Below are 288,358 nucleotides of genomic sequence, written 5' to 3'. Positions count from 1 at the left end.
CTAAGATAAGTTACAATGAAACAAAATATATAAATGTGAATGAAAATTGAAGAGAAATAAAAAGAAACATGCTTGAAAGTGGGTTTTAACGGAAAAAATGAGTTTTTAGATTTGTCTTGAATACGCAGATTGGAACCACGTTCTTTATGAGAGTTGGGAATATTGTCCCATGTTATTGGTACGGTGGCTAGGTACGGGGGCGGAAATCAGTGTTATTTTATATTTTGTCTATTTGTAACTGGATCCTTGGATATGATCACTGTAGCATCATGTGTGTTTAACTTATTAAAACACATGGGGCGGTTATTTCCTAGTCGAGGTGCCGTGACCATGTTTTTGAACATTAAAATCCCTTCCATCATTACAATGACACACATCGAACATTGTCGAAATCAGAACAGGGGCTGGTTAGTCGAGTCGGCGGGGATTGTTCAACTGAATGATCTCGTGATGTTCCCTAATTAGAGGAGAAAAGATTACATGTGAAGGAGAGAAACTATGAATGGAAATATAAACAATTATTAAGAGAGTAAGAGAAAGGAAAAGGAGAGATAGCGAGAGAGAGAGAGAGAGAGAGAGGGGGAGAGGAAGAGGGAGAGAGAGAGCGAGAGTAGTATTTTTGTCGTCGAAGAGGTGCATTTCTGCACCTTTGTGACTTCGTTCACCAGAGCTTGTTATTCTTTTTTTTTACTGCAGTCTATTTTTACCAAAAGACTTGACAATTTATTAATTAATGGGATTAATGAGAACGGAATAAAATAAAACATTACAATTTCAGTAAGTTTGAATCCAAACTACGTTGCTATCTCTTTCTTCAGAAGCAGCAAAAGTGATTTTCATCTTGAGTAACAAAAAAATTCTACTCTAATTTCCTTAAATATAATTTATTCAAGTAACATCTTTATGACTACAGCTACTAGAATTTAGAAATTTCGGGATCCCCCTCCTTCACTCACTCTCCCTCCATTTCCCCTCTCTATAATTTATTTATCTATATATCTCAGTCTTCTTTCTTCTTCTTTCCTTCTGTCTTTCACTTTCCAAAGTTTAATAGCATTGGTGGATAATTCAATTAAATAGAATGATTGGTTGATTGCATTTGGGTCGGATTACCAACTAGGAGCAGCATGCATCTGATGGTCAAGGGAGTGGGATGCAAACAATATACAGGGTGTTTCTTAAAAACGTGACCGAAGTTCCATGATCAGCTTTGTAAGAAACATACGGTTTATTCTTCTGATTTCTGTAACAGAATACATTTTGGAATCATTATTTTCTTGGATCACAGATGAAGGGTCCTCCGAAGGTGAAGCGTACAAAACCCGATGTTCAAAGTTTTGGGTTTGTGAAGTAGAAAACCATCTTTTCCGCAAGGTCTTGGTTCCAGCATTCTATTTGTGAACACTAAGTTAAAGAAAATATATCCCTTTTGTTATTTTTCCGAGAGACTGTAATTTACGTATTCATTGATTAGCTGCAATCTCTTGTGAGATCAATAATTCCCTGCCGTTTGCTCCAACAACTTTGACCTGTCAACCTCCCCTGTCGACACTGCTTGTCTTGCGCTGCTCTTAAAACCAAAGTAAAGAACTTAAATACGGAAAACCGAACTGATTAAAACGAAAGGTGAAACGAATTTGCTGCACAATTGAAATATAGAAGTTATACTTCATCAAGATAATTCTAAATCACTATTTCAATTAAAAATATATTATAATCTATGCAGCATTGAGCGACATGTGTTTTCTGTATTAGCAATTCTCTGATAGGGTGCCTGAATTGCTCAATATCTTTGAAGCAGAACCAGTTCCATAACCTTTCTTTGACATGTTTATTGCAAAACGGTATTTACAGTCCAATTACGAGTGACCGTCGAATCGAGTTTGCGTCACTGATACCTTAGTAATGACAATGATAGCATCACCAGACGAACTTCAGTGACCGGGGAGTACAGTTTATGGGAGGCCTTTTACGCCATAAATTATTTAGTTAAGTTTCTTTTTTCAGTTCGAAAAAATGTTTTAACTTACAACCATAGTCAAAATATGTGTAGAATGATACATTTACAGAATATGAAGAGACATCAACATGAAGGAGAATAATCCTCTTTTTTAAAAATAATTTTACTATGACTGCCCTAAAAAGTTAAACAAACAGATTCATCAACAGCGAACAGACAAAACAGAGCGTTGTAATTTTGGTTTGATATTGCTTGCCATAAACAAATTGAGCTTAGGTTTGCAAAATGAAGTGTTGATAATTATCATGCTTTGACCTACGAAGCAACGTCCATGACGTGTCAATAAAGTTAAATACTATCAACTGAAGAAGAAAGTGAACAAAACCTGAAAAAGCGTTATGGCCTACTTTGCAATTTTTTTCAATCACTCTCTATGTTTTATCAGCAACAGTTTCTAACGTCCATTTTTTATTCTATTTTTCCTCCCTTTTCCCCTACATAGTTATTTTTGCATTTTATCTCATCACAACTGTGCTCTAAATACAATTCATCGACCCTGAACTATTTCGTGTTTTGAGTCGTGTATTATTGTAATATTAAAGCTTGCTATCAAAATGATAATGTCAAGGCCCATATTGTAAATATTTTATGATTTAGCAAAGTTTTTTTTTATTCGAAAAAAATATAAGCGATACAAAGTATCTTATTTTACGCACGTTCGTCTTAGGAAGATGTGAACATATTATCTTGGGCTTACTCATTTAGCAATTTTTAAAGAAATTTCTTTTGCATAAAAACAGTCATTTTTCTTTGTCTTCACACCCTCTAATCAAAGTAATTATTGCATCCTCTATATCTACTATGACAATTGAAATTGAAGAAAATGAATATTTATTTGAATTGAATTAATAAAAAAGGGTCAAATTTGATCACATCCGGGTCAGATCTAACGGTGTCACATTCATGACATAGGGATTTTATTCTGGGTCACTTTTGACCTAGCACGGGATGTTGTATATAAAGAGACTTTGCACCAATCTGGTAGTGGATTTTTTTAGAGCGTGTACTCAAATGGCTATCATATTGACTGTTGTATGACTGTAATCCGGATTAAAATAGAAAACATGCAAATCATGTGTTGTAATTGTGTAATGGAATACAATAATTATTTTAATATTGTGTGTAATCTATAGAAGAATATATTTGTTTTGTCGCTGAAAAAGAGTTTATTTGAAAACGTAATTACCGGGGTCTAATGATAATGTATTCACATCTATATTTCATCAGATTTTTTTTTTATATCACATGAAATATATTATTGATGCAAATTAACAGAATATAATAAATTGAACAATATTACTTAGGAAATATATTTATAACATTTTAAGCGATGTAATCAATTAAAAGTTTGAATATTTAAATCATACACATATAAAAATTTGTCTGAATTTATATTTTTCCAATGTTCGTCCTTCTGTGCATGTGATATTGAAATCGACATGTCTTTCAAATTTTTCATTACTTCCATGTGTTCTCATCATAGATTCATACACACTAATAGAAAATTTTGAAATACAACGTTGGTTCGTCAGATTTTGTTCAATTCCTTTGCTTGACTTTATATTTTGTTTTGCGCAAGTCAAGAAGCATTCACAAGTCTTTGCTCAGTGTTACTTTGATATGTAAGCTAGCTAATTTATATTTGCAACCAAAGCAACGGAAAAGAAAGTAATTGAATAAAAGTGAAAATACAAATATTATTGTGATCTATCCAAAACACCGATATATATCACACCATGTTGTTTTCTCGTTTAAAAGGAAGGAATAATCTTACCTTTTTTCATACTCCTTGTTTCTAATCCATCTTATTTGGACTGAATTTCGACCTTGGTTTGTGCCTGCATTCATTGACATACTGTCGTCAGGCCATTACCGATTTTGTATCAAATTCCACACCTGAGACTCGGGACGGACCACATTCTTCATTTTGACTCAATATAAGGTACTTGACATTCCACTCTACCCGAAGGTTCCTCCCTAAACTGGGACATCCATGTCCTCATATAACTATAAAACTGAATAGGTGGACTGAGCAATGTACAAGTCCATGGTATCATAATCATTATTTATATTTCATTATCGTTAAATTATTCATCAATTTATGATTTTATTTAATTTATTGGGTGTATTCGAACTTTTATTTTCGAAAATTCCATTAAAAATATTTTGTGACCGATGTTGAAGCAATTGCCCAAGAAATAATTTTACCAAAAAACACCCAAAGTTAATGCCTAAAATATAATCATCATTCTTTACTTTCCCCAATTCTGAATAAAAAGGACAGATCTTCCAAGCTTCCCTCTCATAACACCTGGATGTTGAGTATCTTAAACATAACATAATTTTGTGATTTTTTTTTCAATTTTCAATCGTCCTTATGATATCCTTGTGTACAGGCTTGTGTAAGCAAATTTTGGCCGAAATAATTGATAATTGATTTGTACCTCATTTAAAGGAGAATGGATTAAAGAACAAGAAATATATTTCAAAAAGCTAAAAATATAATTAACCTTTCGATAGCGCATGCAAAGACAATGTTTACGTATTAATATTAAACAAGGTCATGAATAAAATATTTTCGCGATCCCTTATCGATATTTATCACCATCATGTGCTGATTAGATGAAAGAAATTATAGTGCCGCATACAGTGTCATCAAAGAAAGGTCTGCATCCACTGGTTGGGGAGAAAATTGATTTCTCTGGAACATAAGGAGAGAGAATTGATGAGCGTGGTTCTTGCCTACGAGCACAATGTACAAGTATACAGGAGAATGCTAATACATTCTGCAGCGTTGGCCCGTTCACATACCATAATTTATCACATTGTGGGTTGGGAGGGAGAATGGGGCCTTACAAGCAGTCATATTGAATGGAATTTACACATCGTACTTATGGTACCTAAAAATACATCATGCATTGTGCTCTTTTTGTAATGTGTAGGTCTGATATTATTGTTATTCACCACAATATCGCTATGTTTTTTTTTTACAGCATGATAACAATCTAATCAATACAATAGTATATATTAGATCTTGTTCACCAAACCTTAAAGAGACTCCTCTTCCGCTGACATATTATGGTGATGATATTAGTGCGTTCAATCTCATATGTCTTTTATACATGTATTATTATAAATAAATCAACATCACAGTCATCACCGTCGTGTGTCACCACCATCATCATCATCATCATCACCACCGCCATCATCATCATTATCATCATCATCATCATCATCATCATCATATCTATCACATCTGTTTGAATGTACTTCAATGTAATTCACAGAGGCTTTCCAATGAGCATGTTGATAGCTGCAATAAAATCAAAATATATGACAAGATGATATTCATGCATGTACCATGTGGTTGATCCTGAGGTAATCAAATATGTTACGTCTCATGAATGTTTTGTTGTTGTTGTTGTATTTTTTCTTTCCGGTATGATTGTATTAACATTGTGAATATAATAAATCCGTAGGCCCATATTCTGAAGTCAGGTTTAACTTAGACCATCGTCTAACTCTGTGCTTAAATTATGGGAAGCCAAAAGTGTCAACATTTTTATTAAGTTGTATGTTTCTTATGTTTACTGTGCTCTTTCCTGATTCATCGATGGTGAAGACAATTATCTATTTATACTTCCTAAACAATTATGAATGATTTGAAAGCCAAGTGAGCTTAAATATGATATCTCTACTGTTAGTGATTTATGTAACACTTGGCTATCCATACTTAAACCACAACTTTAAACCAGAGTTTAAGTTAAACCCGACTTCAGAATATGGGCCATAACCTTCATCTTTATTTGCATACTAATACATTTTCTACATATGCAACATGTATTGGTATAAAAACCGAGATGGCACTACGTATTTTAGTAATACAGGTCGTTAACTCTAACGAAAGTTGACCCTATAATTTTTATGTTGTGTAGAAAAACGGACTTAAGAGCGATCAAAACGATTACGTTGTTTTCACTGTCATCCCTTCAGCTGGTTAAGGATTTGTTTTATTAGTGTTTCTAACACATTACATTTTTTTTAATCAACTAATAATGATGCAATTTGCAGAGTCTAATCTTAATGATTATGAACAGAAAAATTATTGCAGATTTGGATGTACTGAAAAATAAAAAAGACAAAATACAATATAAAATACAATATAATATAATGCTATACATACATTGTGATTATCAAAGAAGGAAACGTCCAAAAACGTGTACAACCATGGTGATCAAGACAAATTCCAAATCATTGCAAGGAATGTTTATGTAAATAATGAATGAATTTGCCATGCCTTCACCATCCACCGACACGATTCAGATGATTCTACAAAGAACAATCAGTACTGTGATTATGAACTGATAATGATGAAATGTGTGAAATGGACGTCGACATAAATATGAAGGCGCAATGCATCCGATCACGGGTGCGAGCGAACAATTTGTACTTCGATAGCAAGAGCACATTGAGACACATTGACGATTATACACACCAGCCTCATCTTGTCGTCGTGTGAAACTCTGGAGCCTTCAGGTTTACGCGGGAAATTTCTCTTGTAGTGGTTGTCTGATCGGTACACGATCTCTCCAAACGGACTCGAAGGGTGGTGAGACGCGGGTAACATTTCCTTAACGTCTGACGAGGGTTTTCAATGTACCTGTTGGCATTTCGTGGGATTAGAGTAACATCTCGTGATCGCGAATGAAAGTTGCTGTAGTATTCAGAGTTTACTCATTATCTCAAGACATGTCGTATAAGCTTATACGGAATCGTACATCCGTCGACGAAGAGTGCTTGAATTCTATACGATTTGAGATTTACGTTGAGTTATAGTTAACATCATCAATGACAGTACTCGGCTATTCTCTCATCTACAGGGCATTATGGTGAATACGGCCACCAATTTCAAGGTTTGGTTTTAGGTAGCTTCATGATAGGATCAATACTGATGATAAAATCACTTGCTGATAATATATTCTCCATTCTGGATATACTTTTCTTTTGCTGAAAGAGAAGAAATAGCGTATTTACAGCGAAACTGAATCACACGCCAGTTGAATCAACATTTAGGGTGATATGGATCCTTTCTACAGAATCACTACGGCTTTGCTTGCCGTGTGTGTTGGTGCAGTTTTCCTCTTGATACAGGGTGAGTCTCAGCAATGACATGTATTTTCTTTATATTCATCGTTGAATGTATTAAGGAGGATGGGCCAAGACAAATATTGATATGATATTGACTGGCCTTGAGGGGAACATCAATATATTGCTAGCAAAAGAATCATATATTGGCCCGAGTCTTTAGACGAGGGCAATATGGGTCTTTTAAGGGCAATATATTTGATGTTCCCCGAAAAAAGGGCAGTCAATATCTTTATTATCATCCAAATCAGATATCTAGAGCAAAAATCATGATAATAGTGATATCTTTTAAGAATAGAGTTCTGTTGTGTCATGATAATATCAGGGTCTAGGCTCTGCACTTTACCATTATGACGTACTTGCAAGCGCCCAGATCCAGCGTTGTCTTTATCTTGCAAAATCCATGGATTAATCCGTGGATTTTGCAGAATCCACCTTTGTGAATTCGGGCCTATGAAGCGTATCACTTCATTCGCATCCTCAAAGGCCCGGATGTGAGACCAGGGAAAATACAAAGGTATATTTTGCGTCGTCTCTGCATGCAAAGTCAATACGCGCATTGAGACCGAGGAAACTACAAACAATATACCTATCCCTTCCTGATAATAATAAAATACAGGGCAATACGGTTTTGTAAATGACCAGCTCAGATGTCTGATACCAACGGTTGATAATAACCTAAATTATCAAACCATTCACATGATTTTGGGACGAATACTACCCCCTGTAATGTAGGCTTCTAATAATATAAAACACAAATCCAGTGGTTGTTGTTGTTGATTGGATTTTAACGGCGCTCTCATAAAAAAAGTATATATGCACCAATTAAAATTATCATATCAAATAATGTTTTTATTTTATTATTTTGTAGTAAGGCCTTATATTTTAAGATATTTTGAGAATAATAAGGCCGTTAATTGGATGGTAGAAGTTTTTTGAGTGCACGCAAGCTTTGTTACACATTGTAAAAGATAACGCCTCTTTGCTTTAATAAAAAAGGCAAAATCTTGCCAGTGCCAAGCTCGGGACATCATAATAACGCATATCGCCATGTTAACATTTGAGTTGTAATCTATGCGTTTCTACTTTATTCTTTGTGTGAAGTAGTGTTAAAGACTTAAATATATGACGTGAACAATTTTATTTCGAACGTCCGATCTCATCAATTACTAGTACGGCTGGACGAGATACCAGTCTAAAATGAAAGGAACAACAAAGTATCAACATGAACGTTAATCATAAAGTGATGAAGATGGATGATCTGAACAATCAATTTTCTATGCAGGACAACAAGCAAGCAATCATAAATCATACCATAGGATGCTAATGTAGTGGACATTGAGGATAGTCTTCTTCATATGGATGGAAATCAGAAAGTCTGATCCATTATATCTACCAATGTATGCAGCAGACCTTGCCAATCAATTCATGAGTTGTTTTTTCGAAACGACAATGAAGGAAACAAAATGCAATATATTCTCCTTTCATTGCGCAAACATTTTTCTTTGTTAACATGGGATCGTTTATTTATACCCATATTCGAATGAAGAAAGTGGACATTACACAGTTGCCAGTGGTAAGGGCAAAATCAGATTAATGATATCAAATATGTTACGATGTTGACATCGCGATCCATATCTCTTTTTAACAGAATTACTAAACCAATATATATACATGTATATACGTATATATATACTAATAAACCAATATATATACTACCTTTGTTGCCAAAGTTTTTGTACATGTATAATTTCTCAAACACACATAATTTATATATATATATATATATACACACATATATATTTTATATATATTTATATATGTAGTCGAGTGTCAATGAACTCTTCCTTCAGTAGCAGATTTAGCTATACTGAAGCTGATAATTATGTTGACGTTGTCATTTTCCTCAGGTTAACCCTCTTTTTCGACACGATTGTAATATTTCCCTACACTTGTTAGACATCAATTGTATCTTAGATACATAGTTTATAACAATACAAACTTAAATTATAAAGACAGTTTAAAGCAATACGAAATAGTGATTTACTCTCTCTAAAATATTGGTTAATTTTCCTCTTGTAGGATGTGTCATGCAATGCATGACACAAAGAGAGAGAGAGACACACACACACAAACCCACATTCCACTCACACGCGCACCCTCACCCTCACCCACACACAATCCCAACACATACACACACATGGATACCACACAAACACTCTTGCCAATACAGACATTCTGCCTCATTACTCCATATGACTACAGTTTAAAAAAGTACTTCCCCGACCTCAGAAGGCCAGGCAATTTCTGTCGAAATTATCAGCCCATACATTTATAAAACCTTTTTTGTTATTAATTACATAAACTTGATAAATCGGTTGTTATGTCATACATAATTTTACCATATCGGTTCAAGTTTAAACTGTATACGGATAATACGGTGCGATTTATTGTGTGTTTTATATTACAGGGCCCATGTAACAGAAACCTTAAATTCAAATAAAAAGTGTTGATCCAATATAAAGCAAAATTAGTAAATAGAGTATGCCAGAGTTCTCACAATATTATCACGGTATCATATTATTATGATTTACAAACGAACGTTAACATCTGGTTGGCATATTTTTACTGAACAATTATTCAATCATGGCAAAAATCTTTTTTTTTCTTTTCATACCGTGTTAAAGTTTCAATAAACCATTCCGTTACACTTGAATCATCATTTTAAATTAGTGATCTGTTCTGTTCTGCAATTATTATTTCCCAAGTAATCCCCCAGTCATGAAAGTAATGGCGCGAAAATGAAAATCGCATATCATTTTGGTGCCCATTGACCCAGACAATGTAATCAACAGTCATCTCTTTCAACAAGTAAAAAGTTCGTAGGAGTATTCGAGTACTTTTATGCAAAGATTCAAGTAGAAAATTAATATCAAAGCTATAAATCATCGTATCCAGGCTGAAGGAGATAAAATTGCTTTGTCGCGTGCATTCTGAGTATGAAAGATATATTGGAACATAACGACAACAATATGAAGAGCATATATAACTGCTGTATTCTTTGTTAATCGGGTATTGATATCAACCACATCAATATCATGGTCATTTTCTCATTTTTGTGATGCTGGTCCGATGTAGCTCTCTGTTAATGCAGGAAAAAATATCCTTTGGGCGTCCGACTGCCGGCAAATCGTTTGACCTAATTTCAGATATATTGGATGCAACCCCCAATGGATGGTATAGCTCAAGTAGGCTTGACCCCTCTCTCATTCCATTCGTTTTAAGAGGTTGACTGGATATTATCGAAAAGCACTTCGTTACCATGGCAAGCAAGGAGGAGCAGGATGGCATGGCAATCCCTCCATTATAACATGTAGTTCAATTCATCTGGCTAGGTTTTTGTTAGTCTTCATTTTAGTGTAATGCTTATTGTATGATTTTTCCTCCTTTTAATCAAAATATCAAATTTAATGTTCATTATAAACAGCATATCCTTAATGATTCCTTGGAAACCATTTGATTGGAAAAAAAAAGATCTTCCTCTACATCGTCTTCTTCTCCTTTTATTTCTTCCTCCTCATCCTCTTCTTTTTGTTTTAATTTTCCTTATCATCATCATCATCATCATCATCTTTTTCTTCTTCTTCTTCTCCTTCTTCTTCTCCTTCTCCTCCTCCATCTATGTTTGTCTCAGTTTCTTGACGGAATCAAACAATTTGCACCCACAGTTGTAGATTTATTTCAAGTATTTTACTGTACAAATTTTGACAGATAACGATGTTTTACTCTCTAACAACGTATCTTATTTTCTTTCTTTTGATGCTATCATATCATCCGGAAAAGATAGCTGCATTTAACGACCCATTAATTATAATCCGTATTACATGCATGATTACATTCAATTACGACATCGTGCCATAAGAGCTGGATATGAGGCAGATTACATCAATTTTCATTAACAATGAATGTATTAGGATAACGCCATAAATTTGAGGCGTAGTGGAATAATCGACGATGATTGAATTAAATGTAATTTTCATGCATCCATGAGAAGGGAACACACACACTATGGTACAATACATACTCGGTACTATATACATGATTATTTAAGTTCCCGTTGCATCTAGTTTACTCTCGCGTGTGAGTGTAAGGGTTTATGCGAGTGTGTCGGTGGGTTGGAAATAGGGTGAGTAAAGAACTAGAATAAATATGTTATTTCATTGTCAATATTTAAGTAAAACTTCAAATCAAATCATGCTCCTCCTACCATTTGCGTATTTTAAGCATCAAATTATGTCTTTTTTTCTTACAAAATCTTCCTGCAATTGCAGTATATGAAGATCCATAAAGTATTATTTTATAATTTCTTTGGTAACAATTTTAAATACCATCCACATAAAGGTTGTAGCTAAACTACAATATCGTTAATGAACAGAAAAAATGAATATAAAGGATACGTAGGGGTATTTAAAAAGAATAAGGATGCAAGATATCCAATATTTTGATGGGTTTAGTCGTGAGGTTGAAAATGCAAAACATGTAGGCCTTTTTGAGAGCTAAAATACAAACAGATGTAGAAGTGCATTTTGACACCATTATATTTCTTACACCAGACATTAGTACGGGTTTAGAATTGATGAAAGCTATCAATAAACAAGCTACGTCCAATCTATCTTGTCGGCGAGTCTTGAGCTTTTCTCCACATTTCTCAAATTAACCAGACACTGTCGTGAGCCAGGTTCGTGTACTGAATTCAAGCTTTGTCAATTTGTATATTAGAGTCACAATGTGGTGATCCGTAACAAACGTTCTTATTCGCATGTTGAAATATTCAAGCGTAATTGCTGAAATTAGATGGTTCTTACCAGAATACTGATATAGCAACGCGTAATGTGACACCGATAAAAATTATCACAGCTGCGTCCACAGGCATGCCATATTTCTCTTATCTGACAAAGGTTCATTACAGATACTTATTCTTACTTTGGATTTACGATAAATCCAGGCTCAGGACTGTGAATGTAATTTTTCACAAAACTAATATGATTAACATACTGTATTTCACCTTCTCTTTGTGAAAATGTCAGTGGTATTTTGAATGAAATGATAATTGTTATAAAAATAGATTTCATAAATTTTAGAAATAAATTATTCCATTGAAAATACTTCCACATTGATTGTGAAAAAACGTAATCTTTGACATAATTTATATGAATAATATAAGATTTGGATAAAATTTCCTTTGATATTCTCAAATTTCCCTCTAGTATAATTCGTTAACCATGGGGGAAAACAGAAACCAGAACCACGTATTGCATGCCAGGTTATGGCATTCTACTTTTTAAGCGGAAAAGCTTGTAGCATCCTGGATATAAAGTTTTATCAATTTGATTGAAGATGTTGTCACGAAACATGTCACCTTGATGGCAATTCAATATGCTGAAAAGAATATTGAGAAAATTAATGGCGCTAAGAAGTGTTTTAAAATTGCACAACTTCTCTACTCGACAAGGGACGATTTGACTTGGATTTTTTAACACAACAAGTTGACATGTCAGACATCTGAGGATTAAAAGATAAGCTTCCTAGTACTTGAACAATCGTATCCTATAAGCTACATCTCTTGCTAATCCAATTTTATTTTCTAACGCAATATTATCAAAACTTAATGATGTATGCCAAAACATTTTGTAATCAATAGGTCATAACGATAATTATGGAGAATTATTTATACAGACAAAACCTTTCTTCATATAGCATTTCTTTTAGAACCGAATATTGGCAATGAAATAGACAATCAAATGTTTAATGTATTAACTGTAAACTGATAATACATCATCGAGTGTTATTTGATAGCGTTAATGTTGATGGCGAGAAGTTTCACATGATGAATGTTCCCCTCAAACAGTAAACAAAAAATACACTGTACTATTTTCCTCTATTGATTCAAGTCAAGTGGCAATATCGGCGAAAGCAACGAAGAATTTTCAAGAATATATATATATATATATATATATATATATATATATATATATATTTCGGCATCACCAATTTTTCCAAAGGGTAGATAGCTCTGGGGAACCTTGATTTAAGCTACGCCTACCATTGTTCTCTTCATCCATTTCTTTACAATATTTAAATAAAAGAGTTGCCAAAGCTGTTGTACATGTATAACTTTACACATTTGTATACGTTCTCCCTTACGTGTACTGTATCAAAGCAATAGCTTTGATCCAGCTGAAGCATGGCGGCTTGTCATTGTTCGAAACCCACATTCACCCGACAAAGGAAATTATAACTGGTATAGTGTCGAAAATCTGTCTATCTGACGGTCAATCGCACCGGGGTCGCCCTAGCCACTAACCCGTCTCTGTGGTCTAGTGGTTAAGGCACCGGCGTTCAAAGCTGGGGGCCCGGGTTCGATTCCCGGCAGAGACATTTTTTCGGCATCACCAATTTTTCCAAAGGGTAGATAGCTCTGGGGAACCTTGATTTAAGCTACGCCTACCATTGTTCTCTTCATCCATTTCTTTACAATATTTAAATAAAAGAGTTGCCAAAGCTGTTGTACATGTATAACTTTACACATTTGTATACGTTCTCCCTTACGTGTACTGTATCAAAGCAATAGCTTTGATCCAGCTGAAGCATGGCGGCTTGTCATTGTTCGAAACCCACATTCACCCGACAAAGGAAATTATAACTGGTATAGTGTCGAAAATCTGTCTATCTGACGGTCAATAGACCTTATCGCAAATAGCGTCTGTCGCGTGAGGGCGTCTGTCATCGCAGAGGATCACGGGATGCGAAAGGGGGCAAACGCGGAATCGGCTTTCGGGAAGCCATACAACGCCATATGTTTTGTGTAGTGTCACTCAAAATCCAGGCTTTTTTAAAGTCTGATTTCTTCGTATTTAAATTATTTTGGATACTTGAATGTAGATTTATAGAACAATCTTTGTATCATGATTGCCCAGTGAAAGTATGAACTCAATACTCACCGTATTTTCGAAGTTTTCTGGGGCTATAAACTTGGGAAGATTTTGTGGGAAAAGTGAGACGGTGATTGCGGGTCATTGCCGATCGTCTTTAGAAAAGAGCACGTCGATCGGTGATCCAAATTAGATAGCATATTTTTCCATTAAAGAATATTCATGAGAAACATAATGTAGACCATATATCTCCATATAAATTTAGCTAGCCAAGTTTTTTGTTATTTTGGGGGAAATATAGTCCTTTTTTTGCAAGTCGGGCTGTTTAGTTTGATCATACAATTTCTATATAGGGGGTGCATGAGACAAATCTAAAGCCAAAAATAAGCTAGTATATATATATATATATATATATATATATATATATATATATATATATATATATATATATATATATATACATAATAATAGGCCTATGACATGCAGAATACTATAAATCTGAATTTATTTAAATTTAAAACATTTTAAGTTTTAATAAAATTAAAAACATTTTATGATCCCGTATATAGGCCCTATCCCTCAAACCTCTGTAATTTTATTTTGTCTGAAACTGGATATTTAATTCATATAAATGATATATATTCCATTCATTTGAAATAAATCTTATTTCAACATTTACGTATTCAATTAATTTCATCGCATTCAGTCACTTCTCTTTCAGATCACCTTCCTCATTAAATTCTTTTTTCTTTTTTTTTGTGCTTATTTTTCTATCAATATACTTTCATCTATTCTCATTTTTTTGTTATATTTCATTCATTATTTTGTCTATGCATGCCACTTATAAAACTTCAGAATGTCCGACCACGATCCTGAATAATTTGCAATAATATTATGTAGCCTATCTGTGGAGAGAAAAAGAAAACACAGCTCGGTTTATAGGCCTACTCTGAATAAAATCATGATTGAGATAATTATTTATGAAACATGTATTCTTGACTATCGATTGATATTACAAAAATATAACACTAGAATAAAGTAATCAAATCTACTGCAGAGTTTGTTTTATTGATCATCATTTTATTATTGCTTGGAATTCTGGGACCAGTTTCCTCCACTGCCTCGCCGACGTACCCATGGGCCGAGAGTGCATGCCCGCTGTCCGTGCATACAATTCAAAGCACACAGCAGCTGCACAGCTCAAAATACGCACAGACAGTGCGCGAAAATGAAAGAAAATTGCACTTGTCTTCATAAAATCTGTGGTAATTCTTGCAGCTATAGACGGCACATATATCTCTGCCACCTATGATTAAGAAGAAAAGTAATGTTAGACTCTGGAACAAATATGACGAGGCGTTTACTGGAAGTTAGCAAAATGTTGGCTGCGGGCGTCGATCGTATTTTGATACACTATGGAAATCGTACACTTTATTGTCGGCTGCTTGCGCTCGCATGGTCGCATCCGGACAACAGCGGCGCTATTGCCCCCTTTGCGATCCCATGATCCTTTGCGTGAATCTATTTGCGATAAGGTCTATCGCACCGGGGTCGCCCTAGCCACTAACCCGCCTCTGTGGTCTAGTGGTTAAGGCACCGGCGTTCAAAGCTGGGGGCCCGGGTTCGATTCCCGGCAGAGACATTTTTTCGGCATCACCAATTTTTCCAAAGGGTAGATAGCTCTGGGGAACCTTGATTTAAGCTACGCCTACCATTGTTCTCTTCATCCATTTCTTTACAATATTTAAATAAAAGAGTTGCCAAAGCTGTTGTACATGTATAACTTTACACATTTATATATATATATATATATATATATTCACTGAGAAAACTCCCATTACTAATTTATATGATCTGACAGCTTTGGCCGCAACAGTACAAACAATGATAAATATCATGCTATTACTCTAAATGCTCCCATGTGACATGACTTCACGGCGATGCGCATGAAAGCCATCATTCAATACATACTGCCTTGGTTCGAATGAAACCAATTCTCATTGAGATAGTGTATCATTCATGGAAACTGAATTTCTTCTAACCATAATTAAATGACATGGTTCCTTCAAGGTTGATGTTTGTGATATCAATGACATTAGATGTAGATGGCAATTTTTAGCATTTTATGCTCTTTCCTTTATCGCCCCTACTTGTCATTCTAACATATGTATCTAACTCAGGGTTTTTCTCAACTCTCCCGGGAGGTATATTGGTGGGTAATTGAAAGAAACCATGGGGTAATTACTCCCGACAGGGATAGCGAGTGTTCGAATTTGTTGGGTTGGTGTTGGGGCAATAGAGAGAATCATTGAGGCACCAAAGAGATAAAAAAAAACGTAACACATGTATATCCACTCTTCCGAGATCAAATCATTTGTACACATGACCCCGTCTCTCCTTTCATATATGTTTATCTTGCATTAATAGAATACTCTCGACATCCTCTATTTTCTCTTATTTTTTTTCTTCAATGATGTTCTGTCAAATCACGCCACAAGCATAAAATTACAGAGAGGGATACGGACAACAACAATCATCACACCTTCCAATTAACAAACAGGATAAAATTCCTTGATCAAAGAAGGCAAAGTTGACGTAGAGTTTAATAGTGATCAACACAGAACAATCAATAATGAATATAAAACAAACAAGTGCACACCTAGTTACCAATAATGCATATAACATTTCCATTTATTTGAAAGCAGGATAAACATTGTAGATTAAATACCTTGCTCACGGGCATGCCGCGGCCGGGGATCGAACCCCGGACTTTCCATGTATAGCCAGGCGCCTTGGACCACTGGGCCACGGTACTTCCAAGGACGATAACAGAAACGAATTAATGCAGACAATATACGTAGAGATATATATGGTTTTAATAATGCTATAGAAATATTATTTAGCCAGTCGAGAATCCTAAAGATTTATGTTCTTCTTCTTAAAATTAGCATAGCTCTTCTTTTGATGTAATTTTATCACCGGGACGCTGTGATTCATAGTATATTTTAAAGAGAGATAAGCAAGCACACGTTATACAATTGTAGGTTGATTTACTCAAGAGAGGCTTAGGACTTGGTCATTTTGCTTCTTCTCAACACAACACATTTCTTTTTAATGAAAAGGTCAGCATGAAGTCTATTAATCATAGCAGGTCAGAACGAATTCTTTAAAGGTTTACGTCCTGATAGTGTGAGCGCGTGTGTGAAGGTGGGTGTAAGTGTGGGTGGCCACAGGACCCCTGTCCTTTGGTTTCCTCTTTCTTTAATAATATTATTTTCTCATATATATATATATATATATATATATATATATATATATATATATATATATATATATATGCACACACACCCTCTCACACACACACGCACACACACACACACACACACACATATATATATATATTATTATGTACATACATTGATATATTTAGTCAAATTTGAATATAAGATTAAATTTTACGTTCAACAAGAACTTTTGGAGGATCTACAATGTAACGAATGAATTGATATAAACAAGATATAAATCTGCAAAACTGACTTCTGTTAATATTTGAAAAATCTTTACACGGTGACGTATTTACACCTATAAGATAAGCAAAGACTCTTGTAACCAAACGATGACCCGGCATTCCAAAGCGAGCTAGTGTAAACGCAGCTATTCGAAACATGTTTCTGGATAATCATTCGAAATAGCCAGGGGTATAATGCCTAATAACTTTATAAACACATCTTCAACTATCAGGGGATTTACACCGTAGCGGTTGAAGGTACATCAATCAGAGAAAAGCAAAATGAACATGGTTAGAATTCCAGTGACCCAAATGGAGTCGGAAGTCTATCAGAGTTCATTCTGGTATACATTGACATTTGTTTACAACCCACACACAATTTTCTTTATCCCCATAAAATATGTATATAGCAAACAAATATCATAGACTAAATACTCTCCTTTGTATGATTCATTTGACGAACTGATTCATAATGAGAGAAAATGAACATGTAATGTAATTATTGATAGTGATGCCTGTTGCAAGTATTCTACGCAACGTATAGTATCAATTTATTTCAGTATCTACTTCTATTTGCTTCATGCGTTTTGTAAGAATTTTCATATATTCTTTAAGAACTGTCAAAACAATTGAAAATAATTCGAAACGAGACACTGGCCAATCATTAAAAAGAGTCTGTATCGACAAACTAACAACCAGGTAAAGCTTAAAGACGATTTCAAGAATGATTAAAATGACTCGCCCATTCAATTATGAAGCAATTAACTGACTCATGTCATAAGTATCCTGTAGTAATGTTACGGCGGTGAGAGAATCAGGAATTCTGTCATTCGGTCAAGGGAATAGGGGTGGGGGTGGGGACCTGCGTCTAAATTAATCCAACTATTATCTTAGAAATAAAGTGTGCCTTCATAATAATTTTATCGACATTATCATAATTTTTATCATAAACAAAATAATCATTATGGTTATATAATAATATTATTTCGAGCGTCAGTTTACTCAATAGAACAGATTGAATCATCTTTGATATGAAATCCGGCGTATCCTGCAGGGAGGGGGATATTTAGAGATGAAGTATTTTTATCTCATGTCATAAGTATCCTGTAGTAATGTTATACGGCGGTGAGAGAATCAGGAATTCTGTCATTCGGTCAAGGGAATAGGGGGGGGGGGACCCGTGTCTAAATTAATCCAACTATTATCTTAGAAATAAAATGTGCATTCATAATAATTTTATCGACATTATCATAATTTTCATCATAAACAAAATAATCATTATGGTTATATAATAATATTATTTCGAGCGTCAGTTTACTCAATAGAACAAATTGAATCATCTTTGATATGAAATCCGGCGTATCCTGCAGGGAGGGGGATATTTAGAGATGAAGCATTTTTATCTCATGTCATAAGTATCCTGTAGTAATGTTATACGGCGGTGAGAGAATCAGGAATTCTGTCATTCGGTCAAGGGAATAGGGGGGGGGGGGACCCGCGTCTAAATTAATCCAACTATTATCTTAGAAATAAAGTGTGCATTCATAATAATTTTATCGACATTATCATAATTTTCATCATAAACAAAATAATCATTATGGTTATATAATAATATTATTTCGAGCGTCAGTTTACTCAATAGAACAAATTGAATCATCTTTGATATGAAATCCGGCGTATCCTGCAGGGAGGGGGATATTTAGAGATGAAGTATCTTTATCTAAAAAAAAACTTAGGCTAGGGGTGCTCCAGCACAAGAGCATTTGCCATTGAATTTGACGTCATGAACACAAGTACTGAAAATGAGTGATGATGGAAGTATGGTATGGTGTGAATGATTCTCAAGAGATGATACCTCAGGGGAAAAGAACTTGACTTTCGAATAATTCATATTTAATTATCAGTAGTGGAAAATCGTTAAAACTTAGAAATGCCTTGTAAGCAAACATTTATATTACATTGCTATTTGAGGGGAAATGTGAAAACGCATATTTTTACATTTTCATTAGATTAAATTCCTTTATATACTTTTTGTTGTTAAGAAGAAAATATCCTTACTTAGTTCACCGTTGTATCTTCTTATTATCTGAGTAAAATACAATCGACTTTTATTTTCAAGGGAATCACACGAAAATAACATTCCAATAGAAGTGAGGATATCATTATTTGTCGATATTCCTTCAGTAAAATTTCAAAAACAAACCACTTCTACTGAATTGAAAATTGGAACATGTGTAAAATCTGGAAAGCCTGCAAGTATTCCTGGCAAATTCTCATTTTTAATCCATGGAACACCGTTTAAAATGAATATGATATCAACCTCCGAATCAACCTAGTATGGTGTCTCATGAAGTCAACAGTTCTAACTTCAATAGGTCTTTTCAGATTTGAATATTGTAACATATGCATTAACCATTAAAGTTTAAGCGAGATGATAATTCTGTATTCGGCAAGTAAATAAGAGTACGCACAGGATATGGTTAACAAAAAAATAAAAACAGCTCGAGATCAAGACACTCTACCAAACCTAAACTATAAATCTGCCAAGATATACAGGAAGCTTCCATGACCCTGTCCCATACACCCTACTTATGCGATCATCCATTTCATTGAAATCCTGGTATGCGCAAGCACAATTATTAAGTTGGCGCCTTCATCAATAATATATTCAAAATGGCGACCAGGGTTGGGCCATATACAAGCATTAGCTCATAACGGCTATGCTAATACAAGGTTTCGTTTTGCATCAGTATCGTGTGAAAATGATAATACAATCTTTGAGTGGTATCCTGGTACAACATGTTCATCTCTACTTCAATAGTATTGCTTATATTGGCACTATATTTATGCATTGCTCTTGCTGGCAGAAAGCATAAATCTAGTCCCTATCACCATAAACATGATAAAGTCAAGTTTTTCTACTTGACTAATTACGTCAGGGTAATGATTTACGAGCTTCTGTACCGACCTACATTACAAGCTTGACTTTGACACGATTCACGACCTTTCATTCTGGAAACTACCAATCGCTCTTCTTGTAATCTTGTTCTGTTCAACGCAACAGAATAACAATTACAAAGATATGATGTCCGTTCTCATCTATATTTCGAAAATAATCCATTCTTCATTTAATTATTAAAAAAAATATGTAAAAAAATTATGTATATAATTCTTGATCCCGTTGCACTATATTATTCGGTTCAAAAGCCTGCATAAAAAAAACTAAAATATACTAAAAATAATGTAATCAGATTGAGACAGCATTCGTGTTATAGTAGTCATCACAACATCCAAGTTAACCATGGTACACGTAAATATACTAATTATAATCCTTTTGTGCATTTCCAAGTTGGGTTGTGTGCTTCAATGTAGTCAGAAGGATAATAGTCATTGAAACATGATTTTTATCAACATAAGATATTAATGAAATTCCATTAATTCCAGTCGATAGAAACTAAGTAGATAAAACAATATTTATTGGATCTTGGGATGAAAAATAATCTGATCATTTACTGAGATTTATCTAATGTGAACTATTGAAAAGGGGATTAAAGTTGATTTATTGTCTTACTTCCTTTAGTAAGTCAAAATATGAATGTGATCTTTTGTTAACCACTTCTCATAACAATGCATACTGGACATTCAAAGATGAAATGATTTAATCGAATAGGCCTATATATGGCCTACACGTTAAAAAATATTTCATAATATTTCCTTAAATGCAACGTAAATTTTAGTCATGGATTGCAGAGCAACTATAATTATTCGTAAGCAAGAAAATGTCATCCTTGCTGGTGTACGCTAATTATAGTATTACAAGTGTGATAATTAAATCGGAAGTGGTCGTGGTCAACGACGGCTATCATATGAAACCCTTCGCCAATAAACAGGGCATCTTTATAGGATTCAATTGTTAAGATTTAATCGAATCAGCGAGCAGGATAATTTGATAGTTGTCTGTAAATTATTGCAAGCGACGATTAAGTTCAATCTTCATACCGGCTTGGTCGGTCTCTTAATGACCCATTTCCATCTTTTTATTCATAAAATAAGAATATTTTCACTCTGAGTTACACCATTTTGCTCTATGCTCAAGGATAATAGTATCTTAATGTGTCTCTTTTTATGTTCAAACTTGACCTTCTAAACCACTTGATAACATATCATGGAACTGAATAAGATCAATGAATTAAAAAAAAATCCATCTTAGAAAGCGCGGATTCAGTAAAGTCTTTAGTTATTTCGCTTAAATTATTATTTTTTATTGATCTCATTAGTAAGTTACCTTTTTGCCCCTCTTTGTAACGAAATGATAATGCACTTTCTTGCATTGATCTTCCCATCCAATGCAATATTGTTCTACCTGTTAGAGAAAATCGTGTGGTTTTTGCTCATGCAGTTTGATCTAATGGGTCGTATTTCTTCTCCCAACAAATTCGTATATTTGTATTGATGGGCTTCAGAGTGATTTAAATTTGCATTCACTCTCGAAAATTGGAATATGACCATGAATATTGCTTTTCCATTTCTACCATGTTCCGGGTTCATTCAGTTTACCTCCTCTGTATAGAGTTGGGACAATATACAGACCTAGGTTTGATTGGTAGTTTGTCTGTGTATTTGTTTATTGGGGATGTTTTTTCTGAAAGGTTAACAAGGTAAAGGGAAAACAATTTTGAAATCTAGGATTGTGAAGTAATATTTCGAATTACAGACCAATAACTTTACTACCTTGTTTTTCGAAAATATTGGAAAAGATTGTATACAATAGATCACTTTGTTATTTAAACAAAAACGAATTACTAAATAATGCCCAATATGGTTTCAGACCAGGACACTCATGTGAACATGCTCTTATTGATTTACATAATGTACTTATTAACTCCGTTGAAAATAATCTACACTCTTTTGGCATTTTCCTTGATTTAAGCAAAGCATTCGACGTTATTGATCATAAAATTCTTCTGTATAAATTAAAACATTTTGGTATTCGGGGCATAGCATGGGATTGGTTTTTTAGTTACTTAAACGATAGATATCAATTCACCTTTTTTAATAACTGTCAATCTTCTTATTATAAAGTTCAATGCGGAGTACCGCAAGGTTCAATATTGGGGCCACTTTTATTCATTTTGTATGTCAATGATTTATGTTATGTATCTTCTTTTTTTCGCTTTATACTTTTCGCAGATGACACTAATATAATTTCTTCACATAGTAATTTTAATGAACTTTTAAATGAAACTAAGAAAGAGTTATGCAAAGTGACAGACTGGTTTGGAGCCAATAAATTAACAATAAATTATGATAAAACCAATGTTATGTATTTTTGTAAACCAAACATTTCGTGTAATATATCTGCTGTTAAGTTAAAACTAGGTTCGACAATCCTGAATGTAACTAAAACAGTCAAATTTCTAGGTATAATTTTAGATGATAAATTAACATTTACTAATCATCGTTTACATATTTGTAACAAAATATCCAAAAATGTAGGAATACTGTGTAAATTGAAATCCATATTACCTGAAAAGAATTTGATTATGCTATATAACTCTTTGATTCTACCTTATATTCAATATTGCAACATAACATGGGCCAGTGTTGGAATAACTAAATTGGATTGTATCCACAAACTCCAGAAAAAAGCACTACGCATTTGCACCAATTCTCCATATCTGACACCATCAGGGCCATTATTTTTTAGATTAAAAACAATGACAGTCTACGATATTCATAAATTTAAGATTGCTACACTTATGCACGCAGTTAGATATAGATATGCTCCTATTAATATCATCAATCTTTTTCAATATAACTACGACTTTCACCGATACAATAATCGCTCTGCTAATAGCTTTCATTACCCTAAAACAGCTTCAACCTTAATTCTGAACTCTTTTAAGTTTACCGGGCCACGAATTTGGAATAATCTCAATGTATGCCTTTTTTCATGTTCAACTGTTTCTTCGTTTAAATGCAAACTCAAAAAGATCATTATTAGTACTTATTCCTAATTTGAATTCAAACTCACCTCATTTATATATGTATTATTTTTGTTAATGAATGAACCAAGATGATGGATGTTCGGGTGTGCTTTTGTGTGTGATGATGACGATGTGTCTCGGTGGATGTGTCTGTGTGTGAATGAGCATGTTTCGCTCCCCCCCCCTCTTCATCTGATGTGTACATATATTAATTACTGTATTCTTTGGAGGCTTCTTATTTTCAAGTGTAAACTTTTTGTTGCCCTCCTTTTCTTGTAATGATATTTCTATATACGAATGTACAATTTGATGATGTTTTATTATTATCAAGAATAAATTGAATTTGAATTGAATTGAATTGAATATTTATCATCGGAAAATTTATAGGTTCTGACGATCTAATGCATTCAATAATAATAATAATAATGATAATTAGTCATCATTTTCAAACATATTACATGTGTATAATGTAAATGGATGATACATGCACTTCTATAGTATACTCCACACTATACCCAACCAACGCTGCACCCAATTTACATTATAATCGAAATATCATTTTACGAGTGCAAATTGGCCAAATATCCCTTTTTTTCTAATGATTTTGGATTCGAATATTAACGTTAATATAATTTTGTCAATTTGTCAATTTTAGAGCAGCTTGATGGAAAATTTATCTCATCGCAAAACAAATATTTTCTTAAAGAGTTGTTTACGATAGATTTGTTGGATTACAATGGGATAATACAAAGATTGTGATACATTTAAAACAGTTCACCATTTTGGGGGGCATCTTTCCTTAATAGGACTGTTCTCATACTCATAAACATGTACACACACACACCCATACCCACCCCCACACTTGTTCAGACTCACAAACATGCGCGGGCACACCATAGCCTTAATCCTTCCCATATGCTTTCTTTCCCGCCTACACATACACAAGTAAAACTCATCCAAAACATCTTTCATTCGTCATGAATACATTATTTATCTTGCTTAGATGTGAACATATTACAATACTCCTAGTGGTTATAGTAGCAAACATTTCGGTATCTTTTCATATTAAAAACAAGTTTAAGAGATAAGAGGTATTAAAACATATATTTCACGTGTGGATGTCCGCATAGTGTCAGGATCTGTCCTAAAATATGATGTGTCACACTTATCTTCTTTAGATGTGGACTTACTTTTCAGATTTAATTTTTTTGTATCGTGTTTAGGGTTATGAAAAAATGGATATGTTTTTGTCTGCCATAAGATGTCGAAATATATGAACTTGATACAAGGAAAAAACATACAATAAGACACCAACATTCTAATACTTCCAAATAAACAAAGCCAAGCGATTACATTTTTTTTCCTGATGTGGACGATTTTTTTTTTTTTTTTTTTTTTGGGGGGGATTATCAAAAGTACCATTTCGAGATTTATTTTATATTGAAAAAAGAGCAGAGAATATTGAGATATGACTTTTGTGATGTTTGAAGGTGCTATCTCTTGTTTTATATAATCGCAGCTGTGCTCAAAACAATTCACAATTCCTGTATCACAGCAATAAAAAACAACAAAATACATTTTGTGTACTACAAGACAACATAGGCTCGTTATGCTAACTTATACAGGAAACACACTGAAGTGACCGACAAGCATGTACTATGTTCGCGTAAACATCTGTCTCTGATGTGAGAGGCAATTATACGACTTGTCGAATCGCTCTTCATTTCTCAAAGCATTTAACGGGCGAAACATGTGAATGCAGATTCGTACATTGTAAACAGGGGCCGCGGAAGCGGGGGGGGGGGGGCTGGGGGGCTTCAGCCCCCCACTTTTTTCCAAAACCATGTACAAAAACGTAAAAATGACCATTACGATTGTGATCTTTTGCATGGTCAGCCCCCCCCCCCCCCACTTTGAAAACAGTTCCGCGGCCCCTGTATACACTGTATTAATTATTCTAATGATATCGAAAGACTTACTTCCACATTAAAGGCAGTACTGATAGATCAATGTATAGTAAACACGATGTTGAAAATACATTTATAGACTAGCGAAATTTTATTGAAAGATTTGGTGAATGATACATCGAATAATACCCATCGAAATAAAGCTTGCTTATTGATTACTATAAATTGCTACTTGAGAAAGCATGTTATTTGCAATCTAACATAATACTCTACGTACATCCTGTATCTTGAGAACGCCTACAAGTGCTAGGATATCTAACATCAGAACTGAATTCGATGTAATAGTTTTATACCAAGCAGCGGGTCGGGTCTTGATTTGATCCGCCTGAATGAATTCGATTATGAAATTAGTGTGTATCCTATCCAAGCAATGGAAATACGCTCAGCGTAAAGTGCGATGTTTCCCGCCTCTGATGATGGTCTAAGTAACCGTAAAGTCTCATGCCATGTCCGATACAAATGAACACAAATTCATCATTAATTTCTGTTCTTTTCTGCTCTGGCGTAAATATGCATTTCAAAACTGTTTTTTTTTTCATTTGTCTTCTTTCAGTAAGTTTACTGTTTGATTAGCAGTGCAACCGATATAAATTGTTTAATGTAAGCAGAACTGATTTTGAAAAAGATAAATAGAATGAAGTAAACTCTAAATTTAATTTGCCAAGTGGGCTACGAGAATTGAATCTACAGGACGACTGATGCCTTTAAATTTGATATCGAGTATAATATCTTGTGGGATTTGTCTACTGTTTAAACAACAACAAAGAGTTCTTATTAATCTTCCAGAAAAATTCCTTCTCTGGTATTTTTCATGAAGAGTGCTAATTTCTGTCAAAATAATCACGCAAGTAAATGTTTTATTGCATCTTCTTGCTTCAAGATCTAACTGACAAGTTTAGTAGTCTTAACAAAAAAAAGGGAGTTGTTATCCATCGTATAATATCATGAACTTGAAGGTCGTGTACTTTCCTCTACTATCATTCATAATCCATCATGAACAGCATGCATAATTAGCTGATCACAATAGCCTGACATCACACCGACAACATTTCCCAATTAACGTCACTACAACGATAAGAGCGGCTATCGCATTGCAGCAATGGCTCCGTTCATATTTGTCTAGATAAAGTGTCTGTTTCATAACATGATTAACTTAATTTATTAGACAAAAACAGATAATGACTATAATTTCTGTTAGTACAGCTTTGGTCTGATTATGTATATAATTTTATTTATGGTGATATTTGTCGTTCATTAAATATGTTGCGTATTGCTCCCTCAAAGATTGCCGATCCAATATTGCTAATTCAATAAATACCAAATTTAAACAGCAGGCCTGCATTTAAATTTTTTTCTATTCTATCTTGCATTAATATCAGACAACGCTATTAACACACACACAAACACACATTCATTTTCTCTAGGATATCAGTATATGACGAGTGTGAACTACCCTGAAGAATGGAGGATTGGTAAATTACCTATCTCAGCATGTATAATGTCAGCCTGATGGCGCACAGCATGTAAGATCATCAGCAAACCTACCAAAAGGCAACTTCATATGAATTTAACATCTCTTCCACAAAAGGGTGTATGATGAATATAATTTGATGACTACAACACCATCATGATATGATACGACTACAGGCCAATCATGGCATAGTTCACCATTAATAATGGGAAAAAGATATAATAAGTAGTCCCCAATGAATTACTGCTTTGAAATTACTGCTGGGGCCATTTTTAGTAGGCATCTGGCAACAATGGAGGAAGTAAGTTTATACGTATTGAACGAAACAATGTGAAAAACATTATTATTAGAGTTAAAAGAATGATTTTTCTAAAGTTTTCACAATTTTTTTTCCAGTGGTTCATAGGCCCACTGCTTCAACATTCAACTATATCTCTTATCTTTTGAAATCACACATGAAAAATATACGAATAACACTGTAAAATGCGTATTAGAGTACTACCAAGAATAATGGTGATGATACTGAAAAAAAGTCAACACATGAACTGTTTGATTTTGTTATTCCTCATATGAAACTTTCTGGTCAAATGCAGTGCTTGGATTGTTTCTTCGAACGAAAATATATCTAGGGCACCCTAAACATGCTAAGGTTTCTGAAGTATGACGGAGTGACAAGAAAAGCCAATGATAATTGCGCAATTGACGTGAAGATTTGGAATTTATAAACATATTCTCAATTTTTAAGCGGACATTTCTTATTTTACGATAGAGATAAAAAAAAATAGGACAAGAAAGTTCGAGAAATTTGAAGCGGTGAAGAGAAAATTACTTTATGTACTCCATCTCTCCTCTGAAATATATACCATCACCCGAAAGTCAAGTCAAAGAACGAAGAACATAATTACTCAACCCACTTCCGTATATCCACCTTATTTCAAATTCTTCCACCGTTTATTTACTCTTGCCAAATAGATATAGTGTCAGACCCTTTGGAGTTTCGTCAGTCTCATTGCTGTGGGTATAAACAGAAAAGGTGAATCTAGATTGGTGTTGACGGCATATTTCAACGCCGATAACACTGTGAGATATTTTTCTCAACATTTTCGCATGAGCCTTGTATGCTAAATTGACGATGTTGTACCTGACTGTGTGGGAAAGGTACTTGTATATTTGCCAGGAATCAGGTAGCATGTCGGCTTCTTCTCCTCATACAGAGACTTGATAGTGAATGATAATGATCTAGTGAAGAACACGAAGATAACAAGAACAACTGCAACAATGATGATAATAATAATGATAATGATAATAATAATAATAATAATAATAATAATACACTTTCCAGATTAGTTACATGATTTATGATAAATATTTTTAAAGTTCCTACTTCTGTTTTTTGTTTTTGTTGTTGTTGAATGTTATGGGCTTTGTTACATTAACCATGTGAACCGTAAATGGCAATTTGTACTAGTTATGCGTCAAAATATGAATAGGTACTACTTGTTAGATTGGGCAACCTTTAGTTAAAAAAACCAGTTATTTATAGCTTTAATAAATAGTATCAGATAGGCCTTCATGATTGTTGATGAGTGTGCACATGCGTGTTTTACGAGACAGACTATCATAATTTCAATTGAAATCAAATGTATTTTGATATTGTACAGTTTTCCTTGTGGCTATTGGAAATTGTACAATTCTTTTCTGAGTTAAAAAAGCACAATCTCTTAAAAACTAACATATATTTCTACCAGCCTATCTAACTGTCTTTTTTACTGCAGTATTAAATCTATGACAGGTATGACAGGTGTATGAAACTTTCCTACAAATTCTTTGTGCGAACAAACTGAATCTCCATACGTATTATTGCATCATGGTTATTGAAAATCTGAATCTTATTATCTAAATCTATATCGCAATACTGACAACACTTGGGATAGCCCATGTCTGATAAAGGCCATTTTCCCCTCAACGGCATATTTCAATTTGCAATGAAAGATATTCCCCTTTTATTCATGTGCCCTCCATGATAAACATCGGATCGCAAGTATGTTTTGCCCTAAAAGTTCCAAGCATGCACATTTTACAGAGTCCCCTGTGCAAGTCGGGCTTTCATAAATTGAATTCAATTTGTGAATCCAATATTTCATGATTGAATGGGTTTGTTTATAAAGGACGACTGAAGCATGGAAATTTTGTCCGTATGGGGCACTAGCAGAATCCATTTCCGATTGAATTAGCTCCATAGTTCCATTAATACGGACCTTTTATTTCATTTACATATATTCCATTAGAGCTACTCCATCTACTTCGAATATTGCAGCCTCGATTCAATCTTGTTCAATTCAATTGATAATTTCACGAACTGACCCTATTTCAGTTTCAGTTAACTTTAAATATTCACATCATACATATATTTTACATTGATTGACATGAATTCTCCGGAATAGACCATGTGAACACGACCCAATGCTCATTTTCGTATCTTTATTAGTTGTGTTTCATGATCTTAAAAAAAACAAAGATAATAAGTAATACTTTTAATAATTTTATTTTTCTCATTTTGAAATATTAATAAGAATTTGATGAATTCTTCTGTAGGATCAGCCACCTCTGCCTCGATTTCGACACAAAGCTGAGGTTATGAGACATGGCAATTTCCTGCACCATCGCTTGCACAAACACGCTCACATCACACACGACAAACACCACGATCACAAGAACTCATATATTCCTCACTTTACAATATTCATACAACGTTCCCTACAGGGGCCCATATTCTAGGTTACCCCTGGAAACGGTATTACCCTTCTCCAAATATCCCATCACTGATTAGACTTCGATGAGCTTCGGCGGAAAAAGAAGGTCTTATCAGTTTTTCGATTTCCGTGTCTGGGGCATTCTACAGAATGACACATTTAGAATATTTTCTCTTTCTCCGTCACGATTTATACTCGGTCGAAAGAATTGTGACAAATTAATGTTTTTTATTTCTCTTTAAAAAAGTATTATCTTATATTCGCTTTGTAACCAAAAATCACTTGAAAACTGAAATAAGTACTATTAAGGTCGGTGTAAGAATGATGAAGCACCCGAACTAACTAGATGTCACATACTGACTAGGAGAGCAAGCAAATACAAAAACAATGTCGACGATGACGAGGGTGACAACCTCGACCGGTAGAATTGCATCTACTTTCTATACCTACCCATGCAACATCTAAAGGCTTTTTTTTATTCCGCGTGCCTTCATCCGATCTCTCCAAATCGATACTCGTCAGTTGAGTGAGCGGGTCTACCATGAAATTTCATTACGGACTTCTCTTCAGAGAATTCTACCAGCGTGATTCTGAAAAGGAGAAGCGAATTTTGTAGAAATGTGTGAATAGTATCGAGTAACGGAGAGAGCCGGATAAAATTCTGCTTACTCCAAAGCTTTCAAAGGGTAATCAAAGAATATGGTAGTCTCACTTTCTAGAAGTTTTTTAAATACGGAAAAAATTCCCTCTTTTCTTTTAAAAACTATGCTCTTAAACTGCGAAACGGGTTGATGGTAATTTCTGTCCAAAATAATTTCCCCGTAAACACTGAACCATGGTATATATAAATACGAATAAGATGGGGAAAATGATATAGTGACTTCCATCCATGAAATTTCACTGGACAAGTTTAATCAATTTTCTACAACTAAACCTATCATATCCTATTATTTCTTTTTTTGTCAAACTGTGTAATATTATCTCTTTTTTGAGTCAATTAAATAAACTTGAACTTAAACTTAAAACATGGCTAAACCTTTGCAAGCGTTAAAACAGCCGTAAGTTAAGTATTCTTTTACAGGTTACAAACAGAAAGCTCTCGCAAAAGTGACGCTTAATTCTGTATCTACTAGGTTTTCTGTAACTTTCTCGACAACTCGACAGTAATTGCAGGAGATCCATGCGATTCTTCCTTTACCATAACACAGCGAGAATTTTGCGAATCTTGCGAATATCAGGTAGGGTCTGATTTTGAACGTGAATCAGAGGCTCCCTATTTGCTATTGCCAACATAAATTCACAAGGAAAGTGAATGACCTGTTATGAAGTAGAAGACATATATTTAGAACCGTAATGTAATTAAGAGGCCCCTCACAGCTATTCCTCATGGGTCTTCACATACTCATCGCTGATCTTACGTGAAAATAAAGCATCATGGACACTATCATCATCATCGACAGTAGACAACGTTCTTTTCACTTATCAAAAATTCTCAGAAGTGTCTATTATTTTCCCTCGCCTTTTTCAAGAATAAAAAGGATTCTTTGGCATACCGTGTATATATTGTTCTTTATAGGCAATTCTGTTAATATAGAATTTATCATGTTTGACAAAATGTTAAGGATGGAAGCGTCTGAATCGAAAAATAAAAGTTTCAATATCAGGTTCCTTTTGATTCATTTTGTGAACAGTAGATATATTAATATATCTGAATGTCTGGTACCTTGAAGTAACTATACTAAAATGCAGGTGCGGTTTTTTCGTGAGATTTTTGGTCCCTCTAGGAACGGGAAGATCATCTCCCACATCATCTCCCGAGGTGGGGGCATTGGCGGCGGAAGCCAACAATTTTAGGGGGACCACAAAGATTTTTTGACAAGCAAAAAAAAAGAAGGTTATCAACCAAAAAATTTAGGGAGGGATCGTCCCCGCCGCCTATGGGTGGGGGGGGGGGGGGGTCACCATCTTCCACTATCGACGCCCATGCTGAAATTTATTCAGTTACCGAAATGAATAATATGATAATACATAAGACTTGTATAGCACACTTCCCATCTTTATTCAATTTAAATCCCCAAGAAAGTAAATCAATCAACGGAAAACTTCAGGTCTAAAATCAAAACATGTGACAATAAAAGAAACAGAATGGTTTAAATATTTATGTTTACCTCAGTCATACTTGCTTACGATCATTTAATTTGGGCAATGAAATAAATTGCTTCATATGTGATTCATCATCACAATTCGATATTTCTTTTTATTTGTCTCAAGAGAACTGCCGTGAATGCTTTCAAACTTACCGTGCGAATAAAGGTTATCCCGGGTGACAGCAAAGGAAATAGAAGTTTGCTTATGCGAACATGTTTGTCTTTCAGTCTGCTAACTCCATCGTTTATTGATGTATATGTCACACACATACATCACTCATCGCGTAGTATAGCCTTCTTATGATTTACACAGTCACAGCTGAGGTCCATAGATAGCCTTAGACTTAAAGTTCCATTATTTCTGAGAATCCAACGTACATAATGAACGAAGAATAACTTCGATTATGGTGGCCTCTCAAGATATGATATGATAAGGGTATTTCGTTATTTACGATGATTAATATTTTGGTAGTAGTGCACTGTGTTTGTACCTGAGGCATTAGAGAAATTCAGAGGCACGTTAAGAATAATGATGTCACGTTTTAAACATGCTTTTTGTTAATGAACGTTATCTACCTGCTCCTTAGGTTAATATTATATGCTATTAATAGACATAGGAAATAGGACCTCTGTCTCCGTAAAAAAATTTAAAAAGAAATTTCGTTTGAATCCATATCAATTTAACTTCATATTTACCACATATTGTTCATTAAAAAATTAGTCTGGTGAACTATTTAACTACGGCAGTGTTTCCAGGTGTCAGGTTGGTTATGTAATTTATATGCTTGCCATAAGTATAGATATGCTTGTAGATTGCCATGCAGCGTCATATACATCGAATCATTCAGCTAATAAAGGCGGATGAGTTAATCAACGGGAATGGAAAGTGGAAACATGCATAAAGGACAACTACGAGGACGAGGAGGTGGTCGAGAAGGGAGACGGATTGCGATGACAAGGGTAAAGGCATTATAAACGAAGAGATAATCTCCACGCCGTCTCAAAATCCCCGAAGATATTGGCATGATAATTGGATTTCTTGAAAGAGGTGAGGAAGAGTCCTATAGTGAGCATGTCGGGAGAGGTGAATACGTGATAGTTTCAACATGTTCAAGGAGGGAATGAAGGATCAAGAAGAAGAAGATGGAAAGGAGAAGAAGAAGAAGAACAAGAAGGAGGAGGAGAAGAAGAGGAAGAGGATGAGGAGGAAGAAGAAGAAAAAGAGAGGGAAAGGGAGATTTTTTAAAAAGGGAAATTCTGAATAAACAAACACTCATCGCGTAGTATAGCCTTCTTATGATTTACACAGTCAGAGTCATTGCAATTGCACATGATTACGAACAATACACTGAAGAAGTTATAAAGAGGAACTTCCTAGAATCGGCTATTGGGTACCCTGGATTCGCCTCTCTGATTAACCCTATAAAATCTTATGAAATGTAGCTGCCTTTATCCATGTTGAACTGTGACATTACAACATGGGATCCACGTCTTGCTAGGAGCTAATTGGAAACGAACTGTCTTTCATCCCTTTATCCACAAGATTTATAGGAGAAAACTTCATTACTGAAGCAATTTTTCTTTCATAAAGATTGACCTTTTTCATGTTTTAGCATGCTGCGATTGCCTTTTAAAGAAAGATGTGGAGTGAGTTTAACGTAGAGTTTTGGCTGTGATAATCACTGACATCTCTTATAAGCCACAGGAGTCCATGAATCTGATTGACTCAGAGCATCATGTAAGTAAAATTACTGAGTCAGACATTTACTTCACACAATGCTTCCTGCAGTCTCCTGGATATAAAAAAAGGAGGAATATCTATAGAAGGTCTAAAAGTGCCAAACAGATGTTCACGTAATCATCTCATTTTGTCTACATCCCTTTAAAAAGATGATGATACGGAAAATCTTTGATTTTGTGCCGTCTACATCCTGTGAAACATGGCGAGATCTGAGATCTTGTCATCTGGGAAGAGTTTCATTAAACGACTTGTCTGACGTTTTATCTCACAAACCCTCTTATATCTGAGTTACCATAGTACACTGCTTCTCAGCCAATCAAAATCAAGGAAAGTTGTCAGAATTGACAACTTGACTCTCCCACGCGATGTAGACTTGACGAGATCCAATAATAGGGTATCTGATCATCTCTTTTAAAGGATGTAGACTTGACGAGATCCAAGTTCATTGCATCTGATCATCTTTTTTACAGCATGCAGACATGACGAGACCCGAGATCATGGCATCTGATAATCTCTTTTACAGGATGCAGACATGACGAGATCATGGCATCTGATCATCTCTTTTACAGGATGCAGACATGACGAGATCCGAGATCATAGCATCTGATTATCTCTTTTACAGAATGCAGACATGACAAGATGCAAGATCATGGCATTTGATCATCTCTTTTACAGGAGGCAGACTTGACGAGATCCAAGATCATGGCATCTGATCATCTCTTTTACAGGATGCAGACATGACGAGATCCGAGATCATAGCATCTGATTATCTCTTTTACAGAATGCAGACATGACAAGATGCTAGATCATGGCATTTGATCATCTCTTTTAAAGGATGCAGACTTGACGAGATCCAAGATCATTGCATCTGATCATCTTTTTTACAGCATGCAGACATGACGAGACCCGAGATCATGGCATCTGATCATCTCTTTTACAGGATGCAGACATGACGAGATCATGGCATCTGATCATCTCTTTTACAGGATGCAGACATGACGAGATCCGAGATCATAGCATCTGATTATCTCTTTTACAGAATGCAGACATGACAAGATGCAAGATCATGGCATTTGATCATCTCTTTTACAGGAGGCAGACTTGACGAGATCCAAGATCATGGCATCTGATCATCTTTTTTACAGGATGCAGACATGACGAGATCCGAGATCATAGCATCTGATTATCTCTTTTACAGAATGCAGACATGACAAGATGCAAGATCATGGCATTTGATCATCTCTTTTACAGGAGGCAGACTTGACGAGATCCAAGATCATGGCATCTGATCATCTTTTTTACAGCATGCAGACATGACGAGATCCGAGATCATGGCATCTGATCATCTCTTTTACATGATGCAGACTTGACGAGATTCGAGATCATGGCATCTGATTATCTCTTTTACAGGAGGCAGACTTAACGAGATCCGAGATCATGGCATCTGATCATCTCTTTTACAGCATGCAGACATGACGAGATCCAAGATCATGGCATCTGATCATCTTTTTTACAGGATGAAGACTTGACGAGATCCATGATATCATCATCGGATCACTTTTTCTAATTATCTCAACAACTGGGTGGTTTATTTGAATACCTCATTGAAAATAATTTATATCATGATTATAACCTATTGAAGGACATTTATAGATGGTTGGGAAAGATCGAAGACCAGACGATATTCTGCTCAATGGTCATTTATGTTCCTATTTTAAGTAATTCATCAACAAAATAGCGTAATAAAGAAAATATCCTTCGCTAAATACATTCCTCATAGGAAGCAAACTGGAAGTCATATCCTTCTGTAATAACATTAATCCCTTTTTTCATATCACTTGGCAGAATCTAACCTTTTGATATTTATGCTCATTATGTCGAAGTATTCATGTCATCTAATCATGTAGAGAGTCATATGTGCTCGCAAGGACATGGCAAGAATAGCCAAAAAGTCTGCCAATCTTCGAATGAATATACATACTGTAATATTTTCTACCCACGGCTATATTTTATTCTAGTATATGCCTCGTTGATTCATTCCTCTAAGAGGTCTTCAAGTGAGAAAGCTTTCAGCACCTTTTGAAAAGAAGATTGCCTTTATTGGCCTTTAATGGCGGAGCGAAGTGCCGAGCTATTACAAAGATGAGTGTATACTGGAAAATGGGTTTTTTGTTTTATATTTTGCTTTCACAGTATAGGGCCTATGATATTAAAGATCCACTTGTCCAAAAAGAAATTAAAAAAAAAATGCAAGGGGGGAAATCAAAAGAAAATCTCCTGCGTACTCAGGAGAAAATTGACATGGGTTGAATAGCTTTTTAATTCATATGTTTCAGGGAACGAACACATCTAATAGTCAAAATCTCATTACTTTGATAAAACTAAATGGAAGAGCGATAATGATGTTTTGAGAACTATGACTTTTTAACCAGTTTTAAAGATTTATTTTGGAACTTATATCAAAAACAAAAATTATATTTCATGAACCACATTAATTCCAAAAGATAAATATCTTGATAATCATCATCAAATGTCTCAATGTCAACAAAGTTACGGGTTTCCCTTTGGTCAAAAGAAAATAAATTCCAAGCCCTTAATATAATGAATACCCGCCCCCCCTAAAAGAGTTGGACTTTCCCTTCGCCCCGGGCTCTGCTCCCTCTTATTGCTTGACGAGTGTGTTTGAACACCATTAAATATAAGTAGCTCGTACAGCTCTTGGCGTCCAAAAACTGATGCAGTACGATAAATTAGTGTGGGGGATATGGAAAACATCTTAAACCTCGGTGCAAATTAAAAACCTTGCGGGTTTTAATGCAGGCTTCCATGGTTATATCATAAATCTAGAGCAATGAATTTTATATTAAAAAGACGTAATTGTCTGTTAATTCAGACTGTTAATTAATTTTCTTTTATTCTTCTTCTTATTCCCTTGTCTACCTGAAACCCTCGTCTGTAAGGCTTTGAAAAATATACCAGAATATAGATTATTTCATGGTCCTGCAGTATTCAACAAATTCCCCTGTTCCTGGTTTACGACAGATTAACCATTCTATCCCATTCCTTACGAGGTATTAGCCGGTCATATAACGATCATATATTCGCCCCATATTCGTTATGAATTGGCCATTAAGTGATGAAAAGTACACGATGATGATACCAAATAGGGAACGATAGTGTAATGCCCTCATTTAACTGGCGCGCTTTTCCCTTGTGTATCAGATCATATCTTGTACGGACATAACCAACCTGTCCAGATTGTGTTCTTACCTAAAATAACACATTAAAACACATCAGCTTCGTCAAATAGGACCCACCTTTATGCATCGTATCAAATGTAAACGAGAATAAAAACTAGTTTATAAACCTTGGAAATAGTAAACCTGTCGACACAAGGGTGCACAAAGGAATGCAAGCATTTCATAACATGTATTATGTCTATGGCAGTATGTTTGGCACACAGGCATGCGCGGGAAATTACTGCTGTTAAACATAGTCCGATGAAATTATCGGGGGTAATTTCCCGGGCCGCTAGGTCATGACGATCAGGGAGAAACCACAACGTTTAGGTCAGGTGATCGCTTTCATAAAAATTGACACCCCAGGTTAGAGATGAATTATTACTGGTGGTCTGGGTGTGATAAACGTTAAGAGATTATATCTCCATCTTCTATTTCTCCTCAGCTCATAAAAACGACGATTGTATTATTGATGAGTTCATTTACACCTTGTTGTTAGCTTAAATAAGAAGCTCAAATTGTACTGTCGCTGGTCATGCTTTCTACAAATGACATCATGTAAATTGATTCATTGATTATATTTGCCACGTCAAATGTATAGTCTATGGATTTTATTCAACAGAGTAGGTCTATATAATGTTCGAAATATAATTGTTTCACAAATACTGTAAACTTTGAGAAAAACTGAATGATGATTTGAACTTCAAGCATTTACAGTGACCGTGATATTTTTATTTTTTGCCTTATAATTTCTAATGCACAATTTTTATATTTTCTACATTGTAAAGCACTTTTCTCTCATGAAAAGCGCTATATAAGAATAAGTTATGATCATTATCAAGTTATCATTTTCTGGTTAGAAATACTTGAATGATAAATTATAAATCAATCAAATCAATGTTTTACATAACCCCTCTTGATGTTGAGTGGAATCGTTCATTAAAGGAAAGTTGCACTATCTTCAGATCTACCGTAGATTGAAAACGAAGCATATTAGAATCCTGTAGCCTCTACTCCCCTTTGCACCATCAATGTGACCGCCCAGCTAAGATCGCAAACTTCATTATACCTGGCCATATTAAGACCTATCGTATTTAATGTAAAATAGTCTTGGGAGAGTGAAATATAGGGAATAATAAAAAGTATGGAGTTGGTCGTTAACTCAAGCGTGAAATATGCGTATTGTGCAAGGCCTATTGAAACTATAGGGAATTTGTCTTTAAGGTGGTCACAAATGATTTAAAACTTCGCAAAAGAAAGGAACATGAAGAAGGAGGGTGGAGATGGAATAATACATTCAACAAAATAATGAGAATGTAGGTATATTTCTGATCACTGCTAGATGTCAATGTTGAAAACGTGCCATAAATACCGAGGACAACACGCACGCCATCTTAAGCATTTCAAGGGAAAAGCACGAATTTTGAGGAAAAAGTTTACATTCATCAATTAATATCCTCTCTTCTGGGAATATTGATATTAGTTTGGACATGCCTCATTCGGCTTAGGTGGAAGTGAGATGCAGTGGGAAATATTATTGTCGCTCGGTGCACATAAAAAAATTATAATTGTATGCAGACGGGCTTTCTAGCAATGACACATAATTTATTTGTTTTATAATTGCACATCAGTCGGGTATAGGTGTCTACAATTTCCCTTGAGTCTTGTTTTCTATTCATATGTTTTTGGGTACAATGTTACAAAGTTATTAACTTGAATAGTCACTTCGAGGTATGAGTGAGTAGTTTATAATTTAAATATTTCCTGGGAATCAGTCGCTTTTCTGACACCATTATCACTCAATATCACAATTATAGAAGACATTGAAAAAAGGGGTTTTCTACACATCAAAATACATGTATTTACAACATTAACATCAGTTGCGGATAAAGGGATTCTAGATGCAATTTATTTCAACGGTTCTTGCATTACCCACAAAAAAAAACAACGAAGCTTGGGTTAGCTTGCAGATCAAAAATGATAGTATATAGCGTGGTCCACAATTTTGTTCTCGACCTGTCGATATTTTTCTCAATGTTTTTTTTATAGATATTTTACAGAAATTCCAGGTTATTGGCGGTACTCCTTAATATCTGAATGAAAATTGAATACGATACATCATGAATAAAGAGTGAAATTGGAATCATCTTCATGCATCGCTCATTTTAATTCAACCTTTTCACCGTAAAGACCTCTACCATTTGCTTCTCAAACATCTCCAGCATTAAGGTCCTACTTCAGAAAAATACCTGGAATAGAACAAGCGCTCACTTGAAAGCTTTCTCATTAATTAGATAACCAAATTACAATGCATGCGGTCCAATATACTAGCTGGGGATAAAGATATGGGGTGGCTCTTTCCATGTGGAGTATTGAAGTATTGTGCTGTATCAGGCATTCGCCTCCCTCTTCCCTATTTCTTTGTTTTTCTCACATTTCACATTTTCTCCCCCTCCCCCTCTCTCTTAATCTCAATTTCTGCCTCTTATTTTGCATCCTATATTTTACACTTTCTTGCTCTCTCGACAAACCAATACGCATTCACAGCCTCTCATGCAAACCATTACATTAACACCCAAACCTTCACACCCCTGCAAAAAAAGCTGTCAGGTGTTAAATATGAAAGCACACACTCGTCACATCACGCACAAATTACAGGCGCATTATCTTTGCACATGCGACGCGGTACACTCTGTCACACTCTCTTTTTTATTGGTTGTTGAATATACCCTTCTACCCGATCGGGATGCGTAACACATATATCAGAATGTGTGCGTGTGTGTATCTAGCAGGGAACACGATTGTGCGTTGCCGCAATCGTAATTGAAAACGTCAATTGACTTCCAAGGGATACTTGCAATATGTCACAATCATTAATGAGTGTTCAACTTCGAAACCGCCTCTAATTGAAAATGTAAATACGCACCTGCTTCTGTAATAACACAGTTGTTTCTCATGACAGCTAATTGTCCGGATGCGAATTAAAGGTACTATTTTAACGTGTGAAGTCCAAGACATATCAACATCTCATACCTCATAATACATTGTAATAGTTTATTATCTGAAAGTTGTAATATGATGATTAGAGCAAAATCAATGTACATCAGACAGGTGACTTACAGATTAAATTTAAAAAAAAACCAAGATGAATCATATATCATTCCCTTTCTTCATATAAAATGATCTCGGTAGAGCGTTTTGTTAACAACCATGGACGGATATAACGGAGTTGTCAAGTACATGGGATAGGCATTTCTGTTTCAGCCTGTAACAAACATTTTAGTGAAATTTTAGAGAGTATATTCACTTATTGTACTTTTATTCCATTTTTAAATACATGCAATATGGGGACGCACTGTTTATTATCTCGTCTATCTAGCCATGCTAGTGAAATCCAATATCTTCTTTGGTTTCTAGTACTTAGTTAGAAGACTAAAGACTTTATGGCAATCAGGGATATAGCTCCTAACATTTCAGAAGATTATCTCTCCTGATTCATTTCTTGTTTGTCAGTTTCGTTTTGTATCTCTTCTTAATTATGTGTCGAGAAATGGCGATCGATTCCAATGACGCTAATGCGCCTTGCCGAAGAGGGTCTGCAGTCCGACATCACCATGTTATCTTTTCAATTAAAGAAGAGGCACTCATAACAGGAGTGTGAGCTCTCTTGTCATCGGGTTGAGATGATGACTAGAACCGATGGCATTGGAGATTGTAAGCGTTGTGCCGGGGAAGGAGGGGGGGGGGGGGCAATGAGAAACTAACATAGAGGGAATTTCAAGAGGAGAAAAGGAATAGACTGATATCATACGTTAGCCAAAAATCTCTTCCTTCAATGTACAAAGTTTGAAAAATAATAATAACGTAATTGGCATATAATCAAGAAAGTGAAAGAGGCGTCCAGTTAAGAAAGTGAAATGGAAGAGTGGTGGTAAAATAATGATTCAAAGTAGTATGCTCATTTAAATGATTCCATTATTTTCAAAAGTTGAACTAAAACGATGTTGCAATGTTTCTGCTTTGGAACAACAGTATAGATGATGTAAGAGATAAACCAAAACGTAAAAAGTTTCTAATAGGGATTACGTAGATAGGGATAAAAAGAGAAATGTGTGTAATTATGAATACTTATGAAAAACGTATCGGATCAACATGAAGAATGGTCCACTTTACATAGGCAAGATCATGATATAAAAGAAAACCAATAACACAGTTTACATTAAATACAAAAGCAGAACAATGGGGAGGAAATTTCAAAATACATGTGTAGGGATATGGGAGTGGTGCCATGGGATAGACAGAATAAGTATCACACCATTCTGAAAAAAAGATGAGACAAAATGACTTGCATGATGGATTCGAAGTGATATAAACGCAAGAATGAGTAAAGTATTTAAAGTGGCAATAAGGCATTGACTATTTACCTTTAAAAAGCCTTCTAACCAGCCCTTGTCGATGATGCAGCATGTATGTATGTATATATGTATGTATTAATATTTTGCTTGATGTCAGGATGTGACCCACCCCCACAGAAAACACATTAACAATAAAAACAGCGACAACAACCACAAAAAGGATCCACAGAGTTAATCAAAGCTGTAATGAAAGATACTTTTCAATTTCTGTCAAAAATACAACACCCTTAATGAAATACAAAATAAAAAAATATTGCTTGATTCTGTTTGGATTTGGAAAATTATAGATGAATTTTTGCTAATTCGTTAACATAAACCGAAATTCAATAAATTACCTCAATCTAACGACATCAGGTGTTGTATCAGCCGAAGGATGAAATTAATTTGAGCACAAAACACGAGGACCCGTCTTGTAAGGCAATAAATCGATATACATCAGTGGGGAAAACATGTCGTGGATGGATTAAGTAAATATTCGCTTGCGACGTATAATTCTGTAATATTCGTAGTTGCAAAGACCAAGACACCTCAATATAGATTGAGAGCCTACCAATGGAACGATATCGGGAAATAAAGGGAGATCGAACTGGCAAACGATATAATATTTAAGTGTTATTAATAGCTAGGCTTAACAAATATACTTTTTGAGATAACTATTGCTACTTGGTAACATTTTAATCATTTATTTGTCTTATTAATGCATTGAGTGCGTTGTTCAAGTATCTTTTTTATTCATACAAAATTACAGTGCTTAGAATGTTTTCATTATGGGTTAGGAACCTGGACAGATTAGAGTAGTTGAGAACTTTAGATGTTGCTTAACCAGGCTATTGGTTCGCATTTGCTTTGATATCAACGTATACAGAAAACGTATCAAAACTTTTGATCATAACTATGTCTGTATCACTCGAATATTAGTACTTAGAAATTAAGTTGCAAAAATAAGATTTGTGCTTTATTAATGTAATTTTTTTTCCATTTAAAAAGCTGCTGATATTCAAACCAGTTAGCTACGAATTATGTAATAGAACAACCCAAAGGATTTTTACAGAGATCATCCGGTCGCAGCAAGGCAATATTGTCTCTTCTCTTGTATGGGCTGGCGTATTTTGAGAGAGGGTGTATGTGTGCGGATTTGTGTGCATATTGATTTTCATTTCCTTCCTTGACAATTGTTTTCGTACATTTCATTCTTAGAAAATACATAGATATTATCAATCTTCCCTCGCAATGATCTACAGCATATAAAATGAATGGCTATATAACTCGACAATCTCCATTTTGAATTCACGTTGTTGAATCATGTAATATAAGACATGCAAGGCCCGCGGAAGAGGTAATAGAGGAATATCTTTTGGGTCCATCTACAAATTTCCACCTGTCCTCGTATCTGAATGAGATGGATTGGTAGTTAGGCACGTAGATAGAAGACAAACAAGAGCTGTAGCTAGAAAATGGCGGATCACAGAATTTATGCTGAAAGAGAAGGGAACAGGCCTCGGGCATAGGGTTGGGAATTATAGCATACATGCATACATGCTTGTGGGAGGTTAGATATTTGATAGGGAGGAGGCGGCAAGGACATATAATGGCATAATATTGAAAGTTATTTTGCTGGAGTCAATGACGGGGGTGTGCTTCACCGTGTGCTTCACGTTGTGCGTATTGGTTCCTCCATTAACAAATCGTAAATATGAAAAAAGATAAAGTGACTCTATTTGAATCAATTTGAAATGGATATAAAGATTCAAATAAAAAGCCTTCCTTTTTATGAGGCCTTCTGTCGCACAGAAGAAACAACTCAAAGAAATGAAATAATGGAAGCATCAAACACGCCAACGCAGATCATAATTATCACATGATCGCTGGCTTAAAATATATCATTTAAAGTGCAAAATTAAATTATGCACGAAAAACAGTAGCCGAGTGTAAACTTGTTCGTATTTTGCAAAGCACTACGTACGTGTATGTTGTGAAATGCAAAGGAACAGATATGTATGGACGTAGTTTTTTTCCTCCTCGAAAATCTAATATTCACGTATGCTGCACCTGCTCTGTCTATTGATGTCGAGTGTTGTCAGTAGAGCAGAAAAGATTTAAAGGAAAGATCAACCTGTTTGCTCATGAACTAGCCAGGTTTTCTCCGAATCCATTTTCATATTTGCCCAGTGTGTTACTTAATTTGAGTTTGTGACATGGTTTGAGTATAAATGTATATACTTATTGGTGGATTTAAAATACCATTAAACCATGTCACAAACTCAATAAACTAAGACAATGGGCAAATCTGATCACGAATTCAGATAATTACTTATATTTAATTTTATGCATGAGGAAGAGTGATTAGTTTTCATCGGAAAGAAGAAAAAAATCACTCCTGGGATTGCCGCCAATGGATGCTAGAGCAATCAAATACCAACCTCTAAAACATCGTGGACATTAATTTTGGGGGTTAAAATTGTGCAATCCGCATAGCATATTTAATACAAATTTTATTTGTTTTCCCTCTCTGTCCATCTATCTGCAGGTTGCTGTGCTTCATCCTCAGAAGAACGCCTCCGAGAACATCTCTTCCCACCAGACTACAACCAATGGGCTCTTCCAAATAAAAATGCTTCTGATGTTCTCTTCATTTGGTTCGGGCTTGCAATCTCTCAAATAGTAGATGTGGTGAGTAGTTTTTTAAAACTGTATTTTTTACCAGGAGCAATAGACGTGAAAGGAAATATTTCATTAAACAGTACAACGCAACACGATCACCGGAAAATGCAACTAGTAAGATACAAACAATATCGAGTAACAAACTTCGGAACTCCGTGAAGAAAAAAGGTAATATAGAGTAGTAGGTCCATGGTTATTCCAATGGGATGGCACATTGGTAGGTCAATTTTAAAAATTACGCATATATTGTTTGATTTCGTAGTTAATGGTATTTTACTACCCTCATCTAAATTTATCCTTGAAGGGAAACGATTTCCCAAAACATCTGAACATGTTAATTTTGTCTGGTATCCCGTGTACATGGTGAATATATCACGATCACGATATCAACTTATAATTTTGTATTGTAGGCCTTCGTCATACCATAAAAAGCAGTTCGGATTATTTGGAAGTACCAGTTGTTCTGATCTGTTGTATGCAATAGTAAATTAGATAGTAATTTTATCCCCTCTTTTATCGATTGGTTAACTCCAGAAGCAGCAGCAGCAAGCAGATCAATCTCAAAAGTTAAAATGAAAGATAAACCATAAAGATGTCAATGTAGTTCAACGCAGATGTCAAAAATTCATATTCTTATTTCTTACCATGGTCAAATTCATCTCGCAGATTTATTTTTATTGTATGTAGTTTAAAATTACGAACATATTATTCATTTTTTCATTGTTTTTCCCTTTTCTACAGGATGAGAAAAAACAGGTTTTAACATCCAAGGTTTGGATGAAACAAGTAAGTAAAAGATGTTTAACCCCATAGAATACTGAACACTGTGTGAATGCTGTAAGTGGGTGGGGGCAATTGAAAAGCACACAAACCTGTTTACTTCATCAGTTCATAAACCATCTTAGGTATCTTAGGCCATCGCTTCCTCTGCAGTAAATCTATTTACATTAGTGTATACCTAGGAATACAGTCACATTTCATTCACACACACACACCCTTATATACATACACACACATCCACACGATAAAAAGGAATAGTGCCATACCATTTCGACGATATGAAATATGATTAATTAAAACACAGATTAATTCAATATCCCTAACCACTTGGTGAATAAACATATGTCATTCGTGACTTATTAATTGAATATTGGAAGTTGCATAAGAAATAATAGGATTGTGTCACAGTTTTTGTTAGTCTGGACGAATGTTACTTTGTTTGATTGATGTTTGTGTTTGAAGATAAAACATACATCCGTAACAAAATTTCTTCTTACTCGTCTCTTATTCAAATACAGTTACTTATTATTTAATAATTATATATGACTGAAGGTTACAAGGCTATAGTCATACCTGATGAAGATATGAATACGTTTTAAATATGTTTTGTTTGCAGATGTGGCATGATTATCATTTCACATGGGATCCAGCAGACTTTGGTAATATCACTAACATCAAGGTCCCAAGCCCTCAAATATGGATTCCAGATATCATGATATATAACAAGTAAGTAAAAACACTGCTCACAGACTCTAAGGAGACCTCAAGTTCTATTCTTTATAAATCACATTGTCTCCTGTACCCAATATGTGACTGAGTGATAGGAAACAAAATCATTGTCACATTGTGTATGTGTTACTGTGTGATTACGTGCATGTTAAGAAACAGGGGAGCGTTATGTCAACATGTGACGCTTGACTCTCTTTTTAAATTTATTTTGACCGAGAGGCACGGGTTTCTGTCTGTTACCATGGTAATATTAAGCCTTTTTGTAGATAAAACAGCTCACTGAAAGTGACGCTCTCATTGGCGCGAACCTATGCATAAATTCGTAACTTCCCTTCTGTACGTGGACTGCAGGCACACTCCAAACATACCAAAGCGTGCAGCTATAGTCTGATACCTAATGATTTACAGAATATGCATACCCAGAGACAAATCGCATATTGGATTTAACAAGTGTTTCACAGACTTCCAGCTCCGCCCGGTCTACTTTCATTATCACAAATCACATGATATGGTCTAAAGGCTTGTCAGCCGTTCTCTGATTTATGCTTATCTGTTATGTCAAATTAGTCACAGAGTGATAATTGGAAAGTGGTGTGTGATCTGGGCTAGACGGTCATGCTTAAAAATCTAGTGAGACCTTGGTTCCTAACCCTTTCTAAAAGAACCGATGATTGAGCTTTGAAAGTACATGTTATAAAAAAAGATGTATTAATATGTGTCAGAAAAGAAATAAAAAAATGATTAAAAATATGTAAGGTTTTAAGTTCCCCTTGGTCACAAAAGCCTTATTTACAATACAAATTGTAGATATGTTTCTTTGCTGAGGGGCTGGGATTTTTATTTATAAATTGTAGTTTCAAATAAATATGTTCTCAAAATAACCAAACATTAAATGCTTTTCATTTTCTCTTTTTCCTAGCGCAAATGGGACGTATGATATGAAATCTCATGCATGGGCGAACATATATTTCAACGGAACAGTGTTTTGGTTCCCTCCTGCTGTTTACAAGAGTGCATGTAAGATCGACGTCCAGTACTTCCCCTTCGACGAGCAGAAGTGCGTGATGAAGTTTGGTTCCTGGTCTTATGACCATCTTAAGATAGATCTCATCCCTGTCAGCGAGAGCGCAGAGAAGAAAGATTATTGGGAGAATGGAGAATGGACGATTGTTCAATCTCCTGCAGAGAGACACGCTGTCAAATATCCATGTTGCGAAGACATCTACGTTGATGTGACATATTACTTTGTCTTAAGAAGGAAACCTCTGTTTTACTTTGCTTACTTACTGCTCCCTTGTGGAATTATTTCATTTAATACGGTGCTTGTGTTCTACCTCCCGCCAGACATCACGGGCAAGATGTCCCTTTGTACCTCTGTCCTTCTCTCCATGGTATGGTTCCTCCTCCTCGTCACACAGTGCATACCTTCCAATGCTAATAGCTTCCCTCTTATTGTCAAGTATCTCCTCTTCACCATGACCATCGTAGCTTCCTCAATCGTTCTCACCGTCTTCGTCCTCAACATACGACATCGGTCGCCGTACACGCACATCATGCCACAGTGGGTCAGGACGGTCTTCGTTGACTTGTTGCCAAGGTTTGTTGGATTGCAGCGTCCAAATCAGAAGAGGAAAAGAGAATTGCACCATAGCGTGAACCTTTCTGGACGCGACTCGATAGCTGCCTGTAATCACATTGACGCCATGATGACGGAGACTTCTTCACATTCCTCCGAAGCGGACAACGACTTAATGCAAGGTATGGGTATAGTAACACTACAGGTGGGTGTTTCATAAAGCTGTTCGTAAGTTAAGAACGACTGGTGATCCTTTCTTGTGGTATGGTATATTGAATTGACGATTGTTTCGCGCGTAAGAAGGGTTCACCAGTCGTTCTTAAAGTCGCTCTTAACTAATACGAACAGCTTTATGAAACGGCCCCCTGGTTACAAAAAGTTGGCGCGTACGTTGTATAATCTGAAGACAAGCATTAATACGGTTAAGCAAATTTATTTTGGTAAAGATTGTACGATTTGGTGATCTATTACTATTCAAACGTGCTTGTCAAGACAAGGAATGCTTGGGACAATATTCGGTGTGTAAAAGAAGATTTTTTTTTCTGGATTTAAAATTCATGCGTCACATGTCATGATAACTTTACAATTTAACGAAATAATGAAATTACAGCCTTGCAGCATAGAGCAATTTACCGCTATAGGCCTATATATTCTAGTATAATATTTTTTGTAATGGTTTTAACGAGCAACGAGAAATTTACCTTAGATTGCTGTGTACGTATATGCCAAATATCCTTGACTTAAGGACGCTATACCATTTTTTGTTTCTATAATAGCCCACCTATCACATCAATCATCCCACAACTACACTGGAGAGAAGAACTCAAGACCCAAGGAAAATAACGCCAAGATGAACGCTGGCAATATGAATCCTGCCGTCGAGCCACTCCTCAACTGTATGCTGGCTCAAAAGAACATGAAAGCAGAACGTTTCTTTACACCGTTCAACGAAAAGAACAACGCTATTTCCCATTACATCATCCCCGATGAGTTAACGCAGAACACACACAGCGGTCATGGTCACAGTCATGTGGAGAACAATATTCGGTCAAGTAGTCATACCCCTACTAGCAAGAAGCGGCCACGACCACTACTCCAAGAAGAGCCACCTCTCCAGTACATGGTGGCTCAGCAAACAGTAGAAGACATCATGTACCTCACATCACGTAGTATTAACAATGAATATGCAACTAAGGTGAGTCTAAATCAAATTTGCGATTCTCCCACCCCTCTATTATACAATTCGTGACACAACACAGATCTAAACGGTAAATAGGATATCACAGACGAGCATTGTCTTCTTTATGTTCTCTCTTTCTTCTTTTTTTACTTAGCATAAGTCGCAATTCATCAAAGGAGTCATACCTGAGAACCTTTTTTTATGAACTCTCAATTGCTCCATTACTGAGTAAAAAATAACTTTATAATTCCGTTAAAATGTCTGTTTTCTTGTCTGCTATTTAAAGATTAAACATTATTTTCTTAATTATATTACATTCTTTCTCTAATTTATGCAGGCAAGAGAAGAATGGAAGATCGTTGCAATGGTGATCGACAGAATATTTCTTATCATATATTTGTGTGCTGTTTTCATCGGGACATTATCCATAGTACTCGAAGCACCACTTGCAAGGGATTTTTTCATGGACATTTTGTTCCGAAATGGGACGACATTTAGCGAAGACAGTGCGGAAATGAACGAAGCGTGTAGTACTTACTTTCCGATGTAGGACAAATTTACCGAACGTAAGGTAATCGCGTTCTTTCAGCAACATTTTCGTAGGTATTCTCCTCCAGGAACAGTGCGGGGATCCAATCCTGTGTATTTTAAAAGACGACGTAGAGGAACTAAAAGGGTACTTTCGAGGAGAAAGGAATATTGCGGTTAAGGAGACCAAGGAGAAGCTGGAAATTATTATTGATATACTGTAATAGCAGGTGTTCCCGACAACTAAGATGAATGAGTTTTGTTTTTTCCTTCCTAACTTTTATACTCTGTGTGAAAAATATTTATAAAAATTCCGGAGTGGTGTTAAAGATTTTAATGATATAGGCCTACATGTACAGATAGAAGACACTGATATTTTTTAACCCAATGTTGCATGTATGATGCGAATATTCACAAGAATGTGATATTTTAGCAGAATGGTCTAACTTGAGAAGAATGGCTGTTGCAAATTACTTTATTTGAAAGCAATTAATTTGACACTCAAAAGAAGGAAACTAGGGGGGGGGGTGCCCCCGTGAAAATAAGGAAGGGGCAGATATATTGATTCGCCGCCCCCAATAAATTTGACAACTTAAAAAATTAATATCAAATGCAAATATCTGTTGAAAAAGTATGAGAAAGCACTATAAATATAACCGCTGGAGAGGTTTTTTTTTTTCTTTCAGAAAATATTAGATTAAAAACTGCTTCAAAAATGTTGATGACCTTACACCACTTTTTTAGTGTTTTAATAAAAAAGTTACCTTCGGTCAGTACTGGTATGAGTACATGATATGACCATGATTTTGAACTCTGCGAACCGATTCTCATTCTCGTCTCAATCAAATCAAAGCAAACTTTACTAAACAAAACGATGGCACACAGACATATTTACATTTTTTTGAAAAAAAAAATCAATATATAAGGCGGGATATTACAGAAAAGTGAATATTACTCTGTACTTTGTTGAAGCATATTAACGGAAAAGACTGTCAGAGAACATTCTTCTCAAGTAATCACAATGAACGGGAAGAATATAAAAAAAACCTGTCAATTTTCTGCCATGTAATCAATACATAGAGTGTCACAAGCAAGATTCAGCGGCTTGCAAAATTAATTTGACAACTTAAGCTACAAGGTCGTGAAATTAGGTGAATATTTATGTGGAAAGTATCCATCTCGGGAAAAGAAAAAAACTAGGCAAGATATATCTGAACCGACCTCATAAAGAAAAGAGAGATGGGGGAAAAAGTGAGGGTGGTGATCGAGACAGATGGAGAAAAAGAATATGTATGCAAGGGTGCGTGTGAACTATGGAAGAAAAGGGTGTGTGTGCGTGTGAAAGATCAGGGGAGCGTTTCATCAATATTTTCATCCGACAAGTTGTCAGATCTGACATCTTTCCATGATTTTGATTGGCTGAGAGGCACTGTTCCTATGGTAACTGTCGGATAAAATGGGACTTGTCGGATAAAACGTCCGACAAGTCCTTTCATGAAACGCCCCCCTGGGCTCCGTAACACAAAGGTTTGCGATGGATTGCAAATATGAAAGAACCGCACTGATTGGTCCCTGGTAAGTATTTCAAACCAAATGCGCATGTATCATTGATATTGATTTGGTCATTCATTTTGCGATTGATCGCTATTCTTTGTGTTTAATACAGAGCCCTGATAAATAACGTGTATGGAATATGTGCGTGATCTATAACGGGAGAAAGGTGTGTGTTTGAGTGACGGGGTGTGTGTAAAGCATAAAAGGAAATAGATGTGTATGAGTCTGTGTCAATTTGTAATGACCTATTTCTTACATATTACTCATTAACCTGGGACGTTCAGAAAACCATCCCATTTCAATCGTCTCACATAGGAAACTCGTTACTCGTAAAAAGTTCCCGTTCGGACAATTAAACTCAAATTGTGGATGTAGGGAGTAGGAAGCATCCCCGGTTAGCAAACTAAACTCCGGTTTTGTTAGAAAATCAGCCCGGTTAGTGGAATTCAATTTTTTTAGTGCGAGACAAAAAAAAAACGCACTGGTGATTAATGATAAGGGTGTCCCCGATAGTCAAATTACAAGACGGTGTGTGTGTGCGGGGGGGGGGGGGGGTGTGATTGTAAGAGAGGGAGAGATGGAAGGGGGAGACGAGTGCAAGTGGGGGCCAGTATAAATTCACTACTACATTGTTCAATCCTGTGTTTATCTAACATGTATTTTTCATATCCAGGCGTCGCAATCATATTTTAGGGCGTCTTCAATTTGGAATTGTGAATATATCCAGCAGATGTTGATGTGTAAATATATCAATTAATAATTTCATATTATGACAAAATATTTGTTTTAAAATGACTCATTAAATGAGACATTATAAAGAAATGAACACTTTTGTGTCTGTAATCATTCCTGCTTGTTTCTTTATTAAAAAAATATTGTGCAACACATTGATTTTACGATGAATTTGCGAGAAACCTGATGTTAATTTTGTGATGCCGGGAATGACGGTCACATTTATGGAGCCACTTAGGGCATAGAGATAGAGAGCTGGGAGATGAACAGGTAATGAAACAAAATAAATATTGACAGATTTCACATTCATATTGGGGAAAAACAGGAAAGAGAAAACATCACCTTATAAAGGTTACTTTGTTACAACAAAAATAACTTGAACAAAAAATGCGTAAAAATAAAATGGTTGCACACAACTTTTGCAATGTTCTATTATTCCAATTATCCCAATCCCCTTCTCCTTCACACACTATATTTCTCTCCATACATGTCTCCTACTCATGCACACATGAAGTATTAAGTCCTTTTTCTTTTATGTTGAGCTGTCAAACTTCTGAAATAAATAATTTTGCTCATCACACAAAAACTCTTTAACATACCACAGTTTAAGATTCTTTATTTTGCAGTTAGTAAGTATTTTCATTTAATTGGCACACGTAGAATACATTCATTTTGTAGATTTTCTTTTATCAATTACTCTTTTAAATAATCTCAGGAGTAATGTAGTGATAAGGCCCGTGTTGTGGTGTTTTTAATAATAATACTATTACTACTACTACTAATAGTAATAATGAAAAAAAATATAATAAAAATTATAATACATAGGATTTACATATATAGCACACTTACCATTCTCATTAGATCCTTAAGGTGCTTCAGATCAAATAACAGAAAAAAATATACAGTACATGTTCAACCTTTAAATATGAATACATAAATGGTTGTCTGTCAAAAAAAATCCCTTATACAGGTATGTGTTCAGATTGCCCCTAAAGGTGGTTGCAAACTCTATGGAAGAGAATTTCCACAAGGTCGCCTCTGCATGTTCCCCCATGAATTCTTTGAAACAAGAACTAGCAATGTAATAAAGTATCAAAATATTTATATAAACATTAATACTTTCCAATTGAAAAGAATTGGCTTTAATCAAATGAATTTGGCAGACGGGAATACTCACAAGGAAGTGGAGGATGTGCACACATTGTGTGCGGGAATGACTGATTGAATACGATGACCGGGGTAATCATATATCTGTAAAGCGCTTAGATACGTTGTTCCGATGTATTAAGTGCTATATAAGAGCGGATTATTATTATTAGTAGTAGTACTTTATAAATTTATATAAAAAGTTTGTATCCAAACAAATAACAGCATCTAACAAAAACATTAAAACAGACCTTATGAAATGTGAAAGAAAAATATTATTGGATCTTTTGTTGCGAAACTTTTATTCTCAACATAATTCATGAAATGAACAAGAAGTATCAATGATAATATATTCTTTTTACACCAGTGACAGTGATTTTGTCACTGTCCAGGCAAATGGTAAATATAGAGGTGAAAAGCAATCAATTGAAAATTCACCTTGTAAATTATTTTCTTGTTATTTATGCCACAATCATCAGAGGTTTGCTGCGCAGGGTTGCTCTTCAGATACTAATATTTGGACAATGATCAACATATCATTATTATCCCTCATAAATTTGTTGTCCATATATTTGTTTAGGATGAACAGTAAAATACCATTCAAGGGAATGTAAATGAATTACTTATCAATCAAATCTTCCAAAACTTATATATAATAGTAAGAATAAAACTGAGACAGACAGCCCATCACTTGCCTGAGGCATAAAAAATAATTTCAATATGTGCATATATAATTTCTCTTGTAAAGAAATTGACAGTATTACATAAAAGATGCCCATACCTTAACCCTAAAAGAACTGGGTTATTTGAGATGTATTGAGGACTGGGGGGGGGCCTGATGGCCCCCCTTCTGATCTCGGCAGCCGTTCGCGCGATCGCGCCGAAATTTGGCACGCACATTCCTTACCACATAAACTACAAGATAGTATAAAAAAATCTGAAAATAATAATTTTTTTATTATGAATAAAATATGCAAATTTATTCATGAAAAACATTATTTGCATATTTAACACCCAATTTCACTTCAAATTTTCTTCTTTTTTGGCAGATCTCATCTTTGTAATCTAATTTAAAGGTTTCCACAAAAAAATTTGCGAAAGCCAATTTTTTCTTTATGTATTTCTTTGTTTTAAGAATTTATTATGTATTTCGTAGTTTTTTCATCTTTTGTTTTTCATTGTTTTTTCAATGGAAATTATTAAAGACCATTTAACAACTAAACAAAATTCCAAATTAATTAAGCAGACCGATTAGAACGAAAAATAATCACCTTTTATGAATTTCATCTCCAAAAGACTTGTACACAAAGTATAAAAATGAGCCATTTTCGGCATGACATTGTCTCGTAAAAAGTCATGTGACGTCACGATGCTATACCTGTATGTCGCGAATTTGGTCTCAAAAGTTGCGCGAGACTACAAAGAAAAAGTCAGAAAAGTTTTCGGTGCTATCTTTTTGCGTTACGGAAATATTGCACGAAGCGTCGAGGGGGGCCATCATGCCCCCCCAGTCCTTTTAGGGTTAATGAACTACATGTACAATTGAAGAATTTAAAATAGAAATATAGTTTTATATATTGCAACTTCCTTTTTCATTTTCATACATATCATTAAATCTCTTATCAATTCAGATTTATTCTTTTATTGTAAGAACATATCAATATAAAAATAGCTGGGATCTATAAAACAAATCAAGTACTTGGTATATTAACATGCAACACACAGTTTGGTTGACATTTGATACAGAAAAACATTTTGAACATACAAGTATTAACAAAAATAATTAAGAAGTATGATTCTCCATGAAAATTACAAATCAATGGCAAGGTACATAAATGCATGTAAATTTGATATACTTAGCTTCACAGTGCTGAATCAACTTGGGTAGGTGTTCAGATTTTTGTGAACACTGTACTGATAAAAATGGTGAATTGTTTCTTCTGGGTTGCTTAGAGCTTTGCAGGATGTAAGGAACCAACAGCTGGTTTATCCAGGAATTCCTTCCACCAAGAAGGTCTCTCAAGGCAGTTTGGAGTCTGGAGGATGGCATTGTAAAGACGTTTGTAAACCTGAAAACAAAAGACAATAAATTATATGGTTTAGAGCTTTGAAGGAGGGAAGTAACCAACAGCTGGTTTATCCAGGAATTCTTTCCACCAAGAAGGTCTCTCAAGGCAGTTTGGAGTCTGGAGGATGCCATTGTAAAGACATTTGTAAACCTAAAAACAAGACAATATTTATTATTCAGAGCTTTGCAGGAGGGAAGTAACCAACAGCTGGTTTATCATGGAATTCCTTCCACCAAGAAGGTCTCTCAAGGCAGCTTTGAGTCTGGTGGATAGCGTTGTCATTCTGCTCCTAAGAATGACAATGGAAGCTAGAAAATGTCAATCACAGTACAGCGATTCCATTCAATATTCCTACTCCTTTATTATATGCATTTATTGATCTATGATGTTAACATATAGAGAATCGACAGCACATTTCAATAATTCATTAAAAAGATCAACCCTTTGAATTATGTAATAAACAAATGCTTGAAGATCTAATGCTCCATAAACTGCTAAAAAACATTAATTACGTAGTTGCCCTAAAATTTCCTGTGCATTTCAAGATTGCCCATTAATACCACTCCCCCCAAAAAAAATATATAAGTGTGTCAATTTTAATGGACCAAAAGCAACATATTGGTAATAATTATTTTGGTAAATATACAAGTTCACATAATCCTGTACAATTATAACAAATTTCAAATATATTTCTGGGTATAGCATTTCATGCATTTTGTTTATTTGATAGATGACTACTAGTAGTATTCAAAGAAACAAAGTTAAAAACTTTAATTAAATTAGTCCATGGACTTGGGGGGAAAAACCTGCACCCCTCCCCCTGTACCTCATGTTCATTGGTATCCTGACATAGCCCTGGGTGTAGTGAATGGAAAATATAGAGAAAATTTCCATGTTCAAATTTTTCAAAATTGTTGGTCTTGTAGGCTCCGAGATGATATAAAGATACTTGAGCTAATGTAAATGCACAAAACCCTGACCCACCTGTCCGTCTGAAGCACCAATTGGTGAGTCGAGGATGAAGTCTGGAGGGGCTAAGACATCAATTAGGGCTACGGCTTCATCTTTAAGCTCTCTACAAAGCTTCAGGATAGAATCTCTGAACAGGCTGGCAGGGTGTGATCCAGATATGTATCCACCTTGAAGGGTTGTAAGAATACAAACAGATCAAATTCAGTTTAGAGTGGATCAGAAGAGTGTTCCATCAACATTAGTTGACTGACAATTCATAAAAATTTCATGTAAACACTATCTGGGAACAAAGTTGTAGTTTTGTTTGGTTCGTCTATCTAAATTATTAAGAGCAATTTCTAATAACAATAAGACCTCAGAAAACAGAGAGTATTTTTAGACATCCTTTCTGACGAAGGATATTTCTCTGTTCATTATGGTGTTCCTTGTCTGTGACCCCAGGGACATCTTCATGCAGTCATCTTACTTGGGTCCAACACTACCCTTAAGTGCATTTTACACATGACCACATGACATATAAATATTTCCCGCTTGCATTTTAGAATTTCCTAAATTTCAGGCAAGTCAGCATTGAGGCGACACTTTCCTACTATTGAAAACTGTACATTACAATTCATGCTGCTTTCCTCTGAACTGCCTCAAATTTGTGAATCTGATTAACCCTATGAATCTATTGGTGCATGGGCAGGTCTGCAACCTTCCCATTCAGCCAATCAAAGCTCCAAACTAACTCAACTTGATAGAGAGTAGCCATATGTTTTTTTCAAGACTCCGGAGACTGTACAGACTACAGAGTTTAGTGAGGATAGCAGTCTCCAAGGGAAATAGTGATCACATTTTGAAACCTAGAATGAATCAGACAATCCTCCTACAATAGATATAACTTCACACAAACTCACCTTGATAAAGAGTGGCCATATGTTTCTCAAGACTCCAAAGACCGTAGAGACTACAGAGTTTAGTGAGAACTGCAGTTTGCTCAGGTATCAGATCACCGGTCTTGATAAAATCCACAAATTGTGACAAAGCCACATACTGCCAAAGGTAAAATAAAAAAAGAATGGGTGAAAAATTGTTCATTGCCATATTCAAACAGATATATACATGCATTTTTGAAATTCATCTAAGATCATATATCTATTAAATGTGCTAAATATCTGTTGAACATTTCACAGAGAGTTTTGCAAGTTACTTTAACTCAAAAATTTTGTAAGTGTTCAGAAGAAGCATGCAATGATTGGCAAATCGGACATTACTCTAATCGTTAACATATAGATAGCAATGCCTTCATGATATCCCGGTAAAACTACTTGCAACTAGATTGCAATTACAAGTTAGTATGTTATGTTTTTATAGCGCCACCTGTATGCCCCCCCCCCCCATTGCATTGCAGCAATTATATCCTCCCGCATTCATACCTCAATGAATCCGATAGAGAGGGTCCGACAAAAGAAGACCTGGGTCTCGTTCCTAGCAGTGAACATGTCGTTGCCATCCATCAACTGAGACTGAAACTTCTGACCACTTTCCTGCAGAAGATAGACAACCAACCACTGATAGGCATCCAGGAGAACTAAGAGACAGAAAAAAAAAACAGTAATCAGGTCAGTGAGGATACTAGACTAATGTGATTTACAATTCAAATGACATTCTTGGTGTTACATTGGAAATTTGGTTTGAGATCTAGGTCCCAACTCATAAAGGCATCTGAGGAGGACTAGGTCCTATTGCATACTATTATGGTAATTTGATTGTCTTTGGAACATATTTAAATACCATTGGATTTTTTTTTTTTATCTCATGGGCCAAACAACTAGAAAAACACTACTTTCCAAAGCTCTGGTGAGGTTAGTCGCAGAAACCTTTACAAGTAGTCTGGCTTGGATTTCTTTTTATTTTTTCAAATATTCATAACATCAATTTATAGGCTAGCAGTCAATATTGGGGGAATCATCTCTTTGTAATCATGTATGATTATTGATTAAGATTTGTCTGATCAAAATGAAATGAAATAAAATAGAAAACCAGTGTAAAGGTAAATTGGGCAAAAGATGCAGCTGGTAAAAGATGTTAGATTGTAAAAGAGAATAACTTTCTTGACTTACCAGTTGGTTTCTGAACATCTTCATAACTTGATGATGAGAACTTCTGCTTAGCAATGGAATCAGCTGAATTCAGAAAATCTACTGAGCCCAGTGGAGATGAAACCTTTTTGCCTGACAAGATAAACAGTGTTTAACATTTTTTTTTATACATTATGTACATCAAATGTTCATACTTATCATTACTTTATATCGATCATTTTCATATGATCCAAAAATCCAACTTTGTGTGATTGTACCAACATTGGGTCCTTCAAATCTTTTCCAGCAACTGTTTGAACAATGTGAGACATATTGGGGAGCCAGCTACCTTTTAATATATATATATTTTTTTACAGATAAATGGCACTATACAAATGCTGTTCATCATTATCAGACAGAGTACATGTACAGAAGATGTGTATGTAATATTTTAATGGACTCTCTCAAATGATGCTACATTGTTCTAAAAAACACCCTAGAACAAAGAGGAAGACACTTTGAACTACAAAAATAAACATTTCCTACATAGGAACTATTTTCAATTCCAAACTGCATTCTGTATTGAATACAATAGGGTACATGGCCTTTTTTGTGAGTGTTACATTTAATGGATAACCCCTCTTTACAAAATGGTCAAAGTGATACAGATAGGAACAGGGTTCCCACAGAAATTTAAAAACAGAATTCCATGAATTTTCCATGACTTTTCCATGACTAAATCGCTGCTTTCCATGACTTCCCGTGACGTCCCGGGAGTTATGTAGAATTTGGGATGCACAAAATTGAGAAAAATGGAAATCATGAACACCAATTATAATAGCAGAGTATGGTCACAGAGTAAGCAAGTTGCGAGACATGACAAACTGGAAAGCTGCCACAGCCAAGAGGTAAATGCAATTCCATGACTTTTCACAAATTTTCCAAATTCCCTGACTTTTCCCTGGCTTTCCATGACAATTTTTTCCAGGATTTTCCATTACTTTGGGAACCCTGAGGAAACACATACATTACTTTGTAGAGTAACACAGGAATACATTGCATACTCAAGCATATATTACCAACTTTGGAAATACAATTGGGCTTGCATCATCTCGAGCAAACAAATCTCATTGTGAAACAGATTTCAAATTAACTCACCTTTCTGTAACCTGAGAGCCATATGAAGTAAGTAATTACTGGTCTGTTGTAATAACACATTGTTATCACCTTCATAGGTACAGTTAGGGTCATTGTCATCCCTCAATATGCCAAATCTGTTCACTGCATGAAGAAGAAAAAAAATAGATAATGGTGAGTTTGATTATAAATTAATATCTTCTAATAATTCTCAGTTGTGCTGCACTCAACCCATATGAACTGAACGGGTACCCGGCAGGATTAATTTGTTGAATGCACTGAGCACTGGAAGGCAGCTTGAGCTAAAGCCAAGGTAATAATAATATCAATGCGCCTCGGAATTGATGGCACTATATACATGCCTTTTATTACAATCAGATGGTAAAGAGCTTTGATAAGAATTATCAAGAATATTCGTCCAAAGATTGAATAAAATGGCTAAAGAAGAAAACAGATTGAAAAACTGTGACTGGAAAACACTAGAGTCCTTCCACTTACCCCACAAGTATCCATGACCTCCGCATGCCTCCCTGCATTCCTGTATACAGTCCCTGGCTAGCCAGCTACTAAGAGGTTTAGAAGCACTAGACATTACATGGATCTCTTTACCCATCTCCAGCTAATAATAAAAAAGTACAGATATATGTATTGGTTTGTGTAATTTTGCACTGTATCCACGATATAAGTTATCAATCACCATCCAGTGGTTGCATTGGGTCATCATAAATTTTCCGTAGTAGTTGTATTTTTGTTGTAAGGAAAGTTTTCTTTAGTTTATAAATGTAACCAGCCACCTGAAAACCAATAATATGTTGCCATGGATGGTTCAATTCTGAACTTCTTTGAACACATCCAAACTAGCAATTTGGTCTTCAAAGAGTGAAAATAAAAAAATTAGCATGTACATGTATGAAAGAACAAATATTCTTCTTCATTCTGCCAAAAGTTGAAGCTGTATAGTTAAACAAAACATGAGATCCAATAATTTCTGTGACACCACTTTTTCTGAACTCCTTGGAAGTTTCACTAAGATTGCACAGTGTGCACATCATGTACATCTCATCCCTGATTGGACCCTCAAATTTTCTTTAACATTTGTGTCGGGTTTTGTTGATCAATTTTGACATGTATCTCATTTTAAAGCTTAAGAAGTGTTTTTAAAGCTCAGTAATATCATAACTCAACTCACTGTGGGTAACTTAGCATTGGTTTTAGGGTGGCAGGTCACAAATTTACTTATTGCCTTCCTGAACTATTAAGCACTTCCTGTTCCAAGTCTATGGGAATCATGGAATAGGCTGAATATAGAGAATCATTCAGTTTTCCTTTACACATGTCATTGTAACATTGTTATGTAATACATTTTCTCATTTCATAAGGTACAAAAAAATGAAATTACATTTTACCTCTATACCTCAGTAACACTAACAATTCATCAAATAATCGACGATTACATCATTCTGTTAAAACAGCTAAATAGACCATCCACATATAATCTTTCTATAAAGATTAAATCATGTGAACTCACTGCATTGATAGTCTTATCCCCGGTGGAGACTGCTGTTACTAGCCTGGAATATTGTAGATTGATGTTTTCTGCCAGTCGGAATGCAACAAATGCAGCAGCTATGTATGGAATCAATCTCCATTGCTGAGAGAGAAATGATAGGAATCAAAATTTTGAAATTCATAATAAACACTGAAATCATTACAAGAAGCACTGGACGATATATTGATATAATGCGATATTGAAAATATTGAATATTTAATAGTGGTTTATGATTGGCCTCTCTCATTAGCCTTGGATTTTTTTTTTGGTGCCCTTTAAAATTATTTGTGCTGAAATAGAAATGCGACCTATTGAAAAGTGGCCTTGTACTTTAAAGCTAAGGTCTGCAATAAAAATTGTATTCCTAAAAGAGAATTGAATTATTGATAGAAATATCATGATTTATTAAAAAAAAACATATATATACAATAAAAAAAAGGAAGAAAGCATGATAAACACTAGTTACCTGCATCTGGTATTCTAAGACAGGTAGCTCCTCCTCAGAGGTGGGTCCAAACTGTCTTCTGACTGCAGAGTAGCGGACAGCGATTGAGATAGCTAGTCTAAGGTTACAGACTGCGATGGATGTGATTCCCACCCTTCCTCCTGATAATGCAGCTAAAGTAGCCCCAAATCTCTCCTTCGGATCCTGAAATAGATTTAACAATAATTTTTGTCTTCATTGATCCAAATAAGGCTGAATAGAATTACCCCAACATAACAGGACATGTTTGACAATACAAAGAGTTTTAATATTACACAAGAAACAAACAAATATGAACATAAATTATGATTGCACTTTTCAGTGTATTCTACAAAATGGAGAGAGAATGAGCCATAAGCCATAAGAATGGAAGTGGATTAATTGCAAAATAATGAGTAAAAATGTATAACAACGTCCAGTCTTTGCTCAAGCAAAGGTGAAGTTAAATAATGATCCACAATCCACAAACAACATGGAATGGAAACCATTGCAATCAATGACTCATGATTGTACATGTAAATGTCACAGCTGAATACAATGCCATCTCTCAATAAAACTAGCTTTAGCTTGATAGCTATAACTAACCTCAATTGGGGTAACAAATTCTCCTTTCTCTGTCACATCACCAAGTCTATTCAATAAATTCTCTCTCGGTATCCTCACATTATGGAAGGCTACAAATCTATACAATCAAGAAATAAAGAAAGAAACCACCATAATAATAATAATAATAAAAGACAGATAATGCAGTGACCAATACAATAGTCTTGAACCAATTACCTTGGAGGTTTTTCATAAAAGTATTCAGAAGTTGCGCACAACTTACCACACAACTGGTGACCTACTCTTCATAGCAAAATTTTCATCAAGGTGTTTTAACAAAGACTGAATTTATCTTTGAAGTACAACAAATCTATGACATGTAATAGGATTGGTATACATGTACACAGCTTTTTAAAGACAAGAGTTTCAAGCTAATCTGATTTTCAAATGAGAATCAAAATGATTTAGAACCTGATATGAGCAATAAAAGGTTCATATCATTAATATCATTCATGCTTGAAACCTCTGGATTGAATCAATAATTTATCTACCTAGAATTACCTTATCATAGCTTCACAAACTAATACATACTTTACAATACTCCTGTCTTAAAGACTTACTATCACTAGCAGACCTTGATAACTACATCCCTGTTTCTAACTTCTCAATGGTGTGTTTAATGAAAGTCTACCTTCCAAATTAGTGTTTTTTTATTAATTAACAGGATCTTTTGAAAAATTTGAGAAAAAAAAAACAGATTTGACAGGGACTCATGCTTATTTGTAATCTGCACGTAGATTAGAATATTTCCCCACAAGAAAGCACATTGTCTACCCAGTATCAGTTGTTTAACCAATCTTTATCTTTGCCCTGATATGACCAGGCAGGAGGCTTGGAAAGGCTATCAATGTGTGCGTTGGTTTAGAATTACTCCTAGATTCACACAACCTTTATTTTTGGCCATCTGATTGATATTTCAAAGTTACCCATATCTCCATAAAAGTACAATGCAAAGGTTGCAAACAGAAAGACAAGGGCCCCTGTCCCCTTCCCTGTTGCCTCAGTAGACTCAAATATAACAATATCTAATGATTTCAAAGCCACTTCATATAAATTTCGCAGTCATAAAAAGTAGAATTGAATACAAAACGCAGGTGAATTTTCTTTTTTCAGTGGACCATATACTACAGACCTGAAGAATATTAATTTTTCTCTTTTAAAAAAAATCCTTATAATGTTTTACTTTTAATCTATTGAGACACGTAAAACCAGTACATACCCATTGTCAAGGCCATTCTGGCCAAGCTTCTCACCCAAGTCACCGACCAAGATACCTGGTAAAGGTAGTAGGGTGTTTGAGTCTCTGACAGGAACTACAAAGGAATTGAGGCCATGGCACTGACCATCTGGTGTATAGAGCTGGGCAAAGGCAATGGTATGAGTAGCTGACTTCCCTAGGATACCAACCCACACCTTGGTCGCCTCAAAGTCAGGAGTGTTGAGAACAAACTCCTAAAGGCAAGAATTAAATACATCAAAGGCCACATCAGGTTATCAGGTTATGCTTTTAGACTCATAATGCATACAGAACTATGGAACCCACCAAGCAACATAGTCTATGAAATTCACAAATTACACACAAGAAAATTTGAATGAATTCATTATCATTATTATATTTATTATTTATTTGGCAAATGAAGATAATACAAAGAATTCATAATAATTTAGAGAGCAAATTCATAATTAATTAAACAATTTTGGAGTAATTCAAAATGAACTATCAGACTTTTACGATGTTACTTCCATCTATGAACATAAGTGTATAGGAAAGCATGCATGGGATGTCAAGGTAATTTCATAAAATATTTATGAAAAAAACCCACATAATTCACCTGACAAATATACATAGGCCTACATGAATGTACCATATATATTAAAAAATAAATTAAAATATACAAATCAGTATGTTGCACGTAGGCAATCAAGGTACACAATACCAATAGTTGGTGTTATGGTATCTCACTTTGATATATAAAAAAATCTGAAAATAATTTGACAATGGTAGGCCCTATATTCATATCAATGATTTTGAACCTTTATACACACAATTATCACCAAATAAACACAACAGTAGTTTCTTATCTTATTCTTGTTAACATTTTAAGTTCCTTTATCTATCTTTGGCATACATTTCCTTCCACCAAACACAACTCTTATCCAGCATAAGATGCTTCTCTCACCTTTGTACTTGGATCATAAATAGCTGTAGTACGCATGGCCTTGGTGTTTGTGCCATGGGATAGCTCTGTCAAGGAGAAGCAACCCATTGCCTTGAAAGGTGGTAAAGAAACATACAGATAAGTCAACTCTGTCAACATTAAATACAATGGTTTTAAATTTGGGTCAGTCATTGTCAATGCTACATGCATGTGTCAAAGCATTAACAGCTACAAAAAGTAAAAATAAAGAGGCAACAAAAATGACAGAAATATCACCATTGATAAGGATTGCTTTGCCACAACAACCATACTGTGCATACATACTAAGAGTCAATGTTGACTGCTATGTTTTAAAGTTCTTCGATATTGACTATTGTGTTTAATATGAGTCAATTTTAAAATAGAATAATAAGAATGGTTTAAATTTCAAGTAAAATGCCAAATGAAGTCATGAGTATTGGAAATTTGTAAAGCCTGGCTAACACCATTGTGTTTCAGCTGCATATTACTGTGTGAGCAGAAAGCAGAAATATAAAATATATTACACAGATAAATATTCAGTAGCAATCACACTGCAGCTTAAAAACTCATTTGTAATTGACAAAGCGAAGTGATACAAGCTCAAAGGGAAGTCAATGTAAAGCAAGCAATAATACTGCTAAGGCAAACTAAAGCTGCTTGCTGTTGCCACTCCTCTTTGATTGTATTTTGTAGATTTCAGTCGCAGATGTTGGAAAAAAAAAAACCAAGCAAGCTAGAATGCAGGGCCTATGCGTAAATCTGCATATTTACTTCAAATTAATTGAGAAGTTTTGGAATGCCTTCGGGCCATAAGCAGCTGAAACATATGAGAGCCAGGCTTATGGGAAATGCAAATTTCACCTCCAGTTTTTGTGACTTTTGTGCCAAGGCTTCATGTCGAGATGATCCAGAGTTTCGAAGTGTTTCACCAAACATCTGAAAGTGAAAGAAATCTGCCTTTAAAAATATGATGAAAAATTATATTGAACTTAACGGTGAGGAAGCACAAAGTACAGAGCTCAAACTGTCACTGTGTGTACTCACTTTTCAAAAATTGAGTCCATTCAGTTACTCTTTTCAGTTACTCTTCTATACAAATCATCTATTTCATGCTAATCCAACATCCATTCTAAATTTAAGAAAAATGTCCTTACATATAACAAGAAACAAGGTCTAGAGCCTCAGCATTCAGCATGAAATTCTTACATCAGTACTTTCCATAATGTGTACACAAACACATTTACCTTATAAAATAAATAACTTAACATGCGACCCAAGCCCTACATCTGTCTCACAAAATAAAAGAACACCACCACTATAATAACTCAACTATGACTTTTAGGTAAAAGATTCCCATGGATACTTACAATTCTATTGAGGTTGAACTTAGCAAACAATCCCATATCATACATAACCAGAGCCTTGAGCAGCCAAGAATTCCCAAGAAAGTTACTTGACAGGGACTGTGGGAACCCATAAGCCAATAAGCGTTGAGCTCGTAGGAAAGTCACTTCCCTTGCTTTGGTTGTTGTTAATGGCTCCTGGGCATGTTGGAATAGAGGGTCTTTCTCCAGCGTCTTCCATACTTGGTACTGTTTAAAAGGGAAATACAGGGAAACATTCAATAATCTGATTATCAAATAATAATAATAATAATGGTGGATTCTTTTAAAGCACAAACATCCATCAGGCATGGCGCTCATGGCGCTATGTACAATCATAAAAATTAATAAGGACATAGATACAAATTGTCTTACACATAAATACAAACATTCAAACTTAATGATACAGAGCTAAAATCTGGAGGAAACTTGAGACAGATATAACTTAGTTTGATTAGCATGAAGAAAGCACAAAGAAATGATTAAATTGTAGAGCTTCTCTAAGATATTAGGAGATATTAGGATAAAATTCTCTAAGTAATTATTGTCCTAGTTCACAGAGATAGTCCTGAAGAAGCATAGTATGAAGAATATATCCATGCTTATGAAAAGCAGGTGCATACTAGTAGTTGGGTGCTCCAAAAAAATAGGATAATTTCTTTTCAGTTAATTGCAACCATATCACAGCAGGAATTTTCACTTCCTGACATACAAATTGACCCGGGGGGGGGGGGGGGGGGTCACTCTCCACATGGACTGCTAGCCACCCGTGTCCAACAACCCCAGAAATGCACCCTAAATGGCGTAAAGAAATTGAGTAAATTTGCAACCCTACATGGTGTTAAGGTAACCCATGAGAAAAGCCACCCTAAGTGGCGTGAACAGGGAAAATTCCCTAATTTGATACCCTAAGTGGCGTAAACATCAAAATCAATTAATTTGATACCATACTGATGAATAATGTTTAATTATTAATACAACAGGTAGAAATTCCACTTTTTGAAGTTATTGAAAGTAAGGCCAACATGATTACTCTCAAGGACACCTCTCTTAGCCACTTTGAATAGCCATCTTTTAGCCAAAATTAATGAATGCAAGAGAAAAAAGTTGCGTGCCATGACATGCATCACTTAATTCGTTTTACAAATTTTTATCAAAACTTGAAAAAATGGAATCCATACCAGTTTATATGTTGAAAAATACATATTCATATCTATTTGTTTGCATCCTTGCAAGCCAAGCTTAGTCGCTTCAAACAGTCCCAGAACATATGAGTATACACTGTAGCATCCTCTGCGACTTGTGGGCGTGTGGTATAGATAACGCGGAGGTAATGCGTGCTGCCTAGTATAGAGCCGGCCGGGTGTAAGAGACTAGCGAGGAGTAACTGTCATAAGTGCTGCGCTGGCTGGCGTGTGTGTGCGATATTTTTAAAATCATGCCCTTCATGGTGTTTATGGCTTAGGTCTGCTCCCGGGTCTCCTCAAATTTTCCCAAATTTTCAACCCTCAAATTTGCACCCCTAAATGGCTAAACAAATTAGCCACCCTAAATGGCATGAAGAGAGAGAAAAGGCTACCCTAACTTTATAGGCGATTTACAAGCGAATGGTGCTGAAATGCAACCCTTTTTGCAAAAGTCGTCGTCGACGACGCCCGAGTGCCTGAAACGGGACCCTTTTCAACGCTTTTTCTGGACGACGGTGCGTAGCAAGCCATGTGGAGAGCGACCCCCCCCCCCCCCGGCAAATTGAGCAATAAAAAACAAAATATCATCTCACATATTTCCAGACTGAAAGGAATATAATTACAGTATGATTGTGAAATATAATAAACAACCTTTACTGAAATTTAAAAATAAAAACATGCTTTATCTTCAGATATGCAAACATCCATCCTCGTACAGATCTATTACCACTGTATTTTGTATGGTAATGTGCACCCAAGTCAGTACAGTCCCCCTTGTCTGTGCGTACGCATATCAGCGCCATTCTAATATTAAAGAAAAACTAAAACGGGCACAAACCTCATGCCTGCAATACTTTTGACAAATGTTCACTAAAAAATCCAAATCAAAAAGGTGAAAAATTATCTACTTCAGGTATTTCAGGTAATGATCTCATATCATAATGCAGCTTTTCTGGATTCAAAGTCCCCAAATCGTGGGTAAAGCGAATAGATGTGCAGACATAGGGCAGCTATCTTTCGTTCTCAATTGCATGCAGTTTAATCTGAAATTGACTGGCAGAGGTTTTCTTCCAAGAAAAAAAAATTAGATTGTTGGGCAGTTTTAACATTATAATAAGGAACATCATCAATTGATTTTTCTTAAACATTGGAAGAAATTCATGTTTAATCAGATTCAAATATTCACAGTAGGCCTGCAGACATCCCTGCCCCCTCCCCCTTCATTACCTAAACATGCTAATTAAATTTAAAGGCTTAAGTTAAACAGATTATTTTACCTGGAATCTCACAGCTTCCTCACCCTCGACTGCAACTTTCAGTTTTTTCCAATTAAAGGATGCTTTCTGCCTATAATTATCTAGAGGACCTGATGGGAAATCAGGCAAAATGTCCAATAAAGACTTCTTGTTCTCAGACGCGTCTACAACGACACCAGCGGAATGATCCATGTTGCTCGCCCAGACTTCCGCGAGGCCGCGCGTGAGGTACCGGTAGTTACAGTACTCGTCCGCCGACTCTTTAAAGCTGTTCACAAGACAAGAAGAGGTCGAATATATTACCCACGCCAAAATATCACACCCTATTTTCTTGGGCTTAATTATCTCTTGTCTTTCCAGTGATCAAGGTACAAGCGTTATCTAGTAGTAGGCCTAAACCATCTGAAAGATCTCTCTCTCTCAAGCTCTCTCCGCTCCCTCTCATTAGCTCTGGCTGGCGGCTCTCGAACGAAACTAATTGCGCAACACAGGAGCCTGTTTCACAAATAGCTGGTGGCAGTGGCGTACAGATTGAAGGGAGGGGGGGGGGGGGGGGGGATTTTCATGACCAAGAAAAAAAGGAGAAGAGGAAAGAGAATAGAAAAGGATGAAATATGATACCTTTTCTGAATATTATTTCAAAATATATCACAAAAATTGATAGTTTGTAATAAAAATCTCAACATTTTCCAGATGATCCTGGCTTGATCCCATTCCCGGATCCCATTATAATCTTGAAAATGTGGATGTTCATGACATATACAGGTACTCATTACTAAATTTCCTGGTTATGCTTATGATATTATAAATCTGAATGTAATACCTGAGAAGAGCACTCAGGACTATTGGAGTAGTAGGTTTAATCCATGGGGCGTCGATCCATTTTTCAGATTGGGGGGGGGGGGGGGGCAAAATCATAAATCAATTCCAAAGGCGCTCGATTACACAAAACAAACAAACTCACCCACACACACACATTGGCCTTTATATATATATATATATATGATTCATTAAAAAAGACACATAGGCCTATAGATCGATCTCACCAACAAATTAATGCGAGCGCGAAGTGCGAGCTGAAATGTGTTAGTATACTGACCTGAAAAGGGTACTGTTTAGCCCGTTTGTAAATCATGAGGAGGATACATATCTTACAACACACATAATGCGAGTGCCGAGAGCGAGCTGAAATTTCTTTATATTCTGACCTGAAAGCTTGACATGATTCTAAGCATTTTTGGTAGCAATGATTAAGATCTAGAAGAACAATAGATGCGAGCGCGAAGTGCGAGCTGAAAATTTTGAAATTTCGATCTGAAAAAATTGACAGTTTGATGGACGTTTTGATAAAGAACAAGAGATTATTGCAAATCGAAGCGGGAGTTCTTTTGAGGGTTTAGAACCGAAAACGGGACATTTTAGTCACCTATTTAATCATGAAAAATATGGGTTTTTGCTTCAGAAATGATGCGAGCGCGAGCTGAAAATTTTCATATTCCAATCTGAAAAGCGGACATTTTGAGCACATTTTAAAGAACGAGTTGTGTATCTCAATCTCGCTTGCTGATTTGTGTGTAACATTACCATCTTATTTTATTTTTGCAATAATGACATGCGGAATTATTTTTTTTTGGGGGGGGGGGGCAAAACGATATGTTTGCCCCCCAATATTTTCATTGGTGGGGCGATCGCCCCCTGCCCCCCCCCCCCCCCCCCAGGATCGACGCTTCTGGTTTAATCTTCCTCTTGCTTTTGATTGGGAAAAAATAAATCAGATCTGTAGGCCTACTATTGACGTCAAAGGCTTGTTCACCGTTGTTAAATCTCGCTGAATGTCTCAAACAAACATCCAGTAGTGCCATGCAACATTGATAGGATGACATTTGTGAATGACATAGGAAAATTCTTTCATGATAAAGTTCTTAGTATTCACAGTGATATTCAATCCAATAAAAAATCTGATTGATGGTATTGATACTGATTCATCTGGTCTATCTCCAGCACCCGAAAATATTAGGTTTGATAAATTTAAACTTTTATCAGAACGAGAAGTAAGGCAACTTGTAATGAAGCTCACTAAGAAGTCTTGCTCTGCTGATCCACTTCCAACAAATATTATTATGCAACATATTGATGTTATACTTCCTGTTTTTACGTCTATGATCAATGTCTCACTGTCTACAGGTCATTTTCCTAATGAATGGAAAGTAGCCCTAGTTTCACCTCTTTTGAAAAAGCCAGGTCTAGATCCTGAATTCTGCATGTAATCTAAGACCTGTAAGCAACTTACAATATATTTCAAAATTGGTTGAAGGTGCAGCCACTCAACAAATCTTACAGTTCCTCAATAGCAATTCACTTCTTCCATCCAACCAATCCGCATATAGACAATATCATAGTACAGAAACTGCGCTACTTATTAAGAGTGATATTTTGATGGCAATGGACAATCAAAAAGTCACTCTTCTAGTATTACTAGACTTAAGTAGCGCATTTGATACTATAGACCACACCAGACTTATGGAAATTTTGCATAATTGTTTCGGTATCAATGGTTTTGCTCTCAACTGGATCAAGTCATACTTGTCTGATCGGCATCAAAAAGTTGTTATTGATGGTACTGTCTCAGATTCTTTCCCAGTACCTTTTGGCGTGCCCCAGGGCTCACGACTCGGTCCATTGCTTTTTGCTTTATACACAAATAGCCTTATTAATAGTACTCAGAATAATTTTCCTGAAGTTTCCTGTCATTGTTATGCTGACGACACACAATTGTATATATCTTTTAGGCCATCTTCTACCTCTGCAGACACAAGTGTTTCAAGGCTGGAACAATGTATCTGTTTCATTCGTAGCTGGATGCTCAACAATAATCTGAAATTAAATGATAGCAAAAGTGAATTTTTGCTCATCGGCACCTCACAGCAGATCTCTAAAATTAATATCAACTGTATAAAAATTGGAGTATCCAATGTCAAACCATCTGATACTGCAAGGAATTTAGGAGTTTATTTTGATACAAACCTCAATATGGAAACCCAGGTCACGAATGTATGCAAATCAACATATCATCTCCTCTATAACCTTCGGCGCATTCGCAAATACTTTGATCAAGAAAGTATCAAACTGGTGGCGCATGCTCTGATTACAAGTAAGCTTGATTACTGTAATGGTTTGTTGTTTGGAATGCCTGATAGTCTCATTTCTAAGCTACAAAGAGTCCAAAATTCATGTGCAAGACTTATCTACCGTGTCCCAAAGTTCAGTTCCACTACACCTCTTCTGAGAGAACTCCACTGGTTGCCTGTACGTCAAAGAATTTCATTCAAAATTATGTTAATTGTATATAAATCATTAATCGGTCAAGCCCCACATTACATTACAGAATTACTCAAACTTAAAACCCAATCACACAGTCGAAGCCTGCGAAGTTCCACAGATAAATTATTGTTTCAGATCCCATTTCACAAAACAAAAGTCACACTTGGTGATCGTGCATTTGCACTTGCTGCCCCCAAACTATGGAATAGCCTGCCAATTGATATAAGAAGCTCTCCATCATTGGCTCTCTTCAAATCAAAATTAAAAACATATCTCTTTAGTTAAGAAAATATACTGTGTAGACATATGTAAAAAGAGCTCTGAACAAGCGCAGCTGAATATATCCATATAAAAGCTGCGCTATATAAATTAATGCTTATTATTATTATTATTGATTCAAAGCTGCGCTCTTTTTATTTCAAGATTTTTTTCCATAGATGTATTGCTCTGAATAACTTACTTTTTTAAAATAAAGAGGAGGGATTCTCCAAACTGCACCCTTTGCAATAATAGGAAAGAAACGATAATTCATATATTTTGTGAATGTGAAAAATTCCATTATAGCAATATTTGCGGAGTGTAATATAATATAAAAAAAAAACATAAGTTACAACTTGTCTAAATGTGATAAAATCTTGGGTACACGCACTGATAGATTTATATCTCATTTGTTTCTAATTCAAAGTATTATATATACTTATATAAATTTCCTAATAACCCACAATCTATTACTAAACTTAATTTTTTAGTATTATATATAAGTACTCATGTAAATTTGCAATAAAAGGGAAGAACGATAATTCATATATTTTGTGAATGTGAAAAGCTTACTCCATTGTGGCAATATTTGCGGAGTGTAATATGTAAAAAAACACACAAAAACATAACCCAAGTTACAACTTGTCTAACTGTGATAAAATCTCGGGTACACGCACTGATAGATTTATATCTTATTTGTTTCTATCATTAAAGTATTATATATAACTTATGTAAATTTTGAAATGATCCACGATCATATCAATTTCTAAATATAATTTTTTTATCAAAATATAAAAGGAAACAGAATATCATTGGCCCCCCCCCCCAAAAGAGGAAAAAAGTTGCCCCTTCATTTTGCAAAATGGACATTTGAAATGTCCCTATGAAACATTACTACATGCACACACACGCACACACACACACACACACACACACCCTCACACACATATATATTATGTGGACATTACCTCAGAATTGCCATAAGATGCTTAAAAAAGACTTCACACTGAATGACCAGATACGTGTTCACGCACCAGGACGTATCCTACTTTATTACCACAATAGTCTGTAATTACAGGTATGTCTTCTTCATTTACATCATTATTACTTTAATCAAATTATTTATTAATTGATTTATTTATTCATTCATTCATTCATCTGTCTAATGAGATTATGGAATATATTCAACTTGATGATAAATCATTGATGTGCAAGACAAACTTGGATGTTGTATCTCCTTATATTTATATACAAGTAGAAATAAAGACCAAATAAATGAATAATGAAAAGGAAAGGAAGAGGTTTTGTAGTTAAACAACACTTCGTCACGTGAGTATACACATGATGAAGTTATTGTTTGTAGATATTGTCGAGACTACTTTTAGGGCTTTTAATATCCATATCAATTTGATCTACACATCAGTCTTCATCTTCACAAGGATTAGCAGCTTATTGTACAACATTAAATAACATCAGGTGTTTTTCTTCTTCTTTTTTATTTATTTTTCCAATCTCATCAGAGTTGTTGATGTGTATAACAGCAATATTACTATGCCTGGCTTCATGCTATGAACCATACCCCAGAGAGTTCTTTGATTATAACATATACTCGATTTTGATGTCATTCTGTCCAAGATATGACACAACAGCCTTGCAGCATCTCTATTAGTTTGTCCTAGAGTTTTCCCTCAGCGCTGAGAACATCAATGATGTATGTTCCCATCGCATAGACACCGAGTACGCTCTCTTTTCCCGAATCCTCAATCTGGTCTTCTGGGAGTATAAACCCGTACTTGTTGATATCACGAAGCTCCACAACGTAAGAATAAGGAACATCTAAACCTCCTGCTGTCCTATCATACTTGTTATATGGTGCATAACTCCAGTCGATGCTTGCCCCACTAAACTCATCTACAGAGGGGAAAATATATGCGTAATGTTTAATGGGAAATATGCATTTGCAAGATCGCAGTTACAAGTTTTATTTCATTCACTTGAATTAAAGCCACAGTCCACGTAGAGCAAGACCGTTAAAGTCTTCTGAAAGATCATGAAACTTGCTCGATCTTTCCAAGTTCTTTCACAATGAACTTTCAAAGATCTCTGAGGTCTTTAACAATTCCTGATAGATAAATTATGTCAGTGGTCTTTGTATCCATGGGCTCTATCTTTTGAAAAAGTTTACACAATAGTCTTTTTCAGGAAAAATATCTTTCATTGGTCTTCTAGGGTTTCTCAATTATGTTCAAATGTTTTGTTTATTCTTTCCATTATCTTTCGGCAGTCTCTCATTTTTTTTGCTGAGATTACCGAAAGACTGCTGAGTGATCCCTAAATAGGTCATTGAAAGACCAGTGAAATTCTTGCCGAAAGATCATTTTATTGCATTAAAAAATGTCTGAAAGACCATTTAAATAATATTGACATAAACAGTTGTTGAAAAACCACTGTATAGGGCTAGACTAAGTTCAGCACGATATGAAGTATCAATCAGTTTTTAAGAGATCCTTAAGGCGATCTTGGTTAGTTTTTCATTATTCTTCCAGCGGTCTCTGTCAGTCTTTCCGGCAGTCATCCTGACTGATCTTTTAAAAAGTCTCTGGCAGTAAGTCCGATCACGGACCTACTAGTTCTTCCATTGATTTCTCAATAGTTTTAATGATCTGTCCGTCAAATTCAAATGCCTTAATGTTAATGGTCATAATGTGATCTTGCTGGAATTTCGATTTTCAGTCTTTGCAAGGATCGCCTTTCGTGTGTGGATTTGAGAGCCATTTCACATAATTTTAGTGATCTTGGATACTGCTGAAAGGCTTTGCCGATATTCGGTCTTTCGGTGGTTTCCGTTCAGTGGAATGGGGACCTCATAGGTATGTCATTGAAAGACTTTGACTGATTCTAAGGCCTCTTACCAAGAATGGTTTTAAGCAAGTCATGATGATCATCGGTGGACACTCGTTATAATCAAGACCACACATTAACGTGTTTACTGACGAAGACGATTGTTCTAAAAATATTTATAAGCCTTAACCAACGATCTAACATGTGATATCTTATTTTGATGGATGACCTTACAAGTCCCACGGACATTGGGATTTCTCCCGCCACATCATCATTCAGTGACTATAAGCAGTTCGTCGAAGGGTTCACGAAAGATCGGTCTGGTGTAGTAAGCGTGTTGGTCTTGAGTGCGTGTGAGTACTAAGTACGGTAAAGAATTCATAGATTAATACTCACATAATAACTCAGCTGTGGTCCCTACTTCATAGAAAGTATTGCTCTTGTAGCTAGCTATTGCATCTGCCATTACCTGTCCTGCCTCCAACTAATGAGAAACGAAGATGACAGAGATACAATTCAATGCGCTGTGCAGAAAACCATCATATTTCATTATCTGTCTTTTCAGCCTAAGTATTTGCGGACTCGCCCTTTTGCAATTATTTAATTCAATTCAATCCACACTTTATTTAGATTTAATCTTTGATTAAAATTGTAAATGCGTGAATAATATAAAAAACAAAAATCCATGTCTAAGCAAAATAGGAATGGCTCAAAACCATCGTAGAACGAAATTTTGGTTATGCCACTGCATGGGAATTCCAAATTCCAAATTAATTATTATTCGGCAAAAGATAATGTTCATTTTAGTAGGCATATACTGAGAATAATAAGTTTTGTGGCCTCCCCAAAGTCCTATAGTATATAGTATGGCAAGACAAAGGGGGTTGAAAGACAAGGGAAGTGGGAGTTACTGTACGATCGACTTACCATGTTCTGGAGGTTAGGAGGATCTGGTGCATCAGTAGAGTATGACCACGGTGTAATGATATACTGGGCATAACTGTGCCAGTCGATAAACCAAACGAAATCTTGGCCTTTATCCTTCTTATCGCGGAGAAATTCGACCACAGCTTCGACTTCCATTTCGGACAGAGGTCCTTTGCCTTGGTACAGATTGGAGCAAGGGTGAGAACTAGTTCCTTTACCTGAAATGTTGATAGGTTTCAGACCAAAAATAATTGTATCAATGATCAATTTATTGGCTGCTCGTAAAGGGAAGGGAGGACTCTTGCACATCCCCTATTCCCAGCAATTTCGATTGCAAATTATCATCTTCAAAGAGATTGTATTTGAATGACTTTTCAAGAATGAACAATAAAAGAGTGAGAAAAAATAGGCCTATGTGAATTTGTATACTGACACCTAAATGCATTTGTACATTTTATGTAATTACATTATGATTGAATTGATTATCATATTTAAAAAAAAATCGCGACAGCTTTATTGGTCATTGAATTTATTATCCACTTATAATACAATACTTTGTGGGCACTAGCGTACCTAAGGGGGGGGGGGGCAGGGGGGCAGACTGCCCCCCTGACGAGTCACAAGCAAAAAAAAAAAGGAAGCGAAAAAAGGGAAAGATAAAAGAAGAGGAAAAAGGAAAGATAAAAAAAAGGGGAAGGGGAAAAAGAAGAAAGAGTTTAAGAAAAAGGGGAAAACAAAAACTGGACTGCAGACTGTCGGAAAAAATTATAAACTGTCAGGCACATGGGGCTGTTCCAACTGAATTGGTTTTTAGTTCCACCATCTTTGTCGGTAAATGTCAATTAAACTGTACACTTTTATCGGTAAATTGTGATTTTTATGCAATGCGACTTTTAGAGCTCTCTGTACCGATAGTGAGTACGGACTGGGCTGACCAGGGACAGGAAAAAGTACAGAACAACTTGTAGGTAATGCAATTAAAACAATAAAAATTTCGCTCGCGCTAAGCGCTCGCATCAATTTTTTAGTTGGATACCTAAAATAAATGTCTAGTTTTCAGGTTAAAATATCAAAAATTTTCAGCTCACAATTTGCGCTCGCGTCAATTGATTAGTAAGAAACCAATTTGTTCACGGTTACAAAAAGTGCTTATAATATCCAGTTCTTAGGCCGGAATATCAAAAATTTCAGCTCGCACTTCGTGCTCACATATAACTGTTTAGGTATCTCCATCCTGTTCATAGTTAAATGAAGTGTTTAGAGTGTCCGGTTTTCCGGACGGAATATAAAAAATCAAAAATATATCATTAGAAACCAATTTGTTAACGGTTACAAAAATTGCTTAGAATATCAAGTTCTTAGGTCGGAATATCAAAAATTTCAGCTCTAGCTTCGCAAACGCATAAAATTCCATGCTGTTCATAATTAAAGGACAAGTCCACCCCAACAAAATTTTGATTTGAATAAAAATTGAAAAATCTAACAAGCATAACACTAAAATTTTCATCAAAATAGGATGTAAAATATGAAAGTTATGATATTTTAAAGTTTCGCTTAATTTCACAAAACAGTTATATGCACATCCCGGTCGGTATGCAAATGAGGGAACTGATGACATCACTCACTCACTATTTCTTTTGTATTTTATTATATGAAATATGAAATATTCTAATTTCTCCTCATTGTCCTTGTGAAACAAAGTTTTATTTCTCCCTGAACATGTTGAATTACCATAGCTTAACATTTATGGTTCAGTCAAGTTGGGCCTTATTGTCAAATCTGCAAAAAATGAAATAATGTATAATTCGAACAATGAAAAACAAAAAGAAATAGTGAGGGGCATCATCAATTCTCTCGTTTGCATGTGACTAAATTGTGCATATTTCTATTTTGTGAAAAATAAGCGAAACTTTAAAATGTCATAACTTTTGTATTTTGCATCCGATTTTGATAAAATTTTCAGCATAATGCTTGTCTGATTTTTCTCTATTGATTCGAATTTAACATTTTTACGAGGTGGACTTGACCTTTAAATGAAGTGCTAAGAATGTAAAGTTTTCAGGTCGAAATATCAAAAAATTTCAGCTCGCGCTTCGCGCTCACACCAATTAATTGTTTTTAATACCATCTTGTTCATAGTTAAAAAAAACTTTCAGCTCGCATCTATTAATTATTCAGTTAGAAACCAATTTGTTCATGGTTTCTAAAAGTGCTTAGAATATCAAGTTCTTAAGTCGGAATATCAAAAGATTTAGCTCACGCTTCGCGCCCGCACGACTGTTTAGATACCCATCATGTAAAACTACTTAGAATGTCTAGTGTCCAGTTAGGAATATCGAAATTTTTAGCTCGCGCTTCGCGCTCGCATGATTTATTAAGGAAGATACCCATCGTATTAATAATTAAGGGCACAAAAACGGTATCGTTTCAGGTCTAAATTTTTAGAAAAAAATCAGCTCGCGCTTTGCACTCGCAATTAACATTTTTATATTTTTATTTTTAACTGATTTCAATGTCAAATACCTTTTTTTATAACGTCTCCAAATCAGCAGAATTGGGAACATAATGTAAACACTTTAAGAGGAATAAAAGAAGTATGTTTATATAAACATTGCAATTACCACTTGATTAGAAATATATCGTTCACGATCCAATACATTTCATTTCTGGAATGATATACAAAAAAAAGAATTAATTTCGACAATAAAGTGCAATCGCCCGATAGCAAATATCAGTAGTATAGCAAGATCCAAACTGTTTTATTGGGTACCCCTGGGTAACCTTTCCCACATTCAGTGCCACTGCCAGACCTTCACATCCAAACGTGTATGGGGGTGGGCTGCATGATGCAACGAGGACTGCGAGGTGCCCAAATATCCTCGTGTATTGGTAATTTTATGACCGAATGTATAATTTCTGCACGTTTCACATCATGTAAAAAGGCTAAATAATAATTGAAAAAAATGTTCGCTCGCTTTGCTCGCTCGAAAATTAAAAATTGTGAAGTTGATATTTGGGCAATTATTATCAGCCCCCCTTGAAAAAAATTGTGCCTATATACGTCCATGCCTACTACCCCCCCTTGCTCATTCTTGTCACTTGCCCCCCCCTGACGAAATATGCCAGGTACGCCACTGTTTGTGGGGGGGGGGGTCATCAGACTCTAAACTACCACTGCAGATTTTGACATTTCCTAAAACTGACAACTATACTAAGGGAAACAAACTCTTAGCTCAACGATTTATTTGAAAATCTTACCTCCCCATTCATATGGCCAGTTTCTATTAGCATCAGTCCCTGTACAACCAGAAAATGCATTTTCCGCATTATTCGATCGAGTCTTGCGCCACATCCGCTCCTTAATAAAACAAGCAATACAATTTTTAAAAAGTCGAAAACTAATATAATAATGAGAAAAAATTATATCAACGACAAAATAGACTTACTACTACTGCAATATATACCACCATTACCACTGCTACTGCTACACAACTATTACCTCTATTATTTATATTACTACTACTACTACTATTACTACTACTACTACTACTACTACTACTCTTACTATTATTACTTCTTCTACCACTATGACGACGCCTGTTGATGATGACTGTAATTGTTATTTCTATGGCAGCATATTATCGGATAGCATTGCCGGATTTTTCCTTTAACATCATAATTAATATCTGTATCATAATCACCGCGTTTCACTTCGGGCCCTATTTTATTGCCATCGCCAAAAACTAACATGATTATCGTCATCGTTTATTCCCATCCTCTTTATCATTATCGTCGTCATTGTATCCCCATTCTCGACCTCTGTCTCCTCTAGCATTATAATTAGGTACCTTCATCATGGACCTATTCTTATCGCTTCCGTCTGTACTTTCTTAGTTATTTTGTTGAGAGAAGAAGTTGTATCTCACTGAAGTATCTTACCTTTGTCCAGGTGTGGACATAACCATCTGGGTTGAGAGAAGGTACAATATACCAGTCAAATGTGTCAACGAGTCTCACTGCCATAGATTCACCTGTCATATAATCTTCAAGGAGCTTCAGGGAAAATTAAAAGACAACTGGGAAATTAAACCAATCGGTAGGTTTTGTAAGCATTAGGTAACTATGGAACTGTTAAACTCACGATGCGCTACCGAGTGGATTTAGACTAGTTTCCATAGTTACCGCATGCTCACTCGTCCCACCGAAGCACGACCCCCCCTGTGTATCAGTTTCATAGAATTGTGGAATTCTTTTGGTTAAAATAATTCTTGAACACATGGGCGGAAATCCCAGGGGGGACAGGGGGACACGTCCCCCTACCCAAAATAGTAGGGGGACACAATATTAATGTCCCCCTTCTATTTTTTGGTATTTTATGATGGAAAAAATACATCATTCAAAATTGAAATAAAATGTGTATTTTGGACGAGATGACCTTACTTTTTGGGTGATAACCCCCCCCCTTTTTTTTTTTTTTTTTTTTTTTTTGCTTGTCAAATTTTCCAGCCCCTGGTCCCCCTTCCTTTGGAGAAAGATTTCCGCCCTTGTTTGAACACCGAAATATCGTTGACATTTGGCCTTACTGTTTTGGTGATATAAATGAGTGTAGCGGGTGAAATCCATTCCCTAGCATGGATACCAGCCTCAAAGTAGACGCCCTTACGAATGCCTGCTGAACCTCCAGTTCCTCGGATCTATGAAAAATCAATCAGGAGATATACAAGACATCATTTCTATATAAGTGCTTACCGAACCCTTTAGGAATTCATCTCATGCAAAAAGCGATGGGTCAAGTGGTCCATAACTATATCGAAACACGAAACTCCACAGACATGTAAATGTACAGAGTTCAGTGAAAATCCCGAGACTTGTGACATACAACACAAAAAATTGAATGTCAATGTCATAAGTTATTACTTTTTCAATCTTAAAACGCCAAACAAAATTTAATCATCTTGCAAAAATGTCACCATAGCAACCAATGATAACAAAAATTATGTACTCTGGAGTGATATAGGCCCTATAGTCATTACACTGCTAAAATACTAGTAATTTTACAAAGAAAAATCGTTACAGGATGTTTACCATATAAAAAGAGACGACACAATGATTAAACAAACCAAACGTATGTATGCAGTGATATGTAACGTAGAATTACAAGTTAAATGTAAAACAAAGTAAAATATAATAATCTCTGTAAAAAATTACCAACGAACTATCGTGTTTTACGTTGATTGCAGTGCATCTCTCGTATAAATAGTGTTCGTATTTGTAAATAAACGGCGATTTCCATGTCAAATGAATGTTAAAATTGTGGTTTTTTTTTTACAGTTATATCCAGTATTTTTGCATTTTTACAGCCCATCGGAATTTAACAGTTCATACTTTTTGTGAGTCCCAGCTGCCAGTAATAATTACTTTTTTTAACAATTTTATTTTTAACAATGAGTGATGAAGATCAGTGTTTGGATGAGTCTAATGACTTTAACTTCACAAATCCCGCCATTTTTATTTAAAAAGAACTTGTTTGGCATGAAATCAGTGCAACAAATATTTCTGATATTAATTTTATTTTTCAAGCAAGTGAGAGATAAAAAAGATCGCTTAAGTTACATGAGGTACTTATGATGCTAAAGCTTGATAAAACATTATAAGACCTTTGAAACTATTTCATTATAAAAAGTTGAATAAGGTTATATTTCAATCATCTTAAAGTAATTTCGTAAGGATGATCTTGAATGAAAAATGTGAAAAAGTTTATTATGCGGCTTACCTTAATACCAGAGATAGTCCTTCCTTCGTATGATCGTTTAGGGAGCACGAATGAGGTGGCGATAGTTGGGTAAGCAGCGGCAATATCCAATATCCATTGCTGAATCTAATAAACATAATAATCAGGAAAGCAAACTTCACAAAAATGTTTTACAAACTTTGAATAAAGGAAAAGGTATACAAAAGTGAACAGGACAAGGGTGGAATATACATAAATAGAAACCGATTAATTAATCTGAAGATGAAGTCAAGTGGAGAAGGAAGAGAAAATAAAAAAAGGTAACCAGAAAAAAAAGAAGATACATGGGAAATGGACTAGAAGAAAAAAAAGAGAAAGTAAAAAATAAGAATAATCTACAGATAGATGAAGTGACGAGAAAGTTTAAAGCAGGAAAGAAATTATACGTGGAGAATGTGAACAAAATAATAATAGGAAGGCACAGGAGAAAAGGCAAAAAGGAAAACTGCAAGAGGTAACTTAACATTGACAGATAACTTGTCAGATTTGATAACTTTTATTGGTTTTTATTTGATAAGAAGCACATCGTGTCTGACTGTACTGTCTGGTGTATACGCTATGTCGGACGGTTAAAGTGACAAGTCACAATTCGAATCCTAAAAATTAGTGTTTTATTTCAACAGATTAGAATTAATATCTTTAAGCTTTAAATTAAAATACTTACACAATAAATCTAGATTCAGCGTTCAGCTATTCACAACCGATCTTGATTTATTGTATATCCATGAAATTTAGTGTGTAATTACAATTTGACAGTGCTGACAATATTCATAAAGCGGTCCCCTGGCGAGGGGGGGGGGGGGTTGAAGGTGCGGGCGGACCCCTAAAGATTGCTTCAACAACGAAAGGGAGAGAGAGAGAGAGAGAGGGGGGGGGGAGAAAGGGGGAAATCCCCTTAATTTGGGAGGAGTGTTTATTTTTGTTTGATTTTTTTTCTCGTCAAGTTTTTGTGGGAGTCCCAAAGTCCATTATTTGTGAATGATGACCTATTTTGTTTGTTTTCATTCCTTTTTTTTGGGGGGGGGGGAGGTTTTTGGTGTGGCAAAATTGCATTTATGGTGGGTGACCGTATAAAGGCTGCTATGATTTTAGGGACAAATTTCACTTCCTTTATAAAAAAAAAAAAATTATTGGAGCTGTGCTTGGCGTACGCATGATGCAAACCCCATAAAAATATTGGTAAAATTGTACAATTGTCTCAAATATCCCGCCCCTGCCTACCCGAACAAAAAACAGAATTGAGAAGGTTGAGAAGGGACTATTACCTCTTCGTATGTATGATATACCGTGTAGTCAAAAGAGCCGAGATCATGGTTAGTTGCTGATCGTTTCTTTCTATTCCTCTCCTGTTCATTTATGAGAAGGCCGACATCATCGATCATGATGCTTACTGGTATATTCTTATTATTGAAGATGTCGAGGAATGTGGCTAGATGTCGACCCGGTATCATGACATCAACCGTACTACCCGGGATGTTCTTGACGTCAGACCAGAAATCGATCTGTAAGAAACATTAATAAATTATTTCTATTCATATTTCACCAGTTAATTTATTTCTTTCTCCTTTCTTTGTGATTATACTCGCGCGTGTTCATTTCCATGTGTTCGTCTTCCTCGTCTTATCCTCCATGCAGGCTCCATTCATCCTTCTTCTTCAAAGCGGTTGGTATGATTACAGATTAAGAGGAACTGGGGAATATTCATCACCATTTTGTCATGTCAAGTTGTCAGATCTGAAAAATTTGCTGAGAGGCAAGAATCCGATAATTATTATGGTAACTGTCAGATAAAGCAGACTTTGTCTGTTTAAACATCGATTCGGGTTTTTTCGCCCTCTTTTATGTATTTTGGTTTTGGTTTCTGTTAAAAAAACAAAAACAAACAAACAAACCTTGTTTAGAACGCCAAATTATAATTTCAAAACTCTAGTGATCTAGCTCTTTCCAAGGAAAGAGAAGTCAAGATTATAAATGGATGTCATCTTGAAGTGAAGTAAACATTACCTCATTGACCATAGTAATCTCCATGTCCCTAAGCCATTGTTGGTGTTCTTCGGTACGAGGGGTAACACGAAGAACTTGGTGTCTGAAGAAACAGATCGAGAGAGGAAAATTGATTGATGAGAATTTTTGCGTGATAAGATGAAAAAATATTATTATTCAGCCTTCGATTACTGGAAAAGTAATCTAACTTTTCCCAAAATGAAGAGTGGTTGAATTAATATTACATTCCCCGGGCCCACCCCTCCTATGACTGCCTTCAGGATAGAGTAGAAGGGGGGGGGGGGTGATGGTTTCCCCTTTCGAAATCTTTAGACCTACTTTTATAATGTAAATCTCCTAACAATGCACCTAAAACACATTAGATCCTTTATTCGAATTTAGATATAACCATAACGCCATCTTTAGTATTTTTCTGTAAGGATATAGATTGCCATAGAGTAAAAATATCCTTCTCATTAGGACTATAGTGATTAGTAAACTTCTTCAGTATAATCCTTTATACTTACCCACTGTAGTCCGTGGCTGCTTGTGTTGAACCTATAAAAGCTAGAACAAGGAAAAAGATACACATTTTCGACTCATGAAGATTCAAGTGAACTAAAAATTCCTTTTGGGGGGGATGAATTTTAAGAAAATATCCCGCATTCTCAATCATAAGTGTTGAATTAATCCTGCTACCATATGATGCAGTAGTTTTTGAACTTTCAAAATCATGTGAACAAAATAAATTGTAAAATGTTTGTCCCGGTGAGACGAGCTGGTAATGAATTCATGATAACCTTTTGTTGTTTTGTAATATCATTACCTATTACCCAGTGGCAGACACACTAGGAAGCAGCTAGGGGTTGACTCCTCCCTACGATTTTCAAGTCGTGAAAAGAGAGATGAAATAAGAAAAGGAAATGAGAAAGGAGAAAATAGAGCAGAAAAAGAGGGTTTAGGGGGGTTTAACACTAGTACCCTATTATCCAAGTGAGTTATAGGGTATATACAAGTTCGTAACCTTGAGGTAGTTTTGCCCCTCCCCCACATATGCAGCTTCTTGCATCTTATAATTCTCTATTGGATATTCATTTGACTATTATGGTACAGAGTGCATTTGTCAACCAGACTTTGTATTCAATTTAATATTATCATTATCTATTTACCCTTTGTCACTTATGATATGTCATTGATAATATTTTATGAGGTCAGCTACATTTTTGCCTAAGAAGTTCTTTGTTTTGCATTGCCTTTTGAAGTCTATAGTCATGATAGTAATTCAAAGTATATGTTTCTTTCTGAAATGAAATTGCATACAGATGCTTAATGTTTAGGGTAGCAGCGTTACATGTTTACATTGACTTAAAAAGTTAGTTTTTATATATTTCAAACTCATTTGTCATAATAATGTTGTATTCCTTCTGTGACCAAGAGCTAACAAATTTAAGAAAGTCAATCCGAACTTGAGTAAAATTACAGCAAATAGTTCGTCCCGATGGTTTCAACCAGAGGCAGCGAAACTAAGTTTTTGAAAGTCAATTGCCTGAAATATCAAGCCCATGAACATCCAGTCACTAGCCAAGAAAAAATATAAAAGTTAAAATCAAGTCAATGGAATCTATCGACCGGGCGACAAAAAAAAACTTTGTGTGTATATGGGCCTTTTCACACGTGAATCTTGAATCATCATTGTAATGATTGCAATTCGTCTTAAATAGAATTATTGGACTATAAGCTTTCACACGCTCACTCGAAAACTGATTTGAATTCGAATTCCCGAGCGAAGGCGGTATGTGTCCTTCCTTGGTGACTTGTCAATCAAAGCACTGCATCGCGAATAACTCACGGAAATTATTTTATTTCCGTTGAATAACTACGTATACGATGTGTGTATGACAATTTTATCTACGGAGGTGCTTAAAAGGTCACGTAAGCTCCGCCCCCCAAAAATTGTTTTGGAGGTCAAGCCTTTAATTTCACGCCCAAAAATTCACCTCCGGAGAAGAATTTGAATTCATGATTGTGATAAGCGCTCGTGATTCTAATCATGTTCTAGTTTGGTTTCATGTAAACTGAAATTTCGTCATTGGCTTTATTTTTCACTCGAATCATTCAAATTACGATCTTTTTACCTTGTGAAATGGCGGTATGTGAAAGCTTGAATGAAAGATACAAACCAAGAAGCAGAGAATGGAATGGAATGCAGCATTATACCAGCATCAATAGCACTGTCAGCTCCATCTCTGCCTCGCTCTTCTATCTGGATTTTGAGAAAGCCCCCCCCCCCCCACTATATATCTCTTTCTGATCCTCCTCTTCCCTCATTTTGTTTCCACATGAAGCTTATTCTCGATCTCCTTTCAGAATGAAAAACAATCACAAATATCGATTCAGTCAACAATAGCTAGCACATACCAACCTCCTGAAACAAAACCAAGGTATAGAATATGACAATTTATTGCAGAATTATACTTTAATAATAATTTATACAAGCATGGGTATGCATGGGGGAATAGGGTGTAAGCTCAGATACAAAGAGGCACTCCAGGCTGAAGGGATATGAAGTGGGATTTCAGGTATTGTTTCCAATTGTCAAACCTTACATATGAAGTCACAATTATTCAAATTGTCTGCTCCAAATATGTAAACAAAAGAATGACTGCGAGTACTGATGCAATGTGTAAGATTATAATCGCTGCAATTTACTACACTATTGTGTACACATGTATTGAAAAACAAAAATGAAATAGGGCCCTCAATAATGCAAAACTTTAAAAATCATCTGATTTCAATAACATTTTCAGTGTTGCTTATTTAGTTTTACTCTGTTCATCCAAATCACATCATTTTCAGCCGAGAGTGGCCCTTTAAAGCTCAACATAAGCAGCTGCTATCAAGTCAATATAATTACATATGGAGAATGGAATACCAATTTCAAAATGCATCATAATTTTTTCATTAACTTGCCAAGCAAAGCATTAATTCCACCCTTTTCATTCTTCCTCAGATGAGGCTAAACACAGTGACTTCCTATTAAACAATTGTTCACCTGTTTGCATTGATCATACCAGATGCAGGATCAAGTGCACTTGTTTATCATAAGCTGACTTCCATTGAATGAACAGAAGGCCTACAATCTGGAAGGTTTTAATCTCTAGTCTACATAACCACTCAATTATGTTGATATTAGTAGACTGGGATACTATTTTTTGTCAACACATTCTAACCTTGTTAACCAACATTGGTTCATGCCAAGCCTGTTAAACACAATAATTCAATACCATAACAGGTTCATCAAAAGAGTGGAACATTGCATGTTCAATTCATTAAAATTCCAAAGATACAGTTTTACAGAAAATTAATCCCCATCTTGACTGTTTCTGTGATAAATTCTATGGCCCGTATTCTGAAGTCGGGATTAACTTAAACTCAGGTTTAAAGTTGTGGTTTAAGTATGGGAAGCCAAAAGTATCAACATTTTTTATTAAGTTGTATGTTTCTTATGTTTACTGTGCTCTTTCCTGATTCATCGATGGTGAAGACAATCATCTATTTATACTTCCTAGACAATTATGAATGATTTGAGAGCCAAATGAGCTGAAGTATGATATCTCTCCTGTTAGTGATTTATGTAACAATTGGCTATCCATACTTAAACCACAACTTTAAATCTGAATTTAAGTTAAACCCGTCTTCAGAATACGGGCCTATAAGTGCAAATTATACTTGTTAAAAGTTTTATACCTTACTATGATGTTTACATTACTTTTAAAAATAGTATTAGTAAATTTGATACCAAAGTAAATAGAAACAAAATTCAAATTCAAAAAAGATAATTATCCCTTAAGATATCTTATTGCACAAATTTTGGAGATAATCATCAAAATACAAGCACAAATTCATATTTTTTTAAGGCGACACCCAACAGAATGACATAGGCAAGTACAAATAAAACATAGGCCTCACATTATTACTTTTAGTTATTTGTTTCCTTTTCTCTGAATTTTAAAAGCAAAGAGAAAAAGATGCAAAGCCCCCCCCCAAAAAAAAACAACAACAAAACTTAAAAACAAATATTGGTTTGTCAAGTACGAGTATATATGTACAATTAACAGATCTGTCAATACATGGGAATGTTTGTCAATGCACTCAAGTATTCCCCCTCCTTTTTTTTAGGTAAATCTGCATTTTTGAGAAGTGCCTTTCTGAGAGCATCTAACATGCCATCTCATTTATTAAAAGGCATGTACCTAAAAGTTGTATAGCCCAACCATGATTACAAGGCATGTGAGATAATAAATAGTAGATACTACTTCCATATCGCCATTCAATTCTACATATGTGTAGATTTACTAAACAATACTGATGTGGCCACCATAATAATATTAAAAATGATGGTTGCATTGCACTATGAGCAAACACATAATTATACTGAGCTGTTGCATCATCAATTTTCCTTCTCAGCATTTCTTTTTTCCTTTTCAGACTCTAATCTTCTAATTCACTTCCCTTACGAATCATCACCAAATCAACAAACTTAACACAATCAAGTTCATAACCTTAACAGTAATATTACGCTTAATTTGTTATTCAGTTATTGATTCTCATCAATGGTATACCAATAATTCCTCCTTTTTTCTATCTCAGTGCTTGAATTTTGTATTCTTTCATTCAAGATCATTAAACCGGACCACATTAAACATAAACATTTTTAGTCATTAACAGTCATGATGTTACACCATATGCTAAAAAGAGATTTGCAGTATGACTATAACAAGTGTGAAACTAGCCTAGATCTGGAGGTTAGTAGTATTTGTTCTGAAAATTAACACTCACTCATTGCATCTAGTATACACACCAATATGGCTATTCTAATGAAATATGTAGGAGTGTTGACTTTGTGACATCGAAATATCAAAATGTCTTTCCCATTATATCCTTTGAATATATAATGTAAAATCCAAGACCACAAAAGGGAAAATGGATATGAAAACTTACTGATGAAATTGTGATAAACTATCAATTTTCATCCAAGTTTTTAACCTGAATGACCTTTGACGTTTATCAAATTACCTGAAATTTGAACTCACATAACAGCTGATATTTGATCCTATTTATATACAAGCTTTATGGAATATAAAAACAAGTTTAGATGATTTTTTTTTTCAATATTAGAGAAAAATATCATTAATTTGATAATAAAACCCAAGATTAATGACCTAAAATGATCTTTAACTTTGACCTTGAAACATTAATTTCTAATCATCAGATATATCAGTAGATATATTCCAATAAGCGACATGCAAAGTAGCTGTGAAATATACAAAACAAAGCAAATTCACACACTCATTTGGGCATTAAAAAAAAACAGTTTTGATTCTCATGACTAGCAAACATTCATAGAGCACAATTTAATAAATTAGTTACTGTATTTTCAGTATCATACACACCATTACATGATCAATTTAAATAATTTGTTCTCCTTTACCTACAGTAATTACATGTACATATATAAAGCAGACAAGCGTTAAACAATGAAGTAGTCAACATGACAACACAATGGCTAATAATTTTTACATAATTTAATCAAGGATTAAATTTAGTCCTGATCAAACAGTCTCTAAACGAATATTGTTTCATTAAAATGAGAACACTACCCAACTTTGGAATCACCAAAATCCTTAACAATAAATCATAAAATTCTACAAAGAGTTATGAGAAGTGCATAAGATATACAGAACTAAAATAAATGTTTAGCCCATACATTGTATCAATTTTCTTCCTTCACACCATGAATGAGTGGGCTTTGAAGGGTACTGTTCATTCTTAACTTCTTACTACAATGGCAAGTCCATAATTCCTAAAATGATTTGTCATTGTCTTCTAGTTCATATAAATTGTTGGAATGCTCCCAAATTATCATGCCTTGAGCAGTCCATATAGAGCAAAGTGAAATTGGAGAATTTCCTCAATGAAATAACAAGAATCTGCTATATTACAATCATTTGTATTTCATCATAACCACAGCTTAATTTTCCCTTTGATAACAAGATATAAAATTTCCTGCAGGGAAGGGATTCCGGACCCGGTATCCCAAAGCTCAGCAATTGAATGTACAACTGATTCTTGGGAAGGATTACACACAGTGATCAATGCAATCAGTTGTAAAAAGATATGAAATCAATCACTGTTTAAAGCTTAGTGTCACTGGACCCACATCCACCTTTGCTGACACTGTTGAAATTACAGGCACCAGCCAATCACAATCTTCTTTAATCTGATTGTCTTGATTTTGATCTGGCATCAGCAATTTTATGATTCAGAGCTTTGCAGGAGGGATGGAACCAACAACTGGTTTATCAAGGAATTCCTTCCACCAAGAAGGTCTCTCAAGGCAGTTTGGAGTCTGGAGGATGGCATTGTAAAGACGTTTGTAAACCTGAAAACAAAATACATTTTAAAATGCATTTTAATATGCAGCTTTCAATGCCACTTAGAGTAATTTCTTCACGAACAATGGATGAATGCATTGAAATACTATCATACTTCAAAGGTTTAGTCATATTGTGTTTGGAGGCATTACGTCAAAACCCCATTTGGGGTGAGTTTGCAATCCGAACTGCGGTTCTAGACCCCATTTTTCATTTGAAACTCTCAATAACATTTCCAAGCCCCGATAAACCCATCTTGGCCAGGTAATCCCAGTTGTCTCAATTTCACCTCCACAGGCCAGTAAATGAGCGTTGAGCCAAGGACGAAATGATAAACAACAGTTGTGCTATTACGTAAGACTTCTCTGCCTGTAGAAGGACTTTCAGACCGAGGTCAAGAAACAGGTGTTTTGATACTTAAATTGCATGCTTGGGGCAATTAGGGGTTTGAGGTACTTGGAGAAGAGAATTGATGAAAAGGGAAACTGGGGTATAGTGTTCTCAAATGGAGGTTTTTCGTCATGGAAAAGATAAACACAAAATATTGTGCCCCAGTTACCTTAAGATGGCAATTTATTTCAATAATGCAAATAAATTGTTAAATTCAATTCAATTTTTTTTTTTAGTCCATGATATTCATAGAAACATTTCCTCTACTGGCTTTTACACAGAAAATTAACAATAATTGCACACATTGACATGACTATATTATAAATAAAAAAAATTAAAGATTTTTTTGTGATTAACTGTAAACATTTGTGCTCCAGGGCCCTGTTCCTCTAGAAATTCCAACCTAGGACTCTTTCACTCTTAAAATACCTAAATCTTAAAATTAATTTTATATATTGAAAAAAAAAAAAATAATAAAACAAGAGCTTTAGAAGTGAATAATATCAAAACATGGTAAAATTAAACTTAAACACACAATTTTCAAACTTAATGGAAATCTAATTTCTTGTGTACACATAGAATTTAAAGAGATTGTGTTATACCTGGCCATCTGCACATCCGATAGGTGAGTTGAGTACAAAATCAGGTGGAGCAAGAACATCAACCAAAGATACTGCATCATTCTTAAGCTCTGTACAGAGATGAAGGATACCATCACGGATTAACCTAGCAGTCTCTGCCCCACAGAAATATCCTCCTGAATGGAAAACAAGGATTAGATGTTGATAAATGTAATCCACTCATGATAGCAACATGACATAACAAGATAAATGCTGTTATGAGGGGTTGCATGTACCCCCAAATAAAAATTCAGCCTGGCATAAAACAGAGACAAAAATGAAGCCCACCCTCGCCATGTTGCATGGATATTGCAAATTATGGTAAATTGAGAGTGGGATTTGAATAGATCTTTTTTTCTTCTTTCAACACTAAATTAACATTAATTAAGAAATAGGGGGTAGTATGAAGAAGGCCAAAAGTTTACATACACCCATGGAATTCAGTGAAATTTGTTCACTTGCCAAAAATCTTAAAATTTAATATATCTTCAGAAATATAAATACTACCATGACGAATTTGGTATCAAATGAAAGAGTGTATTACGCTTTTTCACATGATTGGGATGCCGTTGGGATTAAAGTATATTTCTGGTGGAATTTTCTTTGAAGAAAAAAAGTAATATTTGTGCCAAATGTATTCTATTGTTTGATATTATATTTTCAAAAATCGCTTCATAAAAATATATAAATGTCAAATCTATGACTTACATTACATTTTCTATCATGATATGTCACCACTGAACAAAAAGTGTTATCTGAAATGTTTGTGTTGAGAAGAAACTAGCTCAGATATGAAATGTTCTTGTCAAGTTTTCATTTTTAATTTTTCTAAAATATGAAGATTTTGGGGAAAAAATTACACCTAAATATTTATCAGCTCCTGATGACAAAGCAATGTGATGAAGGGGCATGAAATACTAATTTGTTTCATATCAAATTTGTCATAATAGCACAAATATTTTATAAGATATAGTAAATTCTATGTTTGGCAAATGTCATCTTTTCTTTTAATTTCCTGGGTGTATGTAAACTTCAACTGTATATGTGTGTGTGCATGAAGATGACTGACAGAAGGTAGAAGAGCCCAGAAATTCTTAGGTCTGTCGCCGATATGTTGGACCCTGTTCCATACGGTACAACATAGAGCATATAATACATACAAGATACAGTACATGTTCTCTTTGTGTATGGAAACTCATTATACTAAATATAATCCATGAAAATCCATATTTTATTGTTTGAAATAGAAATCTGAGAATAGAAATATTCCGAAAATTTATTTTGCTCAAGTGATCGTGGGCCCAGCAGCCACTGTGCAGTGCCAGATAAGAAGATGTAACTTGATCAAGGGACACTCATTTTTGTCCAACAAGTTGTCAGATCTGACAAGTTTCCTTGATTTTGATTGGTTGAGAACACTGTTACCATGGTAACTGTCAGATAAAACAGGACTTGCCTCATAAAATGTCTGACAAGTCCTTTAATGAAACACCCCCCAGGACAGATGAAAGGAAGTTTTCATACACTCTTTATAACTTCAAACTAAACTCACCAAGATAAAGAGCAGACTTTTTTTTCAAAGACTCCAGAGACCATACAGACTACAGATTTTACGAAAGATAGCAGTCTCTGCAGGATAAAGTGATGTTTTGAATGGATCAAGACAATACTCCTCAAATAAATGACACCTCCTACAATAGATATAACTTAACACAAACTCACCTTGATAAAGAGTGGCCATATGTTTCTCAAGACTCCAAAGACCGTAGAGACTACAGAGTTTAGTGAGAACAGCAGTTTGCTCAGGTATCAGATCACCAGATTTTAGGTAATTCCAAAACTGATCAAGAAGTGTGTGCTAAATGGAAGATAAATTATTGCATAGTAGTGACAAATACATATACTAGACACTTTTAACAAATTTATATAATTTTTAAGTAATTGTAAAGTCTTTGAATATTAACAATAAACAGAACATGGCCCATTCTCAAGGAATTGCACACACACATCCCTCACCCCCCCCCAGAAAAAAAAAGAAAACACAATTCAAATTGTTTTCATTCTAATCAGCGTATTGTAAAGTAGCAACGACAAAAGTTATGAAGTATGGCACAAACTAATAAGATTCCATTCTAATTTCAAAAGCAATTTTTTTCCAGCATCATCCCTGCAACATTTACGGTGCATTTTCATGCCCCCCTCCCATTGTAAACTTGCAAACTCAATCGAAAACTAGCTATTAATATACTTTCTACATCATATTTCATAAAGTCTTTAGAAATAGGATAGTACAGAGCAGGTGAAGGGAATCCCTAATGGCCCAGTCTTCCTGGTATAAAGGACTGGTATGTGTACTTGGAACACTGCACTGGAAATTCTTCCTACCACTTTAAACAATGATCCTCATTAATATTGGGCCTGCATAGTGCCCCTTGGTTTCATCATTAGGTACCTTACCAAAAGTATTAGCCACTTTTTTATGTGACTTTCACTTAGAATCTTTTCACTTAAATCATTTTCCGATACCAATGGGCAAACGTTATGTCGGGTACCACAAGCATAGTTCCATCTCTTGATCAACTTGTGGTATAGTTTTACCTGTACCACTCTCAGCTATGTTCGTATCTCAGGCATAGTTCAATTTCTAGTTCAACTTGGGGATATAGTTTTACCTGTACCACTCATCTTTGCAGGTACCACAAGCATAATACTATATAGATCATCATGGGGAATAGTGATAGGATTTGTATATCTGACTGAGCCCTACCTGCATAAAAGCTATTGCCAAGGTCCTACAGAAGTAGACCTGTGAGTCATTACGTGCACTGAATGCATCTTTTCCATTCATGAGCTCCTGTTGGAGCTTATGGGCACTCTCCTGAAGGAGATAGACGACTAGCCATCGGTATGCACTGATAATCACTGAACAGAATGGATAGGAATAAAACAGGGGCCATGGAGGTTAAGAATTGCATGGTGGTGATCAAACTGATTGGGATAAACATTTATGCCCACTTACCATCCTTTCACAACAAAATAAGGATTATCTCAAAAGAAATAATGTAATATAATGCATCTAGTGAGCTTTTACAATCGATTTCACAATTACAACAGTTGGCATCTTACAAATGGCACATACAGACTGCTTGGTATAGAAGGAAAAAGTACAAATTGAACTACACCTTAACCTTGTTTACACTAATTCGGTACAAATTGAAATAGGTTGACTGAATGATGTTTCATTCCATTTGCACATGTGCTTCAAATCATGTGCACAGCATACCTGAGAACCAGAGCACACTGATCTATATTTACTGCCGGACATGGAGGCAAGAAAAGATTGAAGTTTGTCTCTTAATCATCAGTACTACCACTATGATTACAATGTGATCTTGGCATACATGCAATTGTAACCCCTTCCTTGGGGGCATTTCATGAAAGTTGCCAGCACCAGGCTCTCTCTTTATTATGGCCCATGTAAATGTCTTCTATATAAACTGTCCATCAATGAAAACTAGCCATGCTCAACAGCTTCATGAAACATTGCCTGTTTAAAAAAAAACATGTCACCAGATCGGAACTGTTTCCTATACTGTAGGGGAAGGCGGGGTAAGTTGTGACACTTTTTGCATTTTGCATGATAGAATTGATATGACTAATGATATTGTAGAAATAAGTACCTCGCCTTTAAATATGATTCTTGGGAAATCTTTTTCACTTATATACAACTTTCTACCCCCACACAGAAAGTCGTTGTGACCTTTGAAAAAAAAAAACGATGTCAAGTTGCACAACTTGCCCCATCTGTGGGGTAAGTTGTGCCACCTTCTAGGGTAAGTTGAGCCACAAAAACTACATGTACAAAATGAATGAGGGAAGAACCAGTATGTCAATATTTCATTTAAAGTCTTTTCACTTGCTAATTCTCTATAAATACTAACATTCTCTAAAAGTAAAAAGAACTGTCATGTGAATTTGCTCTTTTCTGCCTGCATATCGATGGATTTTTAAGGTTTGATTGTTTTTTTATTTACATTACCATAAGAATTACCATGGCTCAACTTGCCCCATATTGGCTGGCTCAACTTACCCCAGTCCGAACTTAATGCGATAATTCCACATCCACACATTTCTTATGCATTCATCATGTAAAAGACTATGACAAGAATGAAGGTCCATACCTGGACTAACAATATTGTTCTTATGTCTTTATTATATGTAAAGACGTGTGTGTGTAAAAAACACTTATCTATTTCACACCCGTTTTTACTTTTTTGGCTGAAATTTGTATTTTTCCCTCTAAAAAAGTACTTTTTGTTTCAAAGGTGAAAACAATGTGGTGGGGTTAAAGGTTATGTAATGGGTCATCAATACATGACACCACCATAATACCTGACTCATTCATTTTTGGCCTGGGGCTGGTGGCTCAACTTGCCCCTATGATCAACTTACCCCGCCTTCCCCTATATATATCCTTTTTTTTCAATCTGTATTAAAAATGTAACAACATTCATCATAATAGGCATTTTTATTTGGGGTGGGGGGAATATTTACAATGTAGTGTGAAAAGAACAGAAAACCATGTAAAAATCTCACCTTGGGGTTTAATTACATCTTCTAGTTTGTGCACTGTAAACCTCTGCTTGATAATATCAAACATAGAGTCCAGAAAATCAACTGTACCAATGGGAGAAGATATGGTCTCACCTGCAATAAGAATAAAAGAAGGTAAGTATGTATAATGAAAAGTGGATCTGGTCAATATTAAACTCTGTCAAAAGCCACTGTACTTTACTTCGCAATATGAGCAACTTTGAAAAACAACCAGGCACAAATGTTCTGAAATGTGAAAAAAAAATGGCTATGATATAATTCCTAAAATACTTTTGTTCTGGGCAACATGATGGCAACCTGGTGCTGGCAAAAGGACCTAATCGTATATGGCAGTGACTGACAGTATGCTATAACACTGAATCCTACAACAGGTGTGCTATAACCTGTATATACATGTAAATATATGTAATGCACTTTGATAATCATTTACCAACCTCTTCTTTTAGCAGCAGATAGAGCTAATAAGTAGTTACTAGTCTGTTGGAGCAGGACATTGTTGTCTCCCTCATATGTACATGTAGGATCATTGTCGTCTCGTAAAACACCAAACCTGTTCACTGTTAAAAGATACAGATATGTGTAAGTAAATATTAACAAAATAGTTAACAAATATAGTACACAAATGAAACTGAAAGTAAAAACCATTGGATTATTTTCAAAACATGTCTCCATTGTGCAAATCTATATATTATTTTTTTTTTCAATACTTTTACTCTATTTATTTCAACATGCATAATAGCATGTTTTCTTGCCTAGACTTTGTGAAGAAATCACACAACTATGTTTGCATACCATAATTTTCATATTGTTTCAATCAAGATTATGGATTCAGTTTTCGTTTTGATTACAATCTTCTTTTCAAACCATGAAAATAATATAAAAACATCAGCTCATTGATCATTTGGACTGGCACAAGAAATGAATGTTCAAATACACACATACAGACATATGTACATAAATTCCTGCACTCTGATTCTGCATTTGCTATAGGATGCTCTTTAGCCTTTGAACAAGCAAGTCAAGTGCTTTCTGTAGTTCATCATTCTAGATTAAATACTGATAGGCATGTAAAATTCTGCATTCAAGGCAGATGTGGTTGAATATGCATTCACTATATCTTTTAAACCTCTAAACATAGTTCTTTGACCTTTTGTACGTGTACTGTACATTTATCACATTAAAGATCCACTAAGGGGGCAACTCCATTGCAAGATTAAATTTTTTAAAAGCTAATCGGTATACTCATTGCAGGTTGTTTAGGAGTATGAAAACAAATCCAATACACCCTCATGAGGAAACAATGATACACAGGAAGTCAATGGAAAGACTGGGGTAAAATCAGTAATCCCTCCCCACAGACAGGTTCAGGTTTGTGACTTATACCACCTATTATGAAAGAGAGCTTTTATCAAAGGCACTGGGGCCAGGCCAAGTTACTCACTATTGTAGATGCTTACCTTGTAAGAATTATCAAGAACTATGTACCAATAGAAAGCCCTTCTCACTATCTTTGCAAATGAGTAGACAGAAGTTTTGCCAGTGACACCATAAACAAATTAAAGGGCTAAACTTTTGTTGGAAATGTCAGAAGAAATACCATTAACATTTTTTTTTGTAAACATGAGAACACCATTAGTCCAATCAAATAATACATGATTAGAAAGATAGCAACAAAACAAATTTTTTCAAAATGTTTTAGTGTATTTGAAATTACATCCTTCCAAGTTATAGGGTTTTATTCGCTGAAGAAGAGTTCACCCCTGGTATAAGACAACACAAAGGGGATTTTATGTTAATAGACAAATGGTCACCTTACCCCACAAGTATCCATGACCTCCACATGCCTCCCTGCATTCTTGTATACAGTCCCTTGCTAACCAGCTACTAAGAGGTTTAGAGGCACTAGACAATGCATGCATCTCCTTCCCCAGCTCTGCCTGAAAACATAAATACCAAAGAAATCACTCATATTTTGGTGGTAGGTGGTGTTACTGGCATACTGCCCCTCAAAACTGCATTGAAAACAGGTGAATATTGCATTGCTCTACATATCTCTTCCCCATTTGGTATGGGCATCATACATGTATTTTCCAAAATGTCTAGCTGGTGTAACCCCACTATATCCTGACATTCATTCTCCTAGGTTTTGCAAATTTCATTTTAATTTACAATTTACATGTAAGTAGCTCTGTCATCCCATTATAAACCACTAAGTTACAAGATAGTAAACCCTCATTACCAGGAAAAGAAATTCTGGTGAGTGTTTCATAAAGCTGTTCGTAAGATATGAATGACTTTACGCACGACTGGTGATCCTTTCTTGTGCTATGTGATATCCCTATGTAATAGATTTATGACCCGAGAACATGTTCCAGTCGTGCGTAAAGTTGTGCGTAACTTTACGAACAGCTTTATGAAACACCCACCCTTCTGGATATGTTCATGACCTAAACATGTGGATTTGTACACAGGACAGTTTTGCATAGGGTATAGACAGAACACAGCTGTAAATATCCGCTCTGGTCACTGGAATTTATTCCTTATCTGTAGGATAGCTAGAAACCATTGCACATTCAACGATGCATTAATATTGCACATCATACCTGTCTTTCACTCTTGTCTCCAAGCATGAGGGATACCTGACATTCCACCAAGTGCTTGAATAATTTATCAGAGAAATGATGCAGTACAAAAGAAGCAGCCACATATGGTAACAGCCGCCATTGCTATAAAATAGGAGAAGAAATATCAAAGCTTTATAAGATTAAGAATAATCAAATGGTAACATAACCAATGATTCGTATACTCCTGTTTGTTGGTTGACTGAAGGCCATAACTGAGATAGAAAATAATGACACTAAGGGCTTATATATATGTAAAAAACAGTTTATAATGTTACTATTTAGAAATTCATAGAGTACACTTTACTATGGACTAATATTCGCTATTTAATAAAAGAAGTAACTTAGGAAAACTTGTTTTCCTAAGTTATGGAATAACCTCCCTTCTTATATAAAATCCAGTTCAACTCTTTCTAGGTTCAAGAGACTTATCAGAAAATTATCAACCTGTGTTTAAATAAACTTCGTCAATTATTTGTTTTTATCTCATTGAAAATCCCCCCTCCCCCCTTTTTTTTTGGCTGTTGCATCGGTGTACTTAGTGTAATTATCATCATTTATTGTATATTTTCAGTGTACATATTAACTCAGTGGCCCCTTTTTAAAAGCTCTGCTTTCTCCGGGGTCACCAAACCATCATTCTATTGTTATATTTAGTATTTGCATAATTATCTATATTGGTATGTATTTATGTAATTGTTTGTACCTGATGATGGTTGAATAAATAAATTGAATTGAAGTTGTCTTAGGACTAAACCTGTGCCAAATCAGGAGTAATGAACAAAATATATCCAAGCTGACCAACACATATCTTGCATTTTGCTTTGGAGGTATGATAAATTGTCATGTCCCATAAAGATAACCTTTTCTACAGCTAAAACTAAAGTAACAATGTAATATCAATAGTAAATACCACTCACCTGCATCTGGTATTCTAAGACTGGTAGCTCCTCCTCAGAGGTGGGTCCAAACTGCCTCCTGACTGCAGAGTAGCGGACAGCAATAGTAATGGCAAGCTTCAGGTTTCCTAGACCAATGTTTGTAATACCAACACGTCCTGATGACAGAGCACCCATGGATGCACCAAACCTTTTATTTGGATCCTAAGAAGTACAGGATTTATACCAGTATCCTGATTACTGAGGAAATTAAAGACTGTCATGGTTGTTATCCCCACCCCCATACCCAGAGCAATGGGATTATTATCTCATCACATCATGATAATATCAAAATTAATACAAAATGTTTCCCTACATATAACATCACATTTAAGTTCCAACAAATCTTATAATATGAAATTATCCTGGAGTAAAGACTTGTTACCGGTAATTCTTCCTCTAAGCTATTAATTCAAATAAAAGGTAAACCTTCAAACACATTTGATTTAAATTTTGGGTGTCACTAGGTAGTTTTTGGTGGTGGATATTTTATCACCCGACAACTTACCAAAGGGGTTCTTTCTTTTAAAAGCTTGAAGATATCATGTTTCTACACAGTGTATTGTAGCTGCAGCATTCTTATTTGTCAACTGAGAAATTGTGCAAGAGTGATATTGCATTGAGTGCTGGTAGGAAATATTGGATGGACAGTTCTGACAGGTGTAAGTGAAAACACTGTATACAATGCATTAGGTGATTTCTGTGTTCATTATTTTACCTTAAATGGAGTGACAAATTTTCCGCTCTCTGTCACATCTCCTGTTCTGTTTATCAGGTATTCTCTTGGAATGCGAACGTTGTGGAATGATACAAAACTGAAAAGAGAGATGAGGTGAGAGTAAGAGAGGGACATAAAAGCAATGATTGTACAACTATATCATGGGATCTCACATGAATTTCATCTTATGATAGAATTGCTGGCTTGCATTAATCATACTGTAGGAGTCCTATGACTTATATAGTTACCCACAATGCCGGCAGCTCATCTGACCAATCAATGACTTTGCTCTCTACTAGAGGCCGATAGAAATTACGAGTGTCATAGATTTTTCAATCCATCAGTTAGGGATCTACGTGATGCCCCAAACTCACATCTCTAGAGAGTGTTAAAAGAGAGTCAAGTCAGAAGGATTACTTACCCATTATCAAGCCCATGAAGTCCCAGCTTCTCTCCAAGGTCCCCTACCATCACCCCAGGGAGTGGTAGAAGTGTCTTTGGATCCCTTATAGGCACTATGAATGAGTTCAGGCCATGACAGGTGCCATCAGGGGTGTAGAGCTGGGCATAGACGATAGCATGGGTAGCAGATTTGCCAAGGATACCAACCCAGACCTTGGCGGCCTCTATGTCTGGTGTATTCACAACAAACTCCTATGGGACAGATAGCACGCAAATATCACAAAATTTAAACTTTGTGTAGCAGTTAAATTATACATTTAAGGCACTTGAACAAAAGTCTGTGCCATATCTGTTAGAAAGAATCCAGCTATATAAAGGTGGTCTGTGTCTTTTCAGAGTGACTTTTCCCGCATCCCACAAAAGTCCATGATGAAATACCATGCCTTGTTTTGAAAATGCAGAATTCCTCCATGAAAGGTGTGATTCTGACTTATGATAAGGTGCCAAACAAAAATGAGGATTTCCTATTTAATCTTAAACTTAAACACCAAATTTGGAAAAAGCGTAAATCCTACGTCACAGTGTAAGCATGCCGAATGATTGCGCCTCCTCTTTTTAACATAGAAATTAAAAGTGATTTTTTAAACTTTAAATAAGAAAATACTTGTATTCACTAAATATTTGTGTATTGACATGAACAACACATAGTATAGCAGGCTAATTGAAGATTTTGTCAAGTTTAACAAACTTTGTTCCAATTTTTAATCAAAAAAGAAAACATTACATGGAAATATCAACACAAACTTGATGTGCTTCACAAACTTGAAAGCAGAGTTTGTACATTTGTCATACAGACCTCCCTCCTCCAATCCAAAAAGTTTCTGCGAAGCACTGACATCTTCACTGAATAGGATTGCTCCTCATATTCACAGATTCAAAGCTATCATCCTAACGGGTGATTTCAATCTACAAATCTCCATTGATACAGATGGGGATTGTTCAGCACTCAATAATCTGTCGGAAGAAGTCTTGAATATTACCTCCTCTTTGGGATTATTTCAGCTTGTGAAATTCCCAACCAGAAGAGGAAATACCTGCAACCAACGTGATTCTATCCTTGATTTAGTGTTTTGCAATGATGAAGATCTTATTGCAAACATCTGCCCTGGTCCAGGCATTGGAAAGAGTGATCATGATTCAGTTCAGTTTGATATTACCCTCTGTGCCGTAACAAAATCACTCCCTCGCTCGTTTTGGCAATTTCACAAGGCAGACAAACATGATTTTCAAAGGTCAATTCAATTGATTCCCTGGGATTTATTTATCGATGAAAATGATATAGACACCACTTGGGATAACTTTACTATGCTATTGCATGCGGCTGTCAAAGATGTTGTTCCCTCTGCCCAAGCAAAAGGTCGGCGACGCAAGCCATGGATCACCGCAGATATCGTCCATCTCTCCCGAAAAAAGAAACGTGCATACCGCAAAGCCATTTCTAACAAACACAATAGCACATTGTGGGAGAAGTTTCAAAAACTGAACAAGGATATTATTAGACTTACTAAACTATCCTATAATGACTATTTGCAATCTCTAGCTTTGAACTCGGCTCGTGATCCTAAAAGATTCTGGTCATTTGTAAACGCTCAAAGAAAGAAATCTAACGTGTCATGCTTCTCATACAATAATGATTCGGTTGAATCTATTTCAATGATTGCACAGGCTTTCAATAATCATTTCGTAGGAAACTTCTCCACGCCACAGTTAGAAACGTGGAATGATGATTATGATTCTTGTACGTCCCACTTTGGAATGACTCCTTTGAAAGATTTTGAAATAGACGAGTGTGATGTTTTTAAAGAAATAGTAAAATTGAAAGTCAATAAGCCCCCTGGCCCTGATGGCATTTCCCCAAACTTTCTTAAAATTGGTGATACTGCTATCACTCCAATCCTTACGAAAGTTTTTAATTTAAGCCTCAAGCTTGGATGTGTACCCAGGTCATGGAAGCAAGCTTATGTGACTCCGCTCCACAAGAGTGGTGACCGTAAGAAGATCGAAAACTATCGACCAATTTCACTTTGCTCTGTTCCATGTAAGATACTTGAACGGCTTATTGTGGCCAAGCTTCTAAATCACTCACAAACTTACAAGATTATTCCTGATTCCCAGCATGGTTTCCTCCCAAAGCGCTCATCCTCAACACAAGCTGTTACCCTCCATTCTAATTGGGCAAAGGCTTTGGACCAGTCTAAACCCCCAAGAATTGATGCAATCTTTTTGGACTGGTCCAAAGCCTTCGACAAGGTTAACCATTTCAAACTAGTCCAAAAGTTGCATAACTATGGAATTTGTGGGAAATTGCTTTGTTGGATACGTTCTTTCCTCTCAGATCGGCAACAGTGTGTATTGTTTGAAGGGATAAAATCGGAGTGGATAACAGTTCCCTCCGGTGTACCACAAGGCTCCGTTATAGGACCGATCCTATTTAATTACTTTACTGCTGAATTACCGAACACTGTCTCCTCTCCCCTCCCCCAATATGCCGATGACACGGTCTTGTATCGGGAAATCTATACCCCTGATGACTCTAAATTGTTGCAAACAGACCTGAACAACATACTTTTATGGTGCATTAATAATGACATGGTCCTGAATTCATCCAAATGTAAAGTTATGCATATAACTAGGTCCCGTAAACCAGTGACCACTGTTTACTTCCTCGGAGAAAAGCAGTTAGACAAAGTTGAGTCCTATAAATATCTTGGACTCAAACTCGCACGAGATCTGAGTTGGAAAGACCACATTCAACATGTTGTTAACAGATGTTCCATGCTTTGTGGTTTTATTCGCCGTACAGTGAAATCTAGAAATGCCACAGTTCTCACAAAACTATTCTGCTCATTATGCAGACCTGTGATTGAGTACGGTATTCCAACATGGCTCCCCCATCAGAAAAACCATATCAGAGCCATTGAAGGTGTGCAAAGGCGTTTCACTAGATTTTGTTTCCCATACGAAGTTGCCAATTCCTTATCTTACACGGAACGCCTATCCCTACTAAACATACCCCCTCTCTATAATAGACTCGTTTACCTGTCAATGTCTTTTGTAATAAAGTGCCTGCATAGACATTATGACATGCCTACTTCTCTGTTACCAATCCCAAGCCATAGACGAACTCACACACTCGTCTTCAATCATCAACTTGCACGATCAAATTGTTTAAGATTTACTTGTTTCCATGTTTTTCCCAGATTCTGGGAGCATTTATCAGAGGCAGACAGAGACTTGTGTGTAGGAACCAACGTTTTCCCCTTCCTCAGTGTGTTACGAAATTTCCTCTTTGAATTACCTCCCCTCGTAGAAGCATATTAATTTGTTAGCACGTACCCATACCCTAATAACGCTAGAACCATTTTTAATTTGTAGTCTCACACAGTATCAAAATTGTGATCCCTTCTAAAGTCTTCCTAGCATGTCTTAGATCTTTTTTTTTTACATTAAAAAAAAAACATTTTATATGTCACTCACTTGTTTGTACTTTGATTAATTATTTGGTTTTCTAATAGTTTGCTATACATGTATTTCAATCAACTGAAATTCTATTACACCTTCATATAATTAATTAATTACCATTCCTCTTTTCGTGTAAAGCTCTCAACTTAGTTCTTGTCACATCAGGCCAATGCTTTGAATGTGTGTTTCATTTATGATTGATTATTTGATTTTCTAATGCTTTGCCATACATTCCCATTCTTCATATTGTTTATTTTTTTCTGTTACACATAAATTTATTTACTTTTCTTGATATGGTAGCTTAAATTCAGTTGATATCTAAGAAGTCGTTTACTTTGCTTTTTTTGTTAAACCCGCACATAACCGTGACAAATGTCATAATACAACAATTTATCTCAGACTCTTGAAATTCAATAAGTTGACCTACCATCTCTGTCTCTAATTTGATAAATGACTAATTTCTGATTTGACCCAATCTACATTTTTTTTTCTTAAAGTATGAATTTGAAAACCTTGGTTTTTTTTTTTTTCATTCATATTACGATGAATGTTAATTAATTTATATAGAAGTATTGTAATTACATGTTTGAATTTATTGCTATTTTGTGTTATTCCATGTAGACACCAGCCAATGTGGAGAACCTCTCGACAGAATTTTCAATTCTTTTAGGTGATCCCCAGGCATTGGCTGGTGCTAAATTTTACATTTCTTTTGTAATGTTTCTATTGCTGTCATGTTTTCTTGCCTGGAAATGAAATAAATAAATAAATAAAAATACCTCATGGTATATCTAGCTCAAATTTGCTCAATAATAATCAGTCTCAATTAGCTTGGTTGACACAAGCTTACTTTAGCCTAGTAGAAAATCTATCTTTATCAGCTCTTTTATCTTTGATCAATTAATGATGCCCTTTGATCATTTGTTAGACAAATATTAACAAACAGTGTACAGTCTGACTCTTGTCTATTCTATCAATGCACATTTCAGCATGTATAAAAAGCTAAACATGGGGGATTACATCATAAAGTCATAAGGACCTTTTGCCCCAAAATGTCCCTTCTTCAAATGAAGAAAACAACACTTACATGTATATTCTTAGTAAAATATCAACTTTTTATTATAGCATATTTTCAGTTGTGTAAAATTCCCAAATTTCGTGATTCCAATTTATCAATAGATTTTAGGCTAAAAGATTGATGTGGGGGATATAAAATAAAAATGTGTATTATCTGTGAAATTTTGTGAATTTTCTTTGAAAATACATTTTGATCAGGTACCTAATACAATTGTTTTGGTTTGTATAAAGTGTACACTGTAGAATGATTTTGGGAAAAAGAGCTCTTTTGCAATACTTCTGGACAGGCACCCAATTTATCCAGAAGCAATGGAATTTGTGAACTAAATGAGTATTAAGAAAAACCTTATATAAAGTACATGCAGGGGATCTTGGGGGGGGGGGCAGTGGTTGGCAGGACACTCTCTTTTCTATTGCCCATCTTTTTCTCACTCTTTTATTTTTGCATACTGCTTCTATGGTCGGACACCATATCCCCAGTCAATCCTACATGTAGATCTGCCCCTACACAAGACTGTACATGTATGTAGATGCACCTGCCGAGTGCATGATTGTTATATATTTTTAAAAATTTATTTAACTTAGCCGTGCACTTTCAATGGAAGTCATTAGAATTCTGGTCTTGTGATTTGCCAAGATAACTGTATATATGCCATTTCTGTACTTGACAAGAAAGATAATAGACCCCTTCACCCCTCATGCTTCATGCAAAAATTTAGACAAAGCCTCAACTTTAGTGAGAACGCTGGCGTAAATCCAACCTACTGTTCAGGGGGATTATCTCATCTCATCACTTGAATAGTGTGATGTCATGGATTGACACCCACGAGTGAGGATAAATCACATTATGTACTAATGTGCATGCAACATCATCATCTGCTGTAATCTTCAAAGGGCTCTGCAGCTTATCTCAAAGATGAAATTATAAAAAGAATTCATATAGCAGATTTGACATGCAAAAATAGATTCAAGTCAAGAACCATTTGGTTTTCAAAGAACAGTATATATGTCATCCCCCCCCCCCCTGTATATCACCATACAATACATACCTGTGTGCTTGGGTCATATTTTGCTGTTGTTCTCATGGCTCTTGTGTTGGACCCATGTGCCAACTCAGTCAAAGCAAAGCAACCCATTATCTGAGTGAATATTAAAACAAAGGTATCAGTAAAACTAAAATCCAGCTGAATGATTCACATCCAATGTAAACTTTCATAAATTTTAATTTCATGGAATCAAAGAGTTTTTTCTTTGTGAATGCATTGGTAAGTGTAATATTTCTTAGAGTCATACCTGTATAACATGCTGTAATGATTGATCAGTACCACTTTATAAAGTAACACTTACATGTAGTTCAAGAAGCCTTCTGACAGTATGGAATAACAAAATAACCTCAAATGAAAGAAATGTCACAGCCTTCTTACATTACGTTTGTTGCAATAATGCAACTCCAACTTTTTCATTTAATCATTAAATCCCCTAGGTTCTAGCTAATCCTCTTATTTCAAAACATACAACACCAGGCATCAGGGATCTGAAATATAGTTGCCAAAGTGCAGGATGGCAGTAAAAGACAATGGGACACTGCATTTTTATTAGCTTCTACTTGAGTCTGAGGGGTTTTCCTGAGAAATGAAATACACCTTTAGTGCCTGATATTGTGTAATTTTACCAGATACCTAATTGTCTCCTTCACACTACAACTCACCTCTAATGCCTCGCTCTGTGTGACAATGTCTTCATACTTCATGGAACCACTGGCTCTCAATGTCTGCCCAAACAACTGAAAAATACACATTAATATATCACAAGAATCAGATTTATAGACATGGACATACATTTTAATTATCACATTGAATCATAATCTGAATAAAAATGTAGTTCTATTCAGAAAACCCCTGGAAAAATATGGCCTGCTCTAAACATTTAATTTTTTATTAAGATTGTATGGAGTTAAACTATAATGTGTGCAGAATACGTTATTGGATACTGCAGTTTGGCCCTTACTAGGGATTTGACACATGCTACCATATGTGGGCAGTGACATCCGAATGTTCTGATCAGATCCAGCTTTTGGGCCTTGGGGGTCATTGTGCAATAACTCTACCCTCTGATTCTCTGTCTGATTGGAATGTTCTGGCATCTGAAATGGTACCATGGTGAAAAGAAAATCAATGTAAAATCAACTGCAAACACTTACATTCTTGTTCAGGTTAAACTTGGTAGCCAGTGCTGCATCATAAAGGCATACAGCATTGTTGAACCAGCTGATGGTGTCTGGATTAGCTAGGATGCCTTCCATGGAGAGGAAGTTGTAGCAGATCAGCTGCTTCACTTGACGGAAGACAAGGGCTCTGGATTCCTCCATTGTCAGTGGTCGTTGACTGTGTTGGAAGAGTGGGTCTTTCTCCAGCGTTTTCCATATCTTGTACTAGAAGCAGGAAACAAATAAAAAGTCTTGCTTGAAGGATGTCCTTAAAACTATAAACAGAGACTTTCATAGGGAAAGGGCGGTACAGACAACACAGAGTGAAACATGTCAGACCAGATTGGTAAACTTTGACGGCTTGGTTGGTAGCCAATGACGAGGGCTACGTATGTTGACTGAGCATTGCCATGGAAAGGGAGATTTTACTCTTGACCAAAGGTGTGCATGTTTTGATCTTAAGGTTTGTTGGATATTGAAATAAAAGTTAGGAAAATTGTCAGTTCTGGTTACTAAAATCTACAACACATCTTTGGCTCCTAAATTTGTTTTGCATACTGACAAAGATGTGCAGGTCATTATTTTACAAAAAATAAAACTTAGGTCAATCTTTGATTGTTGAAAATTATCAATGTAATGTTCATTTGATATTTCTGTACCGGGTATTTATTTAACTCAACTTCTAAGCAGAGCTCTGAAATTCATCTGTTTGGAGGAGTTTTTAAACATCTTTAAAAAAAAACTTTTGTGGTTTCTCCTCCTACACAGTAGGCCTATTAGCTAACCACCTTACACACAGTGTGATAGACCTATGCCCCATTGGCTAACTGTACATGTACATGTATTATCCCCCCCCCAAAAAAAAATGGTGGTTTTTATATCATTCTTATCATTCAGCATATCAGGGGCCGCAAAAAAAGTGTATAAAACATAAAAATTACCATCATTGTGATTTTTTGCATAATCTGCACCCCCCTTTCAAAACTTGTTCTGCAGCCTCTGTAATTTTCTTATATTGTTATTGAAATTGCACCAATGAACTGTTAATGAATAGATTCTGAGAAAAAAATAAATTATACATTGACCTTTATTTTGATGAAAAATGTTGTTATAATGGTAAAAATCAAGAATTATTTTTTTAGACATGGGTTACCTGTAGGCTGTACAGAGTGTAAGAAAGACTTGTCTATTAAAGGATGTATAGTGAAGCAAAATGTACAATTTCTCCAGAGTAACAAACTGATAACAAAGACTGAAACTTTCAGTATACTCAACTTCTAGTTGGGATTCACTTGACCTTTAAAATCTAAAATGTTCAGTCTTTTACACATTAGTGCAAGAACATTATAATTTTTTTAATGAAATTCTTCAAACAGGTTTGAGCATGTACAATTGAAGTAAAAAAAAAGTTATATCTATGGACATTCCAAAATGGGACATTCTATAGCCAACGTAATTAAAAAATGAACAATTAAAACATTTAATCAGACTTCAGTTGAATCTCTCCTACTGCCTCAAATAAAAAACTATAGTTACGGTATATAAGAAATAGACTCAGTATAATTGTGATGTAATCAATTATTTTATAAGCATAATTCACGTTCTACCTCTATGGTCTTTGGAAAGTATACAAACTTAATGAATGACATTACTTGCATTTTCACTCCGGGGGGGCCACTTCCATTCAAGAGTGGATACCATGCGCGACCATGGGGTCTCGAAAAGCACCCTAAACACGTAATTTCCATATTCTGAAAATGCACCCCTTAACATGTATTGGCGTGTGAAACCCTACCCTTAACAAGTATTGGAAACAAAACGATACTCTTGGCAAATATTCCTTGAAATGAACCCCTAAACAAGTACAGGAATGTTTTATTGTTACGGGTCCTTCGGTCGTCGGCTTTACCTTATTTGGTTTAGTACGACCCCACCTTCTACACCTCGCGCAAATCGGACTCTAAACACGAAGTGTTGGGGCAAAATGGACATCCTTTATAAAACATTTTAATTTTGTTTTATCATTCCCGCAAATTCGACCCTAAACACGTAATTTTCCTAGCGAAATAGACACCCTTTTTTCATTATTTTTGTGTTTTTGACACCCTTATCACGTTACGTACGTAACGTGCCCTATCGTGAAAAGGACATCCTTTTTACGTGTTTTTTTGGTCGCGCATGGTATCCACTCGTCAATGTAAGTGGCCCCCCCCCCCCCCCCGGGATTTTCACCTGGTTCCAACTAAGGATAAAATTTAAATTTTTAGTATCGGGGCTGTTTGATTGTTTAAAATCTCAACAATTTATTCAAATCCACTTTACGCGTGGGGGGAATTTACTTTTTAGTGAATTTTACTTCAACAGCTTTTCTTCGGAATTAACTTCTATTTAAATCAATGTTTTTGGGATGTTCTTAGATACACTGTCAACATGTTTTTAAAACATTCCAGTTTTCTGCAGGTCCGTAGAAAGCTACCCAATATAATACATGTACACTATCAATATTCATAATTGAGCAAAGCATAATTATTATTTTGAAAAGGAATAAATGTCAAGCTATCTACTGAGAATGGCCTGGCTTGGGATAGGGCAGGCCGAGTTAAAGGACAAGTCCACCCTGGCAACAAAAAATTGATTTGAACCAAAAGAGAAAAATCAAATGAGTTTGAAACGTTCATCAAAATCTGTTGTAAAATAGGAAAGTAGAGTCTAGATCTAGGCCTAATGACATTTTAAAGTTTCGCTTTATTCCACACAAGTTACATGTATATGGACATCCTGGTCGGAACGCAAATGAGAGGACTGATGACATCACCCACTCACTATTTCTTTTGTATTTTATTATGAAATTTTTCTCATTTGATTCATTCTTCTGCCTTCCTTGGTCTTATAGGCCTACACCTAGTCTTCTTTTGTTAAATGTTTTACAATGTACGGTAGTTAAAAAAGGTAGACCCTAACGTTAGGCCTACTTCAGGTATGGTAGAGGGGCCTAAAGCTACGCACCACTCATCATGCATGCAGTTTTTAATGGCAAATGCGCACTCTGTGTGTGGAACTGAATGCAGAGTGACGAACGATTCTTACTCAATTTTTTTCTACAGAGGCTGCAGTAAATCATTAATTTCTAAATGCAGGGAAAACCCACAACTGTAATTTTGGATTTATATTCGCTTTAATTTCATATTATCCTATAATAATATGAACATATCTTAGAAAATTGAAATACTATTTTTTTGCATTATATTATTTATAAATGGCTTTAGGACCCCTTCTCGGGCGGTGAAATCAAGAGGTGTTTGGAAAACATGGCAGAATTTGAGTTTTAAGATATTTTTCTTTTTGGTGAAGGATCTTTAGACTTTAGAATATTTACCACAAATTGGTGATAATTTTTTCAAATATTAAAATTGGAATAGTTTTCATCGTTTGAAAAAAAAGTGCGTAGCTTTAGGTTCCCCTATCATGGCCCATTAATCTGTTTGTGTAACGAGTCTACTTTCTTAGTTTGAGTCATTAAATATGATTATGAGTACGGTAGACTCTTAATTAAAGTCTTATCTCATGATGTAGGACCTATCTGTCTTGAACTTGAAGTTGAACTGACTTTGTAATTTCCACTCACATGATAACGAATACAATCTTCTCCTTCAAATGCAACCTTAAGTGACTTCCAATCAAACGAAGCATTATTTCGGTAAAGATCAAGAGGTCCTGCTGGTAAGTCTGGTAAAACATCGAAGATATGCGTTTGTTCAGCATTCTCATGGCCGTCATCATTTCCCGACAGAATCTGGTCCGCTACTCTCGGGGCATTTTGTGGTGAAGAATCGCCTGATCCAGCCCTTTCTTGTACGAGCTTGTCGAGCAATCTGACTTTCGACATTTTATCGGTCATTTAAAACTGCTATTAAAGGAAAATCAATCTGATCCTATAGATACATTCAGCGGATGCAACAGATAGGTATAATTGCAAATAAAAACCGCAGTGTTTCATGTAGCTTGCTAGACTTTAAAGCTTTATACAGTTACAGCTTTAAAATAAGCTTTGTAGCTGTAGGCCTAATGTATGTCTCTACATCCGGATCCAAGTAAATCCAGGTACCGGTACCGTACTAGTCTGCTATATGCAGACTCTGAATTGAATGGCTCGTGACGTGGGCCTGGGATCTACAGCTGGTTTGCGAAGCAAACCAGCCTGAAAGGGCGAGCGAAGCGAGCCATTTGCAGCTCTAGTAGACCTGCAGCTCTAGTCTGCTATGCAGACTCCTTGAATCAGCTGTGATACACACACTGCAGATGTGGGTCTACAGTTGTAGACTAGTACCTTACCGGTAGTAAAGTAGACCTACTATTTCAAGTCTCAGTTATCCGCCCAGGAAAATACCGGCACAACCGATCACAGAAAGTGGGGACACATGCCCCCCCCCCCCCAGACCTTGGCCTATATATCCTCTTTAAACAAACTCGATTGATCATTTGCGCTTGTTTGAGTTTTCTCTATTGATTCAAATAAAAAAAATTATGTGTTGGACTCGCCTTTAATATGTATTTTCATACCAATCTTTGCCATTGTTTTTTGTAATATGTCTTCAAGCCCCAGGGGCCATCAAATATGAAATGACCACTGGCGATCCAGGGGGGGGGGGGGGGGCAAAGCCGGCCCATCCCCTCTTTGAGAGGCACAATTAAAATTTTTATGTAAAAATTCTGTTAAAACAGAAGTGTGCCCCCCCCCCCCCCCGTTTGAAAATAAAGACCTTTTTTTTTGCTTGTCAAAGTTTTCCTCGGAAAATGTGCCCCCCCCCCCCTTTTGGAAAATCCTGGATCAAGCTGCCCCTGGAAATGGCCTCTTTAGTTGCCTCACTCTCTCTAAAACCTCTGACTAAATTTTGGAAAATCAGCTGTTGAAAACAGAAGGGGTACAAATTTTGTTTTGCTTGCCAGTGTCGGAACTCCTCTGCCTCAGCCTACACCCTTGCCATCTCCATCCTGTTCATCCATCTCCATCCTGTTCATACATAATCAATGTGGATTTGGCGCTTTAGAAATACTCTATATATTATCATTCATGGGGATAGGGGTGGCTGTATTGATATTTCAGGCTAGCTTGCCCGAGTAAAATCTTTTGAGATCACTGTTTTATAAATACTTTCAACTATTCTTACTTTGTCATTATTGCAATTACCATGGAAACTTATATTGTGATTGGCTGCTGTGACACATCATCATTCATGGTAATTGCCATAATAGCAAAGTTACCATAGTTGTAACTCTTTATGACGTGGACTAAGGTTTGAAAATATACTGACATTAAATGTAATCATCATCATCATTAGAATCATCATCACCATCATCATTGTAATCCTCCTCCTCCTCATCATAATAACCATAATCATCAGCAGCAGCATCAATGTCATCTCCATCATCATCATCATCATCACCATCATCATCATCAGCATCATCATCATAATCAGCATCATCATCATCATCATTATTATAATCATTTTGAAGAGGGGAATTTCACAGTCATGTTCTTCAAGGCAATGTGAATGGAGTGGGGTAGTCTTGGGTGATGGGTTAAAGACATTAACTGATCACACCCATCTCATTCCTTCCCCATAAGTATTTCTATCTGACAGAGCAGCAGGAAATAAAAAGATAAATTCATGATTTCTTGAACTTCTAACAAATCTTCAATTTTAATCTGCATCCTGTATCTTGTTCAACAGGTGCCATTGGACTAATGTAATGTGATGTGGAAGACTTTCAACACATGACAACCAAAGCCGACTATAGTTCATTCACACCAAACACACTGAAATCTACTTTATTTGTTTACTATATATATTTTTTTAATATAAATCATGGAATGTACAGAATAAAAAAAAGAATTACTTTTCAATCATAGTGCAGAGATCATGAAAGCATGACCCAACTGAATTAAAAATAGTTCAATACTAACTATATATTGTCAAATACTTATATATCAAGGGTTTCCACAAGTCTGTAGCTCCTTTTCATGGCTCCTGGTTTGAGTTAAGAATTGACTTAAGCCATGGTCTAAGATTTTCCTAAGATCATAGAAAACAAACTATCAAACTTGAGAAAGTCCATTTGATTTTATCATTTCCTGTATATCTTTTTCTCAGTTTTATGATGTAGAACAATGACTTGACAATTGTTAACCAAACTTTCAACAACAAAACAATAAAATACACCAACATTTTTAGAGAAAAATAAACATTAATTGCTATGTTGTGCATACCTTTTTATTACATGTATTATATCTCTATACAAAAGTGGAGAGGCATTATTGGATTTTACATTGCCAAATTATAGACTGAATAACTTGTGACTTGCATAATATTTACGAACATTAATGTAGAAAATCATTTCACTGACCAATGCACACAAATTAGTTGATAAAAATTACCCCCTCTTTTAAACTTTGTATTGTTTGGGAGTTTTGGTACAATAATAAATCATTCTTTGTATGAATATTAAGATATTGCACAACAGATTCACATAAATTCATGATATTGCTTCATGCATGACTTGTGTACGATCAGGTTTCTCAAATATACAAATTCAAAGGTCGATGACATTATGCAAGGTCATCTTTGGATGAAAAGGATATCCTCATCTGTACCATGTGATTTCCTTGCAACATCAAAGTTCTCAAAGGAGCAACAGCAGAGATCTAAAAAGAAGGTGTGAGGGATACAAAAGATTGTAAGGGATGAAATAAAATGAATGATTAAAAACAAGTGCATTGCGATGAAAAGACTTTAACGGCAAGACAGAAAATGGATGCAAGTCCCCATATACGTTTACATATCCTATAATAAAGCCCTAAGTCATTGCAGGTTTCAGGAATTCGGTCACATTATGAACAATATCTAATTAAAGTTTATTTTGCTCTCTGCATAAAAATGAACATAATTGTGATAAAATACATGGGAACAAAGTTTACATAACATCAAAGACATAAAATACCAAAAAAAAAGCATGGAGAGGGAAGCAACCAAAAAGGAAAAAAATATCCTTATAAAACGGCCAACCCAACTTACTTTAAAAAGAATAATAATTATTGACAATATCAAATGTAACAAAAAAAAAACAAAAGCAAAAAATAAAAATTAGAAGACAATGCAAAAGCATAGATACACAAATGGTAAGATTTAAATTATACAAAAAATATTACAAACAGGTTTAATTATCAATTATGAAATTTCTGAAGTAACATTTGAAGATATTAAATGAACAAGATGTTTTCAAATTAACCGGCAAAGAATTCCAAAGTAGAGGGCCACGAAAGAAAATAGATTTATTAGAACGGCAAGTTCTTATTTTAGGAAAGTGGAAGTTTGCAGCATTTCTAGTAGGGTATTCATGAATATTATGATTTAATTTTAAAACAGTTCAATAAAAATGCTGGTAAAAGTCCTTTAGAACATAGATACATAAAAAGTCCCATTTCATACTTGTACATATCATAAATATTTAAATTTTAAGTCAATGAGAAATAGGATAAGAATGGGCGTAAAAAGGGGAGTTGTTTATAATTCTGACTGCACGTTTTTTAAGTTTATGTAATCTCTCTAAATGAATATTCGCAGTACTTCCCCACGCAAGAATGCCATAATTTAACAAGGCAAAAGCGATTTTGTGTCTCACCCTCTTATGAAAATAACCAGAAATATCGTGATTTGCGAGGGCACGCAACAGATTTGTATCAAAACTTAATTGTGAAATGGCTGCGATGGAATAACACTTGTCATAAGAGCCTTGCATGTAAATTTTAATGTTGACCTGAAAATGACCTTTGACCTTACCATGTGACCTCCGACTGCAGCATAACATGCAGGTCGCCTAAGTACATCTACCATCCAAGTTCTGTTGAAAAGTGACTTACGGTTGCGGAGTTAGGTGTCATAAGAGAGTCTTGCATGTAAACTTTAATGTTGACCTGAAAATAACCTTGACCTTATCATGTGACCTCCGACTGCAGCATAACATGAAGGTCCCCCAAGTCCATCTACCATCCAAGTTTGATTGAAAAGCGACTTACGGTTGCGGAGTTAGGTGTCATAAGAGTCTTGCATGTAAACTTTTAACATTGACCTGAAAATGACCTTTGACCTTAACATGTGACCTCTGACTGCAGCATAACATGCAAGTCCCTCAAGTCCATCTACCATCCAAGCTTGGTTGAAAAGCAACTTACGGTTGCGGAGTTAGGTGTCACAAGAGAGTCTTGCATGTAAACTTTAACGTTGACCTGAAAATGACCTTTGACCTTACCATGTGACCTCCGACTGCAGCATAACATGCAGGTCCCCCAAGTCCATCTACCATCCAAGTTTGGTTGAAAAGTGACTTACGGTTGCGGAGTTAGGTGTCATAAGAGTCTTGCATGTAAACTTTAACGTTGACCTGAAAATGACCTTTGACCTTACCATGTGACCTCCGACTGCAGCATAACATGCAGGTCCCCCAAGTCCATCTACCATCCAATTTTGGTTGAAAAGCAACTTACGGTTGTGGAGTTATGTGTCATTAGGTTTGTGACGGACGGACGACAGACGGACGGATAACATTTGGATCCCTAAGTCTCGCCTTCACCTCCGGTGGGCGAGACAAAAATGGTGAAATAATAGCATAATACAGCATTTAAAAAATATTTGGTGGGAAATTATGCCTATGTTCTTAGATATCTTATTGCAGATGGCATCAATATGATTTAACCACGTTAATTTATTGTCAATTATGACACCAAGAAATTTTAGATGAAACTTCTTTTATTATTGAACCACACAATTTTATATCAATTTCATTAGAATTTATTTTCATATTTGTAAATATCATAAAGTTAGTTTTAGAAACATTGGGGGATAATTTGTTCAAGTATAACCAATCGGTAACCTTCTGTAATTCCTCATGAAATTCTGTTTGTAACGTCTGTAAATCTTTGTGGGACATGAATATACTGGTGTCATCTGCGAATAAGATATATGAAGTTTACTGGATACATTACACATGTCATTAATATATAAAAGGAATAATATGGAAGAGCACAAATAATTTTTGTTTATATCATGATCTATTCCCCAGATTTTCAATTAGTACAATTCATGAAAATAATTTGAATTCCAACCAGAATATATGAACAGAATATCAGCTATGCCAATGTCAACATTTTATCAGACAGCAATTGTATAAATTGATATATTACCATAATTCTGTTCTATTTGCCTCATCGAGAAGCAGTTTCTCAATGAGACCAACCAGTTACAGTAGTTTAACAAGTAAAATGCCTGTGTCAGTATCACCTTTATTACACTATTCAATAGCAGCAATTCTGAATTTGAAAACAAAAACAGCTAAGATGCTGGTCTCCACATCCAATAATTGCTTTATTTTGTCGTACTTTGATTCTTTTTAATTGCCTTTCGTTTTTTATATGTTGCCTCTTTATGTTATATATTTAAAGTATTGCTTGACCATGTAACATGCATGCTTTTATTCTAGTTGTACATAAAACATCATGATGCGCAAATCAAATAAAAATAAAAAAATTCATGAAGGAAGAAAAATGAAAAATACTAAGTATGTTGGCCTCAAATGACCCTTGACAATGACTGAGAAGCTTGTTATTAACTTCATATTATTTGAGATCAAAATGACTCATTTGGCCACTTGAAGCAGGTTTTAGGAAAAATAGAAGAGCAGACAAGAAGCCAGCTAGAATACTTTGAATTGAAGATACATGTACATGTCTCTCATAAAGTTACAGTGTCCTGCTTTTAATTTTTTTTCCCATTTTATATTCCCTTTTTCCTCTACTTGAAAAATGATATGAGGTGGTTATTCCACTGCATCCCTGTAGCACCATCACTGATTCTTCATTCCTACAGGACAATGCAATGGTGTATATTGATGGTATGCATTTCCTGCTGCCATTCTCTGATTTGCAGAGGGTTCTGATAAGTGTATATTGTTGGCTACTTACCGACAGGCCTTGCAGGATTTCTGTAAAATATTTGCTCCTTCTCTATATTGTAGCCACAAGCAACTATGAAATGACCTGCAGGTATGTAAACCAGATAAATAAAGATTGAATACGATGCAGCTAAGATTGTGAACACTAGATAGTTAACATGACATATAGACATGACTTATAAATATATCTTTCTTTGTGCAGGTGCAGATCCTGTTGTGTTATTGCAATTTTATGACACCTAGACAGATCCTTGTTATTTGATTGGTAGCTTGATATCAATCATACAACCCGTTTTATAATGTTATGTCATCATTCGTACAATTTGGATCCATACGATTTTTTCCATTGCATGCTCACCGAGACCACAGGCCCTTCAGTCAACAAACTGTACTCGCACTACATGCACTTTTGCATCAAAACCAATTAATGTCAAATGACAAGGAGCTATGTTTAGGTTTAATATAAATCAAACAATGAATGTTTTTCATCTGTGCAATAGAGAGAAAACTTAATTTAGTGAAGGATGAAATTAATGATCCATCACCTCGGCTATGCCTCGTTGAAGCGATCATCTCATATTTCACCTCGTGAAGTATTCTGTCCATTGCACTAATAAACATTCATTATTCGAATGATAATGAAGTTACTGTAGATGAAGCAATTCAATACATGAACCCTTCCTTCATTATTTCACATGCATCAATGGTGAATACACAAACATAGGATAAATAGCAGTTCTTAAAGCTAAATGAACGTAGTTGCAGTAAAACACTGATTTCGTGAGAAAGTCTGTAAAACCAAGGTAAAGTATTGATATATCATCGTGGATCTAGATCTGGTACAGTTACATAAACTGAACTTTGTGAAATCATAATATCTAGCTCAAAAAACGATCACACTGAAGATCGCCAACACAGATAGGCACACGTGGGACAGTGTATTATTATTGCTGGAATAAAGACCCGACGGAAGTGACCGAATCCGCGCTTATTTTGCTTATTTCTCAGCAATTACACAATTTCTTCCAGAATCCTTTGGCACATATTTTTTATTCATACAAACAGACACTTTGGTGATCATTATATTAAATTCTGTAAAAAAGTCATTTTGAGATCGTTCGCACAACTGGAATTTATCTTTAAACAGGAAGTGTACTAAGTAGAAGCTTTGGTATTAAACTACTTTGTCAGCTGGAATGAATTGGGTTCATAATATGATCACAAAATCCTAAACCCAGGCCTAGATTGGAGGGGGGGGGGGGCAACCCAGCTTGTGCATTTAATACCTAAAGCCACATAAACAAAGTCTGAGCCATCTTTTACTAGTAATACTGCTCAGGGTATTTAGCATCTAATCTTCCCTTTTCAGCATGAATGAAAAGGAGAATTCCAAAATGCCATTTGGAAAGAACCCGAGTAAAATGGGACATGATCTTGGTATTAACAACATTAAATAATGAGACATGCTCTCTACTTAAGGGGTGATATGTTGCTTCCTAAATATCTCTGGGAGAATTTTTTGTCCTCTTTGAAGTGAAAATAATTACTTCCTGGAAACTTTGATTATGAAATTCTAAAACTGCCCTTGATATACAGGGTAGTGCATTGTCATTTACCTATATATCCTTCCTCCTCCTCCTCATCTCTCTGGCAGCACCCAAACTGAAGATCTTGCTGTGTATACATAAACAGGGAAACAATAAGCATATCAACTTCAGAATCACAACAATGTTAAGTATTTCTTAAGTGTACCAAACTGGGTAGAAAGTTTTTCACAAAGCCTCATACAACTAAAGACCATACATTATCAGTCAGTAGGCAGGTCCTGAAAAAGTAGCTTCTTTTATTCAAGTGATATGACTAGGTTTCTGCATATGTATGGGCTTGGTGCGGACAAAAACACCTCTTTTTTATTATGCCATTGCTGCTCTTAATATTGACCAAACTTCATGCTTTGGTATCTTTATAAAGAAGAATATTTAATCTTTCAGGTCATGTGTCTGGAATTTTTAAAAGATTCTGTAATATAGGTGAAACTTTTGATCTAAAACATGATACAAAATAATAATTTTCATCCGACAAAAGTTGTTGTTTTTACTCTTAATTTCTGTTGGAGCCCAAATGATTTTAGATTATGATTTGGTAGTACCTTTTAACCCTAATTTAATTGGGCTACTTTATACCTCAGTCACATTTCCCCAACGGTGAGTAAAAAAAAGCTGTTTTATTCATTTTCATTCAAACCACCTATATGTAGCTGGTGCAAAGAGGTAAAACGGCCGTTTCTGACTGCCGTAATAAACTATGCAAATTGGTGTATGAAATTATGTTTTTGCCTTAACTCACTTTAAATAGCTAATAGAATGCTAAATTTAGGTGAAACTTATGACATTTCTAACAAATATCTACAAAACTTTTTGCCGAAACATTATTAAATTCCTATGTATTTTATTGTTCTGTGCATTTCTCGTGTATTTCTTTGTGTTTACCCTTAGTTTTTTATTATTCTTTTGATGAACTTTGTCGGGGACTCTTTTGCGATCATAAACAGCATTAAATAAATATATTTAAACCAGCCAATGTGAAATAAATTTATCAAGGTGCCTGATAAAACAAATGCATTATCAATATTTCATACCCTGCACATAGGCTATTCTTTACCCAGGGCAGCATGAGACCCCAGTTTGCATTCCATTAGAGACTCTTGTATTTTGATATCCCAGTGATCTTTTTATGCAAGATCGTGCATGTGGCCGGTCCGAGTAAAAAAAATTAGTCATTCTTACTGCCTCACTTTGGCAACCTTTCATGGGATGAAACTTTACATTTTTATTAATAATCTATATATATGAGGCTTCATTTTTGATCTGGTGACAGTGCTCACTGGGCCGGCCTTATAGTTGAGAGAAAATCCTAGTTTTTTTTACAGTTCTTCAGAATGTGATATGGACTCAGCAAATAACAAGAAATGATTTTTATATGATGTCATGCATTGGAAGAACTCTGCTTGAAATCTCAAAAGTGGATGAACATTCTCAAATTGGAACATGTGTGAATGTACCAAGGAAGCAATTAGCCGCTAACATTACAATCATTTTTGAGATGTTGACATAACCTTATCACAAAATTACAAGGATATACAATTATTATTTTTTGTTATATATCATTTCATATATCATGCATGCTAATAAAAGATGGCGAGGCTGGTAATTGGGGTGTAGTGTTGTACTTGTTACCAACCTTTGTGACATCACACTCCAGGCAAACAAGAAGACTAGCATCAATAAGAACTACAGCAGGTTGACCCTTTTTGAGCCGACTGATGATCTCGTCATGGGAAAGTGATCTGAGGCGATAAAAAATAATTTGAAAAGACACTTTTAGTGCAGAAATAAATCTAAAGTAAATGAATTGACAAATAAGAGAAATCACATTAATCACTCCATCAGTGGCATATCTGAACAGACAACAGGTCTTATGACTGAGACAGAGATGCCACAGTCTCTTGGCACAAAAAATCTAAATGAATATCCTTTAAAAAATTATATATTTGAGAAAAACAAAAAAACTTGACACAATATTTTGTGGGTTTCTGCTCAGTTACATACTGAATATTATGTGACGCTATATGTTGTAGCTACTCTTAAGCACATTATATTTGCTACTTCACATGGCCTGATGTTTAATATCGATGAACTAGGCTGTACGATTAGCTGCTTTCATGGAGCAAGGCTTCATCCTTGATAGTATATCTTGATAAGGCCCAGCAAAAAGTCAAAGAAACCTCGGTCCTTGAAGAAACCAACATGCTTCTTTGGACAACACGTGAATTGTCCTCTATTAGGCATTATCATTGTGTCATCAATGGGTGAAACTTACTTCTTAGATGCAATGATACCTCTGTCCTGAGCTTCTAGAAACAGCTTATTGATCCTACGCTCTTCTTCCCAGAAATCAGAAAAATAGGTATTACAGTTATAAAATTCCTGCAAAATAATCAATTAAAGAAGAGTTTCACAATGTAAATTAGAAAGATGATTGTGATACAGTTAAGAAAGAAATGTCTCGGACTACATCAATTTCTGCATTACAGTCAGACCGCAGGTCCCTATGCTAATGAGCAAAAAGGCCAGATTCATCCAAATCATCTCGTGGCTGAATCCTCCTCCTTGCAAAATCTTGTGATTCGTGAGATTTTCTTCCTCCAAGAATTTACCTATTTTAACCTCAAGTTAAATGAAATATTATTGCACCATCAGATAGAGTGAAAGTTACTCTTTCATATTGGTCATTTATTTTGTATACAATATTTTGTTAAAGAAGTAAATTTCTAGCCTGAAAATGTGCCTCAAAACTGAATTTTCTTCTTCTGTTTTCTTTTGCAAATTGTGCAAAACTTTTTATTTTGAGCCTCAATGATATCTATATCACCATAAAGCTGAACTTCTGTACTTTCTCACAATGCCACTCTTGATATGCGGCACCTTTTAATCGGGTCAAGATCACACTTTTCCCACCAAGGTACAAGACGAGATTTCTGAAATTTTGTACTTGCATGAAATCCAGAGTTCTGATTGGCTGGATAAGGTTCACAGAACAACAGGCGCGGGGTATTTGAGGAGATTACCACATGGGAAGTGTGACCTTCCAACGAACCCAGGCACTGGGACTGTTGGAATTTGCCATTGTGTGGTCTTTTTGACCAATCAGAGTGCAGTATTCTTGTTTTCAAACTGCTTTATGTACTTGGCATGTGAAAAGTGTGATCTTGACCCGATTAAACCAATTCTTATTTTAAAACCTATATCATTTCAAAGCATACATATTCAGCTTTATCATGATATAAAAATCATTTGGGCTCAAATAAAAATAAAGTGTGAAAATAGCAGCTTTTGTCAGGTGAAAATATTTATTTTGTAGCATATTTTAGATCAAAATTTTAACCTATATTACAAAATCTTTGAATAAATCCAAACACATGACCTGAAAGAATGATTCTTCTTCTTTACAATGGTACCAAATTCATGAAATTCGATGCACAATTAGAGCAGCAATGACCGAATGAAAAGAGGTGTTTTGGTCCGCATCAAGCTCATTAAATATGCAAAACATCTCAAGTCATGAATATCACTTGGATGAAAGAAGCCACTTTCTTGGGACCTGCAGTCTGACTGATTATTTGCTTTTTTATCAGATGAATTATAATAATTGAAATAGATCGATAAGAGGTTCACACAACAATGAAAACAATTTGACAAATTTTATTCCTAAAACTTTCAATATACTGACAGAATGTTGTTGCTCCCTCTTCACTGGGCTAGTTCTTGATGCTACATTATCAGCATTGCTTGGTCTTGGATTTAGCCTCATTATTTGAACTCCTTGTCTCTACTACAACTCAAATGACCTTTATAAGCAGAGGACAATTATACAACTTACATGAAACAGTTTATATAATTTGGACAAAGAACAGACTCACCACGGTGGAATATTTTGGATCTACCCCAAATGTGAGTGTGTAGAAGTCGTGTTTGATATTGAACTTTGCCATTAGATGAGCCAGATCTACAGTCCAAATACTGCATTAAAACAAGGAAAATGTTTGAAATATGATGATTGCAATATGACATATTAGATTATCTGAAAGTAATGCAATATATATACAATTGCACTGCTGTAACTTTTAAGCATCTTATCCAAGAAAATGTCCAACAGTAATCTTCATTTCTGTCTCACATGTACAGAAAAAGTAGAAATCTTCTCAGATCGACCATGTGTCTTCAATGCACACAAATATTAGAATCATTACCATCATCATCTTGAAGAAGTTTGTGGAGCATTGTGGCCCAGTGGATTAGTCTCCAGACTTTTAAACAGAGGGTCACGGGTTCAAATCCCAGGTATGATGTGAATTCCTTCAGCAAGAAATAGATCCACATTGTGCTGCACTCAACCCAGGTGAGGTAAATGGGTACCTGGCAGGGATATATTCTTTAAAACACATGTGCGCTGTAAGTTACAGCCATCCAAGCTAAAGCCAGAAAATGATATCAAAGTCCTTTGGAAGCGCTTAGAGATATTAATCATAAGTGCTATACAAGAAAAGTTTATTATTGTGTGCTGGCGTTGTTCTTGTACTTCGGTAGTATCGCATACCTGCTGCTGCTGTATTAAATAAAGAGTTCTTTAGTACACCTTGTTTGTTTTATTAGACTTCCGCAGTGACAAAGGAATACAACTTTTTTTCACTTTGTGCAGGGTTTCTTGGATGTTCTTCATCAAGCACCTGCCATACAGTAAATTTACAGACTATCATCTCACTAAATTGAAATATCCTTCAGCTGTACAGAGTAATTTCTACAAATTGTGCAATAAAATGAACAAAACAACAAAATAGCAAAACACATCATGTGAAACTTACGCTTTCTTTATTTCTAGCTCTTTGCATGCTTTCATCAACTTCTCATCACCTTCTCCTAGAGAAACATTGCAATACCTAATGGAAAAGTAAAAAAGCATGCAGGAAACAGAAAAAGCAAAGTCAGCATACTTACACCCTTGAATCTAAACACAGTCAAACCCTGCCCAAAATATCTAACAAAAGGGGAAATCTCATTTGTTTGAACTTATCAAAATGAAGATAAAAATTAAATATACAAAAATGAACAAAAACACTGTTGTTGAGAAAAAGGAAACACAAACATAAACTTAATGTTTGCATGGAAAAGAATCAACTTTTCAAAATGCTCTTCATGTTTTTTTTATAGTTAAACAAATCAATTAATTAATTAGTAGCCTATCATTGAATCATTAATTTTCATTGGTACCAATTAGTTACAAATATAACATTCTCTGTCCAGCTCTACAAAAATAATATAAAAAAAAACATTAAAAAATGACTGATAAAGGCTCACCTGCCTGAAAGTTTTAACAAAATAAAACACATCTGAAGGGGGAATGACTTAAACTGTGACAATAAGCAAGTGGGGCGCCTCTGGCAGTCTCACCTGTATTACGCGATTCAATATAGCAGCAGTGCTGACTTTGAAAACTATTATAAAATAATTATTTAAAAAAACACCATTCATATAATGATAAAATACTAAACCCCTCAAAAAAAAGTTTGGAAATCTGAGTTTGGCCATTAATTTCTCCCAACCCCCAATTTTACACAATGCATATTTGACATCATTCAAAAGATCATTTAATTCTCTTTAAAATAATACCATGCTTGTTATGATCATGCCATCACGAAAAGAGCAGGATTCAAAAGTGTTGGATGAGGTCTGAATTGAAAAGCTGCAAAACGAGCAGAAATAGTCATGAAGGGTCAATACAGAACATGATTCTTTTGTCTGTGACAATACAATAGAGATGAAAATCCATTTAAATCAAGCCCCTGCTTCTTCATTTTTTATGTTTTGTTGTGGTTTATGTAGTGATGGTTCTGTGAGATAACATGGTTTGAGTCGTGGTTTGAGATACCCATGCATGTTTGTTTGTGCAGAGGTGTGTTTGATTGAATGTTAATGTTGATGTTAAGGTGCATGAAAACAATTAAAAGAAACCGCTGAGAAACTCACTCATCACCACGGAAAAAAGAACAGTGACTTTTAATATTGTGTTATTTTGCAACTTTTGAATTTTGACCTTGCCCCACATTTCAAGGCACTGCACCTCCATGTGAACCATAATCATATCATGTAGGGTATCATTTTAAAGAAAATTAAATGATCTATCCATTGATATAAATTACACATTGATATTTACTAAAACTGAGGAGTTAATATTGATCAAGTTCAAAAGAAACCGCTGAGAAACTCACTCATCACCACGGAAAAAGAACAGTGACTTCCAGTATTGTGTCATTTTGCAACTTTTGAATTTTGACCCTGCCCCACATTTCAAGGCACTGCACCTCCATGTGAACCATAATCATATCATGTAGGGTATCATTTTAAAGAGAATTAAATGATCTATTCATTGATATTAAATACACATTGATATTTATTAAAACCGAGGAGGGATTATCGATCAAAGTCAGATTTCCAAACTTTTTTTGAGGAGTTTATGTTCATTGACCCTGAATGACATTTGACTTTAATCATGTGACCTAAGACTTGTTAGTGATCCTTGATTACCCCTATGTCCACAATTCATAAACTATATCCATAAACTTTGAAAGTTATGACAGCAATTTAATAATGACCACCAACATGGCCAAAGTTCATTGACTTTAATGACCTTGGTCATGTGACCTGAAACTCACACAGGATGTTCAGTTATATTTGATTACTCTTATGTCCTAGTTTTATGAATCAGATCTATAAACTTTCAAAGTTATCATGGCAATTCAACAAATACCCCCAACTTGGCCAAAGTTCTTTGACCTTAAATGATCTTTGACCTTGGCCATGTGACCTTAAACTCACACAGGGTGTTCAGTGATACTTGATTTCTCTTATGTCCAAGTTTCATGAACTAGACCAATAAAATTTCAGAGTTATGATGGTAATTCAACAAATACCCCCCCAAATAACCAAAGTTCATTGACCTTAAATGACATTTGACCTTAGTCATGTGACCTAAAACTCGCACAGGATGTTCAGTGATACTTGATTACTCTTATGTCTTAGTTTTGTGAATCAGACCCATTAACTTTGAAAGTTATGATGGCAATTTAACAAATACCTCCAACTTGGCCAAAGTTCATTGACCCTAAACCTTTGACCTTGGTCATGTGACTTAAAACTCAGGTAAGATGTCGAGTAATACTGGATTATCCTTATGGCCAAGTTTCATGAACTAGGTCCACATACTTTCTAAGTTATTATGACATTTCCAAAACTTAACCTTGGGTTAAGATTTCGATATTGACTCCCCAACATGGTCAAGTTCATTGACCCTAAATGACCTTTGACCTTGGTCATGTGACCTGAAACTCAGGCAGGATGTTCAGTAATACTTGATTAACCTTATGTACAAGTTTCATGAACTAGGTTCATATACTCTTAACTTAGTTATGCAGTCATTTAAAAAACTTAACCTTTGGTTAAGATTTTATGTTGACGCCGCCGCCGTCGGAAAAGCCGCGCCTATAGTCTCACTCAGCTATGCAAGTGAGACAAAAAAGTTTGGTAGTTGGACTATATGAAGTTCCAATGAACCCTTTCAAATAAACTGAAAAAGGATTATCAGTGACCATTCAGGGATCAATATGCAGATTGAGCTTAATGCAGATTAACATATTTGTAAAATGGATTATTGAGAGCCCTTAAAATTTGATAAATTTTTATTCTTGAATGTTGTCTTTTATTCCTACACTTGCTCATGAATCATTAATAGATAGTGATTTGTATAAAATGTTGGTGAGAAGTTATTGATTTGCATATCCTTTCCTTTCCTTTGATGCAATAGAGCTCTATATATCAAAAGTTATTGGGCTCACCACAAAGTGTGGTCAAACTATTTATTGTAACAAACCTGAAAATCATCCTGGCAGAAGCCAAGCCACAATCCCATTGCTCCTGTTGCAATATATGCGGCACATCCATTATTTCTGTCATCTTGACTAATCATGAGGTATCTACAATATTGATCTGAAAAAAAAAAGATTATACCTTGTCATATATCATAAATGCTAAAATAATTATCTGGGCATGTAGAGATCTCATTAGTGAAAGGTCGAAAGGTCAGATGACAAGTTCCAGACTATGATCTCCATCTTGGTGAAACCCTTAAAGAAGAGAGAATCAGATGACAAGATCCAGGATATCACCATAGTAACACCCTTAAGAGAGGATCAGATCACAATATCCAGACCATGATCTCTCATCATGGTAATATCCCTTGAGAAGGGAGGATCAAATGACAAGATCCAGACCATGATCTGTCATCATGGTGACACCATTGAGAAGAGATGATCAGATGACACGATCCAGACCATGATATCTCATCATGGTGACACCATTGAGAAGAGAGGATCAAATGACAAGATCCAGACCATGATCTGTCATCATGGTGACACCATTGAGAAGAGAGGATCAGATGACACGATCCAGACCATGATCTCTCATCATGGTAATATCCCTTGAGGAGGGAGGATCAAATGACAAGATCCAGACCATGATCTGTCATCATGGTGACACCATTGAGAAGAGAGGATCAGATGACAAGATCCATGATCTAATCCTAGTCGGCATCTTTTAGAAGTGATGATCAGATGACAAGATCCCGAGTTGCTGCACAGCCCACCAGGGGCTCCGTTTCTCAACACCGTCATAAGTCTAGCTTCCTGATAAAATCGGAGATAGTTAGCCACTTGGCTGCTAACCATTTCACAAATCCCTCTTGCCAAGATCAGGGACAATAAACTGACTAAAAATTTATGACACCTCCAAACCTGACATAACTTCTTTTGTAATGACATTGTGGCATCATGTGGATACATTGTAGACTGTGACATGCAAAAGTGCCTCAAAACTTGCAAATTACAATCTAACATAATCAATATAATAGAAGTTGGAATTACTTTGTAAAACAAATGGGCTAGATCATTCAATATCGTGATGCCCAAAGAAACTGGTAAAACAGCACAAAATTATCCATTTTGAAATAGTAAACTAATCGAATCAAAAAAAATTCTGCCACATCAGGGCAATCCAAAATTGAATTTGTATTTTTTTGTGTTTTTAGACCTTTATAACAATTTTGATGAATTCTATCTCTACTTTTAGACCTCAATGCATAGAAAAATGGTACATTATATCACACTATTTTGATGTTTGGAATCATAAAAAAGGGTCTTTATATATTTTTTTTATTTATTCGTTTCTGCATGTCATGACAATGTACATAGTGTGACCATCACAAAATTAAATACATTAAATACATTAAATTTTACATAATAATAATGTATAATTATGATCATTTACATAACTGATTATACAAAGGTTGCAGACATGCAGTGGTATGACAATATAAGCAGATGCTTGAGCTGTTGCCACACCTTTGGATATATGAAATACATACATAAATATAAAAGAATACTAAAAACTAATGATTACACACAGAAAAAAAAATTATATGTGCCACAACTATTTACATATATTTACAAGGAGTGTGTGAGGCGTAATAATAATTGAAATTATATCAATCTTTAAGTTTAAGATGTATAGTACAACAAAAATGTGTCTTGCTAAAAAGTTACATCTTAGAGACAAGTATGCGTTTTACCGCACTTTTGAAGGAATGCACTGATAATATATTCCTAGTACTAGTAGGTAGGGAATTCCAAACATCAGGTCCATAATGTCTGATAGATTTGTGAGCCAACAGCGTGCAAGGGTTATACAAATGCATATAAGATGCTTGTCTTGTGTGGTAGGTATGGATAGCATTATTTTGTTGAAACATCTATAGTGGAAAAGCAGGTAGGTATTAAACATTTTGGCATTAAATCGATACATAAAAAGGGAAGTTTGAAGAAAATGGACATCTTCAACAGTAAGACATTGCAGCCTTATAAAGAGAGGGCGCGTATGATCACGGTAACCAGCACAAATACGAATTGCTTTCTTTTGCAACAGAAGAATTGGGTTTGTGACACTCGTTGATGTTGCCCAAAGAATATTGCAATATGATAAATAAGGTAGAATAAGAGTGTTGTACAACATGTAAAGTATTTTATGAGGTACAAGGTACTTAACTTTATACAGTATACCTATATTTCGAGAAATTGGTTTACTGATGTGTTTCAAGTGATCATTCCAGTTAAGTTGATCATTGATTTAGACCCCAAGGAACCTCATAGACGTCTTTCTTTCCAACAAAGCATTGTCAGGTTTCAATCTTAAATCATGGTCAGCACATGACTTCCTGCCTTTAAAGTGTATATAATTAGTCTTTAACATTCAGTGATAACATATTACTTCGAAACCAATTAGTTTCGGAAGTCCAACATTAATGGTGTTTTCTAAGATATCAATATCACGGCGTGATAGGAAAACACTTGTGTCATCAGAAAATAAAATATAATTCAATGTGTTTGATACCAAACAAATATCATTGATATAAATCAGAAATAACAATGGACCCAATATAGAACCTTGCGGTACACCGCACCTCAAAACTGATATACCAGAGTTAAAGAAGTTATAGCATACATGTGTATTGTCTTCTATTTGAAAGATAATTGGTAAACCAATTTAGGGCAATGCCCCTTACTCTATAATGTTGGAGTTTATAAAGCAGTATTGAATGGTCAAGGGTGTCAAATGCCTTGCTCAGGTCCATAAATACACCAATAACGTGCTCATGATTAGCCAGAGAACTAGATACATAGTCATAAAATTTCAACAACGTAAGGTCCGTTGAGTGAGACCTGCAAAATCCAAATTGGTTGGGATTAAGAAGGTTGCTTTTGTCAAGAAAGGCAATTAATCTGTTATAAACAGTTCTTTCTAGTTTTTTGAACAACTAGGCAAAATTGAGATTGGTCTATAATCACTTATAATGGTCATGCTTTCCCTTTTATGAACAGGAATAACCTTGGCTAGTTTAAGAGAGGAAGGGAATACACCAGTTAAAATGGACAGATTACAGATATGTAGTAAAGGAGTTAGAACTGAGCCTATTATTTGTTTTAACAATTCTTAACTTATTTCATCATGCCCAGACGACCTACTATTTTTGAGAGACTTAACAATGTTTAATATCTCAAGATGATCAGCTGGCTTAAGGAAAATAGATGATTCGGACCTGTCTCGTAAATATTCTTTGTAATTAACTTCTACGGGAGTTATTTTCTTTGCTTGGTCAGGCCCAATGTTCACAAAGAAGCTGTTAAATTCATTTGCAATGTCATTATCAGAAATAAACTCTTTATCCTTATGGACAAATTTTTGGGCAGGTTCTGACTTATTTCGCTTACATAATATATCTCTAACAACATTCCATGTCAAGGGCATGTTACCTCGAGCATTCTAAAACTGTCTAGAATAGTGTAAACTCTGTGATGACCGTATAATAGAAGTCAGTTTATTTCGATATTTTTTGTATTTTTCAACGTGCTCTTGAGAAGGTTTCTTTACACTCTTTTTGTATCAGACATTTCTTCTTTTGATAGTGTAGTATACCTTTTGCAATCCATGGACGTTTACCTGAACTTCTATTATTCATTCTAACAAGTGGAATAGTCTCATCCAAATGATGATGAAAAATTTTACTAAATAATTCATAAGTTTCAACATCATATCATTCCAATACATCAGACCAATTCTCTTCCTGACGAGCATCCTTCAAGCTAGAAATATTGCTTTCAGTAAAGTTGCGCTTTAGTATATCTTTAGCCTTATTGCATTTGTTGGAATGAATATCATAAAGCATGCAGAGGATTGGAAGATGATCAGAAATCTCACTAAAGAATAAACCTGATTGGGAATAACCTTTGGTAGTTTTCACAAAAATGTTATCAAGAAGTGTTGATGACCTGTCAGTTATTCTTGTTGGCTTATTAATCATCGCACAAAGAGCATTAGAATCGAGTATATTTTGGAAACGGAGAGTGTTTGCATTTTCTGTCAACAGATCAACATTGAAGTCACCCATCACGCATACTGATTTATCAGATGTATTTATATCAGTCAATAATAACTCAATACCTGTTAGAAAATTATCAATATCAGTTTGAGGGGGTCTATACACTATACATACAATCACGTTTTTATCAGAGGGTAAGTCTATTTCAATACAAAAGACTTCAGCACTTTGATTTTGGAGGGAAAGATCTATTAGTAGGGAGTGGGCTATAAATGGGTGATTTTTGGTTTTACTGTGGCAACAGTTTTCCTTTTACCTTATCTCAACATGAAATGACAATATTTTTTATCTCGGGTCCCAGAAAAAAGTGTGCCGGGCCAAAATCCATTATGGCCGCCAAATCCCCCCAAAATCACATTTTGGGCCACAACTTTTTTATTTGATGGTCTTTTTCTCTGGTTTTGGTGTCTATTCATATGTTTTGGGGGGCAGGCAATTTGTTTTTCCTAAAATTAGTACTTCTAAATAATTATTTGTAGAGTTATAAGGTGATTTTACTTAACTTTACAAATTTTTAAAGCCCTTTTTTTCAGCTAAAAAGTAGGTTTCATCGTCATGTGGTTCTTGGATATTATGCGATACCAGTTGAACAGTAGCAGGCAGCTTATATAGCTATATTGTTTTTATTCCTCTAAATTTGGGTTTACGGATATTTGCGAAATATATATTATCAAATAAAAGAAAATGTAATTTATCCATAGGGGCTATACGGTATACAATGCAATGTACATACTACACTGCGTGCATCCATGCATTGACCACCATGGCATATGACAAGTCCTGTACATAGTGTCATAGAAATAGGCTTCAAAGGTTTAGAATTAGATTGCTTGTCAGCTGATGTACATGATGATACCAGCAACATAAATTGCACATAAATATCACATATACATGTATATCACATACGTACATCACATTTTTAGCCATGTATCTTCTTCATTTGGGGGCTTTTTTTTTTACCTGGTTGTGTTGTCTATAACTGGCCTATGTTTATGGGGTCAGGTAACTATCATGGTAACGCTGATCAACAGCCAATGAGAATCAAGGATCCCATGCAAGTTACCATTATAAAGTGAACATAATGGTAAATTTTTATGCAACGGGGCCCAGAATAGCTACAGTGTAAATGCCATGATGTGGTGTTAATTACCTCTCTCCGCCCCCTGAATTAGCATATTTGACAAAACATGTCCTCAATTTCTGAGACAAAACATATCTTCAATTTCTGAGGCATCTAATTATAACCCTGAGAGCTCATTTCTATGACACTATAGTTTATACAGGCCTTGTTATCTGTCATGGTAGCCAATGCATTAATTTGCAGTGCAGTATGTATGTACAGTACATTGTACATGTATACTGTATAGCCCCAATGGATAATTGACATTTTTTTATTTAATAGGATATTTCACAAATATCCGTAAAACCCAAAGTAGAGGAATTAAAGTAATATAGCTATATGAAGCTGCTTGCTATTGTTGACTTCGTACCATCTAATATCCCAGAACCCCAGGATGATAAAACCTACTTTTTGGCTGAAAAAAGGCTACAAAAATGGGAAAATTTAGGTATAATTACCTTTTAACTCTACAAATGATGGTTTAAAAGTACTAATTATAGGAAAAACAAATTGCCTGCCCCCCGAAACATATGAATAACCATCAATCAGAAATAATGGTGGTGAATGAGCATTAAACCACGTATCAGTAACACCTATTATAGAGAAATTAAATTGTAGAGATGATAGCAACATATTTAAGTTTTCAAAGCTTTTAGACAGACTTCTTGCATTGCAGTGCAAGAAGCTTAAGTAATAAGATTGTTGCTTCCCTGTAGGTGGGTTAAACTCATTCGGAATATAGTACCTACAATCAATATCTTGTTGTAAATGATAATCATCCAACATCATTTAAACATAAAAATAGTGGTCAACACCTCACACTGTATAGGCTTAGCAATGCTAATGGAATCAAGTACAGACAGAACATAACAAAAGACATACATGTATGTAAATGGAAAACAAGAAAAACTGTCTACTTATTAACATATATACAACTAAGTTTAAAGTGAAGAACATGGCAAACGATAGACACAAGGCCATGCCCACTCCTGCAACATTTTACCCCTTTCATATTGCGCGTTTCACCGGCGAAGTTCGCCAGCGAAGGGGAAAGTGTCCAGTATGAAAGGTACACAGGAGAACTTCGCCGGCGAAACTGTTTCACCGGCGAAGTTCGCCGGTGAAAGGAAAAGGCCAGTATGAAAGCAAACCGGAGAACTTCTACTCTTTAATGACGTCAGAGGTCAATTTTTTCTCTCCCGAAGTCCCCTGTACCGATTCCGCGCACGATAGTTGCAAGCTCAGCTGAATGCTATGGCAAAGTAGATACGTCGAACATAATTTTTTTTTTACTAACAATATTTATTAAAAAGCCATTTTTACATGTATAAAATGCGCTGAAATATAAAAACAAGGTGAAATTGTTTGTTTTTCTCGTAATACTTCCAAAATAATAATAATAGACAGTTCTTGTATAGCGCATAACACATTATAAATAACGTCTCTATGCGCTTCCAAAGGACTTGGATATTATTACCCTGGCTTTAGCCCCGCAGCCTTTTACAGCGCTGGGGCATTTCAAGGAATAAATTCCTGCCAGGTACCCATTCACCTCACCTGGGTTGAGTGCAGCACAATGTGGATAAATTTCTTGCTGAAGGAAATTACGCCATGGCTGGGATTCGAACCCACGACCCTCTGTTTCAAAGTCCGGAGAAGTAATGTTTACAATTTTCTTTCGTTTGTTCTGCAATCGCCCGTTGACTTTCACCGGGGAAGAAATGTCAGTGCGAAAGGGAACTTTTTTTTCTTCGCCGGGGAAGTGAGGAATGCGAGGAGAAGTTCGCCGGTGAAAAATGAAGAGGGCAGTATGAAAGGGGTATTTAAAGTTCAGTTACAACAGGAAAAAATAAATGAAAAAGAGGAAGATTACGGCAACCTCTCCTGTGACATGTATCAATATAGCTATATGTGAGAGGGAGAGAGAGGGAGAGTTGGAGAGTTTCTCTGATCAGGACAATGGTTCATTTCTTGTGCTGGTTTTTCTTAGAAGATGATAATGGGCTCTGCTCAGTGTGGTTTCAATCCCATGGGTAAATAAATCCGCATACATTCGTAATTCCGAAGCTTCGTTATTCCGAAGGTTTGGATATTCTGAAGGTTCATTATTCCGAAGGTTCGTATTTCCGAAGGTTCGTAATTCCGAAGGTTCGTTAGTCCGAAAACGAAATGAAGTTCGTTATTCCGAAGGTTCGTTAATCCGAAAAAGAAATGAGGTCCGTAATTCCGAAGGATCGTTAGTCCGAAAACTAAATGATAACTAACCTTATTTCGTTTTCGGACTAACGAACCTTCGGAACAACGAACCTTATTTCGTTTTCGGATTAACGAACCTTCGGAACATCGAACCTTATTTCGTTTTCGGATTATCGAACTTTCGGAATAACGAACCTTCGGAATAACGCCACAAATGTTCGGATTAACGAACCCTTTTACGTTTTCGGATTAACGAACATCAAGGTATAGGCAATTTACGTGTTTCGGAATTACGAACCTTCGGAATAAAGAACCTTCGGAATTACGAAGTGTTACCAAATAAATCATCCTCTCAAACATGTCCAAGGCAAAGTGATTCAGAACATTCAGAAGTAAAGGTTTAAAGCTGCACTACATGTATGGTGACCTAAGAAGTAAAGTAAGGGACTCCTCTCTCGTTTCTCCACTGTCCAGCGTAGAAACGCAGTTTTGTCCCCTTCTGATACAACTCCTCCACCTCTTTTCGGTGCTTTCTTTTCACCTCTAAGTCCATCCTAGTGGGATCGTTGGTCAAGTAATATTTCTCTGTTTTAAGAGCTTCTCTTGATTTCTTTAGTATGTTAACCTTATCGTCGTAGGCATATGTTTTCACAATGATGTGGCGTGGCTTATCTCCCCTTTTGCCAGTCCTGCTGGCTTTCTCCACCATAAGTATGATTAATCTTACAAAGAGAACCAAGGTTATGGTTTACTTCCGTAAACTATGGAGATTTTTATCCCAGAACCAGGGTACCCATCTCAATGTCCACACATGATTTTTGAGTCATGAAATGTATTATTCATAACTTCATTTTCTCAGCAATTGAGTGCTCTAACTTATACCTAGTCTTCATGGTTTAAGTAAGTATGATGCATATTTTGCTTATTATGCGTATCTCCCATTTCATCCTAATAAATTTTGAACCGCTTTTTTATCATCGTTTTGTTTTTTGAAAATTAGGCTATTTTATGACTAGGGCTATGTCTCGTCTGCTCTTTCTGCGGATATTATTGATATCAAGGGATTCTAGTTAGGTAGCCTTTTGTGAAATGGGGGCTTACATTTCCAATATAATAAACTCCAAAAGTGTTTCAACACCTATGACACTGATGTCTCTTCCTAATTGTAACTGTAACTACTATACTACAATTATAGAATAATTACAATTATAATGTTCATTTTAGGCCCTATAGACTAGACCCTTATTATTACAAGGTGGTTTGTGAACCACGAGTCTTGCCTGATTTCGTGATCGATAATATATATGCAATATGATCTTTTGAACCCTACACATGACCTTGGACTTTATGTCATCCTCATAAACACATGTGGTATTACCAAAGGATCATTTGCACCAAGTGTACACACAATTGATACAGAAATAAAGAAATTAGAGCAAGTTGAACAAAAGCTTGAAAAAGGATGAACAAGACCTCATATCATTTGACCTTTTGACCCCATCATTCTGATGAATTTAAGTACATGTATGTGGTACTACCCAATGTCAATTGCACTGTGACAATCTCTCAATCACATTTCAAGGGCATTATGCCCACCGCTTTTCCAAAATATTTCTTAAAGTCTCTATATCAAATGTTATATACGTTACTTATATTTGGAATTAAAAGAAATGATTAAAAAGAAAGGTTTGTATCAAAGAAAACAAATGAAGGTGGTCTTGGTCACTCATCCAATGGAGACAAGGTTATGATAGTGATAAGTCATAAAAAGGCAATGCGAGCGCGAGCGAAAATTTTATATAGTGACATGAAAGATTTTGAATTATTTTACAAGTCTTCCCATCATCTCATTTTATCAACTCGTCTTCTTCCTCTTATGTTTCCCTTTTTTTCTCTTTTCTTTTCCCTTCTTTTTTTCCCCCCTTTCTTTTTTTTTGGCTCCGCCAATAGGGGGGGGGGGCCGTGCCCCCCTGGATCCGCCTATGCCCTATGGGAAAACAAGATGCATATTTCAACTCTTAAAAGTGAGACCTTTCCAATGATATATAAGTTAGTAGGAATAACTCTTACCAAAATAATTTTGAGCAATCATCTTTTAAGACAAAATTTCACATCACAATTTTTCAGGTAAATAATGCCTGAATTACCCCAAAAATATTATTTAGTCTTGCCTTTTAGTTGCATGAATATAATTGCGAACACTAACCAGTATATTATTTGTAATATATTTACTGTGGTTATTATGAATAAAAAATGATTTCATTTGACTCAAATCGTGGGATTTGTCATCTCTTGGCCCAAAGACCAGTCGACCAAAGGTTGACAACTGAGAGTCAGGTTTCACATAAATATAGGAAAAATATGAATGCACAATGAAAACTTCTCATAGCTGCTTTAGGGTGAACAAACACAACTAAAATATTTCAATTATGTTATTTCATAGTGTTATGTACACAACAAAAATGTAAGTCCCCCTAAATCAAAATGCTGTAACTTTTGAACTGAATAATTTTGAGATATAATATTTCGCAGGTGTTTTTTTTTACACTTATTAAGCAACTCCTGGGGATAAATGAGATTGATCGGTAGGGTCATGCATGAGTAATCAAAGATTGAATTGAAAATGACAATTTTTTAAAGTCAAAAGAGTCGTTTTTCAGATTGTGTAAATACAAAGTTGGGCAAAGGTTGGTTTCTTTGGTGAATTTTATGATGTTAACGTTGTTTTACTATCCATCATTGAGCCACTCCACACAAAATTTTGATTATGTATATATGTTCATGGTTGAGTGAGCACATTTTTTTGTGACGTATCATCTCATTATGGTAGTATCATCTGTAACTTGTTAAAACATGTTAAAATTGGAAAATGTTAGTGGCTCCCCTCCCCCAATTTCTCGGCACCTCCCCACTTTCAAATTCTGGATCCCCCACTGATTTGTTCATAAATTCAACTGATACTGAGAAATTGTTAGGGAAAGAATACATTTATGCAGTAAAAAGAATATTAATTCCTAAGTTTTCGATTGTGCTTGCTCAACCATGACAGTGTAAAAAATTCAGAAAGTGTGTGGTGATAAAAATGATGGATGATAAAAACAACACAAATTAAGTTACATTTGAAACCGAATTTGCCCCCATTATTCACTTTATAACCCCTCAAAATGAGTCTGTGACATTGAAAATACCCATTTTCCCCCTTTGAGGCGTGCTCACTCATTTATAAACAAACAAATTGATTTCATTTTTGCATAGAATTTTGCCCATAGGTTGATAAACATTAATGCCAAACGATACTGCTAAAGACAGCTTTGAAAAAAAGTTCCACCACATTGAATAGGGGGTTACCTGTACTTATTCTCAAACATATGCACCCATAGTTTACACAATGTCTATGAGAAAGGGAGTCAACATTTTAACAAAAGTGAAACAAGGGTTTGTTTCCTAGACAGTTTTTGTTACTTCTGCCTATAGTTTTCTCATGAAACTTCGCACATGGCTTCAGAGAGTCACTATCCAAAGGGCTCACTCAAATAACCATTCGATACGGCAGAGTGGGGCCAAGGCCTTGAACTTTCTTCTCATTCACATAATTTTTTAATATTATGTGCTCACTGAAGCAGTAAATATTGGGATTTCCATACAAATCCAATCAAATTAACTACATGTATGCAAGGTTTGTGACAGATATCCATAGTCAGCAATTGCATTTTTCAAATAACGTAGAAAAGAGCTAATCACATTCCACATGTTCATTCAAGCGTGAATGTTTAATTTTAAAAACGCCTGTGGAGTTTGATCCATGGAAGCATGTTAATTGGTCATGAACATAACGAAAAAGGTTGAGAAAAGATAAGTTCAGTTACCAAATTGAAACATTACTTACCAATGATATTTGAAAATCATTTTTTTTTTTTCATTTAATGTTCATTGAGCCGTGAAATGATGTATATTGTTGAAGATACTCTATCCAAAGACAATTGTCATCATATTCGATCATTTTCATTGATGTGTAAAAATTCCAATAGCAAATTTTGACTGTTTTTATTCAACCGTGAAATTTAGCAAAAAAGTTAAATCGTCTTTTAGAAAGTACCTTTTACAAGCCTTCTGACTATTTTTCATGATGAGAATGTGGAATTCGTTCCAATAAACTGGAATCAAAGTCATATTTTGCTTGTGACTTTTAAAAAGTGACAATTTTGCATTCTGCCGGTGCTCACTGAAGCATGACATGAAATACGTCCGTAACATTCACTAAGAGGGTAGCTTATAAAATTACCTACACGCTCATGTAAAAACATATTAAAACTCCCAGTGGTTTGGAAATTATGGATGTTTGTTTAACTCTTTAAGAGCCATTGGCAGCTATGCGTGCCCTTAGCCCTCTAGTGCCATTGGCACGTATACGTGCCCAAATATTTTTTTTTGTTTAACCAATTTTACAGCCAGAAAATCAACACCATATTCTGTGTTTTTAATGTTGTTATACTGGCAATTAATTCACAATTCATTTTATCATATAAAAAATAGTGGTTTACATAGACATTTTTTGAGTAAAATTGTATTTTTGCATCATTATTTTGAAGAGTTGATTTCGGATATTGCCGCGATCTGAATCAAGATTTCCCCTATAGACACGTGTGATATAACGGTTGTGTGTAGCAATACACATACTTCTATGGGCAGAGCAAAGGCGAATGTGCGAAGGCATTCAGTTCGGAATTGACCAATGACAGAGCGGTACGATATTCCTCACCCAACACTACTCGCCCATTCGCTATTGTTACATGAATATTCATGAGCTATCGATCGGGTGTTTTGCAGGCCCGTATGGTAGTATTCTTGTGTCAAGGCTTTTTCTGCCTGCAAATGTGCACGGTTTGGGAGTTTTTTTTTTGGGGGGGGGGTGGGGGAGGGGGCGGGGGAAAGGTCTTATACTTTGTTTTTAGCATTCTCACAAAAATTTTCTCGTTATAAATATATGAGTAAAGAAGGCTGTCATTTCCAACTCTCGTCTGCGCACTGCAATAATCACACTCATTATTTATTTATTCATTTATTATTGTTATCATTATTATCATTATTAGTATTACTATTATCATAATCATTATTATCATTATTTGTATTGTTATTATTATCATTATTCTTCTCCTTCACCTTCTTTTTATTATTATTAATGTTATTGCCATCAGAATTATCATCATCATCATCATGATTATTATTCAAAAATAATTGTTGTAATCATATCAATTGCATTCCTTCTGCAGCCAAACTCTCTCTTCATAAACTTAAGATCAGGTAAATAACGGTTCATATTCGTTTGTGTTTTTATAGCCCAAATCATAAAAAAAATGATTGTTATGCTTATCAATATCATATTCAAACTTCTCAAAAAAAGATGAATCGTTCAATATTTTCCTCGAATTAAATAGGAAGAAGCAGAAAAATAAATGTAATAATTAAAACGGCCGATAATACCGCTTTATTCGTCTCAAGATTTTTTTTTTTCAAGGTGGATGTTTTTCCTTTGCTAAATCAAACCATTGGTCAGAGAAAAAGTAAACGGAGTTTATAAAGTGATATCAGATGTTTTTAGGAAAAGAAAGAAAGGGATACATTAACAAAACCGATTAGACCGACCTGTTAGTTGCTGCATCATTGACGTCACTATCAAGGGGATTTTAAATCGACTTTAGAGAGTAGAAATGGAAATGATAATGATGATAACGGGTTGAATATTTACCATGGATAGTGCTACGAGCTGGGGAGGCCCTGGGCGGATGCAGGATTTTTCTGTAGGGGGCAAATTGTTTTCTCTTTACCTGGGTCACCCATAAGAAATCAATACCGGAACCTTTGAAAGTATTCAAAAGTCAAATCAAAAGACACGCGTGAGCCCCGATTTCTATGAACATCCTGTGCTAAATTACTCTTCTTTTAGATAATAGGTCAGGAGGGAGGGCGGATTAGAGATTCCTCATGAAAGAGAGCCTGGGCATCTATTGTTCATGACTTGGTGGCATGAACAAAAGAATGTACTCACGTAGAATGTTAACAGGTGGCTACTTTGGTTAGACCAGTAATACAGAACAAATAGGCCTATTTTATTTTTGAAAATTTGTATTGATTTGTTTGTTTGTAACTGATCTGCATTCCCTCTTCTTTGATTCACAAAAAAATTTAATTTTTTTTTTCTTACTTCTGTGCACTTTGCCAAGAACGCCCATATTATTTTGTGGGATTTTATACCCCAAACTTGTAAGTATTGAATCTGTCCGACCCCTCTTTATCTATATTTCAATATATCATCTTTAGTTCTTTTATACTTTGTCTCCTTCTGACTGGCAATAACTTTGTTTTTTACACTACGAATAAAAAAAATTACAGAGTCTTATTTTGAAGACTACACGAATGAAAGGGTATGGTTGGCCGCACTTTGAAGATACATGGCACTAATATATTATTGTGTGTGTTTGCGTGGGGATCGCAGCTGTGCTGTGATTGGTCACTTGATCGAAGACAATGCCTTTATACATACTCTCTCGTACTTCAGAGGAAATAACTTGAATAGCAAAATAGTATTTCATTCAAAAGAGCATACTTTTTCGTTATTTCTGTTTGTTCAATTTCATAAATAGATACGTCATTTGAAAGGTTAAACATTGAACTTTCATTTTATCTTCGTAATTTCTTGGTATCTCTACAATTCCTCAGGCTATTTACTCTTTGAAATGTTCATGAAATCATTATTTTCTAGGTTTTACTTATTGAAAAAAAAACCATGTAAAATATTACATATTTTTCTCAATTTTTCCAAACGCGAATATGAAAGATAATAACACGATTATAAAGCCCATGAACCATGCATCATTTCATGTGTAGAAGGTTTTATTATACAACGTACGGGTAAAAAAATATGACCGTTTTAAAATCAGTCGCTGCTCACGTTTCGGTCAATTTAGGATTCCATCGAATACCCCTGGCAGTCAAGGGGTATTCGTATTGGCACAGTAAGAGTTAAGGGGGTCTTAGTTTTTTTGTTGTGTATATTTCAAATCTCTTGCTCGACATTCTGCAGGAAATGGTCTCTTGGTAATGAGTTGAATGTCAATGCCAATACAAAACACATTCTATGGGTACAATTGCCTCCGTTTTAGTGGAATCTTTGTACCTGTGTCATTCTCAAGTAATTTTTTGATAATTGGGAGAAATATTCTCTGAACACCTTTGTGCCAGCCAAATATAAAGTGTTGTCACATTGTAACGTGTTATCTACTGATTTATAGACGCAATGTGATGTAACATTAAGAAAAAAGAGTAAATGTCATCAGATGAGGGCTTTATAGAGCTACAAACAAGTTTTCAGCAATCCAAATTTCATTAAAGGTGTACTGGCTTTGGCTATCTTTTTGTTACCAGAACAGAATAATCTGTAGATTCTGACATCAAAGTCATCACTGTCAGTCTACACTGTCAAAATTGAAACCACAAGGTCAAAATTGAAACCACAAGGTCACAATTAACAATAGATTGATTTCTCTCTGAAGTACCGTATTTAATTAGTTTGTGCTTTTCCTTTTGAAATTTTTGCAGCTTCTAAAGTTTATTGAAGGTCTGGATCTGGATGTATACGATGCAGGGCCCTCCTGGGCACAAACGCATCGTATTAACCCACAACTACATTTCATCTCTCATTTTCTTTACATCAGACAGCCACAATTTTAGTTGTGTTAATTTCATGATTGACATAAACTGATTATACTAATTAGCTTAATTAGGTATCCTTTAAATTTAAAAGTTGAAATTTGATTCTCTTATTATTAAAGAATAAGCCAGTAAGCCCCAAAACTTTTACATATTTAATTAGGTACTATGTTACATATTTAGTTTCTTAAAGGTCAAGTCCACCCCAGAAAAACGTTGATTTGTAAAAATAAAGAAAAATCAAACTACATGTAGCACAATGCTGAAAATTTCATCAAAATCGGATGTAAAAAGAAAATTGTAACATTTTGAAGTTTTGTTTATTTTTGCACAAAACAGTGATAGGCACAACTCACTGACAAAAAATGAGACAGTCAATGTCTCTCACTCACTATTTCTTTTGTTTTTTATTGTTTGAATTATACAAATACAATATTCCATTTTTTACAGATTTGACAAACCAACTTGACTGAAACATAAACATTGTCATTGCTAATTCTACATGTTCAAGGAGGAATTAATCGTTGTTTCACTTGACAATGAGGATAAAATTAGAATATTTCACACTTCATATAATGAAATACAAAAGAAAAAGTTCTGTCTCGTTCGTTCTCCTTCTGTCAACATTGAAAACAAAATGGCCGATCAGGGGGAATTTGCATTGTTAACCCCCTATTCTAATGGTGGCTGCACGATAGCGAGCCGTCTGTCACTGTGTACGAGGAGAAATTCAAAAAATAAAAAAATTCAAAAAACTCCTCGAAACAGACGGCTGCCAGCTGTCTAACTAAACCGGTACTAAACCATTGCAAGCCGGGCGCTGGGTAGCCTCTTGTCGAGGCCCTGGCGGCTGCTTCCCGAGCGAAGCGAGGGCTTTCCTAATTCGCGAAGCGAATTAGGCCTGGCGCGAGCCAGGGCCTCTTGACATCTGAACTGAATTATATATTCATGAGGAACGTCTTCCTAATGAATATACATGAGTCATGACATTACCGGTCACCGAGTAAACCAATGAAATGTCAGAGCTGTTTCGTCTTGGGTTAAGGTTCGGAATACTATATAGTAGTCCACTATTCTGCAGGGGATTCATTGAATTGCGGGACACTAAAGGGGATATAACCAGCAAAATGCTACAAGTAGTGGTACTATACTACTACTACTACTATTACTACTGGCCGTAACAGACCCATCACCGCCCCGAAACTTCCCGGGAGATACTGCTCAGCCGCTGGTCAGACTCGAGTCAACTCCCAGCAACTCCACCCCAGCTTCCCTCACTGCACTGCACAGCGGAGATCGATAATCGACGCCCCGGATCGACCGGTGGAATCGCATGAAATATTACATTTTTTCCATATCCTGTGGGTAGATTTACAAAGACATCTCGTCCTTTCAGTGCAGAGTTAATTTCATCGACTTGCAAATCCTTAAATCGGTCAATATTCAGCGTTTTAGAGGCATATTCAGTGCTCTTTGATATTTCGTCGTCACTCTTCGCCAAGAATCCAAGGGTCGCCATTCAAGATGAGCTCATGAATATTTAATATGACGTCATAGCAGCTCGCGCTCTCATTGGATGATTTTCACCGACCAGTTTTTGGTCGGTGAATTGGTAAAAACAATAAAAAACAAAAGAAAGTCGGTGAAATTCGGGTCAGATGTCCAGAGGCCCTGTCTCGCGGCGCTCTGCTTCGCTCTCTCCCGTGCTTTGCCATGTTCGCTCGGAAAGCAGCTGACAGGGCCTCGACAAGAGGCTAGGCGCTGGGGCGATACTAATAGTATACTAATACTAACCTCGCAATACGTGTGTGGGTGGGGCGAATGGAGGTACCGTACCGGTACCGTACCGTACCTCCAATCTCCTCCCTCCATGCGATAATGTTGACTTGATATTGATAAAGTACGCTTTTAAGAATTTTTCTGATTTGTTAAAGGATCGAGTACGATAGGCCTACTTACTGACTTACTTACATTACAAAATCTTTGTGAAGAAAAAGTCGACGTCTGAAACTCTGTTTGGGGTACCTTCTTCATCTTCTTATGTTGGTTTGAGTGGCGATTAGTTATATTTGACTATCGTCGCCAGTGCAGTGCAGCCAAGGTACGGTGATATCACTTACACAAAATGGAAATGAAATTTCGGGGGCCGGGGGGGGGGGGGGGGGTCGTTTTCACAGAGGGGGAAAATATGGGGGTAATCCCCAAAATTAACGAGCTTGAATCGCGATCCCCGCCGGCTTGTGTGATACTAGTATTTTATTCTGGCTTGTCCTGATCGCCCTTCTCTATTGATTTCAAACACAGGCCTATATACCAACACAGTATTGGATAACAAATTTCTTAGGAATTATGTTGCGAAGAAAGACTTTTATCTTGTATTTTTGTTTTTATTATATAGGGAGTCTACCACAATTCATTTACAATTCATTTACAATTCATTTACGCCTCTTTCCCTTGGTCAAATTGACACAAATACTACCATGACTACGAATATTCACATGGGACTTTTCAAAATTTCTGTTATTTTTATATTCAGATGGAAGAAAATTAATCACAATCAGCTAACACATAACGTTATAATAACATTTTTGAAAGATCTTAGAAATGCTTTCGAAAAACATTTCTTACAAACATTTGCATAACATTTATGAAACATTATTCCCCTCATGTTAAAAATTAAATAAACGTTATTATGATATCAATCATAGGCCTATGATGTTTTGATGGCCTTACTAGAAAACATTTAAAAGACATTTTTCAAAAATGTTATTAAAACATCTTATCAAAATGTCAAATTTCGATATTAAAATGACATGAAAAAAAATTCTTAAGAAAAAAAAAAATTATAACGTTTTTGTAATGTTTATAATTAATGTAAAAATGACATCTTAAAAACATTCAGAAGAATAAAATCTAATGTTATAAAAAGTTATGAAAATATGTTTTCAAAATATTTCAACAAAACATTTTTGAAAAATGTTTTTCTGATGTTCTCTAGAAAAAGTTTCTAAAATGTATTAGAAATATATTAATTTTAACGTTTTTATGATATCATTATAACATTTTAAGAGAAGCACTAAAATTTTACTTTATAATGTTATAGCTTGGATGTAAAAATAGCATTAAAAACGTTAGAATATTATGACAGTAATAATAAACGTTCTTGAAATGAATTGAAACTATGGTTTTACAATATTTTAACAAAACATTTTTGAAAAATTGTTTTCACAAAAAAAATCAAAAACATATTAGAAACATCCTTATTTTCATGTTTTTGTGATGTAATGTCAACATTTTTTGAGAAACAAAATAACATTTTACTAACATCTTTACAATATTACAAATTGGATGTGAACATAATATTCTAAAACGCTGTTAAAATATTCTGAAAATTACATCAAACGTTCTTAAAATGTTATGAAACTATGTTTAAATACTACTGATATGTTAACTAAACGTTTTTTGAAAAATGTTTTCCTATTAGTTTTCAAAACGTACGTCACTGAAATGTATTTTAAACGTATTTTCCGATGTTTTTATAATATGATTTTTACATTCTTTCAGAAACTTATTATATTTTACTAACATTTTTATAAGGGTAAACATTTGATAAAAACTAACATTTTCAAAATGTTGTTACAATATTATAACAATAACATCAACAGTTATAGAAACATGAAATATGTTTTTATAATAGTATTACAAAAAACCTTTTCAAATATTTGCCAAAAATATTTCAAAATGTATTATAAACATCCTTATTTTAGTGTCTTTATAATACAATTTTAATTTTTTTTAAACTTTACCATTATCTTTATAAAGTTACACATGGGATCTAAAAATATTTTTAAAGGTTGTTATAGCAATAACATTAAACGTTCTTGTAATTTCACTAAAAAAGGAGAAAAATATTGTTTAATACGTTTTTTATGATATAAATTGTAACATTATTCAGAAAAATACATTTTACTAAAATCGATTTTCCAATGTTATACATTATGTGAAAAAACATTAAATATATGTTGTTAGAATATTGTATAGGGCAGTGGGGAATCCAGGGGGGCACATCCGGCCCGTGCCCCCTCCCCCTTGAGATTCATAGCCAATATATTTTTAATGTATGTCGTTCACTCACATTCATGTTTCTATGTAATACTAAATCATGACTGACGATATTTTGTTTTTGTCCGTTTCTTCATATTCCCATTGTCTATGTTGAATGTATATAATATAACTGGGTTCCAAAAGAAACTTATCAAACTTCACAAGCGCACTAAACAAATTCCATTCAGTCAAAATGAACAAAATGTTGACACAGGCTAGCTTCAATAATCTTTACTAATTAGCACATATCAATAATTATGAGATTGATTTAATAAAAAAAAAGGCTGTAGCCCCTCAAATTAATTGGTTCCGGAATCCAAAGTCACAAAATGACGAAAGGTAGACCAATGAAAATGGGATTATTGAAGTTCACAGTTTGACCATCGGTTTAATTGATTGCCTTAATAACTAAAAAGCTATACAGAAAGTTAAAATTTTCAAAACACATATTGAGGTCGAAGAAGCATAAGCATGACCATTTGGTTTAATCTAATCTCATTTTCAATGGTCTTTGTTTTGCCATTTTGTGACTTTGGATTCCGGAACCAATTGTGTTTTATAAGGTATTCATATTTCTATGTAATATTGAATCATGATTAACGATAATAACTTTTCGTCTATTTTCTTCACATCACTCTTCCTTTGCCATTCTCTCTCTCTCACACACTTATTTTTTTATCTCTTTCTCTTTCTCTCCTGCATGCTTATCCCTCTTTTCTTTTATTGATGCCATGAGATATTTACTGAAAATAGACTTAAGTTTCGATGAAATACTTTTATGTTTTTTTTTATTTGGGGCATTTTTTTTTCTTAATTAAAAATCTAAATTTTAAATAGGTATCTTCATTTCTTAGAGGTGGCTGCATGTCGAACATTGCATGCACATCTAACACTGCTCCGGTAATGCAGTGCATACAGCCGGCATGCAGTGGGTCCGTGCAAGAGAGTTGGTGCGACCGACCGAGGGAAAATAGTCAACTATGTAGAATGAAATTTGCATTTTAAAGGTATTGACGGCATGATAAGGTAGATTTTTTTAACATCAAACCGTCCATTTTGATAATATTGGAGATATTCTTATCAAAATCTTCTTTTAAAAAGCGGTAGTTTCTATGGAAATGACAAAATCGGTAGGCTTAAAAGTGGGTAAAAAGCTGTAGACTACCGCCAAAAGCGGTAGAATTGGCAACTATGCTATATATTTATTTTTTATGAAAAACGATTTTGTATAATTCATATTGAAATATTGTATTTTGTGAAAAAGAGTAATTTGAAATCAAATGGCATGGTTATTTAATATTCAGTGAGAAATTAAAGCACAACATTTGATGTTTTAATTGATTATTCATATATTCAGCATTGATTAAACCTTTCTTTGAAATTTGCCTAACCTAATGAAAGAAAGGAAAAGTAATTTGTACAAACTTGTTATTGAGGTAACTGTGAACTGGTTTATAAAGGGACGTGTGATCGAGTCGGGTCCCAAAACAGAAATATTACTTTATCAAATATCAATGATATTGAAGAATAGATACACGAGACGCAGTAGGAACAAAACAACACGTTAAAATAAACGCACAATGATGTGACATTGGGAAGCTAATGTGGATAGCACTGAGGTCTACTGTATATATTTTGGGATGCATTTAAAGTAGTGTCCACTTAGATATTTTTTAAAGCAAGCACGTGAGAGAAATATTCAAGTTTTTTGAAAATCCACCAAAGAATAATATATCGTGTTAGGAATTTCCCGGAGTTTACCTCTTTTTACCTTATATACAAGCAAAATGCCTATCTCCAAATGTCATAAAATTCTTTTTTTTTTTACAAATGCATTACAAATGATTCAAAATATGTAAATAATCTCAAAAATACGAATGCAGTAACGTAATCCAATATTCAAAAGCATTTGGTAAATTAGAACAATTCAATTAAAATATCTTTATCAATAAAAATTGTTATGCTATATTTTATTTGTCCATAATCTTATATAACGAACAGCATTTTCTACGAACAATGGCACTTTATTTCATATTTAGCCGTGACATTTTCTCTTCTTATACGATGATTAGAGTACAATCAAAACAATCAAATGCATCTTAATTATTTACATGTGTTTTATTTATAAAAGAACATTTGTGTAGATAAATAATGGAAATACCTAGCTTATAAAACGATACAAATATGAGACCAAAGTAATATACCTAAGAGAGAAATAGGTAGTAATCATAACAACAATAGAATATGTTGATTAGTTCGAAATATCTGCCTTATCAACTGCTGTTTATTTTAAGAGTTATGAATTATGTTCGCAATTTCTGCTTCATTTGTACGGGTAAAATAAATTGAATTTGTGTTGGGGTCATGTAGAAAATCATTAAAGGCTGTTTTGGCTGGAGCAGGGGTCAGAGGAAGCCCAGTTGGAGGAAAGTAATGCCCCTCTGGACAGAGTTACTCCTACAAAGATACACCAGGAAGCCAGAAGGAGAACCTCAATTGGAAGAAGGTCAGAGTAACTCTGTCTTTGTCTTGGTTTAAATATTAAATATATTTTTGGAAGTGTAATATATGCATATTTTTTTTATCCCGACTAGGATCCCAGGTCTGACCAAGGCTAATGTAAAAAAAAAAGCTAGTCTCAATCGAAAAGAAATAAAATAATTGATACAGCCATTCCGTTGTCATGTCATGCGGAACAAAATATACCGAAGCACTGGCGAATATATATGTATTTCATTTAAGAAAAGGTGACATAACAAAATTAAATATCGTAAAAATGGCAAAATCTTTTATTACAATATCACATGTTTGAAATCGTGTATCGAGCCTAATATCTGATACCATTCCGTCTAATACAACTCATTTTACAGCTACAGCTAAAATGCAGAATATTTTGTTTTCTCAGAAAAATGTAAAATAGGCTGTAAATTTAATAATCCAATGCGTCCATCTACCCCTATAAAAGCACTGCTCATGAGAAAAAAAATAAATCAATGTAGCAATTTCGTTGCCACGTCATGCGGAACAAATTATTGAGAGCGGAATAACGGATGCTACGCATAGGATTGCCTTTCTATATTAGCTAAAAACAACAAAATGTGTGGAAACAGCCTATATGTTTTAATTAAAAAAAGAGGACAACAAGTGGGTAGGATAGACGCACAGAATGGGCTTCATGGATCTTGCTTTATATTAATAACAAATAGAAAGAGAAAAAAACATCTGATCTCCCAAGCGATCATCATTATTTATTATTTGCGTCAATCAATGCGTCCATCAGAAAAAAATGAGTTATGACTTTTGAAGTTTTTAATTTGTGACGTCATATTGTTGGACGTGTATTTCCAAATTCTTATTGCCTACTGGTTGAACTCGATAAGAATATGTTTATCCCTCCCAAAAAAAGAATGCTCCAATTGTTGCATTTTTGTTTGCACCATTAAAGGTTCAAATTGTGACTTTTTCCTTTTTCCTAGCTTGTAGTTTCTTTTCCGTTCAAGGTCTCTTAAACATCATCCAAGCAGAATCCATTTGTTTACCAGTCAACTCAATTTTAAAGTAGTCGCGATATGGCTTTTGGGGGTGGCGATTTCTAAACCAGTCTTTACGATTTAAGATTGTGATTCCCAACTTGTCCAACAATATACCACAATAAACATCGTCAAATGGTATTCTTGCTGGTAATTCTTTGGACATCAAGCAAAGTTTTTCGACAACATCATGCGACAGGATGTATCCATTTCCAAATGGGAAGGGAGGGTAGAACTCGTTTGGGTAGAGTTCTTCTGGTATGTACCATTTACTTTTACTATTACGATGTGGTGAATAGCTCTCTGCCCTTCTCCCCAAAGCGAATTTAGAACGATTCATCTTAGGTAAAGCATCGAGGTCATTGACCAGGGTCACGATATCAACCATTACATCATCATCCATCGTGAGTATAAAATCACTATTACTGCAAAACCTAGCCGCCCATCTGAATCCCATAATTAATTTGATAGTGAGGTTGTAATAATGATCAAGGAAGCTTACTCCAAGGATATCCCCATATACTTGAGCCTCTTTTTGAAGGTTTTCTCTTTCATCCTCTGACTCGGAGTGTCCGACAACAAACACCATTCTTGCTGATACATTCATATCTGATGCCCCTCTGATGTATGTTCGTCTTGCAGCATCCCTCCGTTGTCCATTACCTGGTGCTGATTTGATCAAGACAAGTAACGTAATATTAACCGTTTCGGCCTTGCACGTATCTACAGGATTAATCAGAAAGTCGTAGATATCCAACTTAGTTCCAGGTTTCCATTTGACATTTGTCATCCAGCCGAGCATTGGTCTCGTAGTGGACGGTTTGGCGGGTTCAAAATTTGCAAGTGAATTATGATCATCTTCTGTTCTGTTGGTCCTTATCAATCTTTCTGTTGCAATGTGGACATGCGATATGCCTAGCTGGGAGATGCATATACCAATGGTAAAAACGGTTGCCAGAAGCATGAACCATTTCTGCAGTGTCTTTCTCATGATGTCGATTTATTCTATTAATCAGAATTAATTGTCACGGTGTTGTTCGCCTACCTGTTTACAGCAGTGCGGTGTTCATCTTCCAGGGAGATGGATGGGAGTTAGTTTACCTTATGAATCCAATATTTCCATTTGATATACTATAATTGTTACGATTGTTTTAACTCCTTCATCTGGATCTTTTTTCCTTGTGACATTCAACACTCGAGTGTGGTATCATAGAATGGTCGGTCGACATTTAGTGTCACTTGAAGACGATATACCTCCATCCCACTGCAATGTATGGATACACTCTGATATCAGCGCCTGTTATACATATTAATGTTTCATTAATGGTCATGCACGATCTGTGTTGACTGAATAGAGAACTATCTCTGGTATTGCGGCTACGGCTTAATTATAAATAATTCAGTTTTCATTAAAAGTTGCTTCCTTGAACAATTTTATTTCGAGCGCCCATATTTGAAGCTGCCATGTCCGTTGGCAATGGAGGCCAATTATTCTGACAATGAATATCGCTCGTTGTATTATCAATTTTATTATTGATTGATACCATGACTTGTTGTGTCCATGGCAATGACTGTAATGTCTGGCATGACGTCGCAAGCGTGCATCTTGTTCGAATGGGGCGATGGATATATTAATTTGCATGCCCTAGATCGACAATATTTGTTATTTCGTGACTTTGCAGTGATTCCCTCTTCTTTTTGGTCTCACTCTTCAGGTACAAAGTGAAGTGATTTAGTGTAGGTAAATCACTTCACTTTGTACCTGAAGAGTGGGACCAGCGTTCGTGCTGTTCCTACGAAACAGATATGTAGTGCATGAAGTTACACTAATTTCTACTTGTTTATATATATATATATATATATATATATATATATATATATACACATATATATATAGGTATATGTGTGTGTGTGTATGTGGGTGTGAGTTTGTTTTGTGTTATCGAGTTCCTTTGGAACGTTGTTTCATGATTTGCACCCCCATCTGAAAAATGAATCGACGCCCCTGTATATATATATATATATATATAGATAGATATACAGTGCGTCCCAGAAAAAACGAAACCGAGATTTATTGATGATTTATCATAACTTAATCACAAATACAATAGACAAATGACCTACCATTGTAAAGCTTAGAATCTCCTCTTTCATCTGAAATTACTAAGATTATTTCTCATTCAGGCATGAGTGAGCAAAAACAATTTGAAGAGGGGATACCGAAAAGTCATTAGGCGGGCTGTATCTGGGTTTCAAAAAGAAAACCACATTTAAAAAAAGTTCAATATCTGTTCTTTAATTTGATACCTCAATTACAGAAAATGGTCAAGAAATAACAAAGTTCTGGTTATTTGAAATAAGGCTTGAATTTCAATAATTTCATAAAATGAAGAGGTTTTACAAGCTAGCGTTCGAACTCACTCGACACTCCGTTTTGTTGACGATCAGCCATGCATTAAGCATGTTAAGTCTTTTGTTAACCATGCGATAGCTTCTGTGGGAAACCGGTGAAAACACGTTTATTTAATGAAATTATGGAAATACAAGCATTGTTTCGAGGGAACATAACTTTTTTACTTCTTGACAATTTTTTTGTGATTAAGGTATCAAATAAAAGAGCAGATATTGAACTTTTTAGGCATGTTATTTTCTTTTTGAAATTCAGATACCCCCCGCCAAATGAGTTTTTGGTATCCTTTCTTCAAATTGTTTTTGCTCACTCGTGCGTGAATAAGGAATAATCTAAGTAATATCAGATGAAAGAGGAGATTCTAAGCTTTACATTGGTAGGTCATTTGTCTACTGTGATTAAGTAATGATATATCTATTTAATCTCGGTTTCGTTTTTTTCTGGGACGCACTGTATATATATATATATATATATATATATATATATATATATATATATAACGATATTACATTTCGCGTGTTGGACATATATGAGATAAAAGAGGCAAAGAGGTAATGCATTATACTAGTTCCAAGTTCCAACAGAGTTTATTTCTAAGTCCAAATTTTTGACGTAAATCCCACGTCTTCTTCAGGGATACAATAAAGCTCACAGTGACAAGATGTGGAAATATAAAATTAATAATGGAACAATCAGATTGACGAAATGGGCACAAATGAAAGTAAGGAAGTGGCTGCTTCATGGCCCATCTTTAACATTTTATATCACCATCCAATATTATTCTAATATTCTTCCTAATTTTCAATATGCATATGTTGTTTAATGTTGTTTATGATTCAGCAAGAGAAAAAAATATGACCGTTTGCAAAGAAAATGCATAACAAGGCCGGGCGACTCATTAAAAAAGGAAGATCCATTTTCATCTGTCACCACAGCGCACCGTATGGGGCGCACATCATTCATGTTTGTTTAGTTATAACAAAAAACAATTGCACACATTGATACCAAAAATCCCCCGAAATGCTAGTAGAATATCTATTTACTTGAATATAGTGTTACGAAATTTATAAGGGGGTTGAAAATTACTAAACCGCTATAACGTAAGCTCGCACAGATCTCACTGAAACTACCAAGTGTTCGTTTCTTCCTCTCTCATAGACTCTGTATATAAATCTATAATTCACGCCAAATATGACTTGTAAATCTTTTATCTTTGCACGTGTTAGTGTTCTTTCACTTAAAGGGATGGTCCAGGCTAGAAATATTTATATCTCAATATATAGAGTAATATTCACAGAGCAAAATGCTGAAAATTTGATCAAAATCGGATAACAAATAACAAAGTTATTGAAACTTGGATTAAAGAGAACACTGCACCAGAATATATTTTGAAAGATTATAGATATGTCGGATTAGGCCGTCATAAAAGATATGGCGGTGGTGTTGGTTTTGTATTAAAAAAAGTATTGATTTTGTAAACAGATGTGATCTTAATATTTTTGTGATACATGTGAAAGCTGCTTTATTGAAACTCCTAACCTGGGTAGAAACCTCATAAATGGAGTATTTTATAGACCCCCTGAAAAGTCAATCAATGAATTTATTAATGTTCTTACCAATATTGTTGAAAAGGTTAATGGTGAGCACAAACATTGTATATTTTTGGGTGATTACAATATAGATATATAAAAAAGATGGATCAATTGAATTATGTTAACGAATTTCTTGAAATGATGTCATCATGATGGCAAACTCATCAAATTTTTTTCATACTTTCAATTGTGATGAACAACATATTGATTTATCAGAAATTAGTCTTAATTTAAACAATATAATAGCATGGTGCAATGCCAACAAATTGACAATCAATGTTACGAAAACTAAATATATGTTGTTTAAAAATAGACGAAAAAATATTTTAATATCAGGACAATTGTCACTGAAAGGAACTTTATTAGAGTGTGAGGAATCAACATTATTTATTGGTATATGTTTCGACAAAAATCTTACATGGAAGAAACAGGTTGACATTGTGTGCAATGTGCTAAGCAAAAAAATTGGAATACTTTATAGATTGAGGAATTATGTAACAAAGAGAATCTTAGTTATGTTATACATCTCATTTATTTTACCACATATAACGTATGGTCTGGAAGTTTGGGGTGGGACGTGCAAATCAACCCTGAACCCTGTATTATTACTTCAAAAAAGAATAGCTAGAATAATGACGTTCAACCATCATACTTATCACTCTGCTCCTTTATTTTATGATCTAAATATTCTCAATATTTTCAAACAATACCAATATTTTCTATTTTTGATTATTCGTTACCAACGAAGTCAAGTAAAAAATTTATAAACGGCAAATTACTGAAAATAGCATCCTCATGTTCTTACAAAGAATATCAGAGATTGACTTTTCCTGTATTCATGACAGTCATGATATTGCTGACCCTAGCTTGCTATATGATGAATTTATGAAAATTATTCTGGAAATATATGACATTTGTTTTCCATTAAAAGAGATGGCAAGCCGAAAGCAAAAAAATTATTGGTTTAAAATCACACTCAAACGTATGTATAGAAAGAAGAACAGGTTGTATGCAAACTTCATAAAGAAACCTACGGATAATAAAAAGGCAAAATATAAATCTTTTAAGAATGAATATGAGTCTTGTTAGAAAAACTAAACAAGAATTTTATTATTCTATATTTAATGAAGTAAAAAATAATCTTTGCAAAACATGGAAAGTTATAAATGGTTTATTAAACAAACAGAAACCTGAAACTTCTGATAACTTAGTTTTTAGAAATAATTAAATAGAAATCAGAAATGAAAATTACAGTGCACATGCGTTTAACGAATATTTTACCAATTTTGGACATACTATCACTGACAAAATTACAAGAGGTCATATTGATTATAGTTTTTACCTGAAAAATACCCTGCCTTGTTCTTTATTTCTCAAATCAATTACTGAAAAGGAAATTATTAACATTGCCAATTGCTTACAGAATGGAGAAGCCCCAGGAATTGATGGTGTTGAAAATGTTGTTGTAAAAAGGACTATTCATATTTTATGTAAACCATTTTGCTTTATTTTCAATTTATGTATTCAAGAAGGTATATTTCCTGATAGTTGTAAAATACCACACGTTATTCCTGTATATAAATCTGGTCCAAAAAATGTTTTCTCAAATTATAGGCCAATTTCCTTATTATCATGTTTCTCCAAAGTGCTGGAGAAATGTATTTACACTAGGCTAATTACATATTTCAATAATAATCATATACTTTATCAAAAACAATTTGGATTTAGAGAAAAATGTTGTACATCTCATGATCTCATAGATTCCTTAAATGACATTATAAATGCTTATGAGAATAACGAAATAACTTTTGGAGTGTTCATTATCTAAAAAAGGCGTTCGATTGTATTAACCATGACATATTGCTTAGTAAATTATCTTTTTATAGAATACGAAGTATTGCCCTTAAATTAATACACAATTATTTAAGTAATAGAAAGCAATGTGTTCTTTATAATTCATGTAATTCTGAGTTAAAAAAGTATCGATAGGCGTACCGCAGGGTTCAATCCTCGGTCCTCTTCTTTTCCTTATATATGTTAATGATCTTCATCTCTGTTCTAATTTATTAAAATTAGTTCTTTTTGCTGACGACACAAATGTATTTTTTAGCCACAGTGACATAGGTTATTTACAGCAAAATATGAATAATGAACTTAATAAAGTACAGGAATGGTTCTCTGTTAATAATTTAGCTTTGAATATTCAAACAAAATTTTTTATGATCATCAGTAGAAACAATGTACATAAAAAAATATGTTAAATTATATATTAATGATATTGAAGTAGAAAGGGTGGAGAGTGTAAAATTTCTTGGAATTTACATTGATGATAATTTAAAATGGAAAAGTCATGTTAACAAGATAAACTCCCTTATTTCTAGAAATATAGGTGTTTTAAATAGATTACGCGAATTTGTCTCACAAAATATTGTCTTAATGCTTTATAACACTTTAATATTATCATATCTTTATTATGGAATTATTGTTTGGGGTCTTCAAATAAATATTTATTAGATAGAACTTTAACTTTACAAAAAAGAGTAATCAGAATAATATCTTATTCTGGTTTCAGAGCTCACACTGCTCCATAATAATAATAATAATAAGTATTTCTAATGCGCACTTTCTAATGGATCATTACTCAAGGCGCTACATATTAAATAAACAAAAACATTGGAAATAATCACAATTAAAATCACCAAACATAACATTCATATGAGGAAAAGACATGGCCTTCACTAATTCTTAAGTTTAAAATATTGCCTGTGTATTAATTATACAGTGCGTATCAAAAAAAAAGTTTACACTTTGAAAAAGCCATGCATGGGAATTAAAAAATATACAAAATGTGGGTAATTTTTCACATATAATCTTGGGTTTGGGTCTCATCTATCTGATAAAAGTAACAGTTTTGACAGAATGTTACACTTGAGTGAGCACTGTCCATTTTTGTAAAGCTCGCAGAAATCTGTTTGCGCAGAAATGCTCGTTTTCATGCTGTGTCAAGGGAAAAGGGCAAAATCAAACTTACCCTGCGAAACATTTCTCATACATTTCCCTTGCAATTTTAGTCAATTGAAATAAAACGGATACATTCAAGCATTTTGTAACAATTTTGCCACCCAAATTGAAATTTCAACACTTAGTAAGCACGACCTTTACCCTTTTTGTGCAAGCTGGATCTGAGGACATAACTGAATCTACACAAAAGTTTGTATCAGACATCTCCAGCATTTTTTCACAAGTTTTATCATTGAAAGTGGGTTTACATTTCATTTAATACTTGTTTCTCCACACTTTTCCAAGCTTGACAATGATTAACAAATTCAAAATCTAGCCCAAGCCATTTCATGTAAATCACAGCTCAGTGTAAAGCAAATATCGTCACGATGGCCTCGGTTTGTGGGGGGAGTGGGGTGGGGCGCAATGCACTCTTCGAAGTGTTTTGGACAAGGAAACAAGTTTAAAAAGGTAAAAGATATCTTCAAATCATAAATTTCACTTGTTCTTCATGATTAAGGTATACTTTTATTCGCATAACTATTTCAAAGTTCTGCGCAAATCATTTTTCACTAACTTTTCAAAAGTAAGTGGTGCTCACTCAAGCAGAAATATTTTTCGACAGTTATATCGTCATTTGGTTAAATGGATCTGCACCAATATCAAAATGTGGAAAAATCTTCAGGATATTAAAAATGTATAATTTTACAGGATTTTTTCTAAGTGTAAACTTTCTTTTGATACGCACTGTATAGTTACAATCTTGGTATCTTTATGTATTTATACTACAAGAAATTACTTCCAATAAATTTTGATTCTCTATTTTGTAAAAATTCTGATATTCACAATTATGATACTAGAAGAAAATCTGATTACCGTGTTTCATGTGGGAAATTATTCTTATCCCGAAAGCCAATAATTCACAATGGTCCTGTATTCTGGAAAAGTTTCTCCGAAGATGTAAAAGTATGAACTTACAACATTTCTTCTACAAAAACTTTAATTTCCTAGACTAAGTTACCTCAATTACATTTTTCCCCTAGTCTTTCTCTGCAAAACTCAAACTTTTCTTGACAAAAATTGGGATTATTTTAAAAGTTTTTAACCTTAATTATCCCCCCCCCCCATTTACATAATATGTTTCTCTTCTTGTCTGATTTAAGAATTGTTCAGATTTTGGTTTATTGTTTTGTGTAGTGTACATTTTCTTTATGCATTGGAATATTCATGTATATATTGTACTGTAATCTGTAAGACCATCTTTACACTGTATTGTTCTTTTTATGAAGTGTGGAAATAAATGAATGAATCAATCAATCAATTTTAAAGATTTGCCTTATTCCGGTGAAACAGCTCTAAGCATGTCTTTATGAATATTCATTTGGTGGGCTGATGCTGTCATATCTCCACTTGTTCTTTTGTATTTTATTATATGTAATTAGGTTTAATCAAAATTTTTCTACCAAGAACTAAATCAATGGATTGAAAACTGATTAAGTGCATTAGTTATTTATTGCCGCAACTTATTTCATCACAATGGCGACACATCATTTACACATGTACGAAAAATGAAACATTTATGATTTCATGCAATAACATAAGATAAAGGAAAGTGGGGATGTGACACCATCAGCCCACCTAATGAATATTCATGACGATGTGCATATAACTGTTTTCACAAAATATTGATCAACTTTAAAATTCAATAACTTCATTATTTAGTATCCAATTTTGATGATTTTTTTTAGCATTTTGCTATGTGGATTTTACTCTTTTTATTCAGATATAAATATTTTCAGCCCGGACCATCCCTTTAAGAGGAGCAGCGAATTGAAGATAAAGAGAACATGTCCATTTATTAATAACACGTTCGAAGAATAAGGCACAACCCAACTACAGTCGATTGAAACGAACTCCAAGACATATCCCGAAAAACTCTCCCCAAAAGCGAATTACCACTAATTTTATAGAGAGAGAGAGATCAAGCAAAGTACTATTATAATTGTACTTTTTCTCTTTCGTTCTTTCTTTCTTTCACTGCGCCTTCGGCACTCTGCCGAGTGGATTTGGCGCATTACAAATCACATTTATTATAAGTATTAAGTATCCTTGAGCTAATTTCTCTCCTCTCAAGAACAACATTCGTCCTCGGCCTAGATGGGCTGCACGCGACTGCAGGCAGACCACTAGCGTACCTACGGGGGGGGGGGGGGGCAGAGGGGCACTCTGCCCCCCCCTGACGAGCCACAACCCATACAAAAGACATATACCTGCCCCCCCTGACGAGCTTAAAAGACCTTTTTTGCCCCCCCTGAAGAGCCTGAAGACCTGTTTTTTTTTTTTGCTTGTCAAATTATTTTCTGGTACGAGAACCTTTATTTTTTTATTGAAGTCCTTTTTTTTTTTGCTTGTCAAATTATTTTCTGGTACGAGAACCTAAATTTTTTTATTGAAGACCTTTTTTTTTTTTTTTTTTTTTTTTTTTTTTTTTTGCTTGTCAAATTATTTTCTGGTACGAGAACCAAAATTTTTTTATTGAAGACCTTTTTTTTTTTTTTTTTTTTTTTTTTTTTGGCTTGTCAAATTTTTTGGCGGCCGATTTTGCCCCCCCTGTGGAAAATCCTAGGTACGCCACTGAGGCAGACTCTTTTTATGAGCGAGCGAGACCGACCCTGCTGATGCAAAACAGAACTGTCATCGGCGTGAGGTCAGGCGAGGTCGCATGCGACAGAGATCTGTCATCTCTGGGCGAGGTCGCACGCGACTGAGAGATTATCCTCGCCGTTACGTAAGCGAAGCTGTCGCTCCTGACGAGCGAGGCCCAGGGGCGGTATTCTGAAAGCTCAATTAGCGGTCAATTAGCGCTCAATAAGCATTTTGGTATTCTGAAAAGTCACTTATACCGTGTTTACACTTAATCGGCATTTGGTTCTGAACCAATTGCCGATGCAGAATCGGCATTTGGATTGCGTTTACACGTTGTTACAGCTCGCGGTTCAGAACCGCGAGCCGATGCAAAAACCTGAAATGATACGCATACCTACAATATACGTCATAATAAAGACAACGCTGGATCAGTGCGCTTACAATTACGTCACAATGGTAAAGTAATTGAAATGCGCACAAATTGCCGGTGCAGAATCGGCTTTCTGTTTACACGTAGTAAAAAAGCCGATTCTGCATCGGCTCGCGGTTCAGAACCTACTACTTTGGTGGTGCAAATTGCCGGTTCTGAACCGCGAGCCGATTCAAGTTGCTCGCGTTTACACGCTATGAAAAAGCCGATGCTGAATCGGCTCGCGGTTCAGAACCGCGAGCCGATTCAAATGCCGATTAAGTGTAAACACGGTATCAAGTGCCCCTTTCCTTATTTGGCAGGGTTGCGTTGCGCGCACTTGCAACAGTACGCGTTATGACCGCGCGAAGACTTAATTGAGTAGTTACGAGACTTTTGGTATTCTGAAAAGTCTCTTAGCGCTCAATTAGCGGACTTTCCAGTGGGGAAAGATAATGGTGATAAGAGGTCCATTAAGTCTCATTTTCTCTTGCTAAATGTGGCTTTCATTTCGTATAAATATCATCAAATCGGTTTAATACTGCGACCAAATTTAGGAGGAAGCAAGAGAATAAAGGAGAAAGGTATAAAAAGGGAATAAAGGGAAAGAAGGTGGTATGGGTGTCCAAACTTGGCGGACTTTTAAACAATATGTTTCAGGCTTAAATTTGTTCAAAAAATATTCACAATTTATACAAGTAAAATAAGGAATGGGGGCTATATTTGGTAATAAAGAAATTAGAAAAGAAGGAAAAAGAAAACAGAAATTGTGTACTTATAGGGGAAATATGCACTATTATTTTTCTATATTTTATTTTATTATAAGCATCATAAAGTATTTTTGCACATTATTTTGACAATAATGAGATTGCCAAGTAACAATAGATGCAGCAATGTTCAGGGGGGAATCAAACCTTGTTTCCGACAATGAAAAAATAAGCATTGACCCCTTTGGTACAAAAGAAAAAAAATAGTGAGGGATGCCATCGTTTTCCCCACCTATAAAATCTTAAATATCATAACATTTGTACATCCAATTTCAATAAAATTTCGGCTTTTTTAACGATTATGCTAGTTTGATTTTTAAAATCATTTTATTCAAATCAGCATTTTGTTGAAGAAGATTTCTCATAAAAATGAAAAGTATGTTATTTTTAAAATAAGTAGGAATTAAGTTAAAGAAGAACCCCCCCCCCCATCATGACCCCGAGACAGAGGCAAATAAAATATTGTAAAAAAAAACAAAACAAAGAAAGCTACAATAGGTGGATGTGAAATCAGAACGCGTTCGAAAAAAAAGAGAAAATCACAAAGGTACAATAAATGAGAGAAAGGGAAAAGACAACAGTTAGCTTCAACAACATAATGACCCTCCTGTTAATCTCCGATGCAAATGCTTTATGCATTATTTTTCAGCAAAAATTTTTTGTATCAATATCGTGGTGCAGTCCACCTGCAGCAGCCGGGCGCTGCGCTGCGCAAGCCAGCAAAGTGAAGAGACACTACGCGCTTGGAGAAAATTTGACGTTGTAAGAGCGCATTTGATTGGCTAATTCGGCTCAGTAGGGGCGTGGCCTAAAGGGAGTTAATTGAGCGCTAATAGAGTTTTCAGAATACGAATTTGGAGGTACATTAGCGCTCCATTAAATGGGTAACTTATGAGGAAACTTAAGTGGAAACTTACGAGACTTTTCAGAATACCCCCCCTGGTTATAAATAATATTTCTGACCTCAGCTGGGAATCAGGCACTGCTGGGAATGTTGGAAGGACGCTCAGGCAGAACGAGATGTAGACATCCCGCAAACTATGCCAAGGACCATTACAAGCTCGAGAAGGCTTTACTCTCAGCATGGACCTACTAGCAAGTAGGTCCATGCTCTCAGTGAATACCGAGAATGTTGATATTATACTACAAATAGAAATTCGTGACACTAGGATAAAATAGCATTAGCCTTGATCAGACTAGTCGGAGTGAAATTCTATTATAAATAGATTAAATTCCAAAGATATTTCTCTTATCAGGACCAAGACAGGCTGTTTTGGTTGGAAACCCACTCGGAGGAAAGGCAAAGTATAGTGCCCGTCTGGACAGAAATACTCCGACCTTCCTCGACCAAGATACCTCTACTGGTTCCCAGGCATTTCTTTGGCGGAGGAAGGTCTTAGTAATTCGATCTGTCCAGACAGATTATATACATGACATTATCTTTTTGAAATTTACTCCCCCCCCCTCCCGTAACAAAGCTCTTAATTTGATGTGCCCCGTTTATTCTAACTCACTTTTGAATATCACTCTTCATTTTTGTTTAATAGAGGATCATGATTTTAATTTAGTAGAGAACGTACAAACAAAAATGAGAAATGAAATCTTTTAATGAAGATTGCATTGAAGGGAAATAGCCATGGGAACTGATAAGAGTCCACTCAAATGGCTGTCATTTTTTTTTATAAAAAACAATCAGTTCGCGCTTCGCACTATTTGATCTTTTCCTTACGAAGTACCTAGTTTTGTTGTAAAATAAGTCCAGCAATAATATACTTCAAAACATTGGTCTTAGGACTACCCCCTCCGCTGACGTAATATGTGACGAGAAAGAAGGAAAATAGAAAGAAAAACGGTGAAATATAAATCTTTGACAAAAATAGATTTTGTTTTAAAAAGGTATTTTTTGCTAGCTCACTTCGCTCGCTCGCATATTTTTGTAAATGTTGCCCTTTACGCCATTTCTGCATGGTATCCTAATTTCTTTAGACTCGTAAAGTCACTGACTCCCCCCTCCCCTAAACTAAAAGAAAAATATCTCTCGTACAAATCATATATCGGTATTTTGTCAGTCATTCCCCAAACCAAAACCGATCGACATCCTGTCACGTGGGAAGTGACTTTTTTTTATTATTTATCTACTGCTGCTTGACACCAAATAAAGAATACGTAAAACTGATGAATACAGTTATTAAAAAGATTTTAATCAAATCTCTATTGTCATTCTGTGGTTTCTTTTTGATTAGGTTTACAATAATTGTACATGAAAATACACATAGATATAACAAAATACAACTTAACTTAATGGTAATCGTTGACTCTAGCCCCCATCATCTCATCTGGCCTGACATGCCCCACTCGGCCCTTAGTCTGCTGGGCAAACCCTTCACTCGAGTTAAGGGTCTGAATGTGCAGCCTACTCATGCCTTGTGTACTGAAGGCTGGAACAGCAAGTTTTGTATGTGCTAGTCTTTGCGTGGAGGCACACTTATTGATCAAAGTTCCAATCAGGGTCTGTGCCTGCAGACTACTCGGCCCTGGTGGTCGGTCCAGTTCCTGGCCTCCGCAGCTAGCGATGTCTCTTCCAATCGGCCTCGGCCTCCGCAGACTGTGTTGCCCCTCGATGAGTAGCCCCCAGATCAGAGATGTGGCTTCAACGAATTAGTGGACGAGATCGAGCCCCCAATAATGACATGAGTTTTGACGAATCATGTCGGTGGAGAACCGGCGCACAGTGGGCCAGAATGAGTTGAAAGTGCGTCAAAATTATATTCCGTGTTATATTTTTACTTAAACATGTTGATTAAGGGTAATTTTGGGCGTAGAATCGACTGAACATAATTTAAAGCCGATATGACGTCACTTTGATACAAAATTTTGATTGGCTACTTAAAACCTATCTGTGAAAAGACAAATTACGCTAAACAATGTGTAGTATATAAACTTTGTGTTATGTGTTACTTTAAGATTGACCAGAGGGAATGTTGGTTTATGCTTCTCACATGCCCAACAAGTGTGTATGAGATCCTGAAAATGATTATATGGCATCAAAGTGATCTTTAGATTAAAAAAATACTTAAAAATCTGAAAAATATTAACCGTGCTTTATCAAGCGGTGTAGACTTGGGTAAAACGCAGAGTATATAGGACCACGAATGTTTTACTGTGAGGAGGGCTTTTGGCTGAAATTATTCTACAAGTAAATTTTATCTCTGGAAGAGGGGCGGGGAGCCCTTATATGCGTTATCAACCTTTATTTTGTTTGCATTATGCCCGGAATTCATGTCTTTTTCATGGACTTGGAAGGGGGAATCGTCCTCGCCGTGCAAAAATGAACGGCGATGTACACCACACACGGTGCGCTGCGATGACTGCGCGGTATAAAAATGACCGTTTTTTAACAGGTTTTGGGGGTGTTGTGCCAAGTAAAATCGGCTCTAACATGAAAACGGGCAAAAACGGGCAGCTAAATTTGGTATCGACTTAAAGCTTAGACATCTGGCAAACTGATGATGATAGAATTTAAAAGGAAATCCACGGAAATATAAACGTTTCTTATGTAAATGCTAAAAACATGGATTATCAGCCTATTTCGAGGAATAATTTTGTTCTATAAACCTCCTGAAATGTGTCTTTTTTCTAATTTGAACCATTTCACACGAAAAAAAGAATATATCAGGATTATGTGGGTGCCATTTCAGATTCATCCATGAAAAACCTCCCGTGAAATTGCTTGTTTTTCACCTAAGTTGTCATACACGCGGCATTTCGCAAAATTTCACATTTTACGATTTGAGGTAGGAAATTAACAACCTTTATGCAAATTCCCGAATGAAATATTTTGCTGAAGTATTCTTCAAAGTGTTGTCTTTCAGCTGGGCATGACAAAAATTAAAAATCTGAAATTGCCCAAAATGACTTTTGGCGCACTTTTGTTTCGCCCCGGCCCACTGTGCGGCGGCAGCTGGGGTCGTTATCTCGTCACCGACGTAGTCCCTCAGTTCTAACTTCGACTGCCTATAGAAACATCTGTAGTCTATGCTAGCTTAGGTGGTTCTCCCTGAATTACTGAAATTAACCTCCTAATATACCCTACTGTAGGACTAACTTTAAAATTTCTATAAAGTAATTCAAAGAATTTCAATAGCAGATGAGTGCATAAATACATTCTTATTAATAAATGACACTTCCTGTGTATCTGTATATCTACACTCATCAATGCTAGAGCACTTTACTGGCTATTTATGACACCTCTATTAAAATGCTTCATCTAATAAAATATGACATAAACCTGGTACACTTGTACTCGAAAGAGGGGGGGGGGGGGTTGAAATATTCAAAACATATGTACATGCTTGTTAACAGGCCTAACCTATCCTGGACCAAGTAAATATTTTAAACACATGTTTGAACTCTAATCGAACACATTTAGAATTAAATTTCTTTCCTGACACATCCATGCATATAATTATTTTCATTCATTCATTCATTTATTCATTCATTCATTCATTCATTTTTTAGACATGTGAGAAGCAAACAAACTAAGGCTCCCTCAGGTCAATACAATTGAACTGTGGAAGAATTAATGTAGATCATGTACAGTAATCTTCCGAACAGAACAAAACATCACAGTTCAAAGTACAGTACGCAGGAAGCGAGGAGCAAAATGGTTGACAAATACGATGTTGCAATATACTGTAAAGCCATGATAAAGGCTCCTAACGTTCGAGATAAATTTACGTCGTAGGTTTAAAGAATTAATCTCTAGGAGCCTTCTGGCTAGTAATATATAGACTCTAGTGACGTCTTAATTTCATCGTTTTTCAGACGGAGAGACAAGGGCCCTTTGTATTTGGTAAATATATGTAGATTATAAGTTTGCTCACCTTTTAATTTAGGTAGAACTAGAAATTGGTCGTTTAAATAGCCATGGTATCGGTCATACCCATAGTTAAACTTTTCTTTTTTTCTCAATCAATGAAGCAGACTCTGTAAGCTGTTGTGCCATGCGTCCCCAAGTCTCGGACACGGCCGTGCAGGGGTCGATCGACGGCTGCTCTGCAGAGCTCGTCTGAGCCGCTTATGGGAGGCCAAGTATGTTCAGGAAGATATAGATCTAGATCTAGGCATTGCTATGAATGGGAAATGCGATCTAAATATAGATTCGCCTATCCTGAACTGTTTGTTAAATAAATATAAGCCTATATAAAATAAAATGGAATCTATCAAGTTAGATGAACCTTTTATAGGCCCTATATAGCTGTTAAGCCCGGATCACACTATGTGATTCGTTGCGATCCGATTTTCAAAGAAATCATAATAGCATTTGACATGAACATTCCAACCAACAAAATCTTAGCGATCCAAGGACAAGGTCAGAATAGTTGCAGGACTACTGAAATAAAAATTCAATGTATTTCCAGCCTCAATGTAGGAATGAAATAAAAGCAAATTCAATTCCAAATCGTACTGACGTCATCATTGGCTGCGACTGATAGCCCCCCCCCCCCCACTTTTTTCCAAAACCGTGTACAAAAACGTAAAAATGACCATGATCGTGATTTTTTGCATGGTCAGCCCCCCCCCCCCAACTTTTGATTCAGCTCCCCCCAACTTTGAAAACAGTTCCGCGGCCCTTGAATTGAAGGGAGGCAGCGTTGCTCAGTCGCTTAGAGCGCATGTTTCGGATAAGATCGTAGATCTCAATGTGAGGGGTTCGAGTCCCGCTCATGCCGAAACGCCTCTAACAAAAAATATGATGCTATAGCGTTGTTTGTGAGCGTGCCTCACCACTGTATTCAGTGCAGGTGTGAATGCAGTTGGAAAACACTCCGTCCATATGAAAGGTCGCAAATGTTGGTCCCGTGTATAGGAGAGTTACAGCCTATGCACGTTACAGGGACCGCGGAACGGTTTTCAAAGTGGGGGGGAGGGGGGCTGACCATGCGAAAAATCACAATCATATGGTAATTTTTACGTTTTTTTACACTGTTTTGGAAAAAGGTGGAGGGGCTGAAGCCCCCCGCTTCCGCGGCCCCTGCGTTAAAACCAATACACTATTCGTCAAAGAGTAGGGTGATCACCCGGTGTTATGCATTTGCTGGTCCCGGCAAAATTCAGGTCAAGTCAATCTTGACGTTCATATGCCATATTAATCAAGAAAGACAAGACAAGAAGCCGATTTGGACTTTACTCCTACAACAGGGCTTGCCACAAAGGAAAATTATGGATGCCCCAATCCGCAAGGAAATGGCGCAAAGCTAATTGTGTAAACCCAGGGCCACCATCAGGAGCCAGCTCGTTTGGAATTCTGAAAGTGGCGAAAGCGCGATGGAGACATGTGATTTGCCTCCTGTGCAGACCGTTCGACGATTGGCCAGTTTGAGTACCCATTCACTATGACTAAATAGTTCCAAATAATTGCATCCCTTGTAGGTATAATGAATAGTCTGCATATATACACTGAAAGGGGAAGGCTGACGAGATAAGGGGGAATGGTGGTGCACTGGGATTGGATGGGGCTATCCGGTTACACTGAGTGCATCTTGCATGAAAAGCACTGATCGCCAGAGTGACGCTAGGCCAGAAGACAGATGCTTCAGCATGAGCAGTCATCGTGGTAACCCCTTGGTGAGCAGCATGCAGGTGGATCAAGATATCATCCCGGAGGGAAGGAGGAATGAGTACATGATCATTGTAGAGGATAACCCCAGTGGCAGTCCGCATCTTCATGCTGACAGGGGTGAGGTCCCGTTGACGTAATCCAAGGCGGTGAACTATATGCCGGCTAAACAGCTCTGACACATGGTGTCAGCCATAACATGGGTAAGATTGAGGCATCGGAGGAGAGGAGAAATCCAAGAGCTTCGTAGTCCTCAGGAATCACCTGAACAGTCACATGTACAAAGTGTTGCTGGAAGACTTCCTTCTGATCCATGCTTGGTTCATAAACATGATGATCAAAGGGAATGCCGCGGCTTCCGCAGGAGCGATCATAGCGATGGACAGAGCAGGAGTCAAATGCAGCATTCTCCTGTCCCTCGGGGGTTGCTGGAGGGAGCCGTTTTGGTTTTTCCCTGCTGCGGCCGGCACACGCTCTCCATGTGGTGAAATCTATGTCAGTGCCTGCATTTGTGTCCCTAGGCATCACACTGTCTTACGGATGCGAGCAGGAGCACCCTGTCCCTTCTTGCCACAGTAGTTACATAAGTCTAGGCCCTCCTTGAGGTACATTTGATTGGTTTTCCGATATGAGCTGCTAGCAGAGTTCACGACGTGAGAGTCCAGGAGGGACGACGCAGAACGCTTGCGGGCCTCCTTTGCCTCGATGAACTGGAATTCTTCTTATACATGGTCTGGTTCTTGTCCCCCAAGAGGTTGAGCTGAATCTTGGGGTCAGCGATTCCCCTGGTCAGGGCATCCCGCAGTATCTCATCAGTGTATGTGATATGTAGTGAAACGTTTTTGGGGTTGCTTTAATTTGCCCCCAGCACCCCCACTTGCCTTGCCATGCGCATGATTCAGAAAGATCAAGTTTGTGAACCTCGGTTTCTATCAAATACTTTGTATGAGTATGATATTAGGGTGACGCCATCGTAGAATCTGTGCATACGGATGCACAAATAATGCATGAAATAACTTAGTATCGTCTGCAGGTAAAACATGCTAAGTGTTGTTTGTTTTCATCTTGCCTCTTTTTTGCCACCATTATCCCCTTGGGCTCATCCCTTTGCCCCCATTCCCTTGTCCCCCATCCCCTTGTGATAACCTTTGTCTCCCTCTTGTCCCCACCCCTTTGTCCCCATCCCCTTATCCATCTTCCCTTCTCCGTCTCCCCTTGTGATCATCTCCTTGCCCCCCCCCCCATCGCCTTGCTCCCTGATTCCCTTATCCCCATCGCTTGTCCCCTCTACTTGTTGCCCATTCCCTTGTCCCCCATCCCCAATCACATTTTCCCAATCCCCTTGTCCCCCATCCCCTTGTCCCCATCCCCTGGTCCCATCCTCTTATCCCCATCCCACTGTCCCCATCCCCTTGTCCACATTCCCTAACCCCCATCCCCTTCCGCCTATCCCCTTGTCCCAATCCCATTTTTCCGATCCCCTTGTCCCCATCGATCCCCTTGCCCCAACCCCTTGTCCCTATCCCCTTGTCCCCATCCCTTTGTCCCGATCCCCTTGTCCCCAAGCCCTCGTCCATATCCCCTTGCAATACCCTTGTCCCAATACCCTTATCCCTATCCCATTGTGCCCATCGCTTTGTCCATAAGATTCATGTTAGGCACTACAATTTTCCACTCCTGCTGTCATGTTTTATCCTTCATCACACAGGGTCAGTTGTTTCCGGGGTTGTTTCAGGTAGATGACAAGAAAGACAAGTTAACAAAATGTCAGGCATGAGGAGATTGCAGACTCTCCTGCACCATTCTTCCAAGTTAAATTCTTTCGCTAGACAAAATGTAAATCAGTCCAAGACAACCTCCCCATTAGACATGATGTTTAGCTCAAGGCATGGTCCTGCTCTTCAAGTCCATCCTAGGATTGGTTTTGCAGATGACCAGCTTGATGTGAGGGCCACTGGATTACTTCCAGGTCAACTTGTAAAGCTGCAGGCAGAAGTAGAGTCAGAATGCCAAAGGTTCAAGTTTCGATCAGAGGCTATGTTTCAAGCGGATGCCAAGGGTCAAGTCATAGGTATAGACTACATATGTTTATTGTTTAAATGAAAACGGAATGAAATAGATATTGATGAAACTACCTTTATATTCGACTATGTTTGAAAAACCAACAATGATAAATTGTTCTGGTAGGATTTTAAGTAAAGAGGTAATGTTTTGATCATGTATAAGAGATACACATTAAAGCAAGGAATAATTTAATAAGATTCTGGAAACCGAGAGTCAATTGGAGAAGGAATGTACATGTATTTAAAAAAGGTGGGGGAGATGTTTCAATCAACCTTTGAACAAATTGAAGATACTACTAAAGATCAAAACAGTGATATGTGAATATGGTTATTGTTGCATTATTATTACATGATAACTCAGTGTATTAAGAGAGGCGGGCTCAGCCTGGCCTATACAACCTTTCAGTATTTTGTCTGAGACCCTCTACATGTAGAGGGGTGACAGTGTAGTTCCAGGCGTCTTAGCATCTGGTACTACATTTTGGTCTGCGTTTGTTTAGAATTAAAAAAGGCCTGGCCAAACCAAGCCTAGACAACCTCCAGAACTGGGTCAAATACGCGGTCAGTTTAGTACATCATTAGTACAGTGAACGAAATACATTTCTTTCACTGTAAAGGGTTCTTTGATGCTTATTTTGAAACTTGATGTTGTTTCTCTCATTTTTTATTAATGATCTGGTAATACAGTCAGTGAGCATGCATCTCTTGGAGGAACCTATGAAGGTGTGGAGCCTATGGGCCTAATCTGGAGCTGTAAACCTGTACCAGAAGTAGCTCATCTTTACCCTAGATTGAAGAAAGCAGATTCAAGACAACCACTGAAGTACACCATAAAGCTTTTAGATCGTGTCAAATCTGGAAATGCCTTGCTTGCATCTGAGGTTGTTGAGAGATGCTATCTGGCAGACTTTGTTGAAAGGAGAGAAGTTTCTACTGGTAAATGCCATGGGGTATTCTTCTTCCCAAAACAGAAAGGTATTAATTGAATTGTTGCTTAATCCTATTTTAAGGAAATCCATTTCATTTTCACCAAATTTTGCACAGAGTTTATTTAGCACCTAAATATTGAATTTATGCAAACATGAACATGGATTCAGGTTCTTGATTTTTTTTGCTATTAATCTTTAAAGGTCACCCATTTGAAAGGTTTCGAGAAATATGCAATAAAAATAATTTTGCATTCTCAGACCCAAGAGATCACAACGTTGAGTTTGAAATTCTATTACTCAGTCAAACTCCATCTAAATTTCACCGAATTTCACTTTATAGTTCTTAATAATAGACTTAAGATAAAGAATCCACTCATATTGCTATGCGTTTACTCTTTATAGAGTAACACCTTCAAATTTGAAAATAAGGTGTAAAAGTTGACAAAAACATATCTAAAAAATGTAATTTATATAACAAATTCAAGAAGCACAAAAATGCTGCACTTTATTAAAAACCTATGTAATTTTTACCAGTTTTCATGGTTGTATAGGAAGGTGTACTAAAGAGGTGTGAACATTAAAAATTGGGGGTTCATTTGCTTGTTTTCAAACTATCAGCACTTTTGTTGGAGCAAATGTGCTTTTAAAAACACAAAAACACGTCATAATACATAGAAATTCTACACCAAATCCCATTTAATCAAACTCGATGTCATATTCGTCATTCTTCACATTACAGCAGAAAGTATTTCAAAGAGGTAGGGGCATTTAAAGAGTTGGTCCATAGATTATTTTCACCTCATAGCTTCATCAAACAACACATCAAGTTTGCTGTTAGAGTGCAGATGACTGTAAAAATCAGCTAATTGCTCACCTGTTCACTTATTGTGACATTATTGTGCGTGGCGTAAAATATGCACAGATAGGGATGCCCACAAACATAACTGGGGGAACGCCCTTAATTTCATACCAAGTTAACGACTGGCGTGGTTCAGATTTCAGCACCTAAAAATGTCAGATTGACACCTAATTTTGACCAATACTTTGTTGCTTTTTTCCCAGAAAATATCCCCGAAATTGATTTTTTTACTTGATGATATTATCATCAAGTCTTGATAATATAATTGTTGCATAATTTCTCACCCATGCAGTTTGAAATAGTGTTGTGTCACTTTATTTCCAGGTAACTCTGATCCTCTCCCAGTGATTGTTGAATTACGAGGTCTTGGTAATGGAGTCTTGGAAGATCGTGCTTCTCTTCTGGCATCTTATGGTTATGCGGTCCTTGAAATAGACTTCATGGCTTCATTTGAATCTACAAGAGACTTAAATGTCTTTTATTTTGATGCGCAAGCATTCCTGGTAAATTTTTTTCTTCAATTTTGAGCAAGTCAAATTGGAATTTATCTCCAAGTTTATAAACCTGATAGTTTGATTCCATTTACTTGCACTCTATGGAAGAGCTTGCTTCTCAGTGGGTCTTTTTTTTCCAATGTTAGGTAAAAATAAATTTTAGGATCACTCTTGTGGGTTGTGTCAGACTGAGCAGGGCCAAGGGAACAGGGGTTGCTGAAGACAATTTAACGAGCCAAAAAAAAAAGGGTTTCGGTTCTAAAAAAGAATGAGGGTCATTTTTGTCCAGAGAAATTTGACCAGCAAGAAAAAGAGGCTTTTACAACAAAATGTACTTCATTTCGGTTTCATTCCTGCTATTTGTCAAACCTACCAGATTACCAGTGCGTGCTGCCTTAGGAAAATAACACACGCAGTATCCCGAAGGAAAATCTTGGGGTGATGAAGCACCCCTGCTTCCCAGGTCCATGAAACTGAGCAGTGCATAAATATCATTACACTACCTACAACATGTACAAGGGCCTGTACAGCCATGGTACAAAAAACTTATCACAATTTCTTTACAAAATCAGACATGTTCCACAACAACGAATTATCATTAAATGGCAGGAGACAATTTTCTTGCCACCTTGCTATTGATATTGGGGGGTCATTCATTTTTTTCAAAACTTAGCGATGCATGTCATGAAATTAATGCATTTAATGACATTACAGTTATGATGTCACAATGCAATGCTTGCAAAAGTGACTGTGCTCAGTCTCACAACTGTTAGGAAAATAAATGAAGTGTTATTAATCTGTCTCTCTCTAAATCAATCTTGGATAAAGAATTGAATTGTGTCTCCACACCATGGGCTTTTGTTTGTTTACGTATAACCTTAAGTTGAATAGCTGAAATGTTTATTTCATGTTAAGCCAGGGTTACACCATAACCATTTTCTCCCGAATAGTTTTAGACCAATCCTGCCCCAATACGACCTGATTCGGATGGATTCAGAACCTTTTCGTCTCTGATTCCGCCAGCTCCGTGAATTAGACACAAATGGGTCTCGAATAGGTCCCGATTCAGTGCCGAATCACCAAGAATTGATCTGAATCAATTTTTGCCATCCCGAATATAGCCGAACGGTGGCCCCAAATCAAGCCGAAGGTGGCCACACTCGAGCTGAATGTGGCCCGATTGCTCCGATTAAAACACAAAAAGTAATGACCAGAATGTTGATTCGAAATGGAACAAATATGGCCGAAAGCACCGACTTTGGACGTTACTTCCCGAATGATACGAACCTGGATACGAATAGGTCCGAATCTGCCCAAAATACTCCAAATACCCCCCCCCCCCTTAATCCAACCGAATACATCCCGAATGTGGCCACATTTATGAGTATTTTGGAGGCTGGTTTTGAACATTTTAAAACGAGCCGAATTCGTCCGCGAATGTTCCCGAATCATTTGAATTTTCTCGCATTTGCGGAGGGAAAACAGAATCCTCCCGAATCCACCGGAATATGTGTATTCAGATGGATTCGCGGCTGATGCGGTTCCGGTGAAACTCAGGCTTTAAGCTATTTCATTTTTGTTGGTGACCTTTTTCTTCTTTCTATATATTTTCTCCATTTCCTTCATGATGATTGCATGTAGGATTTATTTCAGTACATTGAAAAGCACCCTCGTTTGGATGCATCTCGAGTGGGTCTATTTGGCTTCTGTACTGGCAGTACATTGGCTCTCCAAGGAATTTGCAGATTAAACCTTCCTCTTAGATGTACTGTATTCTCCAGTATGTTTGAGTTGATGATGAGTGTCGTCGGAATGAAGATGCCTGATGGAACGTACATGGATCCTCTAGGGTAAGTGCTAGTGTAAGCTTAATGGTCTATTCATCGTGTTCACATATCAGCTTTGAATATGGATGGAGTTTCACCCCCCCCCCCCCGTCCTAGATAAGTATTAATCATAACAAAACAAAACATCTGAAAGGCTTGCCTCTGTAAGTATATATTTTTACTCCATATGCCCTTTTCTTGTACTCCAATTCTCTTCTTTTAGCAAGTATGTCACTCTAATGGAATTGATTCATAAATTTCTGACATGTTTATAAAATTTGTTTAAAAAGGGGAGTTGGATCAAGATGATTTTTGTTCCTCAATATAATAATCAGAGTTCGATAACCCAGATCTATCTTTTTGACAGTACCTATCTTCTCTGTTTTTTTTCTTTCTTCTTTTTTCCTATTCTTTTTGGCTTTATTACATAAAATCGTGAGGGCAGCCCCCCATCCCCATGGCACTGCCACAGGTCCTTAATGTAGACTAAAATCATTGTGCAATATCAATATGCATGTTTTTCATTTGTGTTCTTCTTTTGCTTTGATTTCCTTAGTCGTGACCTTCATCTTGATTTTTCCTTGAAATATACTTCTAGATATTAAAGTATACATCCAAAGAAAATTCACGATTTGTGATGATTATAGACAAATTATATATGAATGGAAAGGTCTTGTCTTTTTATACACAAATATGTCACTAAAAAGTCTTATTGATGTCGTGGAAATGCAAGAAATGAAATTATTAGAGACCATTCTAAGCCCCCCAGCCGCCCCCAGACCGATGAGTTCACGCAGTGAAAACAGTCGAGAATAATGACGTCACACAATAATCGAGCTCATCATCCCTCTGTGCATAATACACTGAATCACCTTACTGACCTCTTCAATATCTTCCGAATTTACCGTTTTCTTCATGTAATGTGACATCCGAATTCTGTTTTCGACAACTTCAGACTATAAGGGAACCAGAACTGTGTTATTTTGCCCGTTTTTTATTGAATTGTGAACTGGAAAGATCGATTTTGTCCACTCGACAGTCTTCGTTGTGTTGCTCTACTAACTATTGAAAAACTCCAAGCTGCACGGTCCCATTCACTTGCTCCCGATGCATGTTGCAGGCTACGCTGTTTGATCCAGTCAAAAGTCAAGGTAAGCATGTTTGGAAACTGTACTTGTTCTGACGATGCATTCAGGTCAGATGACAGATACAGATCTGATATAAGTTTAGAATCATGCATTTTGGCATAACTACTATTAAAATTAAAAAGTTTTTATTTTAGAAATAATGTTTTTGCACAATTCCACCCAAGGGTTCATTACATGCCGCCACGCACAGAAAAATCAAGCCATAGAAGTCGTGTGTTGTGGACCCAAGAAGTGAGATCCCAGACGCCTCCAGGCTAAGCACGCGCGACCCACTAGTTAGAAATCCACTGCCAAACGCGGTTCGTGGTGCGAGGTTAGTATACTTAATACGTGTGAGTGGCACAATTCCAGCAGATTTTTTCTTCAGATTTCTAAAACTGGTCAGGACAGTAACAGGACTCAGGCAGGCGATTAAATTATTTAGGAGCACTGAGTGGTATGGACCATGGCTGAAAATCTGCTGTTTCAGAGGAATGTTTAAGTTTTTATTATACACAGAATTACACACCATGATGCCGATGTCATGAAGCCAGACAAATTTTCAGCAGTGATTACCCTGATTCCTGGCCAAAATCACTCACACGTATTGCGAGGTTAGTATTAGTATACTACTAGTACGTATTGCGAGGTTAGTATTAGTATACTAACCACGAACCGCGTTTGGCAGTGGATTTCTAACTAGTGGGTCGCGCGTGCTGGGATCTCACTTCTTGGGTCCACGACCTCTATGGCTTGAATTTTCTGTGCGCGGCGGCATGTAATGAACCCTTGGGTGGGCCAAAATTAGAGTCTGGTGTTTCTTTCTGATTAGAGTGTTGCTGCATATATGTATGCGTAATGCCTTCAACAATGAAGATAAATGCAATCTTTGTAATGACACAGAGACTCAGAGAGCACCGTACCTCCCCTTACAAAAAATTCCTGTAGTACTCTGTGATATGTACTGCAGGAAGTATCGCAGGAAAGTACTGCAGGAATTACGTGCACGTAATTTGGGACGGTACTACAGAAATGTACAACAGGAGTACAACAGGTCCGTGTCCTGTGATACTTCCTGTGGTAATAACCGCATAAGTATGGCAGGAAGTATGACAGGACACGATCACCACAACCGCTACAACAGCTACAACCACTACCACACCACTACTAGTACTACAGGACAGTATCACAGGAATATCACAGGATAGTATCACATGATAGTATGACAGGACAGTATGACAGGACAGTACTACAGGAATTCCGCAGACCAGTATCACAGGGAAGTACTACAGGACAGTATCGCAGGACAGTACTACAGGAGTACCACAGGCTTCTGGTACTGTGTCCTGTAGTACTGTCCTGTGATACTGGTCTGGTATTCCTGTAGTACTGTCCTGTGATACTATCCTGTGGTGATAAATAGTATGACAGGACAGTATGACAGGACAGCACTTTAGGAATTCCGCAGACCAGTACCACAGGAAAGTACTACAGAACAGTACTACAGGACAGTACTGCAGGAATACCGCAGGCTTCTGGTACTGTGTCCTGTAGTACTGTCCTGTGATACTGGTCTGGTATTCCTGTAGTACTGTCCTGTGATACTGGTCTGGTATTCCTGTAGTACTGTCCTGTGATACTGGTCTGGTATTCCTGTAGTACTGTCCTGTGATACTGGTCTGGTATTCCTGTAGTACTGTCCTGTGATACTATCCTGTGGTGATAAATAGTATCACAGGACAGTATGACAGGACAGTACTTTAGGAATTCCGCAGACCAGTATCACAGGAAAGTACTACAGAACAGTACTACAGGACAGTACTGCAGGAATACCAAGAGACCTTACCGCAGGACAATTCCTGCAGTACTGTCCTGTGGTATTCCTGTGATACTGTTCTTTGATATCTTCTGTGGCATTATTGGTCTCATCCTGCAGCCTTCTTGTGATACTTTACTGTGGTAATCCTGAAGGGATATTCTTGTTGATTTCCTGTGACAATCCTATGGTATTGTCCTGTAGTAGTCTGTGCGATTTTCTCACGACACCGTCCTGCACTGGTTTGTTAGGCGTAGTAGTTTGTAAGAATTTCCTGTGATCCAGCACAACAACTTTGACATCTTGACTAATGAAAAGAGGGGTGAAAAAACCCACAAATTTGCAAAGACGTTAAAAGCATATTCACATACCTTTATTATGTATGAGTTGTACTATGCACAGTATAGAACATCTTTGATATCATAAATGACTGCTAGAATAATGCAGTAACATTTCATCTTTAGGATAATACATGTACAAAGATTTATATCCACCAACATTGAGATGCCACATGAACTACTTTCACTATTCATACATTGCTGCCATTTTGAGATCACATAAAGAAAGCTAGATTCGACCCAGAATCCTTCCCTCTAACACAACATTAAGCGATTATTATTAATACCTTGGTCACATTCCTTGACCGGTTGCCTTACGGCGAGACAAAATCAGCAGTTTTAGGTATTCCTGTACAAACCACCCACGTGTAGCTGGTAGTAGCTGGTACAAGGATGATTAAAACTGCTAATTTTGACTCGACGTAAGGCCACGAGCCGGCGAATGTAACCAAGGCTTAACCAGTATTATGGTTGCAAAAAAACCTGTAATAGCTGAGCAATTGCATTTTCCCCTTCTTGTCAACACCCGATTGGCTTAATACTAAAAGCAGAACATCCTTTACTCAACCATGTTATGAAACAATGGATAACCACTTCTGTATGTACAGATAATGCATGGTGCACATACAGTAAGGGATGAAATTATGATGTGTTGATCACCAGTATAAACTTAAAGTACATGAACGTAATCATAATCACTTCATTTTGCTTAGAATTCACTTAAGTCCATAAATACTGAAAGATATTTTTGAATGAATTTCACATGATTTAGAATGTTCACCATAGGTTAGAAAAAATATGAACATAAGATTACTTTGCCAAAACGTAGATCAAATCTATTGAGACATTAACCTTTTTGACATTGAATAGGCATATCATTGTTTTACAGTCTTCTTGTCTAAGAATTGCTCCAACTACGTATTGAAGGGTTATATATGAATGTAAGCATGAGCCCATCATAAACACGAAATTGCGGCATGTAATTTGATTTGCTACATGTCATAATTGATAACTAAATGACGTTCAATACTTGATGTTGCTACATAAAATAATTAAGGTCATGTGGCAACGTGAATTCATACCTACTCGAGCCATTTAGTAATTTCAATTAGTATATGACCTAATTAATTATGACATATAGCTCAAAATTGACCAATTTGATTGACCTCAATTATTTGAAGTAGCAACATCAATTATTTAACATAAGCACTCTCAATCGACGTGGAGTAACTCTTCTTTAGGTCATGTTACTATTCGAATTGGAACATGTTATTGTTTAGGTCATGCAGCAATTCAAATTACTTGCTCAAGTAAACAATTACAATTGTAATATCACGCAAAATGAATTAGCTGTACATGACATAATTCTGTTTTTTGATGGGCTTATGCTTCCATATATTAAGTAAATAGCTTTAATTCTTAATGATTATCCAAAAATTCATATACATAAAATAAACCAATATGAAGAGCATCATATCCAAAGTGATCACCAGTTCACCCAATGTTACAGTGCAAAAATAAAAAGCTGATTTTCTTATGTACTTTCACACACGTTATACATGTGCACTGTATGTCACTTGACCCTGGCAGACAATAGAATTGACAAGCAGTGAGTCCTACATGTACATGTAGCTGCCTGGTTTGCATACTTTAATGTTATATGAATTTCAATCATGGCCATGTGCTGTTTATACACTAAATGGAGGGATCTTGTCATAATGTTATGTCAATTAAAAACTAAATAAAATCCCAATTATCCTGAATAGACTAGCCCCCTTGCAATGGACATTGTAATCTTGTTTTCTTTTACCTTTCATTATTTTTGAAAATTTTCATACAACTAGGGCTGGGACTAAAACCCGAGTACCCGGGTCCCGCCCGGAAGCCTTGGGTACCCGGGTAGAAAAATCAATACCCGATACCCGAAAATTGCTCACCAGTATAATGTACATGTATTTGATTTGTATTGCGTAGTGTAAGACATGATTGTAACTCATCACAAAAGTACACAAGCCTCATTTTGAATTTCACCAATTACCCTCTAAATATCCATAAATATACAAGTTTTCAAGTGATGATGATGTGACCGAGATCGTTCAATCATCGCCATGTTTCTTTTGCAGCGCAGTGACGTCATCCAGCCACTGCGACGCAAACCAATTTATGAATGAAAATATAGTAATCATGTGCATTGCAAGCCTCAGCCCCACTCAGTATTCCGTCAAAACAAGTCTGCAATACTCTGTCACCTCATACCAAAATCGACCTACGAAGCGCCAGCCAATCACGTTCTTGTTACCATTTTTAGTTCATCATAAACCGAAAATGGGAACACGATCGTGATTGGCTGGCACATTTGACGCTCCGAAACCCTGAAATCAATTGACTTTGTTCACGTAGCGATACAAACTCACGAACACGATGTAATATCGACGCTACTTCGTAAGATTTTGACGGAAAAGCAAGAAGTAATAAAAATTTGCTTACCTGTGCAGTATCGGTGAGAAAACCTTTTATAATTCATATGAAATATAGGAAAGTGGAATTCTAGGTCGATTTTGGTACGAGGTGACAGAGTATTGAAACTTAATTGTTTCGATTGAATACTGCGTGGGGCACGGGAGGCTTGCAATGCGCATGCTTACTATATTTTCATTCATAAATTGGCTTGCATCGCATTGGCTTGATGACGTCACCTATGGGGTTTTTCCACCAGTCATATTTCAAGTGACATGATTTTCGGGTACCCGCCCGAAAATTACCACGGGTACCCGAAGAGAAAAAACCCGAAAGTCCCAGGCCTACATACAACTCTTTGGGTTTTTTTTATACTTTATCAAAGTTTTCATGATTATAAATGTAATTAAATAATTTGACTTTAATCTTGATAAATGTATATTACTGGTATACTAATTGTGAATTTTTAGCAAGAAACAGTATTTGTGTTGGATTAATACATAAAAATGTTGCAAAATTTCGGAACAGCGTACCCAGGCATCACAAATTTGGTCTCAAAAGATGTGCAAGACTTGAAAGTAAAAAGGCAGCTAACAGCCTCCCAGTTATTAACCCTCAGTTAAATTGGACCAATTTGACCCCCCCCCTTCCAAAAATTTTGCGACCATGCTGTCGCACAATTTTTTAAAAACATGCCTCTTTCTAGTCTTGTGCATCTTTTGAGACCAATCTTGTGTCACCCGGTACGTGGTTCTGTAATAACGTGACATTATGTAAGTACATGTCATACCAAAAATTGCTCAAAAACGTGATTTTGTGTACAAAGTCAATGCAATAGAGGAAAAAGTATGATTTTGTATTCTAATTACGCATAAATTAGTATTATCACTTAATAACAATTTGCGTGAAATAATTTACAATTTAATTTTGTAAATTATGCCCTAGACAACCCATGTGCCAATGTAAGACGCGATTGTGCGGTCGAGATCTCAAGGGAGGGGGGGGGGCCCTGGAAACCCCCTCCCCTCCCCCCCTTCCCCGGCCATATCAACTCCCAAAATACCCTGGCCTTAGTTGACTTTCTGGCTCCTCTTGAGTAGTCACCATTCATTAGACAGCTTGTTTTTATCCACGTCTGTATAGCACGAGGCAGCTTAATCTGTAGAAAAAAAACACACGTACCATTACGATAACATGAACAACATAAAAATACAAGAAATAAGGTGTTTTGCCACCATCTAGATCTCTTTTCACAAGTACATACCTATCTGATCATGAGGTCCTTGCGGCTATCTCTCTTAGCATATTCTTGCTTATAAAGCAAACTAAGCCGAAGAGTGACAAACAATTTATAATGCAAACAAATTGTCATAAGCACATATTGAAACTCTTTAATAAAAAAATGAAGAATAAATCTACATCTTCTAACAAGGATTACACTGTATGCCACTGCATGAATACAATCTGCTTAATTTTGCAATTATAATATCTACTGAAGTGAATGCCTACATAATCACCTTTTATGAACTCCAACCGTGTCTTGTACATGATCATTGCCTTTTCTGTGTACACCTGTAGTATCTTTCCCACATAATGCTGGACTTGTTGCTCGATCATCCAGAGATCCCTCTTTGAATCTTTAATGAAATGAAATGAATTTGAGTGACATAGTAAAATTTTATTTGCAGATTAATAAAAATACATGATGATAAAACTTCTTCATTTCCATATTTCAGTGTTACAATTCAGGTGCAAAGAGTCATATTCTTTAATAATATTCAACATAAAATCAATGAAAACTAGTGCTGTTGTCGATAGGCCTCATATCGACATTGATGTCGACATACAAAGGATTTTCAAAATTCCGACATGTCGACATGCACGCACCCACATCGACATGTAAACATAAAATAAAAAGGGGTCTAGCCTACAGTCACGAGTGTAAAGATTAGCTGAAAAGTTAGAAGCATTTATCCACAGTAATTGGCGCGATTAAAAGGTTTATTCAGCTTAGCAGCGCATTAAATGAAAAAAGAATACCTGCGAGCTGTGCGGCAGTAGAAATACGTCAGTGCAGGGCCGGCCTGCCCGATCGAGCCGCCCTCGATATCCCGCTATAGCGAGAGTAGCATTCACCGTACCCATCCACGGAAATATGTACCCATCGCGCGCTATTCACCGTGCTTGATAATACGTTGCTCCTCAATGCATTACTTTTCACATAAACGTGAACAGCAGCGAACACGTGTTTTTGTCAAAGTTGTGACCGCAGCAATTGAGCGCTTACTTCATATCACGAAGTCACAGAAAACTTCCCTTCATTCGTTTGGAGATCGTTGCACGGATCGCCTCGGAAGTGATACTGAAATTATCAGTCGATTTTCATTATTTTTCATTGTCAAATTGAGGAGCTTGCGTTTGCAGCACATGGTACCAGCGTATACTACGCAATGATCACTGTTGTAATTGGTGATTCTCAAATTGGCTACGAGTGTTATTGCGCAATGCTTTCGAGACCGGATCATGGTACAAAAATTTGATTCTCCAGAAAAAAATGTGGATTAAATCGGTGATTTTGGAAGTGAATTCACTCCAGCTTGGTAAAAAATATGTTTTCCCGAACTGAGCCTGTATTATATAGATCTAGTGTGGGGATATCACTCGTGTCAAGGTGAATATATTTGATTGAGAGTGTTGTTCCACGATCGAATGCTTTTTTTATGTTAGGGAGCCCAGGCTAAATTACGGTCCCTTTTTCATGTCGACATTGTCGATGTCGGGATTAATTTTTAAGCGACATGTCGACATAGATTTTTGTTCCCGACAACAGCACTAATGAAAACATTAAAAGTAGAGGAGCATTTTAACCTTACTCACAGTCTGTTATTGTCGCTAAAGTCTTTACAATAAGAAGATTGGACACTTTGCCGACATCGCGTAATGCTTTGCATCGATTTACATGTATAATAGTCTTTGTGCCTAGTCTTTTCTATGTAGTGTCTTTAATATGTCTAAAACATGCGTCCTTTAGCTAATTAGATGAACAATTTTGGAAATTAAAGACGGATCCATATTTTATCAACCGGAAGAGAAATTAGTGCTTAAATGAAGCTATTTGAGGGATATTGATGATATTTAGGGTGAATTGACTTCACATCTTTTCGTAAGTTTGTCATGTTCATAGAAGGCCGGACTTGATTTTATAGAAACCTCTTTTAAATTTGTGGGATTGCCTACCTCGAGTGAAGTTCGTGCAGGCTCCACTCCACTTCACTATTGCTACACTACGCTCCACCTACCCAAACTTTGAGACCGTGAACTGGATCTGATATTCCGAGTGACAAAAAGTGGTATTTTATGGGGGGGATATAAAATTCATGCAACATCACGCTCTTTAAAAAAATTAAAACTAATATTCTTCCTGCACACAAAGTTTCACTTCTTCCCCATGCCTCTATCCGTCTCAAAATTGATGATTTAGAGCCAACATGAAGTTTCTCACACGTATCAATATTCAATACATCGCATGCGCGTGAGGTCGGTCGGGTCAGACCAGACCCGGTATATCGCGCATATTGCATCCGCATGCAATGTTTTGAAATCGGCAGCGAATTATAAATATGTGTGAGGAACTTCATGTTGGCTCTAAATCACCAATTTTGAGACTGATAAAAGCATGGAACTAAATGAAACTTTGTGTAAAGTAAGAATATTAGTTTTAATTCTTTTTAAAAATCAAGATGTTGCATGAATTTTATATTCCCCACCCCCATAAAATCCCACATCTGTCACTCAGAATATCAGATCGAGTTCATGGTCTCGAAGTTCGAGTAGGTGGAGCGTAGTGTTGTGTAGCCGTAGTTAAGTGGAGTGGAGCCTGCACAAACTTTGCTCGAGGTAGGGATTGCCATGCAACTGTTGACATTGTACACAGCGGCACGTAATACACCCATCGGTGCTCTCTTGGCTTTCCATGTGATGCCACTACCGTCTATCATTAAGAAAGAAGTTGACAGGTTGAAGGTTTGGAGGTGTCATAAATATTTACTATTTAGTTAGGTTGTTGTCCAAAATCTGGCGCTAATGCAGTTTCGCACCGGCCGATTACCAGCAAACCTCATCACCAATACTTGTTCCCAAATGTCATGACAAGTCTCTCAGTCACATTTTAATGTCAATATACCCAATACTTTACAAAATATCGTAATCGAGAACGGCTGTATTTCGGCTTTGATCTCAACGTCGTTGAACTAATCCGTAGACATCGCTTCGCGGATCACTCGGATTCGCCGTGCGCAGTATGTTGATATGGACTGAATTTAGCAACCAAATCATGTGAACATGTGGCAAACGAACTGCCAGCATGCCGCATGTGAATCTTTTGGTTGCATAACTTCAGTCCATATCAACATGACGGCGAGCGGTGAAGCCAAGCGAAGCGATGTTTGACTGAGGATTCGAACGATCGATGCCTTCAAGATCACAGTCAAAATACATGTACAGGTGTTACCGCTCGCAATATTTGGAAAAGCGGCGCTAATGCAGTTTCGCACCGGCCGATTACCAGCATACCTCATCACCAATATCTGTTCCAAATGTCATGACAAGTCTCGCAGTCATATTTCGATGTCAATATACCTACTCCTTTTCAAAATATCCTGATCGGGAACGGCTGTATTTCGGCTTCGATCTTGACCTCACTGATCTAATCCGTAGACATCGCTTGGATTTGCCATCGCTGTAATGTTAATATGGACTGAATTTAGCAACCAAATAATGTGAGCAAAGCGGTGTTTGACTGAGGATTCGATGTCTTCGAGATCGCAGTCAAAATACAGCCGTTACCCCTCACAATATTTGGGAAAGCAGTGGGTATATTGATATCGAAATGTGAACCAAGAGACTTGTCATGACATCTGGGAACAAGTATTGGTGATGAGGTATGCTGGTAATCGGCAGATGCGAAACTGCATTAGCGCCGGAAAAGCAGTGGGTATATTGACGACGAAATGTGACTGAGAGACTTGTCATGACTAGCCTGGAGGCATCTGGGGAGTAAAATTATTTCTACTATACGTAGGCTTAGCACATAAATATTTATTGGCTAATGCAAGTATTTTATAATTCACGATTATCATCGGCTGAAGTTTTTTTTTTTTAATTGGCACTGCTCATGATATCGTCGCCCTCTCTTATACACGTCTTTTAACTAGGCTACGAACAAAGAAGGAAATATGGCGACAAGATCATCGGTGAGTATCTGGTCATCTTCTCACATGATTTTTCTTAATATTTGTATTATTTTTCGTGTAAAAAACTTTATAAGTGCCTAATGGGGGGAAATGAACTTCTTTTCCATTTACAAAATTGAGTGATAAGCAAGTTAAATAAATCAAATATTTTGGAGCAACATTGTTTTCTCAAAAAACTCTCCTTTGTGTGGCCCAATGCCTTGCCAGGCATCATGGGGAGTAAGCCTACATATACATGTAGTAGAAATAATTTTACTCCCAGACACCTCCAGGCTAGTCATGACAAGACATGATTTGGGACAAAGTATTGCTAGCCTATTAGTGATGAGGTATGCTAGCACTGTAATCGGCGGGTGCGAAACTGCATTAGCGCCCCCGATCTTGCCTTTCTTGAAATGGTTAGCGGACAAGTAGCTTACTATCTTTGATTTAGTCAAGAAGTTAGACTTACGACGGTGTTGAAGCCTGGAGGCGTTTGGGGAGTGAAAGTAATATACTGTACGTATGGTCACTCCCCTTACGCCTGGCATTTGTACTTATAGGCTCCCACACACCAAAGAAAAATGCAACTATAAAAATGCGCCAAACTGCTAGTTATGTTTAGATTCTAGTTTTAACACTTCTGTACATGGGTAAAAATATTGGTTGACAACGTTTGGCAAAAAATGGATAGTTATGGTTACAAAATGATGCCAGAATTATGTGAATTAATAAAAGTAGAAGAGAGTTTACTTTATACACTTGTTGACATCGCCATCTTTGTAAATGCAACCTAGTTACGTTATGCGTATAGAGGGCGGCAAAATCATGAGCGGTGCTAGATTAAAAAGTGTTAAAATGTCCCGCTTCTAGTGCTGTTGTCGGAAACAAAAATCAATGTCGACATGTCGCTTAAAAATTAATCCCGACATCGACAATGTCGACATGAAAAGGGGACCGTAATTTAGCCTAGGCTCCCTAACATAAAAAAAGCATTCGATCGTGGAACAACACTCTCAATTAAATGTATTCACCTTGACACGAGTGATATCCCCACACTAGATCTATATAATACAGGCTCAGTTCGGGAAAACATATTTTTTACCAAGCTGGAGTGAATTCACTTCCAAAATAACCGATTTAATCCACATTTTTTGTACCACGATCCGGTCTCGAAAACATTGCGCAATAATACTCGGAGTCAATTTGAGAATCACCAATTACAACAGTGATCATTGCGTATTATACGCTGGTACACATGTGCTGCAAACGCAAGCTCCTCAAATTGACAATAAAAAATAATGAAAATCGACCGATAATTTCAGTATCACTTACGGGGCGATCCGTGCAACGATCTCCAAACAAATGAAGGGAAGTTTTCTGTGACTTCGTGATATGAAGTAAGCGCTGAATTGCGGCGGTCACAACTTTGACAAAAACACGTGTTCGCTGCTGCTCACGTTTATGTGAAAAGTAATGCATTTAGGAGCAACGTTTTATCAAGCACGCGATGGATGGGTACGGTGAATGCTACTACGCTACGCTCAGCTCGCTATAGCGCTAGATATAGATCTAGAGCGAGTCGGGATCGAGGGCGGCCGGCTCGATCGGGCAGGCCGGCCCCACACTGACGTATTTCTGCTGCTGCACAGCTCGCAGGTATTCTTTTTTCGTTTAATGCGCTGCTAAGCTGAATAAACCTTTTAATCGCGCCAATTACTGTGGATAAATGCTTCTAACTTCTCAGCTAAGCTTTACACTTGTGACTTTAGGCTAGACCCCTTTTTATTTTATGTTTACATGTCGATGTGGGTGCGTGCATGTCGACATGTCAGAATTTTGAAAATCCTTCGTATGTCGATATGAGGCCTATCGACAACAGCACTACCCGCTTCAATCACTGAACTAGAAATACGTGGAAGTCGTGTACACCCAAGCAAAACATCGCCAGCGAACTTGATAAGTGACCGCCGCCATTTTGCTAGGTCAATTGTTCGAGAATGCGCCGTAGAAGGCAAGATGCAATATGTTTTCTCTTTGTATTTCTAACTTAGTTCAGTGGTTGGACATTTTAGCACTTTTTAATCTAGCACCGCTCATGATTTTGCCGCCCTCTATATGCGTTACGTAACTAACTTAGGTTGCATTTACAAAGGATCAAAGATGGCGATGTCAACAACAAGTGGAAGTAAACTAAACTCTCTTCTACTTTAATTAATTCATATAATTCTAGCATCATTTTGTAACCATAACTATCCTTTTTTTGCCTCCAGGCCACCCCTGACCTGGCTACAATCATGACAATCATGAACTCTTTGCCTACTGAGGTAGTCACAGCATCAACAATCAATGGCTTCAAGACAAAGTTAGACAAGTTCTGGTCTGCGTGGCATTATGTTCACGCATGGGAATAGTGCCTATTTCATTCCAATACTCAATAGTACATTAATTGGCACAGCACATTGCACAAATAGCACAGACTCAGTTTTCGAACTTATCCAAGCTAGGAAGACAATCAAGCTAGGAAGACAACAAGATAGACCTGGAAACTTGACTGCAGGAACAACTGTATTTTTCCAGTAGATGCGGTATAAAGGTATAAAGATGACAATACAAACATCCTCACCGCCGCCATCAATACTAGCCAGCCGTTGGCCGTCCCCGGCCGCGCACACCGCAGATCAGCCCCCAGTACCCGTTAAGCGATCGGGAACAACGGCAGTGCAGTGGCCGTACGGTAATGATTAAAAAGTCGAAGAAATTTAAGTGCATGCCGCGCCAAACTACGAAAAATTGATCTAACTTACTGTTTAGCCTGTTGTGTGAATGTCTTAAGAAGTCGTTGTCCGAATCTGATCCATATTCTGTTAGTTTTTGTTGAAATATTGACGGCCTTCTTCATCAAGCTTCAGGTTCAGCTGAGCAGTTACGAACGTTTTTTTTCAAATGGCGGAACCGGAAACACGTATACCGTATGCGTACGCGTGCAAATTATTAGTCCGTGCGTTTGTACGGGGAGGAGGGGGGGGGGTCTTACTTTTTACTTGGCAACCAGACAATTTGACTATTTTCGCCATCATATATATTATATCATATTATTAACGTAAAGTAATTGAATAAAGTAAAATTCATATATTTATTTCTTCTTCCTTTCTTTTTCTTTTCTATGTCTTTTAATTTTTTCTTTCTCTTTATTCTTTTTTTTAATATAAGGATAGGATTTAAAAACATGTCTCACAATTTAAAACCAGGGCTTTTACTGAAAATATGTTATATAGGCCTACTAGTATGCAAGTAGGATGACAAAGAAAGCAATGAGGAAAATCACAGCTCCAATCCTATGTATTTTTCATTTTATTTATTTTCAAAAACACACATTTTATCCTTTCTTGCGATCGAAGGAAAGATCCCTTTATAAGGTTCAAGTAGTACAAGAAAATAATCTTATAGATCAAGTGCCGGCAGGGTATTTTGATAAGGGGTGGAGGAGCAAGACAAGCAAATATAAAGATACCATTTTAAAGCGAAACATAAGAAAAGATAATAACTTTGCCAACGAGGTAAAAAAAATAATATTACATCGGTCGTGACACTTTAAGGATGGAAAATAGTTTGAAAATATATAGATACAAACTTCATACAAATTAGAAAAAAGAAGCAAAATAAACTGCCATCATATGTCAACAGAGATACAAGATTGTTCTTGCAATTAAAAAACATATTTACAAACTATATATAGCCTCGCATCATAAAAATAGATTGAAAATATACAAATTTATTTGATTTAAAAAGAAATAGATATAAACCAGCCTGGCTAACATATTGCAAGGTTGCAAAGATATAAACCGGTGATATAAAGAAAAAAAAATAGGCCTTAAAATGGAAATTAAATATCCTATTTTTAGTTTATCCTATTCCACCTGTAAAATAGAAAAAATATTGTGAATAGGAGAACAAATATTGAAGTAATTCTATTTGTAAAATATATTTGTAAGAAAATAGGTCCTTTTTACTAAAAAAAAATAAATAAAAAAATAGATGGGAAACTTGGAAAAATGTATTTTCTCGCAATAAAAACTTCAAGGGGCTAGTATCGCATTAAAACTTGGTTATCAAACATGTAAAACAAAATCTTAGATAGCATTTTAACTGAGATTTATTTTTTAATCAACATTCAACGCTGAACTTTCTTATGTTAATTGTTTATCAATATTTTGTGAAAACAGATAGTGTGCACATCGTCATGAATATTCATTTGGTGGGCTGATGATGTGACATTCCCATTTTCCTTTTTTAATGTTAGATATGAAATTATGATTATCTAATTTTTTCAATACATGTGTAAATAATGTGTCTCCATTGTAATGAAGTTGCTGCATTAAATAACTAATGCGGTTAATCAGTTGTCATTCCAATTGTTTAAGTTCTTGGTAGAAATATGTTGAATAAACCTAATTTCATATAATGTACAAAAGAACATGGGATATGACATCATCAGCCCACCTAATTAATATTCATGAGACATGCCTAAATAAAACTGTTTCATGGGAATATTGCAAATACTTAAAATTCAACTTAACTTCGTTATTTGTCATCCGATTTTGAATAAATTTTAAGCATTTTGCTCTGTGAATTTTACTCTATTTATTGATTATCTCTAGCCTTGACCTCCCCTTCAATTATTTTCTTGTATTGTTAGAAAGAGATGGATGAAGTAGAATAATACGTTCATGCTTATGTTTTTATTCATTACAATATCTCTTTGAAATTCAACCCGGCTTCCTCACAACCATTAAGCTCTAAGGGTGTTAGGTGTGTCCTGTATGTTTCAACACGTACCCTTTTATTTTTTATTATTCATCCTGTTTTTTTATGAAAAATAAGTGGCGAACAAACAAAACAAATGATAATTGAAATTTAAAAGAGCGCATGAAAAAGAAATAACCCTGAAAACGAACAAGAGTCCTCAAAATATAAGTTGCCCATTTTGGGGTCAATAATTTTTCGCATTTTTCAGTTCGCGCTTTGCTCCTAGTTTTGATCTAGTACGTATAGTACCCTTTCTCGTAGAAATAGAAGCTATCAAACTTAAAACCTCTGAGTCTCAGTAGGCATAACCCCCCCCCTCGCTGATATAGACCTACACAATGGGACAGGGTGAAATATAATTTTCAAATAGGGCCTATATGTCACAATCTAGCTATCACAAAATTAAATTTTCATATAAAAATTGTACTTTTTAAAATGAATGGTGCCCTTTTAAGCCTTATGGCCTTTTTAAAATATAAGACTCAATACCCCACTGACCTCTAGCTCCCGAAACTGAAGAAAAAAGATAAATCCCTCACTGGAAATAAAAAAAATTAGTCTGTGGTACAAACAGGGCTTCCATGCAAGTACTGAAGGAAACTAAATTTTTCATGTACCACAGAAAATACACCATAACGTCTGTGATACAGTTTCAGTCATATTTCTGGGGTGGCTGCATGAAAAGTACCGCAGGAAATTTTGAAAGTATAGCACTGGGGTTGCCATAGAATTTTAGAAGTGCCTAATTGAGTCCTGCAGGAAATTTCAAAATTTTCATTTACCACAGAAGTATCACAGAAGTATCACATAGAAGTGCCTTTAAGGACGTTCCACAGTTATGTTTGTGCGCATTATGATCTGCGCATAGTTTACACTCTGCGCGCTGACGTCACAATGGATGAACAGGTGATTAATTAGCTATGGGTATGAGCTAATTTTTCTCATCTTCTGCACTTTAACTGCAGATCCGATGCGTCATTTCATGAAGCTAAAAAATGGAATTGTTCCATGGACCATTCCAAAAAAAAATTCTACAATTTCAAAATACTTTACTCTGCATTGCTGCCAAGAATCACGAATATTACCCCCAAGTTTGAATACATGGTAGAGTGGTTTTGATTTTTTTCTTCACATAGATACAAAGCATTCGGCGCATTTTTGGTGTTTTAAAAAGCACATTTGCTCTAATAAAAATGCTGATAGTTTAAAAACAAGCACATGAACCCCTATTTTTTAATGTTTGTACCTCTTAGGTATACCTTTCTCTACAACTCTGCAAATTTTGGTGAAAATGACATGGATTTTGAATAAAATGCAGCATTTATTGTACGTTTGTAGTTTGTTACTGAAATTTTACATTTTTTAGATTGGGATTTTGTTATCGTTTACGCCTTTTTAAAGAAATGACAGCGCTGTTAAACTTAAAATTGCAAACAAATAGCACTATAAATAGATTCTCCATTATAACGATACAATTATTAACTCTCTTGCGAAATTTGATGACTTTTTCATGTATTTTGACTGAGTAATAGAGGTTTAAACTCATTGTAGTAATCTTGGGAGGTCTAAAAATGCCAGATTCTTTTGAATGCGCAATTCTTAAGAACATCAATTTGGGTGAACTTTGAAGCTCTATAGCAGAAAATCAAGCACATGGACCTATGTTAATTTTTGCATATTTCAAATATTAAGGTTCTAAAGTATCTATGTGCAAAGTTTGGTGAAAATGACATGGATTTTACTTTAACTGTGGAACGTCCTTAATAGGATCGAGTACTGCAGGAAATTTCAAAATGTTCATGTACCACAGAAGTATCACAGGGTTTCCATAGAAGTGCGTAGTAATAGGAGTACTGCAGGAAATTTAAAAAATGTTCATATACAACAGAAGTATCGCAGGGTTGTCATAGAAGTACTGCAGGATATTTTAGAATTTTCATGTACAACAGAAGTACGACATAACTATCACAGAGTGATATTGTATACAGTTATGTACAACAGAAGTATCACACAGGTACGACAGAGTACCATTAAGGTATTGCATGAAATTTTCATATTTTCATGTACCACAGAAGTATGACAGAACTATCACAGAGTGATACCACAAAAGTCCTGTGGTAATTCTGTATACAGTTTTGTACAACAGAAGTATCACACAGGTACGACAGAGAACAATTAAGGTATTGCAGGAAATTTTCATATTTTCATGTACCACAGAAGTATGACAGAACTATCACAGAGTGATACCACAAAAGTCCTGTGGTAATTCTGCGGTACTGTCGTGTATGACAGAAGTATCACACAGGTACAACAGAGTACCACTAAAGTACTGCAGGAATTTTTTGTAAGGGTCAAGTGATGTTCGTGTAGTCTCCACTTCACTACTGGAGTACTGCTACAGCCTACACTACGCTACACACCTACCCGGGTAGGTGTGGCGTACATGTGCGGTAGTGTAGCGGTAGTGAAGTGGAGTGGGGCCTACACAAACATCACTTGAGGTAGAGCACCAGTGTTCTGAGTGGAACTTTTCAGGTGTCTAAACCTACTATCATTTGTTGTTGACCGGGAATTACATGCCACCGCACGTCATCAATCATCACGATAATTAAATTCATACTTTGATTTGATTATTTAAACTATTTCTTTTTTTCTCTCTTCTACACACAGATCTGCACAATTGCTGACTCTGGTGACTTCTGGTCTCGGCTTGCTACCTCAATCTGGGAGATTCCATCATGTCCTTTTACTATGATTTGGATATAGCCATTTTTTTCTTCACTCTTTCCAGGACCTACGGTTTGCAAGTTGTGGACTGATAATGATACAAAAGAAAAAAATTCTTTATCAATCTTGGAAACAATTTTGAGCACAGTTTTGGAGAGAACTAAGAAATTTGACTTGGACAGGAATACAGCTTGTCAAAAATAATAACACACAATTTAAAAAGAAAGAACAATTTTAATGTTACTAGGGCATTTTGCGAGAAATGTTATACTCAATCACACGTCCCAAATCAAGGGTAAGTCCTTTGATTAAACATGTAGTTGAATTGCGATTGCAACTCGACCTTATTACGCTTGAATTTGAATTTAAGACTTACGCTTGATTTGCAATTGAACATAAGTTTCTTGCAGTGCCCCATAATTATGTTTTGTTATCAGATATTTAACGTGCTGATTTTTCTCGAAAGGTATAATATATTTGTCCTTTTAAACGGTATTTGAATATGGGTACGCCTTTTATTTGTTTTCCACAATATTTATTGCATGTATGAACAGAAGTGAAATATTTATTGTGAAGCACTGTGAATGTTGTGTGATGGTTTATCATTTTTGTTATAAGACTGAAAGCCTGGTGGATGTGAGGAAGTGGCCTGGATGAAAGAAAAGTGAACATATGTGTCCAATTACTGATTTGCATATTCTAAGACAATTTTGTTTCTGGATAAATTTTGCTATGCATTCCCTACATTAAGAGTAAAGGAGAAGTCCACGCAATCAAAAATTCATTTGAATTTAAAGAAAAATAACAAGATATTGCAGGAAATTTCATAAAAACTTTGATTCAAATTTATATAATTACTATTTTAACAGTTCCGTAAATATAACCTATTGTGATCAGATGAAGAGTTTCCTATCGTCAAATCTGCAAAGAATAAAAAACAAAATGCCACAAAAAATAGAAACGAATGTGATGTGAGTGACAACTCTAATTTGCATATCATTGTTTTGTGTATATGACTGTTTTGAGTAAAAACAACAAGGGAAATCACTCTATTCAAATAATTTTTAGTTGATGTGGACTTGACTTTTAACTCTACCCCTCCCATCCCAAATAAGAGTAGAAATAATCTAATCAAGAACTTGAAAATCAAAAGCAGCAATTAAGAAGCAAGATTTGATAAATACAGGTCTGAATAGAATTTCACAAGAAAATAAAAAGAGAAAAAAAAGATGGGTAGGGACGGGGAAGGAATAAAAAAAAAATACCCAGAAAAAAAAAAAAACGAGTTTCGAACCAGGGTCCTCGCACATGACAAAACAACGGCCAACGCATTTGGCCACAGACCATCGCCCTAACAGGAAGGCATTTTTAAGATATATGAAAGAAAGTCCGCTCGCCGCTGTTTCCTAATAATGCTTCGGCAATTCAACTGCAATTTCAGTAATTTCGCGATGGATATTGCCGTGTTTTTTTTGTGCTTCCTGACTTTGCTACTTAATGAAATTTCATAATTTTTGTTCAGTCATAAAGAAGAATGTCTATGCTTTATATTGACTATAACATTAATGTGACGCAAGTGTGATTTCTACGTGAAAATATGCTTTGTTTATTCACATATATTTCTTGAAAAAAAAAAAAAAATTTAAGCTAAATATCGGTTACCAAAATACGTTAAATGTGCACTTTTTTTCACTGTTCAGTAAATTCAAACTTTTATCTATATAACAAGACCAATCTTAAGAGGAATAAACAATTCTAAGAGCAAAAAACGCTGATTGGAAAGATCGTCTCTAATGGGCTGCTGTCAACTCAGCTGCTCACTGCTCATTGTGTGACGTCACTCAGCTGGAGCTCGCAAGAGGACCGGTGGAAGGCAGAAATATGGCATGAAAATAAATCATTTTTGAGAGCTGATTTCTGCAATCTCTGATCACTATTTTGAAAAGTGAAGTTATATATCTGATTAGTAATACTTCCCCTTTACAATGATGACCACATAAAGTCATTATAAAATACTTTTGATTCTTTGGATGTCTCCTTTAAGCATGCCCATTTTTTTTATGCAGGCCTCTTGAATTATTTACAGGAACGTACATAAAGGATGGGTATACATGGTTTTACTGCAAGGACTATGAAACTATGAAAAACGTTCTTCTTCTTGCAGACCAAATAAAAGATATCCGTCCTCCAGTAAGTTGTTCATTCAACATTTTAAGTGTAGAATGTGAAATGTAAAGATTTATGCTCATTGTGTAGGGACTAGTTACTTTAACCCTATAAAGCTCAGACTATTTTTATATTGCGTAGCCGGGGGAGGGGGGTTAATATTGCCTCCCCCATCAGATCTCTGTTATTGATTGCATAGTGATCGCGACAAAAATTGGTACGCCCGTAAGCCATGACGTAATATTTTGTACCAAAATCTTTCATATTAAAAAAAAAATTATGCTTTGCATGAGGTCATTGAATTCGGCTGTAAATCTTTAAATATTTATCTAAAACTGCTAAATTTTTATTTGGATACTTCGCAGGATTCTTGGCAAAATCAGCAATTTTTTCTTAATTTTTTAAAATATTTTTCTTGACTTTGTCATAGTTTTTTTCGACAAGGACTCGTTGGTGACACTATCTTATAGTCCAGGATAGAAGGGGTCGAACCTTGTTTTTTTATATATACAATGTTTTTTGATGGTTTCTTGTCAATTCGAGGGTGCTGATTCCGAATCTGAATGATGCCACTCGTGTAAGCTTGAGCATTTTCTGCAAATTGGCAAAATCCAATATGGCCGCCAAAATATTCAAATTACCCATGAAAATCATAAAATTGTCCACACATTGGCTTTAAAGTACATGCAATTGTGCTGCCGGAGTGGAATAATATCTGAAAAAATGATTTTTGTCAAAATATTTATTTTCTTGATATCAAAATGGCCGCCATCATAGACCCCTGTACAATATGAATGGGGAAAATTAATTTTTACAAAATTGAGCACTGAAATGCAAGTAATTATGATCTATGAGTGAAGCAATGTCTGTAAACATGATTGCTAACGATATATATCATTTGTTATGTCAGTTATGTGATAAATCCTGTATTTTGATATTCAAAATGGCCTTCAAAAGCCCTAACACTATTATGTACAATGTGAATGGTGACACAAAAAAAATCACAAGAGTGAGCACTAAAATGCATTTTGTTGAGATAAACGAGTGGAATACTGACTAAAAACATTTTTGTTAACGAAATTTATTATTTAACATGCCATGTATGTGATAAACCCTGTATTTTGATATTTAATATGACCGCCAAAGGCCCTAAAATTATGATCTACGATGTGAGGGAGGACAAAAACAATCACAAGGTGAGCACTAAAACGTATTTTTTGTGGTAAATTAGTGGAATACTGTCTTCAAATATAATTTGCAACGAAATATATTATTCGGGTTTCATATTTGTGTTAAATATTGTATTTTTACTTTCAAAATGGCCGCCAAAAGACATTGACTGTATTATGTACAATCGATCTGGGAAACCAATTTTCACATGAGTCAGCACCATAACATGCATATAATTGTGATTTAAGAGTAAAATATTGTCTGAAAACATAATTCCTAACAAGATATATCATTCATTCTGCCAGGTAGGTGATAAATAATGTATTTTGAAAGTCAAAATGGCCGCTACAGGCCCTAACAGTAGGCCTATTATGTACTTTGTGAATGGGAACATATAATTTTAACAGAATTTGGCTTTGCTTGACTAAATGGTGTTGCATGTATGAGTGAAATATCGTCTGAAAATATGATTTTGTAACCAAATAGATCATTTCTTATGTTATTTAGGTGATAAATGCTATATTTAAATTTCAAAATGGCTGCAATATGTTTCTTTTTGGAAATTATCTTTCCCCATTCAAATTTTACATATTAAGATAAGGGACTATGGCGGCCATTTTTCATTTTTAAAAGGCTGCATTCATCACCTTTATGACACAAGCTATGATATATTTCGTTAGAAATCATTGGGTTTAGACAATACTTAACACTTACATCAAAATTAAGCCATTTTCATAGTAAAAATTTTGTCACAATTATCTGTCCCCAGTTACAATGTACATACTACTTTGGGCTATGGCAGCAATTTTGAATTTCAAAGTAAGGCCTTTATTACCTTCTCAACCATTATGTGATGTATTTAGTCAGAAATCATGTTCAAGACCAAATTTTACCTATACATCACATAGTTACGTGCGTTTTTGGTTCTCATTATGGCGATGATTAGTTTCCCTATACGCATGTTACAGAATTTGTAGGGGCTTGTGCGGCCGTTTTGAAAGTCAAAATACAGTATTTATCACCAATGGGAGAGGAAATGTTATATTTCATTTAAAAAAATCACGTTTTCAAACAATATTTTCCTTATACAACAGAATTATATGGATTTCATAGTCAGGCAAATCCTAATTCTTTCAAAAGTATTTGTCCCCATTTACATTGTAGATAATACTGTAAGGGCCCATAGGGGCCATTTTGAATTTTACAATACAGCATTTATCTCATGCATGAAAAATGAAATGATATGTTTCGCCAGAAATCATGTGTTTAGACAATATTTCACTCGTATAGATTACAATTACATTCACTTTATTGTTTTTACTCTTGTGAAAATTAGTTTCTTCATTCGCTTTGTTCATAATACAGATAGGGCCTATGGCAGCCATTTTGAATGTCAACATGCAGCATAATTATCGAAATTGCAAGGGAAATGATATGTTTCGTTAGAAATCCTTGTTGTCAGACAGTGTTACACCAATATTTCGCAGTTATTGGCATTTTAAAGTCAAACAAATTCAAAGGTTGTGAAAATTATTTGTCCCCTTTTATATATTGTACACAGTATAAGGGGTCTATGACAGCCATTTTGAATATCATAATACAGCATTTATCACATTAGATAGTATACAAATGACATAGTTTTGTTAATAGTCATGTTTTCAGACAGTAGTCCACTCGCAGGTCACAATCACATGCAATAATAGTGCTCTTGTTTGAAAAAATATTTTCCCCATTCATATTCTACATAATAAAGTATACAGGGGTTATGGCGGCCATTTTGAGTATCAATAAAATAAATATTTTGTCAAATATCGCTTTTCCAATTGGTATTTCACTTCTGCACAACAACTACATGCATTTTATAGCTAATGTGTTGGCAATTTTATGATTTTCATGGGTAATTTGCATATTTTGGCGGCCATATTGGATTTTGCCAATTTGCGGAAAATGCTCAAGGTTACAAGAGTGGCATCATTCAGATTCGGAATCAGCACCCTCGAATTGACAAGAAACCATAAAAAAACATTGTATATCTAAAAAAACAAGGTTCGACCCCTTGTCTATGGGGCCTATCCTGGACTATTATCCTTTCAATGAATTGCCGTTTGTCTCGCATGCATAGCAGAGCGAGACTGTTGTTGCCGCTTTTCTGACTGCAGCGACTCGGCGGCGTCGTCAACATTGAAATTTTAACCAAGGTTCAGTTAGAAAGTTAACTTAGAAAGTATATGGACCTAGTTCATGAAACCTGAACATAAAGGTAATCAAGTATTACTAAACATCCTGCCTAAATTTCAGGTCACATGACAAAGGGCAAAGGTCATTTAGGGTCAATGAACTGAGACCATGTAGGGGGAATCAATATCGAAAAATTATCCAAGATTAAGTTTTTGAAATATCGTCATAACTTTGAAAGTTTATGGATCTAGTTCATGAGTTTTGGGCATAAGGGTAACTGAACATCCTGAGTTTTGGGTCACATGACCGAGGTCAAAGGTCATTTAGGGTCAACGGACTTAGGCCATGTTGGGGTATTTGTGGAATCATTACTTTAAAACATTATGGATACAGTACATGAAACTTAGACATAAGAGCAAGTATCCCTGAACATCCCATGCTAGTTTCAGGTCACATGACATAGGTCAAAGGTCATTTAGGGTCATTGAACATTGGCTATGTTTGGGGTATTTGTTGAATTGCCATCATAACTTTGAAAGTTTATTGATCTAGTTCATTAAAATGTAGACATACGAGTAATCAAGTATCATTGACCATCTTGCATAAGTTTCGGGTTGCATGATCAAGGTCATTACGGGACAATGAGCATAGTATTTTATAATCATGTGAATGGTGTGTTTGTGAATAATTTTTCACAAGTTTTAAAGTCAGAATTGCATTGCGTAATGCATGTTGGCGAGATTGCTAGAGGTGTTCAACTTTTTATCATTAAGAGTAACACTGATACATTAATGAATTTTAGCTACATTTTTTCCATTGGATTTGTACACGAAGTCACGTTTTTAAGTAATTTTGGGTCTGACATACACATACAAAATTTTGCGCAACTTTGGAAGCACGCAGCTGGGTTTCGAAAAATGTGCTCTTAAAAGTTGCAAGAGATTTAAAATTTGCAATAGTCATGAAACATCGTGGTATGATTTTTTCGCGTGACAGATTTATCACAAAAAGGAGGAGGGCCTTTCCCACCCCATCCCCACCCCCCGTTACATAGGGTTAATGAGTTCCAATAAAATCATGACTTTGATTGGGAGCGTTTTCATGAGTAAAGGTTGCTAAAATCAAGAGTGGCAGCCCTGTTCTTGTTTACCTTTTACACATATTAGTACTATCTATATTGTCATCCTTACAGATTGAGAATCTCTCAGTGCCTTCTCTCTTCCTCGTTGCTGAAGATGACCAATACCAACCATCCAAAGAGCGCATGTTAGAGGTATGGATCATAATCATTTTCCTTGGGCTCCCAGAAGGTTCAAATTATTATCCAAAGCCTTGCATGAAATTTTCATTAACCTCTGGGGTAATAAGTTGCAATTGCTTCACATGGGAAACTTCACGATCCCCGGTTATCTTATTTAGACCTTTCCATATGAAGCACAATTCAGAGACTTTTCATTTCAGGCAGATTCTGCACAGTGGCGTAACAGGCGGGGGGGGGGGGCAGGGGGGCAAGCTGCCCCCCCCCCCCCCTGGCGGAGCTCACCGGGAAAAAAAAAACGGGAAAAAGAAAAAAAAAAAAGGGGGAAGGGAAAGGGAAAGGAAAGAAAAAAAGGGAAAGGGGAAAGGAAAAGGGAAAAGAAAACTAAGAAAAAACATTTTAAAAAAGGGAAAACGGAAAGATAACGGGAAAAGGAAGGAAAAAAACAACAAGTGAGAAAGAACAGTTCGCCCCGATATACAAATACATTAGCATGATTAGTAAGACAGGGAAATAAATTAAAGATGACAAAAAGGCAAACAAAAGCGGGAAATAAAGGCAAAATGGAATTAGCCAAAATCTAAATTGGAAAATAAAGAACAGGGACAAGATAAAGTACACTACCGGGCTGCCGAGGATTGAGATAACGAGCGGGAAGAAAAATGGATGGTATATAGCATAATGTCGTATGAAAGTCTGTCATAAACTTGCTAAATCTCCAAATAAGAGTCAAGACCCCGTGCAGTGGGGGCTCTTCATCTGTAACCTTTAATGGGTTCTATAACGGGCCCCTATATGGACCCTTCCTGCATTAAGCTTTACGTTGAAGCACTGGCGTACCGGGGGTGGTTCCACAGCCAAGGGGAAATAAAAGAAAATAAAGGAGGCAGCGAAATGAGATGAATGAAAAAAATATATGATATGATATTTGCTAAAATGATGTAAAAATCTATCACATAATTATAATTTCATTTTAACAGGCCTTTTTTTCTGGCTCGCTTCGCTCGCTGGTGACTTTTTACAATTTTTCCCACATTTGCTATGGTGTGCCCCTCACAATATTTGGATGATTACGATACACAACTGCATTGAATTTATGTGTTGTGTTAAATCTATATAAATATACACGCAATTTGATTAAAATAAGTGGCCATCTGTAAGGTTTAAAATGGCTTTGATATCAAGAGGTTCCGGGGCTCTGCCTTGGACCCCACCCATAAAGCACTGTTATATGGATGAGTTTGGACCATGGCCCCCAAAAGTTCTACAACCAAAAAAAAAAAATGAGGAAAGAAAGGAAAGTGTATTATATTTTTCTGAATATCACGTTAAAATCTATCTTCATGTTAGATTCTCATGAAAAAGTGATTTTTTATCTCGCTCGCTTCGCTCGCTCGGGACCTAAATTAAGCTACTTCTTGCCAGAAGCGCCATACTCAGCCCCCTCGAGCATATAGAGCTTCGCCCTGATGCTCACAATCATAACAAAAATCCTGCTCACCGTGGCGTACAAAAAACAGAGAAAAAAGGAAAGAGAGGAGGGTGAATATGATATCATCTTTTTAACATTATGTCAAAATCTATCACAAAATTTGATTTTTGCAATAAAAATGTCAAAAAATTTTTGCTCGCTCGCTCGCTTATATATATATATATATTTGCCCGATACGCCATATCGCCCCCTCAAAATTTTTGCCTTAAGACGCCATTGCCTGTTCCATGATATGACCGGGAAAATTTTGGCTCTTGCCCCCCCCCTGGCCACCGACCCCTGTTACGCCGCTGATTCTGCATATAGCTGGTCAGATTCGCACACTTTGTGGAATCGCCCTCACGTAAATTTGGTTGGATAAATATATCCTGGGTTCATAGATAAGAGCATACATGAATTAAACAAAAGTGTTGGCCTCTGCAATTTTTACTTTGGAATGGCAAGGTAAATAGTATTATGTTAAATGTCGGTAATATAGCTTGTCGTTCCAAGTTGGAACCTCTATCATCTGATTAAATTTTAGGATCACACAAGTCGGAGACTACATACATGATTAATTAATCATGATTCATTATACTACATCATCATGTTATGAGCTGACTCTATTTAGATACCTAATGGGATGCAACTAATATCATTTGCTTTTTAAGTGGTGCAAGTCAACGCAGTTTAAAATCAAATCATCCTAATGCCCAATATCCTAAGCAATTTGTCTCAAGTTTTATGCAAGGTAATTGAGTACTGCGTTCAGTACAAACTGATAAAAAATCGTCATCATGTGCAAACTTATACACCCACTCTGTTAAAAATACAAAAAACAATTAGTGTTATTATATTCTACATTATGTTGAAATGATCTATTGTTTCAAAACAAGTTGGAGTGATATCTGTTATTAAATACAGAGTCTTAATTTCTTTTTTTCTTATAACAGTGTCATAGAGAGTGTTCACCGATTAGAATTATCATGGATTGGTTTAAAAATTGATTGATCATAATATATAGATTTATCAACTTTTACTGGTTGATGCATACTCTGAACCACTTAGTTAAATGTTTAACTGTATAAAGCCTTGGCTATTCAAAAGTTGTAATGTAATCATACAACCTGAGGGGTGCTTATTTCAGCATACATGTCATCATCAATGATATTTTGTTGTTGACGAGTTTTTTCTGAAAGGGGCTGAATTTTTCTTTTGTCTAGGTAGCTCTTTTTATATTAATCATCAATTAATTTTTTATTAATCATTAATTAATTAGTATGAAAGTCTAGAAGTGTTATATATTGGTATTATAACCTTAATATGAGAGAAGCAAAGATGACATCTTTGTGCATTTGTTGTTTGTAGGTTATATCTGCCATGAAGAAAGCAGGAAATGGTGATTTGGTGGAGACATTCCACCTAGAAGGTGCAGGACACTTATTGGATGCACCATATATGCCTATCTGTACACAGTCTTCTATCAAATTCCCTACTGTACGCCGTCGTAAGTACATTCATGATAAGAGATATTGCTAGTCAAGTTAATGGCCTGCCTGCAAACCACCAATTTTTTTTTTTTACAGATATTTATTTAAAAAAAATAACTCTATGGTTACCAAGAAGAGTTTTAGTCCATGATAACAACCCAATGTCAATATTTACATAAAGGCTACCTAAATTCATACCAAAAATTAAACAAAAAACATTGGAGAAGGGTTTAAGGAGAATCCATTAATGTTAGTAAATTAATTAGAAGTTTAAACTTTTGATGTGTGACTTCATGTGTGAGGAGCTTCTCCATATATCTTATAGAAAAAATAAATGAAATTTCATTTTCTAAATGGAAATGGTTTTTGTTGTATGTTGAGTACATAACCAGACAAATTATTTCACACCAGCTCCTTAGAGAGAGAGAAAAAATCATGAACCTTTAAATAATTGAAATTTTTTCATTTTATATTTCATGACATTTCGGGCAGCTGCTGGTATATGACGTCACAAATCAAAAGAAAAAATGAAATTCTAATAACATTCTTAATCTTCGATGGATTTACCTCAAACCTTCACCAATTTTCAAAAATTATTTCTTTCTATATTTTTTTTACGATAAACTTGGTCAGGGTACATTTCCCCTCTAATATTTTTTTCTGAGATATATTCCTTATTGATCGAATAGAGATATAAGTGATTTGATTAATAACAATCCTGGTTGTCTTTTGTCCCCCCCCCCCCTGTTTATTTCTCCAGCATATTTCACTACCTGGGGAGGTACGCCACACTTGTATGCCCACTCTGTAGAGAAATCCTGGAGAAAAGTGATAGAATACTTCAACCATCATCTCAAACCAACACAAACATACAGATAAACCAGTCACTATTATGACAATACTAACAAATATGTCAGCAGGACTGGATCAAGAGATTTGCAAGTACCAAAAGCACTGTTTTTAGTGCTTTTCAGGACTACCTTTTCATGGGAGTTTCATGAAGCCTCTTTTCATTGATATTTACTGACAAGTTAGCTCAGAGCCAATCAGAAGCAAGAATTTCAGTAGAGTAGCTGATAGTTGACAGTCAGTAAATATCACTTTCAGAAAATGCTTCTAATATAAGGGGAATTCATAAACTTCTTGCTCTTGTCAAGAATTTTACTGGGGTGGGAGAGTTCAGATTTTTAGCTAATTTCAGATTTTGTTGGTTTTGATTTTCAGCTTAATTTCAGCTTATTTTAGTTTTCCTCTGTACAAAAACTGTGGGAGCTCTTTCTGTTTCAGCTTTTTTCAACACTCTTAAGCTTTTTTCAAATCTTTTTGTTTGTGACCACTCACACCCCTGATTTTAATTTCAATAATAAAAATGATAAAATGATAATGAAGAGTCAAGCTTTGTTTCACAATATAATGGGGAGAAAATTACATATTTCATATTTCACAAAATAAAACACAAAAGAAATAGTGAATTGGTGATGTCTCTGGTCACCCATTTGCATACCGACCAGGATTTGCAAATAACTGTCTCGTTAAAATTACATAAAACTTAAAAATATATCTTTCTTATTTTACATCCAACTTTGATGAAATTTTCAGCGTTAAAGCTAGAGCATTATCTTAAATTCTACTATAAAGAACATCTTGTATGGATTGGCTTCCACTTTAAAGGTGCTGTAAAGCAAAAGTAGCAATAGCATAATGACAATAGTCATGTCATACGTTGATCTGTTTATCAGTATGTCGCCTTTGGAGCAATATAAACTACAGGCAAATACTTCCCATAAAGACATAAAATGATGGGACCACAGACATTCCTTCATGTTATACAAAATTCAACTTGCTCTCAATTCTTCATTTAAGAAAAAGTGTGAGTATGTGACTAAATGTGTACAAAAAAATTACATGTAACTGTACGTAAATTCTTTATGTTGACTCGGCCCCTGGTCTAAAACTTGTTTCAACTTTAAGGTGATTATTTAATTTCTGGAAGGTGAAGTAATGCAGAATTTAATGTATCATGTAACTTGTATATGTAGTCCTTGAAGGAAAAGTTTGAAGCTGTCTTGCCATTTACACAAATGACAAAATTCAGGTAAGGGTTCAATGCCAAGAAGAGGTATTTTTATGCAAAGAAATATACAGGGTTATCATCTATATTTCATTTTTTTTGTAAAAAGTCATTATGACTTAATTGTGTGAAACAATTACCACAACTTCATAAGCAAATAATAGTTTTATATAATGACATCATATGAATATGCAACGAGTCCCACAAAATATGTTAATGACTCTTTGAATTAATATATTGTAAAAAAATTGTAAATTATATTGTATATGTAAACAAATTTTCGGCATAACTCTTATTGTCTCGCCTGCGTAGCAGAGCGAGACTATAGGCGCCGCTTTTCCGACGGCGACGGCGGCGGCGGCGGCGGCGGCGTCAACATCAAATCTTAACCTAAGGTTAAGTTTTTGAAATGACATCATAACTTAGAAAGTATATGGACCTAGTTCATGAAACTTAGACATAAAGTTAATCAAATATTACTGAACATCCTGCCTGAGTTTCAGGTCACATGACCAAGGTCAAAGGTCATTTAGGGTCAATGAACTTTGACCATGTTGGGAGAATTATTTTCAAAATCTTAACCGAAGGTTAAGTTTTTGAAATGACATCATAACCTAGAAAGTGTATGGACCTAGTTCATGAAACTTGGGCATAAGGTTAATCAAGTATTAGTGAACATCCTGCTCGAGTTTCAGGTCACGTGACCAAGGTCAAAGGTCATTTAGGGTCAATGAACTTTGGTGAAGTTGGGGGTATTTGTTGAATTACTATCATAACTTTAAACATTTATGGATCTAGTTCATGAAACCTGGACATAAGGTTAATCAAGTATTAGTGAACATCCTTCCTGAGTTTCAGGTCACATGACCAAGGTCAAAGGTCATTTAGGGTCAATGAACTTTGGCCAAGTTGGGGGTATTTGTTGAATTACCATCATAACTTTGAAAGTTTATGGATCTAGTTCATGAAACTTGGACATTAGGTTAATCAAGTACCACTGAATATCCTGTGCGAGTTTCAGGTCACATGACCATGGTCAATGGTCATTTAAGGTCAATGAACTTTGGCCGTGTTGGGGGTATTTGTTAAATTACCATCCTAACTCTGAAAGTTTATGGATCTAGTTCATTAAACTTGGACATAAGAGTAATCAAGTATCACTGAAGATCCTGTACGAGTTTCAGGTCACATGACCATGGTCAAAGGTCATTAAAGGTCAATGAACTTTGGCTGTGTTGGGGGTATTTGTTGAATTACCATCCTAACTCTGAAAGTTTATGGATCTAGTTCATAAAACTTGGGATATAAGAGTAATCAAGTATCACTGAACATCCCCTGTGAGTTTCAGGTCACAAAACCAAGGTCAAAGGTCAGTTAAGGTCAATAAAATTAGGCCATGTTGGGGTAATTGTTGAATTGCCATCATAACTTTGAAAGTTTATAGATAGAGTGAATGAAATGTGGACATGGGTGTAGTTGACAAGTCTTAAGTCACCGTTCAAATGTCATTTATGGTCAATGAACGTGGTATTATGTCATTATATGAATGGTGTTTTTGTGAATGATTATTTTATAGTATTTTTCAAAGTTAGCACTGCTGCTATATTAAATTGCGTAATGCAGGCGAGACTGCCAGAGGCGTTCCACTTGTATGTTTAAGGAGTATGTTTTTGGAACCAGTGGGATTCGAACCTGCCATCTACTACTTTCCGGGCAGGGACTTAACCACCAGGCTATTCTGGTTCACGGCTAAATCACGATGAATTGGAATTCAAATACCCTCGATCCTCTTCTTTCTGACTCATTAATATGCAAATGCAGTCCGCCGTGGACAATAGATAGTAAATAAAGAGGCTTTAATAGGAGGAAATTATAATTTGTAAACACATTTTCGGCATAACTCCTATGTGTTTAAGATCGCATGCTCGATCTGTAATGAAAATCATAAGTCAGAAAAATTGGAACCAGTGGGATTCGAACCTGCCATCTACTGCTTTCCGGGCAGCGACTTAACCACCAGGCTATTCTGGTTCACGGCTAAATCACGATGAACTGGAATTCAGTAGATGACAGGTTCGAATCCCACTGGTTCAATTTTTTCTGAATCATGATTTTCATTTCAGATCGAGCATGCGATCTTAAACACATAGGAGTTAGGCGGAAAATTTGTTTACAAATTATAATTACCTCCTATTAAAGCCTTTTTATTTATTATTGTATATGATTTTATGATTGCATGATTTGTTTTAAAATACTGGCTTAAACTTGGGGCGATATGGTCAATTGAACATAGAGATATATGGACCTTCTTTTAACACTCATCAGAAAGCTCTCAATCCAAATTATTACGTTGAATAATACCTTTAATCAAATATAAGAATTGTACTGCACAATAACTAAAGGAAATGAATTAAAACTTGTTTTTTAATCCATGACATCATCTTGAAATTTTCCATATTTTTTGTCTAGTTTGTACATGTATTTACTTTATTTATACTCATTCTTTTCATAAGCATTTACATGATGAAAGATTCTTTTTCTGTACTAATCTAAGGCCTAGCTGATCCCCATCAAGGCGCAGGCATGTCTGCAGTCTGTGCTTGTGGAGGAGAAGTTCACAGACAATTCTTGTCCTGGCTACACATACTGCTTAATACAAAATTTGGATGGAGAGGTTTCCTGATGTGTAATGAAAACATGTTTGTATATTTGTGATAATTGGACCATATCACATAAAATTTCATCCAGTTGTAGAAAATGAATTGCAGTTTGCGGATATATAAACAATACAATCTTTTAAATTTAATATTATACCCATCTAGATTGCCATTAGCATTTTTGTGGGACACGCTGTATATTGCGATTGTAAGGAAGTATAGATCTTGCCAATATTCGGAGGGTGTTAAACCGTAAGGTTTGACACCTTGTGTTCGCGTTTTTTAACATAATTTTTTTTAATGTTTATATGACATTAATTACTAACCAGAATAAGAACAGAATTTTTGGCGTAAAATATGATTTAAAGAGTCTAAAATTACATATTGTATTATGAAAACAGTATGGCATGCACATAATGTAAGTATATCAATTATACATTATAGATTAATTCCATGGATATAGTACAGATATTTTTTTAATTGATATTATAATGTATTTCAGTTCAATCACTCTCTATCTCTATTGTGGTGCTATTTTGTCAGACAGAAAAAGAAGTATTCTGATTTCAGTATATCTATGACACCTGATTGAAGTTTGTCACTTAAAGACACTCAATAGATTCCTGCCAATTTCATTGGCTTGTGCTATGTTGTAGCAATTTCAAGCCGATTTCATTGGCTTGTGCTATCACATCAGATTATCACATCTTGTCAGGCAATCGTGTAACCCGGCCATTCGAGAAAAGCGCCCCAAAAATTCCTGCAAGGTCGTGTCCAGTTTACCCGACGCTTTGTGAAATTACCAGTCAAATATACAAATGTTCGGGTCTAATTTACCCAATGTTTTGTGAAAATAATTAGCCATGTATACAAAGGGTTGGGTGAATGGTGAATATTGTGAGCTAAGTGTGTGTGTGTGGGATATTTGAGACTGGATGTTAAGCTAAGCCATTAATTAAAGATTGGTGAACCAGGGCCGACTCTATGCATTGCTGCCCAAATGAGAAACTGGCATGCACAGCTGATTAATTAAAACATCAATCATTGTCACGTATGCAAGCCTAGATCACGATGTGCAAAAACATAATTGTGGAACATCCGTAAGGTCTAACCTACTTCAAATTTATAAGGAATCTTATGTGAATTTTATCAATTTTCCTCTTTTTTCTTTTTTTATAGTCCCCCCCCCCTTTTTTTTTAATGTTATATATGCTTAGAAGGTAAAATCCTTTGATATACAGAGTTGCCACTCTCTGATAGAAGCTAGAGCTTTGAATAATGATCTACCCCCCTCCCTCTCTCTCTCTCTCTCTCTCTCTCTCTATATATATATATATATATTTATATATATGGTGTGTGTGTATGTATTATATGTGTATAACATAATTAGAATTATCCACTGTATTGAAATAATATGTTTTTGTTCAAAACCATCAGAAATCTGTTAACATTGTTTAGTCTCTCAGAATTAATCCCAATGATGTACATCTTGCTAACATTAGTACTTAATCATACATTTATTACAAGAAAGAAGAGAATGTTATTGTTTAGCTCACTTCAGATCTGTCATTCACTTTCCATAAAAAGATTTGTCCGCAAATTAAGCCCATGTTGACCATGACAATGCCTGATTGCCTAATGGCAATATGTGCAGTTTACGAATTGTACATTTTATGCACTGTCATACTTCCTTTGTACAGATGGATGAAGACGACAAGCTGGTTATTGGTAAGGAATTCGCTTGAATTTGGCTTGATAAAGTAAAATACTTAGAAGTATAAGTATAAGCATTTTGCTATGCAAGGTATACTACTACTTACTTAACTTGATCAATTAGTGATCTGAATCGCATACCATTGCCTAAAACCCTAAAATATGTTGAAACAAGTTTCAAATTTGGATCGATTATAAATGCCTAGTGCTTGTGCTATTTCAGTGGGAGTCAGGTTTATAATGATTTTCATTACTTATCATCATTTTCTGAGAAACTAGTATTGATTTTATCCTTGTTGGAATCAGAAGTTTGATGTTTATTTGTTTTGTGATTTTATGTTTGAAAGGGAAAATATTTTGAAATGATTCCCTAGAGAAATTTCATTGTACACATCTCTGTATAATTATGTATTAAAAAAAAATATGTAATATGAATGGAATTAGTATCGTTATTTCATCCATGTAAATCAATCTGAAATAGATAATCAAATTCATTATTAAAACATACATTTTGTGAGAATTTATTTTTAGAATTCTGTGATAATAAAAATGATTTATTATGTTGCTGTGTTGACCGAATGTCTTATTTGAATTTGTGTGTATGAAATTTTACTATATAAGACGGACATATTAGATGTCAAGTCCACCTCAGAAAATGTTGATTTGAGTCAATAGAGAAAAATCAGACAAGCATAATGCTCCAAAGAATATTCAGCTGACAAGCGATGACAAATATTTTTTTTATTATGCTTTGTAGCCTATAAGCTTTCGATTGGTAGATTTATTTGTCAGTTTAATGTGTAGCTTCGGATGGTGCCTCTAATTGAGTTTGGTAAAAGCAGAAGAATGCATGGTCGAAAATATTGATAGAGCTATCAATTCTAAAGTTAGACCTTTGTGAAGCCTTGTTACAGCATGGTTCTTCTAATATGAATTCCATATGCTGGCAACGTTTCTTCTTTATTTTATTAACTACTCTCCCTTTAAACCTTAAAGTGATAAATGATATCACGCTTAATGTGTCAATCACTATTATTTTATTGTGGTTACTGCACTACGCTCACAAAATCGAACACATCGATCCATGCAGAGAATTTTTGAGACAGGTTTTCTGATTGCGAAATAGGCTTGCAACAGAACGACAGATATCAAAATTTCAAGGTTCATATACACATTTTCACTGTCTGTTTGAGGTGAAACTTACCTTCATATCCAGTGGACATTTAAAACTGCTTCTTGGCGTATCCACACGTACCTGCTTTTAATTTAGGTGAGTCAATACAATCCATCAGAAAAGATATTATAGTTATTTACTAATGAGTATTTTCTTCTCGAAAAAAAGGAAAATACTCCCCTTAATAACTTCAAATATTTTTTTTATTTACCACCAAAATGTTAATGTCTCTTTATTTTTACCGTATCACGATTCATTTTGGAAATAACTAATTTTACCGTAATAACCTATCAGAAAAATAACATTTGCTGGATTTCGACTTGCATTTTTAAAATAAGTAAATGAAATGCAATTAATACTTTGCCTAAGATGGATCCATATTGGGTGTACGTGGGAAGGATATTCTGGAAGAAATTGATATAGTGAAATTAAGATAATAGTGCTTATTTTCTATGACTACTCCTTTCCTTTGACATGTTAGAAGAACGAATTTAGCAACTACCAACTGAAAGTACACGTATATGTAAGGCAATTTATATATTGATGTGTTCCTTATAATAGCAGGGCCCACTGGGAGAACAGTTTTCAGAACTGAAGTGGCTTTCCTGTGTAAATATACCTATATTATTATATATATATATTATTCCTTTTCCCACTTTAACGGACCCAGTAACGCAATAAACATGATAGCCACGAAGAGATGTGTACCTGCAAGGATCCTTGTAGCATTCCTGTTTTCATGTCTCCTGGAGAATACCGTCGTTCTATCCAGGTCAACCGGTGCTCCTGTTGATGAATATAGCCAGATATGCGAAACTATGACACCAGGACATTATGCATCTGGGCAGACTTCGGAAAGTCCATATTCCATAATGCTAAAAAATGATTATTATACCCCCGGAATCGATATGGCTGGTAAGATATGATTAGTATTTCATGCCCTAGGGTTATGACGGGATAAACAGTAAATGAATAATTATTATAATAGTGTGCCAAAGTGATAGAGATCATTTTAGACTGATAATAATTGAGAATAATTTAAAGTAAATTAATTACATTGATAGGAATGATGAGTGCAAAATCTTCAAGGTTCAGTATAAGATCATCGGCAAGGGAACGAAGCGACCGACCTAGTGGAGGGTGTAGGAGGGGAATAGCCCCAGGGGTAGATCCAGCTTTTGCCAATAGATAGGGAGGAAAATGTATTATATGCACATTTTCCCTATTTATCGACCGCTAAACTCTGAAAACAAATCAGTAAAAAATGACTAGTTATAGGGTCAGCTGGGTGCAACTGTTATTCTAGTCATATTCAACTATTTTATAGTCGTGTTTTACTAGAACAGAGTTATTTCTTATTTCTGACTTGTCCAGAACATATATCAGAAATATGTCTAGACATACCAGTTGAACACAACTTACTACTGGTCTAGTCAATTTGACTGATTTGTATTAAGAGTGTAAATTGTTGCAAGAGTGTAAATTAAAGCTTATTTTTTGTGGCTTTAGTTTTTCGATGCTTTAAGGGAAAGTCTTAACCAAAGACTGAAGTCTTTATTCTAATAGACAAGATGGGGTATCTCATAATGTCTAAATAAATCATGCAAAAGCGCGAAGCGCAAGCTCACATTTTTGAATACTTCATTTAGTTAGACCTGAAAATTAAACATTCTGAGTAGTTTTTGTAATCATGAATAGGAACTGTATTTAACTTAAAATGAAAATGCAAGCGCGCGAAACGCGACCTGATTCCTATTGTACTCACCTGAAAAGCTTACAGCTTTTACATTATTTTTTTTTTAATAATTGATTCTTTGGTACTCAAAGGGGGCACAGGGGAAGTAAAAAAACTTGTCCAATCCCCCATTTTACAGGGAGGCAAGTGTCCCCTCTGCCCCCTAGCTTCTGGCGCCTTTCCATGAAACAAGTGGGTAGTAATTTTTCTGAGTACTGTAACATTTTCCCAAAGGCCTATTATTACATTTTAGGCAGTATTAAAAGTATTGGCGTTAAAGAATTCATTCTTACATCATATAGAAGTAGACTATCTAATAGGGCATAATTTCATTTTCATCTCCATCCAAGTCGAAATCAGCGGTCCAAGTGAAAGTTTGAAAGGGCTCCTGCTCCAAATGCGTAATGCTGCTACAAAGGAAATCGTTGGGTCATGGTCTGTCAGTGACACGGACAACTTCCAGACTGTATCGTGTAACGGAAACAACGACAAAGCTGTTACTCATAAGAATGCAAACCCCAAGACCCTGCCCATTAGTTTTACATGGACTCCAACCGATGTGGGAGGACAAAATGTTTATGCAGTGTAAGTATCATTATCAGTATACATCCGTGTACATTGTGGAACAGGGATGGCCCTCAAGAAAACAACCTGTAGCGTACTTCGTTCAACAACCATGATACTGATAAAAGTAGCAACAGGATAATCATTAACGAGGCTAAAATTTTTGAAAATAATGACTTTAAAAATAGCATGTAATATACCCAACGATAACTAAGTGACGCATATAGGTGTTCATATTTCATAAAACATATATTTGGGGCGAACGAGAAAAAATGTCTTATCTGCCAAAAGGGACTTATGGGTGCAAACAAATTTTCACCATCAGATTATGTTTTCGTCTGGAGTTGCTGTGTGTTTTGTGAAAATGTAAGCAAAAATTACAGCAAATTAAAGTAATTCATTTGTTTTCAAAAAGAGATAATAATTCTTAAAAGGTTGGTTTACACGCACAACCGTGATTTTCTTATCAAATGTAAGATTCAATCTGAAAATCAGTTTGTTTTCAGGAAATACCACTTTACATCTAGTGCATTATTTTGTTTTATTGATGAAACAGCTCATGCAATAGACATCGTGTCTCGAAAAACCTTTTAACTCTATTAATCATGAGAGTTAATTTCCAAATTACACCGTTGCGGTATTTGTGGCATACCATCGATTGATTCACTGATTATTTAACTCGTAGAAAACATTTTTTAAGTATCAAAAGTTGTGACTCAGAGTTAAAATTTGCTATATGTGGAGTCCCACAAGGCTACATTCGATGCCTGCTTTTGTTTATTCTTATGCATTTATGATTTCAAAAACTGATTATCCTTATATAACCATGCTTATGTTTTTTTTTACTTTGCTGAGTAACTCAGTGATACCTATTATAGTTCAGTAGATATGAGTAAATAAAGAATTTTTATCCGTTCAGTCCTTGATTCATGCTAACACATTTTCTGAAAAAAAAAAAAAACAAGTGTGATTTTTTAACCGCACTTCCAAAATATCTGACCTTTTAATGATATCATGCTTACCCAAGTACCCACAGTACTAAATTCTTATATAAGTTCATGTTGATAGTGATCTTTCGTGGAAATCTCATTTTAATTTATTGAGCTAATTCCATTATAGAACTGTACACTGGAATTATAGAAAAGGTGTATAAAACATTAATTTTCGAAAAAATTCCATTGTCTATGTATTCACTCCGAGTGACCCCTCACCCCATCACGGGAATCTTGACTTGTGCAATTCTTCTTAAACTCCGTTAACCATTCTAGCCGGATATAAGAGCGAGCCATCCACCCTATCCATGAAAACCAAATACTGAAGATATTTGACTTGTTGATTGCATTAAAATATTAATGTTTCATTTATTTAAAGAGGATACATCGTTTCTTTGTTATAAATGTGATATATATTTTTGATTAAAAAACTACCAACTTTCTCTGTTTATTTTTTTTGAAGTTGACATGAATAAAAAGAGAAAAAATCCAACAAGCCTAACACTGAAAATTTCATCAACATCGGGTGTAAAATAAGAAACTTATGACATTAAAGTTTTGCTTAATTTCAGAAAACAGTTATATGCCCACCCTGGTCGGTATGCAAATGGGGGAACTGATGGTATCACTCACTCACTATTTCTTTTTTATTTTATTATATGAAATATGAAATATTCTAATTTTCTCCTCATTGTCATGTGACACAAAGCTTTATTTCTCCCTGAAATTACCATTGTTTAACATTTTTGGTTTAGTCAAGTTGGCCCTTATTGTCAAATCTGTAAAAATTGAAATATTGTATAATTCAAACAATAAAAAAGAAATAATGGTGAGTGAGGGACATCATAGATTCTTTCATTTGCATGTGACTAAATTGTGCATATAACTATTTTGTGAAAAATAAGTGAAACTTTAAAATCTCATAACTTTCTTATTTTACATCCGATTTTGATGAAATTTTTAGCATTATGCTTGTCTGCTTTTTCTCTATTGATTCAAATCAACATTTTTCTGAGGTGGACTTGACCTTTAAGGACGCACTGTATGAAATTTGTGTTGTTTGGGTGAAGCTTGAAATATATGTGACTTTTCTTTATCCAGTGCCACCTTTGTACAAGATTTCCAAACATATTGGATAAAAGTAGCATCTTCAGTTATTTCAGGTAAGTGGCTTTTATCATGATTTACATCACCATTCCATATCATTTGGCCATATACACATTTTTAACAAGGATAAATATGCACCTTCGTTGGTTCTATTTTTGAAGGCATTAATGTACTACAGTTTAAGGTCATATCATGTTTCTTTTATGGAGTATACGTGGGTGTGTGTGTGTGAGAGGGTGTGTGTGGGTGTGTGTGTGTAAGGGTACCCGTGGAGGTGCCGTGGCCGAGTGGTCTAAGGCGCCTGACTACGCATGAAAAAGTCCGGGGTTCGATCCTCGGCCGCGGCAGCTATGCCCGTGAGCAAGGCATTTAATCTACAATGCTCTTTTACCTGCTTTAAAATAAATGGAAATGCTATATGCCATTGTTGGTAACTAGGTGTGAACTTGTTTAAAAAAAAAAAAAAAAAAAAAAAAAAAAAGTACCCGAGGATTGGTAGGTTGTGTATGTGTTGTGTGTGTAAGGGCGGGGAAGGGGGATATATGAGCTGATACTGTGTATGTGTAACAGGGATTATGAGAAAATTGCTTTGCTACTTTGTAACAGAGCAAAATAAATCATGAGAAAACCTTTGCAATGTTACACCTGTATCGAATGAGACCGAATAGGGTGAAGGTCGAGGTGTGGCTCTAGATCTGCATTTCAGTTGATCAAATCTATATGAAACAAGGCAAGATTAGCTGTTGAGGGTGTGTGTAAACTGAGAGAGGTTTTTCAGGAGTATGTGTGAGAAGTGGGGAGAAGTGTGGTGTGTGGGGTGAGTGATCAATCGTTGACAATCTGCAGGTATATGCATATTAGATGTGTTTTGGTGTGTGTCGAACACAGATATATAATTATAATTATGGTTATTCCACTTTATATGTTTGTCATTTTGCCTCCGACGAAGATTCTGCTAGGATCGAAAGCTTAGGCCCCTTTTGACTTTCTAATTTACTCCATTGGCTCTCTTTTATTAGATAAGCAGTTTTCAGCAGCTTCTTTTTGCCACAGATATATAATTAATAATATATCTATATGGTGTCGAAGTAAGTTTTACGAATGGGAAATTAATGTGAGGGCGTCTCTAAGTATTTTCTCTTGATTATAAATTAGAGGCCCTTTTTTTTTATATAAATGATGTGCTTGTGTCTTTTATCACCTCATGTCACCCATTAATCAATGCATAAAATCTGTAAAATTATGCATCTGATTTCAGAAAATTCATGTCACTCTCTCTGCTTTTAATTCTGGGAAGCATGTGTTTTTATTACATTTCTCAAAGATCTCAGATATGTTTATAACATAGTGGGGGTTTCTTTTGGTATGACCTTAATACAACATGGCATTAGGCATCTAGCTCCTTTTTTTAGTCGGAAATGTAATACTTTTGAAAAAAAATATGTCCGCTTTTAATGTTACTCCAATATTGTTATAACGTTTCCAAGAGAGCAAAAACAAATGTATTGCTTAATGTTATACAAAATATATTATTACATTTTATAATTGTTCTCATAACCTTACATAATAATGACATCTTAATGTTTTATGCTAGCTGGGTCCGGCAGAATAAAAAGTCGTTCCCATCATGTAGACCCACATATTCTCATTATGGGAATAAATTATCTTCAACTTTCTTGAAGGACAAGTCTACCACTTAATATTTATTTTGTATTTTATTATATGAAATATGAAATATTCGAATTTTCTACTCATGGCAATGTGAAAGATTTTTTTCCCCTGAATATGTGGAATTACCATTTTTTAAACATTTTATGGTTCAGTCAAGTTTGTCAAATTTGTTAATTCAAACAAAAAACAAAACAAAATAAATAGTGAGCGAGGGACATCATCAACTCTCTTATTTGCATGTCACTGACTTCTGCATATAACTATTTTGTGAAAAATAAGCGAAACTTTTAAATTTTCTTAATTTACATCCGAATTTGGTGAAATTTTCAACATTATGCTCGTTAGATTTTTCCCTATCGATTTTTCTTGGTTGGACTTGAACTTTAAATCATATTTATTATCAAGGAATTTCTCGTGATGAATAGTCTAGTCACTAGAGCCGATAGCCAGCATTCCACTCCTTGATTTTGATACCAATACAATGTCATCTGAATACATTAAACAGTTGACTAACTTTCCATTCAACTCAATGTGATCAGTATCAGTGATTCCCAACTCATGAGGCAAGTCATTTAGATAGAGGTTGAAAAGGATTGGACTTAATGTACATCCTTGTTTTACACAACAATTGCTTCCAAAATTCTCAGTAATCCCTTCATTCAGCTTAACACTCAACTTATTTTTTTATATACATGTTAGTTACAATCTCATAAAAATTGCCTCTTCATCATTTTATAAAATAGGCCATTTCTCCATATACTGTCAAATGCTTTACAAAGATCGAAAAAAAACAGATATATATCATGTATATGACACTTTTCCTCCACCTTCTGTGTTCTTACGTATTTGTCAATGATGGCCTTTAAAGTAAATCTGATGTAAAGTGATCTGAAGTTCGATGGCCTTCCTTGAATCCTATTTGGTTATTAAAATAAGTATCATTATCATAAGGTATTTTATCAGACGTTTATGAAGCTTGAGAGGCATATAGTTCGATATTTTACAGGGTTGGTTTTAGACCCTGCTTTGAATAATGGTATAATGACTTTCTGACCAATTTTGAGGAAAGTTTCCACTAATACGAGGACTAAATTAATTTTTTTGCTAACACTTGTAAAAAAATGGGATATTCTTGTTTTCAACATTTCATTTAGAATCGCATCACAACCAGGTGCTTTCTTTTATTTAAGTTTTTTTTATACATGCCTAGGCTCAATAACCAACCCTGCAAACTATCGAGGTATACATGCCTCTAAAGCTCCATCGGTAAATTATTTTGTAGTATTTTGAATTATTAATGATTGGTTCGAATCTTTTAATGAAAAAGAGAAAGTTGGTGCACGGTTCATTGATATTTCTAAATGTTTTGATTGTATCGACCATAAACTTTTACTTTTTAAACTGAATAATCATGGCATTTTTTACACTGAACTCCTCTGGTTTAAAAGCTTTCTTTCAGACAGAAAACAAGCAGTATTTTTCTCAAGGTAAACAATCTAAAACAAATATGGTTTTCTAGGTCCCTCCCTTTTTCTATTAAAAAAAATAATATTACAGATTGCGGAATGGGTTTACGGTACACCATGTGTGAAGTTCTGGAGGGACTGAGATAAGAAAAGTGGATATAATCGGAGGTGAATTTGAAAGGCGAGAAAGTGGAGGTTTGAAAGTAGAGTAATATTTTCGAAATGAGTGTAGCTAAAGGACTATAAACCAGAAGGAGTGGAAAGCTGAGTATAGTAGACAGGCTTGAGTAGGTGAGAGAGGGCTGGTGTGAGTCAGCGAGTATATAGAGTGGTAGCAGGAGCAGGAGAGTACACTCGATGTGTTGGGCAGGTTGACTGTCCACTTAAAACATCTCATTACCACATATTATAGAAAAGGCACAAGAAATAATGATAATGTAAATCCAAGCGTCGGTGTCCTTCGCCAGATACGATCAGCTAGGTTCCTATTATATACTACAATAACAGACATATATAAAAATTTAATACTTTGCAGTTTACAGTGGTGGAACGGAGAAATGAAGGAGAGCTTTACACGAGTGAAGCATCGGTATTCCCTCCCCAGCGACACAAAATAATCATATTCTGATTCCGATAATTTCCCCAGATCATGTTTGCGGGATATATTACGTATCCAATTAAGTAATACGTTTAGTAAACTGAATAATTTTATTTTTTTTTTCGATGCAGAAGATTCTATGGCCACTGAAGAAGGGAACTCAATAACAACCATGCCACCTGGAGATTCGATGACGACTGAAGGCGAAGGATCAGTCCTTTCGTACAGCTATATACTCACAATTTCGGCTTTAGGACTTGTCCTTGTAATAAGCAAGTTGATCATCGCTTGAAACCTATTGACAGAATGCTTCATATGGATAGGATTAATCTAACTCTTGTATAGTAAGACGTAGCTTAAGTTTCTATTTGTCGTTGTTCTTTTTTAAATTTCATAAGTTATTGATCAAAGTTTAACTTTATTATCCCATTTCTATTTAAACATTTCATTAATTACAGAGGGGAAGAAATGAATATTCGGGAAAGAGCCATCCTGAAAATATTTAAGTTCAATCCGTTAAAATGAAGAGAGAATTGAACTTTTTCTTGAAAATGTGATCAGATCAAAACAAGTTAATGAAAAGACTAAAACAAACTTATGATGAGCATGAATAATATAGTGCTTCAGATTAAGAATAATTCAGTTATATGCAAAAGAGAGAGATTTAGTCTATCATAGAAGGAACATAAACACAGATATATAAACGAGATTGAAGAATAAAAACAATTGTTCGTGTATTAAGCTATAATAGAAAATATGCCTACAAGTAAAGGTTTGTTAGCTAAACGTGAAGATCTAAAATAAAAATAAAAATCTTTCCATATTTTTCCAGCAAGTAAGTATTACTAAGCAACCTTAAATAGAAAAGTGGTATCAAGCGATATCAACTTCTGACAATATTGGTTTGGTATCGAATCCGTTTCTACTTGGCCTTTCATAATCTGGTTGAACACTTTTATTCACTTTCATTTTGATTATTTTTTATCTCCCATTATCTATAACGAACAAATTTATTTTACTTTAACTACTTACTACTGTTATAAGTTTTTTTTTTTTTAAGATTTCACAAATATGATTTGAAGAGGTGAGCATGTAGCACACAGATATTTTAGAGTTACAACCATGTTGTACATGTAAACATTTAAGCTCAGCAAAAACTTTGCTCATTTCTTTGTTAAAAGTAAAAGTCAAATGTCCCAAAATCAACAAAACACCAATACTTGCCACGGATTCAAAATTGAAATTCATGCTTTGACTAAATCGTGTACCAGAAAGTATAAATTGATATATAAATTTCATAGAATGATATACCAATTGCAATTTTATGAAAAACTTTTGGTTGGGCACAATTTATCTTGATTTGGAAAAAAAAACTGCGTTCTAATAGTAGGTAGAAATACTAGTTTGATTTAAGTAGCATTATAGAGAGCAGATGATTTTGATAATATTGATACTCGTATCATTAACGGAAATGAAATAGTAACACCAATAAACAAAGAATTTGTAGATTTTATCACTTATTAGTAATGGTATGTGATATACCCATGTGTTATAAAATACTTGTGAACTCTAGGATGTCATGATGAATTAAACAATAATGATAGCAACGGAATAACATTAAATATAATATCAATAATAAATAAAATAATGAAAGCGATTCAGAAGTATCGATAATATCAGTAGCAAAAATTACAATGTCTATATATTTTATATATTATCAATTCAGCGTAATCATGTTACTGTTGTTGAGCATGGTGATATATAATTTTCCGAATATTGCGTCAAAATCTATTCCGAAATTAGATTTTTGTACTAAAATGATCAAATTTTTTGCTCGCTCGCTCCGCTCGCTTGCAACTTTATTAAAAATTTGCCCCGATACGCCATGTTTGGCCCTGTCAAATCTTCTTGACTCATTACGCCACAGAAAAGCAATCTGTCTGTATCATCTAGCACTCTTTTGATATCATTTCATCCACCCTATTCTATTTTCCTTGTATATCATGTAACCAAAAGTAAGATACAAATTGCAATGCTGAATGACATGACGCATTGTCATAGTCATTGAAACAAAAATATATGCCTACAGCAAATACTTGTCTATGACTAAGTTCTATGTTCATGAGGAATATACAGTACATGTTGGCCATCATGAAATGATCATTGTCTTCGCACACCTTACAATGACGGCGGTTTGAACTTATTACAGCCGTGTTTTCTTTGACACATGTGCCTTGGACTGTGATAACAAGAACGTCGATCGTGCTTCGTCGTGCTTAGACTACGAGGGGTAAAGACATTGTATTTGGGCGTAGAAAGCTAGCGTGTTTGCACAATTTCAAGTAAATCATGAGGTTCATTCAAATTAGGTAGATTAGCCTAGATGGTTAAAAAAATCACTTGCCCACAAGAACAATCCAGTAATCTTTAAATTGAACAAAGAGAGAGAGAGAAGATACAAATAATTTATCCAGAAGCAAGCTGATCCGTGGACATTTAACGATAAATAAAGCACTGATGAAGCGAGGTGATTTTTGTGTTATTTCATTTAAAGCTTGGTATAATTAAACTGAAGGAAGGAATTAAGGATGAACGTAGGAAAGAAGAATGAAAGGATCATGGGAGGAAGGAAGAAATAATGAGGAGGAGACGGCGGCGAGAGTGGTAAGGGGGGTGGTGGTTGAGGCGGTGGTGATGTTGAAAATGTCAATGATGACATACCGTTCAACTGTTCAATATGTGCAGGTTCTAAAAACATATGGATCGACGGAAAATCAAGAAAGATGAAGAATAAGAACTAATGGAAATTAAATTGATAACTAGATAGAAGATGCCCCAAAATCTTAGGCTACGAACGCCTTCAAAACGAAATATATTCAGGTTTATCCGTCTTCGTTGTGTTTATTAGGAAGAAAGAAAATTCCCACAGCATCTTACGAAAGTCTGACCGATATATATACATCTATCAAGGATAGAATAATAATATCTATATTTATATACCAACGAGCAAGATGTTCTATCGTTGAAGGTTAAACAACGGAGGCGAAACTGCCGCTGGGCACGTTGGAGGTCAATTCTCTTCAGCACGACCGGGTTTAAGTGACTAGGTTGAATATGGCGCCAAGAGATGGATTCGTAGCCTTATTAAATGGCATTTTCTTCGCTTATTTGTTGAAATATAACTGTGTGGGGGCCCGATCCACTGGGGCTCCAGTCACGATGAACCCAGATGTTTGTAGTACGATGACACCACAGCACTTTTCAAACCCTTCTCAGGATTTAAGCCCGTATACCATCATTGTGAATGGTGATACTTATACACCTACTCAACCGCTTACAGGTCAGTACGACTGATTATAATTATATTATACCAAGGAGCTTCCTTGATTATACCTACATTTTCATGTCAAGCATTAATTTCTTCCATTTCACATATAGGCCTTTTGATTAGATTTTCCAAGAGATATTGAGGTAAGACTATTAAATAGGTTACATCTATTCAAATTAATGGAAACACCTAGTTGAAAGTGGCAGGAAATTTTGAGACTTGTAAGTCATTTCGACGTGCTCTCTCTTAATTTTTAATAAATATTAATGATACATCCCTTGTTGATATCTTCACTTGGTGTGTTGAAACATTTCCGAGCAATTAAAATTTAAAACAAATGTCAGTCAAGCCTATCAAAATATATTTAGTGGTTAAGAAGGACATTTCCATAGGACGCGTTTATGGTATGGGGGGCGGGTCACCAAATACTTACAAAATGGTACGGGTGGTTATAAGAAAGTAGAATGGTATTTGAAGTTTATTCTGGTATCTAAACAAGTAACGCTTTACCTCATGCAGGGTTACATTACAGGCTTACATTTACATAACTTTCGTTTAATAGAGAAAAACAATCTGTTGCGATAATATCCATTTATGGTCAGTAATGATATCAGAAAAAATGTTAGGTCAAGGCTATTTTTCTTAAATAGAACCCTTTTACGGAAATTTTGTACTATTCAATTCATTTTATTAACAATTACGACTCACTATAAAAGTGACAAATGAAATTGAAAACCAGCGATGTTGAGATTTTAATCATCAGTACGGGAATTATTGAATACAGATCCTCTAACTGTATTTGCAAGATGGTTTTTAATTCTATAACACCACTATACATGTAAAATCTTTAAATAAATGTTGCATTATTAGTCTCCGGACTATACACTGCAAGCTATTGACCTGTATGTAATAAATGGAACTTTAATAGAATTGAATATCGAAAATCACAGAAATGGTTGGATGTTTGAATCAGTCGTTAGCATACACTTTTCTTGTCAAGTGATAATGATTATACTTGCTTACATAGCGCTTAACACTTAATTTATCTATTTAAGTCTCTATGCACTCTACTTTAATGCAGCATAATTTTCCTTTCATTAGCAGAGCAACTGTTATACCGGCACTGCATTTCAAGGAATACATTCCTACCAGTTACCTTTTCACCTCACCTGGGTTGAGTGAAGCACAATGTCTGCTTGTTGTTTTCCGTGTAGTCGGCAGTATAATATTGTCTTCCCAAGTCGGGAAAATAAGAAACAGGGAAAATATCTTTAAAAAGGCGAGAGTAATTCTTTCGAAAAGACACAGATGGATTGTGTTTTTCGATAACAAATAAACAGGGACTCGTAGACTGCGAGACCGAAGCCCCTCACCCCCCCCCCCAGAATTAGCTTTTTGTCAGCGAAAACCAAATTTTTGACAAATTGACCCCCTTAAAAAAAATAGGCATAAATCAGGCCAGAGCAAGGAATTTGAAACGTTGGCACGCTTCATTTGCTCATTGATGACAGGAAAAGTCAGGGAAGCAGGATATATGATTTCTATTAATCTGAAGTATATTTATGTTTTCATAATGACTTTATCTAGTAACAATCAGTACTGCTCAAGGCGCTGGACAATTCAAAGGTATTCTCCTCCTGGCCCGACGAGTGGGCTCCAACGATATCGTCGGTTCATGGTCAGTAACGGACTCACAAAACTTCCAGACAGTCTCATGCGGTCAAAGCAACAACGCTGTCACCCATCAAAACAGCGATTTGAAAGATTTAAGTATCTCCTTTATTTGGATACCACCAAGTGGTGAGGCCAATGATATTTTCATCGCGTAAGTATATTGATCAAACACTTGTTAAGTAGTTTGGCAGAAACAGTGTCATAGTATTAATATATGTAATATATTTATATTATCGAATGATGTGTAATGATAGTTGATGGTATCATCCCTTTATACACGATTGGATGACTAAGTACTGATTATATACTGTATATTAATAAATGAACGAACGAATGAATAACAAATAAATACGACATAAAAACGAATTAGCCAAAACTTTCATTTCCCATGTCTTTTCTGATCCAAATTCTGACAAGATCTGTATTTGTAGGCCTAATAATGAATTATGCAGTAGTTATGTTGATAATAGGCACTCTGGGAAATATTTGGACCCGCCCTTGTGACTTGTGAATTATCACACCCCGAAATAATATGCTGCTATTGTATTGATAATTGTACTCGTGATAGAAGCAACAAGATGACAAACACCAGGTCATTCTGTTTCAATCATCTCGTTCTTTTCATTTCTCTGTCTCTCTGTACTCTCCTATCCCCTTATCTTCCACTTTGTTCTATTTTCTCTATCTCCCCATCTGCTGTACAATCTATCATAATTTCCATTTAAATGAATATACTCAAAGAGAGATTGGACAAAATTATGATAAATGCTTTGTATAATAATTGTTATTATCATATCCGTGGATAATCATTGGCGGTGTTACTATATTTTGTCGAACAAAATTAACTTAAAAATCAGACATTGATTGTTATGTATATCATATACATGGTCAAAACAAGGCAAAGGAGATAATATTTCATCGAAATCGAATGGAAAGTTTAAAATCTATAGCATTAAGCCTTCATTGTTACATGAAACAGCAAGCAAGAATTTGGGCTATTTATAGAAAAAGTGAACTTCTTCCTTTCCTTAATTCGATAAGTTTTAAAAGCATATTTTATTTCCATACCTTACTCATAAAGAGGATGCAAATAGTATTTCTAGAACTATAACTTCAATGTGAAAAATACATAAGACGGAATTATTCCGAGTTAGTGGACAAAAGTGCTTACTGATTAAAAATTAATGTTTTTTGTATTAACAGAGCAACCTTTGTTCAACAGTTTAACACTTTCTGGGTAAATGTGACGTCATCTATTATTCAAGGTGGGTATAAATTAGAGGCGGCGCTATAAGAATAAAAAAAGTCAAGAGAGGGAGAAAATGAAGACAGAATGAAGATGAATGTAAAGAAGGAACTCTATAATACTCTATTTATACTGATAAGAAATTATGACGTCACTTTTAGCCAATCATGCGTCCCCCTGTCAAAAAGTAATGGCGCCACCCCTAGTATAAACATGAGTGGTACATTATCATGGTAGGCGGAGTCCATGTATTTGATACAGAATAAAAGAAACAAATGATACCAAATTAAAATGAAAGAGAAATTCGAAAAGAAATTTATCCAATATCACTATTTTCATTGTGATATTGTGCAAATATAATAGAACTTCTCCAGTGCTTGCACTGATTCATGGATGAATGAAAATAATTTATATGTTGCGGTTTACTTACACCTTCAAAAGATAGAGACATATGAGATGAGATTTTCTGTTGTACTTTTTAAAAGAAAGATTAATAGTATTACATTACGAATATCTCAAATATATGTGATCAATACATAGTAATTCTGAATAAAAATTATGTTTTTTGTTTTTGTTTTTTTTATACATTTTTTTACCATGTTATCTATGTTAATCATATGACGTAGCTTATATACCCTGAAATGAAAAAGCATTTTTTATTTCCAATAAACAATGAATACCTTGAATCTGGAATATTGAATCTCACTTGATATGAAGAGTATTGTTAGCGTCAACTGTTAAACATATATTTATGCACGTCTGACGTAGCAGAAAATGTCGCCGTTCCACAAATTGTCATCGGCCTCGATTTGTGCAGAATTTTTAAAAACCATATTGCCCATTGTGTTTGTAATGTGAGCAGCGTCTCGGTGTACTTTTTTTAACAGCTTTGACCATGGCCGAGTAATTTCTGCCAGATCCAAGAATTGTAAAAAATTAAAAAATTAAAAATAATTAAAAAAAAGAGGGTAACAACATAAAAATTCCTATCCTGGGCCCCGTCGCAAATTTACCATTATGGTAACTTTGCCATGCATTAGTAACTTGCATAGAATCCTTAATTTTGATTGGCTGTTGATCGTTACCATGGTAGTTACCATTGGATGGCAAAGTATAGTAATTTTTATGCAACGGGATCGTGGTCATTTATACATACTTGGAAAAGAAGTTAGTACTGGCAAGCCTCAAATAGCAGAAAGATTAAGAGAGAGAGGGGAAATACGAGATTATTGATGCCCACACACATACATGCACACTTTTCTTCAACATGTTTTTATTCAGGATTTCATCTCAAAGCAATTACATAAACTCAAGGTAAGTAATTACAACAAAGTTTTACAAATAATCATTATGTGTTAACAACAGTCCACACAAATATTTAACAACCACTGAAGCAAATATAACAGGATAATGAAATGTCTAAAAATGTACTAATATACTAAGAAAACCATATAAGAACACGACCCTCTATGTAGACCTCACAATATCGAGGGTACAAAAAGGAAAAAGAAGCTGCAAATCAAATTGCTACAAGAGAATGGGGAATAGAAAGAAATAGTACAATATTTGCATCCTTCCAACACCAACATTCACAGATTTACATTCGCACCACAAAACATGTAATTACATCAAACCTGTTCACATTCACTTCCCTATTCACCTTTAGGTCATTCCTTTTCTGTATATGTAACCTTAACACACACACACACACCCACCCACACTAACACACTTTGGCAGACACAGAACTGCTCTTGGTAATTTCTTCCTTAAAGGGGTAGTTAACCCTGACAAAAGTTTAAAAATAGCAGAAAAAAAAATGATTGGCGAATGATTGAGGAAAATCCATCAAAGAATAAATATGTTATTAGAAATTTAATTATTTGATTTGTGACGTCATATGCGAGCAGCTTTCCTCCATATCGTATCGTAAGAAATGAAATGTCATTTTCTCGGAAAGTGGAATATGATTTTTATTGTACCTTCAGTATATAAATGTACAAATTATTTCACATCCACTTCTAGAAAGAAAGTAACAAATAAGTCATCATTAACCATTACAAAATGAAATTTATGCATTTTATATTACCTAACATATGGGGCAGCTGCTCGTTTATGACGTCATAAATAAAAACTTTAAATTCTGATAACTTTCCTAATCTTTAAAAGATTTTCCTCAAACCTTCACCAGTATTTTTTTTTTTTTTTTTTCTGCTATCTAATAGCAAAGTTTTCGTCGGGTGAACTTCCCCTTTAAATAATTTCTCCATGTCATGGTGTGCCATGTATGCCAAAATTTGTGATCACATCCTAATCTTGGTCATATCGAATTTGCATCTTCGGAAATGGCGCCAATCTGTGCAGTTAGGTTTTTATAATTTTCGCACAGATGACGTCGGCGACAATTTGTGCAATGGCGACAATTTTTCCCACAACACATGTCTATTGCATCGTTGGAAATGTCGAACCATAGTCTCATGAATATATAACAAATATTCTATGACGCTTCAAGATTGTCCAGTTCCATATCGTCATTCTTTTCCTTTACAATTTTATTAGCTGACCCTTGTACTAACAATCAATGTCAAAATGGCGGATTTTGTCAGCCTTCTCCCGGGTCTAATTCACCTTACATCTGTGTTTGCTCGTTTGGATTCATCGGCCAATTTTGTCAAACGAGTAAGCATATGTATATTTTTACCTTTCAGATGTGAAAAATGGTTCAGCATTAGGGTTTATTGTTGATTTGTATTAAAAATGTGTATGTAACAATTTTTTTTCCAGTTCGGCAACGTTTTATCTGCAAAAGTAGCATTAGCTTATAATTAGCATACGTATGTTTAAATTTTTCAAATTATTTAAGAAGCCCTTTGCAAATTGACCCTGCTGGAAAGAACGCAATGTCACACAGTGTGATCACAGTGTGTTCACATAGTGGACTATATAAAAATATATACACAATGATAAAATTCAACAGTGTGAATATATTTTTGCATTGTAGACACCTCGACATTATGACAGTTCACAGCGTGTTCACAAGGGGGTGTGTGTGTGTATTTGAGTTTTGTCAGACGTGGATCAATCAGATATGATTATTTACGTCTGGGACCGACCTTTAACGTCACCATCCGAAAGACGTGACCGGGGCTCGAACCTCTGCATCAATTTGTAACTTCCCCACATAGCTTGGATTACAGGCGCACGCCACAACGCTCAAGGGGGACTATGTGAATGTGTTATTTACACTGTTGAAATGCTCATATTTAATAGTGTGAAGGTGATTTCACATTGTGCTTCACACTGTGAACACACTGTGGCACACACTGTGGAACGGGTTGTTCGTTTCAGTAGGATGGAATTATCATTTCGAGAACTTATCCAATCATATTAATCAAAGATGCATTATAGTCCCAACAATTCCACGTCATTTTTCATTTACATTTTTATCAGCTGACCCATGTACTAATAATCAATGTCAAAATGGTGGATTTTGTCAACCTTCTACCGGGTATAATCCACCTTACCATCTGTGTTTGCTCGTCTGGATTCTCCGATCAATTTTGTCAAACGAATAAGCACATCTATTTTTACCTTTCAGATGTGGAAAATGGTTCAGTTTTTGTTGATTTGAAGTATAGATGGGAATATAAGTATTTTTTTCTCATTATTTTGGTTGACGGATCAGCTTTGAATGGCAACGTTTTTTTTTTAGCACAAGTAACATCATTGTCTAATTAGCATATTACGTTGACAATATTCAATGTAGGAAGTCCCATTGCAAATATAGAATAATTATATTGCGAACATGATCCAATCATAATCAAATATTTTTTTGTTCATCAAATCAAATTAATTTTAAAACAAGTATATATATATATATTTTTTTTTTGTCTTATGTTACTCGAAAAATTATGATATTGTATTGATTTGTTGAATGAATTCAATAAATAACTTAAACCAAAAAAATACTTTATCGTCATTCATTCCCTTGATATTATCAGCTGACCCATGTACTAACAATCAATGTCAAAATGGCGGATTTTGTCAGCCTTCTACCGGGTCTAATCCACCTTACATCTGTGTTTGCTCGTCTGGATTCTCCGGTCAGTTTTGTCAAATGAGTAAGCATGTGTCTATTTCTTCATTATTTCTCAGATTTATTTATATTTCGTCCCTCATCTTTGAGATGGAGGTACTTGTACAAGTGACCTACCATTTTAAAGCTTAGAATCTCCTCTTTCATCTGGTATTACTTAGATTATTTCTCATTCACGCATGATTGAGCAAAAACAATTCGAAGAAAGGATGCCAAAAACTCATTTGGCGGGGGGTATCTGAATTTCAAAAAGAAAATCACATGACTAAAAAGTTTAATATCTTCTCTTTTCTTTGATACCTAAATCACAGAAAATGGTCAAGTAGTAAAAAAGTTATGATCCCTCGAAACAATGCTTGTATTTCCATAATTTCATTAAATAAACGTGTTTTCACCGGTTTCCCACTGAAGCTATCGCACGGTAACAAAAGACTTAATGCATGGCTGATCGTCAACAAAACGGAGTGTCGAGTGAGTTTGAACGCTAGCCTGTAAAACCTCTTCATTTTATGAAATTATTGAAATTCAAGCCTTATTTCAAATAACCAGAACTTTGTTATTTCTTGACCATTTTCTGTAATTGAGGTATCAAATTAAAGAGCAGATATTAAACTTTTTAAAAATGTGGTTTTCTTTTTAAAACCCAGATACGGCCCGCCAAATGACTTTTTGGTATCCCCTTTTCAAATTGTTTTTGCTCACTCATGCGTGAATGAGATATAATCTAAGTAATTTCAGTTGAAAGAGGAGATTCTAAGCTTTAAAATGGTAGGTCACTTGTCTATTGTATTTGCGATTAAGTTATGATAAATCATCGATAAATCTCGGTTTCGTTTTTTGTGGGACGCACTGTATATGTGTGTGTTGGTGTGTAAAGAGAGAGTTATGTTTTTTTTTCTTGTATCAATTTTCTATTTATCTTTTTATTGTTTTAATGAATTTATGTGAGTTTAGGGGGTTGAATATGTTTACAAACAATTCAGCAAATAAGCAGTTCGTGAAATCCCCACTATTTACAATCCCTTTGTTTTCATATCGCCTCCATGTCTGTTTAAATATTTGTTTTAAAGTTTATTTTAGTTTTTTTGGCGTTAATTCAAAGGCCTGCTCTGATTCAGTAGGAATTAACTAATCTTTCTGCGTGTCCGTTGAAGCGAATAAACCGCGAAATTTTGGATTTATGAATCTTTTGGGTTTTTGTGTTTGTTTATCCTCAATAATATAAAAATCACTCTATGATATGAGTCCTATAATCATACAACAGACTTAAGAGTTTGTTTTTCTTACATCAGTTTCAAATTCAGATTCCTGTGAAGGCAATCAATGTCAGAACGGCGCCACCTGTAGCACAGTACCTAGTAGCGGTCTTACCTACACATGTAACTGCCCGACTGGATTTACAGGACTAGTGTGCCACCTAGGTAAGATTATCAGTTTTGTCCTCAACCCTCACCTCATCGGATATTTTAATATAATGGACATCATGAAAATGGATTTTAGAGATTCTGTATACAGGTCAAACTATAATTTCAACTCTTTTCTGTTGTGATTTAAATGTCGTGTTTGTTCCCAGTCCCATTTGTTAATATCTTCAGCTGATGCTTTAGAAGATTTACTCTGGTTTTATCAAGATAATGCATTCACATGTAATCTGTTGTTGGGGTTTGTCATATAAGTATTGTACTTTTTTCCTTTCATCAGTTTCAACTTCAGATTCCTGTGAAGGCAATCAATGTCAGAACGGAGCCACATGTATCCCAGTACCTAGTAGCGGTCTTACCTACACATGTAACTGCCCGACTGGATTTACAGGAATAGTGTGCCACCTAGGTAAGATGTAATTTATCCAGCATCTCCATCTCAGAGGCAGGGTTTATTATCATGACGAACATCTTAAAAGAGTTAATTAAGACCTAGATGATTTCACCCCTACGTTATCACTCGTCCTTTCGTCACATTTTCTCCGAACATGTGACCCTCAAATAACTGATCCACATGAACAAACAAGTCACAATAAAATTACAAATTACAAAAACTATTTTTGTTTGTAATATTTGTTATCAGCGTGTACTTTCCAAAGATTAAAACATTTTTCTAAATTATATTCTAGAATATAATTATATGACGCAAAACGATATTCGATCTCATCATTATACATTTTTTCTCATAAAATTCCTATTTATTTCAACATACCTTTTTTATTTATTACAATGTCAGCATATCAGCATTGACTCTATTTCTCCATCCTCTTACCAGTTAGCTCCATTAAAAAAATTATCACCTGTTCTACCCTCGAAGACTGATGGTCATTCGTGATTCCTTTCACTCATGTCATCTTCAAACCAGGCGTATAGGGGTAGTGTCCTTCTTTCCCTGCATGTAACAATTAAATTTTGAAATCCTCATTTTTAGATGCAAACTTTTGAAATGAATATATCCAATGCACATGAGTTCAAATCAAACAAGTACGCCCCTCTAGTCACAGATATAGAAAGCAATGGATATTCAGTGGTATTCCTTCCTTTGGAAATCGGCTCTCGAGGCCACATCTTACCGGACAATGCAACGAGGCTAAAGCGGCTGCTGAAGGAAACTGGGAGTCCCGTCCATCTCAAACAATTCCGAAAGAATATATCAAAATTGGCCATCGTGTCATCTTTTGTCATCTATTACTTCAAAAATCTGAATATGTGGGAAAACAAACTCCCTCTCCGTGTTTCAAGTACATAGACGGACTCCATTTTCCTTCCCTTTGCTGACCTCGTTGCACTTCCCAGTACTTTTCTCCATATTGATTGTTGTATTATATTCTAAGGTGGTTTTTTCTGTATATTGAATTTTATTACCCTGCATTTTCTCATTATAGAGAAATGCTAACCTCGTTGCACTTCCCAGTATTTTTCTCCATATTGATTGTTGTATTATATTCTAAGTTTTTTTTCTGTATAGTGAATTTTATTGCCCTGCATTTTCTCATTATAGAGAAATATCCTGGGCGTATATTGTATTCCTTTAATGTGCAGATTTGCTAATAAAGTGATATATAATAAAAAATAAAATATAGCACATTAACAAACGAAATTTTCAACATAGAAAAAAAAACATTTCTTTTACAAAGTGCATGTTGGTGTTTCCATCATTTTCCATCCTTCTTTCATTCATGTAACATTTACATGAAATATGGTTATGAATAGTGACATTCATACTGTGTTGTTTTCTCATGATTCCTCATTTTAGTTTCAAATGTATGTGCAAATAACCAATGTGAGAATGGAGGGATATGTAACCCAACCCCTGGATCGAGTCTTCCCTACACTTGTAACTGTCCACCGGGTTATAATGGCGATTTATGTCATATAGGTATAGGTGAAATTTTCATCTGTTTTGTATGCCCAAAAGTCTTTCCAGTTCCGAAATCTTATTGTCACTAATGGAATATTGATATGAAAATAAATTGAAAGTCCAGAACAATGAACTCATTCAAGCATGGCCGTAAATAACAAGAGAGCTGATGGCCAATGACCGTCCAGCGGCCCGTAACACAAAGCTGCGCTTTTTTTTACGATTGATTCCATTGACTAGAATGTACTACCAAAGTGAAAATCAAGTCTAAGATTATATCGCTAACCTTTGTGTTACGGGACCGAGGTAGGGTCTGGAGAGAATGTACGAAAGAATGTTCGTTACACGTATGCTTTATCTAATACAAATTTGCACCTATAATAAGAGAGGTAATGTATTGGTAATTAAAAAATATATATTTCAAATTTGAATTCTAAAACAGGAAATAATTGAATTATTCTACCTACAAACATATGTGTACCACTGCGTTGATATAATGTAATTAGGTCTAAATAAGTAACATGAAACAAACTTTGTCCTCTTTCTTTCCTCTTTTTATTATTTCTTTCCTTTCCTTTTCCCTGATTTCTTTCCTCGTTCTTTTCCTCTCTCTCCTTTCTGCTTTTCTTTCTCTTTCCATTTTCTTAATTTTCCTCCGGTTTCTTTCCTTCTCTTTCTTTCTTTTCATCCTATCTTCCTTCACTCTTTCTTTCTCTCCCCTCCTTCTCTTTTTCCCCTTCTTTCTTTTTTTTTTTTTCTTTCTTTCTTTCTTTCTTTCTTTCTTTCTTTCTTTCTTTCTTTCTTTCTTTCTTTCTTTCTTCCTTCCTTTGTTTCCTTTTCTCTTTCTTCCCTCTCCTCTTCCTTCTTTTGTTTCCTTTTACTTCTTTCTTTTCTTTCTTCTACTTCCTTTTTTCCTTTCTCTTTTTGCTCTTCTATTCTTCTTCCTTTCCTTCAATATCCAAGCGGTTTTTTTTTCATGTTATTCATCATCATATGTTTATGACAGTTAACCATTTCAACAATATCATGGAACCGATTAATTGATGTGCAATATTAATATTATGTATTACTCACATGATACAATACGAGATAACTTGTTCTCCTTTCTACCCTCTCTATTTCTACCTTCTTCCTGCTATCTTTCTTTTCTTTCTCCCTTTCTGTGTCTCTCTTCCTTTTCCTTTCCTTCTTCATCTTTGTATGTTGTTACGTATAATTTCTGGTATCCGTATACTACTTTTTTTTGCCCTGCCGTTGGCATTTAGCTTAATACTTTTCCTGCCAGGGACCTGGGTTTTGATTATATTCTTTTGTTTTAAATGTTTACATGTTATATCTGTCTTTATTAAGCCTCTTTTAATGTGTTGTTAATGTTTTGATATTGTTTTACGGCAAATGGAAAATAAAGAAGAATTATATACGTCATATTTTTATGGCAGTGATAATCGCAATAAAACTTATTTAAAAACTCGCGATTTTGAGTGTTTCTAAAGCCTGATGCTGAGGTGGTTAGATGTGAAAATACATGGAAATCGTATTGTTCTATTTTTTTGTTTAGTATCTTCTAATGATGTGTACCTTGGATAATTATATGATCATTCAACAACATATATTACCTTTACAGTGGCCCCTGATCCCTGTTCTAGTAGCCCCTGTCAGAACGGAGGAACTTGTAACACTTCACCTGGATCTGATCTTTCATTCATTTGTAATTGTCGAGCTGGATATACCGGTGCCACATGCCAAATAGGTAATATTTCAAAAATGTCATGTGGAATAAATCAGTTGCATGATGAGATTGAGGAAATACCATTGTACATGTAGTATCCTATCTTTTTTTAGCTTCATTCTGGATATGCCCAGATCATGTTTAACATTTTAATTGCGCTCCTGAGCCCTAATAGAACATACGTTTAACCCTGTATGTTTCAGCAAAAGATTTCAGTTTCCTCCCCCTCATCCCTTCTTGTTGAGCGTCAACACCTTGCTTAAAGCCTTAACCATATATATATATATATAAATATATATATATATATACATATATAAACTCCTCAAAAAAGTTTGGAAATCTGACTTTGATCGATAATCCCTCCTCGATTTTAGTGAATATTAATGTTTGATTGATACCATAATAGATCATTTAATTTTCTTTAAAATTATACCATACATGATGTGATTGAGGTTCACATGGAGATGCAGTGCCTTGAAATGTGGGGCAAGGTCAAAAAGTTGCAAAATGACACAATATTGAAAGTCACTGTTCTTTTTTTCCGTGGTGATGAGTGAGTTTCTCAGCGGTTTCTTTTGTTTTCATGCACCTCAACATCAACATTAGCATGGAATCAAACACACCTCTGCACAAACAAACACATAACAAACAAACAAACATGCATGCATGGGTATTTCAAACCACGACTCAAACCATGTTATCTCATAGAACCGTCACTACATAAACCATAACAAAACATATAAAATGAAGAAGCAGGGGCTTGATTTGAATGAATTTTTATCTCTATTGACACAGACAAAAGAATCATGTTCTTAATTGACCCTTCATGACTATTCCTGCTCGTTTTGCAGCTTTTCAATGCACACCTCATCCAACACTTTTGAATCCTGCTCTTTTCGTGATGCTATGATCATAACAAGCATGGTATCAATAAAGATAATTAAATGATCTTTTGAATGATATCAAATATGCATGGTGTTGAATTGGAAGTTGGGAGAAATTAATGGCCGAACTCAGATTTCCAAACTTTTTTTTAGGGGTTTATGTATATGGACAATGATTTTCCAGAAATTTTGTCGTGGTTCTTTGAATATCATGTAAAAATTCATTGAATTTTACCTTTGTAAAACGGAATTCATTTTATTTTTTGCTTTGTACATTTCATATGACAAAACATAATTTCGATTGAGGGGAAGATGACTGTTCCTAATAGTGAGTGGTTTGGGGTCTTTAGGGCTGTATTTATTTCAATTCAGTTTTAATTCAATTGTAATTACACAGCTTACTTATTTTGAAAATGAAATCATTTGAAATGGTTGGCGAAGAATTTGGACTACACCTGTATCAAACTTTCTCTCAAAATCTAGATCCATGTGCCGCAAGCCAATGTCAGAATGGAGGGATTTGTGATCCTACTGCTGGACCAACTCTGCCCTACACCTGTAACTGTCTGACTGGATACACTGGCGTCATTTGTCAAACGGGTAAGACTGTGGAGTCGTAATGCTAACTCCATTGGCTAATTCTGTTCATGACTATTACAAGATAATAGGAAGAAACACTTGTTTGTTTAATGCTGGATTTTTACATTCATTTATTGAAGGTCCAGTGTGCCAGTATTGTTATAAACTTTCTTCCTGATATGACATTTCCATTAGAAAAAAAATCACTGTCATTTAGAATGTTTTGTTTAAATTGCTAAACCTAGATGTCTGTGCTGATAATCAGTGTCAGAACGGAGGTTCATGTAACCCCTCTCAAGGATCGAGTCCCCTCTACACATGTAGCTGCCTGGTTGGGTATATCGGAACATTCTGTCAAACAAGTATGTAATTCGGTATTTAAATGACTTCGACAATCTACACGAGCGGGCTACGGCATTCATAGATAACATTAGTAGTTAGAAGCACTAATATAACAATTCTAACGGGATTTCTTCAAATTAATATGATATGTCATACAAGCAGTGGCGGACCGTGACCCGGAGGAGACAAAGCATTGGAGGGGCACAGCATTGTTCACAAATAATACAGTGCCCCTCCAATGCTTTGTTTCCTCCGGGTCACGGTCCGCCACTGCATACAAGAATAATGGTATCATCCGCAAACTCAACAATTTCTTGCCTCGGCACGTTCTTTTACTTTGTGCAATACCACAGCCTTGCCTTATTTGTTTTATTGTAACATAGTATGGGCAATGCATACCTTTCAAAACTAAGTAGATTGTTTATGTTATATATTATAGAGTTATTCGAGTATATTCACTTTCTTACTGACCCAAGCTAGAGAAAGGTTTGTGAAAAATAAGTGTTCTAAATATCTATCAGCTTAACTTTTACCTCAATATTACTTTTTAAACATTCAAGAAATCTAATTCAAAAACTCACTGTCGTCAATGCTCGATTTAAAATCAAATGTACGCGATTACATTACAGGAAGCAAAAAAAAAGAAGATAAATACAACTCATGGACAGTGTATAAAATTATATTCGAATTTTTTTTTGACACCTAGCTCCAGGTATTTGTTAATTAACATTACGTAGGTAATATTACGTAGGTAATTCAATGAATGAAAGAATTAATCATTAGTATGGGAAAATAAAACATTTTTCCTCGGTCGCTGTGTGATGGATTGTCAATTTAAATGTGTTTATATGTATTTTTTTCACTGATATACAAATACTTCATCCTTTTAATTACTGAATTGTATACCATCACTTAAATTTTCATTACATGCATGTAATGTTGTAATTTAATACGACCTATTTACATAAAGGGGTGGGTCTTTATACAAACCTTCGAGATTTTTATGATCACCCAACTCAAATACTATTGTATCATTGTATTACCTTATTTATCTGTTTATTATGCTATTTGCTTTTGCGTTTGCTTGCCTTATTATATTTATCACTACGTTCTATATTTCATATTGATTTGTATTGGATTTAAATACAATAGTGAATTGAATTGAGTACACGTCTCTTTAAAAATAATACAATTTCACATTTTGTTTCTGTTTCCATAAACAGGTGTGGATCTCTGTTCTAATAACGATTGCCGGAACGGTGGGTCTTGTAACCCCTTTCCAGGCTCCAATCCCCCATACTTCTGCAATTGTCAGCCTGGATATACTGGACAGTTCTGCGAAATAGGTTTGTGTAAACATTTTTTGTTCAATTGCCAATTGTTTGATTGACTTAATGGCGGGGTCCAATATGCAAATGATATGTCTCATGTTCCATTTGTTGTCTGGGTATTTATAAATTTCGGTTTGTTTAGGTTTTACCTCATTTACATTTATTACCCCAGCTCCAGATCCATGTTCTGGTGCCCCCTGTCAGAACGGAGGAACTTGTAGCAATTATCCTGGACCTAGTCTTCCCTACACTTGTACATGTTCAGTTGGGTATATCGGGAACCAATGTGAAACAGGTAACACTTTGTAACTTTGAATTTCAGCGTCACTATGTCTGTATCTATCTTCACAATTGAGCATGTAAGACTCACAATACAATCAGGGGCCGTTTCATAAAGTTGTTCGTAAGTTCCGAGTAACGACTGGTAACCCTTTCTTCGGTTAAACAATTTGACCCACGTTTTCAATGGGGTCGATTTAGCTCAAAGGAAAGGATCACCAGTCTTTCGTTACTTACGATTAGATTTGTGAAATTCCCCGGGGTCTATGCTCTATGTTTTGTATTGGTTTTTATTGGGAATAAATTAAGCATGGAATAAAATGGAATACACGTATCTTTAAAACCAATCCAATGACATTTTTTCCGTTTCCATAAACAGGTGTGGATCTATGTTCTAATAACGATTGCCGGAACGGTGGGTCTTGTAACCCCTTTCCAGGCTCCAATCCCCCATACTTCTGCAATTGTCAACCTGGATATACCGGACAGTTCTGCGAAATAGGTTTGTTTAACCATTTTTTTTCTTCAATTTCCCCATTATCAATTGACTTAGTAGCGATATGCAATATGCAAATGATACTTGTATCATGTGTCATTTGTGAATGTGCCATTGTTGTCTTCGTATTTAAAATCCTGTTTGTTTTAACTCACTTTTATTACACCAGCTGCAGATCCATGTTCTGGTAGCCCCTGTCAAAACGGAGGAACTTGTAGCCCTTCTCCTGGACCTAATATTCCCTACACATGTACATGCTCAGTTGGACATATCGGGAACCAATGTGAAACGGGTAACACTTTGAATATCAGAATCATTAGAGAAAAAATTCGTGGCATAAACATATGATATCGCCATGGCCCTGGATTTTCCCTGGGAATGAAGTTGGTATGCAACATTGTAGATGTTTTACCTAAATAACATTTATTTGTGAGTGAAACCCTTTAATTATTTGTTTAAATTTTTGCTAGTCAATTTATTCTTGGCCCAAGTCACCTTCATTTGGAGTGAAAACTTTTTTTTCTTGTCAGATGTTTCTTAACAAACTAGCACACCCACTTAGAAAATATTTTCCTCTTTTTCAAAAAATCGTTCCCGGGTCCCTAAGCAATGTGACCATTTTAAAGAGACAATGTCAGGTCAAAAATTCCTCATTTTTTTAGTATGTATATGTACGTAATAATTGGGTGATGAAATTCATAAAATCATGATTATATTTCATCATAATTGATCTATTTAATAACTCGGGTTAGATATAATTGTTAAATAACCTGTTATAATTTTCATTGAAAAACAATCAAAAACAAGCCAAATAAAGAAAAAAGAAGATACACACAAGGACAAATATGACTTTCGATTTAGTTTCTTTGTGCCAACCTGACAATACATATAAATGTGCAAATGATTTTTCCCCGAATGAATTTGCATATTTGTTTCATAATGATTAGAAATTCAATTATTTCTTCATCATTATATATTTTATTGCTTCAAAATCAAATTCAATTATTTGGCGAACACTTCTTTTTAACACTTTGCTTTTATAAAGTTTATGTTTAAAAAATGTGCGTGCCATATTTTGACTCGATCTCGCTAACAGCGGCCAAGACAGCCCAGTCCATTTGGATTCAGTTAAAATCTAAATTCCTCATTATTGCATTAGCTCACGTCTTAACCGGTTAGTCTTGGTCCTGGAACCAGTCTTGTCTAAATTAGTGTAGTATACCAGCCTGGGTAATCTAAGATATAGAATATGCTCTGTGGAGTAGGTAATACCTACAAATTGAATGTTGATATGTGCGCATTGAAAATCAACAATGGTCTTAATATTTTCTCTCTTACCAGCTTTGGATCTTTGTGCCAATAACCAGTGTATGAACGGAGGATCTTGTAGTCCTTTTCCAAACTCCAACCCGCCATACTTCTGTCTATGTCAACCTGGATTTAGTGGACAGTTCTGCCAAACTGGTTTGTATATCCATTCTTTGTGCAATAGTAAGAATAGACAATTAAAAAACGTGGGTTAAATGTTTAATTTGTCCTGATGTTACGAGTTTTTATCACTCTATGAATATTCTAATAGCATGCCATTGTCATTATCCTTAGTGTCATTCTATTTCAATTTTACCATCTATTAACAATTTCGTTTTTGCTTAGATCCATGTTCTAGTAGCCCATGTCTAAATGACGGATCTTGTAGCCTTTCTCCTGGAGATGGCCTTCCGTACACTTGTAACTGCTCAATTGGATATACCGGTGATGTCTGTGAAACAGGTAAGCATTTGTATTGTACTTGCAGAAGCCCCATTCGGATTTTTTCATATATGAGAAAACAACAATTTCTTTTCAGTGAACTGAGTATTTCGTTTCTCGTAAAGATACAAATTAACTGCATCAATTTAAAAAGAGAATCAGTGATGGTATCACACGTTGATGGAACATATCAACCATCATTTACTCAAACTCTGCTAACATGGCTAAAGCAAATGTAAATAATGATTATTTCAAAAGCGCTCAGAGACTTCTAGTCAAGTAAGTGATGTGTATTAAAGCAAACATGATCGTTATTTTTATTGTAAAAAGGAATATCATCGTATAAAAAGTAAGAAAAATAAATCTATTGCGAAAGAAAATCAGTAAACAACTCAATGTACAAACATATAGACAAAAACCTTTACAAAAAGACCCAGTTTTAAATGTATATGGTGAGCAGAGCACATAGCAAGAGATTTGCATGTAATTCTGACATGTGAACAAAAAGCTCAAGTAAATATTTTTCCTGCATTGTCTTATCGCGACGTCTTTTACAGCACAGTTTTGAAATCTGTTTATCCAGCTCTAGGTAGCTGTACAAGTCACCAATGTATGAACGGAGGATCTTGTAACCCATTTCCAGGTTCCAACCCGCCATATTTCTGCAGTTGTCAACCTGGGTATAGCGGACAGTTCTGCCAAACTGGTTCGTATTTTCGTTCTGTGAATTCAGTTTACTATACAACTCATTTAAAAAATCTCACAATATATATTTCCATTCAACTGACAGGGTTCGAATAATCGTTTCAACAGAGAACCCTACAAATTTCGAAAACAGACAGTCTCGGGACCTCTTTGGCATGTTCGATGTCGTGAAAATCCAAACCTGAGGTCATTATCTCCGCGTTTGTCTCTTGTAGTTGGGATCATGTAGGTTTTTCTTCATGTGGACTGGTAATCCGTTTACCTATCAATTGGAGGCCCAACGCTATTTTAGATTATTTGCATCATTTGATGAACACTTTTATCATTTTCTATTCTGTGATGAGTTATTCATCTAATTCTTATTAGCTCCAGATCCATGTTCTGGTAATCCTTGTCTGAACGGGGGAACTTGTAACCCTTCACCTGGATCAAGTCTCCCTTACAACTGCAACTGTCTCGATGGTTTCACTGGTGACACTTGCCAAATGGGTATGAATTTTAGAATTTAACTATCATTAATGTCAGTAAAATATTAACATTATTTGATTTGATTATTATCTTTACAAAATATGATGAAGAGGTTGATGACAATGATGACATTTGTTATAAAATTGGGAAGTGGTGGTGGTGGTAATGATGACGATGATGATGGTGATGGGTAATGCTAAACTGTTGCCTGTTAAACTGGATTGTCTGTCTAGAAAGTTTATGTGAACAACATTCACTCGTTTAAGTTTTTATGATTAAGAAGTACAACGTGTACAGTACCGTACTCTGTCGATTGATCATGGTGTTTGGAAAACTTAAACAAACTTAATTTACATGATTTGATAAAAGTCAATTATTCGTGGCAAATTTACTTAAGCTTTTTTTTTGCTCTCCTATAAAGGTTCACAATCTTTAGCATACTCAGTATAACAAACGAGGTACAATATCATTTTCTGATACGAAGCTAATTCATATATTTCCTAGCTGGGGTCAGTAAGAAAGTGAATATACTGATTCCATTCTTACACGTCTCTTTGATTTTAATTGTCTTTTATTTATCTTTTATTACCAGCTCCAAATCTCTGTGCAAGCAACCAGTGTCTGAACGGAGCATCTTGTAGTCCTTTTCCCAACTCGAACCCTCCATACTTTTGCATCTGCCAGGAAGGATCTAGTGGACAGTTCTGCGAAATAGGTTTGTAGTGGTATTTTAACATCATCAAACTTCATTAATTAATTCTTATAATTTACTTTTTAGTCGATGATTCTTAGGGATTTTCCACTTGGCAATCTGCCACAGATTTTTTGTTGTTGAAAGAGTTAATGTACACTTTATGAATCTTACCCTGCCATTTGGAAATGAGATTTCTTTCTATGATAAACCGGTAGGAAAGAAAATAAAACCTTGGACAGTAAAGCGAATGAATTACTAGACATGCTAGATGGATGAATGAATGAATTATTCAAATGATTTATTTATCAATTAACGAATGAACAAATGAATAAATAAATTAATTGATGGATGAATAGATAACTTATTGGATCGAAATATTGATATAAATGAATGAGTCAACAAAAAATCGCCAAATCGTAACAAAATGTTGATAATCAGGTAAATAAAAATTAGCACTTGCAATTGCATCTCGAACATTCGGTCTTTAATTTACTTCATACTCCTAATGGCATATTCATTAGGGATATGTCGACCGCACTTACTTTTATTCCTCTAGATCAATGTTCTAGTAGCCCCTGTCTGAATGGAGGAAATTGTAACATTTCCCTTGGATCAAGTCTAAGCTACACCTGTGACTGCCCATCTGGATATTCTGGTATCACGTGTCAAATAGGTGATACCTTACTAATCATGTTAACTAAATCTAGAAGCTAGTATGTAATCACTTACCAATTTCTTTCAACACCTTATCTTGTACACACTCGGAATGGTATTCATTTCGAAAAGCATTCATTTATTGTTATTAATTTCATTGTGTGAATCTAACCTCTTCTTCTTTTTTGTTCTCATTATTCTTTTTTTTCTTTCTCGTTTCATTCGTTTCCTTCCTTTTTCTTCTTCTTATCATATATAGTTTGTTATCGTTTCTTCCTCCTACGTTGCATTTAATTCATAATTTCCGTATTCCTATTAACAGTATTTATATGTGTTTTCGTATTATGCTAAGTTGTGGAATGTTATGCTACGCTGTCTATCAATTGTTTTTAATGTTTAATCTCTGATCTGAAGCGGTAGATTCAAGTTTTTATTTGAAAAAAAAAATCTTGTCTTGAGATATTTAGAAGTATTTTTATAAATCACAGTAGGCCTGCAATTACCTTTTTGATACTTAATCAAGTAACTCTACTTTAAGTTTTTCATGGTCTATATGACCCAACTTTAAGGATTTGTCTAACTATTTTGTTTCCAAGTTCATATAATATTTACCTAATTTGTATTGTTGAATACATTTATTTGAATTCGCTCTAAATGCATTTTTTTTTCAATTTTCATTTGTTTTATCTTCCGGTCCTGTTAACAGCTTCTGATCAGTGTGCTTGTAACCCGTGTATGCATGGAGCATCTTGCAATCCCCTTTCAGGTTCCGACCCTCCATTCTTTTGCATTTGTCCTCCTGGATATGGTGGACAGTTTTGCGAAACAGGTGCATTAAACATGATTCTTATTTTCAAATCTTGGGGAGAGGGCTGTACTCATTATTTTTCAAGAGATAGAAAGGATACAACAGAAGAAGGAGAAAGGAAAATGAAAGAGTCGGCTTGGCCGTGGAACTGTTTAGTCCAGTAGAATTAGATAATTATTGGTGCAATTGTGATTTATAAATGACATTTATTCATTCAGCTTTAAATGCCACTTCTTACAGCTGATTCACGTCAGAACATGCACTCGACGCATGAGAGAGTCAAAACAATTGGAGGGGGGAAGGGAGAGACCACGTTAATTTCAACGACAAACTCACAAAATTATAAATACTAGCTTCCACTAGTATTGACCATCTGTCGTACAATAATCTTTGGTAAACTCTGTATGATACTACGGTATGCAACTAGTGAAAACAGGTCTGTTTCTTGAAATTTACCAAATGCAAGAATCTTTATAACATAATTTGAAACCCATAGATTTTTTATGTAATCTAATGAAGGGATTGACTGAGGGTATTCCAGACAATAGCTATTTCATAATAAAATATTTTCGTAAGGCATACATTTTGAACACACGATTGTTTTTCGCCCTTCTCAATCAAGATCCATGTTCTAGTATCCCATGTCTAAACGATGGATCTTGTAGTCTTTCTCCTGGAGAAACTTTACCATTCACTTGTACCTGTCTTGCTGGATATACCGGTGTCGTCTGCCAAACAGGTAACTATAGCAACAGTTTTATTTTTTATGATTACCGTTCCTTTTAAACTGACAAATCTTACCATTATAGTAAAATCATTGATTTGCTGATATTAATGCATTCGTCCATGACTGAGTTTGTGTTAATGGTCAATGATTGACAACTTGTAAGTTCTGAGGTTCATGAAATAGTGTCCAGTGGTTTCAAATAGTGAATCAATGTCTTACTCCTTGCCATTTATTTTAAGAGCGTAGTAACGAAATTTTGTGTCTGGTCATATATGAAATTAAAACAAAAACAACATTTAACAAAAAATCCATCATTTTTTATTCCTGTTTGTAAAAAAATAAAATAAAAAATTATTGCTACAACTGTTATCTTTATTTGAATCAAACACTTGTATTTCAGCTGTGACGTCAGAAGTGTGCGCTAGCAACCCGTGTAAGAACGATGGATTGTGCCTGCCGTCATCTATATCAGATCCTCCATTCTCCTGCATCTGTTTACCTGGCTATACCGGAGAGTTATGTGATATAGACGTAGTTACTACTATATGTACGTCTCATTTAATATATATCATTATATTCCATATCTGCCTCTGAAGTCAATATACATGTATAGATGTGTATACATGTACAGTATTTCTACTTTTTACAGTTGATTTTATATATTCAGTGCGTCCCAGAAAAAAGGAAACCGGAATTCCGACATATTTTTTTTCAAAGGCAAATTAATTATGATATTCCATTTATATCATCATACAATTCAGTTATTCTTTTACATTTTGACACATAAAATGTGACAAACACTTCACGAATAAATGAGCAAGACGAGTTTTAAAATTTGATGTCAAAATCAGGATGCGCAGAAAAAAATTGGACAAGATTGGGTCGTGATACGACAACCGTGCTTATTCGAAGTTTCACTCATTAGCATTTCTTTTGTATTCTTTGTTCAAAATTTCTCTCACTGATCCCTGAAATGATGAGTCTATTCAGATTCGTACGTGAGTTCCTGCACAAATCTTTTCTGATAGGCCTTAATATTTATTGTTTGTAGACCGCCATGCGTGAATTATTTGCTAAGCTGTTGGTCTCAAATTAAAGATGAGATTCCACTCTTGCCATGATTTTCTTTTTTTATATTAAAGAAGAAAATGACGGAATATATACAGTGCGTCCAACAAAAAAGGAAACTCGTTTTCAGAGATAAAATTTCACAATTATTACATATATTTTTACTTATAAATTTGATACTTATCACAATTATCAAATACATTTTTACTATAAAATCAAATTTATAGTAAAAATATATTTAATAATTGTGAAATTTATCTCTGAAAACGGGTTTCCTTTTTTTGTGGGACGCACTGTATATATTCCTTCATTTTCTTCTTTAATATTATAAGAGAATTTTAAACTAGAACGAATGTTAGAAAAGTATTATGTTGATTGCAAGTCAGTTCGTGTTTTATTTTCAATACAGATATATATTTAACATGCAAATATCATATCTAATAACCTAATGTTCTGCCTTTCAGTATTATGCCCATGATTATATAAATTATCCTTGTTTGAAAGAGAATGATTAAAAGTTTTTATTTGATTTCATTATCAAATTATTAAGAAATCTAATATCATTCTTTGATCGAGCTCAATACTTTTTGTTTCAACTTATCCTACTCTTCTACGTCATTTTTTTTTTCTACATTCTACTTCTGGTACAGTCCGTCCCTGGTGTATTTTCGTACCTGATTTTATCCTATCACCGTGAATATTGCCCTCATCCGCGGCTGTTGTAATATTCCGTAACTTAATGCAATACATGTACATGTAAGCATCCCGATTGGGTTAAATCAACGATATGTTTTCAATATCCCATCCAGCGACTGAAACTCCGTCGAGTTGTTTACCTAATCTGTGTATGAATGGAGGAACTTGTATTTCTGAGCTTGGCCTATCATTTTGTGATTGTGTCGATGGATTTGGGGGAAACTTGTGTGAACAACCAGACCCAAGCAAGTATATTACTATTCATATTTTATCAACTCAAATACTGTATACATATCATTACTGCTCTCGAGCTATTTATTTAATATTTCAAGGTCTATAAGCATACTCGTTTAGAATATCTAGTTCTCTTTTCATGATTTTTTTTAAATTGTGGTATCTGCCTGAACAAGAGGAAATGTCATACAACCAAAATTGAATATAGGCCCGAGGTGATTTTCAGTGAATTAAGGAACTTGTCGATGTTTGCTAAACATTGTATTTAGGCAACACATGGACAAATTTGCCTCTAAATAATTAGTTGTGTTATTTACCACTGTTTTCCAATCAGAGAGTAGATTATAAACCACGGGATCTTTTGATTTCAAATGGTTTTAGAAAGAGTTATGTTATCTCATTCTGTAATAGTCCAGAGATCAATTGTGGGTCTGTGAGTGATCCCGGATGAAACGTGATTTCAGTATATTTATTGCCGAATAAATTAACTGCGCAAATATTGAACTTTTGCATCATTTTCTCCAAGAGTATACATATGTTAATATGAAATTTCTCTCTGTTGCTATCAATTCATTTGAGCCATTAACGTATGTGCATCAAACCCTTGTCTAAATGGAGGAATCTGCATTGATGGTCAAGGTTCATTAATTTGTGCATGTAAAATCGGGTTTTCTGGACCCTGGTGTGAAGAAGGTAATTACTAAAGATCTGCTGCATCCAGCTTACAGAGGCGAAATTTAAATCAAAAGAAAAGGTTTCATTCTGAAATAAAAGCACATGATACGATTTTGATGTGATTAATTAGAGAATGATTTCAAATTCTGAGTGATAATCTAATTTATAATAAGTTTTGAAAAGGGACATATGTAGCCTTATGTATTTCTACTGATATTGGAACACGGTCAGCTGTCACCGATGGTTTTCGTGCGATCAACAGCCGAGATCTCAAGGGGCCCTTTTGACCCTTCCCTCTACCCTTTCCCGTCTTCATGGTCTTGCCACCTTCCAAAATACCACCAGTCTTATTAGGATAAAAAGATGTTCAGCCACACACATTTCAAAAGATTATACAAATGTAAACTTTCCACTTTCCCTACTATGCTCTATACATTTCAGTAATTAACGAATGTGATTCAAACCCCTGTCTAAATGGAGGAACCTGCATTGATGGTCAAGGTTCATTTATTTGTACATGTCAAGCTGGTTATTATGGAACCCGGTGTGAAGGTTAGTTAAAGATCTGCTGCATTCAGTTTCACAGATTCGAATTACTATTCAAACGGAAACATTGAAAGGAATATGTCTTTTTCCCTTTACAGCCATTTTGTTTACAAACAAATTAATTAATGATAGAGTACCAAAGCAAGCGATGACGTCAGTTGCCATGGTTTTAATGGCGGCCTGGTTCTAAACAAATGAACCCGGGGCCGTTTCATATCTGTTCGTAAGTTAGGAGCGACATTAAGAACGACTGGTGATCCTTATACGCTGAACCATCGCCAGTTTATTATACAATTTACCACAAGAAAGGATCCCCAGTCGTTCTTAAAGTCGCTCTTAACTTACGAACAGCTTTATGAAACTGCACCCTGTTATGACTCTCAGAATGATGGTAACAAAATACATCACCATTTTGCAAATACAAATGTGTATAGACGATCGTGCAGCTGCGACTCAGTTTAGAACCAGTCGGTTCGTTGTCATGACATCGTGACGTCACACTTCGGTACTCTTTTGCGCCCCTTCTGAAATCGTGCCATACAAATATGACACTTTAAGGCTGTGACTTTTATATTGTTCCCCGAATTAGATGTTGTTTTACCCTTTAATTTCCTTTTAATTTTCTACCTTATATTGCACCTCCTCCCTGAAAAGTGGAGCCCAGGGAAAGGTTCCCCATTTAACCCATTAGATTATTCAATGAGAAAAAAAAACATCTCAGATTGGAGCTGGAAATGATTAGTATTTTTATACCCCCATACAACTAGTTCGAAAGTTCCAAAGTCAAACCCAAATTTCAACTTAATTGATTTCTACCAAAACAATGTACGGGTTTGGGTGAGCACAATATAATATCTCTACAATAAAGAATGAATTAATTCGTTGACAAAGTTCTAGAAGGTAAAATATCAGTATACCGTTTCATACTAAAATATGTACCAATGTTTGACATTTTGATTTCAATTTCATGTTGTACAGATCAGAGCAACCCTCCGACAATTTCCACAACCCAATCTGCTATTCGTACAACTTCACCAGGCATTTCACCTCCTGAGACAACTCACTCTCGTGATGATCCATTATCTGGGATAACTGTAGGTACGTATCTCAGCTCCAAAACTATTATTCTTAGTGAGAATATGTAAAACCGATTTTTCTAAAACCATGTTTCTTTAAGTAATGATATTTTGAAAGTGGGACCTTTTCTTGATAGAAAATACGATTATTTGGACAGATTCTGCAATCCATTTGTACATTTCCAATTTATTTTTGCTATGAAAGTTGTCAGGAAAAACTGATGATTTTGTTATCATCCTAACGGACCTTATTATATGAGTTCCATTTGGGGGTAATAACTCCAGTGGATCACCAGTTGTAACTTACAGCTTTATGGTGGGTGTTTCATAAAGCTGTAAGATACACCTGGTGATCCACTCTTAGTAGCTTAATCCACACCAATGAAAATTTGGTGCACATAATTTACTTCAAGATAGGTCCACCAGTCTTTTGTAAAGTTACTCATAACTTACTAACAGCGTCATAACACCCACCTGGTCCCCGTAACACAAAGATTAGCGATTAATCGTACGCTTGATTTTCATGATTGATAGTACATTGTAGTCAATGCAATCAATTGTAGGAAAATGTTCTACGATCATTGCTAAGCTTTCTGTTACAGGCCCCTGGTCCCCGTAACACAAAGGTCGCTAACTAATCGCTAATTTGAAAGAGCAATTCTACTCTATTCATAGTAAGACTGTTGAGCAAAAATTCGCATGTAACAATATTCTTGATAGGTCATTTCATTTAACAGTCAATCGCTAACCTTTGTGTGGGCCTGGACAGTTATACAGCTCGGGAGTGTTTCATGAAAGGACTTGTCAGACACTTTATCCGAGTCCCATAGTAACATTGCTTCTTGGCCAATCAAAATCAAGGAAAGTTGTCAGATCAGGGGAGCGTTTCATGAAAGGACTTGTCGGACGTTTTATCCGACAAGTCCCATTTTATCCGACAGTTACCATAGTAACAGTACCTCTCAGCCAATCAACATCAGAGAAAGATGTCAGATCTGACAACTTGTCGGATGAAAATGTTGATGAAACACTCCCCTGGTATCATTCAAGTTGACATATAGCATTAAGATTAATTAATCATTCATATATACCCTGTAATCATTATTCTATTTCTCTCATCTTTTTCTCCTTCCTCCTAACTTCTCTCCTCTTATTCCTTTCCTTCCCTGACCACTTTTCATTACTCTCCAGAGCAAGTAGCTGCTATATCAGCTGGGTTTGCACTGCTCATACTGATCAGTGTAATCATTTGGGTGGCAGTTTGCATACGACTCCAGTAAGTGAACTTCTGATCAATCTAATTATTTGCTAATGTTAATATTGTTCTGCAGGGATCTACTTATAAGTTTGCTCTCTCTCCAAATGACTCGTATGTGCCTTATAATAAACCTCTTTGTTTACCCTTTTTTCAGGGTGATTAGATGAGAAACTGTAAAATTGTATCTCTGTAAGCAAAATATGCACTGATCGGAAAGTTAAATTTAAGCCATGCAACCATTCTTTCATTTCAGTCTGCATTTTCCAACTTTTACTGTCTCTTGCGCCATGGACATTTTTTCTGTCCTCCCCTATAATATGATCATCACTCCTTTGCTCTTGTATATTGGTATCGAGTAATCAATGCCCATGGTGTAGGTAGTATTTCCTATCAATTTGGGCAGCAAATAAAATTTGAAAGCCCTATTTACAGGAACATTTCCTTGATAGTGTTTTCTTTTTACTCTCATTCTAGAAAAGACATTAAAAAAAAGAAGGACCCCCTGTCGATGATCGCCACACCCTACGCCATCCAAGACCGTCCAGTGTTAGATCTTGAGATGCAGGAAACAAACCGAGCAAGGGGAGAGGATATTTATGTCTTATCGTAAAGACAACGAATATAGCACCTTTTCATTCATTAAAATACAATTTAATTTGTATCAATTTTATTTCCATTGTGAGAATATACACAAGATCTGTCTTGTCTAATACTATACTGTACATATGCAGTCAAAGTTGATTGCTCCAGATCTAAAGATCTGAGGTTGATCCTTATCTAAAAGAAATATCTTCTAAGCAAGCTTATATTACTACTATCATTATTATCAATATAGAAATCATAATAATCTTATTTTCCATTGTCATGTATTGTGGCGTCATAATGAGTAATTTCTAAATTGTTTAGTCACCAGTCTCCTCATTTTCATACCGACCAGGATGTGCATATAATTGTTTTGTGAAATTAAGCAAAACTTTATTAATTTTATTATTATTACGATTATCATTATTATTGCTACCAATATATTTATCTTTTATCATTATTTCATCAATGCCATAAGGTAGTTATTGCCAAACACGAATGAAGTGTTTGTTGAATACTGCATTCACACATACTAGTGATCTTCTAATTCATGGAAATTAATATTTACTCTGATACTATCTGGAATTCAGTTAGATAGCCATTTTCATTATATCCCTTTCTCTCTATGCCAATTAAATGATTTTTAATTTAATACTGTTGCATACTTTTATTTTTAAAATGTGTAAATTAGTAGAAGTGTAATTTACATGTATTGCCATTCCACTTACAGGTTGTCATGTCATTTTTATATATAATTGGAAATCAAGAAAAAATTATAGCAGCCAACTAGCTAGGAGATTAATTATGTAAATATATTTCTTTCTACATCTGCAGTTAAGGCGAATTTTTTTTTGTCTTTCAATATTCGCAATGCGCCTTAACACCCTCTACCTTCGACTTAACGTCTAAATGCGTATTATAACGGAATAAACCCATTCATAGACTTCGCCCTTACGTAGGATGTATGCATATATATATATATATACAGTGCGTCCCAAAAAAAACTATACACTTTTGAAATGGCTGCCAAATAAAAAATATAACATTTTGGGGAAAAAGACTTACATATATGGAAAGCCAATAAAGTCAACTTTCAATTGACACCAAAAACTTGGAAAACTTTTCATGCTTGAGCGAGCACTGCCCACTGAAACAAAGGGTATGAAAATTAGGGTGGGCTGGAATTAGCCTTCCAATTTATGTCAGTTTTTAAGAGGCAAATCCTTTCGAACTTGCAAAGTTAAGGGCGTTGTGATAAATTAATGATCAACCGTGACCAGTTTTGGTTGCTTATGCAAATTTTATAAATTATTAAATTGAACTTTAATGCATGAGTGAACACAAATTACACTTTGGGGTCAGCATTTCAACTTTATCATTTGGATCTCTTTTTGGGCAGCATTTCAACTTTATCATGTGGATCTCAGCAGTGTGTTCATGATGGGAGTCGGGAGAATAGGGGATGAGATAGGACTTAAGTGGGAGAAGTAGGTTGATGGAATAAGTGTCAACAGAACATTCAGCCCCCGCCCCCTCTCTCTTTCCCGCCCTCCCCTCCTGTTGAGAGACTGATGGCTATTGTCATGTACGCGTGAAGTCCAGAGCGGAATGTTGATTTAATGATTAATTCTGAATTGGGGCATCAACTTTTTCCTTTCAATCATTTCATCAACAATTTATCAGTAAATCAACTCATTCAATGTGCAATGTGATCAATCAAACATTCAGTTTTTTTTCAATAAATTATTTCATTAATCATCATAATCATTAAATTTCTTGGTAATAATTCAATAAAAAAGTGACCATCAGCCATCTATCACTTGGCAGCTTAGTTTTGAATAGGCTACAATCCAGGAAGTGAGACAGAGAGGGGGGGCTGGGAAATGGAGGTGGAGAGGGGAGGGTACATAATTATGACTTTTAATTTGTAAAAGGACAAAAAGAAGAGGAATGCCCTTTTAACCAAGTCTTAGCATATCTCGCCCTCTTGCTTGTAACAGGTACCATCACATTACTCTGACTCTCACGAACACACTTCTGAGGTCCACAAGATGAATAGATGAATATGCTACACTAAAATTTCAATTCCTGTTCACTCATGCATTAAATTTCAATTTAGTAACTCATGAAATTTGCCTAAGAAACCAAAACTTATCTCACTCATTAATTTAGCTTAGCAAGTTCGCAAGGACTAACCACTCAAACAAACTGTAAGGCTAATTCCTGCCCAGCCTAGCCGAGCTTAGTTTCCGAGGAGGAGAGAAGCGGGGGGGGCGGGGGTTGAGATTGAGGGAGGGGTTGCTAAATGTTATGTTGACCTTTATCCCATCAACGTACTTCACCCACCTAAGTCATATTACCCCCTCTTCTCCTGACTTTCATAAACACACTGTTTAGATCCACATGATAAAGACAAAATGCTGCACTAAAAATTGCAATTCACGATCACCCATGCATTAAATTTCAATGTAATAAATTCAATTTAGTAACGCATTAAATTTTCAAAAACAACAAACTGATCACAACTGATCTTTAATTCACCAAATAACCCTCAACTTTGCAAGTACCAAACAAAAAACCTGAAAGAAATTGGAAGGCTAATTCCGGCCCACCCTAATTTTCATACCCTTTGTTTCAGTGGGCAGTGCTCGCTCAAGCATAAATAGTTTTCCAACTTTTTGGTGTCACTTGAAAGTTGACGTTATTGGCTTTCCATATCTATGAGTTATTTCCCCCAAAGTGCTATATTTTTTATTTGGCAGCCATTTCAAAAGTGTATAGTTTTTTTTGGGACGCACTGTATATATATATATCTGATTTAATCTAAATGAATTGAAATATGATTACTTTATATGAAGAGTATTGCTTACAAAATTATCTACATCTTATAAAGTACTTTGGCAGAAGCAGTAGTAAATACACTTTTCTATTTCATTACGTTTGCAATGAGAACAAAGTTGTATCATTTACTTGTTTAAGTTTCCTACAAAGAATGAATGTATATACATTGTATTTTAAATTGATTCTATTTTCTTTTTACTTATCCTCTAATGTCTAACAGAAAATATGTTGGTAGAGATTTGAGAAAATAAAGAATTGAAGAATTAAAGAAATGAAATGTGAATATTTTTTTTCTAATGAAAAGATGCAAGGTTGTGAATGTATATAATGTAAATGGCTTGAATCATTGAATAACTTACCGAGCTGTAGGTCCATTGAAATTCTGGATACATGTGTGTTGTAAAACAATTTGTATCAATTTGCTGAGAAAGGAATTCTCGAATTTAAAAAAGAATCATGATACACACAGAACTATACTATTGGCAATGTACATTTTTTTTTTTTTTTACTATTATTTACAACAGTTACAAAAATAAGACAACATTCTCCATCATATGTGATAATACTGATTTCAAATAATAGACTTCTGCAGCTCATAATATAAAATACACTTATGGTGCATAACATTGAAGATTAAATCTATGCTACACTCCAGTATTCTTAGATTAACATGAAGAGGTTTCTGCACATATTCATACCAACAATGAAAATTTATTTTTCCCCATTCTGCATACATAATCAATTCACATCCTCAAATGTGACACATCTAATCTTACTCATTGCATGACAAAACACTGCTCATTTGTACTGAAACCTCTATTTTAGGACACTTTGAGTAATGGTCGGTGTAATCCGTCTATGATCTAAAGACATGACCTACATTATGGCGGGACTAGAGGAAGGGCTAAAAAGAAACTTGGCAGGCTACAGTTAAAAATGTTGTTATAATCGCAGATTTGCGGTCATTTTGCTTCACTGAAAATTTAATTTGGGTCTTCATCTAAATTGAAGGGGATTTCTGGACACATCTGATCAAGAATTTAAGAGGGAAATATTTACTACTTCCCTTTTCTTTTCAGGAAGTATCCATAGCAAGATTTTGTTTACGCCTATTCATACATGATTAATGAAGGCATAATCCAAAACCACCATCTCCGGTGCAAAGATACAAGACAAGATTTTAAACGATATTCTAAAAAAGGGATTTCATGCAACACACTGTGACTAGACCAAAGAACTGATTAGCCAAATATTGGCCCCATAAACATTTTACTTAGAAGGGTACTGCAGTATTAAAGTGGGGCTAGCAATAAATTACTTGCCTTTCCATTTCCACATTAAAGTCTCAAGGGGTGACATATCATATGATGGTGTGAGATATCATTCACTGGCGATGTAACAAACAAGTTGGGTAAAGTCATTTATTGTCACATCGTTCAATGTGCAGTCAAAGATTGTCATTCCCACAGAAGATTGGAATGTTGGTTGGTAGGCAGGATTGAAATGCTGAAAGAAATCACACCTTAACAGAGATGAACACCAGCCCCTTGTCCTCTTGCCCCTAAAGAAAAAAAGGAGATTGAGAAAAAATGGGATAAGCAATTGAGATTGATCAATGTGGAAATAAGCAAAGCTCTCATGCAAATAAGGTCAGGCCAGAGCAATTCCATGTATATCTGACCCACTCACTCTATGCAGGACCACAGTGAAATAATTCATCTCCACTCTGTGCTACATATGAAAACATGCATTACTCTAGAATTATCTTTGCTTATTTAGCCACCACTCCTTGAACATTGTTTTGGGGGCCTGATATGGGAAACCGAAAGGATTTTGAGATGTGCATGTATTGTTTTCGCAGTTTTACTACCAACTTTCCATGATTCAATTTGCCAGCCAGTTTCTTTGCACTTTTTTTCTTAATGCCAGCTTACCTAGCAAACTACAATAACTCTGGCCTATACAGCATCAGGAAGCCATGAGCTCTGTAATCACAAACTTCCCCCCCCCCCCATCCCTCCCTCCTTGATTTATCAAGTAGTTAAAAAAAAGAAAGGAGAAATGGGAAGGAAGATGGAAGAAGAGTATCAAACAAGAAATATGGGGAGCATTTTCATCAATGGACTTGTCAGACATTTTTTTATCCATAGAAAAAGTGCTTCTCAGCCAATCAAACTTAAGAAAAGATGTCGGATCAAACAACTTATCAGACAAAAGGTTGACGAAATGCTCCCCAGTTCTGTGTAACTCTATAATGCCCCTATTGTTCTATCAAAATAATGATGTCACCTTCAGATTTCCTGTATAAATTACGCTTATTTACCACGTATATCAAAAAATTTCCAAGGCTGATGCGTGCTTTTGTCACAGTGCGCCAAATTGACGCCTGTTGTCATGGTTAAGTACACTATTTCATTCACGAGTGGACTCATTAATTCAAAACAGTGGACTCGTAAATAAAAAGTGTAACCATGGCAACAGGCGTCAATTTGGCACACTGTGACTAAAGCGTGCATCAGCATGGGACATTTTACTATATGTGGTAAATAAGCATAATTTATACAGGAAATCTGCATAAACCATGGGTTCAACAGATGGTTTTAAAAACAACCTTTGTGGATTCGGTCCTATATATTTGAAGAGTACCAGTCATAAACACTAAGTAATGGCCACCAAGCATCAAATTTATAAATGTCAAAATTTAATTTTATGCTTCCTTTGTTGAAAATTACTTTTGTATATATCAAGCATTAGATGAAAATACTCACTTAATACACTACTGAAGAAAGAAACATAAGTCGCATTACTGGTGACGGCCTTGTATGTTGCTGGGCTTTTTCTTGTCGTAGAGACTGTGAAGGCTTTCCCAGCACTCACATCCCCAGGTCCAATAACATCAATCTGAATCAGATGATAGTCACGGGCACTGGAAATTAAGCAGAAACAATAGTCTAACAAATACTTTAAATGACTATAATACATTTTCAAAGGTAAATCGATCCTAATTCATGTTGCATGTTTATGATATGAATGCTATAAATCTATGACAAATTTTTCAATCTTCAATTAAATCATAGATTGCCATTTAAAAAGTTTTTGTGAGATAAGTCCAAATGATTACTGAGCATTGTGGTCCAGCAGATTAGTCTCCGGACTGTGAAACAGAGGGCCATGGATTTGAGACCTAACCATGACATAATTTCATTCAGCAAGCCCAGAATAGTACCTGATGAGCTGTGAAAGGTGGATTGGGAATACAATCATACACATGACATAGAGCTTGTTGTTCATGAAAGTGCATGTGCATGAGGTGACCAATAACTTTTATCAAATTTGTTGATAATTTATGACATTTTCATCTTGCTCAAAGCCTGGGATTCCTTATCGTTATTCATTCAAATGTATTTCCTATCTGTTGTAGTTAATATTGCTGACAGATATAAACCAAATATACAGCTGTTAGAGGCTTGGTGAAAATATGGTCCCCTCAGTTATGCGAATATGACCATTTTGATGCATTCAGGAACCATGGTTTCAACCATCTCCTCTAGCAGTCATATCTTACTTGGGATCTGAAGTGATACATCCTTGGACCTTCTCAAAACCAAGGTTATGTGCCATCATACATGCAGCAGCCATTGTGTTGACATTGTTAGGAGCAAGAGGACAGAGGTCTTTCACAGGACCTGATCAATAAAACAAATATGTTTATATTGAAAAATACAAAGAGAGCTCATACATCATATATTCATATTTCCCCTTTACCTTACCTCCCCCTTCTTTCCCTTTAATTACAAAACATGTGACCAGCCACCCCAAAGCCAACAATAAGTTGCTTGGAAATAGTAAATATCCAAAATGAAAATTTGGTTCTCAAAAAAGTTATAATTAGATAATCAAATTACCTGAAAGAGTAATTCTTCTTTATACTGCTGGGGTATGAGTAAATAAAAAAATAAAATAAAAATAGCACATCAATGATGTGCAGCTCATCCAGCATCTTGCAACGAAATCTAACACAATATTTAATTTCAGCCCAGTAAACACTGTAGTAAATTAAATTGGTGATATAAATTGAGGAAACAGAATTGAAATTGATGAAGAAATTACAGAGAAGCATTTTTTGTGATTTATGAATAAATTTCGTATAAATTAGCATAATTTTCTGGTCAAAATTTCACAATTCTGTGTAGAAGTTTTGTGAACCTCATGAAGCTCTTCCAGATGAAAGCAAAAAAATCAAATCGGTCAACAAATAAAGAAGGAGAATAATTTTGTGTGAATTTTTAAAAATGCGCATAAATTAGCATATTTAATGGGTTTCAAAATTCTGTGTAGAAATTTTGTATCCCCACCTAGAGCTATCATATAAAGCAAACAAAATTGAAATTGAATAAACAAATGAAGGAGAAAAATAATTTTTTGTGATTTATGAATAAATTTTGCAAAAATTAGCATAAATAATTTTCTAGTCAAAATGTCAAAATTCTGTGTGGAAGTTTGGTGACCCTCATGTAGCTCTACCAGATGGATGAAAAAAAAATCAAAATTGATCAACAAATTACAGAAGAAACATTTTTTGTGATTATGAATAAATTTTACATAAATTTGCATAAATAATTTTCAAACAAAATTTCAAAATTATGTGTACAAGTTTGGTGAACCTCATGCAGCTCTACCAGATGGAAGAAAAAAAAATCAAAATCGGTCAACAATTAAAGAGGCATATTCTGTGATTTATGAATAAATTTTGCATAAATTAGCATAAATAATTTTCTACAAAAAAAATTCACAATTCTGTGTAAAAGTTTGGTGAACCTCATGAAGCTCTACCAGAAGGAAGCAAAAAATCAAAATCGTTCAACAAATAAAGGAGAAGCATTTTTGTGAATTTTAAAAAATGTGTATAAATTAAAATTCGTTGTAGAAGTTTTGAATCCCCCACCTAGTGCTATCATATAAAGCAAACAGAATTGAAATTGGACTTGAAATGACGAAGAAAATGCATTTTGAAATTGTGGACAGACGACGAAAGGGTTATTGCCAATCAATTACAAATTATATCTCATTTTAAAAATCTATGTATTGGCACCTTGGACTATAAGATTCTAGACTTCAATACAAATTATGAACTTAAACAAGAAGCCATCATCTACAATGATTATTCCACTCACCATCATATAACACAGTTGGTTCTTGAACTGATTCATTGACTTCCTTTAGTGGACTTTCCAAACGGAATGCATCAGGATGCTTCGTCATCGTGATTTTCAGCCCCTGATAATAATAAAAAGCACAGCATTTATTATTTGCCATCTATCTATGAAACTGTTCTTATGCACAGACAACAAAACAGAAGAAATGTCATCATCTTATTTCCTGTTTGTCATAGTCTAGCAGAACTGTGTATTTCCAATGTTGTTCATGTGATGAACATTTAATATGTGGTCTCAGTTTGATTTATTGTGTAAGGTTCATGGTATTTTTTTTTCACGGAGTGTTGTTAGTTGTGCTGTGTATATTTCTGTTGTTAATGAAGATGTAAAAAAAATACCATTCAATTAGATTCAAGAAAGAATTGCCTTACACCTACACTAAACAACAAATTCTGAATAATGAACATATGATCTTTTCAACAGCCCATTCCCCATCCCACCCCCCTAAAAAAATCATAATTTACATCAAAGCTCTCATAATGGCATTATACATGGAGCAGATGTATCTGAATTTGGAAATTAAGATAACAGTATATGTTATAAATTAGAAGCCAATCATGAAAGAAAATAAATCAGTAAACACAGTAACAGATTCATTCTGAGAGCTAGGGTCTTTTTGCATTATTTTATTGTTTTTACTTTGGCCGCATGTATTTTCAATTTTGGTTTATGGGGATGTATGTCATAATTTAAACATACGTCCCCAACATAATAAACATCCTTCCTGTGTTTTAATGTTTCTTATGATGTAGAATTTGTGTAAATTGAGCAGTTTTATTTGTATTGAATGTATTTTTAGGTAAATGTATGGAAAGGGTTATGCAATTCGGCTTTCCAGCCGCTATTATTACACCCTTGTTGTAATAAACCGTTTTGAATAAATAAATAAATTTATGTATACATCATCTTCATGTTTGATTCCTGTTCTGATGGTCTCAGCAAAATAACATTCCTGCTTAACAGTAGAGAAGGGCTATAAGAGGAGTAAAGAAGCAGCTTGTGGTCCTGATTGATGTGACACCTTTAAAGAAAATCAGGTGAAAATGGAGCAGTGTGGGCAAAAAAACAATGAGGGAGAGTGGCTTAAAAAGTGGTGAGTCATTGCTTGTTGAGAATGGGAAAAGTTCAAATTTTCTTATTTTAAGGTGTATTGGGCTGATTCAGAGGTGTCTATTGGTATATTTATTAGCCTGATAGATCCATTGGCATTGTCAAAAATGTTTAAAATAATGTAAAAAGAATTGAAGGAAGGTCATTTTTGTTTGAAACCCTTTAAAGGAGAAGAGGCCATCATCATGCCCCCCCCCCTCATCAAATTTTGAAGTGGTATTGAACCCACTGCATTTCATTACTGGCCACTTCCTGAATTCTGTTTTGCGCATCAAAATCAAATGGAATTTGGTCGTACCATAACAGTATTATACAGTGCATCCCACAAAAAACGAAACTGAGATTTATCAATGATTCATCATAACTTAATCACAAATACAATAGACAAGTGACCTACCATTGTAAAGCTTAGAATCTCCTCTTTCATCTGAAATTACTTAGATTATTTCTCATTCACGCATTAGTGAGCAAAAACAATTTGAAGAAAGGATACCAAAACCTCATTTGGCGGGGGGTATCTGAATTTCGAAAGGAAAATCACATGCCTAAAAAGTTCAATATCTGCTCTTTTATTTGATACCTTTATCACAGATTCACTTATAATTCCCTCGAAACAATGCTTGTATTTCCATAATTTCATTAAATAAACGTGTTTTCAATGGTTTCCCACAGAAGCTATTGCACGGTTAACAAAAGACTTAACGCATGGCTGATCGTCAACAAAACGGAGTGTCGAGTGACTCGGAACGCTAGCCTGTAAAACCTCTTCATTTTATGAAATTACTAAAATTAATGCTTTATTTCAAATAACCAGAACTTTGTTATTTCTTGACCATTTTTTGTAATTGAGGTATCAAATTAAAGAGGAGATACTGTACTTTTTAAAAATGTGGTTTTCTTTTTTAAACCCAGATACAGCCCGCCAAGTGACTTTTTGGTATCCCCTCTTCAAATTGTTTTTGCTCACTCATGCGTGAATGAGAAATAATTTAAGTAATTTCAGATGAAAGAGGAGATTCTAAGTATTACAATGGTAGGTCACTTGTCTATTGTATTTGTGATTAAGTTATGATAAATCATCCATAAATCTCGGTTTCGTTTTTTGTGGGACGCACTGTATGACCTCATATACGTGCACATATGGGCTAAGATAGCAATTTTAATCATTCAGTGGCCTGGCTTGACATGCAGTGCTTTCAATTCAATCGTGAATTTGTTTTTAGGTAGGGGACATGATGGCATCTTAGCCTTTAGAGGGTTCAAACCAAACTTACCTCAATTCAATTTTTTAAAGAATATTTTGATCATTTTTGACAATGAAAATGAATTTATCAGGCTAGTTAACATAATAGACACGAGAATCAGCCAAATAGGTATTTAAGTAAGAAAATTCAGGCTTTTTCCAAATCAGTTCAGGACTTTTAGGCCATGCCCCCTCCCCCCTTTTTTTGGCCAGCACTGTCACATTTTCTCTCCATTTTCTTGAGAATGGCGACATATTGATCAAGACAACAATCTGCTTGAAATGAGATATGTAAAACTTGGTTTTGATATGTCACTCATTTAGGTCCAATTCTATGAACAGACATCTACCTGCAAGGTTCCTCTGTCAGCCATCTTTTGGATGTCATGCCCTCCCCATAATGCACCACTTGGAATGTAGAGGCCATTTTTAATGGCACCATTACGAAGTTTCTTCTCAACATGCAGATCTGCAAGGGCTGTGGGTGAACCAACCTAATACAAAGAAAATACAAAAAATTATGTGATTCCAAAAGCTATACAATAATTAAAAGTACAATGTTACAGTTGCTTCTTTTTTTTGACACCTCAACAAAAGTCAGAGCCACACGTTTAGTACACAAATATCCCACAAGCATGTTTTCATCATTAGTCCTCGCAAAAAAACCCAATAATAAATGCATGAGATCCACTTTATAACAGGAGTGCCACTAAAAGAAGCAGCACTAAGTAATGTTTTGGTGCCTAATAAGGGGTGCATAATACATTCTTGCCTTACTTGAACTGAAAATGAGTGGATTTTTTGTAACAAAATGTTGCAACAAGTATTTAATCGTATTGGGTACTGCACAAAGATAGTAGCATGTACCTGCTTGGCAGTAAGTAAACACCCCAGTTGCAGTTTTCTAAAATGCCAATTCTGTATTCTTTGTTGCTCTAAGCATTACATTCATAATCTCTGGAGACTTTTACAAAGAGCAATTTTGTGAATTTACGAAAAAACAAATCTTTAAGAGTAAGTTTTCATGCAGATAGAGCTTGGCAAACACTCTTTGATATTCATAATTTGTATTTTGCAATTTCACTGTATTTTTCATAATTCAAATATTAGGGAATGAAAAATTATGTTTCCCATGAAATTCTACAAATACTGTGCCCTTCCTGAAATCCCCCCCCCCCCCCTCTATTTTTCGTAATGCAGTAAACTGGGAACTCAAAGCACTGGAGACTATTAAACTCCACAGGCATATTATAATAGCCAGTTTCCAATAGTTTAATACAATTAATGCTATGAAAAAGTAAACCCCAAACCATTCCACATTAATTCTTAATCTAAACTCAAATAGAGACATGTTCCTGTACTACACTTATCAAAAAGAATCTGACAACAATATTTAAAAAGAAAATTAGCACACAGATGGTAATCTATGTGACAAACATTGAATGCAAATTTTCAAGGGATTTCCATTACACAACCATCATTATTTTTTACTATGACTTGCAAAATAATCACTTACAAAATAATCTGCACTTGCTACGAAATCTGCTCCATATTTTTCAGATATACATGGATGGGCAACTTCAATTATCAGGTCAGCATTTCTGTGAAAAAGATTACAGATCAAAGCATCACAGAACAGATGAGTAATGTTGCAGTAAGGCTAGAAATGTATACTGGATGGCCTATTCATATGTAAATTGCAGGAATTGACATTTAAAAGGGGGATTCTAATCAAAATGGAAATTTCTTTGAAAAGAAAAATCAGAACAGGGAGGCAAAAATTTGATAAAAATCTGACAAATAATTACAACTTTTTGCAAGTTACTAACGTCACTATATCATGGGATTTAAAATTGTGGTGTAGTGTAAGAGCTCACTAATATTTGCCTTAGTCGTAAAAACAAAATGGCTACAATGCCATCCTTTATTTCCAAAACTTTCCTCAGATTTCCCTCCTTCATTCAGTGTGCTATCAATGTGATACCATCCCATTGGAAAAGGTGCCTACAGAAGAAAAGCGCAAATTCCTGATAATTTCTATGTTATACATACATTGGGAAGTGGTTCCTACCACTTGTCATAAGCCTAATGTTGTGATTTCACTTTGTAAACATTTACTACCTATTCCTTTTTTTCAATTTCTTTCGCTTTTCTGGGGTTTTTTTTTTTTCATTTTATTACAAAAGTTGGATTTTATATTAAGAACTTCTAATTTTAACAGTCAAGAAAGAGAATTTTTAACATGCATGCATCAGGTCTGACAGGTCTGTGTATACTTTTGCTTGTTGAATGTTATGCACATAGACTATGTATGAAGCGATTGTGCTTGGGAGATTTATAGGCCTACCGTTTTAAAAATTCCCAACCCTACACTCCCTTTACAGACGATCAACTAGAAATTTGATGTGTCCAAAGGACACAGATGCCCCCACTTAACGCGATCAGAAATTCATTCAATATGATTGAACTCAATATCGTGCAGAAACCAATATGCATATATATAATGAACAAATGTAGACCTTTGACCTAAAGACTCACCCTTTCCATAATAATCTCTAAAGAAGATATGACAGTCAGGTCATTTGATGTGGTTAATCCCTCACTTCATTGTGTCATATGGAAATGTGGTCTTGCTGTCTCATCAATTTTTTCAATATAGCTACTTGCACCATGAGATATGAGCTGTGACCCTTGGCTCCGATTTCAAACTTAGCCTGTATTTTGGTGTCATCTACCCAGACACCAAACATTTTTAATATCTTGTGAATATATTCAAAGTTATCATGCGGAAACAATATATAATGAGCTGTGAGCTTTGATCTTTGTCCTGTGGACTCCGATTTCAAATTTAGCCTGTATTTTGGTGTAATCTACCTACACACCAAACATTTTTAATATCTGGTGAATATTTCCTAAGTTATCATGCGGAAACCAACTCGCTTATATAATGAGCTGTGACCTTTGACCTGCGGACTCCGAATTCAAACTTATCCTGTATTTTGGTGTCATCTACATGTACCTACACACCCAATTTTTTAAAAATCTATTGAATATTTCATAAGTTATCATGCAGAAATCAACTTGCATTTCTAATGAGCTGTGACCTTTGACCTGCGGACTCCAAATTCAAACTAAGCATGTATTTTGGTGTCATCTACCTACACACCAAAATTTTTTTTAATCCATTAAATATTTTTCGAGTTATTGCGCAGAACCAAGTGGGGGGACGGACGGAAAGAACGGACAGGGGCAACGCTTAATGCTCAATTCGGACCTCGTCCGCGGGGGGGAAAGGAATGACAGGAAAATGTCTTATAAAGGCTTTATTGAATTTACATTCTAAATATCACTTGGTATCAAGTAGCTGTATATTTCATAGCCAATGTAATCCAAAAATGATGCTAACATATTTAAAACTAATTGGAATTAGGGTAAAGTTGAGATACCTTGTAGCAAATTTACTTAAATCTTCCAGAACTAGGGAAGGTGGAACAATCCCATCCATGGCTGAAATAGACCGGTTCCACACAAACACAATCTCAAAATCATCTCTGTCCTTGATGTTATCAAATAGGTATTTACCTGAAAGTACCGGTAAACAAAAAATGAAATAGCAAATATTCAAAGTTTTTACACCACTCCTCAAGTTTGGAGTGTTTAATACAACTTACACAGATCAATGAATTTTCCCTCCAGCTCCCACAAATTAATTTTGTCACAGACAACAATGCTATGTTCTCGAAAGTTTAATTCTGCATAATTGCCAGGTATGTTGAATCACAAGACTTCACATTATCTGGTATTGAACTCTTGATAATAAACCAACTTTAAGTTGTATTAGTCAATTAAATCCAGACATCTTTGTTGCATTGCCACTGGGAGAATCTCCATAGCATTAGTGATCGCAAACGCGCAATATTCAAATGTCGAATAACTTTCTCATTATTTGTCTGATTTTTCTCAAACTTTCTTTGAACTTAATTATTAATTAATTTTTCTGTTTCCACACAAGCTCACTTGTTCCAAAGGTTTTATTCCCCTTTGGGTTTTTTTTCCAAAATTTTTCAAGCTCGACCAGGACCAAGAAAATACCATGGGGTGCATTCACCAGATGTTACTGGAATTAACATCATCACATTCGTTCAAGAAATAAGATTAATGATGTACTCATCTTTATTTTAAGATAACTACAAAACAATAATTTTGCACTGATGCGCCATTACATGTAATTCAGCTTGTGCTATTCGGATACACCTTGAAAACAAGTCTTGATTATAAGCCATCTACTGCTGATTATTACCTAACAACAAAATATAAATTTTCTTACCAATTTTGCCAAATCCAACGATTCCAATTCGTCTCCTTGATGCCATGGCAAGTTATTAATTCTTTTAAAATAAGGAAAGAAATCCAATGCAAAATGTAATACCATCAGGTCCATATTGTTGAAAGGAAATTAGTTAGCTTTTGCAAATACTGCAAGTGACTGATCAGTAACCATAGTCTATATAGCAAATACAGAACCTACTTTTCATTGCAAGAAATATAAAGGTGTTGGTCACTTAATATACAGGTCCAAGAGCACTATTAGTAAGGCACACTTACTGATAAGAATATGAGATACAAAAGCAAATCATTTTTTTTTATTTTACAAAAATTCAATTCATGTTTAAATAATCTTGAAGAAGTCCACCCAAACAAAAAGGTTTAAAATTCAACAAGCAGAACACTGAAAATTCATCAAAATGGGATATGTAAAATAATGAAATCACATAACATTGTTAAGTTTCTCTTGTTGCATGAAAGGGTCTTTCGTAGAGCCATTCTACGTAAGAACGAGATATCGCTCAACTGTTTCACAAAGCCGATTTGGGCGATACAAAGAATGGTCCTTGGAAAGACACCTCCAGACATGTCCTACGTAGGCATGATGTTCTTTGCACACCGCCCGCCACCGCCGGCATTGAGAGAAAATGCGTTTACGGCAAGCCACACTGACATATCACCTTTAAACATTTTTTGGGGTTGCACACTGATGCATTTTATCTGGGATGGCGCCAAGTTATTTTTTATATGGGGGCTAGTTTTCATCAATTTCAGGTCGTCTTTTTGCACGGCAAGACCAAAAACAGATGTCATTTTAACTTCTCCGGGCATTATGTCCGGGGTAATGCAGGCCCAAATATTTTTTTTTTTAATATGTTTTCTTTTATTCTCCGTCCTATCCCCACACCATTTCCATTAATTTTTATTTGAAATATCGAAATGGGCGGCACTATCTCTCTGACCCCTCATGCTTTAATAGATAATTAAACAACAAATTTCTTTAATTCCTTAAAAAGCTGTGTGCGCTATGAACGCCTAGCTTAGCCGGGTAATATAGGAGCGCCTTGAGCACCTAACAAGGTGGATATGTGCGCAATATAAATACCCTATATTATTATTATTATTAAAAGAAATGATGTAAGGTAAACTGAAACGTGTTTATAACCTTCAGCTAAAACAAAACACGATACAAAACTAAAATGTTAAACATGGTAAATTATTCATTTATTTTTATTTCATTTTCATTATAGGCCTAATTATTTTTTGCTGAGATTAATTTTAATCAATGAAAATTAATTGTCGGATTTGGGCTAACTAATTGAGATGTGAAACAGTGAAACAAAACAAAAAAGAGTCTGCATTAACAAAATAGCTAATTGAATTTAAGATACAGATTTGGCCTATAGCTTACGAATCCATCACAATTATTACAAATGAAGATAAGCTAGTTCATTAAAGAAAAGATTATGGAAAGTCCATATACGGAGAGGCGCATTTTAAATCGTAGGGTGGCCCCTTTCGGCCCCTATGTAATGTTATGAAGCAATAACGTAGTCTCTACTCCTCAACTTTGAAATGTTGAACATATATATTTCTTATATTCTTAAACTATATTCTTATATAAGCTTCCATAAATTAAGTGATCAACTTTAAAGATGACCAACGTTTATGATCATTGTAATATTTAGCATTATTTCTGTAAATAGTATTTTTTCATTGCGGATTGCACACCTTTTTCTATGTTTTAATTGTTATTTCAAAGCACTACTTTATCCACTTGGACATGTTTGCAGCAATTTTCATAGTTTCCTTGTCTTCGGTTACTCATCATGCAACTGAGGTATGTTTATACTCGAAACACTCACATTTGTATTTCTTGCGTTATATCTGACAAATAAAATAAATAAATTAGATTTTTCACAGGCAGCCTCTCATATTTTCCTTTTTAGTCTCATACAATCAGACACTGTTGATTTTGTTTACTCCATTCAAACCCTATTTTTACCTCAACAGATAACATATTAACGCATAATTTGCAAAATCATCATTATATATATGCATCAAAAATCAGTATATTGAACTAATAAAATGTCGAAATTACTTAGTTAAATCAATTTTTATGTCGGACAAGGGTCTCTTTCGTCGAAATATCAATGAAAGGTGTCTCCAAAAGGACATCGTGTTCTAAATAAGGGAAATAATGAAAATTTCGATTTTATCCAGTTATGTTTGTGAATCTTGAAAGTTTTTTCTCTTTTTACCTCTTAAAGTACGCTCCATACATCAATTCTACAATCAGTAATAAATAAAACATTATTTGATCCTCTTTTATTGAAATATATGACTTTATGAAAAGTCGTCAATCCGAAATAAAAGGTTCAGGTGATGATGAAGACTAAATATTTTCCCGATACTATCGATATCAAACGATGTCGCGGACTTGAAAGAAAAATTGCCTTCGTGAAACGGAAAGCGCTGATTTGTCGCCAATCTTCCTATCTCGGAAGAATGGTCCTAGGACGTTCCTACGTATCGCTCATCTCGTCATGCAACAGGCCCCTGGGGCCGATTGCACGAAAGGGTCTTTCCAAGGACCGTCTTTCGTGTCGCCCATCTTTTATGATGCGCTATAAGCGGGGTGTTTCTGAAATTTATGATAAACAAATAAAATTCGTAAGCTTGCTTTTAAATCAAATTTTATACAATTTCATGAGATATCATATCATTTTATAAAAAAATATTTTGTTTATTTTAACGGACAAATAAAATATATTTGCAGATAATTTATTTGAAATGCGTTTCACATGGCGTATCATAAAAGATGGGCGACACAAAAGACGGTCCTTGGAAAGACCCTTTCGTGCAATCGGCCCCTGGGCTCCCGGCCGCTGCGAGGGCGGGAGCTCCCTGGGTTAGGTCTAGCCTAGACAGCTGGCAGCCGTCTGTTTCGAGGAGTTTTTTAACATTTTTTAAATTTTATTTCTCCTCATACACAGACGGCTCGCTAGCGTGCAGCCACCATTAGGGGACTTGCAATGCAAAATCCCCCCGTCTGGGCTCTTCAATTCTTGTCTTTAATGAATAAAGTTTTTGAAAATTAACGCGACCAAAATGCAAATTAATATTCCCTCTTGGCATTAATTGCCAAAAAACTGAGAAAAATCAAGTTAAAAGGAACAAAAACAGTGACTTACCTCAGCTGTCGCGTAAATTCACTTCCCCGTTTTATCCAATCTTAAGTACATAAACATATGGCCATTGAGTCCCCTGTACAGATCGCGCTAGAACTTCGGTCTCTGTATTTGGTGAGTGAAGCCAACTGAGTTCAGCTGAACAACCAACATAACAGAGACCGAAGCTTTTGGTCTAGGTCTAGCCCTGACTAGGTTCGGCGCCGTGGCACTACTTTCTCCTCAGTCCCACATGTACATTTATACGGTACTGACTATCCTGGTGAAATAAATTTTAAGAATTTTCAGTAAATGCAAGGTATCATATGATTAAATGTCATCAAATGCCTGAGGAATATTATGAAACGATTGAAAAATTAAGATATATTTGTCTGTTTTACCTATTCTTCGGATTTTTCTCTCTGAATCGGAAGCTCACAATGGCCCATACGTGTGGGTAAATCGGGATCATCCGGACTGAATGCAATGCGCGTACCGCGACTGGTACTGAAATAAGCAATAATTATTTTATTGCTCAGTGTTTTAGAAGTAGGGAATGTGTGGCCAATTTGGAAAAATGGTAACGCAGTTCAGCGATCTGCATTATGTAACTGTATGCAAAGGAATAGGAGCGCAGTACTAACCATAGACATATACTAATAACGCAAACTAGTAATATATCTCTATGGTACTAACATACAGTAGTCTGCAGGCACATACCCTGATTGGAACGTTGATCAACAAGTGTGCCTCCACGCAAAGACTAGCACATACAAAACTGCAGCCTTCCAGTACAGGCACGAGTAGGCTGCACATTCAGACCCTTAACTCGAGTGTGAGGGTTTGCCCAGCAGACTAAACATACAGTGCGTCCCGCAGAATAAAAGAAACCGAAAATCGCAAATTAAATGATTTATCATAACTTAATAAGAAATAGAACATATAAATTACCTATTACCGTAAAGCTTATACGGTTTAATAGGATCTGATTTAAAAAAAAATCAAATATGCATATGGAAAACTAGCGGACAGAAGGTCCTCGCTGCACGCGCGCACCCTTATAACACGCAGAATTCCCTTGCATTATACCCTTTTTTCACAAACAAATGTGTATCAAGGACAAGCGTTGATTCAGATAGAATTTCCGCCCCCCTGAAATGAATGGTAACAACTTCTTCTATCAGATGACCATAATTTTTTTTACATTCAATTGGTGGGAAATATGGCACTTTATTACATTAAAATCACTAGAAACCATCCATAGTCAGGAATATGTATTGGGATAATGGGTTTGGGGGACATTTTTATAGTACCCGGGTGGATTATTTCCGTCGTCACATCGGTGGGTGGTGGTATCATGAATTTCCGCCCAGATTACAATAAAGGGCACATTGTAAGGCAAATACTCATGAAAGAACCACGGAGATTGGTTAATAAGGAAATAGGGCACTTTTATCATCAAATCAGAGGAGATTTTCTTTGTGATAGTGATGTCCGAAGAGCAAACCTACACTCGTGACGGGTCCATTATGTATACGAGGGGTGCATCCTAGCTTACCACTGCATAGCTAAGTCTGAAAATTAAGTTTTGCTTATTTCTTTCATTGTATAATGATGTTTTAATGTTCAAAGAACGATAATTCATGAAAATTGACCCAAAATATTGCGAATCAACGCTGAAACATTATCTGTGTATACATTTTATCCCTCTGTAATACTATTTCCCCCATAAAGCCGCAATGGAACATTCCGCACCACTAGTCATACGATGATCGCGAGGTCTGCAAACGTCGTCTGCTATGTTTTTACATGTCCGGTACACTGCATACAAGTTTTCGATATGATTCATCTCTCACGCATATAGTTTCGAAGTGAAAAAAATAAGTTATACAGTGTGTCCCAGAAAAAAACAACAGAGAACTGCCAACGATTTATCATAACTTAATAATATATAATAAACATACGGACCTATTACCGTAAAGCTTAACGGTTAGAATCTGATAAAAAAATTGAAAATCAATGAATGGCATCACTCACGCATTCTAGAAAATTAATTCTGTCAATAATTGGCGGGCAGTTTATGAGTTTCAAAAAGACCCGGGCAAAAAGAAAAACACACGTCTAAAAGTTTCATCATCTGCTCTTGAATTTGATATATCAATTACAGAAAATTAGCAAAACTGAATACCGAGATATTGTTTGAATTCATTCCAAGAGCTATCATCATCGGATGTGGCATTAAAGGAGTACTCCGGGAATATCTATATTCAAATAGGCCCTAAAGAGAATAACATTCACAGAGCAAAAAGCTGGAGATTTCATCAAAATCTGATAACAAATATCGAAGTTATTGAATTTTTAATTTTAGCAATAAGATGTGAAAACAGTTCATATGCACATCCCCACTTTCCCTTTTTCTTAATTATTACATGAAATTACAATTGTTTCATTATTATTTTTTTTAAGCAGGTATTTCTGCATTTTTATTAATAAATCAAAATTACAAATTCATAACAATGATATAACATCAAACATACATAATGATCAAATTACAAAGGTGACAATTGTATAGTAGTTAAGTAGATATAGACATAATTTATGTAAACAATAACAAATAAATTTAAATGCAGAGGCCAGCTATCGTAAGCTGAAAGCTTGAAATAATAGCAGCCAGGGGAAAAGAAAAGGCTACATGAAAACCATAATAGAAATACCGGGTCTTTATTATTTAAAAGTGATGTCACTTATATTGCTTAAAATATAATAAAAGGAAAGGGGGAGAAAAGGGGGCAAGATGAAGTGTGTGCAAGTGAGTGCGTGCGCAGGTGAGAATTCATAAGTATTTTGATTAATTAAAGGTACCTTTTTAGTAGTGAAGCTTTAAATGATATAAGAGATGCAGCTTGTTTGATATCATTCGGTAGGTTGTTCCAAACATCTGGGCCGTGATGCCGTATTGTTTTATGAGCAATTATTAGTTTTGGATTTGTTAAATGAAAGTCAGGTGAATGTCGAGTAGAATGAATGTTTCTATTATAGACAAAAATATTTCGGAAGGGTGTTGGTAACTTGGTATAGTGTCGGTGGAAAATTTGTACATAAAAATAGCAGTTTGATAAGTGTGAATATCGTAGATCTTCAATGTTTTAAAATCATGAAATAGGATCAGTATGAGCGAGATAATGGGAGTGATGACAAATGCGAAGTGCTTTCTCTTGAAGGCGCAATATTGAATCGATTTTGAATTTGTTATTATTTCCCCATACAATATTACAGTAAGATATATCCGATAAGATAAATGAATTATAAAGCATAAGTAACGATCTTTGAGAGATATAATATTTTAATTTATACAAAATGCCTATGCCTCTTCCTACCATCATGCTTATATTACGAATGTGACTACTCATCGATCACTACACCTAAAAATTTAGTTTCTTGTTTTTCATTAATGGGTATATCATTGATATAAATATTATCACGAAATATATGTTTAGAATTAATGTGTTTGCAGTACATGAAATTTGTTTTATCTATGTTAAGTGAAAGTTTATTTGATTTAAACCATATTGATAATTTCTTTAATTCTTGATTGAGAGTTGCAACAAGTATGTTTAAGTTGTGGTGTGAATAAAATAAGATATTTGATAAAATAGAATATAATATTTGATACATGTTTGAGTAATAGGCCTATATGTCTCCCGTATAAAAAATAATAAGTTGCAGCAATTAATGCACTCTATCAGCTGTAAATCCAATTTTTTCACTTCTCGGAGGAAAAAAAATGAATAAACCTAATTCCATATAATAAGATATAAAAGAACAAGTGGGGATGTGACATCATTTATTTGCTCGTTGAATAATTCATGAAGACATGCCTATAAAGAACTATTTCACCAGAATAATGCAAAACTTTAAAATGTCATATTAATATGCAACTTTGTTATTTTCAGTGTTTTGTTTGTCTGATTTTGCTTTATCCCTTGAAATCATATTATTTTTAGCCTGGACAGTGGCGTAGCTAAGATTTTTTTCCTGGGACTTTCACCAATATGGGGTGGGCCCGAAATTATCTTCACCTATATATCTGCCTATATATTTCCCCGATCGGTCACTTCTTTGCTTTATTCTTATAAATCAACATAAATATGAAATAATCTCATAAGCCCTATATAAAAATTGCGAGCGATTTTTTTTTATTTAATGTATTTTGTCCTGAAAATTTAACATTCTTTGCGATGTTTGTGATCCTGAACAAGATGCGTATGTAACTATATATAATTACTGCAAACGCCAAGCGCGAGCAGAAATTTTTAATAAATGTTCTGGCATGATCGAAAAGGGACCTGTTAGGACTGTTTATAGTTACACACGAAGAAGGTATATATTACAATAGTGGGAGCGCGAAGCGCGAGCTAAACATTTTTTACATTCCGACCTAAAAATGGTAATTCTAAGCAATTTTTTAAATGTTAAATGGGATAGATATAATAATAATAATAATATAGGGTATTTATATTGCGCACATATCCACCTTGTTAGGTGCTCAAGGCGCTCCTATATTACCCGGCTAAGCTAGGCGTTCATAGCGCACACAGCTTTTTAAGAAATTACTTCCTACCGGTACCCATTTACCTCACCTGGGTTGAGTGCAGCACACTGTGGATCAGTTTCTTGCTGAAGGAAATTACGCCATGGCTGGGATTCGAACCCACGACCCTCTGTTTCAAAGTCCGAAGACTAATCCACTGGGCCACAACGCTCCACATATGTAACTAAACAATTGATGCGAGCGCGAAGCGCGAGCGGAAGAAAATTTTAGACCTACTAAAAGTGGGACACTCTGTTCATATTTTGTAAATCATGAATAGGATATGGTTAATTGGATATCATTTATAATGCGATCGTGAAGCACGAGCAGAAAATTATTGATATTCTGATCTGAAACTGAATAATTCAAACACATTTTAAATAAAGAACATGCAGCAACATGCATGCGAATGTTTTAGATTCAGACCTAGAATCTGGGCATTCTAAATACATTTTTTAAATCATGAAGATCAATAATGCAAGCGCGAGCTGAAAAACATTTGATATTCCGATCTGAAAAGGGTAGATGTAAACACTATTTCAAGCACTGTGGAGGAAATTTTGTGAAGTGGATGTAGATCACACTTAATGAATGATGCGAGCGCGTTGTAGTTTAGTGATTTTTTTCTATCGTTATTATTGAAGTCTTTGTAAAATTATTATGTTATAGGGTCAGCTAATCACAAGGCTTGTTCTTTTCTTGCTGTCCCTCTCATATTCAGTCCAATGTTTATTTCTATTGGATGTTTTCTATTCTGTGAATACGATACTTTGTATATGTAGTGTTTTTGTATGGATTTTTCTGAGCAAATAAATTGAAATTGAATTGAAATTGATATTTTTTCTTATTATTTTAACAAAGGACCGGGACATTATAAGGACATTTGTCATCATATGAAAATGATGATTATCTTCCTATTATTCCTAAGCTTTTCGATATTCCATTCTTAAAAGACCCGATAAAGGAACTCATGAAAATGTTATTTTCTTATTTGTTAATCTAATATGCCCTAATATGCGTAATGACAGCGTGGAAGTTGTTGTTTTTTAGGCTTGAAAACTGTAAATTTTAAGCATTTTGTAATTATGAATACGTATTACAATGGTTAATTCATTTTTAAAAGTTAATGCGAGCTGAATTTTTTAAATAAAATTTGATGAAAAGGGGAACATGTTTAGTTGTAGAATTAATATAGAGTACTCACCAATCAACATGCGAACGCGTACTAGCGCTAACTTATAGTCCTATGTTTTGACAATCACATTTGAATATGGATATATTGATAACTTTATGGCCACACGAAGACGATAGGAACTTGGCAAATCAAATAATGCGACCACAAAACGGACATTTTACAGAGCACTTAAATTTGTAAGTGAAAAAAAAATGATGAAAGTTCGATGTCCGAGCTGAAATATGTTTTGTGTATTGACTTCAAAACTTGATATTTTAAGCTCCATATCAGCCGATTGCCTAAGATATGAATCTCATCGAACAGGCAATCCGAGCGCGATGCGCGAGCGAAATTTTTGTACACAACATGAAAGATTCCCCTCACAATATTTTATTCACTCGTCTTCCTCCTCTTCTTTTTTCTTCTTTCTTTCCCCTTCTTTTCTTCTTTCTCCCTTTTTCCCCTTTTTTTTGCACTGCTAATTTTTTTCAGGGGGGCACCTGCATGGGGGCACACGAAAATCTCAGGGGGGCACGTGCCCCCAGCCCCCCCCCCCCCCCCCGTACCTACGCCACTGAGCCTGGACTCTTATTGGGAACCATGCAGGTACAGTATATAATAACTGTACGTATTACGCCACTTTGTGGGAAAACCTATATATGAGTTCGCGGCAGCATACCGGAACAGAAAAAATATGGCGCGTATGTGAATGAAGTATCTATAGGCTTATAAAGAGTGCCTTATTGTTCACAGATGACTTCGTAGTTTCCTTAAAGCAAAAGCTTTAAGGGAATTAATGAAGATAAAATTATAGGATATTAGTCATAATTTATGTGATACTTGTGAAAGAAATAATGCCGTGGGTGAGTAGTTTTCTCATATATGCCGAACAAGGCCCCGTAGCACAAAGATTAGTGATTAATTATTGTTCTTTCATAATTAGCTATCCTTCGCTAATCTTTCGAGTGTTTATGCGCAGCTTTGTGAAATTAGCCAATAACTTCATATAACGCTATAACTTTCTTATGTCTACCAAGATCCGAATTTGCAGCGCCAGGCCTATGCGGATATTCGATTTTCTCTTTTCATATTTTTTGCTAGGGTGGACATGTCCTTTAACCTACAGTTAAGAAAGATAAATCAGACATATATATATTTACAAAAATATGATATTGCATTCTCTCCCGGGAGGGGGGGGGGGGGCAGTCATATGTATTACTGTACACATGCGTGACCAAATTATTTCCAAACATCCCCTAAACGAGTTTTTTTTTTCTGTGTGCATAACCCCCTAAACAAGTTTTTCGCGAGCTTCATTTACACATTTTGGCCCCTAAACAAGTCATCGCCAGAATATGACCCCTAAACAAGTTTTGTCTTCTTGCTAACAATATATCTTAATATAGACATGGGTATTGCATACTCCCCCCATGCAGTGCAGCCTTATATAGGGTTAAAATACCACAATCGGGAAGAACCTGAACACTTTTCAGAAACGGGGAGGAAAAAGCCCACGGGGAAAAAACATAATAATAATAATAATAATAGCGGTATATTTACCCAGGGTAGCCGCTTCAGTTCCGAAAACTGTTCTCCCAGCGGGCCCTGCTATTACATACCCTAAACACGTTTGGCTAGTCTTAGAAAAAATAAGCTTTGGAAAAAAAATACCCTAAATACGTTTGACCCCGCGATTGACCATTGACCAATCTTTCAAAACCACCCTTATTTTTGAAAATCGGTGTTTTCGATACCCTTAAAGGTCAAGTCCACCTCAGAAAAATGTTGATTTGAATCAATAGAGAAAATTCAGACAAGCACAATGCTGAAAATTTCATCAAAATCGGATGTAAAATAAGAAAGTTATGACATTTCAAAGTTTCGCTTATTTTTAACAAAATAGTTATATGAACGAGCCAGTTACATCCAAATGAGAGAGTCGATGATGTCACTCACTCACTATTTCTTTTGTTTTTTATTGTTTGAATTATACAATATTTCAATTTTTACGAATTTGATAATTAGGACCTCCTTGCCTGAAGCACACATGCAAAATGTTAAAATAATGGAATTCCACGTGTTCAGGGAGGAATGAAACTTCATTTCACATGACAATGACGAGAAAATAAAAATATTTCATATTTCATATTATAAAATACAAAAGAAATAGTGAGCAGGTGAGTGAGTGATGTCATCAGTTCCCTCATTTGCATACCGACTGAGATGTGCATATAACTGTTTTGTGAAATGAAGCGAAACTTTAAAATGTCATAACTTTCTTATTTTACATCCGATTTTGATGAAATTTTCAGTGTTATGCTTGTTGAATTTTTCTCTTTTTATTCAAATCAAGTTTTTGTTGGGGTGGACTTGTCCTTTAACGAGTGCACGCGCAACCTGCGTCCATAACTGAAAAACACCCCTTTCAACGCGTTTTTTGGTCACGAATGTATATTTGACTCCCCCCCCCCCCCCCCCCCTCCAGGGCATTTTCTCCCTGAGGGAGCAAATTAATGCATCAGGGAGAGAATGCAATATCATATTTTGTAAATATATGTCTTACAAAATTCGTATTCCGATATTGCTACTTCAAATAGGTTATATTACCCCTTAATGGTGTTCATTCTGAACCATGAACGTCATCCAGTGACACACAGATTTGTTATTATTATTCATCACTATAATTTATTTTTTCTTGGGAGGATAAAGATAATATAGTAAATTGCAACTTGTGATCGTAGAATGAATGTCTTACCATTAAAAAATGGTTTCAAACTTCAGCAGAAGGGAAGACGGCGATATCCCGATAATACAAGTTGTTCGATCGCGATATATCAAGCGTAAACAGTTTGTTGCTATGCGTTTGTGGAGATTGCGAAATCTGTCTTATTGTATGAAAATTTCAAGAATCTTACATTTAAACTGATAAGAAGGATTTCTGTTATTTCCAAAGTTAACGTAAGTATATTTTAAATGCAATGTATTTATTGATATCTACTAATCTACGTGAATTTCGCCCCCTAAACACTGTTTTGATTTCCAGGCAGTGACCGCGCCAGACAGAGCTCAGAGCGGAATGATTACGGTACAAGCTCCTCCCCGGCCCCGGAGGCGGCGGGGATGAGCCTCGTGAGGCGAAGGGAAAATTTCCTTCGCTTCGGCAGCGGAGCTAATTCATATATGGCAGTGTATCCTATTGCCGGACACCTTTATTTCAGTGCTTTAAAAATGACAACTAGAGGAAATACAATCAAGAAAAATTCACACTTGCTATTCCAAATATTCTGAAAATTATGAATATGATAAAATTATTTTATATTTACCAACCATTTTCTTTGCATCGCACTTGCCACATACCCCTCCACGAAAAACAATTATTTTCGTGCGCGACAAATTACATCATGATTCCGGACGCGCGCCGGACGGGTAGAGATATCCTTGATTATAATGATGTAAGAACAAATTTTTGTGATTTTTTTTTTCTTCTTATATCATATCATGAGTAAATTCTAAGTATTATTTGCTTTTTTATATCGAATCTGAGCAGATGTTGGTAATAAATTCGTGTTTGATAACTTATTTTATTTTGTCTTGTTAGCTGCATGTTCCATGGCACTTTCCAATAATAATATGCTCGCGTTCGTATCGTGACGCTCATCAAGTTCTATCGATGCGCTGCCGATCGACGGCTCTACTCACGGTAAACCTCGCGCACGGGTACCTTGAGAACTAGCCGTCGACGATCACCCACATACACCACACCTCATCATTTGATCGATCAAGGAGTGGACGAGATTGAAATTCGGCAAATCAGGCCCATATTTCCGTTAGAAAATATATCAATTGTTAATACAAAACTATGTTATATGATATTTTAAGCATTTTCTGTCATTTTTAGAGATAATTAGGTAAAAGTTGGATTTTTCGCCTTGTTTTTGCAATCTTGTTCTATGTATTGCTCTGTGAAATTGAATTGCGGAAGTCTTACGGTACGAATTTGTTTTAGAACGCAGTAATATGCGCGTCCGGAATCATAATAGTGTCCGGTAATACAATACGTGACTATACTAGCCTCGCAATACGTGTGAGTGAGCTTAGCCTTAGGCTAAGTTAGGGAACTCCTCGGCTCGACTTCAACTTACAAGTTCTAGATCTACGACGTTACACCGAGGAGGTTATGATTTTTTTTAAACTGAGACTATGTCTATGAAATTCTAAACTTTAGTCTAAAGTAACTAAAAGAATAGATCCAGAACAAAAAAAAGAATCTTGACTAGAAATAGATGATGTATGATGGGGTGACCATAATTTGCGCACATTTTAAAAATCATCATGAAGTTGATTTTCAATCAAAAATTTCTCAGAGCTCACACAAAATTAATCAAAATCATGAATACCAAACGGAAGGCAAGATCCTAAAGTCAAATTCGCTTGACGGAATAAAGTACATGGGTCAAGCCAGGGTTTCGCTGGTATCGCGATCTCAAAATTCCACGGCGATCAACTAGTGCACCCTCGGCTGAAAAAGTGTCATAAAAAAGTGTGACCTTAATTTGCGCACGATCGTTTTGCAAGGCTTTAGAATTTATAGAAAAAAAAATCAAGCAGACAAAGGTAAGATAACTATAGCAGATGGAGGTTAAAATGCCATAAATTCGGTTGGTATACCCAGTTGTTGTGTGTCCGGACGATCAATTTTAGAAAGTCATTTGGAAAAAATTACAAGCGAAGTTTCATCAATTTTTAGTACAAAATGTTAGGAAATATTATAAAGAACAAAATAGAAGATAATTACAAGTATTGAATTTCATTTATAGTGTAATCCAAAGACAAAAAAGAAGGCTTCAAAAAGATAAACTGTCCGGACACCCGACCCCCCATCCTATCACATTTTTATTATTTGGAGACCTCTGCTAGCAAACTGCCGATTTCTTGATGCTTGTCGAGAAAATCAGATTTTCTCGGAGCGGATGCAAAAGGTAACAAAACTTGCCGATGTATTGCCAATATTTTCACAAATTGAGACCTTACCTTCAAGAAAATTACCATACTGAGTAATTTTGGGTCGCTATCTCTGTTGGTGATATCAGATTTTTCAAGATGTAAAATTAGGTATAGAGATATTTGACCGTGCGCAAAATTAGGTAACGCTAATTAAGGTCACACCACCATAAATTATAACTAATCATTTATATGTATGATCATTTCGTGCACGTTCCCTATTTTGTGTTATTCATAATTATAAATAAATTTGTTACTATGTTTACAGGTGCAGGGGAAGAACTGGAAAAATACCCTTACAGCATTCAAACGGTAAATCCTCCAATGATATTTAATAATATCTTAGATGGGGATATTAATTATGGTGCATGTATACCTGAAATGCTTCACTGGGAGTGGAGAATGTGAACTGTAATCGGCACAACTGAACTGAGTGACTGAATATTGTTCTACTATGATATCTGGACATTTTCCCTCATTCTCATACTTTCCTTTTCATATTGAATTACCATTTTTCTCACTTTATCTCCATCTCATCCTTGAGCTCAACTTAATTAATAGATAAAATGTTTGTTAATGAATCAATATCAATTGTGTATCAATATACTTTTATTCCTTATGCCATTAGATTGGAAAATTCTTACTGCCAGTACAGTTAACTGCACTTCAGTAGCCAGCTTCAAGGCTATTAAAGGTGCGGAAAATCCAATTGCGCTAAGCCAAGACTGCGTGATTCTTTTTAACAGCACGAAGAATAGATTTTCCACAGCACTGTACATACTCTTGCACAATTCTACAAGTACGATGATACACCAGCCTGGTGGACTGTACTTACGGATGATGATTATGATGATGTCGGTTTTTAGTTTGGTATCAAGAGGTGAAGAGCTACAACTAAGATCAGTAACTTTAAAATATAGTCTTCAATTTTTGTTCTTTTTTTTCATTTGAAAATTACATTCTTTAGAAACCTGAAGAAGATTCAACATGGCACCGAAGAAGAAAGGAAAGTCGGCCAAGAAGGGAAAACTTGCTAAAATGACAGAGGAAGAAAGAATATTATATCTTGAACAGAAAGAGCTTGCAGAGAAAGAAATGCAGAAAAAGAAAGAGGATATGCTCAATCAATTTCTAAAGGTAAAGTCTGATTTTCTTTCTCTCTCTAGAGCTCTATCTCTCCCTTTCTGTTCCATTCCTTTAAGTTCAAAATTTATGTTGTTTTACATAAGAAAATTGACTTAATTTCATGGACAGTGATTTCTTTCTGAGAATATTTTAATTTCAACCTTGGTCTAAATTGAATATTCAATTTTGTCATACAAAATATGTACATAGCAAAAATATGAATACCGCTTTGCAAAAATGAATTCAATGAATTTTCACATGAAAAAATAAAGAATAAAACACAGATTTTCTATCTTGATTTACTGGTAAACAAGAATTCACTTGTGTGTCCAGATAGGTTCTGTATAGCATTTAGACAGACTACAAGGATTCTATAATCTGCTAGAATTTTCAGCAATGGAGGAGACAGATTATCTAGAAGAATTTCTATTAGATAGATTTAAAACTAAAGGTATCTTGCAAGATGCAAGATGCAATTTATTACAATGATAGGGAAAATCAAGGTGTCAGATTGAAGCTGCTGGATAGAATGTATGTGTAACTAGTAGTAATCAGAGATATGTAGATTGTTATGAATATCATATTCTTTACATTTTCTAGGATAAACTTGTGAAAGAGGAGAGGAATACCCGGTTCAACATGTACAAGATCACTCACCAGTGGAGAAACATCATGCGTGCTGCTAAGTCAAGGGAACTCAAGAATGATATTGAGATTCTGAGTCAAACCTTTGAGCGTGTGGTGGACAGGAAAGACAGTGTCATCAAATCATTGGTGAAAGACCTGCAGGAAGCAGAAGAACAGTATGCCATGGGGCTAAGGAGTCATCTCCAGAATATGGATGGACTTGTTGGTGAGTTGACTTCCATTGATAATTTCATTGGTGACTGACTGTCCACAAGAAGATCAAAAGGCTTCGTTAATATCTATATATCAACCTTGTGGACAGTTGGCAATTTGAACTTAATCTGTTAACAGATCGAAGAAAATATAATTTTTTGATCAAACACATTCCAGAGGAATGGTTAGACGTTCCTTTTTTTATATGGTGTAAACATTCATGATTCCCTAGTTTCCTCGTTACTTGCTTTTAAAAAAGTACCTAAGTATGCTTATAGATGATGAATGTACCTCATATCCCTGAGAAGAAGTATGATTATTGGATAAGTCAAATTACTGTTCCTGAAGAAACCATTTGGGAGAAGGTTCATAATGTCAATTTCACTTGTACTATTGACACTAGATTGCGCTCTTTTTATTTAAAAATATTTCATAAAACAATAGCATTGAATGATTTTTTATTTAAAATCAATAGAAAGGAATCTCCCAACTGTATATTTTGTGAAAAGGAAGAAGAAACGATTGTACATTTATTTTGTGAATGTGAAGTAGTGACTCCACTTTGGAAATATGTTACAAATTCATTAGAACGTAAAGGCAATGTTATTAATTTTACGAATTTTGACAAACTGTTTGGTATAATAACTGATAAGTTTGTAACTTACATTTTATTGATTGTGAAATATTACATTGTAAATTTAGAGGTGATACTCCAAATGTTGAATCCTTTAAGAATTTTATCAAATCTCAAAGGGAAACTGAATACTATATGGCCAAAAAAAGAAACAAGCTCGCTTTACATTTCAAAAAATGGAGATTTGAGCTTTGAAGAAGTTCACTTGTAAAACATGTTGAATTTTTTTTATACCCCGCAAGTACAGGTTAATATTCTGCCATGGCTCATTACCTGATATATTGGTTGTATGTGTATGTGTTTAGATTCTAATTGTTATAGTTTGTTCTGGATTATGTTACTTGTCACTTTTTTTTCTTTTTTCTTTATTAATGTTGTTTTTTTAATTTCTGTTTGTTTGATTACGATCATGTCTAATTATGTAAATATTGTGATTTCTTGTAATTGATTATTTATGAAAACAATAAAACATAATAAAAAATAAAAATAAAAAAACTTAATCTGTTAAAGAAACAATATTACAAATAAAGCACTGGTGTATTCAATAAGGCTGTTATTGTTAAGAAATTTCTCTGTTGATATATCGCTAAAAATATCGTATCGATAACTATCGACAAAAACATAATCAATACGCATTATTTATGCATTATAGCGATGACACAATACTCGCGTTGGTCAAAATTTGTATCTGCCACTGTACAGTACCAGTCACCATTTGAATCACTATTACCTGTTTCAACCAGAGAACAATAGATTTGGTCCACTGATTCTATTGTTCTCTGGCTGAAACAGGTAATAGTGAGTCAAAGAATTGTGACTGGTAGTGTACCAAGAACGCTTTAAAATCTGTGTTCATCAGATGTAAACGATTACATGACATCTTTTAACAAACATATTTAGCATTTAAATACATCCTCTCTCATGTTACTATCAGTAATTTAGGGTTGGATGAAGTTTTATCGATAAGTTTGAGGCTTTTTGGACATCGTTCTAGACTAAGCAGTCAACGTCTTTCACCTATTCGCCATTTTGATATCGTGCTGTACATCTTTGAAAGTAGAGGGCAGCAACACATGGCCGTGTGCTGCCTACCATGTTGGTACTTCGCTAAAATTGAGCTTGCGCTTGTGAATGTTTTCGATATACGATCGAAGATAGAACTTTGATTGCAGTCACAATGTTTGGATTGCAATGATTATAGCAAAGTGAGATTGTGTTTATGGATAGTAAATATTTGTATTTTGTTGAGATTTTGGAATGATTTATGTTGCTGTTCTGTGCATTTTGAGGAAAAATATATTTTCCGTCTGAAAAGCCACTTTCAAAAGGCCGTTTCCCTGAATTCCATGAAATCGCGGAAAATCACTGTCATGTCCCTACATAATAGCGGGTATTATCAACAACGAAAGAAAGGTTATCGATATCGCCAAGTGGCAAAAAACAAGAGATTATCGACAAGACTAGCGATCAAACAGCCCTAGTTTTCAAGCTGCAAGATTGTTTTCATGTTCACTTTTCAATGAATTCTTCCAAACAATTTTCCTGTGACCAATAAGGGGATTGATGAGAATAAAAAGACTGTAAAATATATTAAAGGGCAAGTCCACCCCAACCAAAAGTTGATTGGAATAAAATGAGAAAAATCAATCAAACATAAAACGCTGAAAATTTGTTTAAAAATCTGGCATAATATAAGAAAGTTATGAGACTTTTAAATCACAGAACAGTTATATGCACAACATGGTGATGTGCAAATGAGAGAGCTGGGGCCTGTTTCATAACGGACTTACAACTGTTGTAACTTTGCCATTATGGCAATTACCATGGCAACAGGGCTCAGCCGCCAATCAAAATCAAGGTTACCATGGTAGTTGCCATAATGGCAAAGTCACAACAGTTGTAACTCTTTATGAAACAGGCCCCTGCTGATGTCACACGATATTTCTTTTGTTATTTTATTGTATAAATTATGGAATATTTCAATTTTGCATATTTGACTTTTATGAAGTTTTTTTTAAATAATAGTACATTTCAACAATGGCAATTCCACATGTTCGGGAGGAAGCAAACCTTGTTTCAGATTATACCCCCCAAGAAATATCTTGTAAAGTGAAGCTTTCAATTGTTATGATTTTCTTATTTTACATCCAGTTTTGATGAAATTTTCAGCATTTTGCTTGTTTGATTATTTTTCCTCTATTCATTCAAATCAACTACTTGTTTAGGTGGAAGAAATCTTGAACTTAAATTTTTTTTCCCTAAACATCAAATACTCCATGTATGATCCTCAATGCAATAATGTGTTGTAGAATTTAAGAAACTTATAACCTTTTCCAGACAAATCACATCAATAAAAGAGGAGATGTTATTTGGATGTTTCCACTTTGACATAATGCATAATGTTAAGGTGTCATTGTATAATTTGAATGAACAAAATATATTCTGTTGAATCCTTGCATTACAGACCTTCAAAAGAGCAGACTACAGATCCTGAAATCAGAATATCTTGATGAGCTGGAGATCCTGAAGAAAGAATTTGACACAGAGAGGGCACTGATCATTGAGCAACACAAACGAGAGCTGAATGATCTCCAAGACATTCTCTTTGCAATGGAGCAAAACTGTACTGAAAGAGAGAATGATGCAAGACAGGATTTCCAGAGTCTTAGAGATGAAATCAAGAATAAGGTATTTCTTTTTGTTGTATTTTTCTTTTTCTTTTTCTTTATGGCCCGTATCTCAGGGAATGTGTGCTTAAAGCTCCTTGCAAATTAAAGTCATGAATAGAAATATTGATTTATGAACAATGAGCTTGCTGTTATTTGTCTGGGAAAAACTTCTTTAATCTTTGTGAACACCAGTTTCCTATGTCATGGACAATACAATCAATCTTATGGTTGATATCAATTATAAGTCTTTGGAAACTGGTTATCACAGGCAGTGATTCTCCCTCAAATTTTTAATTTTGTGCTGCAGCCTATGATAGGTCATCTTGCCCCTCCCTAGAGGGACCAAGTATGAAATCGCCTGCCGGTATGCTATGTAGTAAGAAGGTAAAATTGATTGTTTGCATTCATGTTAATAGGCACATATGTGTTTAATAATAAATAATGGATCTATTAAGATCCCAAGCTGTATCTTGAATACTGAGGTCATGAATTCTGCATGAGATCAAGAATTTCTAGACTCAGATCTCTTCTATGATTTCATTGTGTATATTGTAGAACCTTGAAGAGAAGCATGCATTGCGTCTCCAGCTTGAAGGCCAGGTAGAAGACCTCTGGGCCCAGTTTCAACAAGCCCTTAAGAGCTACCAGGAATCAACAGAAGAAAGAAAGGCTGCCTTTGAAACACTCAAGGATAAAGATGAGAAGAGTGCAAAGGAAATTGAGATGCAGATGCGCAAATTGCAAAGAATATCAGTAAGCCATGCATATCATACTTATCTGTTTTCTTCATAACTTGTTTGAATACTGGTATTGAGTTATTGCTTTAAATGCCTTAAAAATCAAACACTTTTCTAAATCTCAGAAAAGTGTGGGGGTGGGGGTTCTTTTCCAAAGTAAAGTAATGAAGACCTTCCTGTTTTTCTTTTATTTATTTGGTTCTTTTAATTATGATTTTTTTTTTTTTAATCTTAAATCTTTTATGAAAATAAAGTTTTGCACTGGTCAAAAATGTAATCTTTACAAGTGAGTATTCTCAATATAAATAACCAATAGTATTATCAAAGTTTTAAAAAGTTCTACAATTATTAAAGTGTCATTGTAAGTCAAATCAGATGATACACAAATCACTTTTATTATATTACCAAGTTGGTTGCCAATACTTTGAGAAAAATATATTTCATTTATAGGGGAAGTGAATTGACCAACACAATGTGTGGTCTCTCATTGACTGTGTGTTATTAATAGTTAGTCTTAAAATATATCCCTTTTGTGATAACTGTCAATAATACGTTTTTCTCCTTGTTTGCAGGACAATATTGCATCTCTTAAAGCTAAGATGTCCCAGAACTCAAGAGAAAGTGAAGAGAGAAATCGAGATTTGAGAGAGCAGAGGGAGGTTATTGCTCAACATTTCCATGAACTCAAAAGCCAGATGAATAACTTCCGGGAAAATGAAAGATCAAGGCTTACAAAACTGACGTTAGAAAGCAATGCGTCTATCAAAGAAGTGAAAAGGAAACTTGACATGGTGAGTGTAGTGTTAGCAAGCTACTAGCTATCATGCATTCTCAAATATGAATTGATCTGATTCATGCCTAGGCCAGTCTTCTTAAAAAATGTAGGATGCCAACACATTTTTTCAATGTTGCATTGGGCATATTTTGTTAAAAATAATTAAATAGAATGTTTAGAATTATATTAAACATGACAATATATTGTTATCTCTTTGTATTGTTTTAGTAGATATAGTAATAGGTAAATGCAAGTACAACACAAAAGAAATTAAGGCTCAAATTCTGGTTAAATTATTCTAATAGATCAGATTTACCAAAGCAAATAATGTTTTGCACTCCTTTATATGGTATATTAAATTGTTCTATGGAATTGTAATGTAGAAGTATCTCTTATTTTTCTCTTCAAATATTTTATTTCATTGTTCCAGTATGTTACATGGATGTCTGCTTTTACATAGCAATCACTCTGATTATATATTCCTTTCTTAATAGAAAACTTAATTGGTAGCAAGCAAGCTATGGTATTGTCAATTGTTCTACATTTTTTCATTTATTTTGAAATTTTCTGCATATTACTACAGGGTGAGAGGATATTGAAGCTGGCAGAGATGAGCCGCAAACTGGAAACTGAAGAGGAGAAGGTTCTTCCCTTTTATGCATCTAGTTTAACAGCAGAAGAACAGGAGGATGTTGCTGCAGCAGTAGCAGAACCCCCATCAGAACAACTTGCAGAGGTATACTATCCTTTGTATTGTCCATAAATAGTTTGATACTTGCATGACAATTAGAAGACTATATATTTCCATGATGGATATGTTCTTCTTGTATCATGTTATTTTTATCTGTACTCTGGGGAAGCTGATATTTTGAAAGCCAATTAAAGATGTTAAAGATGCACTGCATGTAGGATACTTTGATATTGAAGACTAGCTTACAGGTACTACTGCATCTGTTACAGGCAGTCTCATGATTATTGCAAGTCACATTGTGTTTCCTTGAACCTGTATAAACAGCTATCAAGTTCTCAAAGCAGTATAACAGGGCTTAAATTAATGATACTACTAAATAACCTGACACCCATCACTAACATTTTCTAGCCATCACCTCATGTCCAAGACAGCAGTGAATCATCACTATGAACACTTCTCATCTTCCTTTACCATCAGATCATGCATGAATACCAATCCCTGGAGAACTTCTGGAAGCGCTATAACAAGGCCCTGCTGGACAAGGTTGCCCTTGATAAGGAGCGATCTACCCTTACGATGGAGAACCAACGTCTCAGGACTGTCCTGAAGCAGTATCTTGATGGTATCTCGGTGAATGATGAGATCCTCAGCCAAGTCAATCCACTCTTTGTTATCAACCAAAAGACCAATGCTCCGTAAGTATTAAATCATGTTACCTTCATGTTAGGTTCCATCCTTGATGCATGACATCATTCTTCATACAGCATCAAACAAGCAAACCCCTCCCACTTCATACAATACTTCTATGAGAGAATCCTTTGCATTGCTCCACAAAGCTATCTCTACTGCTTTTTATATCAGACTAATTCCCTGACAAGAAAATACTTTATGCAGCAATGGCCTTCCCCTTTTTTTCATTCTAGAACATTCCCAAGGTAAGCCTTATTGAACTCTACAAATCTATTTCTACTGTTTCATATGAATGATCTTGTCAGAGAATTAGTATTCTAAAGAATAGCCCTACTATTCTTTAGAATACTATTCTTAAGAATAGCCCTACCCATCATTTTCATTCTCACTCCTTGGCATGACAGTCTTTGCCATAGCTCCACACAAACTGTCCACACCCCTTTGTGATGTGTTTTATTCTGCTTTGTTCACATTGAGGTTTTGAGTATAATTCATCCTTTTACTTCATTTGTATCTTTTTGCATATTGAATTTTTTTTTTAAAGTGTGCCCCCTGACAAAGGCAGAATGGTAATCAGCACTAGTATATCTTGAAGTAAGAAGGGAGAACAAAGGGTAATATATTGAGCAACCATAAGTAAACTGTATTTCAATGTTTGTTGAGGTTTAAAAATCATAAGGCCTTATCTAATCTAGGACTAAGGATCCTGAGTTTTTTTAATTTTTTTCTATCTGAACTTTAAGTACATTAGTTTGACAGGCTGGCATGTCGCACATATTATAAAGTGCAATAACAAAACCTTTAAAATTCAGAACGATTCAATTTCCCCATGATTTGTCTCTTGACCCTTTCATTTTTGTGTTTCTCAAATTCTTTTCACAGAATGGCTGTACCTATCATGGACCCAAGAGTGCAACGACCTACTCAGACAGTAGTGGAGGCTGCACATGTTATCAAACACACAATCTAGAAAGGTGCATTCTTCAGGAATCATATATTCGATGAAAAATGTATAATAAATTCAAGAGGGATGTTTTTTTGTTCCTTTTCGTGTTCTTGATTTATACAGAAGATGCAGTAATGCTAAGGTTTTCACTAAAGAGAAAGTAGATTTACATGAAATGCAACTTCTCTGTAGTCATCACTCAGAAGGTGTTACTGTATGTCCGTGCTAAACTTTCATCAAGAACACTTTTCTAGCGTTCAAGCTGAAGATTGATGTTTGGTGTCATATGTAGACTGTAGGGACATTTTTATTTACATGTGCACCAATGGACTCAAAATTTGTATATCATAATAGTATGCTTTGTGTACAAAGGTAGTGAAGTGAAGCAATGTGAGGCACTAAGCATTACCAAACCCAATACACTGCATGACTTATCAACTGTTTGTTACAATGATTGCCCCCAAACCGTGTCTTTTAACAGAATAGTGGACAGGCAGTGTACTGGCAATATGATCTGTGTATCGCAGTATTCCACTCCATCGATTTTGTAGGCCCTGAACACAAAAGCAGACTATAATAACATTTATGTGGCAGTCTGCTAGTGAACATGTGTATCAAAAAGTCTCAAGTAAAAGTGAGGTCAGCCCACTATTTGTTTACACCATGATTTACTCTTAATGCAAAAATAGTTTCAGTGTATTCATCATAGTTCAGGGTTTGCATTACTAGTAATTTAAAGAGAAAAACAATATTTTGGCGGATAAAAAACTAGTTCCCGTCAAACAACAACAACAAAATATTTGAAATTAGTAACCTATTAAGACTGAATACAGAGAGTGTGTAAGCATTTATCTTAATTCTTACGTGATTACCAAAGGATCATCAATGAAATCACTCAATCTCAAAAGAAATGTATGATTTTTGTCTCACCTGCATAGCAGAGTGAGACTATAGGCGCCGCTTTTCCGACGGCGGCGGCGACGGTGGCGGCGGCGTCAACACCAAATCTTAACCTGAGGTTAAGTTTTTTAAATGACAGCATAACTTAGAAAGTATATGGACCTAGTTCATGAAACTTGGCCATAAGGTTAATCAAGTATTTACTGAACATCCTGCCTGAGTTTCATGTCACATGACCAAGGTCAAAGGTCATTTAGGGTCAATGAACTTAGACCATGTTGGGGGAATCAACATCAAAATCTTAACCTAAGGTTAAGTTTTTGAAATGTCATCATAACTTAGAAAATATATGGACCTAGTTCATGAAACTTATACATAAGGTTAATCAAGTATCACTGAACATCCTGCATGAGTTTCACGTCACATGACCAAGGTCAAAGGTCATTTAGGGTCAATGAACTTTGGCCGAATTGGGGGTATCTGTTGAATTACCATCATAACTTTGAAAGTTTATGGATCTGATTCATGAAACTTGGACATAATAGTAATCAAGTATTACTGAACATCCTGTGCAAGTTTCAGGTCACATGATCAAGGTCAAAGGTCATCTAGGGTCAATGAACTTTGGCCAAATTGGGGTATTTGTTGAATTACAGCCATAAATTTGAAAGTGTGTTGGTCTAGTTCATAAAACTTGGACATAATAGTAATCAAGTATCACTGAACATCCTGTGCGAGTTTCAGGTCACATGATCAAGGTCAAAGGTCATGTAAGGTCAAAGAACTTTGGCCACGTTGGGGGTATTTGTTGAATTGCCATCATATCTCTATAAGTGTATTGGTCTAGTTCATAAAACGTGGAAATAAGAGTAACCAAGTATCACTGAACATCTTGTGCGAGTTATAGTAGTTTTCAAAATCAGCACTGCTGCTATATTGAATCGCGTGATGCAGGTGAGACGGCCAGAGGCATTCCACTTGTTTTTTAAATATCTTATAATATCATATTTGCAAGACAGTCACATTTTCTATTTATCAGACTATTTCTTATTTATTTCTATGAATTACACATATAAATATTGATAACTAAATGTGATTAATTTCCATTGCTATTATGTGGAAGGATTTTTAAATGTTTTATGTGAATTGATATACATGTATATAGAGACACATATTAAAAGATGATTGTATAGAATATCAACCAATTGATGTCTTGATGGAGTGATTGGTGTGTACTTTTAAATCTGTAAAGGATGAATATGGGAGACCAGTTGGCTGGTATCTCTGATAGAGGGTTTGATTGATTGGTTGGTTGGTCGGTTGTTTGGTTGGTATGGTCCCCTTCTGATCTTGGCCGCTGTTCGCGGGATCGCAGCGAAATTTGGCACGCAGATTCTTTACCACATAAACTACAAGCCAGTATAAAAAAAAATTCTGAAAATAATTACTTTTTATTTATTATGAATAAAATATGCAAATTTATACGTGAAAAACATTATTTGCATAACACCAATTTCACTTCAATTTTTTTTCAGATGTCATCTTTGTAATCTAATTCAAAGGTTTCCGCGAAGAAAAATTGCGAAAGCCAATTTCTCCTTATGTATTGCTTTGTTTTTAGAATTTTTAATGTATTTCTTTGGTTTTTGTCTCGCCTGTGTAGCGGAGCGAGACATAGGTATCACTATTTCCGGCGTCGGCGTCGTCGTCGTCAACAATTGTGTTGTACACCCAATAACTTTCTATAGCTTCGAGGTGGGATCACCAATTTCATACCAGAGGTCCATCTCCTGAAGGCACAGGTCAAGTTCGAATATGAGTCAAATTTGAATAAGGTCAAAGGTCAATGAACTTTCCATGACTGGCACTGTGCTATGTTGTACACATAATAACTTTTTATATCTTTGAGGTGGGATCGCCAAATTCATACCAGAGGTCCATCTCCTGAAGGCACAGGTCAAGTTCGAATATTAGTCGAATGTGAATAAGGTCAAAGGTCAATGAACTTTCCATGACTGGCACTGTGCTGTGTTGTACACACAATAACTTTCTATAGCTTCGAGGTGAGATCGCCAAATTCATAACAGAGGTCCATCTCTTGAAGGTGCAGGTCAAGTTCAAATGTGAGCCGAATTTGAATAAGGTCAAAGGTCAATGAACTTTCCATGACTGGCACTGTGCTGTGTTGTACACATAATAACTTTTTATATCTTCGAGGTAGGATTGCCAAATTCATACAAGAGGTCCATCTCTTGAAGGTGCAGGTCAAGTTCAAATGTGAGTTGAATTTGATTAAGGTCAAAGGTCAATGAACTTTCCATGACTGGCACTGTGCTATTTTGTACACACAATACATTTCTATAGCTTCGAGGTGGGATCGCCAAACTCGTAACAGAGGTCCATCTCTTGAAGGTGCAGGTCAGGTTCGAATGTGAGTTGAATTTGATTAAGGTCAAAGGTCAATGAACTTTCACACTACTTTGTTCCTCTAGTGACATGAACTTTATAATTTCATACTTTTTAACACTAATGTGATGTGACGAGCACAATAAAAGATACGTCTTGACTCCAAGAGATACGGTTGTAGAGTGTCTTTATTAAGGTGCCAATTGGCTAGCATAAATGTATCACATCTCAACAGTAGATGGCGCAATACAAGTATCCAGTATAAGTACATACATTACATCCCCCTTCCCCTGGTGTTACAATCATGAATGACATATCAGAAAGTATTAGGAAAGCGATTTATAAGCACAGAACACAGTCAATATAAATCTTGCTTTGTTCGTGTAGTAAACA

The 288,358-nt window shown here is 35.4% G+C and overlaps 12 protein-coding genes and 1 long non-coding RNA gene across 20 annotated transcripts; 6 read left to right on the top strand and 7 right to left on the bottom strand.

Annotated features, from left to right (window-relative positions):
* Positions 1-42,948: 42,948 nt before the first annotated feature.
* On the top strand, positions 42,949-51,159 carry LOC129253676 (neuronal acetylcholine receptor subunit alpha-2-like). Its single transcript, XM_054892095.2, has 7 exons — positions 42,949-43,012; positions 43,853-43,995; positions 44,728-44,772; positions 45,383-45,492; positions 46,415-47,253; positions 47,848-48,266; positions 48,589-51,159. Exons 1-7 carry the CDS (start codon positions 42,949-42,951, stop codon positions 48,799-48,801), a joined length of 1,833 nt encoding a protein of 610 aa, XP_054748070.1. The 3' UTR covers positions 48,802-51,159.
* A 495-nt stretch (positions 51,160-51,654) lies between these two features.
* LOC129253677 (peroxisomal acyl-coenzyme A oxidase 3-like) lies at positions 51,655-67,584 on the bottom strand. 2 transcript variants are annotated; one of them, XR_010295204.1, is made up of 16 exons: positions 67,115-67,584; positions 64,636-64,860; positions 64,130-64,204; positions 63,269-63,358; positions 62,308-62,540; positions 61,071-61,167; positions 60,468-60,650; positions 59,981-60,103; positions 58,951-59,071; positions 58,474-58,596; positions 57,358-57,468; positions 56,671-56,825; positions 56,152-56,287; positions 55,265-55,419; positions 53,746-54,280; positions 51,655-53,058 (listed from the first exon to the last, which is right to left on the bottom strand). XR_010295204.1 is itself a non-coding variant. In XM_064107227.1 (15 exons), the coding sequence occupies exons 1-15, from the start codon at positions 67,283-67,285 to the stop codon at positions 54,161-54,163; spliced, it is 2,118 nt and encodes a 705-aa protein (XP_063963297.1). In that variant the 5' UTR covers positions 67,286-67,584; the 3' UTR covers positions 51,655-54,160. The 2 variants fall into 2 exon arrangements, 1 of the variants encoding a protein (XP_063963297.1); XM_064107227.1 differs by having other exon boundaries at positions 51,655-54,280.
* Positions 67,585-71,692: 4,108 nt separating this feature from the next.
* On the bottom strand, positions 71,693-83,027 carry LOC129276444 (carboxypeptidase B-like). 2 transcript variants are annotated; one of them, XM_054912824.2, is made up of 10 exons: positions 82,742-83,026; positions 82,236-82,317; positions 81,497-81,733; positions 80,214-80,318; positions 79,024-79,134; positions 78,380-78,493; positions 77,699-77,798; positions 74,441-74,658; positions 73,910-73,997; positions 71,693-72,583 (listed from the first exon to the last, which is right to left on the bottom strand). In XM_054912824.2, exons 1-10 carry the CDS (start codon positions 82,888-82,890, stop codon positions 72,348-72,350), a joined length of 1,440 nt encoding a protein of 479 aa, XP_054768799.2. In that variant the 5' UTR covers positions 82,891-83,026; the 3' UTR covers positions 71,693-72,347. The 2 variants fall into 2 exon arrangements, with proteins under 2 accessions (XP_054768799.2, XP_063951812.1); XM_064095742.1 differs by lacking the exon at positions 78,380-78,493 and having other exon boundaries at positions 82,742-83,027.
* Positions 83,028-84,658: 1,631 nt separating this feature from the next.
* LOC129255014 (peroxisomal acyl-coenzyme A oxidase 3-like) lies at positions 84,659-110,017 on the bottom strand. 2 transcript variants are annotated; one of them, XR_010295203.1, is made up of 16 exons: positions 109,382-110,011; positions 105,751-105,981; positions 105,259-105,333; positions 104,600-104,689; positions 98,971-99,203; positions 98,550-98,646; positions 97,814-97,996; positions 96,876-96,998; positions 96,089-96,209; positions 94,707-94,829; positions 94,255-94,365; positions 92,426-92,580; positions 91,381-91,516; positions 89,641-89,795; positions 85,925-88,656; positions 84,659-85,609 (listed from the first exon to the last, which is right to left on the bottom strand). XR_010295203.1 is itself a non-coding variant. In XM_054893561.2 (15 exons), the coding sequence occupies exons 1-15, from the start codon at positions 109,652-109,654 to the stop codon at positions 88,537-88,539; spliced, it is 2,226 nt and encodes a 741-aa protein (XP_054749536.2). In that variant the 5' UTR covers positions 109,655-110,017; the 3' UTR covers positions 84,659-88,536. The 2 variants fall into 2 exon arrangements, 1 of the variants encoding a protein (XP_054749536.2); XM_054893561.2 differs by having other exon boundaries at positions 84,659-88,656; positions 109,382-110,017.
* A 1,989-nt stretch (positions 110,018-112,006) lies between these two features.
* Positions 112,007-142,488, bottom strand: LOC129255015 (protein GUCD1-like). Its single transcript, XM_054893562.2, has 9 exons — positions 142,355-142,488; positions 125,245-125,360; positions 122,183-122,257; positions 121,241-121,340; positions 119,641-119,747; positions 119,002-119,107; positions 117,378-117,435; positions 115,772-115,846; positions 112,007-112,459 (listed from the first exon to the last, which is right to left on the bottom strand). The coding sequence occupies exons 2-9, from the start codon at positions 125,325-125,327 to the stop codon at positions 112,374-112,376; spliced, it is 690 nt and encodes a 229-aa protein (XP_054749537.1). The 5' UTR covers positions 125,328-125,360; positions 142,355-142,488; the 3' UTR covers positions 112,007-112,373.
* A 3,949-nt stretch (positions 142,489-146,437) lies between these two features.
* On the bottom strand, positions 146,438-149,341 carry LOC129253678 (lactosylceramide 1,3-N-acetyl-beta-D-glucosaminyltransferase-like). Its single transcript, XM_054892097.2, has one exon. The coding sequence runs from the start codon at positions 149,006-149,008 to the stop codon at positions 147,983-147,985; it is 1,026 nt and encodes a 341-aa protein (XP_054748072.2). The 5' UTR covers positions 149,009-149,341; the 3' UTR covers positions 146,438-147,982.
* A 14,112-nt stretch (positions 149,342-163,453) lies between these two features.
* Positions 163,454-173,966, top strand: LOC129276453 (acyl-coenzyme A thioesterase 1-like). Its single transcript, XM_064095897.1, has 6 exons — positions 163,454-163,693; positions 167,169-167,531; positions 168,211-168,498; positions 169,636-169,814; positions 171,447-171,655; positions 173,729-173,966. The coding sequence occupies exons 2-6, from the start codon at positions 167,225-167,227 to the stop codon at positions 173,964-173,966; spliced, it is 1,221 nt and encodes a 406-aa protein (XP_063951967.1). The 5' UTR covers positions 163,454-163,693; positions 167,169-167,224.
* Positions 173,967-174,925: 959 nt separating this feature from the next.
* On the bottom strand, positions 174,926-185,546 carry LOC129277141 (uncharacterized). The gene is made up of 3 exons (XR_010295202.1): positions 185,408-185,546; positions 178,887-179,006; positions 174,926-178,528 (listed from the first exon to the last, which is right to left on the bottom strand). It is a non-coding gene; the product is annotated as an uncharacterized LOC129277141 (long non-coding RNA).
* Positions 185,547-192,207: 6,661 nt separating this feature from the next.
* Positions 192,208-202,210, top strand: LOC135156079 (bile acid-CoA:amino acid N-acyltransferase-like). Its single transcript, XM_064107207.1, has 4 exons — positions 192,208-192,326; positions 196,843-196,923; positions 199,748-199,886; positions 200,630-202,210. The coding sequence occupies exons 1-4, from the start codon at positions 192,276-192,278 to the stop codon at positions 200,746-200,748; spliced, it is 390 nt and encodes a 129-aa protein (XP_063963277.1). The 5' UTR covers positions 192,208-192,275; the 3' UTR covers positions 200,749-202,210.
* Positions 202,211-207,423: 5,213 nt separating this feature from the next.
* On the top strand, positions 207,424-218,143 carry LOC129253679 (putative defense protein 3). The gene is made up of 5 exons (XM_054892098.2): positions 207,424-207,580; positions 208,155-208,399; positions 209,570-209,804; positions 211,877-211,938; positions 215,749-218,143. Exons 2-5 carry the CDS (start codon positions 208,168-208,170, stop codon positions 215,907-215,909), a joined length of 690 nt encoding a protein of 229 aa, XP_054748073.2. The 5' UTR covers positions 207,424-207,580; positions 208,155-208,167; the 3' UTR covers positions 215,910-218,143.
* A 534-nt stretch (positions 218,144-218,677) lies between these two features.
* On the top strand, positions 218,678-247,529 carry LOC129253683 (fibropellin-1-like). The gene is made up of 28 exons (XM_064107162.1): positions 218,678-218,957; positions 220,533-220,770; positions 221,823-221,884; positions 224,422-224,541; positions 225,864-225,983; positions 227,251-227,379; positions 227,660-227,788; positions 230,925-231,050; positions 232,397-232,513; positions 232,738-232,854; positions 234,058-234,180; positions 234,338-234,460; positions 234,824-234,946; positions 235,110-235,232; positions 236,282-236,404; positions 236,594-236,710; positions 237,273-237,395; positions 237,761-237,883; positions 238,455-238,577; positions 239,113-239,229; positions 239,917-240,039; positions 240,641-240,757; positions 241,146-241,292; positions 242,623-242,754; positions 243,860-243,970; positions 244,943-245,062; positions 246,232-246,316; positions 246,773-247,529. Exons 1-28 carry the CDS (start codon positions 218,732-218,734, stop codon positions 246,906-246,908), a joined length of 3,573 nt encoding a protein of 1,190 aa, XP_063963232.1. The 5' UTR covers positions 218,678-218,731; the 3' UTR covers positions 246,909-247,529.
* A 1,803-nt stretch (positions 247,530-249,332) lies between these two features.
* On the bottom strand, positions 249,333-265,874 carry LOC129255016 (aspartate dehydrogenase domain-containing protein-like). Of its 4 annotated transcripts, none has more exons than XM_064107183.1 (10): positions 265,738-265,873; positions 265,188-265,293; positions 261,618-261,678; positions 260,737-260,872; positions 258,807-258,891; positions 257,641-257,784; positions 254,896-254,998; positions 253,287-253,407; positions 252,490-252,647; positions 249,333-251,282 (listed from the first exon to the last, which is right to left on the bottom strand). In XM_064107183.1, the coding sequence occupies exons 3-10, from the start codon at positions 261,661-261,663 to the stop codon at positions 251,245-251,247; spliced, it is 831 nt and encodes a 276-aa protein (XP_063963253.1). In that variant the 5' UTR covers positions 261,664-261,678; positions 265,188-265,293; positions 265,738-265,873; the 3' UTR covers positions 249,333-251,244. The 4 variants fall into 4 exon arrangements, with proteins under 4 accessions (XP_063963253.1, XP_063963246.1, XP_063963255.1 ...); XM_064107176.1 differs by having other exon boundaries at positions 265,188-265,397; positions 265,738-265,864; XM_064107185.1 differs by lacking the exon at positions 265,188-265,293 and having other exon boundaries at positions 250,201-251,282; positions 265,507-265,874.
* Positions 265,875-273,333: 7,459 nt separating this feature from the next.
* Positions 273,334-286,768, top strand: LOC129255017 (dynein regulatory complex subunit 2-like). 2 transcript variants are annotated; one of them, XM_064107150.1, is made up of 10 exons: positions 273,334-273,509; positions 275,821-275,864; positions 276,520-276,689; positions 277,278-277,530; positions 280,616-280,839; positions 281,376-281,573; positions 282,130-282,348; positions 282,916-283,068; positions 283,501-283,718; positions 284,596-286,768. In XM_064107150.1, exons 3-10 carry the CDS (start codon positions 276,540-276,542, stop codon positions 284,681-284,683), a joined length of 1,503 nt encoding a protein of 500 aa, XP_063963220.1. In that variant the 5' UTR covers positions 273,334-273,509; positions 275,821-275,864; positions 276,520-276,539; the 3' UTR covers positions 284,684-286,768. The 2 variants fall into 2 exon arrangements, with proteins under 2 accessions (XP_063963220.1, XP_063963226.1); XM_064107156.1 differs by lacking the exon at positions 275,821-275,864 and having other exon boundaries at positions 273,364-273,509.
* Positions 286,769-288,358: the final 1,590 nt, after the last annotated feature.

Source organism: Lytechinus pictus, chromosome 2 (genome assembly GCF_037042905.1).
Source record: "Lytechinus pictus isolate F3 Inbred chromosome 2, Lp3.0, whole genome shotgun sequence".
Taxonomy (NCBI): Eukaryota; Metazoa; Echinodermata; class Echinoidea; order Temnopleuroida; family Toxopneustidae; genus Lytechinus; species Lytechinus pictus.
Note: the sequence above shows the minus strand (reverse complement) of the source record. Positions and strands in the feature narration are given on the sequence as shown.

Coding starts and splice junctions, on each gene's coding strand:
- LOC129255016 (XM_064107185.1), bottom strand. CDS start 261,663: ATGGCATCAAGGAGACGAATTGGAATCGTTGGATTTGGCAAAATTG. Junction 253,408..254,895: donor ACCAACTGTGTTATATGATG/GTGAGTGGAATA, acceptor TTTATTGATCAG/GTCCTGTGAAAGACCTCTGT. Junction 251,283..252,489: donor TTTCTTCAGTAGTGTATTAA/GTGAGTATTTTC, acceptor TTTTTTCTTTAG/GGGCAAGAGGACAAGGGGCT.
- LOC129253679 (XM_054892098.2), top strand. CDS start 208,168: ATGATAGCCACGAAGAGATGTGTACCTGCAAGGATCCTTGTAGCATTC. Junction 209,805..211,876: donor GGACAAAATGTTTATGCAGT/GTAAGTATCATT, acceptor TTCTTTATCCAG/TGCCACCTTTGTACAAGATT. Junction 211,939..215,748: donor AGCATCTTCAGTTATTTCAG/GTAAGTGGCTTT, acceptor TTTTCGATGCAG/AAGATTCTATGGCCACTGAA.
- LOC129253683 (XM_064107162.1), top strand. CDS start 218,732: ATGGCGCCAAGAGATGGATTCGTAGCCTTATTAAATGGCATTTTCTTC. Junction 236,711..237,272: donor CGGTGATGTCTGTGAAACAG/GTAAGCATTTGT, acceptor CTGTTTATCCAG/CTCTAGGTAGCTGTACAAGT. Junction 241,293..242,622: donor AGACGTAGTTACTACTATAT/GTACGTCTCATT, acceptor TATCCCATCCAG/CGACTGAAACTCCGTCGAGT.
- LOC129255015 (XM_054893562.2), bottom strand. CDS start 125,327: ATGACAGAAATAATGGATGTGCCGCATATATTGCAACAGGAGCAATGG. Junction 121,341..122,182: donor GAGCTAGAAATAAAGAAAGC/GTAAGTTTCACA, acceptor GTTTTAATGCAG/TATTTGGACTGTAGATCTGG. Junction 115,847..117,377: donor GGAGGAGGAAGGATATATAG/GTAAATGACAAT, acceptor ACATACCTGCAG/GTCATTTCATAGTTGCTTGT.
- LOC129276453 (XM_064095897.1), top strand. CDS start 167,225: ATGTCAGGCATGAGGAGATTGCAGACTCTCCTGCACCATTCTTCCAAG. Junction 168,499..169,635: donor CTTCTTCCCAAAACAGAAAG/GTATTAATTGAA, acceptor CTTTATTTCCAG/GTAACTCTGATCCTCTCCCA. Junction 171,656..173,728: donor ACGTACATGGATCCTCTAGG/GTAAGTGCTAGT, acceptor TATGTACTGCAG/GAAGTATCGCAGGAAAGTAC.
- LOC129253677 (XM_064107227.1), bottom strand. CDS start 67,285: ATGGATCATTCCGCTGGTGTCGTTGTAGACGCGTCTGAGAACAAGAAG. Junction 61,168..62,307: donor CAGAATGGCCTTGACAATGG/GTATGTACTGGT, acceptor TTGATTGTATAG/ATTTGTAGCCTTCCATAATG. Junction 60,104..60,467: donor TCTTAGAATACCAGATGCAG/GTAACTAGTGTT, acceptor TTTCTCTCTCAG/CAATGGAGATTGATTCCATA.
- LOC129276444 (XM_054912824.2), bottom strand. CDS start 82,890: ATGATTGAGAATGCGGGATATTTTCTTAAAATTCATCCCCCCCAAAAG. Junction 81,734..82,235: donor AGATTACTATGGTCAATGAG/GTAATGTTTACT, acceptor TGTTTCTTACAG/ATCGATTTCTGGTCTGACGT. Junction 74,659..77,698: donor CTGGCCATATGAATGGGGAG/GTAAGATTTTCA, acceptor TCAACATTTCAG/GTAAAGGAACTAGTTCTCAC.
- LOC135156079 (XM_064107207.1), top strand. CDS start 192,276: ATGAAAAACGTTCTTCTTCTTGCAGACCAAATAAAAGATATCCGTCCT. Junction 192,327..196,842: donor TAAAAGATATCCGTCCTCCA/GTAAGTTGTTCA, acceptor TCATCCTTACAG/ATTGAGAATCTCTCAGTGCC. Junction 199,887..200,629: donor ATTCCCTACTGTACGCCGTC/GTAAGTACATTC, acceptor TTATTTCTCCAG/CATATTTCACTACCTGGGGA.
- LOC129253676 (XM_054892095.2), top strand. CDS start 42,949: ATGACGGGGGTGTGCTTCACCGTGTGCTTCACGTTGTGCGTATTGGTT. Junction 43,996..44,727: donor TCTCTCAAATAGTAGATGTG/GTGAGTAGTTTT, acceptor CCTTTTCTACAG/GATGAGAAAAAACAGGTTTT. Junction 45,493..46,414: donor GATATCATGATATATAACAA/GTAAGTAAAAAC, acceptor TCTTTTTCCTAG/CGCAAATGGGACGTATGATA.
- LOC129255017 (XM_064107150.1), top strand. CDS start 276,540: ATGGCACCGAAGAAGAAAGGAAAGTCGGCCAAGAAGGGAAAACTTGCT. Junction 277,531..280,615: donor GAATATGGATGGACTTGTTG/GTGAGTTGACTT, acceptor CTTGCATTACAG/ACCTTCAAAAGAGCAGACTA. Junction 282,349..282,915: donor TGAAAAGGAAACTTGACATG/GTGAGTGTAGTG, acceptor ATATTACTACAG/GGTGAGAGGATATTGAAGCT.
- LOC129255014 (XM_054893561.2), bottom strand. CDS start 109,654: ATGACCGATAAAATGTCGAAAGTCAGATTGCTCGACAAGCTCGTACAA. Junction 105,334..105,750: donor AGTTTAACCTGAACAAGAAT/GTAAGTGTTTGC, acceptor TGTATTTTTCAG/TTGTTTGGGCAGACATTGAG. Junction 104,690..105,258: donor CACAGAGCGAGGCATTAGAG/GTGAGTTGTAGT, acceptor ATATTCACTCAG/ATAATGGGTTGCTTTGCTTT.
- LOC129253678 (XM_054892097.2), bottom strand. CDS start 149,008: ATGAGAAAGACACTGCAGAAATGGTTCATGCTTCTGGCAACCGTTTTT.